Source organism: Rhinolophus sinicus, chromosome 2, assembly GCF_057876585.1.
Source record: "Rhinolophus sinicus isolate RSI-liver-muscle chromosome 2, RSI-T2T, whole genome shotgun sequence".
NCBI classification, from domain to species: Eukaryota; Metazoa; Chordata; class Mammalia; order Chiroptera; family Rhinolophidae; genus Rhinolophus; species Rhinolophus sinicus.
In genome coordinates, this window is record NC_142502.1 from 154,098,864 (window position 1) to 154,387,221 (window position 288,358).

The window sequence follows — 288,358 nt, forward strand, 5'->3', positions numbered from 1 at the left end:
AAATATTCATTTTCACTTCAATGTAAGTCCAATGGAGTGTTGTTGTGTTTCTGATGTAACAATAGGGGAGTAATTTAGAACAAGACTCTGGGGTAAATCTTAGACGTATTTTGCTAAAAGTAAACTTGAGTTTTAGATTGGGGTTAGGCGCAAGAGAAATGAGGAAGATGCCCTATATAATCTAGAGCCAAATTTATCATATATTTCATGTTTATATTAAACTTAGACACTGTGGTTTTTGAATAGTACTTAAAGATAACTTTCCAAAAGTATACATAATGAGTTATGGGGGGGGGCGGCGTTGGAACAAAGCACTGTTTTGTTTGTTTTGTTTTGTTTTCTAATTTGGTGATCTGTCCATTTTGATCTGTAATACAGTATTATAAATGCCTTATAGCATTGTTGGAAGTACAAAGTACAATACATACAAATAGCACAAACTAGACTTTGTTTTAGAATGAGCTCTCTCTGTTCTTTCTTTCTCTCCTTTTTCCCTTTTTTCTCCTCCTTCCTTCTCCTCCTCTCCTCTTCCTCTTTAGTCTTCTATCTAACAAGGAAGAATACCTACCAAGGTCTTCCATACAAACTGATTTAAAAATTCACCTAAATCACCAGTTGGCAATTATTATTGCAATGATTGATTCAGAAAAGAATCACCAATGACTGTCAAAACTAGTGGTTCAAAGTTAGAAGAATAACAGGATATTTACATAGTTTCAAAGTATTTCCTTACAAGATACTTACTAATTATAAAAGCGATGATAGTACCTTTACAGTGGAGAGACCTCACAGACACACCTTAACTAATGATCAAAGTTATCACCAGCAATAGATGTCATGTGCTTCCTGATAGAATATTCTTAAATGAACACGTCACTTCTATTGTGTCCCTGAAAAAATTTCATAACGTGAGTGTAATCATAAGGAAATAGCGGACAAACCCAAATTAAGGGATGTTATACAAAATAACCTTTAGTCTTTAAAACTACATAAAAAATAACACAAAAATCACACACGTTATATCTAGAAGTAACATTTAAAAGTCATTTGCTCTGTACTTTTAAAGATAAAAAAATAATTGAGGCTAAGGGTGATATTAAAGAAAATAATTATTCATGACTCTTGTTAAAGTTGGTATGGTAGATTGTATTCAGGGGGATAACTACAATGAGGTTTTTTATACTAGGGGAGAGAGATTTGGTTTGACTCTGGATACAAGGAAAAGAGAGAATTTATAGCCCAGGAGAAGAGTGGGGGTCGATGGATGAAAATTACTAAGAGCAAACATCAGGGGTAAGGGGGGATTCTGACTCAAAGAGCCTAACAGGATATTTGCTGAAGGAAGCCCAGGGTGATCAGACATTACCTGGCAGTCGGTGGAGGATGAGGAGCCCGATTAGATATGAACTGTATTTGTTGAGTGTGATCAGGTATCAAGAACGGGGAACTCTGCCTAAACCACCTTAGCAGGATTCTTGCTAAAACTGGACAATAAAAGGTGATCCCAGAATCCCAGAAGTCAGTCTAGTTGACAGTTCAGAGAAGTCTGACTGAAATTTGGTCAAGGAGAGAATCTGTCAGTGGTTGAGTGACTTATCTATCATGGGCTTAAAACAAATTTCCTATAGAACTGGTCAGCCATTGTGGTTCAAGCCATAACAGTTATAAGCAGAATTAAATGCTCTCTTTTGGGTTTTTCAATTCTTATCAGCTACAAATATTATTTCAAATGGAATGCTCTTTGTTTCCTAGAAACATTATTTTAAAATGTTATCAAATTCTGGCAAAAAATAAATAAATGGAAATTACAAAAAATCATTTCGTAGATATTCTCTATCACAAAGAACATTTTTCACACTCTCTTAAAATGATATGTTTCTCAGAAATTGCGTTTGTCTCTATAAGGTTATGTTAACTTGCCTTGAACACTATACAAAAGATATACATTGTTCTAAGTTTGGCTGTTTAATATTTCTTTCTGTCAGTGACAAATTTTTAATGAGATAGTTAATTTTAAACAATTTTTCAAAACTGAGGAACAAAATAATTTACTTTAAAAATCCTCAAATATAATTGTTTTTGGTGAAAAAAATGTTTTAAATTAATCGAAGAACTAAGATACTACATATTAAATAATTAAAAAATATTTATTTTTTATGAGAAAGCAAAAAACAAAATAAGCCTTAAATAAGCTTGGAACAGTTGCTTTTCCAGATTCTATAGAAATGTTTTCACATACCAGAAAACAATGCTTTATATTGGTAATAGACATTAAATAACGTTCACTGAATTATTTAAAATTCATAATATCTGATCAAATTGACCTTACAACAAAAGTAATATGAGCTAAAAACTGAAGACACAGAGAAATCAAGAATGTCTATAGCATAAACAATTTTACAGTGTATGCAGGGATTTGGGCTTAAATAGCTACAATTTAACATGATGATTGCCATCATGGAGCTAAAAGAATATAGTAAGGATGGAATAATGAATTATCTGCCTTAAAAAAATAGATAAAGAGTTCATAGAAAAGTGGCATTTCATCTTGAGTTTGAAGGATGGATATAATATTCAAATAAAATTAAATTTCCAGAGATTTGCATTTTCCATAAGAAATGAATGAGGCCATTTTGAGATTAGTTTTTTCCAGAATTTAGTATATGATTTTTTACATTAGAGAGGAAGAGGTAAATGGTCAGGTGGTTTGAGCTAACTTGTTTTAAGGAAGTTTAAAAATTTCACTTGAATGATGATTTCAAGAAAAAAAAAAGCCGGCAGTATTTTTAAATGATGAAATTTGTTACTTGAGTATTTCTCTTAAGATAATCACAAAATGAGACATAATTTAGGCTGGGACTAGGGTCCAATTCTTCCAATATTTGTTGACTTCACTCATGTCACTCGGGTAAAATAGCAATTCCATGCTATTAATTTTACAAGTCAGAAAGAAAAAATAAATCCAAAGCATGCATTAAAAACTGAATGTAAATATTTTATCTCTTTGAATGGTTCCACACTTCATGGGGACCACATATCAATATCTGCTTCACATATTTCCAGTTACTCTCAGCCTAGTATCTTACACATTAGCAGTGATCAATAGTTAAATTAACTAAATTCCACACAAAACTTCTATTATGAGTCAGAAGGTAGTGAAATCACAACTGGCCAGCAGACTTAGGGAATATTTCATGTAGAAGGTGATATTTGAAATGGACCTTGAAGATCAATATGTCCAAAGAACATACACAAATGGCCAACAAGAATGTGAAAAGGAGCTCAACATCATTAGCCATTAGGGTAATGCGAATCAAAACCATGACAAGAGCATTTCACATCCAGTAGGATGCTATAATAGAAAAAGACATAATAACAAGTGTTGGTGCATATGTAGAGAAATTAAAACCCTCATACAATGCTGGTAGGAATGTAAAATGGTATAGCTGTTTTAGAAAATAATTTTGCAATTTCTCAAAATATTAACCATAGATCCAATGTGACCAGCAGTTCCACTCCTTGGTATGTACCCAAAAGAAATGAAAACACATGTTCACAAAAGAACTTGTACACAAATGCTCATAGCAGCATGTTTATAATAGTCAAAAAGTAGAAGCGACCTAAATCTCCATCAAGTAATAAATGCATTGAATAAATTGTGAATAAATTGAATAAAATCTGGTACAGGTTTCTCTTGCTATCCGAAAACAGAGTGTTCCTATGAAACTTTTTGTTAAGCCTAAATGTCATAAAGTGAAGAAGCAATTGCCTTAGGACACTTCTTGCTAACGGATGCACAAAATAAATCAAGATAAAGTACAGATTCTCACAGACAGAGTTCAAAGCAAACTTTTGAAAGCTGGGGATACTTGTATATACATACAATGAAATAGTATTCAGCAATAAAAAGAAATGAAGTACTAATACATGTTATAACATGGATGAAACTTGAAGACAATATGCAAAGTGAAAGAAGGCATTCACACACAAAAAATGGCATATTATATGATTCCATTTATAGGAAAAGTCCATAACAGGCAAATATATAGAAAAAGGAAGTGTATTAGTGGTTGCATGGGCTGAGAGGGGGGTAATGGGATTGATTGCTAATGGATATGACGTTTCTTTTTGAGATGATGAGAATGTACTAAAATTAATTGTAGTGATGATAGCACAACTCTTTGAATATAGTAAAAACCCTTGAATTGTACACGTTAAGTCAGTGAATTATAAAGTATATGAAATATATCTCAATAAAACCATTAAAAATAAATAGAATTTCAAACCTCCTTCCACTAAAGCAGTGTAAGGACATTTCAATTTGGAGGATGGCATGAGCAATATAGAACAGAGGTGAGAAAGATCAGGACCTTTGAGGAAATAGTGAATAGTTTAATGTGGTAGATAGAATACTAAGATGGTTCCAAGAGTGCCTGGCCCTGGTATACACATATTCACCCTTATTTCATCAAACATGTATCTAGGTATTGCTACAAAGGGATTTTGCTGATGTAATTAAAGTCCCTAATTAGTCGACTTTAGGTTAATCAAAAGAAAGATTATCTTGGGTACATCTGACCTAATCGGGTCAGTCCTTAAAAAAATTCAGAGAGATTCTAAGCAGCCGTGATTTTCCACCTGCTGGCTTTGTAGAACTGAACAACTGTGCTGGGAACTGCCCATGGCGGCAGTCCACATTGCAAAGACTTAACAGTGACCGCTATGACCTACAATCAGGCCCTAAGTGACAGCCAGCAAGGGAATGGTGATGTCAGTTCTACATTTGTGAAGAACTGAATGCTGCCAATAGGTCGTGAGCTTGGAAGAGGACTCTGAACCTCAGATGTCATAAGTGCTTGGCTGCGTCTTGATTTCAGCCTGTGAGACACTGAGCAAAGAAACCAGAGCATCTGTATCCAGACTTGTGACCCACAGAAACGATGAGATGATAAATCTGTTGTTTTAAGCCATTAAGTGTGTAATCATTTGTTACACAAACTTAGCAACAGAAAACTAATATAAGTGCATAGTGAAAAAACAGAAAATAAGTCTAGAGACACATGTAGATTCACTTCTGCCTGGAGCCTTCAGTGATGGGTTGTTTGTAATTAATTTCTTTCCTTTCAAAATTGTTAGCATAAAAATGACAAAGGTGTTACCTATTTTTATGTGTCTGCCTTTCAAATTGTATTTAGAATATATGTGCATGTTTTCATTAATGCCAATTTTTTCTTTGATTCAAGCTGTGAGATTATTTTTACCACCTCTTTTCTTATGATATGTACATGTGTTTTTTACAATTAGAAAAATATATTGAACATTTCTGATAATGTGCTGAGATATGTTGTTCACCTTTCTGCCTTGGAGAATCTGAAACTTTAATTTTGTATATCAATCTTTGATTTTTAAAAGGTAATTGATTTATTAATGTCTCTTGCATCAACATCTGTGAGTAGTTTATAAAATCCAAGTTATACCTGAAGTAAAAATAATGTTTGTTTCTTTTTCTGAGTGTGTAGCATGCATCACAGGCATATTGTAGAATTTTTGAAAATTCTAAAAACTGAAAGCTATTTGGGATTAAAAAATTAATTAATCTGAAAATATGATCAATAACATGGTTCACTATTATATACCTTCAAATTATTTTTCATGTAATATCTCTTCACATTTAAACATCTCAATCAGTTATACATGTCAAACTTTAGCAAGGACATCCATATTGTTTTTTATTTAGACCATATTTCCCAAAGAGACTAAGGTGAAACATACAGATCCACCCATCTTGAACAATCTAGATCCTCTGTACCTTTAGTTGGGGGATACCTTCATGAGAGAACTTGTTACTTGAAAAAAATTGGTGTATGTGACATATGCATTAATATTTGCATAAATTCAATTCCTTAAACTGTGGTAGGTTATTGGAGAACAACTTTTATATAATTTTCCTCCTCATAGACAAGGAGGACAATTGGTAAAAACTCATTAACAAATGGTAGGGGGGAAACAGGAGACTCAGAAAATATTTAGAAAACCTCAAAAATAAATGCTTTTTATTAGGGAATAAATAATTATCATGTTTCACCTCAAGTAAACAGCCCAAAATGAACCTAAGGTTATTTAGAATCTCCAAGGATGGAGCTCTTCTAGTGGGTACCATAGGGGAGTAAGTGGTAGGAAAAGTCAGAGAATTTCTAAGGAAAAAAATGTCCCTGTAAATGGATGTAAGTACTATTGGATGAAACCCAGCTGAGTTTACCATTTTTATTAGGCTGTAGGAAATATAGAGTCAAATTCTGTACTTAGACATAGTTATCAGCTCTTCTCAAAGCAGGGGAAATTTTATCTTTCTGTTCCTGTTCAATAAGTTCCATTTGTTTTTAATCCTAATTGTTCTGTTTTTCAGATATAACTTTTAAACTGCCTTAGTGAAAGAATGGAATATTTGAATTAAAAAAGAAAAAAAAAAAAGGACTCAGGAAAGAAAGTATCTCTGACTCCTGTCTCCTGACAAGATGGCAGTGAGCACAGGAATCTGGCTCCTTTCCCAGAGCTTAACCTTGGAATGTCACAAAAACAAGAAGGAAGTTGACAGATCTCGGAACATTAAAAGCTGAGGAACTCCCAGACTTGCAGAAGGTGATAGGTTCCTGGTCCTGGATTAGAAGAGGGCCAGAGGCACCAATGGAGGAGTGAGAGAAGAGCATTGTTGTTGTTTCCTTTTTAGTTTTCCAAATTGCCTGAGGGTATTACTGCTCACCTGTTCCATCACTGACAAGATTAAAAAAGAATAATCAGTGAAGGAGAGGGGAGGAGGAACTGGGGAATTACAGAGATGGCTGTGCTGGAGGGCAAATAAGAGAAAGGGGTAAATGGACCAGCCTCCGATATTTCAATCCTTTCTGTCTATCCACCCCTCTGCCCTCAATCTTCTAGGTTATGAGAATCCTGAGGAGAAAGCTTTGGGTGTGAACAGTGCCAAGAGTGGAGATACAGAAACTCTTATTGTTGAGTATGTGTTGTAGGCAGGAAAATGGGTGAAGGTGGTGAACTCAGATTGTAAGAAAAGATCATATCCACCTACAGCCACATTCCCCACACTCACTTCCTTAATTCACCTTGTAAGATATAATTCAGAGTCTGGATACTTTCATTTTTGCTGGGCCAGTGCATTCCCAGCCAGTGCATCTGCTATTTCCAAAAGGCTATGAACTCACAGAATAAAATTAGAAATTTGCAGAGCATGAAAATTAAAAATGAATAAATAATAAGGAAAAAAGAAAAGATTAGGGCAAAAAAATTAATCTAACAGATCTCCCCTGCCAAAGCAAAATAAAGCATTATAAATATCCCCAGATAAGTCAAAGTGATGGAAAAATTAAGCAGAAATAAGCAGTCATAAAAAATAACCAAATGGAGATTCTGTGAAAATTTAAATAGACTAATAGCCAAAAGCTCAAATGAATGATAATGAAGTACTAACTTTGCTGACAAAAGACATCAATAAAATGATCATAGATCCAGATGTTTTTAACAGGTGAGTCTTTCCAATGTTTCTGAAAGTAGATCATCTCTTTTTTTCATATTGTTCCAGACAAAACCTATAGTTATTTAGGGTTCTCCAGAGAAACAGAACCAATGTTATGTAGATGATATATAAGTAGGTAGGTAAGTAGATAGATAGATGATAGATAGAAAAATAGATAGATGATACAGATACAGATATATACATATATATACATTTGATCATTGAACATCATGGGTTTGAACTGTGCAGGTCCACTTACATATAGATTTTTTTTCGATAAATACCTGTACTCTTTTTGACCAAGGTTGGGAGTTTGTGTATGTGGGGAGTTTACTGTATGCATTGATCTATGCCATTGTACATAGGGAACTTAAGCATATGTGGATTTCGGCATATACTTGGTGGGCTAGTGTTCTGGAACAAATCACCTGTGGATACTGAGGGACAACCTAATTTTCTGTTGAGTCAAAAGTTATATGTGGATTTTCAACAGCAAGGGGGCTGAAAATCCCCACATTTTTCAAGGGTCAACTGTATCTGTATCTGTATATATTATATAGGTATATAAACTGTAAATATCTATATGTATCCATATATATGTGTATGCATATGCATATATACATATACACAGTTGAATACAGAATAGAAGCATGATTCAATGCCTTAAATCGTATATGACATTGGTGCCATGATGTTATAATGCAGCTGAAAAATTCCTATTGCCTAGTTGATGTCGTAGCCATCTTAATATTGTAGCACATGGGTTTGTGGTGGCACTGGTGTAAAAAAACTCACTGCTCTACCAGTCATATAAAAGTACAGTACATACAATTATGTACAGTACATAATATTTGATAATGATAATAAACAACTATATTACTGGTTTACTCGTATGCATTGCAGTTACTATACTATTTATCGTTATTTTACAGTGTGCTCTTTCTACAAAAATGAAAAAAGTTTGCTGTAAAACAGTATGCCCTACGTAGCCTCATACATCTCCCTGTTTACTGGATTTCTTGATCGAATTGTTTTCTCTTGTGCTTGATTTAATCTTGTGTTGTTTTGTATAGTAAAATGTGGTACAGGTCTATAACCTAGGAGCAATAGGTTATACCATATAGCTTAGGTGTGTAGTAAATAAAAACGTAGTAGGCTATAGCACGTAGGTTTGTGTAAGTACACTCTGAATTTTACACAATGACAAAAATCACCTAACACCACGTCTCAGAACACATCTTGTTGTTCAGTGGTGCATGACTGTATGTATGTAAGTGTGTGTGTGTGTGTGTGTGTGTGTGTGTGTGTGTGTACAATGTCCTGAAGAATTACATTTTGTTCCTTGAGGTTGGAAGGCGGGTGTCTTTTTGGTCTATTCAGACCTTCAGATGATTGGCTAAGGCCCACTCACCTTATAGCCAGTTATATGTTACATCCAGAGTTCACCAATTTAAATGTTAGTCTCATCCTAAAACACCCTTCAAGCTGACATATAAAATGAAACATCGCAATAGAAAAAGGTCAAAATATATTCACCTAATTTGTAAAGCATATTTAAAATCTCGATTTCTAACAAGATGAGGATAACATGGGAATACAAAAGCATCAACCTGCTTCATTTATGATTATAGATGTGAAATTTCCAAGTAAAATATTAGCTTTAAGTGGTATTAAGAATGTTTAATGTGTGTTTAAATTAGAACAACAGCAGTCATTTCTTTATTCTAAAACAAATAATTACCATGAGAGGCAAAAATATTTCACATGTTAAAGATATCTTTTGCACACAAACAAAACATGTGTCAAGAATCTAAGTCATCTATTCAAACATAAAGATTATATTGTGTTTTTTGACACCTACATATTGAACGCATTTTGACAAATGGAATAGAAGGAATTTACATACCTAATAAGTAATTTTTGTTTTATTTTGATATAGAACAAGAAATCTACCCTTTGGGTGATTAATCAGATACTCTAAGATTTTTGTTTTTCAGTTTTAGTTTTTTTAATCAAATCTGTGTAAAAAGAAACACATACATTTTTTATTGAATGTTTTTCTTTACAAAAGGATGTTTACTTCCACATTATTTGACTCCAAGAGTGTGTTAAAATCTATCACATTCCCCTGTGTTTTATCCCTAGAATGCACACATGATTTAATGTCTTAAAATCTAGTAATATAATGTGCCACAAAAGTTGTGTGAGTGGAAAAATATTACATAATAATTTTTCCAACAGAAACAGAAAATAATTCAATAAATCTAAACACCAACTCATGATGAAAAAAATCATTCAAAACTAAGCAACTTGCTTTATTTATTAAAATTATTTACCAAGTGTGTGTGTGTGTGTGTGTGTGTGTGTGTGTTTATCATATGAACTACAAATCTGATACGAGAAAAAAAAAAAAACTTGATTCATACTACCTTTAAGAAAAAAAATGTACTTTCTTATATACTACTTCATGGCTTACATAATAAGTCACAGGAAACAAGAAATAGAGGTATAGGATCCAAATGATAGAATCAAAATTGTCTTTACTTAAAAAGGATATAAATCATTGTACATACAGCCCTATACATTCAACAGTTACTCTATCCAAGATCAAATTTCAAAACTCAACTGTTTTCTAAGATTTTTACTTCTCATATGGCCAATTACCTCTTGTCAAAACAATTTTCCCTGAAAACTAAAAACAGCAGCCAAAATTTTTTAAAAAGCTGCTAGATAGCACAGGGGAATGACCAATAGCAAGTAGATATTATCAGGGAGAAGGGAAGTTGACATTTTGAAGAAGGAAATGGCATCAAGTGAATTTCCTGTGTTTATAGCTTTTAGTTTAAGGACAGGCTATTGAACTGCATTAGAAAAATATGTATTATGCAATTTTACTAGCCATCGTAACACCAGTGCATTTAATAATGACAACAAAAAAGAAAATGTGCTGGTTTGAAGAATCAAAGTTCTGGGTTGTGGAAATCTCAGAAACTAGAGATTGAGGCAATGAAATTCAAGAATGGGAAGAGCCAAACCAAAAAGATGAAGTCTTAATTGTTGCTGCAAATTCTGCCCAAAGTATTGACTAACACATAAACTGTAAATTCATGGGAGGATTAATCGACAAGGGTTTTAAAGTAATTAGTATAGCTACACTCAATGAAGTATGGAAAAATATGGTTACTAAATGAAAAGTAATAAAACCTCAGCAGAAGAATTACAAAATACACAAAATAACCAAATGAAAATTCTAGAACTGAAATATACAATATCTAAATAAAGCATTGTATAGACATATTCAATAGGAAAATGGAGCCACTAGAAGAGTCAGTCCATTGATGATTAATCAATAGTAAGTATGCAATCTGAAAAAAAGAATAAGGGACTGATCCCAGTTTCAGATTTGAAATGAAAAGAGATTGGAAGTCACCACTTCTGTCCTTCCTAAAAGAAGAAACTGAGATAACTAAAAATCAATGACTTAGATGAAATTGATCAACTTCTTGAAATACCAAAACTACCAAAACTCATACAAGGAGTAATAGCTAATCTGAATTAGTTTATACCTATTAAAGAAATTTAATCAATAATGAGTAACTTTCTAAATAAGAAAGCAGGATAACAAATGGCTTCGATGATGAATACCACCAAACATTTAAGGAAGAAATGTAAATTAATGATAACTTTCTATAATCTCTTCCTGAAAACAGAAGCAGAGGGAGCAGTTACTAACTCATTGTATGAATCAAGCATTATCCTAATACCGAAACTAGATAAAGACAAGACAAAAAGGGAATGTTACAGAACCAATATCTCTCATGGACATAGATACAAAAATCCTCAGCAATTAGGAAATCAAATCTGAAAATGTATAAAAATAACGATACATAATAACCCAGTGGGACTCACTCCAGTAACACAAGGCTGTTTCAACATTATAAAGTCACAAAATGTAACCCATCACATCAGCAGGCTAAAAAGGAACAATCTTACCAATACGTGCAGAACACGTATTTGACAAAACCCAATACCTATACATGATAATCTCTCAGCAAAGTAGGAATAGAGGGACCTTTGTGAACTTGATAAGGAATATCTCCAAAACATCAAAGCTAATATGGTATGTAATGGAGAAACTGAATGTTTTCCCCTAAGATCTGGAACATGGAAGGATGTATCCTCTCATTACTCATATTCAATATCACGCTAGAAGTCCTAGCTAATGCAATAAGACAATAAAAGGAAGTAAAAAATATACATATTGGGAAGGAAGAAATAAAACTGTCTTTGTTCACACATGTCATGATTGTCTATGTAGAAAATCACAAAGAATAATAAAAAAAAAAATTCCTGGAACTAGTAAGTGGTTACAGCAAGGTTGTAGGATCTGAGGTTAATACTATAGAATTCAAAAGCTTTCTGGCATACCAGCAAGGAAAAAATCAGAAATTGAAATAAACATATCAGCAACAAAAAATGAAATACTTAGGTATAAATATCACAAAATAAGTACAGGGTCTATATGAGGAAATCTCAAAACTCTGATTAAATATATGAAAGAAGATCTAAATAAATGAGGAGACAGTCCACGTTAATCAGTGGGACAACTCAGTATTATACAGATATCAATTCTTTCCAATGTGACCTATGGATTAAGCTCAATCCCAGTCAAAGTGCCTGTAAGTTATTTTGTGGATGTCAACAAACTGATTCTGAAATTTATATGCAAAGGCACAAAATCCAGAATATCCTAAATACTATTGAAGAAAAACAATTTATATGGAGGACTGACTCCAACTGACTTCAAGATTATACAAATCTACAGTAATCAAGATAGTATGGTATTTGTACAATAATAGACAAATAGATTAATGGAGCAGAAGAGAGAGCTCACGCAAATATAGTCAACTTATCTTTGGCACTGGAGCAAAGGTGCTACAATGGAGAAAGGACAGTCATTTCAACAAATGGTGCTGGAACAATTGGATATTCATATGTAAAAAATAATAAATATAGATACAGGTCTTATACTTTTCACAACCTGAAAATGGATCATAGGCCTAAATGTAAAACTATAAAACTTCTAGAAGATGTTGTTAAGAGAATGAAAACACAAGCCACAGACTGGAAGAGAATGTTTGCAAAATAAAAGCTGTGTATCCAAAATATGAAAAGAATTCTTAAAACTCAACAATAAATAAATAAACAGCTAATTAAAAATGAGCAAATGATCTGAACAGACATTTCACCAAAGATGTGAAAAAGGAAAATAAGCACATAAAGAAATACCTAACATTTATCATATATATTTATCATAATCATATATCATTAGGGAATTACAAACTAAAACAAGCACTACATACTGATTAAATTGGCTAAAATCTAAAAAATCCACAGTACCAAATTTTGCTGAGAGCAACAGGAATTCTCATTCATTGCCAGGGGGAATGCAAAATCATACAGCCACTTTAAAAGAGACCTTGGCAATTTTTTGCAAAACTAAATATACTCTTATCATACAGTTCAGGAATAATACTTTTAGTTATTTATCTAATTCAATTCAAAACTTATGTCCATACAAAAAACCTGCACACAAGTGTGTTTAGAGTAACTTTATTAAAACTTCCCAAAGCTGGAAGAAAACAAGATATCCTTCAGCCGGCGAATGATAAACAAACTGGTATGTACATAAAATGGAATATCACTCAGCAATAAAAGGAAATGCTATACGTGTATCAAACCATGAAAAGACATAGAGCAACCTTAAATGCATATTGCTAAATGAAAGAAGTCAACCTGAAAAGGATACATTTTGTATGATTCCAAATATATGACAATCTGGGGAAGGCGAACAATACATAAAATAATAGAATCATTGGTTTTAGGGATTTGGAGAAAGTACAGAAGGCACAAATAAGTGAAGTACCTGGATAGGGTGATGAAATTATTCTGTATGAGATATAATAGTAGATATATAAGGATATGCTCATGTCAAAACCCAGAGAATTGTACAACATAAAGAGGTATCTTTAATGGCAACTGTTTATTAATATCTACAGTGGTTCATCAAATACAAAAAAAAAAAAATAATCACACTAAGGCAATATGCTAATAACAGGGGAAACTGAAGATGGATATATGGAACTCTGTAATATTTGGTCAATATTTATGTAAATCTTAAAGTGCTCTAAAAATAAAACCTATTAATTTAATAAAGAAGGAGAAACACTGAAAAAATGGAGAGTCAAAGACTTGTGGGACAAAATAAAATGTATAATGTACAAGTATGAGAATATGGATAAATATGTTCATTTCAGAATTATTAATAAAAGTCCTAAATTGAAAACATATAAATATCCATCAACAAATTGTATAAATTTATATACTATATCTATTCAATGGTATATAGTAAAGCACATATACTACTAAATGCAACCCCCGGGTTAATATCACAAAAATAATGTTAAAAGACAGACTCTGAAATTAAAATATCCATATTGAATAATTCAATAGATATAATATTAAAAAAATGGCAAAACTAACTTTGGTGGTTGAAATGATACCATAGATTATCTTGAGTTGGGCAATGAGTGGATCTGGAACTGGGGAATGTTATGAGGATTCTGGTAATACTTTTTATATTCTAGGCCATCTTTGTTTTGTAAAAATGGATCGGGTAGATCTGTTCACTTTAAGACATTTATATTTTATTTCTACAAAGGGTAAACAATAAAAATAAATTCTTATTACAAAAATTTAATGTAGGTCTATGAAATAAATTGAAATTTACTTATGACTCAAACCTATACCACCAGGTATATTATCATGCTGTACATTGTCCTACCTCTTTCCATCCATTTTCTATTCAATAATAAGTTCAATTTCTCTATATATACTTTGCTTTTTTTATGATTATTTTCAAGGTTATACATTTAGATATGGATCACCAAGAATGAGAGAAGAATGAATTATTTATTGGGTGGAATTGCAGAAACTGGCTCTCTATGGAGAAAAATTAAATTGATTGTTTGCCTTTCACTGTATAAAAAGGAGAATTTTTGGTAGATAAAATATCCGGATGAGAATGAAAAAAAGTGTAAAGGCATTAGAAAAAAATTTAAGAGAAATGCTTTTTGTTCTGGGAACCAGCTCTTAAAGGACAAGTATAGAACAAAAATAACTGATGCATTCAAGTTAAGTATTTCTATTAGGAATGCTAATTTAGACAATGTTCAATGACTTCCATCAAATTGGAAGGTTTTTGTCCTTATATTTATGGTTGTTGATAAATTGATATATAATTGTGTTAAAAAATCTGAAAATCAATAAGAAAAGTGAAGAACACCTATTAAAATGGAAAACTGATATAACTGTACTTTTATTATAAAGGGCAGTTTTAAATGGCCAAATATATATTAACAGGACCTCCAATCTTTCTCATAAACAGAGAAATGCAAATTAAAGCAATTAAGACAACTTGGTTGCCCTTCACAAAGCAAACAATGGAAAACCTGATGATACTAGATGTTAGAGACGTGGAATGCAAATGTGAACCTTTACTCATTGCTGGTGGGATTACTGATTGTTGACTGACATAGCCATCTAGCAAACAATTTGCCAATAGTTAATGAATTTGAGCATGTTTATATCTTTGACCTCACTAGTCCAATATAGGTAGATGATAGACAGATGATGACAGATAGATAGATAGATAGATAGATAGATAGATAGATAGATAGATAGAGAGATATCCCAAAGAACTTTAAAAACATGAAAAGAAATCTCATATGAATATGAATAGGTACGTTCACTATAGCACTATTTATGCTACCAGGTAGTTGGGGATCATTCAGAGTATGGATGAGTACAATGTGAGGAATATATTTTGCTGCATATAATGTGCTCCCATGTATAATGTGAACAAATATTTTTGGCTCAAACTTTCAGGGAAAAACATCTTATGTTTTAATTTTTTAATTCAAATTTCTATTTGTTTACATTTAGGTACTTGTTTTTGTATTATAAAGGAATGTTAGCATTTATTTTTTAACGTGTTATGGTACAAGAAATTTTATGTAGCAAATAATTGCAAAATACAAGAACAGATACAAAGTACACAAAATTGTATGTACCGGTAACAAATTTACCATATTTACACGTCAGAGAAGGCCAAGAACTCTGTGTTGTTGCAAGTTCACCATAAATTAAACAAAACCGATTATCGTATTCCAGGGTATTACTTTACATACGGATATTGTTATTGATTTCTAGAGTTACACTTTTAACTTATAAACATAAGTAAAAGAATTAAAAACATTTATATAGATCTGGAACTAGTACTATCCATGTATAATGTGCATCTTTATTTTTCCCTCACAAACTTGGGCAAAAAAATGCACATTATATACAGCAAAATATGGTATGTAATTGGACACTATACAGCAATCATAAACAATGATTTAAAATACATTCAGCAATATTGAAAGGTATTAAAAACAGTGTTAAACATAAAATGACTATTATTTGTAAAATAACAACATTTTTATTAGGTTGGTGCAAAATTAATTGTGGTTTAAGAGGTTAAAAATAATTGCAAAAAACGTAACAGCACCAACTGTTTTTTGCACCAACGTAATAGTCAAAAAAACATACACAAATAATATATATGTTGCAAGGAAAGATATATTTCTAAGACATGTATTAATGTATCTGAGTAGGTGAGAGGATTCCAATGGCAGTGGCAGTGAGGGATTAATGGGAGATATCATAAAGTAAAACAAGATCCAAAGGCTTATCTTAAACTAATTCCTGCACCTATTTTTCTATTCAATAACTACTTAATGTCTTAACACTGGAGTGTCTTTCCAGTGTTAAGCAGTGTTGTGAACACTAGCGATATGGCATTGGAGAAGACAGTTAAAGTCCAATGAGAGAAAAAACAAAAAACAAAAAGGAAAAAAAACAAACTGGCTGTGTGTTTTGGGCACTATTTTAAAATGGTCAAAAGACTAGAACAGGAACTTTACAAAACAGTATACACCCAAACTGCTAATAAATGAGTGCTTAACTTGTTATTGCAATTAACTTGAAATGCAAATTAAAAACACAATGAGATACCAATACACACCTACTAAAGTGACTAAAATTTTAACAATGATTGGCAATATCAAGTGTTCAGGAGGTTATGGTTAGATTACTTCTTCATTGCTCCTAGACATGTAAACTTGGCAGTTTCCACTAGAATGATATACATGTCTACTCTGTGATCCAGTAATTCTACTCCTAGGTATATACCAAGAGAAATAAATGCGTATGTCCAGCAAAAGACTTGTAGAAGAATGTTCATAGCAGCTTTATTCACAATAGCTCCCCAAAAGAACAATCTAATGATTATCAACAGATAAAAGGATAACAAATAGGGGTTCTTTTTCATGAGTTAGGAAATAGAGCTTTTCAGTCAGTGAAACACAACAAAGAACTAAAAAGAACGAGTTACTGGTAACTGCAACAATATGCCCTATTTCACCAATATTATAATGAGTGAAATAAGCCAAATACAAAAGAGTATACACTGTATATTCCCAATTATATAAAGTTCAGTGAGAGAGAAAACTAATTGATGTTCATAGAAGTATGATTAGTAGTTATCTTTAAGGGGAGTATGAACTGGCAAAGAACACAGTGAAAAATTATCAAGTGCTAGAAATTCTCTGTTGTTTGGGATGATTACATAAATAAATATACATACATATGTGTATGTGTGCTTATAATCATAAAATATACATTTAAGATTAATGTACCATAAATATGTGTGTGTGCATATATATATATATATATATATATATATATATATATATATATGTCACAGAGAGAGCGAGATTAGTTTTGGAGTGTAATTATTTTACGGACTAGTCCTAGAAATGGAAAATAGGAGTATCATTAACATAATTATTCATCAGAGATTCCATTTAATTCTTTCTTAAAAGTAGGTCAAATTTCTTCATGATAAGTAAGTTTGAAGATTATATTTCTAATTTTCTTCAGACAGTTTTTGTGCTGTTTTTCACTGTTTATTAAATGTAAGGTGGATTTTAATGTGTTTGGTTATACATACTAAGTAAGGATACAGAAAAAAATGCTGAGGAACAAAAAAGAAAAACTATGGAAAACAGAAATTTTGAATACAACAAAACTTACTAGCTGTGCTTAGGGCATGTTTTTAAAACATCTCAGTATAATTAATGCTTGGTTTTGCTGAAAATCAGTGTGTGGCTTTTTACAACTATTCTTGTAGCATAGAATACTAAAATAGTGCCTCTTAAAAGCAAAAAAAAAAAAAAAAAAAAATCCAACACATAAATCTGTTGTGACATTGTGAGAGATCACTACTCAGAAAACTACAAAAGGTTATTGAGAGAAATTACAGTGTTAGCAAAAAAATTTATTGAAATGTATCTTTGGGAAGACCAGAAAATACATAGGATGGACAGAAAGAAGCAATTATGAGCCTTTTCGTCATTTGGAAATGACTAAAAGAAATCACATTAAGTAGAATGCCACATGGGTCTCTAAGTCCATTAAAATTTACTTTAAATTTCTAAGTATCTTTGAAGATTCAAAACAATAGAATTCAGATTGCATTCTATACACTCCAAGGTGAATGAGGTAAAAGATATTATTCAATAAGCACATAACTGTAGTATTCCCATTTACAGTTGTTTCATAAAAATACACAAACTGGAATATTTATAGTCTTTGAAAATCCAACTACTTGCTTATTACGTATTCCTGCTTGCCTTTCTATGTCCCTCTGAAGGGGGACATATTATTCCTTAGGTATAAGAAAATGGAAATACAAATAAGACATGGGCAGGCATATTTTAGAGAACTTTTGGATATTGCCAGTAAGTGTTTAAAATAATTAACATTCTATTGTTTGATGGCACCATGTAGAAACCAAGTCAAGTTAGTCAATGAGGATATCATAGAACATTTTGTCTTTCCTAATTTTAGCTGGCTCTTTGATAGTTGGAGTTTCTGTTTTTATAGTTCTTTATGGAATATAATGCTAATGGAAATATGAAATTCTAGAAATCTCACCAAGACATTCTGTAGACATTATATAGAATGATTTCTATAGAAGCTGAAGAAAATTGGGCAACCAAGACAGATTAAGAGCATGAACATATATTAAATGATGCAGGTCAATGCTCTACATTTATTTATTTTCAGTTCAGAATATGAGCAGAGGAAGGGTTTTAAGCCTCAACAGCAGTAGGGTAAAAATTAATTCTCTTATTGCGCTTTGATAGATACCACATTTTAAATTAAAATAGTAATTTATATAGGTTACAGGTGCCAACTGGATATGGAATAGCTTTAAGTACTAGGGAGTAAACGGAATGAGTCTACCTGTAAAACCATAAAATAAAATAGATATAATTACTGACAAAAAAATAAAATAGAAGTTGCTGATATTACTGAATCATTAAAAAAATTTAGTTCAAAACATGTTCCTCAAGCACTGATATGTATGTTTTAAACAATAAATATTTTTAATGAAGAGATATATGGCAAAATCATAAGTTGGGAAATGTAGCAATATAAAATTAAAATGAGAAAAGACTCAAAGGAATGAAAGAATGGGAAGAAAACAGAGGATTAAACAATATAGCATTATCTTAGTGTGCTGTTTCAAACAAAGCACAATGTTTATATATATTCCATCTTTGCTAGAGAAGGATGATAAAGCAGATCAGGAAATGTTTGTAAAGATAAGATTGCCCTTGAAAAAACTAGAGCAGTGCTGACACTGACCAGCATACAAATTTCTAAACTACCTAAGAACGAGGGACTTTCACATCCAAAAAAATGAGTTGCCTCCATGCAGAAATGTGTAAATGAACAAAGGAGATGACTTTAGGAGATGAACCAGTGAAATCCCAAACAGTCTTATTCTCAGTGAGGAAAATAGACATACGTTGCCTTTTTCAAGCCCTGAATTATGATTCCATGGTAACTTTAATTGTTCTCTGAGTCCAAATATATTTGAAAAGAAGTTTATAAATGCTGATTGTCTTAGTTCAAATATTTTATGCAAAATCCTCAGGATTTGAAACTCCCTTTATGTTTTAGGCCTACTTAGTATCATAATTTGGGAGAAGACTAGTGTTGTTTTTTTTTTTTTTTAAATAATTAAATCAGTTCCAGCTCTCTCAGATTCCATGTTAAATGTTATAACGAGTAAAGCAATATACAAAGAAGATTTTCAGGAATATTTCATGTTTCTATTTTAATATAAGATTAACTGTCCCCTAGTCTTATATAAACTTGAGTAAAATAAATATAAGTCATTACAAAGTCTGAGTCAGCTCTCATATACCAGGCTCCCGTTTTTATGTCTCACATCAAAGATGTTCTACATAAGGCAAAACAAACAAACTCGAATGAGAAATTGGTTGCATTTCTTTCCTAGTCACAAATAAGAATTTATTTGGGAATGATATGACTTGCTTAATTATCTATATTGCTCAAGCTCCCTTGATATAGATGTGGCCTCATGTAACAGTTTGGCCAATTAGAAACAAGCTAATGTTATTAGAAAGAATGTTTACCTCAACCTCACAATGACTTTCATTCCGTCTGTAGAGTGTCAAAGGACAGACTTTCTCTCTTAAATAGCAGGGAGGACGGACAAATGCTCACAATTGCCTATTTCTTATCCTTTGCTTTGTCTTGACCATATATTAATCAGGCTTTTCTCCTCCCTATGGACCCCTAAACTCTGTGTGCCGCCATCATGTTTAAACACTAAAAAGAAAAAAAACGGAATCTGTCCCCTTTCTCAACTTCTCCTAGAATTTGACTGACCACAATGAGAACCTTTTCTCATCAGGCCTTACTGGTCATTTTTCCTTGTATGTACAGCTTCTCCTTAAAGGATTTTCTTATCTCTAATATCTCCTTGTTTATCCTATAAAACGAAAAGTTGTTTTTTGTTTCACTGATTGTAAGATGTTTACACATTTTTGAGATTGGAGTGCCCTTCCTATAATAGGTGTCTTTCTTCTGAATAAAACCTGTCATTTCTAAGTGGGGATTTTTTTTTATTTTTTTAATTGACAGCAGTATTAATTGCAACACAATTTGTAATACCAAAAGTAAACAGTAAACACACAAACATAAAGATGGGGGGAAATACTTAAATATCTATGAAGAAGAATAATGGGAAAATACAATTGTGGATTATTAATTCATAAAATGGAATAATATTCAGGAGACAAAATGACTGAATTAGAGCTACATCAATTCTAAAGCAACACATCTTGAATACTATATATTGTTAAACAAGGAAATAGAAAATGGGGGAGGGGGGACAATTCAACATGATGCCATTTATGAAAAGCCTAAAAGTTTCCAAAATAGTGTATGTTTTATGTTTATACATATACATATGTAGTAAAAGTAATAACATATACTTAGGCACCAACTTTGAGCAGAAAGGGAAGAAAATGGGCAGGGAGATAAAATAGGTATTAGTTGTGTTGGTAAATCATTTATTTCTGAAGAATAAAATACAAATGTAGCACAATGTCAGTATTTCTTAAATCTGGGTGACAGGCACATGAGAATTTATTGTGTTGCTCTTTGTTTTGTAAAGTATTTCATAATAATAAACCAAATAAACATAGAAGTAAACTAGAACACCAGGGACTGCTGACAGGGAAATAATTCTCTCAGAACCAATATTCCCTAAAATGCAAATGCAAGAACTTTCCCAGGAATCCTGGCCCTGTACGAAGGGAGGGATCCACAGAAGAATTCCTGTGTCTTGCAGTCAAATTTCTTTGGAAGCCTAGGCTAATTTTCTCATTGTTTTAACTCATTTATTAAAGGCAGAAATAGTACATGTATGGGTATTTCCAACAACAACTTCTTTTCATTTTATTTAAAAATAAAATTCAAGCACAGATAATTTTTAATTAAATGATAGTTTCAGAAAGGGATGTTTCTATATGTTACTTAATTTGGTCACTTATTTCAAATAAGGGATTTTGCTAATGGAGAGTACAAAATCATCATGGACCTTCATTCCATCTGCTTGTACCGAGCAGGATAAAATCAATGCATGGCACTGAAGGGCAACTACCTTAAACGTTTTGATCATATGCCCTTAAAATAATATTTTAAAATTATGTACCTTCTCAAATATTTAAAAAGTTATATAAATATATAATATATGTATAATATATTATATAATATATAATATATACATAATATATATTATATATATTACATATATATATATAAAATTGTGGACTTAAATAGATACTGGGAATGTGTTTTTTGGAGTCAGTTAATTCTGTGGTTTCCTGATTTTGTTTTTATGCCTTTTCAGTACTTGTAGATGAATTAAAAGGAATTCAATTTAGTCCAAATACTTTGTTTTTGTTTTGTTTTATATTAGCAAAAAAAGAAAAATAAATATGTTCATTGCAAGCATAAACAGGTACATATAACTTTTCCCTTGTTGGGAAACCTAACACCCCAGCTGTTATTTTCAAAATTTGGTGTATACAATGTCTTGGAACTTGTTGGAAATATACTTTACTGAAGTAAGAAATCAGATATTATATATCAGATGTTATTAAATAATAGAACTAATGAAGGTATGCTAAGAAAATAAAATTTTCCATGCAAATGAGACCATTCACAACATTTTATAAATTATTGTAAAAAGACAATGGTTCACACTTCCACAATACCTTATTTTGGGAGTCAAAGGGAATAAACTTCAATTGTAAAAGAAAAGAAAACAAAACAAAACAAAAAAGGCTGTGCAAAGACATAGCTTCTTTAAATAATTTATTGTAGAATTTATTATTTCTAACCATTCTATAATAAATTAATGGTTAGAAATGCAGTCAATTGATCCTTGACTATGTCAGTCACTAAATAAGTTTATAAACATGGGTAAGTTACTTAACTTCTTTAGTCTTCCACTTCTCAGGCTTGTTGTATAAAATAAAGGCAGTAATATATGTAGAAGTATTTTATAAATGTGAGGTTCTGATTTTATCCTACTTGCATCTAAATTGTGGAAAACTTTATTTTTCTTTATCTGATGGATAATAAGACATTATTATTTCCCTAGGAAGAATAATTTTAACATGTTCAGTGCTGTAACAACGGACATTATATTTTGTAAATAATTTTGATAATACTATTTTTACCTAAACGAATATGTGTATTTATATATGTATTATATTATTCACAGGAGTAAATTGTGTGTGAGTACGTGTTTGTGTTCTTGGAGAAAACACCGGAAAATGAAGTTTGACACATTAAAAAAATGTAGCAGGTAACAGTTAAAAAAAAAAAAAAAGTAACAAAATAAAAGTTTGATCCATAGAAATTTACTCAAGTGTTATTTTTCTCAGGAATCTTGGTCAATAAACAAACAAACAAAAAGTTTGGATGGGGAAGTAAATACCAATAAATCAACAAAAGAAAAATAGGCTATTGAGTACCTCAGATATCTGTCAAAATGTTTTCATTTAGATTCATAGAAAATGTACTATTTATGGGCCATATGATTCTCAGCTTCAAAAAACTTAGCAAGTACAAACTAAAGAAAAATGAGAGTCTTACAATGATGAACATAGCTTGGTCAACAAAAAGAAAAAAAATAGATATTGGTGGAGAAAAAGTGAAAAAATATAAATTTGAAAACAAAATAAAAATTTTGAATTAAAAATATATTTGAGGTCAGATATTACATAATAAAATCACCAAATGGCATCAAAAACAATAGCATATGGATTTAATAGTGATGATCTGAGATTATCAAGTAAATGTAAAAATATGTTTACTGTTCAGAACTTGAAAGTAACAACTTAGAGAAATTTCAATGTACACTGCAGTAGAAAACCAGAATAACATGTCTTGTAACAGTACAAATTTGGACATAATTGGTTTGACGAATTCTCCATACAACCCTCTTCCAAACATCTTTTGCTGTGTGGACGGGGGATGAGTGGGACAATATGGAGAGAGAGTGAAGGTGGAGGAGAGACTAGGAAGGTAAACGGCATGCAATCCAGACTCAGTAAAGATAGGCAGGAAGTGGAGTTCCCTGTCTCCAGTATTTTCTGTTTTATATTCCTACACCAGGCCAATTTGAAAATCAATGCTTTAAGATTTCAAAAGGATTGATGCTACTCTCCTTTAAGTTTCGTCCAGCTAGAAAACTCAGAGGCATCCCATTAATATTTATATACATATAGAAAACACTATATGTACTCTGATGTTCATTGAAGCTATATTTAAGGTGGCCAAGATGGAAACAACCAAAGTGTCCTTTGACAGATGATTGCATAAAGAAAATGTGGTATATGTACATAATGGAACACTATTCTGCCATAAGAAAAGATGAAATACATTTGTGACAGCATGGATGGATCGTGAGATTATCATGCTAAGTGAAGTAAGTCAGACAGAAAAAATCAAGAGCCATATGATTTTACTCATATGTGGGATATAAAACTGAAAGCTCCTTTGTTGCTTTCAGTTTTATATCCCACATATGAGTAAATGCAAACAACAGTTAAGTGGTTACCAGAGGGTGGGGTGGCGGGGGGCAGGTGGTAGAAGAGGGTAAAAGGGGTCAAATATATGGTGATGGAAGGGGAACTGACTTGGGTGGTGAACACGCAATGTGATATAGATGATGTGTTATAGAAATGCACACTTGAAACCTATGTAATTTTACGAACCATTATCATCCCAATAAATTTGATTAAAAAACAAAACAAAACAGAAAAACAACAACAACACCAACAACAACAAAACCCCAGAAAACATTACCACGTAGCTCAAAACTGTAGGCAGGACAGCAATTTAAAGAGCTAAGTCAAATGTCTGGAATCCCCAGCCAGCTACTTACACAAGTTTCACTAGTACATTTCACTAACCTTATAATAACATGACCCCATGTTTAAGTTTTGTACTTTGTGAACCCTACTTATCATTTGTAATGGATGTATTTTTGTGCCCCATGCCACAGCCCCTCATCCTAACTCTCATTTTACCTGCAACTGTGTTGAATAATTCCCATGCTGGAAAAAAGCATTCCACCTTTAAAGCTGGGCAAGTCTCTCCATTTTTTATTTTATTTTTTTTTGCGTCAGAGTTTTCTCCAAATCATAGAATCTTGCTCAAATTCATGCAGGGCAATTGATAAGTGCATGAGATTTAACACACGGGGGTGTGGGTGGGTGGAGGGAAGTGGGAGATTGGGAAGCATTCCTGGGCAAACTAGTATATAAATGTCTCAGTCTCTCATGGTAGTGGTTCCCCAATGGGACTGAGTCCCAGTTTCCCATTTAAGTAACTAGCTCATTAATGGACACTTTATTTTCCCTTAGTTTTTAACCTCATCTCACTCTCCATTTCCCTTATTCTTGCTGCCAGGTATCGGCTGCTTAAATAAATGACCTGCTACCCTGTCTTTGTTGCAGGTTCTGATTTGGGAGGGACTCAAACTAAGACACTGTGATAGCTGAGATTCACTGTATATTTTTGGTACTTGAAGGTCTAGCACTAATTGCCTAAAAGTGCTTCTAATTACGTATTATTTTTACCTTAGAAAAATCAAAACAAAATGGAAGGGTAGTTACAGAGAAATTGGCAGGAACGTGAGATAGTTAAGAGAGGTTTCAATGTGTCTTAATATATCCTATGTGATTTGGGGCCCACCTACTTTTCTGATTTTATTGTTTATATTCATATCTCCTGTTTATTGTATCCTATATTATCTGTACACTTTCTTCTTTTGGGCTTTTCCATTTGCTGTTCTTTTTTCAGGAACATTATTACTTCATCATTCAACTATCTGCTCTTTTCACACTCCTCAGAGAAGCATTCCTTGAATGAAAGAGTCACTGATTCTTTATATCTCCTTGCTCTACTTCATTTTTCTTCATACCCCTTAGGATTACCTGACATTTTGTTATATATATTTTTGTATGTTCATTATACAACACTTTCCGATACTATAAGCCTCCCAGAACATAAATATCTCTCTGAGGTAAGGTAACACCATCCCAAATCTCTATAATTTTTGGTACACCAATGCCTTGGCAATCAATAAGAAATTACCAAGTAGATTTCTCAGGATATAATCAGGAGACAAGTACACATACTTTGGAAGTTTAATAATTAAGGAATTAAGGACTATAACAGGGTATTAGCACAATGAGAGACTGGCAACCAATTTATAAAGAGAACTCTAAAGAGTACAGGAAGAGCAGATATTGGGAGCTGTCACTACCCATAGGACTAAGACAGAGAACCCTAAAGGAACAAATCCGGAAGACGGGTCCTGGCTCTGATGGTTGACCTCATTGGAGAGAGTAAGGTTATAGCCAGTAGAATGGCAGGGAAGTTCTGTGGAAGATCTGTGATTGCGGAAATATCTAGGAATCTATTTTGTGGGTTGGTGGAGGATGCCATATATGGGGAGACATTGTGCTATGGAAATCATCCTCTAGGCTGCAAGGGAAAACTGTGAACAAGGCCGTGGTACAAAAAAAGCTCACCATTGACCGTGGTGATGCATTAAGATGCTAGGATGTATCATGCTGGGGAAGTTGCCATGGGGAGTTGCTGCACTTTGCTGACTGTCACAAATAGAAAGTCAAGAGAGTGCACACCCAAGAGACCCTTTCTCTTCTGGGTCCACTGAATGCTCTTCACTGACAAAGATTAGCTTTATTCCAGTTGGCAAGAGAGAAATGTTCCAGTACTACAAGCACAGCGATTGTAGAATTTAGTACCTAGAGGCAATATATTTGTTACATGGTATAGTTCATTTCTTTGGCTGCTTAACTTCCATATGTACTCTTCTGTGACATTTGAATTTCTGTATAAAACTAAAACCACTGTAGGTTTTCCACTAGCGAGATATAGCTACTTTTGTAATAAGTGAAGTTCTCAAACTTGTCCCAAAATGTACAGTCCCAACAGTCACTGTATCTACAACTTTAGTTGTACCACTTAATATTCTGTTACCTGTGCATTAAACTGTAAAGCTAACTGTCAAAAACTTCATGTAGTATTATAATGGAAACAAAGACAAAAAAGAAAACAGCATTTATAAATAAGCACATGCATATTATAAGCAAAAAGAAAAACGCAAAGCTGTTACAATCCTCCTTTCTTTAATTGATCAAAAGAGTTTAGTTGATATTTAGAGATTCTTTCCTCTACCACTTATTCCCTATTTCCACCAACATTAGCCAGGACCTCAGTTGGTTGAGATTCTTTACTTGGTTGAACAACTCAAAACTTTATTCCCAAAGGTTCTGTATTCTTAAATTGTTATACATTATTTCAGTTGCTGTAGTTTTCCCTTAAACTTTACTATTGAGCATATAAGTACTAAGAGAGACCCTAGAGAATCCTCTGGATTGCAGACATTGCTCTCCTTGCCTTATTATATATCAGCAACTTGATTTTCCCTTCGTAATTGGGAACAATCTCTTCAGCTAGTGGAGAAACCCTCTCTCCTGCCTGTTGTTTCAGTAGCATAAGGATCAAAAATGGTTAGGTCTCAGTCTGATTTTCCAATACCATGAAGCAATCGCTGTGTTCAATGATTCAAGTATGACTCCTTGGGAACTGAGACCTCCTAACCAGCAAAGTTTAAAATTTCAGTTACAGGAAATAAATATTCTGATATTAGGTTACTGAGTATAATGGTAAGAAGAGCCACTCCCATTTCATGATTCACAGACCCATGTACTCTGGTTATGGAGAGATAGCATCATACAATGTTCTCTGATTCAAAGCATAAACTGCATCCTATAAGACATAGCTCTGTCTTTCGGGGTGCTGTCTCCCAAATAATGACACAAAAGAGACAGCAGTAAGCCATTGCACCTTTCAATGAATCCAACTGCTTTGAAATGATGTGGTATATTTTAAGGTCACTTAATTTCACTGATATTAACACATTGCTATACTTCACTTAGTAAAATAAGTTCTTTGATCAGAAGCAATGCTATATAGAATGTCACTGTGGTTTATAAGGCATTCTCTGAGTTTTTGGAGGTTAGTGCTGCCAGAATGTAACAGGCAAGGAAGGAAAATCCATATCTAGAATATGTTCTTTTCCAGTAGGATATCATTACAATCCATAATGAAATTAATCTAATGTAATCAAATTGCCACAAAATGACTAGCTTTGACATCCAGGCAATCATGACCAATTTAGGGCTCAGTGTTCATCTCAACTGTTAGAAAATTGGGCACTCAGCAGTGTTTTTAGCCAGGCCATTCTCAGTAAAAATAAGAAAAAGAAATTACATTGTTGTTCAGCTCATGCGTAGCCTCTATTTTCCTGCCAACATGGCTATTTGTTCATAGATTCATTGTGCAGACAACAGGGCACCTGGGGAAAGAGCCTGACTGACATCCATAGAGTGTGCCATTTTGTCCAGCTGATTATGAAGAGCCTACCTTACATGGAATACTCTTGTTTGGAATTAACATGAGGCACACATTTCTTCGCTGTCTGTGACCATTTTGAGAGGTTCATCTGTATCTCTTTCCAGTATTTCTTCATCACCTATTTTCTAATCCTGTTCTTTTCAAGTCTTTGATCATACAAACAACCAGTTAGCAATTCCCCATGAATTAGCGTAGATTCATGTTTCTGATCATTTCTTACTGAGACAAAGTGGGCAACCAAATGTAAATGCACCATTTAAATTTTTTTTCCATTGGCAAGATTTCTTTTTACCACACTTCTTAAGATTTATCCCCGAATGGGGCTACAGTGTCTTATCTGTTCACTTTTAGGTAATACTCAGATTTCACATAAAGCCACCTCCTAGCCAGGGTGAATGTTTCATTTTTCCCCCTCTGTTATCTGATCTTAAGGAACACCTCACATCCCAAAAGCCTACTGACATAGATTGAAGGAGATGAGGCAATGACAAAAGTGTTGCTATCAAAGGAGTCTGAGCTAACTTCTCATGAATCTTAGTTATACTGTCCAACTCTCCTCAATATTTTTTAAATCATAAAGAACTGAGCTGTGCTTCTCTTAACTGTGCAAGCACAGCATAACATTTCTATTCACCAAGGACACTTTAAGTATCAATGAATCTGATGGATCATAGGCCCAAGTGATTGAATAGTTTGAAGTGCAGGTTAAACTTGTTGCAAAGTCTCCTCTTGGTCTGGTTCTCTTTTGAAACTGGCAGCTATCTGTGTGACTCTACATAGATCTAAGTAGTATGCTCAAATAAGGTATATACTATCTTCATAATCCCCCCAAAAATCTATTAATCTGCTTGCCTGTTACTGAAGTAGGAGGTATAAGGAAAAACAGTTTGTCTTTTACCATGTAAAGAATATCTCTGCATGCTCTAGACTACCAAATCTTCAGATTGGAGACAATGACCTGAGACTGCAGTAAATTTCACCGGGATGCAGGGTCCTCTGAATTTTTGTATGGTTTCTCTTCCACCCTCTGAGTTGTACATGTCTTAGTAAGTGATTTAAAATCATTGCTATTTCATGTTCTTCAGATCCAGTTAGTATAATATTGTCAATGCAGATGCCCAGTGTCATATTTTATGGAATGGCAAAATAATCAAGACCTCTGTGCACTATATTATGGTATAGAAGAGGGGAACTGACATCGTCTGTGGTGAGACAGAAGATCTCACCTTGTCCTGGTCAGGTGATAGCAAACTGGGTTTTTTTTTGTGCTCCTTGAAAAATGATATGGGGGAAAAGGCATTTTTTATTCTAGTAAATATACTACATCTGGAAGAATAGCTGCAATTGGACTCACTATCCGATTAAGTTTCTAATAGTACACCGTTACTCTCTAAGATCTATCTAACACCTGCAAGGGCCCAGCTGGTGAATTAAATGGGGGAGGGATAGATAGGCATCTACCCCATATGTGTTACTAAAGAGTTTTGGACAAAGGAAAGCTAGTTTCCTCAGAAAACAAGGTACTTCTACCAGTAAGAAAGGACCAAAGTGATTTGAGGGTTCAGGATGGTTTTAGGGTTTCACATGCCTCTCTTTCTGAATCAGTGACCTCACCTTCACATAGGACACTCTGAAGACTGAATTCAGACAATATAATTCAGCGACCAATACAATTAGATTTTATATTTGATTTTTCTGTAGTATTAGCCTCCTGGTGAAAGAAATAAGATTAATTTAGGGCTGTCACGGAAGTACGCTGTTTGTCAGTTTCTGAAACTAAGATTTAAAGATCCAATCTTGTCGTTTTCTTTCTGTAAGTGATCCTATGCACTCACTAAAGCAGAGCATAGATTTAAGAAACAAACTTGAAAGATAGTCCCCACCTTCAGACTTCCTGGACAGGGTACAACTATGATCTACTAGGTAGTAAAGATATTCTTTGAATTGCAGGACTGGTGGTAATCTCTAGAAATCCATCCTCTGGGGGTTTTGGGAGCCCACCTACCTAAAGGTTCTGTACTGTAGAAGTGGTCAGAAATCTACCCTCTGGGGTGCCAGGAAAAGCCATCAGCAGAGACATGCTGTACCTGGAATCCACTGGCAGCTACTGGGGAGTGAAAGGGAGGTGTCTATCAGGAAATGGTATGAATGAAACTCACTGCAAATCAGTCATTATTAGTAGCACCCTGGAAAATCTTCTCTGGGATTTTGGGGGGTACGGTTCATAGAGAGGTGACAGGCACTGATGGCTGTTACTTGCTGCAAGAGGGTACACAGAGGAACTAGAAAGAAGTACTCATCCAGTGTTCTCTACTTACAAAGCTTAAAATTATACCACCTGGCAAAGAAGAAATTTTCAGTATCACATGAAGAACAATTGGAGAGTATATTTGGAGCTGAGAGGCAATATACACCAGGCATTGCAAGAAACAGAAGCAAACAGAATCAAATCAAATGCCCCAAAGCTAAGAGAAAAACAGTAGCATAAGCTAACCAAAGATGACACAAGATTTGGTATTGACAGACTAGAATTTTACGATTACTAAGTTCAAAAAAACAAAACATTGATAATGTTAAGAAAGTACTGGACACAATAAGAAAACAAATAGGTAGCCTAGAACTAAAAAGTATAATAATTAAAATTATTAAAAATGTAAAAACACAAAGATTAAGAATTTACCAGATGGTGTTAATAATTATTTTTAAAAAGCATATAATTAGGAAAATTGAAAATAGGCCAGTAGGAAATATCCCAAAGGATACAAAAGAATGGAAAAGCTAGTAAAGCCTATATGAAATGACATGGTGAAAAAAATTAACACATATTTAATAGAAGTCTCCAAAAGACAGGAAAGAGAAACATGGAAAGAAAAAAAAAAGAAGAAGAAATACTGGCTTGCTTGCCTTATCTAGAATGGATGGTACTAGTTTCAAATGATCTCTCTTGTAATTCTAGAATCTGTCCTTTCATAGAAGACCAAGATGTGTCAATTTTCCCCACCACATTAAGATAATATGTACGATTTCAGAATATGATAGACAGAAGTTGAATAGGTAGGGATTTAGAGGATTTCAAAGATTGGAAAGCTCTTCTCCAGGACTTAGAGTGCCACTAAGATAATTTAATAGAATATCATAGTAATTACATCACAAAGGGATTTTTTTTTTTTTCTTTTTCTTTTTTTGGTGGTCTGCGTTTGCCTTTCTATCCTGTGGAGAGACCACCAGTATAAAAATTTCTACATAAATTATTTGAGTAAACAATAAATCTTGCAAAACGGCAACTCTCAGTATCTTGAATGATGACTAATGATTTCATAATTACCTTGGAATAAATTACAATATTATTGAGCATATAAAAGCTTATGAAGATGAAGATGCTAGTATTTGCCCTTATACTAAAGTTAGGTAAAGTTAGGAGATGAAACTCACAAGTCACCAGCACCACATGTCACTCCTTTCTGAGCAAATCTATTTCTTGTTCCCTTTCTTCAAGATTTCATTTAAGGTAAAGCTTTCAATTTGGTAAGAGGTGTAAATTCTTGGATTATAGATCCTCCTTTGTATTTAAGTAAATGCTAATTTACAGACAACCAATAAAAAGCATCATTTACTTGGGGTTTAAACAAGAGACAGTAGAAAACTGCCTGTATATCCCAAGGGAGTTAGCCTTTTTTGACTCAGTCTCTGAAATTATTAATGTGAATAGAATATAACACAATATGACTCAAAAGATATTGAAATTGTTTACAAATGACTTGAAATGTAATTTCATCTTTCTGATTGTTGTCTGTTAAGTATATGGAAGAAAGAAATTGCCACTCAATATTTGAAATAACATGAGTTATTTCTTGCTCAGCAATGGAGAGTTGTGCTTTAAGACACAGTATCTCTGCAGGAGGAGTTCTAAGATGGTGGAGGAGATAAACACTGTGCCTGCTTCCTTCCATGAACACATTAAAATTACAACTAAATTGTAGAACAATCAACCTGGAGAACCATCTGAAGTCTGGCTGAACAGAAGTTTTATAACTAAGGATATAAAGAATAAACCATGTCAAGACCAGTAGGAGGGGTGGAGATGCGACATAGGCTGGCCCCCAACCTCTGTATGGCAGTTGAGAACCAGGAGGGATATCTCAGCCCCAGAGGTTCCCCTTGGAAGAGCAAGAAACCCCAGCTCCACACTGGCTTTCCCAGTCCAGAGTACTGGTGTCGGGAAGAGGAACCCCCACAACAAGTGGCTGTAAAAAACAGAGGAGATTCTTACCATCTGGGTGGGACAGAAGGCTGCGGGAAACCCAGACATCCTCTTAAGCAGCCTGTGCACAGATTCTCTCACTTGCAGGCATTCACCTTGGGCTCTGGCAGAGGGAGAATTACTGGGGGGGCGTTGGAGCAAGGGCTGGAGGACAATCAGCATTTTCCTTGTGTGTGGGCCCTCCTCCCATGCAGCTGGCAGGTGGGAGCCATCTTTCCTGTGTTAAGCCCACCCCCCGAGATCAAATCTGAATCTTATTGGCCTGGGTGATCTACACTGCTCCACCCTGCTGACTCCCTGAGACCCCTCCCCATCAAACTTCCCCAACACAAGGGGCACTTTTTCTGAGAGCAGCCAGCTCTGCCAACATTGCACTCTTTAAAAAATATCGGAGTCTGCCAGACCCAGGCACGTGGTGACTGCCCTCAGTGTGCTCTGAGACTTTTGCTGAGTTGCTCCAGGCTCACCACCTGCATCAAACCAGAGTCTATGTTAACCTGTTGACCACAGCTATTCCCACTCTAGTGATTCCCTGCCTCACCCAACTCATGTACTGCATGAGGCTTTATCAGGGACTGAATCTTAGGAAGCCAGCAGGTGGCAGTAGGCCTCAGGGTGTCCTGGCTTTTTGCGGAGTTACCCCAGGCCCAGTACTGGTGGTAGCCATCTTCAGTTCACAGCATGGCCTTGCCCATGCACTCCAGGGTTAGCACAGGCAACAAACAACTGCTGATCGTTTTGTAGCTCCTACCAGGTAGACCCTGGCCAGTTACAGGCAGTGGGTAACCTGGGACTGCACTACAGTCACTCGCAATAGGTCCCAAAACCAACATACTTGGAGGCTTCAGACCACATAAGAATACTACCCAATTAGCCCCACAAGCAGCACATCCACAGGGGGGTCTCAACGGACACTAGAGCACACTGGGGCAAATATCAGTTAGTGAGGGCAGCCACCTGCATAGCAGCCCATAAGCTGTGGATGTGGTCAAACCCCCACAGCTAATCAGTCTGAGGGTCAATACCACCTACTAATATACCAATAACTACCAAGGCTCAACTATAACAAAAGGACACACACAACCCACACAAGGGACACTCTTGCAGCACCTGGAGCAGGTGACCAAGGACTGTGCCAGGGCCCCACGGGGCACCTACATAAGGCCACCTAGCCACAACTGGGAGACACAGTCAATCTACCTAATATATAGACACAAACAGAAAGGTAGCAAAATGAGGAAACAAAGAAATAACATTCCAAATGAAAGAACAGGAGAAAACTCTAGAAAAAGAACTAAATGAAATGGAGACAAACAACCTAACAAGGACAGAGTTCAAAACAATGGTTATAAGAATGCCCAAGAAACTTAGTGAGAACTTCAACAAATAGATAGCAAGCATAAAAAAGGACATTGAAATCATAAAAAAGAACCAGTCAGAAGGGAAGAATACAATAACTGAAATGAAAAATACACTAGAAAGAATCACCAGCAAACTAGATGAAGCAGAGGATCAGCAATTTGGAAGACAAGATAGCAGGAAACATCCAATTGGAACAGCAAAAAAAAAAAAAAAAAAAAAAAAAGAATTGAAAAAAATGAGGCTAGTCTAAGAGACTTCTGGGACAACATCAAGTGTAACAACATTCAAATTATAGGGGTATCAGAAGGAGAAGAGAGAAAGCAAGGGATTGAGAATCTATTTGAAGCAATAATGACAGAAAACTTTCCCAACCTGGGAAGGAAATGGACATACAAGTCCAGGAAGCGCAGAGTCCCCAATAAGATGAACTCAAACAACCCACACCAAAACACATTATAATTAGAATGGAAGAGTTCAAAGACAAAGAGAGAATCTTAAAAGCAGCAAGAGAAGGGCAACTAGTAACTTATAAGGCAACTCCCAGAAGATTGTAAGCTGATTTCTCCACAGAAACTTTGCAGGCCAGAAGAGACTGGCAGAAAATAATCCACATGATAAAAAGCAAGAACCTACAACCAGGATTACTCTACCCAGCAAAACTATCAATTAGAATCAAAGGACAGATAAAGAGCTTCCCAGACAAGAAAAGTCTAAAGTTCATCACCACCAAACCAGTATCGCAAGGAATGTTAGAGGGACTTCTTTCATATGGACAAAAAAAAAATAAAATAAAATTATGAATAATAAAATGGCAATAGCTACATATCTATCAATAATTACTTTCAATGTACATGGATTAAATGCTCCACTGAAAAGACATAGAAGGGCTGAACGGATAAGAAAATAAAATCCTTACATATGCCGCCTGCAAGTGAATCACTTCAGATTGAAAGACACACACAAACGGAAAGTAAAGCAATATAAAAAGATATTTCATGAAAATGGGGGAAAAAAAGCTGGTGTAGCCATACTTATACCAGACAAAATAAACATTTTAAGACAAAGGCTGTAACAAGAGACAGAGAAGGACCCAGTAATCCCACATTAGGGTATTTATCTGAAGAAACCCAAATGCCACTTCGAGGGGACATGGGCATCCGTATGTTCATTGCAGCATTGTTTAAAATGGTCAAGATGGGAGGCATCCTGGGTGTCCGTCGATGGAAGAACGGATAAAGAGGAACTGGTACATATATACAATGGAATATTGCTCAGCCATGGAAGGGAATGCATTCTTGCCACCTGCGGTGGCATGGCTGGACCTAGAAGGTACTGTGCCAAGTGAAGTGTATGATAAAGAAAGACAGAGGCAATGTGATTTCACTTTTATGTGGAATCTAAAGGACAAAATAAATAAACAAAGAAGAAACAAACTCATAGATACAGAGAACATATTAATGGTTGCCAGATGGGAGGGGGGTTGGAGGTGAGTGAAAAAGGTGAAGGAATTAAGAAGTTCAAACTGGTAGTTACAAAATGGTCATGGGGATATAAAGTAAAGCACAGGGGATATAATGAATAATATGGTAACAGCTATGTATAGTGCCAGTATTAGATTAGTCAGGGGGATCATTTCTTAAATTATATAAATGCATAGCCACTATGTGTACACCTGATATTAATACAAAATAATATTGAATGTCAATTATAATTGAAAAATTTAAAAAGGTGTGGGGGAGATGGTGAATGGGAATAAGGGGTCCAAATTTCCAGGTATAAAACAAGTAAGTCATGGGGATGCAATGTAAAGCATGGAGAATATAGTCAATAATATTGTGATAGCAAGGTATGGTGTCAGATGGTTGCTGGACTATCATGGTGATCACTTCTTTGGGTATATAAAAGTGAATAATTAGGGTGTACACCTGAAACTAATATAATATTGTATGTTAGCTATATTTTAATAAAAAAAATCTTTAAAAAATAAAATAAATTTTAAAAAAAGACAGAGTAGCTCTGAACAAAGAACACTGTTAGTCTTACATATGGCTTTTGAGAAACATGAATCAGAAATTATTGGGCCATTAGAAGCAGTAGCATTCAGAAATTGGGTGACCTTTGACCTCAGTTACAGGACTGTGGCTGCCATCAATTGGTTGACCTTCGGAGTGTGGGATAATCTCTGACTGTGGGATGTGGAAGTTCTCATTGGTTGATTGGGAGGGTTTTAAAATCAGTTTTGGAAGTTTCTTTTTTTTTGAGGCCAAATAGTAATTGATATTTCTGTAGGAGAATGGGAACTTTTATTTTCAAGTATAACAACAGAAAAAGAGAATATACCTTTGAAATAATTAGAAATTCAGCCTTCTCTATCTCAATTGTTTGATATACTAAATGACAAAAATAATAGAGAAAAAGAAGATGCAGGTTAGTTGTACATATAGGAAGATAGTAAACAAATCTGTGTGGGCACACAGTAAATAGTCAAGTTTCAATGATCTCTATCTAGTTCATCCATGCTGAGTTAACTGCAATAACTTTAAATTAGTTTAAAAATAGCAAATTTAAGTATGTGCCTTTTTTACAGAAAAATAAGCGAAGCATATTTATTTTAGTCATATTTGCAGTAATGAGCTGCCCATCATATTTTTCATCGTCCACTTGAATATGCCATATCCTCCTAGTACTGCCTCTCAAGTCCAATTGTATACAAGACGCCATAAGCCACAATTAGAAATTTAGTTCATTGAGTGGTGAATGGATGACTTATTCAAAGTTCATGCAACATTTTACCAAGAGGCTGAACTTTTATTTTCCTTTAGGGATCTCCTATTTCAGTCTAATTAATATTAATGTAGAAAACTGGGTACTTCCCATCTAAATATCTTTACAACTTAATTAAAGGATGTTGTTGTATAAGAGACGGGGAGAGGGAAAAGAACTAAATTTTATTGTACCCCTGCTATTTTTCCAGGAGCTGTTCTATATAATCAGCTTCTTTGCTCATGTTGTCTATTTAATTTTTACAGTAGCTGCCCTATTTCCTTTATGAAATACATCACATATAAATGAATATATAATCCTTATTGTTATACATTTTATGTCTGAAAAATTATATATAATCCTTATTGTTATACGTTTTACATATGAACAATCTATGTCTCACAGAGATTCAATAAATTTCTCTAGTCAAAAAATAAATTGGGGGAGCTAAGACTGAAATTCAGCCCTGCCTAACATCTAAGCCTATAGGAGCTTTATGATGAAATTAAATAAAACTCATTGCCTCTATCCCATTTATTACAAGTCAGTCTTAGTTTTGGTAAATTATTCTATGAAGATTAACTATGGGGCTTTCATTTTTCTGTTTTCTATCCTATATATGATTTTGTTGGGGAGACAACTAAATTTGCCAAATGGGTTATGTTGACTGTGACTCAGTTACACTATTCAGCAAACATTAATTACGGAGTTTCCCCCTTGCCCTGCAAATTGAGCCATATACCATGCACACAAAAATGCTTGCCCTCGAGGAACTCAAACAGGGCAGCTCTAATAGTTTATTTACTTTTTTAAAGTGTTGCCATTCAACTTATTGGAAGGTACATGATAGAACGATGCTTCCCCCTTTTCAGCAAATGATGCCACATTTCTTGTTGTTTTCTAATTTTCTAGCTTTCTGTAGTGCTCCATGACTTTCCAGGGACAATTGTAACTGTTCTGGGCAGTTCATTAGTCAATTCCCTTAACACCCAGGTATCTATTTTGTTTGGACCTGCCGGTTTCACATTTTTAAAAATGTATTCCCTGATGAGTTTTAGTCAGTAGTTATTTTTTCATTTCTTTCCAATTCTGTAAACTTCATTTACTTTGCCAGCATTGCTTTCTTAGGTTGTTATACTGTCTCTAGTTTTTATTTTCTTCTTGCTTATTGTGACTCATGGGCTTTAAAATATTAGCTAATTTTCTCGTATCTTCAGAAAAACTGCTCATTTCTATTCTGTTTTTCCTGTTTTGCTCTTGGTATCTATGTTTCTTGGTATTACTTTAAATTATACTATTACTAGTGTTCCTTTGCTCTTTTCCCATATTCTGTACCATTTATTCCCTTTATCTTTAAACTGTCTTACTACTTAAGCACATTGGCATTTACTCTTGAGTCCATTAGCAAATGGACACTCCAGCCCACAACTTTTATACTTAAGTTATCTTTTACATTGCTTGATGGAATAACATTCATAGTAAAAAAAAAAAAAAGGCCAATATGTTTTGGGTGTGTGTGTGTGCGTGTACACACACGTGCGTTTGTGTGTGTGTGTGTGTGTCTATACACACATGCAATTAACATGCAGGGATATAAATCATGAAACAACTTTATGTTGCTTAGCATAAATCCAAGGTTCAGATGCATAAGTTTATAATTCATTAATAATGGCCCCTACATATTTCTATGTTTCAGGCTTTTTACTAGGATTCTTTCACATACACTCTGTTTAGCAAAAAGAGAAGAGCTACCAGTAGGGAAAGAACTAATTGAACTAGAGATGTGCGTGCTTCTGTGGAGCTATGTTTCTGACTTCACATATTGCCAATTATTCTTCCATTTTAAAAATTATTTTGGGGAACCATCCAAAGTTAATTAATAGGTTGTGATTCACATAAGTGTTGCCATTTCTTTCAGGTTCTAAGAAGTTAATAGCTACCTTTTAATGTCAAATATCTTCCCACAATCCCTACTTAGCTCCTAATCCATACCTTCTTTTTCCTCCAATGGAAGATGCTTTCAAATTTGTGTATATAGAATGGTATAGAAAGGTATATATAAAAATATAGAATGGTATTCTCCCCAGGTTTCTTTTTATGTGTTTTGTCAATCTTCTTTGCTACGACACTGTACATGGCAGAATGAGAGCTCACAAAGGCATAAGCTACACACATATTAAGTACACACTCCAATAGGATATCATGGTAAAGCACTAGTTGGCAGAGAACATTGCAATATGGGCAACTGATTCCCATTGGCTAAGAGTTTACAATATAGTCTATTGGGCTAGCTGTTACTAAGAATGTAAGACTGCAATCAAAGCACAGGGAATTTTGGTATTGCCCTTTAGTGGCATGTATGTGTATATAATTTATGTACATTTAATATGTACATTTAATCATACATATTCAGTCTCTCTCATATATGCATACATATATACACATATATGTATAAACATAAGCATACATGACGTTTGATAAATATACTTAAATATTATTTTGGAACTACTTTAGAGATAAATAGGATCTTATGTAAAATATAGAGGGTTTTAAAATATAATATGTATATCTTTGTTCACAAAATTTTAACATTTAGTTGGTGCCTATCTATACCATTTGAATCACATATATTAACTATTTTAATAATTATGGTTACATCAAGATTGTAATCATATGATCAAGACATGTCAGAACAAAACGGAAGAAGACAGAGAATATTAACATTGTCCTCGTGTGAGTTATTGCCAGGAATAATAAAAACAAATAGATATGCAGTTTGAGAAAAATAAGAGAAAGTGTCGGTTCTTAAAGCCCCCAAATCACAAATGTTAGTTCCCAAAATAAGGTAGAGATAGAATAGGAAAAAAAATTATCAAAAGGATAATACAAAAAATATTCCAGAGTTAAAAGAAAATTGATAGTCTCGCCATATGCCCAGACAGTAAAGGCCATACCTAGACATAGCATTTTGAAAACCAAAACTTCTAGAGTATAAAATTAAAAAGTAAAATATATCAACAATTAAAGCAAATAAAATGTATAAACCAAAAATACAATATACAGAAGGAAAAGCATTAGTCCAGCATGAAATAGACTAATCAAATACATCGTCAAATACATCCATATACCATGCACTCAAAAATGCTTGCCCTTGAGGAACTCAAACAGGGCAGCTATAATCTGTGGTCACACAGCAGCCTAGCCGTTTGTCCCCTCCAATCTTTCCTTAGGGAAAGAAGACTTTACGGGACTGTCCCTCTTTGGGGCTGAGTTCATTTATCCTAAGTCTCTCTATTTGGTCCTTGTAAGCTGGGTCTGCAGTCAAAGAGGAGTAATGATTCCTCATGGGAGGAACGACTTAAGCCAGACGGGACCCCATTGGGACCCTCATGAGTTAACATAATAAAAGTCAGGAGGTAGCCATACCCCTCCTCCTCACCATTATGGGAAGCTGCTAATGCATGCCCCAGTTGTTGTCCTGCACTCTGCTATGCAAAGGACTTCTTAGAGTGATAAGATATCGCTCTTCCTGCTTAGCTCATGGGATGGTTTTACCTTGTGAGACTTGCTCCCACAGGGTTTGAACACACCCACCTTAGTCGCCTGGGGACAATGAGCATCGGTTGCTTTGGGACAGATATCTGGGAATTGGAAGAATTTTTATGGTGTGTGAGAATTTCATGGACCCTGCCTTTAATCTTGTGATGCTTATTGTAAGAAATCAATAAATACCCACGACGACCCGATTCGGGGCTCCAGTCCCTTGAGGCTGCGAGTCCCTCGGTCCTCTGTGATTTAACTGTATTTGAGTCTCTGTCTCTTTATGATAGTTTAACCCTTGCCGCCTCCCTCGCCTTCCCAAGGCTTGTGTTGTGCAGGTCGCAACACTAATCGTTTATTTTCTTTTTTAAAGTGCTAAAGGTAAATAGATTAATCCCCTCAAAATGCTATGGGAAACCCATATTCAACGCTGAAATCTATATCCAAATAAAATTCTCACTCAAATATAAGGGTATAATAAGTATACTTAAGATATACAACAATTGTAAATATTGCACACAAATTAAAAACAAAATTTTGTTTAGGTTTTTCCAGCACATTATTCACTTGATATCAATCATATTCCTCAATCTAAACTACACTATAATAATGTATATATTTATTTTTTGTGTTTGCTGATTTTTGGTAAGCTTTAACCCCATTCCAATCCCATTTTCTGTGTATATTGTTATTTAAATACAACCACTCTTATGTTTTAAATATGTCCCTTTCTCATAAGTGAGGCCCTCATCCACTAGGATTTGTGTCCCTATAAGAAGAGGAAGAGCCACCAGGAATGTGTGAGCAGAGGAAAGGCTATGTGAAGACACAAAGAAAAGGTAGCCATGCACAAGCTGGGAAGTAAGGCCTCACCAGAAACCAAAACTCCCGGCACTTTGATCTTGGATTTCCAGCCTCCAGAACTGTGAGAAAATAAATTTCTGCTGTTTAAACTACCTTGTCTGTGGTATTCTGTCATGGCAGCCTGAGTAGACTAACACAATCAATATTCATACTGCATATATCTGACAAAAGGCTTAAATCCAGAACACGAAAAGACTACCTACAAGTCAAAAGGTAACATATCAATAATCTCATTTAAAATGGGAAAAATATTTAGATCCTTAATAAAATAAAATATCCAAATAACTAATAGGCAAATGAAAAGACACACAGCATATTTAGCTATCAGAAAAGTTCAAATTAAAAACTGCTAGAGCAATTCATATCCACGGAAATGGCTAAAATTAAAAAGTCCACCAATGCCAAATATTCCCCAGTATGTGGAGCAAGTGAAACTCACATACACTGCTAGTATAATTATAAAGTGACACAATGCTTTGCATAACAGTTTGGTAATGTCTATTAAAGTAAGCTGGACATGTAAGTAATTCATGATCTACCAGTTTTACTCCTTAGTATTTGCCTATGTCACCAAAGGACACATACAAGAGTATTTATAACAACTTTATCCATAATAGGCAAACACTGGAAAGAATCTCAATGTTCAAGAAGGAAATGGATACATTCCTCAATTTTTAAATAATAGATAATACTTACAGTTAAAAACAACAAACTATAGTTACATGTAACAGCATAGGTTCGTCTCACAGCCATACTAATGAACATGTATAAAGGGAGATATATATATATATATATATATATATATATATATATATACACACACACACACACACATATACATACATACATATATATATATACACATACATACATATATATATATATATATATTTTTTTTTGTTTTGTTTTGTTTGTTTTTCATATACATCTAGACTGTTTCTTTTGTATTGTTTCCTGGATATGATCTTTTTGCATTTTCTCTGGGATATTTGGCCTGAAGTGCCATATACTCCAAAAAACACAGAGAAAAAAGTAAAATCTATACAAAAGTAAATGTAGTCTAATACATTCTGGCTATTCAGTAAATTATATGCTCACATTCACAATAATTTCAACCATTTGCTAATTTTCAACATTAAAATTAGTTTATGAACAAAATATAGAAGGCTTAAAATGACTATAGAACAGAATAAACATATTATGCATTTTTACATACGTATCTAACACTTGTTATATATTTTTATAATATGAAGGTAAAAGAAAGACGTCAGTGTCGGGGCAGTTGAAAGACTAGAAGTAAAGAGAGAAGTGTCTTCAACCTAATAAAGGAGAATTCAAGGTAAATTATCTATATTTGATGGCACTACAAATAAGGTTTATATGCTATTTAAAAGTTATTGAAGTACATGATATAATCATTAGTTGTGATGAACAACCATGTTGAGGAGAAGGAAGTTGGCAACCACATCAATAAATAAGAATGCGAGAAAGTATGACAAATCCCCACTTGTCCTAGTAGGAGTGGGTTGCATAGTATCTAACATTTGTTAATTAATGATCTCAGTAAAATATAATTTAGAGACGTGGAGGTCCCGATTCTAATTTGGGGGTGTAGGGGGGGTCTCCCCAACATCATGATGCAATACTTGGATATCAGGAGGGTGTCAGAGAATTCAGCTCAATTCTGACACTATATACTCAGAGACAGCAACAGATTCCACAGGTTAAGGTTTCATTGCTACAAGGCTGTCCCCGCCCCTACACACACACACACACACACACACACACTTCAGATGCTAATTGCAAGCCTAGGTTGTCATTTATATTTCTAACCAATTGACTATAGATTAGAGGTTCCAACAATCCCCTCCAACTCTGGATACCATCACAAACCCAGGTTATTACCTGCACTTCTGATCTACTGGCTGTAGACCAGAGGTCCCTACATACAACCCTCTCTTTGGGTTTGATTAATTTGTTAGAACTCAGAGAAACATTTAACTTACTACTAGATTACTGGTTTGTTCTAAAGGAATAGAATCAGAACAGACAGATGGAAGAGATGCACAGTAGGGGAAGGTATAGGGAAAGGGCACAAAGCTTCCATGCCTTCTCTAGGCACCCCACTCTCCCAGCACCTCCATATATTCTGCAACCTGGAAACTCTCTAAACCCTCTCCTTTGGGGTTTTTATGGAGGCTTCATTACACAGGCATGATTGATTAACTCACTGGCCATTGGTGATTGATTCAACCTCCAGCTCCTTTCTCCTTCAAGAGGTTGTGGGGTGGGACTGAAAGTTCCAACCTTCTAATGACATGGTTTCACAGCAACCAAGCCTCATCCTTAGGTACTTTCCACAAGTCACTTAATTACCATAACAAAAGACACCTTTATTGCTCTCGCACTTAGGAAATTACAAAAGTTTTAGGAGCTCTGTGCCAGAAATAAACAAAGACCAAATGTATAGTTCTTATTATAAATTACAATATCACAGGAGGTAATTATCAGAAGAATTTAACACAAGGATAAAGAAGTTAAAATTTGAGCCCTTTTTGGAACAGAATAGTAGACTAAAAAATGTTTGTTTTCATTGTGTGCCCATCTGTATTATTAAAATTTGTAATGACGTACAAGTTTTCTTTACATTCATTGAAAGATATTTATACTTGCTTGCCAACCATTCATGCACATAAATAGCATAAATAGTAAAATTTATTTGGTAGACAGTTTAATAATGTAGGGGAACAGAATAGGTGACCCCAAAATATACCACTTCAGCATGTAGATTGTTTTGAACTAAAGGCAATTGAGACCCTCAGGGTCAGGAGAAACTTCTGCCCCTCTCTCAACTACCTAGAAGAAGTTAAATTTGGGGTCTTTCCCAGGATGAAAGTTATTACCAGAGATAAATTTTATCTGACTAAATGTCTAAATACCAGTCATCTGCACTTTTTATCATCCTGTGAATTGCCCTCCCCTTATTTGGAGCTTCAGGCCTTTATCCATTTACTAGCTCAGGATGGCATAGAGACTTCATTTTACCTTTCTGTCTCTGAACCTCTTAGGTATGTGGGATCTCTGACTCTGTCATAATGTGGTGTTCTCATAAGTACAGAATTAAATTTGGTTTTCATCTGTTAATGTGTGTCACATTGTTTTGACTATTAGATCAGCCAAAAGATGCTTTGTAGGGTAGAGGAAAACTCTTCCAAACCAACAATGATAAGCATTTGAATTAAAACACAGATACTCTTTCACTCAGCAATTCCACTAACAGAAATTCATCATATGGATATTTTTTCATGAAAGTACAAAGATATAAATATGAATATTCACTGCAGTATTGCAGTAAAGGACACAAATATCCTTCAACAGAAACTCATTAAGTGATTTTTATACATGTATGAATTGGATTATTCCATTTTATTTTAATCTCTCTGTACCGTTTTGGAGTATTTCAAGATTTATTGGTATTACATTAAGTGAGAAAAGATGCAGAACAATATTTTATAATGGTCTTATGTATATAAAATATGTTTATTATGAATATACATATGCATATACACAGCACTTACATGAAAAGTAATTTTGGGGGCAGAAAACTAAGAAGAAATTTTTAACTGTAGTTCAGAGAATAACCCTGAGGCAAGTGTGGTAAGATAGAGGGATTTTTTTTTTGGAAGGGGAGAAGTAGATTCCTCTGTAGTGTTCAAACTATTACCCTGTAATGAATTATGTTTGATATTAAACAACAGTTAAAAATTATTGAAGAATAACCTATTTGTCTTTGTATCTTTGGGCTGGGTAACTCGATTCTTTGTACTCAGTGGGTTCTCCGTAACAGAAGAATATATGAATTCTACATGAAACACACTAGCAGAGAGAGTCACATGACCCAAATGGAGTCTCCTACATGTAGGGTGAATTCAGCAATATTAACTGTCTAAAATACCCTCTCACCCAGGTAGCAGGTAGCCAACATTAAGTACCCTAGGAAATAATTGAAAGGAAGGCCAAGGTCCTTGGCAGAGCATGTGTCTGTGAATTTCATTGTAATTAGGTTTCATGAGGCTATTACCTCCCCATGTCCACAGTGTCATATTATTGGTCAAAGGATGCCAAGGCTGATGTAGTTCTGCTCAATTTGAATCAACATTACTCTTTTCTAAATAGAAATTTCATTAAGGTCAGAAACATAATGGGGAAGGACTGAAAGGTAGGAAAGAGTGTTTGCTTCCCTTTCAACTTTTTTCCAGCCAAATACCCATCTATGGCCATTTCTCTCTACATTTCTCATAAAACGAGGTCAGTTCATCACTGTTACCTGTTAAAACCCTGGGTTACAATATAACTCTGAGCCCAATACCTTTACCTATTTCAGAGACAAAAATGAGATACTTGTCTGAACTATAAATGGCAGGAATGCAGTGGTTAAGAGCATAAGCTTTGTTCACAGTTTGGTGAGCTGATTTTGAATGTTAGCTCCAGCTGAAAAATTCAGGCAAGGTATTTAACCTCTCAGAGCCTTTATTTATTCATTTGTGGAATGTTGCAAGTAATGCCTAAGTCAATAGAATTGTGGCAACAAATACAGTTTTTATAAAGGTATCTACATAGAGCTTTAAAATAGTAGTTATATATATATATGTGAACTGCAATCAGACACAAAAGGGGAGTACCTTTCCTCAGTAAGAAAATACCTAATTGTTGTTTCTCCTAGGCAAGTGATATGTTCAGCAATATATATATATATATATATATGGTCTGCAGGATAATCTTTCTTAGGAGAATCACCATATATTTTGGACAGAGTTTAACTGTCTTATAATAATCTCAGAATTAGGGAAATAAAAAGCTTGGAAAAATACTGAAGATCTTAAAAGCACTCATTAGCTTTGATGCACCATGTCCTCTTATATGTGCAAGGCAAATACATGCATTACCCTGAAACCCCATAAGTGCAGAAAATGTGCAGAAAATTGTCAAGCAACACAGAAAAAAAAAATAATAGTGACTGAAACTTCTTGGGAAGGTTGTCACCAAATCATTAACTTTGTGATCTCACACCTTGGTTCCAAATAGGAGATAAAGATTTTATGTTTGATTGATGTATCGTGCGATTGAGACATTCAATTCAGCAAACATTTGCTGAGCACTTACTTTATGTCGATTCGATTCCTCAATTGTAAAGAAAACACCGGTGATCCTTGCCATCATGCAGCTCTCAGTCTACAGGGAGAAGAGACAATAAACATAAACAAATCTAGAAAAACTAACTAATACATGACATGAGCTCAAGAATCAGAGTTCAATGACAGAATGACTGCTGTGGGGGGCATATTGTTATTTATAAGAGAATGTTTTATATAAAGTTACACTGCACTGGGTTTAATTTATTCTCCCTCTATGCAATATGAATGAGAAATGCCTTAAACTTTCAAAATTTACCTAAGCTATGTAGTTTTCTAATCATTCATCTTCATAAAAAGAAATGAGTACTTTTCAACCCAACTTTTGAAATACTTATTTTTTTATAACCACTAAATTAAAATTCAGTGTACCAAGAATCCCCAGCCTTCTTTCACCGTACATGACTGAAGTTCCATCTGTCACTTTAGAGTATGATTCATTTTATTTTAAACCCTCACATAATGACTAGATGCCAAAAATTTCTTTTAGCTGACTAATAACACTTAAAATAAAATGTTAGAAGTAATTATTTGAAATTAATTTATTTGTTTTTTCAAAAAAAAAAAAAAAAATTCTGTTTCATTCTTTACTGGAAATAAAACAAGAAAATCAACAACAATAATAAAACCTAGGTCTAAGGAATTGATACTGACAAATCTAATGGATGATCAGAATTCCTTACCACTGTATAAGATCGCAACTTGCTGCTGTTTTATAGAATCTCTCAGCTGGTCCATTACCTGGTAGTAAATCAATCTCTGAATTACTGATTTTCTTTGTTAAGATCTTTATTATCACTACCCTATTTTTTTTTTCAAAATGTATGTAGAAAGAACAAAAATGTGAAGGCCAAATGAAAAGGAAATGAGGCTATTGGATTATAACTTTGATCCCCTTCTACAATTAGTTCTATTTGTTCTGGAAAGCTCTATGAATCATTTGATTATGTACTAAATAATTATTGTCCCCACCTCCTCCTCCTTTCTCTGGTCATCTTTGCTAATTAGAAAAATGTAATTTCTTCTGTTTCTTGTCTTGAGCTGTTATTCCTGTCATTCCTTTCTATACCAAAAAAGCTGAAGCAATATTAGGCAGAATGGGTTTCTTTCTCTTAATTATCCATCACCCCTCAATCAGTAAAGGCCATGGACATGGTTGTTTTCCTGTCTGTTGCTTTGTGGTTGTCTGTGATTCATGGGTTGGCCCTTTTGATTGTACATGTTCCTAATAGTTTCTATCCAAGTTGTTCATTTACATTCAATTCAGAGTTGAAGTTTTGTAAGGAGTAAAGAGTTTTGTTACAAGAAGAACCTTGAAGGCTTCTGAAAGACTTCTGCTAAAGTAGTCAAATCCATTTTAGCATTCAATTGCTCTAACTTCTAAGGTTAAAGCCCCATTTCTCACAGGCACGACTTTGAATGCTACCACAGAACACACTGGGCCTGAGAAGTAGCAAGTGACTGATGATGCTATTGATTTTAGCGTTGGTTGGGTTTCTATCTGGAGCTTTACAATTCTCATCAAGTGTATAAAAATAAACCAAAATAAACTTCCTAGAGCAGCAATAAAAATTAAACAGTATTTTTAACAAACCACACCAGCTACTGATACTTTCCATCTCTACTATGTTAATAATATACAAATGGGTTAAATTTCCTGTAACCTCAAATTAGTGACATACACACGATAAATAGGTATTTTCAATTTCTATTCCATGCAGCCCCAGAAGCATTCTTTTGTATTTGTTATGATATTTGTTATGTTTTACCATCCAACTGTACCCAAGGGACAGGTGGCTAAGATGGTACAGAAAGCATCTATGTTTATTATTTTATGATCATAGTGAATGTCTGAAGTTCTTTCAGCATAAAATACTTACAAAGGTAAATAGTTTTAAAAAATAAGTTATGGATCTGTTTTCAGTTTTACATACCATTAATTTATTTCAGTTATCTATAGATTCTGTAAACATTATGTACATGAAATAGTATTTTTACTTAGCCCATATTTTATTATTTTAGATTGTTTATATTTTGAATGTATTCTTGATGTAAAAATCAAAGCAATATAAAAGGTATACAAGAAGTTTTGTTCTAATCTTTGTCTTATTCTATCACACCTATTCTCTGTGCAACCATTTGTAGTTTCTTGTCTATTTCCCAGTGTTTCTTTATGCAAATTCTAATAAATGTAATATATATATTTCTTCCTTTTGTAATATACTGTCCTAAAACTTTTTTTTTTTTTTTTTTACTTAAGGATTTACAAGTATTCTAGAGATCATTTAATATCAGGACAGAGTTTCCTCAGTTTTAAAAATGCTGCATAATATTTTGATGTGAGTCATACCCTAAATTTTAATTTGCTTTAAAACTCTGATGCTGCAATGAACAAAAATGCCACATGATTAACCTTATATATTGTTATTTTGCACATCTTCAGGTGTATCTATAGGATAGATTCTCCAAAGTGGGATTGCAGGATCCAAGGATGGGGCATTTGTAATCTCAAGAGACGTTCCCAAATTTTCCTGCATAGGAATTGTTTCACCCTCATATTTTAAACAGCAGTTTATGAGAGCAACTTTTCTCTATTGTCCTATCAACAGACTTTGTGGTCATCTTTTTAATTTTTGCATTTTTCTTATTTTGAATGAAGTTAAGCATCTTTTCATCTGTTGAAAGACCATTTGTATTTCTTTTGTTGTGAACTAGGCATATATTTTGTTCTTTTATCTAATGAGCTACTGGTCTTTTTCTTATTGAAGTTTTGGGGATGTCCATGCATAGGAATAATAATCTTTTTTTTTTGTGGTACAAAACATTTTCAAAGTTTTTTATTCTCTCTCTTTTTAAAAATATTTTATAGTTGATTCTGTCAGTTTATAATTTTAGAGTTTCAGGCCATAATTAGAAAATCCTTCCCTACTACCAGGTTATAAAATGATTCACTCATCTTTTTTAGGCAGATGCATGATTTTATGTTTTACACTTAAAACTCTTATTAATTTGAAATTTGTATACGTCTTGAGATATGGGTCTAAATTCTCTAACCCAGTTGACCACAAATCATTTATTCACAAGTCCATATTAATTTGACACATTTGAGATATTGCCCATTGTATATACAAAATTCTCCATATGCATTCAGATTATTTCCAGTCTTTCTCTTCTGTTCCTTTGGTTTATATATGTATTCATGCATCTATATTATACTGTTTTAATTACTGTGATTTATTTTTTTAGAGCCTTCCTGAATATTCTTAGTTAGTTTTGGTGAGTACTTTAGAATTTGCAAGGTAATTTTAGAAGCCAGCCTTCTGTTTAAATCTAATTATTAAGACATTGCTATTTATATTGTGGATTTTCTTATTCTAAAGTCAGGCTTTCAATTTCCTGGATGTTCTTCAACATTTCTAAATTTGGTGACTAAGGCATTAGTATTTTAAAGCTGTGTGCTGCGTTTTACTTTTGAAAATAACTTTGTCTCTATCCTTCTGATTATGTGATTTGGCAGCAAAAAATCTTGAATGACTGTAGTATTTGGAGTCCAAACTACATCACTTGTCATGTAAAGACCTCCAAAACTCTCCAGCCTCTTCACTCGCTGCGCACCCCTTCTCTACCCATAGGGATTTACGTGTTTGCAATTCTAAAACAGTATCTTATCTCTTACAAAAGGACATTGGCTAAAAAAAACCCTTTCCCATTACTCTTCAAGGGTCTGCAGTTCTTCTGTAAAGGTTTCTCACTGTCTGACACAGGTCCCCTCATCTGTGCTCCCTCAGCTTCCAGAGTACATCTCACTTATAGTTCTCATCACTTTATGAAAATTATTATTTTAAAGTCTTTACAATGTTTTTGAGTATATGATTTTGTCTTAAAGTATGCACATTCTCATGAAATGTAGTAAATACGAAAATAATCATCGAATGCCTGTTGAATTAATTAATATAATCCTTGCAACAGGTGAGGCATGATTTTAACTTTTCTTTAATTAGAAGCTCATATGTCAAACTCACACCAACATTTCATTATGTGGATGGTAGACTTGAGACAGTCCCTGAGATTATTGGCAGGGAACTTAGTTTCTTTCCATTATAACACAACAGATGGTTTGTGCAAATCCTCTACCAAGACTGAGTGAAGATGGCTACATGGAAGCGTGTACATCACATGCTGTGAAGAGCAAACGTAGGCTATGTCTGTGCATTTACAGAGCAGTGCTAGCTTTAAAGCCCCTTTCTCCATGTATGATTATAACTTCCTTGATAATATAGATGGATTAAAAAAAGTTAACTGTATAAAATATAAGGCCATGTAGTTAATAATGCCTAAGTATATGAGTATATAATGAAAGATTAAATCTTTTTCTGAGAAGTATAAATTCTTTTTCACAGGTCACACAAAAATACTTCTAGTAGTAAATTCAAGAAAGGCTAAGATTATTTGTGTAAGGCTAAATATAAAACCTGAGTCATAAAGCATAAAGGAAAAGTATGATAGATTTGATTACATAAAATACAACTTCTGTATATGGAAAACAGCATAATTTTAGAGAAAAATTTCTTATAAGGTATAACAAAAAGTAAATATGTTTACATCAGTAACACATATTAATATAAAAGTTATTTTTAAAAGCTATGTTGATAACATTATGGGCATAGAACATTCCAAGATAATTTATAAATGAATAATTGTACCAGTAATCTAAGAAACAGACAACAAAATTGTGTGCATTATAGTAGGTTAAATATGTACACAGAATACAAAGAAAAGGCTCCTTTTTTTCATTATAACTCATTTAATTTTCTCCTCAAACTTCCAATTTTGAGTGGTGGGAAAATGTTAACTTTATAATTATCAATATTGCCAGTTTTTCTGATGTAAATTGTCGTAAGCCTTGCCAAAAGTGTAACTGCTCCCTATCCCTAGAATTCTTTCTTCTGTAACCTTTTCTCACTTAAACTAATTAATCCATCCTTCAGACAGATGCTGGGTTGATTGCCAGTTCTTCAGGGAAACATATATTGTCCCTTAACTAGGTAAAGTTTCTCTGCTAAATGTTCTTATACAGTCATATTCTGTTTTCAGAGTAAATATTAGAGTATAATTATTAATCACCCTTCTCTTCTGTGTCTCTGTTTCTAGCTGTAGCACTGACACTGTGTCTGTTTTCCTCATCCATTTGCCCTAATGCTCAGCATGTACCTGGTACAGAGCTGGCATCCATTAAACATTATTAAATGAACAAATAAACAAAAGTTCTTGAGTAGTTGAAGCATAAGTTGGTATAAAATTGTTGAAGATAAAAGTAAGTAATTTTGACCTACCACTTGTTCATAGTAATTTATTTCTAGCTGTATAAAATGTAATATTCAACAAGCATTATTGATGACAGTGAAAGTCAGAAACTATCTAAATGTTCAACAACAGGGAATTATTAAAATAAATTATTACACTTTAATAGAACACTCTATAAAATACTCTTTAAAATGCCATAAGAGAATAGTTTTAGACATCGGCAGAAAATCACTATAAAGTCCTAAATAAAAGCAGTTTTTTGTACATAACACTTCCATTATTTTTAAATGGACACAGACACACACATACGCATATACACATATTTTCAAAACTATTATGGGTGAGTTGTATGTCTAGACGAATTCTTCCTTTTGTGCATTTTTATGTTTATTTCCTGCATTCAACATGTATTCATTTTTTAACAATATATTTATATTGAAAGGGGAAATAAAAAATAATAGTAGTTTTGATGACTGGAAAATTGTTATGTTTTTAAAATTGTACTACCCTTTAAAACTTGATATGTCAGTATTGTATGATAAAAATAGCCAGGCAAAACTTGGCATCATAATGTACACATGTATGTTTCTGAAATCTTGGCAAAATATACCAAATGCAGTGATTCTAAAACACAATGACATTTTTTTCCTCCTATGGTGCCAAGTTTTGCTTTTAATATTAGTTAAAATATTTGTCAATATTAAAGCTAAATAATAATAATAGCTTATATATTATATTACATAATTATATATATATATATATATATATATATATATATATATATATATATTAGCTAAGGCAATAAATTTGTAGAAAATAATCTAATAGAGTCAAAAATCTTCTCATACAAAGTTTACATCAGACAATGCTTCAGTACTTGACAAATCAGGCTTTGGGTCAAGGTTGGATTAAAGAATTTGAAGTTCAACATCTTCCAGCTAGGTGGTGACTATCTGAGTCAGCTGGCAAAGATCAGGAGAATGAGTGACCATCAGTTCACTGGTCTTGATGAAAACACCTTAAGTCTTGCCCAACCCTTCCTGATTTTGTCACTCTTCCTGCTGAGGCCCTCTTCTCTACTACCTGCCACAATGGATCACGGCTACTCTGATCTGTATGCCAGGAACGGTGGCCCTGAGGTATAGCAGGGAAGGTGTGTGGTTGATTGCTTGCTGGTGTCTAACTGCAGGATGTCTTCCCAATTTATTGAAAATCAAGGTACATATCCTTATTGAGCAAATCAACTGTAAATCACCTTGTCATCTTAATTTATTTTTAGAACTATGATAATAGGAAATAAAAGCAAAATTAAAATTTGCTCTTTCTTGATATATCTGTGAGGCAAGATATTGGAGTGAGAAGAAAAAGAAGAAAATCAGTATTTTGAGAGATGTTGGAGAGGAATTCAGAAACTGTGGGCTAGAAGTTACCTCTTATATAAACTGTCTACACACTGTTGGGTTAATCACGTAAGTGGCCTGGGTCTCCTTTCCTTTCAAGTAAATCATGGATTATTGTAATCTTAAATGTCTCTTTCATTTTCTGAGTCTTATAAAATATGGCTTAATTTGTGGATATATTAATCAGCATTTTAATAATATGTTTCTGTGGCTAGATTATGCTGCAATTAGAGTCTGAATGATTAATTCTAAAAGAAAGAAAATCTCTCAAATTCTAATTTTAGCAATAATTTATTGGCAATGCTAATAATAAATAAGCGCAACTTATTTTCATTTATTCTTTTACCCTTTTGGAGTAAGGAAGCATGGATCTTCAAATTCTTAATTATGAAAAGAAAAGTTATGGAATTGACTAGGATACTAGAGGTTAATAAGAAAAATGTACAAAATGGTTGTCAGGGGCTGGGAGGTGGGGGAATGGGCATCGCTGGTTAAAGGGTATAGACTTTCATTCATAAAATTAATAAATTCTGGGGATTTAACGTACAGCATGGTGATTATAAGTAACAATGCTGTATTGTATGCTTGAAATTTCTGAGAGTAATTGGTAAGTGTTCTCACCGCACACACACTGCATGTGCGCACACACACAACCAACACACACAACGGTAATTATGTGAAGTGACAGATGTGTTAATTAACTTGATTATGGTAACCATTTCACAATACATACATATACATATTAAATCATCACACTCTACACATTAAAAAAATCATGTTGTATAACCCAAATTTATACAATTTTTGTCAATCATACCTCAATAAAGTTGTGGAAAATAAAAGAAAGTTCAAGATCTAAAGGCACCATTTTGATTTCAGGTTTATGATCTCATCGACTTATAAATCACCAGAGTGAACTCTATCTCTGGAATAATTGAAGCAAAATAAAATAATCTTTATATCCATTGTACTATTATGTAGAAGTGAGAGTATAGAGCAAAGACAATAACACAGGAGGTGCCAAAAAAATGTATACACATTTCAAGAAAGGAAAAAAAAAAAACTGTATTAAAATAGTAATACTCAATAGATACCGATAACAAAAGATGAATACAAGTCATGTTTGACTTCTGCAATTACAAGAGGTGCTCAAAGCGGTTACCATCAGTGTCCAGACACTTCTGATTATGGTGAACTACTGCTTGAGCAACGTTGATCAAAGTGTCCACTTTTTTGGCACCCCCGGTATAGACTGTCTTATACTCTGTAAAATCACAGAAAACAACATGGCCTCAGAAACCAAGGGGAATGACATGGAGGACCATTTGCTCAGATGCCATCTTGACAATAGCCAGCAATCTTCTGTCTTATTCTGTTATGACCCATTCATCTTCCAAAAGTCTGAAGGTAGAATGACAAGAAGTGACAACCTCTGCCTGGAGGGACTGTCAAGTGAAAAACAAAAATATTTTCCAGAAATAAAAATATTTCTAACTTTAGATTTCTCTCAAATTCCTGGCCCTGAGGCAGCATCACATGGGGAAAGGACATAAACATTTGAAATAGAAAGTCCTGAATTGAAATAACAGTCCTGGTGTTTGTCAGGTAACTAATCTGAAACAACTTCCTTTATGTAATCCCACTACAGGGGTAATCCCACAGCATAGGATTACTGAATGAATACATATATTATTGTAGGCAAATGCTTGGCATTTAGTATTTCCTCAGTAATGTTAGTTCTTTTCTTTATCAATTCTATCAGAAAGCTAGACGATAATGATGATGATGATATAGACAGATAGACGACAGATAAGTAATCTTGTTCTAAAGCCCTGGCAGAAATCAAAGTGACTGTTTCTTGTGTCCATTTCTATTTCTTTAAAAAATCTCATTTGTTTTCAGTGATATAACTATACAGCTAATAAAATGCAATTTACACAAATCATAATTTTTTTCCTCTTCTGATCCAAGTATCCTGCAATCAAATAAAAGGTGGGATACAAGTGATTATGGTAGATTAGACTATACATGGAATCACTGGGAATAAATAGAGGAGTTAAATTGTCATTGAAATTTAACCTGGCACTTACATGGCAGTAATAGAATAATATGAAAAGTTTCAGAGAACTAGTAATCACATGGCGCTCCAACTGAGTGAGCATGATTTCTAGAGGACTGGGAGATGGAGAGTGAGATAATCAGTACAGAATCAGCAATATTCAGTACTGACAATTCTCATTCCCTTTTACATTTGTGGATTTAAACTTCTTGTAGATAAGGCAGGCATCCATTGTTCCTGAGTTATCAGAGCCATTACACTAGACAATGTTGAGAATAAACCTTCCGATGCAGTGCTAAAGAGGGTAGAGACAGAACACTTTACCTGGAGAATCTGAAAAGCCCAGATTTGCATCTAGTATATGCTCAATTTTAAGAATTTTCTGGGGCTTTCCTCACTATAGGCTACTTTAAATGTTTGATATGTGAACAGAGGTAGGAGGAGGCAGAGATTTCTTCTACTTCATGTAGAGATGCTAATATTCTTAGGGATGAGTGATCTATTTAGAAATAATGAGGTGAGATGCCTCCTTTGTGACACTGTTAGCCTTCCTGTCACTTCTGCTTAGCATCTCACTTGGCCTGATGGCCAGAAGGTAAACACTGGGAAGAAACCATGACTTGTTTATAGTGTGAAGGTGTGAATACAAATAGGGTGACCATTTTGGACACTCCAGATAACTTAAACTTCTCTAGAGACAATGGATTTCTGTTGTTATTCATCATTGCCCTTTCGCCTTATACTCTGGCTTATTAAAATGGATTTGGGTTCCGTGGACCCAGGAAGACTTCTGAGAGTGGGAATAGTAAATAATTATGGCTTTCTAACCAATAGACTTGCAAAACATTGAGGGCAGTCGTGGAAAGATTTTGGTTCCAGGACTATAGCAGCAAAAAGGATGTCTCTCTTTCTTACACTGTCTATGTTTTACTGGCATAAATCAGTGGTAGGTTTGGGGCCACGTTTTGGGTAGGTGACATAAATTTTATTTCAGTGCAGACACTGTGGTCTGAAGATTGCCTCAGTGTTAGTGAGTGTGAGTTGCCAACTAAAGGTAAGCTAATTAAACTCTTGTCTTTGGTTTCTTCAATATGAATTAAGAACAATAATTCTTGGATCATGTTCTTAACTGAGCTTCAAATGAGATATAGAAAAGTAAATGCTTTTAACCATATGATTCAAAACGGGACCCAAGAACTATGTGTGCTCCAGAGAAGCCAATCCATTCTCGGCCTTCCTGTCAGCATTGTCAGGAGTGAAAACTGGGTGCCAGAACGCTATGCCATCTTGGCAAGACTCTACTATCTTTCCTAACCATCCAATCCTTATAGGTCAGCCACCATTAACTGTATCAAGTCCATCAAGTCCAAGGATGAATCACTTTATGTCCTTTATCCCAGTTTAGATCATTCACCTTAAAATTCTCAAGCATCTAAGATTTATCTTCACTCCTAGATTCTAGTCCATGTAAAGCTCAATGGGGCAACATTTACCCTCCACCTTTTCCCACTTACTCTGCATCCCCTATTACCCTTGCTTTTTTATTTTCCTCCAGCACAAATATAGTATTTTTTATCTGCTTGTCTGTTCCCCCACTAAAATGCAAGCTCCATAAAAAAGAAAGTTTTTGGCTGTCTTGTTCACTGCTGTTTCCCAAGTTCAAAGAATATAACTTGACAGAGAGTAGATAATTAATAAATATTTTTGAACAGATGCAGGAATAGAATTACTAAAACTATAAATGTTATTAATGATATATACTTAGCAAGTATTTTGAATACTTAATGTACTATATATAACATGGAAATATATTAAAACATGATATAGAATATCTAAAATTAATATCTCAAGGTAACAAATAAACTAATATGTATCTTTCCAGTAAATCAGGGATCTATGATATTGAGTAACTATAAATTCTGAGAATTATTTGAATTCTGAGAGCCTATGGTTTTCCAGGTCCTATGAAGTAAGTTCATATATTCAAGTACTTCAAAGCACTGTTTAGCAAAGGAGGCTTGTACATAGATAATTACAATTCAAATTAGGAATTGGACCCAAAGAGAGCAACAGATACAATTACTTGAGTCATAAGAGGAGACTCAAGGTAATTATAATTTGGTGGTCAAAAATACTCCAGAATTAGGCAGCAAACACTCTTTCTTTTAATGTTTTATTATTGAATAATTTAATATTTTAGTTTTACATTTTAAGCCTCATGGTCTTGGCTAGTTTTCAACTAATAGAATCCAGAAAATTATGTTTGGTGATGGCTTACATCAGTACCTCTCAAACTTGAATGTGCATTTAAATTAACTGAAGATCCTGTTAAAATCTTATTCAGTAGATCTCGAGTGAGACCTGATCTCTCCATTTCTAATGAATTCTCAGGTGATGCTGGTAAAGCTGCCAGACCATGAACCAAACATTGATCAGCAAGGACCTGAAAAGCACCAGAGTCATTATAAAAGCACCAGAGTAATGATCACTATAGCATTTATAAAATAAGCCATTGAGAAAGTTGATTGAACTGTATTTTATAATTTGAAAATTGACACCTATAACATGCTTGAATGCATTTTCACTAGTATTGCAGTCAGGTTGCCGTTTCATTGTACTGCTCAGAAAGCTCTGTGACTTAGGATGAGAACATGGTAAGATTACAAATCTTGCTTACCAAAGTGCTTCCTTTCCTATTCATTATCTTGAAATAATAATAATTCCTAGGCACCCACAGGCTTCCCTTGCAACACCAGGTAATGTACAAAAGAAAATTTCCCAGAACCACTTATCTCTCTTCCAAGATCTAGACGAAGTGCCCCCACACAAGATATTCAGTTGTGAAACCTGGTAATATTTTTATACAAGCCTAAGGTCATTTTGAACAACCTTAAGAATCTTATTAAGGATTTTGAAAAATTCCAAAGTTGAATTCTTTGGGAAGCCTCATTTTCAATTTACTCTTTTACCAAATCCCTGCTAGTAAAGTCACTGAAGACTAAAAGCATCCACAATGTGAAAGAAGAGATAAAATCCCTCTTCTCATTGTTAGAACAAATAAATGCAAATATGAATATAGGTATTTTTTATTCTATTTACAATAGATACTGTGTGCCCAGACCAGAAACAAAAAGTCAGTGCAGATACAGGATAGGACAATTAACTTCTCTCTCACAAACCCATCTTTTAACAGAAATCTCAAGCATACAATTTATATGAAAAATCTATAAAATTGAAAACAAATATATGACTTTTTATGGGGGCAACTTACTGTATGTGAGGTCTCAGAGAGAAACTCCAGAAAATTTCATCTATCTATAGATATAGCTATATAGATATAGAGATAGATATAGATATAGAGACAGAGATACAGAGATAGAGATATACTGGGTGTGCCAAAATGTGTATACAAGTGGACACTTGGGTTAATGTTGCTCAAGTAGTAGTTTATCATAATCAGAAGTGTCTGGACGCTGATGGTAACCACTTTGAGCACCTCTTGTAATTGCAAAAGGCAAACGTGACTTGTATTCATCTTTTGTTATCGGTATATATTATTACAATTTTAATAGATTTTTGTCTTTCTTAAAATGTGTACACAGTTTTTGACCCCCTTTGTATATATACATGTATCAGAGGAGTTGATATATAACCTGGGAATGTAGTACCTAACGAGAGTTTTCATGGGCAAATCTTTCTAGGAGGAATGCACCATTTCTGTTAAACTTTACAGGTCTGAAAGACCTGGGAATTTACGGGGAATAGTAAGCAGTTTGCTGCAGAGGAGAAAACTATATATAGATGGAGAAGGAGAAGCAGGAAATGCAGAACAGGGAGTTTGGAGTCTAGTTACAGAGACTCTTGTGTGCCTTATTTGTTACGGATTTGAGGATTTGTCTTATAGTCAAAGAAGAATCATGACAACATATTTTTATAAATATTGTCTTCTAGAAAGCTAACTCTAGTGGAATTATGGAGGATGGATTAGCTAGAGAATGTCTTGAGGCCAGCTATCATCTAGGAGCATATTCACCAGAAGAAAGAAAGATGCTGAAAGCCCAGATGGATGTATAAGCAGAAGAAATACAGGGGAAATGAGAGAGAGAGAGAGAGAGAGAGAGAGAGAGAGAGAGAGAGAGAGAGAGAGAGAGAGAGAGAGAGAGAGAGAGAGAGAGAGAGAGAGAGAGAGAGAGAGAAATTCTTTGAGTAATTATATCTGTGTGGTACCTCAAAGGGTTGTCTATAAATAATAAAAGCTTATAAATGGTGATAGGCTTCTAATATAATGATGAAAATTACTGATATGGATGTAAATCAATAAGATCTCTACTTATATGATGTAATTTTGACTCTGACTTGTCAGAATTAATATCTTTTTCATTAAGAGTTTGGGAGAGATTTGTTGAGAACATGGTTTTGCCTTCAGTATTTTTATGGAATCCTTTAACATATCAGAATAAGCCACGGCTAAATATACCACTTTGGCATAAGGATTATTTTGTGTTAAAGACACCTGAAAAATAGCAGATGCAAGAAGGGCATTCTAATCTCCCCTTCTCAGGAAGAAAGGGGGAGATTAAAATTCCCATGTGTAAGATGCCCTCCCTGTACCAGGAGAAAAGAAACATTCTTTTATGGGGAATCAAAGTTAATAGAATTCTGTAAAAACCAGTCCCTGTTAAAATACTTACCTTCCTTTAGCCTTTCCATATAGTTTCAGCTGTCCACAATTTTCTCTCTGTTCTACCCAATATAAAGATAAATAAAACAAATGAACAAATATTAGAGCATGTAGCTTTTGCCATTTCTTTGGGTCTTCATCCCTTATGAGGGCTCCTATATCACATAAAATTTACATAAATATGTATGCTGTTGTCCTATTAATCTGTCTTATGTCAGTTTAATTCTTAGATTCAGCCAAAACAAGCTAAGAGAGTAAAGGTAAAAATTTACTTTCCTTACCGATACGTCAAAAAAATTGGGGGATGTTTTATATAGACGAAAAAGCAATATTAGAACATAAGTTAACAGAGTGTCCAGTAAAATCACATGCATTTTCTTACCTCTCCTGCTTTCAATATTATGAAAATGAAATTAATACCAGGGTGTGATTTCACTATGCCTTTTATTCTGTTTCATAGGTGTGAACCATGAAATTATTTTTCTCAAACAGTATATTTTATATTTACATTATCTTACAATATATGAATTACAATATGAATTTTATGATATACAGAAGCTACATATTATTTCAAACATGTATGCTTTTAATTAGAAGGAAATCTGGATAAGAGAATAATTGTTGAACTCAACGATGAATAGTGACACAACACATGCTGATTTAATAGTGGTATGTTCACACAGAAAAGTGATCATATTCACTTATGGATATCGCTGCTTGTAGCGAATGCTTAAATCACTCAAGGACAGTGAAAAGAGTGAATCAAGGTTTAGTAAGGGCTCAGAGAAGAGAGTGATATATGCCAAGTGCCTGCTCTGGTATCTTCCAAGGCTTCTGCAGGGTTGCAGAGCTGATGAATGCAAGGTCACATGGGTGCACACACACCCTCATGAACATAGCCATATCCGGAAAACACAGGTTGTTGCTCTTTTTTTCCCCCCAATTTGTTGAAAATGTAGACTAAAACAGCAGATCGGTAAATTACTTTTGTTTTCTCTAGTAAACCCAGGGTAAATTTGGGACAGAAAACTTTCTCATGCCATCATTTGAATACAACTTATTTGGCTTTCAAACTCACATTTTGTTCATTGTTGAAAATATTTTAAATAGAAAATATCTCTGCTAAACTCCAATGCAATATTTACATTCTTTCTCTCAAATAACCACTGATACTTTCCCTTTTTAAATGTGCAAAGAAACATGAGGTTTAAGTCTCAGCTGATACTTTATTTAGACTCCTGCTATCAGGGAAGATTAAAAACTCAACAGGTCATGTTAGAAATTGTGACATAAATGAAAACAGATGGTGGGGGGGGGGGAGAAAGAGAGAGAGAGAGAGAGAGAGAGAGAGAGAGAGAGAGAGAGAGAGAGAGAGAGAGAGATTCCCCAAAGTGACTTCTTATCGAATAGTTGGTTTAAAAATTTTTGCAGAAATGTCTCTGTGTGAATCTAGTTGTGAGATTTTTAGCTCTTTGCTACTTTATAAATGCAAAGAAACTGGGATTTATGTCATTTTTCTCATACAACAGGGGTACTTTTATTCCATTTTCTAGTCCTATATGCAAAATACCGGCTCCTCTTGCATGCCTCAAAAACTTTGAATATAAATTAGGTCATGAAGGTAGGTGGGGAGGAAAAACATGTTAACATTTTTCAATGTTTATTACTTGAACCTCAAATTACTTGAAGAAAATCACAAACTTCCCTAAAATTAAATGTAGGCATAACCCCAAAATCATATTTTATCCATGCAAAGCAGTTACACGATTATATTGGAAGTAGTTATTTTTCCAGCTCCAATTTTTGTCATCTTTTAGTGTTTGAATTCTAATGGTTCTTGCAGAGGAAGACCTGGTAAATTCTGTATCCCCACACCAAATAATCTTGAGTGTTGTGTTCATATTACCAGGTTGAGTCTAATAAAGTGAATTATCATAGCCAAATTTTGTTTACCTAACCAATTTGAAGGGAGTATCTACAAAGGAGATAATTTGAAAAGTGTAATCACTTTACTGCTGACTTTACCATCCTAAACATAAAAAATGGGAATCTTAATATCCTGATTGCATTGACAGACCTTTAGCATCCTATTTCCTAAATTAGGATTTGCTTGGTGCTTAGATTTCTCTCTCTCTCTTTCATTGTCCATTATTTATCAATGCATTTCATACTGCTTATGAATCTAAATCATTTTATTCTCATCGTGGAGTGTTCACATCATTAAGGGACTTTCAAATTATTAGCGAAGACATGTACTGTTAGGTTTCCTTCCTTTTTTAAAAAAAATTTATTGGGGTGACTATTGTTAGTAAAATTACATAATTTTCAGGTGTACAATTCTGTATTACATCATCTATAAATCCCATTGTGTGTTCACCACCCAGAGTCAGTTCTCTTTCCAGGTTTCCTTTTTTTAATCTGCCTTCTGAAACATTAAAACAAAACAAAACAAAAAAAAAATAGGTATTCTATTTGATTTTTCCCCCCGAAGCACAACTATGAAATAACTGGAAAATTTCTTCTAAATTAACAAAAAAAAACATAATAAGCCATTGAGAATTGTGCTTACATTTTGGGGAAATACTTTACTATTAAATTGGAATATTTGTGCAGAAGCAAAATGTTACATTACATTTTCTCTGATTCTGGATTCACTTATACCTGTGATTACAAGGTGAATGTCTGGTGATTAAATTGACAATAATAGGGGAAACCTCCAAATGAAAGCAAATGGGAAGAGTTCTGGACAGGGAGTAAGAACTGTGTTCTCAGTTCTACCACTAGTGAGCAGTTTGCTTTTCAAGTCATTTTACTCTTTTCCACCTAAATACCATTTTTTTTTTTTTTTTTTTTTAACAGTGAGAGGTCAGTGATACAAATTATTTAAAAAATTTATTCAGTTCTATCAAAAGTACCCTCTGAGATACTTTGGAATTGGGTTTTGTGTGTGTGCAAAATTGTGTTACTTATTTCAATCCCTGAGAAAATTCAAGCTATGTTTTCTGTACACACAAAAGATGAATTCCATCATTGCACGAGTTTGTAGTATTTGTCTAGAGATTCTGGCCTTTCAACAGACTTAAGCTGGGGGTTTGAACAAATAATTTGACTTCACAGAATCTCATAGTTTTCTTAACTACAAATTGGGGAGATTAATGTTTACTTACCTGCTAAAGTATTATATGGATTAGTTAACAGAGGAAGAGCACACATTTTGGAGTCCCACAGTTTTTATTCTTTCTTCTTGACCTCCTGTCTTAGATTACTTTTATCTTTATTGTTTATCTGCTAAGCCTACTGATTTCACAATCTTCCATTTATTACCTTAATAATTTGGGAGGTCCAATTTACCTAGTGAATTTCCAGCACTCTCTCTCTCCTGCTGTTTTATTACGTTAGAAAGGGAAGTTTGTTAACCTGCTTTTATATTCATTCTAAATACCTCTAATAGCTATTTCTTTTTAAGTTTATTCCTTTTGTTGGTTTAAGTTGGTTTAAGACTAAAAAGAGATTATAGGAACAATCTGAGTTTTCCCTTAGCCTTGTTAGGAACACACATGAAATGCTGTGATATGCTAGTAAGTGGAGTAAAATGAGCAATTAGAACAATCATGAATACGATTTGGTGACAGTCTATTGTTGACTAAAGAAAACTCAAGGTAAATAGCACTATAGTGAAGAGACAAAAAAAAATCTAGTGTTTGAGATCATAGGTTCGGTGATTATGCAGAACCTCTTTCCAAATTGGGTGTATCCATTTTTATCGGCATGAACTTGAGTAAAGGTCTTTATTTTTCTAGGCGCAGGTCCCGTGTACAATATTCAGATACTAATAATTTTCTTTATGTAGATGTTAGAAACATTAAATCAAACATCATAAGTTCAGAATCGAGAATAGTAATTAATGCATAGGAAATGCTCAATAATTTTTGGCCTCTAGTATTATTATTGTATTATTGTAGTAGTTGTACCCTTCCAAGAAATCTTCTATGATAAGATTTAAAGAATTTGAGGCTGAAAATGGCACTCCTCACTTTATAGTATCAAATGACATCCTGGGAAAGCTCAACTTTGTAAATTATCTGGGTCTTGTGGGTAATAATTTCAGTGTCTAATCCAGTACATGTAGAGAGAACCTGGAACATGATATTAACCACTCTAGACACCTAAAAGATGTTGATTTCAATCATACGGAACATACTTTTTGGCACATTAGTTCCCTGCTATGTTGTTTTGTACCCATGAATATGTTCTGACTTACCAAAAACTGAGCATGGAAAACAAGTGAAAGTATACATCATAACTCGCCATGTTTTATTTTTGTAAAACCATAAATAAGAAGTATTCTTTGAGTAGTTAAATATATTTTAATATATTATCATTAAATTAAAATGGCACTTCCAATTTAATAGCATGCAGACTCATTTATCTGACATTTTATAATATGCCCCATACAATATATATAATAATAAGTTCCAAATGGTTCCTAAATATTTTTGACAGACTGGTCATATTTGAAGATTTTACAACTATCGTAGCTCATATTTATTATTCAGTATATACAAGTTACCTTACTCTCTGCCGTGCTGTGCTATGCTCCCCTAGCACGCTAATCTACATTGCTTTATTTATACTTCAGAAATCCCAAAAGCCCAATAAACCAAAAATGTCTACATAATTATGAAGCCAATTCATTTGATGGGAAACTTGAAATGAAAGATGTGAGGTCTGGTAGTACTTATCCCTCCTGATTTGTGTAGCTCTTCATGTTTCACGGCAACAGTATAACGGGCTTTGATTATGGGGTGCTGCTGTAGATGCTCTTGGGGATATTCTATAATACGCAATGTGTGCACCATTCAAAAACCTGAAGGATTCTGAATCCCTGTAACATACCTCGCCCTAAGTATTTTGGATAAAGCATTTGAGACCTCTACTAAGGATCATGCTTTGATAACTAAACTGTGTAACGTTAGAGAAATAACCAGTGTCATTTCTTCAAATAAATCATTTCAAGTGCTGATTTCTTTGTTTACTTGTATGTCCAATGTTTCAGGGCCCCCAAAGTCTTCTGTTTTGAACAGGAGACTTAATTATCTTGTACAAATTTACTAAAATAACCAAAAGTTATCTATATTCCCACCCTCCCCTAATCACAGCTAGTTTAACGTTGCCTTCCATAGTCAACAGCATCTAGCACCTCTCCAAGAAGCTTGTTAATCTTCCCATAAAACAACATGGTCTCTCTTCTTTCTCTAATATGTCAAGATAAAAATCTCAAAAAAGGTGAAGCTACATTCCATCTCCTCATGATGATTTGTCTTGCTCTTGCTTTTTTGGGCACAGGGGAATTCCATGTGTCAAAGGAAGTGATAGATAAAACTATGAATGATGTTTGTAGACATCACACTTGTCAGAAGCATCTATCATCGTCTTCTCAGGAATAAAACACTATATATTCCTTCCATCATGAATTTCCTCCCAAGTAAATTGTGTTTGCAATGAGGACTGTTGATGTGGCAGTTATTTTTAACCTCTCTGGTACAAACCTTCTCTGACCTTTATAGCATGAATCACCACTGAGCCATATTTAATGTTAGGTATTAATACAGCTCCAGAACTGGCATGAGCTGTACATAGAGTAGGCTAGGTTAGCATAGATTTCATTTGATGAAGTGGAAGCTGTAGACGTAAGATGAAAGCAACAGTAAGACGTGTCCAATAATAGGAAATGAAGTAAATTAATTATGGTAAATCCTTATTGATGTAGCAATGTACAATTGTTAATCCTATAATGCCATAAATTCAAAGTAGGAAATTATCAGAGAAATTTTTTAAAAAGTAATGTTTAAAAGCAATATGGAGTATAATACCAACTTTATATATACGCATACATACCTTTGTAAATTATCTATACTTTGCTTGGAAGAAAAGACAATGGAATTATTTGTCTCTAAAACATTTGTGGTGATAGTTCCAATGAAGTTGAGTTACTAGAGATTTTAATTTCCATTTATTTGCCTTTCATCATATTATGCATTCTAAAATATATACATATTTACACTTGTGTGTGTCCACTATCCATCCATAGCAAGAAGAAGAACATTCTCCCAAATCAGAAGTCCCATACAGAGGACTCACAGTTGCATTCTTCTCTTCTCTACAAGTTATCACCACTTTTCAAGACTGTGAGCTATCACCCTGCTTGCAAAATAACTGTTAACCTGGTAGTTCTGTGGCTCCTTGAAGAAGACAAAAGATTCTTAGGACTGAGAAAAGGACTGTCTCACTTATGACAGAGTAGACAACATTAGCTTCACGTTCCCATTACCTCCGCTTGCTTCCCAAGTCCCATGGAGGTGATGTGGATGCTGGAGGGGAAGTCGCATGTACAGTGGGTTTGCGTTTCAATTGAATAACCAGGAGCTTAAAAAACTGCAGTATTTTGAAGAGATTGCTAGAAACCTTCCCGATCTTTGCTCCAAAGACTTTTCTTTATTACTCTTGGTAGCAAGCAAACCTGTCCTCTGCCCCAGAGGGAGGCAAACATCCTTGAAAACATATTTGAGAACAAAAGCTGTCAACACTTCTGCTCAGAAGATATGAAGAAACAAGTGAGGCCCAAACAGATTATCTTCAAAACCACCAACTTGAATTTTTCTTAATAATTGCACTGCTTTGTTTCTGCTCTTTAAATCTAATTAATGTAGCTCTAAACAATACATGGTTTCCTGCTTTTGAAATTCAAATTAATGGAACCTCAGTGCTTATTTTGATATGATATTTTAAACCCACATTAAATTTGGATTCATTCATGGTAATATATGTAGCTATAGTTATCTATTATCCTTGCTGTATAATATTCCATCATTTGAATGCATCAGAACTTAGCCATCCATTGCATTCATTCATTTAGCTTATTTTAAATTTTCTGTTCATGTGAAAATGTTGGCATAAACAGCCTTTTATAAATTTCTTAGTACTTATTTCGAGAGTACTTATTTATGTACAATGATCTATTTGCGTATTCCTATTCCAAAACCAAGATTAATACCCATAGATTATAATAATACTTAGCACTAAATAAGGAAAACATTTCCATCTTATTCTTCAAGGGTGCATTGGCTGTTTGAGTTCTTTCTCTTCCATTGAATATTTAGAATCATTTTATCAAGTTCCCCCACCTACCCACTCAAAAACATATCGAAATTTCTATTAGAATAGCATTGAATCTATACGTTAATTTAGGAAGAATTGCAATATTTATAACATTAAGCTTTGATTACTTAAAAAATGTGTACTTCATTAACATAAATCTTCTCTTCGTTTTAATAAAAATTATAATTGTCTCTTGAATATTTAATCAGATATGTTTCTATCCAGTTTGTAGTTTTGATGCGATTAATATGGTATCTTTGAAACTTCATCTTCTAAATGATTGTTATTGATGTATAGAAATATAATTGAACTTTGTATATTGTTTTTGTACCCATAAAACTGTTAGTTTTAACTGTTTACCTATAGTTCCTTCTGGATTTCTATATATACATAGCATCTGTGGATAACAACGTTTTTTTCTTCTTTTCTATTTTTTTACACCTTTTTTCTTATTCTTGCCTTAACAGACTGGCCTGGATATTCTGTATGGCATGGAACTGGATGGTGTTAGTGCTGTCATCATATTTTCCCTGAAATTGAAGAAAATGCTTTCAGCAGTCATACTAATTATTGTGATTTTAGTTGTTTTTTTTTTCTTCCATAAATAGCCTTTAGGGCTAGTTTAGAGAATTCTCTCCTCTTCATAGGTTGCTATGAGTTTTTATTTTTATTTCTATTAAGAACGTAAGCTCCCAGAGGGTAGGAATTTTCAATTGTTTATTTTGTTCACTGGTGTATCTCCAGTGCTTGGAAGAGCAATTAGCATATAATAAATGACCAACAAATGTTAATCGTTGAAGTGGATGTTGGATTTTGTACAGTTCTTTTCCCTGCATTGATTTTGACAACTACATAATACATATTAATATATTTCCTAATGTTAAATCAGCCTTACATTTCTAAATTTTTCTATAGGGGAGCAGATGCTAAGAGGTACGGCCAACATTGCTGTGGCTATACAAATTCTGTGGCAAAATATATTCTTGTAACCAGGTAGACATGACATCAAGCTGAGACTCTCATTTTAGAATATAACCATATTTTCCCTTTTTTCCCTTGGATTTCAATGCTGAAATGTAGATGTATCTTACTGTACACAAAATAAAAATGTATTCATTGCCTTCTAAATGTTTAGTTTCCAAATCAAGACACAAAATGATGGGCTTATAGGGTAAAGTTCAAAACTGAAATTTCATTAACTGGTGTGTTAGAAATAGCCGTGACACATGTCAACTGTGTAATGTCTGTGTTGTCAATGAAAAAAATTAGCTTAAAAGGGGATGTGTATTAAATCACCTTTAAGTTTGATTTTTCAGCTCTCACCTTGTTGTTTTCCTTGAAGGAAGTATTACAAAAATAAAAGTCCCTAAATTCATTGTGTCCTATTAATAATTTTGATGTATATATTCCAAACTTGAGATTGTAAATGGTCTTGCTATTTGAGGCTTCTTAAGAAATATTCTTCTGATAAATTATGTGGCATTTCCCATGTCTAATCATTTCTTGGAAGATTTACTAAGTTGTTTTCCTATTGAGTGACTAGAAACCCGACCCTTCCTAATGACTAGAAACCAGACCCTTCCCTCACTCTACAGATTCTAGAGATAAAGGATGCATCAGAAGGCAGTAATTCTTTAACTGCTTACATGGTAAAATATATACGAGTATGAGGTGCCCACTTACACACAAATGGACTTTCTTACCTACTTCCCAGCCACTTTTATGGTCATGGAAATGTTTCTGAATTCAATATTGACAAATTTCATTAGCTGTGCAGGATATCAAATAAAAAATATTATTGTTGCATACTGACTAACTTTAATAATACAAATTCATGCCAGCAGCATATATTTATTTGTCATTAGCATTGGTTAATTAAAGGAGAAAGAATAAAACTAGACTACACATGACATCATTTATTCCTAAATGTTATATAAAAAACAATCTGTGGCAAGTGCAAACCAGCCTTCTGTAATTTTTTGGCCCTGATGAAATTTGTGACATAATTATTATTTTTTATAATAACTATTATATCTGTTTGATAAAATGTCCTTCATAGATATTACAAATTTCAGCAGTCCAAACCATGGACAATATATCAAATTGGGTGATATGTTTTTCATCCATTCATCATTTATATCACGCTCTAGTACGTCCTTTCCATGTCTAATCCTTAAGTCTCAACCACTGCCCTCTGTCTGGACCCAGATCTCTTGCTTCCCCACTTACACTGGCAAAACTTGCCTATGCCCTTTACTCATACTTGTATATGGCTGATTCTGTTTGGTATCATTTTTCTTGCAGATATTTGCATTTAATAGAGTGCTATGACATGTTTGCCCAATATTTCCTCTTTTCACCAAAACGTTGGCTGTACAAAAGTCTGTTTCAAGGTACAATGAGCTTTCTGTACTCCCCGGTCACCACTAAGGAATTGGATGGGTGAAGTACAGAAAAAGACAGCATCCTGCAAAAGCATTTTCAAGCTAAACTGAAATAAGAAGCACATTTCTGATCTATTTTGTTTGAAAGACTGGAAGACTGATGATTTGGGACCCTTACAATATTTCACTGTCAGTTTCATTTGTAATGACACCGAGTATACTTTATTTGTCTCCTCTCTAGGAACAACATCATTTGGGCAAAACTTTTACATTGGTAACCAGGTATTTCTCCCTGAACACTATTCTGCAAGGTGGTGATATAGAATAGTAGTTGGATCTGCAATATTGATTAGGGAAAAAGGTGAGGCAGAGCGTTAATTGATTCTTTTATACTTTTCCTTTGATATTCCCTCTCCTAAAAGACCTTGCCTAAGATTCTATTGAGCCCTCCAGAGACTCCAACGACAGTCTAGAAAATACAGCTAGAACTTCTGTGCAAATTGCAATTGTTAGACAGCTGCCAACAGTACATCATAGGAAGTCTTCTGAGACTGCATTCACACTCTGCAAAAGGACTATGATGAACTACTAAAGTTTACTATGGGTATGGGAGGGAGACAAGGCAGTTAACAGATAAAATAACACCTGGCTCTGATACACTATATGGGATCTAGCTTGGTGATCTGCTTGGGGGACAAGGCCTGTGGTCTTCATTGATAGCAAATTTTAGCTGCTACCCCATGAAAGAAACCATCAACAAAACAAAGAGGCAAACAACCGAATGGGAGAAGATATTTGAAAACAGCACCTCGTAAAAGGGGTTAATATACAAAATATATAAAGAACTCATACAAGTAAACAATGCAAAAACAAACAATCCCATTAAAAAATGGGCCGAGGACCAGAACAGACACTTCTCCCAAGAAGACATACAAATGGTCAACAGATATATGAAAAAATGCTCAACTTCACTAGTTATTAGGGAAATGCACGTGAAAACCAAAATAAGATATCACCTGTTAGAATGGCTGTTATCAACAAGACAAATAATAACAAGTGTTGAGAGGTTATGGAGAAAAATAAACCCTTACATGCTATTGGTGGGAATGTAAATTGGTACAGCCACGATGGAAAACAGTATGGAGGGTCCTCAAAAAATTAAGACTAGAATTACCATAAGACCCAGCAATCCCTCTTCTCGGTATCTACCCCCAAAATCTGAAAACAATTATCCATAAAGAGATATGTACCCCTATGGTCATTGAAGCATCATTTCTGGTGGCCAAGACATGGAAACAGTCGAAGTGTCCTTCGATAGATGATTGAATAAAGAAGATGCGGTACATGCATACAATGGAATACTACTTGGCCATAAGAAAAGATAAAATACTGCCACTTGCAACAACATGGATGGATCTTGAAATTATCATGCTAAGCGAAATAAGTTAGACAGAAAAAGTCGAGAACCATATAACTTCACTCATATGTAGGATATAAAACTGAAAGCAACAAATGACAAGACAAACAGAAACACAAACTCATAGACACTGACAACAGTTTAGTTAGTGGTTACCAGAGGGTAAGGGGGGGGAGGAGTGGTAGAAGAGGGTAAAGGGGGTCAAACATATGGAGACTGAAGGAGAACTGACTCTGGGTGGTGAACACACAGTGCAATATATAGATGATGTATTACAAAAATGTGCACCTGAAACTGATATAATTTTACTAACCAATGCCACCACAATAAATTCAATAAAAATTAAAATAAAAAGAAATTCCAATGCTTAAATGTAATTTATTTTATTTGCATTTTTTGAAAAGTTTGCCTTGGCCAAAAATTGAATAAAGTATTCCAATTCTATATAATGATTGAAGTGTTCTTGGGGATTACGTAACAGAAAGAGTATATGAGGATTAACTTATTGTGTATTTAATTAAATGAATCTGGCAAAATCATAAAGTGGAAATAACAAAATCAAATATTACTTTGTTATAGCCCTGTATATCAGTGTAGCTGTTTATACTTCCAAAGCACTTATCTACTAGATGTTTCACATTTTTAATTCTCATAATGATCCCTTGAGATATAGACAGGAAGTGCTCATATTCCTACCTTATGCAGCATGAAACTGGATACACAGCAATCCATGATTGAACATGGACAAGAATTCAGGTACTCAACATTAAAAGCAATAATGGTATTTCTGTGATACTTCTTTAACTTCCATTATATCATGTTAAAGAAGGAAGAATAACTAATGCAAGAGGTGCTTACACATCAAACACTATATTAGTAGCTTCATAAAAGTCATCTCCGTTAATTTTCACCCTAATGCTCTGAAGTGGCTGATAATTATTTTTACATTATGAGTTTTATGAATATGGATATTAAAACTCAGAGAGGTTAATTAACTCACCCAATGAAAACCGCTAGTATACAGCAAAGCTAGCATGCAGCCTTAGGGTTGGCTAATGTCAAAGACTACTACTTTTCAGGGGTATTACGCAACCTTTCCGTTGATCTATGATCAGCAAACTTCACTCCTTTCCAAAGCTGTTACCCGTTTATTACATCTTTTCTGGCTTCTCTTTACAGCTTTTCTCTGCCAAATGTGATCTATATGCTGGTGTTGACAACCTAGTTAGTAATTATCCTTTGCTGGTGGCTGTGGCGGTGCTTTGCCCATGAATTACATCTTGTTCAAAACACTGTCAGGAGCTAAATTTAAATTTGCAAATACCTCATCTAAAGTCTAACAAAAAAATAATAGTGGATTTTACCTAATTAAGAACATTGTGGAATTTTAATTTCACTTACTATAAAATACATCTATAATTTAGAATTGATTAAGATTATACATTTAAATTGTCAGGGACACAGTACACATGGCACATAATAAGTTTTTCCCCCTTTTCTTGCCTGACACAAGATGCCAGGCATATAGCAGGTTTCTCCTCTTTTCCTTTATTCTCCACCTGCCTTTAGGGGTTCAGAGTAAAAATTCTATGTATTGTTAGTTATTTGGGCTGTTTCTTTTTTCTTTTCTGTTTTCTAAACAAGAACAAAAACAAAGCTTCATCATATCGTGTATTATGAGATCATTGTATAGATTCCCTTAACAATAAAAAATCTGTCTGATAAATTTGATCTTGAGATGCTTCCAAACATAGTTTTTTTAGAAAATGTGTACTGCTAGTGTTCTTTTCACAGAAATAGAACTTTTTTCATGCTTTGAAAATATTCAGTACAGCCTTGATGGGAGACTCTTCCTAAAATACATGAATATTATATTTGATTTACATCTCTAACTCAATCTTTGAGATTGTGGTTGTACAAATGTATCTGGAATGTTAACCTGGAGTCGCAATCTTGGAAAGCTGCTACAGATCAGTGTTTGCCACCTGTTTATTTAGTGAAAGCGTTTCTCAGGGTTGCCCTTCACTTTGTGGATATAGCTTTGTTTTAACATGTTCAGAAATTTCTCAGATTTGAATGCCTTTCTAAACCTACCTCTGTTTTCCTGATGCCTATCTGGATCATTTTAGCCCAACTGATCACTCCTTCTAAATACATATAGAGGGTGCCAAAGAAATATATACACATTTTAAGAAAGAAAAAAAAAAAAAACTATTAAAATTGTGATACTCACTATATACTAAAAACAAAAGACGAATACAAGTCACGTTTGACTTCTGCAATTACAAGAGGTGCTCAAAGTAGTTACCATCAGCGTCCAGACATTTCTGATTATGGTGAACTACTGCTTGAGTAACATTGGCCGATATATCCACTTGTATACATTTCTTGGCACCCCTCATATTTAATAATACGTACCACACATTGTATCACTTAGTTCTTTCTAATTACTGCATGAAAGTTATCTCCTCTCTCTAACTAGACATACATGTTTTGGGTGTTCTGTGAACTCTAGAGCTTACCCTAGTATTAGAACAATTACAAGGCACCTGTGATGTATTTGTTTTATGGTAAACTAGAGTCATTGGGGAGGAATTACTATGCAAAGGGGGGATTTTTCTCTCTAGTGTACGCTGTTTAGTTCCATGTTGATAAAGAACAGAAAATTAATCTTATCTTTTGTACCAGTTATTATCAACTACTGGTAAATGGCTATGCTGGAGAATTTTAGCGACTCCAGCAGGGTTCACTAAGTAGTGCCATGATTAATTAGCAATCCCTTCCTTAAGCACAGACAGCGGGGCTAGGGTAAGGGATGGAATCCATGGGCACCATTTTATTATCATTATTACCATTTCTTTTTTAGTTTCTGAGTTTTTTTCATAATTTTTCACATCAGTTTTTATACAAGGGAGTTAAAATTATTAACTAAATAAATGGAATGATATAAAAGCAAATATAAGAAAACTATTTCCAAGCAAATCATCAATGCTTAAATCTGAGTAATTACTTTTTAAACATATGCATTCCTTATAGTCAGAATCAAACACCAAGAAAGAAGCCACAGAGGTATGATTTAAGTATCAATACTGGTTCTTCCCTTCTATGCGTGAAGATGATAATATCATGCCTTTTGAGATGCCATAGAGAATGAAACCATTTTTTGTGTCCCTTTTATAGTCTCTTCTTTTTCCTCCACAGGGTACTGAATTACTGAGAATTTCACACTTTTGTGCATAAGAAATCTGGATCATTAATTCATAGAAACTTATACTATGTAACAGAACATTTTCTCACTAGTGGATAAGCATTTGCGCACACATTCCCCTCTCTCTATTATCCAGTAATTTACCTCCATTTGGAATCCTTCCTTGTTTTACCCAACATGGCTTAAGACTTCCCCAATAATCATAGAAATCTCCTAGTAACCACAACTATTTATATATACTGGGGATTATTGATTTGGTTATCTCATTCCTGACAGGTTCAGGTTCTATTTTCCTTTATTTCACATCCCACCCCTTCCTCCCCATCATCTGTGACTTCAGTGACAACACAGACACATTCCCAAATTCATTTCATAGTCATTATTTTCAACTTGATGGAAAATTCTCCCATAGATATGTCATTTTCCCCAAAATGGATGGGGCTAGACAAGTAGATCTGGGAAACAGACAAACTATGAATCAGAATCTGGCTTGTCATTCAGGACTCAACTTGATATCACTTCTTGCAAAACGTCTTTTTTGTGCTTAACCAGTTTCTTATGAGGTTGCACTATTTTCTGTTCTTGCATACTTTTGTAAGACTCTATGCTTACCTGAATCAGCATATACATATTTATGTTTATTAGTTTATGAGTTAACTCTTAGTGCAGGGGGAAAACATCTAATTTATTTTTGAATTTCCAGTATCAGTCATAGTACTGGATATAGTAGTCTCTATCTTTGTGGTTTTGGAATAACATTGTAACCATGGGAAAATGAGAGATCCTTTCAATGGCATAAGTAAACAATAAATTTTATATCACTAAAATAATTTTATTCTAAAATTCAGTTTTGTTTCACGTGAGAATATATACCAATACTCTATAAACCAGTAGTTTCATTTTTATAATGATAATAAAATTTTTACAAGCACTGAACTATTTTGCATTGCTGGAATACTTCTTCTTTATAAAGCCTCAAGTATTCTACAGCCAATGATATAGCACTCTAATTACAGTGTTTTGAGGGACAAATAATTTACTAACAATTCCTTATAGCTTGTTAGATCTGGCACAGAATATTGTAGTGAAGAAGATCTGTGAGACTGTGTAAACCAACCATTTCTTCTAATAAATAAGACTATGAAACTCCAGAGAAGTGGCAGAACCTACTAAGGTCTTACAGTTGGTTAGTTATAGTGTCAAGGCCAACCCTTATATTTCAAATATAAAGGAATATAAGTTCCATGAATCTCAAACTACCTGCCATACCTCCACCTCTGTGTAAAGTCATTACAGGAGGAAGATTTGCATAAACAAGAATGACCTATGATGTGGAATATACTACTCTTCTATAATAAGATGTACTAGGAAGTACCCTATAGCCAAAGGCAGAATTTAGCAAGCTAAGTAGTTCCATGTCTATGAGAGGTACATGAGGTTTACAAAGCATACTACACAGAAGTTAAGAAAGATTTCCCTGCAAAGGGAAGTAAATTTGAAGAATGAACAATTATTAGTATTAAGATGGGAGGGAAGAACATTCCATGTAGAAAGAATACGTTCAAAGACTCTTGGGTGGGAGAAAGGGAGGCTATTTCAAGTGACTGAAAGATGGACAGTACAACTAGAAAGTTGTCAGAAGGGTGTCACTGTTTCTAGTTCTTTCAGCAGACAGAACTAGGAAATACATGTATGTATACTAATCTATGCATACACACATTCATATTTATTTCTGTACCTACCTGTTTATACATTTTTAAAATGTGTACTCATACCAATACCTCAATTACAAACACCACAAGGTTTATCCTAGCTTTCCCACTTTCTTTATCTGTGTTTCCCTTCTCTGACACTGAGAAACCGTGCTCTCAGTATGTACAATATATTTACTTATTTCTTGAACCATAGTATTTAGTTGCAGTATTTTCAGAGTTTCTAAATGAAATGATTTTGTGTAGTTCTTTTTTGTCTTTTGCCTTGTGGAATGCAGGCAAAATATTATTTTCCAAATTAACTTAGGTTAGTTCTCTTCTGATTCCACCCCATCAATGTGATTAAATTAATTATCAAAAGTAGATTTTTAAAATTACAGTTTGTATTTAATTTTTGAATTCTTCCCTCATCCTCGTTATCTACTATTTATTTATTTATTTATTTATTTATTTATTAAATTTATTGGGGTGACAATTGTTAGTAAAATTACATAGATTTCAGGTGTTCAATTCTGTATTACATCATCTATAAATCCCATTGTGTGTTCACCACCCAGAGTCAGTTCTCCTTCCATCACCATACATTTGATCCCCCTTACCTTCATCTCCCACCCCCCAACCCCCACCCCCCTTACCCTTTGGTAACCACTAAACTAAACCCTAAAAACTCCACCAAAAAGCTATTAGAAACAATCAACGAATACAGTAAAGTTGCTGGCTACAAAATCAACATACAAAAGTCCATTACATTCCTATATACTAACAACAAAATCTCAGAATAAGAAATACAACAAATAATTCCTTTTGCAATTGAAGCAAAAAGAATAAAATACCTAGGAATAAACTTAACCAAGGATGTGAAGGACCTATATGCTGAAAACTATAATACATTTTTGAAAGAAATTGAAGAAGACACAAAGAAATGGAAAGACATTCCATGCTCATGGATTGGAAGAATCAACATAGTTAAAATGGCCATATTACCCAAAGCAATATACAGATTTAATGCAATCCCCATCAAAATCCCAATGACATTTTTTAAAGATATAGAACAAAAAATCATCAGATTTGTTTGGAACCACAAAAGACCCCAAATAGCCAAAGCAATCTTAAGAAAAAAGAATAATAGTGGAGGTATCACACTCTCTGACTTTAGCTTGAACTACAGGGCTACAATAATCAAAACAGCATGGTATTGGCAGAAAAATAGACACATAGACCAATGGAATAGAATTGAGAACCCAGAAATAAAACCACATAAATATGGACAGATAATTTTTGACAAATAAGCTAAAAACATACAATGGAGGAAAGACAGCCTCGTCAATAAATGGTGCTGGGAGAATTGGATAGCCACGTGCAAAAGAATGAAACTGGACTGCTATCTGTCACCATGTACCAAAATTAATTCAAAATGGATCAAAGACTTAAGCATAAGACCTGACACAATAAACTGCATAGAAGAAAACATAGGTACTAAACTTATGGACCTTGGGTTCAAAGAGCATTTTATGAATTTGACTCCAAAGGCAATGGAAGTAAAAGCTAAAATAAACGAATGGGACTATATCAAACTCAACATCTTCTGCACAGCAAAAGAAACCATCGACAAAATAAAGAGGCAACCAACTGAATGGAAGAAGATTTTTTGCAAACAGTGCCTCCGATAAGGGGCAAATATCCAAAATACACAAGGAACTCATGCAACTCAACAACAACAAAAAACAAACAACCCAATTGAAAAATGGGCAGAGGACCTGAAGAGACATTTCTTCAAAGAGGACATACAAATGGCAAATAGACATATGAAAAAATGCTCAACATCACTAATCATCAGAGAAATGCAAATAAAAACCACAATGAGATATCACCTCACCCCAGTCAGAATGGCTATCATCAATAAGACAAATAGTAACAAGTGTTGGAGAGGCTGTGGAGAAAAAGGAACCCTCATACACTGTTGGTGGGAATGCAGACTGGTGCAGCCGCTATGGAAGGCAGTGTGGAGGTTCCTCAAAAAATTACAAATAGAATTACCATATGATCCAGCAATCCCTCTCCTGGGTATCTACCCAAAAATATCTGAAAACATTTATCCATAAAGACAAGTGTGCTCCAATGTTCACTGCAGCTTTGTTTACGGTGGCCAAGACATGGAAACAACCAAAATGTCCTTAGATAGATGAATGGATAAGGAAGTTGTGGTATATATACACAATGGGATACTATTCAGCGGTAAGAAAAGATGAAATAGGCCCATTTGTGACAACATGGATGGATCTTGAGAGTATAATGCTGAGCGAAATAAGTCAGACAGAAAAAGCAGAGAACCATATGACTTCACTGATATATGGTATATAAACCAAAAACAACAAAAGAACAAAACAAACAAATGAGAAACAAAAACTCATAGTTATCTACTTTTTAAAACTCACATACTATACAATTCAATCTTTGTGGTAGACAGTTCAGTTTGTTTCGGAAAATTCAGATTCCTGTGTCCACTACCACAGCAGGATACAGAAAATTTCCATCATCCCCAAAGTTCCCGTGTGTTCTCACTTACAGGCACCTCCTCTCCACAACCCCAAGAGATGAGTGATTGTAACTCAGGAAGGGGACACTGGAATTCTATGGCACAACCTGAAGCTGCAATCCACAGGCAGAATTTTTTCTTCAGGAAAGCTTTAGCTTTTCTCTTAAGGCCTTTCTATTGACTGAATCATGTCTACTCTAATTACCTAGGACAATCGCCCTTACTTAAAGTCAACTGTTTATGGACTTTCATCATATGTACAAAATATCTCCACAACAACACCTAGATAGCATTTGATTGAATAACTGAAGTCTAGCCTAGCCAAATTGAAACAAAGAACAAATCGTCATATTTGAAGCAAATTAAAAAAGATGGTGCAGGAAATGTTTGCCTTATGGATATCTCCTCTCCTTTTCTTAATAAAAACACAACTAAAATATTTTATTTTCTCAGCCTATATTATAGTGAGTGTGTCCAAGAGGCAGGATTCAGACCAATAAAATATAAAAGATCATATGGATTGTTTCCAGACAAGTACTAAAAGAAGACAGGCTTCTTTGGCACCCATATCCACTTTGCCCTCAGTTTCGTAGCCTCCCTACTTCCTCGACAGGGATAAAGATGTAGGCGTTATAGCATCCATTATGTATGTATAAGAAATAGGATGTAAAATGCTAAATCTAAAAATAACATGGGTTTCTGATAAATCATAGAACATCCATATTATTCTTGGACTGCCTACTTTTGGACTTCACTAAGAGAATAAACCTAATCTTGTTTGAGTTCCTGTTCTTTGGGCTTTCAGTTACAAAGCTAAATGGTGCTCACATACACAAGTTTAAGCCACATATATTTGTCTTTAACCAAAAATTATAATCACATACATCTAGATAACCTTATTTTTCAAATAACATGACAAAAATATTGAAATCATCATGTAGTTTAAAATCTATTGGAACTTTTTTTTCACTCTTTAAATAAAATACATGATAAAAAGTAACCAGACAACATTATTCAAGACAAAAAAAATGCATTTCAATAGAATTCTGAAAAACTTAACTAAACATACAATTGGACAAAAAGTGGATAGACTATTTTCAAGACATAATTTATTGTTTTCATGGAATTAGAAATTCGGGTTACTGAGTAATGACAGTGATCATTTAGATGCCACTACTTATTTTACAGGTGAGGAAACATCACTGAGACATATGCAATAATGGGTTCCCTGCCACACAAGTCATAAGCAACAGAATTGGATTTACTTCACCATATTTAGAATTATTTAAAAATAATTATTTCTATTGTACCAGAAGCAATCATCTTAGATTAAAATATAAAAAAGGTATTAAAAAGATTATACTTTTTTTTTTTTTTTAGGAAGATTGACGTCTTCATAGAAATCTAAACTTCACTTAGCTCTAACAACTTTACTGTATGCTTGAGAATGAAGTTTGCCATACAGGGATAAAACAAAGGGGTAATTAATAATTCATGGATTACATAAACAACAGTCAAGAATTAGAAAAAAAATATCTTGGATAATTCTGACTTGACATAACTTCAATAGTCAGGTCTATTGCTGTTTCCTTAAGGGGGATTTTGAAGAAATTATCCACAGTTACATAATTATGTCTTTTTAATCTCTGTACTGAGCACTTTTTGGGTCTAAGCTTATATAACCTCCAGGAATCACAACATCTTCAGAAGAAAAAGAATTCCCCATTTGGGGGACTTGTAATTACGCTCATGATACAATAAAAAAAATAAGCTGCAGTTGTACTGCACCAATTGAGTCCCCAAAGGATAAATGAACTGGTTAGAATAATTCAATGTTCTTATTTTTGTGTTTATGTTATATTTTTTTTATATAACATTCTACTCTAATAAAAAAAGGCAAGGTTAAATTATTGAGTAACGCATTGTTTCAATAATAACAAAAAACGGTAGTCTAAGCTTCTCACTTACAGATAGGAAATTACGATCTAAAATGATAAAATGTCTTCTCAAGGCAATGGAGGAAGAGGGAGAAACAGGAGAGAGAGTGTGTGATCACTAATAAATATCTGGGTGTCTGTATTCCTAGCTTAATTATTATTCTATTAAATCATAGGTCTCATGAATAGCTACTATCAACCTACCTACCTTATGTGTCAAAATTTGTATGGTGATATATCTGTACCTCAAAGAAACATAAGAAAGAGGATAACTTTCAAAGTGAAATAATGATTTGACGTAAACTCTATTTTCTAGAAAGCTTAAGTTGCATCTGTACCCTGTAAATATCTCCATGATACTCATCTAATTCATTTCCCCAGAGTTGTGATATTAGATTCAGTTTATAGCTATTGTTTTTTCTTTTTCTTTTTTTTTAAGTTTTATTAGAATATTTCCATATGTGTTTGGGAGTTTAGAAACACAGGTAAACTTGAAAATCATTTGGCTTTCCTAATTTCAGTTGTCTGTCAGTATTCTTATTCCCTTGAAGAGTGTCAAATTCTGATTTGTTTTTCCCAATTCTGAGTTTGGTTTCATCTTCAACTATTTAGATTCAAATAACTCTTTTATCAGACAGGTCACTCAGTGTCCAGTAGAATGAATGAGAGAAAAGAAGACATAAAGGAGTTCTAGCACTGTTGCTGACACAGTTTGAGATTGGTCTGATCTGCAGAAAGAATATTCTCCCTCTCCTGTGAATTACCAATTTCATTTCTGTGGCTTATGATACATAGGTAGGACTTAGAAACCTTCAACAAAAAGATGGATGATTGACTACAAGCAATAGTTAGAAGAACACATATTTTATTCAGCTGTTTTCTCGTTTGCCTCAGTTTTCGTGGCAGTTATAGATTTCCTGGGGTTCAGAAATTACTTTAAACCCAGTTTTGATAAAACAAGAGCAAAACATGTGTTTTTCTATGAAAATTTTTCCTGGATTGAAAAATAATTTTATTATTATGCTTAGTTTAATTTTTATAAAATTAAATAGTTGGTTTCACTACCAATTTTTTGCAGAAGAGGTGTTAAATATTTTATACAAAAGAACATGCATTTTATTTAAATAACACTTATTTATTGCTTACTATATGCCACTGTAATAATCTCTTTCAAATATTTATTCAATATGCACAATAAATCATTAAGGTAGGTATTATTATTATCCCACTTTTACACCTGAGAAAATAGCTAAATAAATAGATGTAATTACTGAGGTCCTACTTATGTATACTATTTGAATTTATTGTCTTACTATAAAACGTATGATAAAAAAATGAAATATTTGATAAAGATCCATTGGCAAATGGCTGGAAAAATAAAACTGTTCCCTTTAAGTTTGATGAGGAATTTTTAGTACATTGTAAGTATTCTTCATTTATTTCTTAGCTTAATCGGTGATTGCACTTCACAGTAGAACTATTTACCTGAATAATAATGGGCAAAAATAAGATGTATCTTACTGCTTCTGGGTGAACATGGAGTGTGTCTCTTATATGGAATGCAGATATCTACATACACAGCAATGTAAAAAGTGACTACAAATTACTTTGAAAAAGAGTACCTCTCGAATTAGCATCCATCACAATATGGGGAAACCGGGAAAAGACTACTAAATAATTGATGTGTCAAAGATAAAATTGTAACGGAATTTATAAAATATTTAGAAGTGAAAGACAATAAAAGCATTTCATATAGAAATTTTGGATTTTACTAAGAAATATTTAGATGATTTTCTGACCTAAAAAGCATATAATAGAAAAGACAATAAATTAACATTAAAGAAATACATATTCAAGTAAAAAGAAATTTAGAAAACGAATTCCACACTTTACTCTAAAAATAAACAGAAATATAAGTGTAAAAATAGAAATTAATGCATTGAGAAACAATATAAAATAGTGAGGATCAACCAAAACTTGAAGATTTGTTTAAAAAAAAAAGAAAGATTTGTGATTAAGAAAAATACATTTAAATGATAGAAATTTAAAAAGGGAACATACTCATAAATCGATATACAACAGAGATTAGAATATCATAAAAGAATATTCTAAATAAATGTTAAGTATAGTTAAAAACTTAGATGAAATATAAAATTTAAAAGAAAACATAAAATTTGCCAAAATTGTCTCAAAAAGAAATTAAAACTGAAGTAAACTTATGCTCATTAAAAGAATCAAATTAGAAGAAAACATTACACAAAATAAACTAAACTGGTCTTGAGAATCTTTAGTTAAGTTTGACCAAAGTTTACGGAAATTCTAATCTCTCATTTATACAAATTATTAGAGAAAATTGAAAAAGATATCTTCCTACAGCATTTTAAGGGGCTTTTTATGAATAATAGCAAAATTTGAAAGAATAGAAAGTGAAAGAAAAATCAGAAGCCAATCTAATCTAAATATTTGCAAAATTTATAAATCAAATAGCAAAGTTAAGCAATGTCTAAAGGATATATTGATTTAAAAAGTATTATAGGCACATGAATATATTTAAAGTAAGTATATTTATTAATATAGTTCAACACCTTAGGAAAAAAGAGAAACAATCATTTCAATAGGTACAGATAAAGTATTGGCTGTAATTCAATATCTGTCATGTTAAAATTTAGAAAAAATGAATAATTTCTTAAAACAAATTTATTTTTCCAATATGTGACATAGATAATATTAGTGAAATATGGGATACTTTGTTTTTAAAAAGTCAGAAAATATATGTCCAATGTTCCATTTCTATTTATCGTTGTACAAAAATTCTGACCAGGGCAATAAGAAACTGTATCAGAAAGAAATTGTCAAGATTAGTAGAAATTATGATTAGATGTCTATATAGACTCTCAAGAGAACATAAAAAGAATTTGGAATGTACAACTGACTTCAGAACGGTGATTTAACTCTTACGAGAAACAGTCAGCTGCAAGTATCGCAACGTTTTCTTTAAAACAAGATATACCTCAAATATGGCAAAATGATATTTGATTTTTTGGTGAATACAGTGGTGTTTGTCTAAATATTCTCTCTATATTTCTTATGTTTGAAGTAGTAAGGTAAAAAAAGAAAAATCACAATTATTTACATAGGTGTCTATGCTTCCTGAAATGACCATCCCTGTTTACACATTTAAAATTGGATTGTACATTAAAATTCATCTTATGTGAGTCTTTTAAAATTTAACTATTATGTAAATAGGATGGTAAGAAAGCAGGCTATTCTGTTGAGCTGTTGAGATGGACTACTAATAATCTATTCTCACCTCTGATTAATTAAAAACAAACAAACAAAACAAAACAAAAAAGCTCTCCATAATCCTTAGTCTTCCTGCTGTAGGGAGAGAAAAATGCCATTTTAGATTTCTAATGTACAACAAAGAAGCCAACAGAATTTTTGAGCGGGAACTATAGAATATATGTGTATCTACACACCATATACATATGATGTGATATACATCAGTGATATATATCTTAAGAAAATAGTAGATGAATAAAAAAGTAGCTGACTATAGTTTCACTTTGAAATTTTGAAATAATTTCCTCAAACAACTTAATATGTGGTGACAGATTTACTTTGCTGTAAAACGCAGGATATGTGCCTGATAAGGTAACTACCTAACCGAGATGCACATACTAATATAAATATATTTAAGTAAAAAGTAAGCACCTCATCATGGTATTTAAATGCTTGCCAATTTTGATCAATATTATAAAACATTCTGATGCGTAAGACCAAAATTTAATCTAATTACACAGAACACCTTTATTCTATCATTTCATTCCTGCAGTCTTACTACTCACAACTTCAGTATTTTAAATGGAGATATTCTGAAACAATGATATATAAGTTGATCTATAAATGTATATTTCAACTGTAACTTTCTATAAATTTGGAAACTCCTTACAATGAAATAATTGATGTGACATTAGCAAGAACAATCTGAACTGCTTTTTCTTGAAATATCATTCAACATTAGGTCAATTAAAGAAATTTTGGTTCTATATAGTTGCAACAATAAAATAATAAAATCTTGTATTTATAAAGAGTAGCTATGTGAGAAATCTTATTCTTTTCTCTATTAATAAAAAAATACTCTATAAAATATATCTTGATTTTGAGCTGTTGGTGAACATATAAACAAGTAGACATTTAAAATTTTTTCAGTGTTAAATTTGATATAATTTGTTAAAATTTCATCCATGCTTACTATTTGATCCTTCAATTTACTTACAGGATGTTTATTTGATAAGATTACTCAAATGCATCAACATGGCTTTTTTTCTACAACACTGTTCTAATTAGTTTATTGAGATCAGCAAATATGGAAATAATGGTATCTTAAGGCAGAAGCTGTATTGATTCATAAGCAAATTGTAATGAAAGATGAGATGCAATAGATTAAAGGTGGAGATGTCTTAAATATATAACCTGCAGCAGGAAGGGAAAAAGTCCTCAATAATGCGGTTATAGCTCTATCAATAGTATCCTTTTGTGTGGCTCTTTAATAAAATTAAAAATAAGCACCTATGTTAGAGCTGCTTACCACAAAAAGGACATCCCCAGCCCAGTAGGTCACTTCACTTATAGCAGGTTATACTGCTGACATGCCAGCTTAATAGCCACTTCAGTGGCTCAGAGCTCTACTTCTGTCTTCATCTTTTCAGGAACTGCCTTTCCACTACACTGTATTTGTGTGTGTTATGGGTTGAAAATTGCATTCCCTGAACATTTGTGTTGAATGTGACATTATTTGGATATAGGATAGTTGTAGATGTAATTACTAGTTAATATGAAATCATTAGGGTAGGCCTTGATTACACATGACTGGCGTCCTTATAAAAAGGGGAAATTTGGAGACAGACACATGCACACACAGAGTATGCGAAAATGAAGGCAGAGACCGAAGGGATGCTTCTATAGTCAAGGAACGTCAAGAATTCCCAACAAACCAACACAAGCTACTAGGTAAGAGGCATGGAACACATTCTTTCTCACAGTCCTCAAATGGAACCAATCCTGTCAACACCCTGATCTCGGACTTCTAGTCTCCAGAACAGTGAGCCAATACATTTCAGCTGTTTAAGCCACTCATTTTGTGGTGTGCTGTTTATGGCAGCTCAAGCAAACTAAGATAGTGCATTTTTAACACCTGTTCAATCTCTAATTTCCTTAATCAGCCTGCCTGGGGAATTCAAGTTATCTCTGTAGGTACTAATTATTCTATATTTTTAAATATTGACTCCTAACTTGCATAATGTTTGGTTGCCTGCCACAAGACAAATTTTCTCGTGAGTCTTGTTACTTTTAGATTGTGATTTTTGTGAAAACTCACATTCTTTATTCCAACCATTTATGAAGAAAAATTTCAAACATGCACTAAGTTGAAAGAACTATGGTTTCATATATAAATGGAATCTAAAGAACAAAATAAACAAACAAAATAGAAACAAACTCATAGATACAGAAAATATTTTGATGGTTTCTAGATGGGAGGGGGGTTAGGAATGGGTGAAAAAGGGAAAAAAGATTAAGAAGTACAAATTAGTTGTTACACAGTAGTCAAGGGGATGTAGGGTGCAGCCTAAGGAACATAGTCAATAATATTGTAATAACTATATATGGTGTCAGATGGGTACTAGATCTACCGGGATGATAGATGGGAGGGAAGTTGGGGTCAGAGTGAAAAAGGTGAAGGGATTAAGAAATACAAATTGGTAGTTACAAAATAGTCAATGGAATATAAAGTAAAACATAGGAAATATAATCAATTATATGGCAATAACTATGTATAGTGCCAGGTGGGTACTAGACTAGTCAGGGAGGTCACTTCTTAAATTATACAAATGTCTAACCACTATACGTGATGTAATGCGCAGCATCGAGAAAGAATATAATCAACAATATTGTGATAGCGCGGTACAGTGTCAGATGGTTGCTGGACTTATCATGGTGATCACTTCTTTAGGTATATAAATTTTGAATAACTATGATATACACCTGAAACTAATATAATATTTACATTAGCTATATTTTAATAAAAATATTTTTAAAAAGAAAAAAGTATCACTTAATGAACATACACACTGTCAGTAGTCTACTATTGTTAATATTCTGCTATGTTTACTTCATTGCATTCCTCTTCATCTATTCATCAATTTGTCTTAATTATTTGGATGCACGTCCAAGTAATGTGAAGATATCTGTACACTCCAACAACAAACACTTTATCATGCACATTATTAGCTGGAGTCCCATATTAGTTTTAAAAAAAATATTGCACAAATTCCAGTGCACAATTAGATGAGCTTTGGTAAGTGCAGGCATACCTTGGAGATATTGCAAGTTAGGTTCCAGACCACTGCAATAAAGCAAATATCACAATAAAATGAGTGCACGTACAAGTTATGTCGGCACTTTACTATAGTCCATTAAGTGTGAAATAGCATTATGTCTAAAATCCAATGGTCATACTTGAAATAAAAAATACATTATTGCTAAAAAATGCTAACCATCATCTGAGACTTTTTGGAAAAATGGTACCAATAGAACTTGCTTGACATAGTGTTGCTACAAACCTTCAATTTTGTAAAGAAAATGCAATACTGTGAAGTACAACAAAATGCAGTACAATAAAACAAGGTATGTCTGTATATATTTCTGTGTAACCCACATATTCATCAAGATACAGAACATTAGCATCATTTCAGGAAATTCCTATGTTAATTAGTTTTAAACACTCTGATACCAGAGTCCAGGACGGCTGTGATTTGTGTTTTTATAGAACAGTTTTGCTGGTTCAAGAACCTCATGCTAATGAAATCATACAGTGTATATTCCTTTGTGCAGAACTTATTTTATTTAGCATAGTGTTTTCAAGATTCATTTGTGTTATTTTGTTACCAGCTGCTCTTTTCTTTATATTGACAAGTAGTATTCCATTGTATGAATACACTATTATTCCTTTAGTTGTTCACCTATTAACGGATGGTGTGGCTATTTCCCTTTTTTGACTGTTAGAAAAGCTGCTACAAAATTTCTTATGTAAGCTTTTTTCCCTCAAATTTAGAAATTTTTCCTTTTATGGATCACGCTTTTGGTGTCAAGTCTAAGAACTTCTGTCCACCCCTGATTCCCAAAGATTGTCCCCTATTTTTTCTAAAAGTTTCAGAGTTTTATATTCTACATTTAAGTCCACAATCTATTTCGAGTTAAAATTTGTATAAGACGTGACATTTTGATCAAGGTTAATTTTTTTGCCTATGGATGTCCTATTGCTCCAGCATCACTTGTTGAAAAGGCTATACTTCATCCATTGAATTGCTTTTGCATCTTTGTTGACGATCAGTGGGCTATATTTGTGTCGGTCTCTTTCTGAGTTCTGTGTTCTGTTCCATTAAACTATATGTCTGTCTCTCCATCAATAATATGTAGTCTTGATTACTGTAGCTATACATTAAGTCTTGAATTTGGGTAGACTGATGCATCGCCACTTTATTCTTCTTTTGCAAAAGTGTTTTAGTTACATAAGTTCCTTTGCCTTTCCGTAGAAAACTTAGAAAAACCTTGTCTATACCCAAAAAAAATTTGCTGGGATTTTTATAGGAATTACATTAAATATGATTATCAATTGGAGGAGAATTGACATATTTACCATATTGGGTCTTCCAATCCATGATCATTATATGTTAATCATTTATTTAGATTATTTTTGAGGTCTTCGATCCAAATTTTCTAGTTTTTAACCATACATCTCCTGCACATATTCTGTTGGAGTTACACCTAAGTGTTTAACTTTTCGAGTGATAGTAAATGATATTGCATTTTTAATTTCAGTGATCATGTGTTTATTGCTAGTATATAGAAATGCAACTGATTACTGTCTGTTAACCTTGTGTCCCTGTGACATTGATGAACTCACTAATTAGTTCTAAGTATTTTTTAAAATTCTTTTGGATTATCTACATAAATAATCATGCCTTCTGCATACAGACCACCTTGTACTTCTTGAACTTTCACATTCCTCTCTTTAGATTCCCCAAGAACCAAAACTCTGACTCTCTAGGTCTCTGTCATCACTATTTTCCACATAGGGTTGAACTATCTTTTTCAGAATGTAACTTTTTCTATTTTAAGCCTCTACTATTTTCTCATCATTTCCATGCATTCTCCATCTGATTCTTGTCCTGTACTGGAATCCAGAGATGGTTATGATCATTTTGAAATATTTATTTTCTTTTTACACAGACATCAATTAAGAAAATTACGTTAAAATGACAACTACAAATTCAATTTATTTTTGAAACCTATATATGTAGTATAATTATACGTCTTATATTATTTGGGTAATTACAACAACATCCTTAAACAAAAGTGAGTCGACTTGTTCTTTGTCATATCATTAGAATTAGTACCCCTGGGGGAAAAAGTCTTTGACCAATGGGAAGAGGATCTGATGAATAAATTACTCTGCATTCCTCTTTTGAGACAGACTTCTTGAAGAAGAAAAGTATTCCTAGAGTCTCAAAGAAGGCATTCTGCAATATCAAGTCATAATTTTAGCTTGATTCTAAGCAGTATTTAGCTAGTAATAAATCCAGTGATTTGTTTTTTCTCCTCTCACTCCCTTTTCCTCTCACTTCTGCTTTCTTGGGATTGCATTCCCTAATAAAGTAGCAAAATATAAGTTTATGTTTAAGGCTCTGCATTTTTTAAGAAACATATGACTACAAGATACAGCCTAGTGGAAAGTGATTGCATAGGCACAGAAAATTTTTAATTATTTTTAATATCATATAGGACTCAGTTAATCTAGGGGTGATATTTAGTCTCTCTCTCTCTCTCTCTCTCTCTCTCTCTCTCTCTCTCACATGCACACACACACGCACATATATACATATATGAAGGTTGGACGATTAAGTTCACGAACTGACCATCATGCACTTACAAGTGTGTGTGTGGGTGTGTGTGAATGGGTGTGAGTGTTGGTATGTGTGTATGGAAGAGTTGTAACTTTATCGTTAATGCCATTACTCAGAATGGTTTTGAGCACCTAAAACCATTCACACAAATTATTTGAAATAGCAAGTTTAGAAGGGAGAGTATCTTCATTAACACCTTCAATATGCCAGGTGTTGTGTTGGATGTTTTCATACTCGTCACTGCTTGCATTTACGTCTTACAGCCATTCTGCAAATTGGAGGAATTCAGTCATTGTTTTCAGTTCATTTAATTTGTGGTGTGTTTTACAGCCTTATTGTCAGCATTCTTATTTTCTTCCCTTTTGTATCCTTAGCTATGAGAGAATTGTACCTCCCAGTCACATTGACATCACATTTGCCATATGTCTTGATTAAACTAATGAAATATGAGGGTCAATAACAAATCACAGCTGTAAACAAAATGTTTAAGAGCCTGAAGAAGGTTTTCCATACACCCTCCCTCTTTTGCAAACTCTGCATAAAACAAATTCACAACTCAATCATAAGGGCCATATAGGGTGAGCTAAAAATAAACCTCTGTTGTTGGTGAGTTACTAGGATTTTTAGGTCATTTGTACTGAAATATAATAGATTATTCTGACTTCTATTCACTTAATAAATGGTGGCACACACATTCAAACGTTTAGGTCTTAAGCTGAGAAGTATAGAATAAATATGTTGTTCTCAAAAGGCATGCAATGTCATTAGGGATATAAGATCAGAAAGATAAAACACAAAGGAAAATATTAGGAAATCCAAACAAAATCCTAAATGAGGGAAATAGTCAAAAGTTGTAACAGGATTTCAGAGGAGACAGTGAATTTTAATTACACTACTGTTATCTCCCCTGTGCTATTATTTCTTCTTTCCATACCCTAAACATATATTTTATTTCATACATTTATTTCAATAATAAGCACATTCTCTATCTGTATCTTTTTATTAATTATATGTCAGTCTCACTATATTAATATATACATTATAAAACAACAAAGATATATCTTATATATTTTAAAACTACAAAGGTGAAATCAGTATACCATCCTGTTGCCTTATTTGTTCCCTACTTAAGATTCTTACAATTGTGCTTCTGTTACAACTTATAGACTCTGATTATGCATTGAAGAGTCATGATTTTGGTTGCAAGAAAGAATGCTGGTACTAAGCACAAATATAAATTATTATTTTAGTATCAGGGCCTCACAGAAAACAAGGAAGGCCAAGTTTGGATAAGCTGCTAAATTCAAGGATGTTCTAGAGAGTCAAGATTATGGCTTTATAAAATATGTATATATTATTACAGTGTGGCCAGCATAGGACCTGACGTCCACTAAGATTACAGAAAGAAGGGACTTTTCCAAAACGACATATTAAGTTTGATTGAAGGACAGAGGGGAGAAAAAGTCAAGTTCTAACAATAGTCAATTAAGATTCCTATAATCCCAGTTGTTGCAATTTATGCACATTTTAGCTTCCTCTGCTTGGCATATCGAGCAACTTGCATTCTAACCCATTGAATGTTACCCTAATAGCTCTCACTCACTTAATCCACTTCAGTAGGTATAAAAATAGTAACCATGTATACATTCTTCATAGAGCTAATAAGAAATGATGAAACAATAGTTCAGATCTATGAAAAATTAAACTTCCATACCAGTTACTACTGTTCAATATCCATTTGGATTTGTCTCACATGTAACAGAATTAAACATCAGAAGAATATTTACAAAAAATAGTTTCATAATGCTTGTAATATAATTCTCTGACAACATTTAGGGTATGATCTTGCTTAACCTGAGCATTGAGAAACCAAAGTTCCATTAATTCATCTGCTCACACTATAGATTAGATTTATCATATTTAGACTGTAGAGAGGAAACTGACAGGACTATTCTCTTCAGTTACAATTCTTTATTACTTTTTCCTAAAGATCAGTATCACTTTTTTGTATATTATTAAAGACATCAATCTGAAAATACCTGAAATGACCCTAATAATTGACTAGCTAGTGTGGTGGTTTGCTCAGCTGACTGATCATGTTAATTGGATTAGTGAACTACAGAAATTATCCTTAGTTTTAATGTGTACTATGCATTTGACAGTTTGGGACCTCTAGGAAATCAATTTAGTATGAAGGAAGATGGGCCATTTTCACAGACAAAATTAGAGGAACTAATGTAAAACTGAATAGGTTATAGAATAAAATATTCTCACCCATGGAGTTCTTTAAGGACCTAGATATACCATTCCTAGGAAAACCTTTAAATGGAGTGTAATACAGTGGAACAGTTACTCTAAAATTTTTGGACATGTCTTACTAGAATACTTTCTACTATGTTATTTAGTTTGGGAAAAAAATTAAGGAAAACTAGAACATAACTATAAAATAAATTTTTTTTTTTTTTTTTTTTTTTTTTTTAGAATTATGGGGTGTTGCATCCTTTAAAATATGAGACTGGAGCTGTACACACACTTCCATTCTTTCATGTTGGTTATAGTCTGTAGTGAAAGTTTAATAGATGCAGCTCCTGATGCCTTGGGGAGTGATTCAATTTGGAAAAAACACACATATGGAAAACTGGAAGCTGAATAACTGTAAATCAGAATGGCAATGTTATAACATTGGTAATATCGGGTACCCATGGCAAGTCAAGTAGTAACACCTGGAGGTAGATGTAACATTCACGAGGGATCAAAAGAGAAGCAAGATCAATAGTTTTGGAAGAGTCTTCCAATATATTTCCTAGTATTTTAAAAGATCCAAGCATTTCAAATGTGTTTTTTTTTTTTCACACAAAATTGCTTTAACATTTTTTTTTTTTTTTAAAGAGGCACCGTCATCTCTGACCTAGTTTGGAAAACTCCCCTAACAGGTCTTCTCGCTTCCACTCAGGTTTCAAGATGGCATATTCTACAGTTCAAAAGTCACAGGTCTTTTTATATTGAGGTGTCTTTATTTATTAAAATGGCAACATGATCATGCCATTCTTCTGCTTGCCATGTCACTCTGAGTAGGAACAAATGCCTCATCAGATGTGCACGGTTTCTCTCCTGTCTTGTCCCTTACCTACATACATGGTACTTCATTTCCACACTGTAGATGTGCTGGACTTCAGGGATTCCTAAAATACCTCCAGTCCTTTCTGCTGCGTGAACTCTGTACATCCACCCTCACCCCATTCCCTTGTTGGCATGGTTAACTCCTATCCTTCAAACACCAGTTTACATGGACTTACTCAGAGGAGCCCGCACCTACTATTTAATCTTAAGTAGCTGCCTCCTGCGATCCGCCCTCAAGAACTATGTTCTGGTCTTTATAACATTCAACACAGTTTACAGCTGTGTGTTTGAATTAATTAGGATACAAGCCAAGATGCTGTCAAACAATATAAAAAACTTGACCCAAGATTCAGTAGCTTAAATGAAGCACAATTTGATTTCTCACTGCCCAAATAGTCCAGAGGTGAATGATCCTGCGCTTGGTGTGGAGGGCCTGAATATTTATCATGTGCTTTTTAAAAAATCTTTGAGTTAAAGAAAGTTCAGCTTTTCACCAGCATTTAGCCATCCGGCAAGGGTTAGGAAAGAAGGCTGAGGCAAAGAGCACTGTAATGGAAGCTACGCATATTACTTCCACTGCATCTTATTGGACAAAACTTAACTATATGGTCACATCTAGTGAGAGAGATGCTGAGAAATGTAGTCTAGGTTGGCGATCACTTGTCTAAGTAACTCGGTGGCAAGAAAAAAGAGGAGAATGAATAGTGGAGTATAAATAATAGCCTTGCTAAGGTAAAATTTTTAAAGAGTTTAATGTCTGTCTTTTCCACCAAGCAGTAAGCTCCATAAAGATAGAAACATCACTGTTTTTTTTTTGCTGTTGTTTTCTAGCTCAGTGACTGACACATAGAAAGTACTCAATAACCATAATTCAATAAATAAAATGAATTCAGAATCATTACTCTAAGGTAGTTTATCACATTCTTTTATTACAGCCCTCATAAGTATCTGGTATTAGATAATTTTTGTATTTATGTGTGCATCTTCTGTCTTCGCTACTAAATTGTAAGCTCCAAAAGAGTAGGGAACTTGACTATATACTTCAAAGCTGTATCCCCAATACATAGTACACTGTGGGCATTAAATAAATGCATGTTGAATTAATAAACTAATGTAAAAATACAATTGGTTCCCCCCATTTTATAAAATATTTACAAGATTGGGAAGTTGACAAATTCCAGAGCTCTTTCCTGTATAGTATTTTTCAATGTTTTTCTCATTATCAGTCCCACCCATCCAAGGCACCACTTCAGACATCCTACCCAATGCACCATGAAAGTTTAATACCACAGGTCCACTATATATCTGTCTATGTGCTGTGGCCCTTTGGAGAGCCACCAACCACTGTAGCATTATATTTAAGAATTTTTTTGCCTCTCCATAACTTGGAACCAATTTTTGTTCCCTTGGGGATAATATAGCCCCTGTTGAGAATGCTTGCTTTATACCATGACAATTATTTTAATTTATGTAAAGAACAGCAAGGGGTACCATTCATGGATGTCACTGATGGAGCATATAAAATCAAACTAACTTTTGCTAAAGTAATGTGCAAAATTGTGGCATTGCAACCAAGAATATGGCCTAATAATACATTTAATTTAGTTTACTTCTCCTTTGTTTTTAAATTACATTTTTGTCTATGGATATCTATAGTTGCCATCACTTGAGTTATAATCTGTTAGGACCTGGGCTAGCATTTTATGCATGTTTTCTGATGGAAAGCCTGTTTTGTGGATGAAATTGTTCAACATTTTTGGGTTCAGTATACTTCAGGGTATTTTTTTTTTAATTAAAGTTTACTGGGGTGACAATGGTTAATAAAGTTACATAGGTTTCAGGTGTACACTTCTGTAATCCATCGCCTATATATCACATTGTGTGCTCACCACCCAGAGTCAGTTCTCCTTCCATCATCACATATTTGATCCTGTCTACCCTCATCTAGCACCCTCCCTCCCTCTTACTACTTCAAGGTATTTTAAAAAGGAAAACAGTCTAGTGGGATAGCTGGAAGAGGCAAAGAAACACTGTAAAGTACGGGTATGGACAAGGTTATTTGCAGGTTTTTTTATTCAAAATTATTATTTCCTATGCACAGTATAAAATTTTATGCTAAATTTATTTATAATAGATAGTGTTCAGGTCTAGAATTCCACTATCATATTGTATGATTTAATAGAGGAAGTTTTCATGTCAGTGAAATTGCATGTGCCTGACCTGCATCTTATTAGTTAATTACAAATCATAATTTTTCTGAAGTATATTTTAGAGTAGATGATTTATTATTATTATTATTATTATTATTACACATTACTGGAGCTAAATGTATAAACGCTTTATGGATTTATGCAGTTATATAGAATCCCAAAGTGTTAAGCTATGTTCTGTTTGAAAATTTTTATTTACTTTTAAAAATTCAATGATTCATGAGTTAATTTTGTTTCCTGCATACATTTTTATAAACTTACTTTGATAAAAGTATTTTAGGTTAAATTTGAGGTTGAAGATGGATGTTACTCAGACACATCATTGGTGGACCGCACAAAATAAAACAAATTTTGCCAACAGAACACGAAGAAAAATGTTGGTTTGAATAATTTAAGGAGTAATACCCAACTCATCCAAAAATCAGTTTCCTGGCAACGTTAATTCTCTGGAACATAACCAACAGGCAACAAGTAAAGTAATACAAAAATGATGACCTGCTAAGGAGCATCAACAACATGTGTATATTTGAGATCTGTTTTAAAGTTCTGGTATTCAACACTCTCCCCTGGCCACATTACTGTGATATTAATAGTATTTATCACTCTTGGTTATAATCATTCATTTACTCTCTATCTTCATCCCATTAAATTATAAATTCCTTAATGGTAAAAACTCCATTCAATTTAATATCAGCTAGAAAAATAGAACAATGTTGAAATTAAAATACAGAAAAAAATTCCATAGGATCCCCGAAGATTACTAGTTCAGGTAGTATATCTTGTTCTTCCTTTTTAGCCCCCTAATACTGACCTCAGTGATTTGCATATTATTGTCCAAGTTAATATATAACTACAATAAATGTGATACCCTGTTTCCCCAGGTTGCACCTATTAAAAGCAGTGCACCAATGGAGCTAGGCCTAGGCACCAGGGCCATGAACAAAAGAAACAGGAACAGAGGGAATAAAGAAACAAAAAAGAATCAAAAGAAAATGCCAATGACATAAGAAAATCAGTATTGTTATTGGAATCATTAAGAAAAGGTTGACTGATATTCCATATAATATCTTTAAAAGCAGACAAGTATATAATAAAATACAAAAATATTTTTATGTAAAACTTAAAGGTTCTTAAATCAACAAGCTTCCGTTACATGGAAAATTAGTTCCTTAAAACACATTATTTACATATGATGCTAGATGAAAGAGATTACTGTATTGTTAATTCAAAAATCTTTTGGGATTCATTTCAACTTTTGAAGAAAGATCATGTGAAAACCTATGATGAGTTCTTACAAGAACAAGCATTTTATTTGCTTTGGAAGCTACTCTAACATCAAAAATTCTTCCTTAAGCTTTTACTCTGCTAAAGTGGAGCTGTAATGGAAAATAGTATGACACTGAATTTGCATTAGAGATTAGCATAAAAAGAATCTTAAAGATGACGTGTCCTTAGTACTTAGAAAAATCCTGCCTTCCCAATTAATTAATTGTAAGAGATAGTACATTAGACAAATAGCTAAATATGATATGAATTTATTCAGTAAAGTCTAACCAGCTTACATTCTTTGTTGTATTTCTTGAAAAACTGAAACAGAGTGCAACTTTGAGATGTAGGTATACATGTCAGAAATTTTTATTTTTCTCTACAACCTAACACTTTAGGTTAGTATTTTTATTTTCTTTCTTTGCTCCATTAGCCAATTTCAGAAGAAGGCTCTAAATATGTAATAAGAGCCAGTTTCAGTTCAGGACATCCTCTCACTTATTGTGCTTTATAAAATAGTCAACATGGTCCCTTCCAGTCTTCAGATGGCCGTGACTCCTCTGAGCTATTTCCAAGGGGGAAAAAGTATCTGAAGTGTTATAACACTCCTTTCTCACCTGTAGGTTCTGATATATCATTTTGAGGTTTGATAGCAATAACCATCACCATAAAAGCAGAAACTACCTAAAGATTAAAATCATAAAAAAAGTCTTGGCGATAGCAAAAGTAATTTAGAAATGATCTCCACTATCATTCTTGTTTTGCACAAAATAAATTTGAGACTCAAAGAAGGGAGGTAATTTGCTCAAGATAACATATCTGATAAGAGATAGCATACAGTGAATGCTTAATAGATGTTCACTACAGCTGAGCCCTTTACATGGGTTGTTCCCTTTAATCATCTTAATGAAGCTGTGAGGTACATATTATGTTATCCTTATTTTACCGATCATCTTGCTGAGTATAAGAAAGTTTCTTAAGTGGAAGACTCTAGCACTAGAAATCAAGCCTGTTGCTTTCTGAAACCTTATTCTTTATATCACATTGTAGTGCATGATTAATTCTCTATTTAGACAAACTTAAGATAAAACCTTACATTGTATCTTTATACAGATTTTATACTTAATTTAAGAACACTTAGGGAATGCAAAGCCTTGAGCTAACAAATTTGATAGCTTTGCAGCCATTGTAAATCATTTGGGGGCACATTTTAAAGTTAGAGACATCTGAGAAACACTCAATTTATTACATGAGTATCTACTTCCATATACATAAAGCCAATTGAATCCTATTTCATTGGTTCTTAGATACACATTTTTATTTAGTTTTTTAACTTTATGAAATCAGGATATTCCTTAAAATGGAAAGCATCTTGTAAGTGATACTGGTTAGGAGGCAGATATTACAATTACTGTTGCAAGTATGCACACTTGATCTGTTGCATATGAAGTGGCTGGACCACTGAAACATATATTTTTCTAAGTTTAAAAATGAAAGACCATTTGTGAAAAACTATGAATACCAGTTATTCTCTGAATACCTTTCTTGATATTTTCTTGTGAGATCACGAAAGTCTCACCATCTAAACTTGCAGAATAGAGGCGTTATGCTTTCTGTGAAAAAATGCTCCACCCAAAATATATGAACAACAGAGACTTTGATCCAGCATGGAAACTCCTTGGATATTGTTAACTAAGTAAAAAAAAATAAGACACATCAAGCCCTGCTTATTAAGAAATGACAAACACCTGCATGAATTTGTTACACTTACAATTTCCTTTTTACTATATGTACAGATATGATATATAATAAAACATCAAGGTATAAATATGTCTACAAGAGCAAGAACATATGACCCCATAATTTGTGCAGGAGTTGCGGGTGGAATGGGAATCAACAATTAAAAGGGATACAGAAATGTATAGCTATTGTAAAGCTTATGAGTATACTCACAACATAAAGAAAAATATCATAATGAAGAAATAAATAGAATATTTTTAGACATATATTAAAATTTTAGAGATAAACTACATAATATCTGAAATGAAAAATAGACTAGATGGGTGAACAACAGATTATACAGTAAAGATTAACATGAAGACATAGGAATATAAACTATTGAAAATGAGCCAAAGAAGAAAAATAAATGGAAACAATTTAAATAGAACATCAATGACCTGTGGAACTGTATCAAGCGGCCTAACGTGGGTGGTGATGGGGAAGAGCTGAAAAGGAATGGTTGAAATTTTCCAAATCTGATAAAAGTTTTATATCACAGATCCAAGATGTTAAATGGATCCCAAGCCAAATAAACGTAAAAGAAACCTTATCAGGACAAATCATAATCAAGTTGCCAAAACCAGTGATAAAAGAGAAAAATCTTAAAAGCAGCCAGAGAAAGCGGGAGAAACATTTCTCACAGAGAAGAGAGTTAAAGTACCCTTCTCCTTAGAAACTGTGCAAGCCCGAAGGCAATGGATCAACATCTTAAAGTGCTAGAAGAAAAAAGAATACTCTCAACCTAGAATTCTATAATCATTAAAAATACCTTTTAGAAATAAAGGCAGAACCAAGACTCTTTAAAACAATCAAAAGCTGAGAGAATTAATTACCTTTAGATTTCCATATTAAGAAGTGTTAAAGAAGTCTTTTTCAGGAAAAAGGAACAGTATTAGATGGAAATTTGCATATGCACAAACTAAAATAATACAAGAAGTAGTAAATATGTGTGTACACATAAAATATATTTGTTCTCATTATTTATTCTCCCTAAAATATGACTTGTAAAACCAAAACAGTAACAGCAATTTGGAATTTTCAAAAAGTATTATGGTACCCTGAGACCACATTTTTCTCTACATGTCTCATATCTGTCTTAGTGCCTTTTAGTTCTTTAACTTTTTTAAAAGTTACCACCCTTGGAATATATCCATTTAAGCAATTGTGTTTTTATGTACAATATATAGACTTTCATATCAAACAAACTTTTGCCAACTCCCTTCTGTAGTATCTAGCAATGAAGGATATTGCAATAGTTCTCAATTCTGTGTGTGTGTGTGTATGTGTGTGTGTGTGTGTGTGTGTGTATGTGTGAATAAAAATGGGGATTCCTTTTCGTGTGTGTAAGTTGAAAGCCATAGTAAATGTAATGCATTGATTTAACCTAGCATTTTTTTCTTCTATGAGAATATTTACCTTAGTTGGATAGTTGTCTACAGTCTTTAAGACATAGCCCTTCCCAGTTTAAAGAACACTGCGATTACTAAACCAGACTCATTCCCATGCAATACATGGAAGGATCTTAGAAAATTTTACTATGTAAAACAAGCCAGAAACTAAAACTATATTTTCTATGATTTAGATGATATGAAATTCTGGAAAAAGCAAATCTGTAATGACAAAAAGCTGACCAGTGGTTGCTAGGGGTGAAGAGTGAAGGGAAAATATTGACTATAAATGACTAACTTTTTGCACGATGGGGTATCTCATACCTTGTATGTGATAGCAGCTACATATCCATAAATATTTATTAAACTTAATGAATTAACACTAAAAAGGGTGAAGTTTGTCATATGCAAATTATACTTCAATAACACTGACTCCCTAGCCACCCCCACCTCCAAACAAAATTATTTTTGTCATGGTCCTTATACCTCATTTCTGGAGAGAAATTGTCTAGAGTTTTAGACTAAAGCATCAGCTCTGTCTTTTCTATGAATTCTATGGGTAGCTTTTGATCCACCTTTATGTATTATTCATGTTCTTGAGTATATCATCTGCATACTTAAGCAGTGCAATTTTTTTGAGCTGCTCTTTCCTTAACAGAATCTCTTTTTCTTTGTTTGTTTATGACATCACTCAATGTATTACTGAAATCTCTGCTTTCAGTTATTTGATGTCTATATTTGGGAGGTGTAGTACCAACTGCAAACCAATATCTGATATGTACTAAACATTTCTTAGGTACCGTTGTTCAAAAGTCTTTACATATATTCATTATTTGTTGACCACAACAACCTTGGGAACTATACTAGCCTCATTTTATGTGTGAGGAAACTGAGAAACAAAGAGAAGCATAACTTGCCCAAGCTCACAGAGCTAGTAAAAGTTGAAGTTGGGATAACTGCTTGTCATAAGGTTAGTAGTGAGCAAATTCATCAGTCAATTGTTGGGTCCCAGATTCCAAATACACTGTTTTCACTGTCCTGGATTTTACCAGAAACACCAAACAACATGGATCTCTATAGTCTGTGCCTTTAGTCTCATAACAATATAAAAATTCAACTTTTCCTTTATATTTTGACATGATTTATTAACCAAACAAAGGACATCTAGTTGCACAATGCCTTATCCAATTAAGAATGCTCTCTTTCTTAGAAATTGGCTTCTACTAATATTCTAATTAATTTTAGCTCTGGTAGTGATTTTACAGTCAATTTTTTCCCTTATTAAATTATGACAATAAGCAGGGGCATTAAAATACCTCTTGCTAGCATGGCAAAATAATATTTTCCTCCTTCGTATGCAAAACAAACGATTTGTGGAACCTCCCGAGAATGGATAGAAAAGAGTGTGTTAGTGAGATAAAGTAGCTTGTTCAACTTTCCTCTAATTTGCTGCATGTTCTCTCCTATAGTAACTGTAACAGTGATGTGATTGGGGAATGACTTCTCTCAGCTTTGACAGTCACCAGGGCCTATCAGCTGTTGATTTTACTGGCCAGACAAGCCTATTATATCAAGAGTTTGAAGGTATCAATACATTTACATGCATCATTTCTTTATTGAAAGAATCCAATATTCTCTTGACCTCCAGGGAGTCTGAGCTATTTGAATTTTATCACAGCTCTCCACTTCAGTAACTCTAGAGGTTTTCAATTAGCATGTTCAATTAAAACTTGGTTAAGTGCAGATTTTGCTGTATCCTAGCCATCTGAGTAGAGTGGCTGGGTTTCCTATTCACTCATGAATACTTACCTAAACCTACCTATACTGATGTATTCTATTAGTATTAGAATAAATGTCATATCTCTCAAAACAGACATGTCACCAATATTTTCCTACCCTTTTTATTAATGCATCCTCTGGTTCTGCCAAAAATACTATGGGGTATTTGTTAGAGCATCTAGGAAATACTGCAATTAGAACTCCAATATTTAGGAGTCAAACAACAAAAGAACAAGACAAACAAATGAGAAACAGAAACTCATAGACACAGATAATAGTTTAGTGGTTACCAGAGGGTAAGGGGGGTGGGGGGTGGGGGGTGGGAGAGGAGGGTAAGGGGGATCAAATATATGGTGATGGAAGGAGAACTGACTCTGGGTGATGAACACACAATGGGATTTATAGATGATGTAATACAGAATTGTACACCTGAAATCTATGTAATTTTACTAACAATTGTCACCCCAATAAATTTAATAAAATAAAATTAAAAAAAAAAAAAAAAAGAAATCACTTTTCTAGGTGAACCCAACATAGCACATGGCCCGGGGAGATCTCATGAGATTACATGTCCTGCCATCAATTGACTTTTTTATCCCTCTCCCGGGACTATTTTCCTTATACAGGAGGTTTGAAACTATATTTCCTTTTTTGGGATTTTTGTTCCCAAGTATTTTGATGGTGCTCTCCTTAATTTGTCAAAATGAGGTTGGATGCTATCAGCAAGTTTTAGTCCAAACAGAGTAAAAAAGAAAAAAAAAAAACACAAACAAATGAAGAAACAAAACAAAAACAGACTCATAGGAACAAAGAGCAAAGTAATGGTTGTCAGAAGAGTGGAGGGATGGGTGAAAAAGATGAAGGGGAATACAGTCAATAATAAAATAGTGTGATAACTTTGCATGGTGACAGGTGGTTAGTACACCTACTGTGTTGATCACATTGTAAGATACATAAATATTGAATTGCTATTTGTATATCTGAAACTAATATAATATTGGATGGCCAACTACACTTCAATAATAATAATAATAATAATAATAATTAGAGTAATCTTCACGGTCAGAGAGCAGTAGCTCCTGTAGTCCATAAGGCGGCACCAGCACATGAGGGGGTGGGGATCAGCCATCAAGAGCTTCTTTTTCCATTTCATATGGAAAATAGCCACCTAATGTATCCAATTTTAACTAATATTTACTTTACCCCCAACTCTTACTGTAATCTTTTTATTCCTCCAATTTCCTTTTGCTTCAATTGTTATATCAGTCACACGTCTGGCAAAATTTTGCCAAAACGAGACCTTGACGTGAAGACTGGAACATCTATTTACTTGGGAGGTGAGCTTAGATTCACAAATTAGATTAGGAGAAAAGTGAGACAGAGAAGGAAAAAAAAAAAAACAACAACGAACAGGTATATTAATGAGTGTTGTAGAGGGTTGCCAGATAAAATATAGGATGTCCTTTGACATTTGAATTTCAGATAAATAGTAAACACCTTTTCATATACACATGTATGTGCCAGATTCTGCATGAGCATATTTACACTACAAATAACTCGCTGTTTATCTGAAATTCACATTCAACTGGGCACCCTGCATTTTTATTTGCTCAATCAGACAATCCTGGTACAATACCACCATGAACATGTAGGGGTAATTGCTGACATACCATGAGAAACTTACCTGTATTTCAAAATCATCATCTAGAGGACAGCACGGCCCACTCTTTTCCCCACTATGTTTAGGGCTGCTCTCATTGCTTCCTTTCCACTCTCCCACCTTCATTCAGCGTCATGTCTGCTGCAGGCCTCAGCAGGCTCCTCTGTGTGATGCTGGGGAAAACCCTCTGCAGAGAAGACAGACACATGGGCTTGAAGGGGGAAGTGCATCTCTAGCTGTGGCTTCATTCCTCTGTGACTATAAACTCCCACCACAAAGCCCTCTCTCTGCAGCTCCTTCCTGTGAGCTCCCTCTTTACCATTCTTCCCCCTTCTTTTTCAGCCCAAGGGTTGGTGATGGCTTTCAACTCATTCTTGTCCCTAGGTTTCTCAGTGTCATTTGTCTGCCCCTTTAGTTCTTCATTCCTCTCTATTCACTTGTTGAAGTATTTTCATTTGAACCATCTGAGTAAATTTTAGTCCTTTCTAAGACTTTGAGTTATAGCCTATCAAATTTGATGTACATTTATGAACATGCATGTTATTATTTCTCAAAATGAAACAAGAATAACCACGAGCGAGAGAGTGAAAGAGCGAGAGAGAAAGAGAAAGAGAGAGAGAGAGCTTTCTGAGTGGCTGATTGGCGGTAGAGGAAGAATCTGTACAAACAGAAGTTGGTCCTTTACTCCCTTGGGACTGGCCTGTATACAGGAAAGTTGCATTCTGGTCTGATAAATGAGGTCAGTGGGAAAGGTTAAAATAGTAGTGGATGTGTTCAACTCAAGGAGGTTTCAGCAAATCCATCTGGCTGCATGCCTAAGTCACATCTAATATTTTTCATCAATAATATATTTTTTTTTATCATCATCTGCCTGAGTCCTGTGTAAATCTTTCAACTTATTTAGAAAACAAGTTGAAAGAGAAGTGTATTACATATGGAGTGCCCTGAAATTATATTTGGGAAATAAAACAGAGAGAAAAAGGATTTTTGATGTGCATAAAACATGCTTGTTAGGCATTAGCAATTAGGAACCACACACATCTTTTACTTTAATGATGTTCACTGACTTATATTGTGCCAGGAGACTTGTGTCACACTTCTGTAGCTGGCTTTTAACCGGCATAGCCAAGGCAGAAGGTATTAGTGTTCAAGCTCTCCTAAGTATGGGCCATGAGGAATTTTTATCTTGTTAAGTCACTACATTTTATGTCTGCTTGTCCACAGGCGAATGGTTGCTCTCACATAGGTGAGAGCTTTTAACAGATATTAGCATTCAGGTTCTTGTTTGACCTTGAGCTTCAGACTCAGCTAGGTAGGGTGTTGCAGGTGAGGCTGGGGCAGAGATTTGGTCTTTTTAGACATTGTTGGGAGATACAGTATTTTCTGCTCTTGCTCTGTCTCTCAGCCAGATTTTCAGGTAGTGTCTTTTAACTAAAAGACAGCTCTGTATGCTTCATGTGTACATGTGAAAAATTCTAACTTATTTGCTAATGCCAGGCCATGGTAGTCAAAACTAAATTTGTGAGAGAGAGTTATTATCTCTCACAAATAATAATAACCGTATTTAGAAATAAAGGAGTAAGCTCAGCGGCTAAAATTTCATAGTATTTGCCTTATTTGTAGGTTTTAATGATCATTTCGTCTACCATCATGCACATGGTCTCAGATTGCTCAGACTGATTCTGGATTTGTTAACTACATAACTGTTGACATGCTTTAGATTGCATATCCCACACTGGGAGAGACTTCGCCCATAAAAAGCTGATAGACAGAAGGTAAGAGAGAGGGGGGTAGTATATAAGGGTAAAGGGGATCAAATATATGGTGATGGAAGGAGAACTGACTCTGGGTGCTGAACGCACAATGTGATTTATAGATGATGTAATGCAGAATTGTACACTTGAAATCTATGTAACTTTACTAACAGTTGTCACCCCAATAAACTTTAATTAAAAAAAAAAGAAAGCTGATAGATTATGTTAATGCACAGAAGAGTGAGTTTTTATAAGAATTATACATATCCTTTTATTATGTTGATATAGACAAATATTGAGGACTCAAAGGAGAAGACTAAAATTATAAAGTACCATTTTCCATTAACCTCTCACTAGTAATCAGATTTGCTCAGGATATCAAAGAGAAACTTGTAAAGTTTGTAAAATGTTCTTCAGTTTCAGTATCAGAATCATAGTACTAGAACAGTGGGAGGAAACAAAAGAAGTAGATTAATGAAATGAGCTGTAGAAAGTTTTAAAGAAAATCCTCAGAAAAATATTTGTGATTATAAAAAGAATTTAGACATAAAAAATAAATATTTAAGGATAGGCTGGATAGAGATGAAAGGAAGTACACATATACCTACCTATGTCCAAATAATCTTAACAGTAATATTAGAAAAGAGAATGTGTAGATGTTTGATTATTTGGAAAAAAACACACAAGAAACTGGGGCCCACCAAAAAAATCTAACAAAGGAGAAAGTTGACTTCCAAAGGGCTTAGAAGCTAGAATAAAGAACAACAACAAAAGTAGTTGAACAAACCAAAACCTGTTTTATAGGTGGTCTTTTTTTTTTCCTTTCAATTTAAAATTATTTTTAGTTAGAAGTCTAAATCTACTTCTATTAAGGTAAAGCATTAATCTACTCTATGTTGAATTTACCTTTTTTATGTTAATAGACTTTGTTGTTAGAGCAATTTTAGGTTTATAGAAAAATTGAGCAGAAACTACAGAGATTTCCCATGCACCACAACTCCTCTGCTTCCCACGCTCTGCCCCACCACACATGCAGTTCCCTACCATATTAGCATCTTGCCTCAACGTAGTGCATCTGTGACAGACAATTCAGAAGCCAAGTCGATGCATTATTATTAACAAAAGCCCACAGCGTATGTCAGAGTTCATTCTTGTTTTGGACATTTTATAGGGTTTGATTCATGTATAATGACATGCTTCTACCATGATGATACCATTACAATGTCATGCAGAATAGCTTCACTGCCCTAAAGATCCCTTGTACTCCACCTATTCGTCCTTTCCTCTCTGCTCCTGAACGCCTGACTACCAATGACTTTTTACTATCTCAATGATTTTGCCTTTTCCAGAATGCCCTATAGTTAGGATCACTGTAAAAATTCTATTCACATTGGCTTTTTTTCACTTAACAATATGCACGCAATTTCCCTGCCTGTCTTTTCATAACTTGGTAGCTCATTTCTTATCATTGCTGAAAAACATGCCATTGTATGAACGTGCCACAGTATGTTAATCCATTTACCTATTGAAGGACATCTTTGTTTCTTCTAAGTTTGGGCAATTGTAAATAAATCTGCTAGAAACATTTGCGTGTAGTCTTTGTGTAGATATAAATTTTCTATTTATTTGGGTAAATATCAAAAATATGTTCCTGGATTGTATGGGAAGAGTGTTTTTAGTTTTGTAAAAAACTGCCTAACTATCTTCCAAAGTGGCTGTGTCATTTTATTCTCACCAACAATGTATGAGAGTTCCCGTTGCTCCACATGGTTGGCGGCTTTTAGTCTTGTCAGTATTTTGGACTTCAGGCATGCTAACAGATGTGCAGTGGTATATCATTTTTGTTTTAATATTCAATTCCCTAATGACATGTGACACTGGGTATCTTTTCATATGCTTATTTGCCATCTGGGTATCTTCTTAATTGATGGATTCAATATTTAAGTATCATATATGTGCTTCACTTTCTAGCTTACACATCCATAGGGTGGATATTGTAAATGTTATATAATAGCAGAAAGCTTTCATCATGAAATCATAGATAACAATTGCTTCATTACACACAATATTTGAAGTTCAAGTTGGTACATTATGCAATGTTCCTCATCCTAATATTTTTCAGTATTTGTTCCAAAAAGACCATTGTATATTTTGAATTCAGATGCTTAAAGAAATAGAATTTATTTCAATGAGATAATGAGCTATCATAGATTTCAGGATTATTCTATTTTAGCTTTTCTGAATATTGTGAAGATGGCATTTAAAAATTCATTAGTAATTTCCTGGAACATATGATGGCTAAAAAGACAAAAACAAAACTAGTGAATATTTACCATACTAATATTTTCTGTACACAAAATAATTTATTTAATGATACCATATAGATAAAGAGATTTAAAATGATCCCTTTGAATAATTTGTGTCCCTACATAAGTTTTTATATTTTGGCCTATTACTCTCTTTAGGTTTAGTAAATATGAAGAGAAAGAGTACAGACAAAATCGTCCAAAGAAACTAAATTATTGGTTAATTCTATTATGAAGGTGTTATTTCCATCCATATGAAGGTGTCTTCACAAACCAAGTCAGAGTTGCGTTTTACAGGTTCTACAGATGTATTGAACTTGATAGTCTCAATACTAGCACAAGTAGTTTTAAAATCCACTGTAAAACAAAGTTCTAACCAGAGAAACCGTCAAGAAAATAGACAATTTAACTCAGTGGGGGGGGGGAAGCTTAGAATTCACAAAACTTGGTGCTTGTGTCTGTGTCTCAGATGGCACTTGATTTAATTTAAGAGCACACACAGAATGAGGTAACATAGAGCTGACGCTTATTTTACCTGTCGAGGACCTATATGGGAATTACTTCACAGCTGTACTTTACTACTTTTACACGTCAGTCTAATAAGTTTTTTGTTTTGTTTTTGCAGGGCACAATTAAACTTAAATTTAAAAATGAGCAGGAATGATACATTTCATTCTCTATGTCCTCAGTAGACGGCTCAAAGGCTCGGTGCCTGTCCTTAGACTAAGAGAAATATACATTTGTTACTGTATTAATGATAATCTCTCATGTAGTCAATGAGATGGACTGCATGACAGTTGCCCTGATGGATCATTCACCATGATAGCTTAACACGTGAGATACTTATCCTGATAGATTCTATTCATTCTTAATTATATTCAGGCATAAAGTAACCTGACTTAGAAATTACATTCATTTTATTTTTAGGCCACACAGTAGTATGTAGGCACTGTACATCTAACTAGAAATTTATTTTTCATGGTAGAAGCAAAAAGGTTTCATTAGTTTCTTCAAATTCAGTGATATAGTACTTCTGCTATATTTTCAAAAGTATAATTATGGATGATAAGTATCAATAATATAATAAGAATAAATGTGATATAATTCATAACTTGTACTTAAGAAAATAGACAGTTATTATTTACCAGTTAATAAAATCTAATCAGTTATTTTCAAAATAAATTCAGCACAGTGGATTGAATTTATTTATGCTCAGCCCTAAGAGTTAGCACATGGTTTCTTCAGAAGTTTGCACTTATTTTCAAGGGGAAGAAATAGAATCATAAATACTCTCTATATATCTACTTTTAGTTTCAGAATAGTAGATTTGTAGAATCTTTGAAAATATAATATACTCAGACTTTCCTGAAATAGCACATGTTGAGTGATTAAAATCTCTGTTAAAAATGATTTATTTTCTGCTAAATTTTTGAAAAGTTAAGAAGTATATAAAAGTGAAGAAATACTATAACTTGAAATCTACTCCCTGTGGGCATTTTGAGCTAAGTAATATTACATTACTGAGGCACTTTATGAGTCAGATGGTTTTAATTTAGAGATCAACAATATTTTTTTCTGTGAAAGACCCAGTAGTAATTTTCTTAGGATTTGCAGGCCATAGAGTCTCTGATGTTTGATGTGTCTGTTGAGGAACAGGACCTTGGAGCTATTTACTCTGCTATTTTTGCTGACATCACCCTATTTGAATTGCACAGTTTGGGAGGAAGACCCTTAGCTGGCTAACAAAAATGACCATGTTAAGCACTTTTGATGTATACCAATGTGATACGGTTGTTTCTGGGAAAAAGAACCCAAAAAGTGTGTGAAATTATTTGTGTTGCAAGCTGAAGTAGCCACTCTTTTAAAACATAATTTTAATTGAAAGAATTATCTACACTCATATTATGATATTCAGTCTTGAGTATTTGACAGATAGTTCAGAAATGAGTGAAGTAAGCATTGTATTTGTGGCCAATGATAAAAGTTGAGATTTTAAGTGAAACTTAAAGGTATGGAGAACTTATATTGACCACCATAAACTTGATAGGTTCTCAATGAATAAATTATTTTCTGATGAAACCTACACTTATATTAACAATTTCTTTTGATGTTACATAAAATGTCCTAAACGTTTGCAAAATTTGTATAAGTCAGTGAACAGATATTTTCTAAATGACCAATGTATGATGTTACAAAATCATGCACTGGTAAAAATCAAATTCATACAATGTACAACATAGACCAATGAATTTTAATATACAATTTTAATATATGTGATTTTCTACTCCACATTGCAACTATCTTTTTAGGAACTACCACTTGTCAAGTTTTGGTGTAGTATAGAAGAAAAATACTCATAGTTATCTGAAAAGGCTATTAAAATGCTCCTCCCTTTTCCAATTACATATCTGTGTGAGGCAGGATTTTCTTCATATACGCTCATTAAAATAACACATCATGATTGGTTGAATGCAGATAGGAAAGTCCTGTTGTTCTCTATTTAGTCAGATAACAAACTGATTTGCAGAAATGTAAAAAAAATGACAGTTTTCACTGACTTTTTGATTTGGAAGAATATAGTCATTTTCATGAAAATATTTATATTAACATGTAATGCATTTGTTTTTATTGTTAAATGAATTAATAAATTATTGCTTTATATTTCTTAGTTTTAATTCCTAAATTGGCTAATATGGATGTATAAAACTAATTGAAACACAAGCTCTTTAGGATCCTTAATATTTTTAAGAGCATAAATGTTGTACGATATAAAGGTTTGGGAACTGTTGCTTTAAGAGATTCTATAGTTCCCTGGTTATGCTTGCTTTGGCATTAGCATGTTGTTTTCAAAAGGTAGATATCTAAGATGATGATAAATAAACTTGTGTGACACTTTAGTTTTTTTATATATTTCATTCTATGGAAATGTATGTGCAATTCATTTTAAAGGGAATATAATATTTTCTGAAATTGGGCTTTGGTTCTCTTTCATTCAGAAATTGATGCACCTTTAACCAATGCAGATATGGGAGTAGTCTGGGCTCACTCGGATCCACTTTTATGAGTGGACTATTGTCCTGATTCATAATATCTTTGGCCTTCACAGTAATTATTATTGGGTGTACGTTTTTTAGTGTTTCATCAAGGTATTATCTTCAGACCTCACATCTATTGAATTATATGGAGGTCAACAAGCCTGGTTCACATGCTCTGTCAATAGCTGCCTGTGATGTGAGCCCTGCTGCATTTCTCTCTCTCCCCTGAGGTACGAGCTTTACTTTGAACGGGTTCTAAGTGTTGCCGGAAACTTTTTCTCCCAGCATTCATCCAACTGACACAAATAAAGGGAGTTATGTATGGGAGGACATAGGGAGCATCGGACCGTTTATTTCTTTTCGTTGGGAAGATTTCTGTACATATTACAGTGAAATGAAGGAAATTTTCTCAGTCTATGGATGAATGTATATATGACACCTGGATGTTACTGTGCTTCCTATGCACTCATTAGTCATAGCTAAGCAAAAAGGACCACAGGTGTCACTATGGAATCACTTCTTGCTTATCACCATGTGGTTTATATGTGTACAACTATGTAACAGTTTTAAAAGTATATTTATAGTGAAAAAGAAAAGCTGTAGTAAGCTGCAATTAAAATTGTATAGAAATATAATTGTATATGCTAAAATAAAGCTGTCTTCCCACTTCTGAAAGACAAAAGAAAGAAAGAGAGAGAGAGAGAGAGAGAGAGAGAGAGAGAGAGAGAGAGAGAGAGAGAGAGAAAGATGGGAAGAATAAAGAAAGAAAGAAAAAAGAAAGTAAATGAAAATGAAAATAAGACTTTTTTTCCTCTCACTTTATGAGGAAGCCTGGCTTGGTCAACCTGTGGACATTTTGGTGGCAGAAAGAATTAATTTTTTTATTACTGTCTTTATTTTGCCTCAAATGGTCTGATCTATACCTAATAGAAATTTGGCTATTTAAAGACAACCTATCGTGTATTCTCTAAACTACGTTTGTCTTTTATCACATACATTTTTTCCCTTTGTCTCTATAATCAAAGCAACGTAGGAAACTAATCTTGGTAACACTTGAACATTATAAACTTGTTAGTCAAAAATAATACCTGCAAACAAATTTTAGTGAAACAATGCTGACATCCAGTGACTACTTAAGCTAATGCTATTAAAAAAATAATAATAATAACAGGACCTAAGAGAGAGTGTTCATTTATTTAAAGGTCTAGTTAAGTTGAAATCCCATTGTTATCTGCCTGACTGATCAATGTATCTACGTCAGTATCTAGGAAACATCTTGCTTGGATAGTCAATATTTCTGAAGTCTCTGGATTATCCATGGCTGCTATTCAATAAATGCCTATAAAACAACTACTGTTAAAGTTAATGTGCCTAGCTCATATGATATATTTAAAGTTTTCCCAATGTAGAAGTAGAGTTAAAAATATATATAAATAGAAAATAATTTCATGAAAACGGACACTATCCTCCTGGGGTGGGGGGATAGAAAGAGAGAGAAAGAGGAAGAGAGAGGGAGGGAGGGAGGAAGGGAGGAAAGCATTTTAATTTTACTATTATAATATATATGTGTCAATTCATATATTTTATCAGTAAAATCACATGACATTAAAATAGCCATTTTATGTATTAAATAAGGATTTACTCCCGCTAAATAAAATATAAAAGCTATACTAGCAGATATACTAACAAATATATTAAACCGATAATAAATATTTAAAAAAAATACAGTTCTGGTATATCCACTTCTCATAACCCATCTAGAGCTAACATAATGCTTTCAAATACTTTTATAATTGCAAACCATTGGTACTATGCGTACATAACGATTTTATGTGGTTTTTATCATTCATTTCTTTTTATGGGTGGTTATTGCGTTATGTGCCTTCCAGTTGGCTGGACTCCTGGGGACTCTGAATGAGTGAGCTGTCTCATCATAAAGTTTTCAAGAAACATAAAGACTGAGAAAGAAAATGTAGCAGTGGTTTACCATTACCTTCTGCTGCACAGTGTGTGGGTCCAAACCACATGTGCTAGGGTCGGTGGTATCACAAATTACCAAATGCCTATAAAATGTAAGCACCCCTGGGGTCTAATGGGTTGGTCAAATGTATAAAATGTTTACTAATTGTAACACTTGCATTCCTAGTTGATTAAAGCTTTTGTACACCTATTAGATGCCACCTATTATATGTGCATTAATATTCTATGGTTCTTTACAATTTTCCCATGCAATTAAAAAAATTGTGTTTCTTGTTTTCCTGCTCCTCTTCTTCCATGTTGATGGTTGGGAATCATTAAAACAATCTCTGGTAACTATTATTAGGATATCAAAGATGGGATTATGATGTTAGAGATGTTAGAGATGGGATTCTTTCAATATTTCATACATAGTGATATTATTACATCTGACTTTAAAGATTTATGCTTTTACATGAACAATTACTACAGATCAATGCTTTTATCATTCAACTACCAACACTGAAATTCAAATTTTTGGTTGTGTATGTATACATCAAAATGCATATGCATATATAATATGTTGAGAAAAAATATCCATGTATTCTTTTCTTACTAAGAGCATTTTTAAAATAGAATGAGTATTTAATTTTGTCCAATTACTGATGAATGCATAAAGATGATAACATAGATTTCTTGGCATTTTTATGATTGATCTTATTATTAATAGATTTTCTACTATTGAACCATACTTACATAGTACATAGGTTAGTTTTTTACTTAGAAAGCTCCAAAGAATGCAAAGAAGTAAATAAAGATATGGCCTAGAAAGTGTGACAATTTCTTAGAAAGCGGAACACAGTGGATTTGTAATACATGGCAGCGGCCCAAATGACAGGGAGACTATCTGGTATGCTCTGCGCCATTACAGAGTTTTCTGGTGCTCAGGAGGTTTAAAGTCAAGGAATAGTAAGAAAATACCTCTGCTTCAGTAAAGTCGTATTCTTAACCAATGGAATGTGAAGAAAATGACAGGAAAGGTTATCAAAATAAGCCTTGAAAAGTTTTCATTAATCTTGCAATGGAATATACTATTGCTTTTATTTTTAATCCTGTTTTTATAGTCTGGAAAAGGCAAAATTTCAAAGCTTTTACAATATTTACCTTAAGTTTTGTAATGTTGCATAAATATTTGCCCTGTTCATCAGATTTCCTTCTCTGGATTCAATATTCCTTCTCTGGATTCTATAAAACTTACACATGATTCATTAAAAACAGTATCTAATGTATATATAATCTGCAAGTCCCATATCTTCTCAACCCTATATTTAGAGACATAATTTCTTTTTCATTATTTTGTTTTTCCCCTTACTGTATGAGAAAAAGAAGATAAAATGATTGACTTTGCAGTGACTGATACAATCCTTAATTAATTGTGAAATAGTAGTGAACACTTGTCAGTACCTTAATTGTCAAAAACTATTTTATTTCACATTTTAAAACTGTAAGACATCTTACTATCATATATTATAACATTCAGTAGTATTTCCTCTTTTTGACTGCTTTTTAAGATAAAAAATGTATAAACTCTTATTAATCCTTTATTTAAGTTAGCATCATAAAGGAATTGGTAAGAGTTCATAAATGAAAATGAGGCATTTTTAGAAGTTATTTTAGTTGTTTTATCTTCTTAAAGTAATGAATTTAAAACCAAATCGTCAACAATTGCAGTTGTGAAAAAGTTTTCAAACAGATGCACTATTTATATAGCACATTATAAAGCACAGAGGGTATGGAGGAGAGACTGTTCCATGACCTGACAGACTTCCAGCTAGATCTGGGCCGGAACAGAGATTGCTTCCTGTAAATCCCCTCAGAGACTGTCTGAGCAATCCTTCCCCCATGCCCCAAGTCATGCTGGTTCCTAGCTGAGGCCATTTTCCTGCCCTGGGCAAGCATGTAAGGCATTTTCCCCTTATCTGGGGCCAGTCAAGCACTAGTACCACTACCCATCCTACCCAGTTCTATATAATACTTTAGAACCTGCCATATGGTGCTGAGGAGATCCCCTTTGTCTTGCCTGCACCCAAGATGTGTCCCATGTATAAGTTTACTAACTAAACTCTATTAATTGCCTCGTTTTCAGTCTTTCCCTGCCCTCTGCTTACAGAAGCAGATTTTCAGTCCCTGGGGTTTTCCTGGGTCTGTGTGTACTAAAAGAGGGACTTTTTATAGATGAAGTAGAAAAAACTCCTTAGTAAATAAAACAAAACATGGTCTTTCTTTTTTATTACTTATACTAAGAAACTACATAAAGACTCATTCTACGTCATCACTTTTTACCTCTTCCGTAGAGTTGAAAAGAGTTCATGAAAATTAACATTCACAAAAGTTAACTCTTGGTAATTAGAATAAGGAAGAATAGAAGGCTAAGGCATCAATGTGATTGCCTCATCCTCAATCCATTGTTACTCCCAAGATTTGACTGATGTTGACTAGCTCTTAGCAGCCGACACTGCACATGGGAATGATAGCCCTGAGGGTCAGGACATTCCACTTTTCTCAAGAAGAATTTGTCCAACTGCCCAGCAGAGCCCCTAAAATTAGCAAGTATTCAATAAATATTAATAAAAGAATATATCATGCTGTGTAGAACAATATTAAAAAGAAGAGTCCGCTATGTTACTGATTTCAGAGTTTATGTGTTATGAATTTTTTCTTAGTTATCTTTATGTAGATAGATACCTTGATTTACCAACTGAAATGACAGGTATCTAAAACCAGGCCCAATGTTTATCACCAATTTTTCTTCACAGCAAAAAAGCACATAGTATCTGCTCAACGATGATTAGCTAAATAACCAAATACTTTTTTTACAAGAAAGAAGTAATTTGTATATTCCAAATTCTATTATTAATAATATCAATAAGTGATAGTAATAAAAGTTCATAATAATTTATTTGCAATTTATAATATAGTTCATATATGGCCATTGTAGAAAATATCCATTTTACATAATAAGTTAGATGGATTGTTTCTGTGCATAATATACTCTAATTTCCAATTAACTTTTCATTATACATTTAATTATATCACAGGTCATTTTAATTACCTAGGAGTAGTAATGGATTACTTAGTTTTCATGGTACTTCCCATAGAATTACCAAATAAAGGGTTACTCTCCTTTCCTTTTCTGATAGAATGTGTCTCTAGTTACACACACTGAATGCTTTGTTGAACTAAACCCATCTCCTTTTTCAACTACTACAGAAAATATCTCTTATCTTGACAATGGAAAATGTCCAAGATTCTGAGGGTCATTAATGAAGTAATTTTGAAGACTATTTTGAAGTAATTTTGAAGCTCTGTGTTAATATTAAGCTTGCCAATATTTTCAAGAGAGGATTAGTATATAATTTAAGGTAGGTTCTAGAGCCAAGAGAAACGACTGATTTTAGAGTCTGACATGGCGTTTTACTAAGAGAAGTCTTGTCTGCATGGCAAACAGATGAAACTATGACACTCTTGAGATTAATTTGCATACTACCCGATATTTTCATGCTGAGAAAGCACTGGCATCATCCTGATTTAGAGGCATTTAGCAATTTCTATACACAAAACCTATGAAACAGGCAAGTACCCATTTTCCCTTAAATGAAACTTTAGGCTTAGGTTAGGCTTGCATCCATGCAATTTGTAAATAATAAAAGTGGTACTTGACTAAACACTGACAAACCACTGAAAACATAAAATTTATTCCTTGAATGCTTATTTAAAATGATATAATATTTTAGTATGTATAAATGTAGTTTGATTTTAACATGATAGTAGAAAAGAATCTAGATGAAAATCCTATAGGTGTTTAAAAACTATAGATGTTTAATGCACAATTTCTACTTGGATAAAACAAAGTTTTGTTTCTGGTCATTTATATAACTAAACCATATTCCCACAGATTCAGAAACTATATCTGGCGTCAAAAACAACCTCAGAGATTCATGCTACTTGAAATGTAGAACTTAGAACCTGATGTACTGTAATGGGGAGAATCTGTATAAATTGGAGTATTAGAAGATCCAACATGATTGATAATAATAAAAGTAACATAATAATAGCTATTATTTGCTGTGTATTTTTATGTTTAAATTATCTTTCCAAGAGTTTCTTATTATTAACTCTTTTAATGCGAAACAACCTTATGAGGTTTGTTATCCTGAATTTACAAATGAGGACTCTGAAGCAGAAGGATATTAAGATACTTGCACAGGATTTTGTAAATAGTGATTTCAGGACTCTGGATTCAAGCTCTGTTAGTGTATTTTAACTATTTCACTTCAAAAGTTTTGCTATTAAGAGGGGAAATCTTGTTCCTTAAAAGCTGGACTCTTGCACCTTTGAAATGGTTGTAACATTAATAGAGACCTGATAGGTTTGTGGTCAGAATTAATAATGCTAATTTTTAAATTTTTATAGTCTAGAAATGTTCACTCTTATCTTAACATATATTAATGTGTATCACCCAATGGATACGCCAATGTGCTTAGGTGAGTGCTTTTTCCTATTACAGTTGAGCCTTAAACAACATGGGGGTTATGGACACCCACCTTGCACTGTAAAAAATCCATGTACAAACTTTGAGTCCCCCAAAACTTAACTACTAATAGCCTACTGTTGACCAGAAGCTTTACCGATAACATAAATGCAGTTGATCAACACATATTTTGTACATTACATGTAATATGCACTACATTCTTACAATTAAATAAGTTAGAGGGAAAAAAAATGTATTAAGAAAATCATAAAAACAGAAAGTACATTGACAATATTTATGGAAGACAAAAATCTGCATATAAGTAGACCCACGCAGTTGAAACCCAAGCTGTTCAAGGTCCACTGTCCTTAGATTGGAGGCTGGCAAACTTTCTCTGTGAAAGGCTCTGTAAAAGCATATACTGAGGCTTCGCGAACCTAAAAGTCTGTCTTAATTACTCATCTCTCGCACTAAGCAGCCATAAACATCATGTGAACATATGAGTGATTGTGTTCTGTTGATGTAAGAAAGGCCCAAACCTGTAAAGAATTATTATAAGAGTTTGTTTGAGCCAAACTGATGACAAATGCTGGGGAACATGATCTCAAATTCTCGAGAGAATAACAGTTTTACAGTTCCTTTCACGCGTTTGAAATTAAGGAGGAAATGTAAGAGAGATTACAGGCAAGTGGGAGAAAGCCCAGCAGGCAGTGGTTGGATTACAAGATAGTTAAGGTTATTTGCTGTCTTGAAGGTCTTACAAGGAGGGGTATGAAAGGGTAGCTCATGCATTGGAAAGAGGGGGTCTGAAAAATAGACGTTTCAAAGGTGTGTTAACCTAGGTGCACAGAAACAATGGACAGGGCTTTCTTAAAAACCTTTCACTAAAGAAGTTATAGGCTTGGGGCATGACTACCCACCATGGTCAGTGAGCTACAGGTTTAAGATTTATTACAGCACCCTTTTTCATGCACAGTTTTAATAAAACTTTATTTACAAAAACAGATAACCAGACTAATTAGGCTCACAGGTCTAATAGTTTGCCAATCCCTTCTTAAATAATGTTGATTTAGATGGCAGAGAGGTTATATTTAAGTCTTATATTACAGACTTTATAACTGGTATGTAGCTGTGGAGGCACATTATATTGAATCTTACCTAGTATCTCCATCATAGTATCTCCAATTAGAGAAAGCTGCACTGCAGTTTGGTAGCCTTCCCAGCATGGTTACTTATGGGATTCTGATTATGTGGTAGCTCTCTTAACAACTCAAATGACACATACTTCATTTCTAAAGTCCCAAGTGAGCAAACAGGTTGACACCTGAATAATTAGATAAACCAAAGCTATTTTCACATATGCTTCGCATGCAGCTATTTTAAACTGTACATAAGACAACTGGAAGATGGAGATTTTATACACAATGTCAAGAACTTTGCAAAATGTGATTCTATGTAGAAGCAAATTTCTGGGGAGGTCTCTATTGTATTTAACTGGCAACTTGACTGCTGAGCAGATGATACTAGTGCAGAAGGTGCTGCATAAATTTCTCATCAAAACAGAAACATGGACTTTTTTGTGTGAAAGCAATTTGACTCCCTGTGCCTATGTCTTCAGTTTGTTTCCCAGTGAACATCAAGTTTGAAAAGAGAAATCCTATATGTGTTTTTATTACTATACATGAAAAATTAAAAAGATATGTTTGGGAAAACACATAGGGAACAGATATTGTGTGTTTTACATGTAGTTTGTACATGTAGATGCTTGATGAAAACAATATTTAACTCTATGTTGTTCTACTTCAAAACTTAGATGTACTTTCACTTGGTAGTTATGTTACAATACCCTGAGTGACTTTAATTTCTATTAAGTCAATGGAAATTCCAAATTTTGAACTTCATTCTCAAATGTCTTTGCTTCCAACTTTATAAAGTTTACACGTAGACTAAATCACTTTCCCGACCCTCTGAAACAAAGATTTCACACATCTACACATATAAACCGACGCATCCACTGCAAAATGTGGATCCCCCAGACTTGTTTGCTTTCCTGTGTTCCTTAAAAAGAAGAGTACCTCTTCTCATGCAAAGCTAAGTTCTCTCCCATATCCTTTCTAGCATGCATATACTTACTTAATAAAATCACTTGGAGACTTATTTATTCATTCATTATTTTTCAGTGTCTATCCTATTTCTGGAATTGAATTCTAACTTTGTTATTTGCCATCTTTTGACCTCTCTCTGTGTTAATTTCTTCATTTTAAAACACAGGAATTGGAGGTGTACCTAACTCACAGTGTCTTTGGGAGAATTAAGCTGTTACATGTAATAGTGCCTGTGGTTTCTTGCCTGGTAGGTAATAAACATTATGCACATGTTAACTATTCTTATTGTTCTTTCTTTTATTATGTTTCAGGTCTGTTTTAGACCCTGGGGATTTACTAGTAACCAGGATGACAAAGACCTTGATATAAGAAGCCCACATTCACATGGTGGGGGTGGGTGGGTGGGGAAGTAAAAAACAAGTAAATTAATAAGTAAAACACTAATATCAGCTACTGACATGTGCCATGCAAATAATCTAGAGTTGGTAAGATAGACTAGGACCAAGTGGAGGTGGGGGAGGTGATGTCTGGTAGCGTGCTGGGGAAGATCTCTGCGATAATGATATTTGAGCTGGGATGTAAACAGTGCTAGGTAGCCTCATGAAGATGAGAGGAAATGTATTTCACGTAGAGAAAAGAGGAAGTAATGTCTCTGGTATGAGAATGAGTTTGATGTTTCATATAAAAGAAAAGTGTCACTGTGGCTAAAAATTGTGTCAGTGTGGCTAGGAAAGTGGGTAAGAGAGAAGAACATATTAATCATGGGGAGAATGTTTGTTATTGGCCATAATAATATAGTACCTGGTACCTGACCTGCCCTCCTACTATACACAACTATACACTGGACAAACTCTACAGAGTAAGTGCTTCTAGTTGTTGGGAAACAGGTAATGTGAGGCTGTGTCCCATGTTCCCCTAGGATGTCAGAAGCGCCGCTCTCTCCCTGGTGCAGTACAGGGTGCTGGAGCCTAATAATAGGAGCCGTCTTGCTAAGCCAAGAAGGCAGACGTCACAGTTCATGGCTCCTAAAGCTGCTGGAAAGTGAAAAGTGGCTGAAAAGTGCAAGAGGAGGTATCTGTGCAGGAAGGTGAGGTGTGAACTCGGATTCTCCAAGTGGGATTCAATGATAGATTTTTGGCAGAGAATTGGGCTTCAGATACACCGGATAAGACTCCATGAGGCCTAGGCAAGAGCAGTTACTATGGGGCTGAGGGCACAACAGAGGTACCAGAGGTCATTGTTTGTGGAAACTGGAGTTCCAGCCTCATAACTGGAGGGATCTTACTGAGCTTCTCAGGTATTCAGATAAGAAAAGGAAAGAAAGATCAGGACATTGGAGAAAGAACTATAAGGACTATGCCCTAGAACAAGGGTTGGCAAACATTTTCTATAAAGGGGGAGACAGGAATTATTTTTGTCACATATTCATCTTTTTCTTTTTTACACATTTTTATCACTGTAAAAAAAAAATCTTAGCTGGGAACAAACACAGGCTACTGGATTTTGTCACCTGACTATAGTTTGCTAACCTCTATTATAATATAAAATCTACATTCTAAGGCTAACAGCAAAATTAAAATAGTCCAAGTCTAATAAATAATAAAATCAAGACTGAATCATTAAAAAGATCCCCCAGTAATTTAACTGCTTATCAGGAAAAAAGAAATAAAAGCATTATTTAAAGAAATGTTTTATAACTGACTATATCATCAACAAAGTGAAACATAAACTCAAAAACATGTGTAAAAGAAGAAAGATGTGACCTATAATCAAAAAGAAAGAAAAAAATACTAAAATAACCAATAGAAATAGATGTAAAAACTGCCCAGATGTTGGAACTAGCAGATAGGAATTTAAAACATCGATTTTGAATATGTTCAGGATTTAAGAAAAAACATAGTCATATTGAGCAAACATATGGGGGAATCTCAGCAGAGAAATTAAAACTATTTGAAAACAGATCAAATTGAAATTTAAGAACCGAATTATAAAATATAGGAAATGAAATATTCACTAGATGAGCTTCACATCAGATTGGAGATACCAGAGTAAAGGGTCAGTGGCCTGGCAAACAGTCCAATAGAAAGTATCTAATATGAATAACAGGGGAAAAAATGAATGGGATAATAAATGAATAGAGCCACAGTGACAGGTAGGACATTATCAAGCAGTAAGAGATCACATAGCTGGAGTCACAGAAGAAGAAGAATACACAATAGGGTAGAACAAATATCTGAGGACCTTATGGATTAAAAATATCTCAAATTTGGTGAAAAATATTTGCAACTTAGAGATGCATACATTTTAGTACATTTCAAGCAGGGTGGATAGAAAGAAAAGTATGCCCAGGAATGTCACAGTAAAGCTACTGAAAAGCAAAGATAAAGAGAAACTCTTAAAAATCAGAAAAAAAGAAAAGAGAAACAGTGTATAGAGGGAAATTAAGATGCTAATGATAGCTGCCTTTATTTTCAAAAATGGAAGTCAAAATACAAGAGAATGGCATCTACAAAAACCAAAAGAAAGAGAGAGAGAGAGAGAGAAAGAAAGAGAGAGAGAGAAAGAAAAAAAGAAAGATACGTAAGTACACACATTTCTAGAAATATCCTCAAAAATAAGGTAAAATAATGTTTTAAACATTGAGATAAATTAAAGATAAAAATATCAATGGCAAAGATTTGTGCTACAAGAAATGCTAAAGGACGGATTTCAGAATGAAAGCAGATGGAAAATAGGGTCTACAGGAAGGAATTAAGAGCAGTGGATATGAAAAATTATAAATTTAAATAAAAACATATCACTGTATTTTTCTTACTTTGACTTCTTTGAAAAACAATAGTCTTATTAGCCCATTTAAGTTAGAGGAAGTCCACCAGAGCCTTTCTTTTCCACAGGTTAAAATCTCTTCACAAGAGAGAAACTACTTGAGGACTCTGAAAGATAAACAATAAACAAGTGAACTGGAAAGAGTGGTTAAAACTTGAGAGATAATGTGTTCAGAGGTGAGTTATCCATTCAATTTTATTTTTTCAACATTTTATTGTAGCTTTGAGCTGAGAGCAGGCACCCTGTCAGAGCTTCCACGAAAGAATGATCAGATAAAACTTCAACAGAAACCCCATTTTTTCTGGCCAGAAGAATCTGGAAGAGGAAGCTCTATGAATTGAAAAAGGTAATGGGGGAGTGTCTCTTTTTCGTTCGATTTTTAACTTTTTTTTTTCCTCTCAGCATTCACCCAAAGTCAACTTTTATTCCCAAAAATTTTCTGAAATATCATCTAACCTTCTACTTTAAGGAAATAAAACATAGGAGAGCAAATTAAACTCAAAGAAAACAGAAAGAAGAAAAATAATAAAAATAGCTTACCAATGAAACTGAAGATATAAAAACAATAGGAAAAAATCTATGAAATGAAAAGTTGATTTACAAATTAGACAGATGAAAAATATGAGGGAGAATACACAAATTACCAATATAAAAAAAATGAAGGGACTTTAGATATTTTGAAAGTTTAATAAGGAAATACAAGAAACAAATTTATGCCTAGTTTTCTTAATAATAAATTATCTCCTAATAAAGTTGCTATTATGAATATGTGGTAAATTTAGTAAAAATAGAACATTTGTATACCTCCAGCAATATACCCTTATCGGTTAAAACAGCAGAGAGAAAAATAAATCCAAACTTCATCAAAACGTTTTTTTTTGTTTTTTGTTTTTATCAATTTCTAGAGTTCACTATCCAGTAAACCTTTCTACCATGGTATATACCAGAGGAGCCAAAAAATTATATACAAGTGGATAATTTGGTCAACGTTGCTCAAGTAGTAGTTCACCGTAATCAGAAGTGTCTGGATGCTGATGGTAACCACTTCGAGCACCTCTTGTAACTGCAAAAGCCAAACGTGACTTGAATTCATCTTTTGTTATCGGTATATATTGAGTATTACAATTTTAATACAGTTTTTCTTTCTTAAAATATGTATACATACTTTTTGCACCCTCTGTATACACGCACTTCTCTGTTTTGTAGTGGTAGCTACTCGGGACTGAGGCATTCTGAACTATGGTTCATGTATTTAAGAAATGGAACCTAAATTTTATATAATTTAATTGACTTAAATTCTGTTTATCTTATTTTTTTGATATGTCAAGATTATAGAAGTGAAAATGGTTCTTTATTTTATCCCATGTTTCCTTTCCTTGCAAAGGGTTCATACAGCTTTTACTCAACCACCATGATTCATGCACTGCTTTATAATACCTCTGTTGATTTAGGCCACATGCAACAATAAAAAGTATAAATTGTATATGCACAGATATACACCTACATATACCACGTATGTAAGTAACTACATGACTGATGTTGGAGAGGTATTAAGTGTTTTGTCCCTTTATGTTTTGTTGAATTCCTTCAAAACATTAGATCATCTTTAGGAAAAATTTATGTGAAATAGATCCTAAAGTTTGCCTTAGCACAACACTTTTCACTAATTCCACACTGTATCTCAATTCTTACTGATCCTGCTAAAGAAAAAGAAAAATTTTATAAACACAGTGGCATTTCAACAAAAAGTGCTTTGTACACCCCATATTTCTTAGACAAAATCCTCTGTTCTAAGCCTAGTGAAAGCTTTATTAGGTGAACTGGAGTCATATGACAATTGTCCTAATGGGTTGGTTTAAAAAGAAAATAAATCAACAGTCTGTACTGTTACTATTTTAATTTAGTTTTTCAGATTTTATTATAAACTTGCCTCACATAAAAAACAGCAAATGTACAAAATCTATAAAATGTCTTTCCTTGCTTATTGTATAAAACAAGTTAATGCCTCAAAACATATGTTACACTGAGCAATCCCCAAATGCTTCCATCAATGCATCCTCTTTTGTATTAGGTTTCAAAAAGGTCATCAGTCTACAAGAAGTAGAGCAAGCCCTGCCGATTTTCATGTCTTGGCTTGGCATTAGCAGTCTCACTGTCATATGTGGCCTTTAGACAGAGTTTTGACCTACTGGAAAACAGGCAGTTCAGAAAAAAATCATTTATCTGCCTACTTCTCTAAAAGATTCTTTACATGCCAATTTTCCACTTTATTTAGAAAAAAAATGAACAGAGTGAATATATGCATTCAGCAATTATAGTCATTATGCAAACTCATAAATTTTAAACACTTTAGAGCACACCTCTTGGTTTAGTCAACTCTATTGTTCATTAATTTGAGGGTGATAAAAAAGAAAGCATTGGGATAGGAAAAGAAAGCAAGCTGAACATTCGGTTTTGCATTCTGAGTGCTCTGTTCATACTAAAAACGGGACCATTGCCATTTTGAAAATCTTTGCTTTGAAAAAAAACATGATGTAAAATAGACAAGTGGTGTTACTAAAAATCTTCTTGTATAAAGCTGATAATCTGAAAACAGTTTTTTCTTGTTTACTCTAGTTTTTTTGAAAATGAAGTATTGTTTATTTTTCTCTAAATAGGTTTTTATTCTTATTTATATTAAAAAATTTACAAAAATTTTATTTATAGGAACAATTATCAAGTTTTCCTTTTTATATTTTTATTATATTTACAAAGAATAAAATCTATAATATACTGACAGGAGTAGATGCAAGAGAGGAAAAAGTGTTAAGAGAAAAGTAAAGGGTAAATATTTACTACTCTTCTGAGAAATTGTTCTGTGAAGCTGAGTAAATAAATGAGGCTAGAAGTGGGATCATGGGAACATGTAATTTTTTAGTATTGGGACTTTATATTGTGTTTGATATAAATGAGAATAATGCAGTAGCAATGAAGAGAATTACACTAAAGAAGAGATGGCGAGGAATGATGTCCAGGAGAAAGGGAGTGAGGATGGGACACAGAGCAAAAATGGAAGATTTGGTCGTAGACAGCAGCATGGAACACCTTATTCACTTTTAAAAAGATCTGGTAAAATATATGGATTCATATGCTGGTGGGTTGGCAGATTTACTATTATAGTTATGTAGGGGTCCTATCCTGACAAACCCTAGGGATAGAACATGTAGAAGAGGTATTAGAGGTTTGTGAGAGGGGAGAAATGTCAAATAATCTAAAAGAATATAATACAGAGTCAACGAGCATTATATGGTAGACTTCCAGGCATTTTATAGGCTCATCTAGAATTTCATTCTTTTTTTTCATCCCAGGGGACATGCTTATTTATTAAAAGATTTATTTTTTTATTAGTTTCAGTTGTACAAAACAACATACTAGTTAGACATTTATCATTTACACCCCTCACAAAGTGATAACCTTCCTCCCCCAATCTACTACCCCTCTGACATCGCATACAGCAGTTACATTTCCACTGTCCCTATTTCTAGTGCTGTACTTCACTTCTTGTGACTATATATAAAATTATAGCTGGCGTTCATTATTATTCAGCTTCACCTTCAGGTGTACAGCACAGTGATCAGGCATCTATACCATCTCTGAGGTGGTCGCCCTAATAAGAAGTGTCCATAGGATACCCTACAAAATCTTTACAACATTAATGATTATATTTCCCGAACTGACTTGCATATCCCTGTGGCAATCTTGTGGTTACTGACTGTGCTTTCTAATCCCCTCACCTTCTCCCTCATCTTACCCCGCCTCCCATTTAGAAACCCACAGCTTTTCCTCTATATCTCTGAGACTGTTTCTGATTAGTTTGTTCATTTATTCTTTTCTTTAGAGAATTACAATCTTATAATTCAATGAAAATCTTTTGTCAGGGACAATTATTTCTATATTGGTCAACTGCAGATAAGTTTTTATGATTCATCCTTCCACGTCACCAAGTAAAATCAAAACGGTTACATGGCCTTATACATACATCATTTTGGCTTAGTTTACTCTGTCCAGCATGGCCCTTTCCCTAGTATTCACACGCCCTGCTCCCTCTTGGTAGTCAGTTGTCTTCTCAAATCCCCCATTTTCCCCTAACTTTCTGGTATGAAATAGCACCCTCTCTCCAAATGTTATTCTCCTTTTTTTTTTTTCTTTTAGCGTGTATTATCTTCTGGTATATTAGCTAACATACACTTTACTTATGCAGTTTGTTTATTACAAGTCTTCTACTCTAGAATGTAAGATCTATGAAGGGAGGAATTTTCTCTCTTTCAATCATTACTGTATCTTCCAAATCTTAAAAATATACTTTACATACAGTTAGGTCTCAAATATTCTTGCAGAATAAATATATTTTATCACAGCATCCTGAGCACTTCTCTATTACAATACCTAATCAGTTATTTTGTAAACAAATAATTATTTTTGTTTGTCTTTTTTATCTATAGCATGCATCTATACATTATACTTATATGATTTCATATATTTTATAAAAAGATACATTGCAGAAAATATGCTTTTACAGTTAGAAGCTTGAAAATATTTATTGATGGATGGTTGATGTTATATTTTTCTTAATCACTGTTCTAACTGTAAAAATATTTTTTTCCAAATTCAATTTTAACAAAGGCTTTAGGAGTCACTTGAGTAAATAATGTATTATTGATTTGTATTCATTTATTGTAATTTTTGAAGTTTTTGAAATTTCATTTGTATATTAACTCATGTATGGATGTACGAAGGTCTGACAATTAAGTAGGTGAACTTGTTGCAACGATGTTGCTAACCTTTTTTGATATCAGAGGGATTATTCATTATGAATTTGTACCAACTGGACAGTTAACCAAGTTTACTGTTTGGAAGTGCTGAAAAGGCTGCGTGAAAAAGTTAGACGACCTGAATTTTCACCAACAATTCATGGCTCTTGCATCATGACAATGCACCAGCTCAAACGGCACTGTCTGTGAGGGAGTTTTTAGCCAGTAAACAAAAAACTGTATTGGAACACCCTCCCTACTCATCTTTACCTGTCCCCCAACAACTTCTTTCTTTATCTGAAGAGAAAGAAAATATTGAAAGGAAGACATTTTGATGCTATTCAGGACATCAAGGGTAATACGATGACAGCTCTGATGGCTACTCCAGAAAGAGTTCCAAAATTGCTTTGAAGGGTGGACTAGGTGCTGGTGTCATTGCATAGCTTCCCAAGGAGAGTACTTCGAAGGTGACCATAGTGATATTCAGCAATGAGGCATGTAGCACTTTTTCTAGGATGAGTTCGTGAACTTAATTGTCAGATCTCATACGTATATACAAGTTTAGTTGTAGTCTGTACGCTGTTTGTGTGCATGTGTCTGTGTCTACACACCTTCCAAGCTCTATGTGTATTTGTGGTACTGACACAATTAGATGATGCTCTGATATTTGAAGTCATTGAATGTTATATTTCAAAGTCTTTGGTCCATGTTCTTTTCAAGAGAGAATATTGTCTTTCTGTGTGTTCTATAAAATGAAATCACCAAGGATATTTTTAGGTCAGCTAAATTCACTCAAGTGATTTAAATATTAGTCTTGAAGTTAAAGTATAAACTGTCATCTAAAACATAGGGTTAATGAAAAAAAATGCCGACAGTTTCATTGTGCTAGTGTCACTGCAACCTAGTTCTTTATTCAAGGCACAATTAAGTACAAATTTAACTATACCTTGTCAAAAAGAAATGTGTTTAAAAATTTGATTCAGCTTTTATAATTTTAAGTATAGTTTATCCTTTACCACTAAATTATATATGTTTACACTGTACTTGACTCTATATAGTTAACTATCTATATAGATTCGCATACCTCATATAGGATACAGGGTAAGCACTGAAATAAATACATTAACATGGAATCTGACCAAAATATTGGACCAAGACTGAAGCATCCAAATGTATCTTACACCCGAACTTCTCTCTAGTACTAAGTAATATTAACCAAAATTATGAAGTTGAATGTATGTTAGTATCCAGGACAGATGTATCAGACTATCATTGATAACAGTTAAAAATACATTTATATTTAAAAATTCATTCAGATTTTCTAGTTTTTCATGAGATCTTTCAAAGTTAAATGCCCCAGCTCTACATTTTCTATTATTAAAATTTATTGCAATAGGGCAGAACACAGGACTGGGCATACTTAGAAAACATTTATTTTGATAGTGTTCTCATTCGTACTGACTTAGTAATCACTAATAAATATTATTCGAATAAGGATTATCATACTTAGCCACACATTTTTTTTGTGCTAGTATTAATTTACTCCAGAGATTAAGCTTATGTGTAAGCTTATGTGCTTATGTGTAAGCTTAGTTGGAAACAATTGATTATTCTCCATTATTTGCAACTTCCATTGTACTAACTTGCTACTAATACTATTATTAAAACTGCCCATCTCATTGATATTTGGGTTTTAAAAAAAAGTATAACAAAAACTTCTGAGTAGATTAAAATATATTATGTTATTTTTCAATTCCTGGAGAAGTTTGTGGAGTCTTCAAATGTTCAGTATTTGGAAGGAAAAATATGAAACTTTCTTTTTATTATTGTTCTTCTAGGGATTGGAAAGACGGAAGAAATGAAACAGGATGAGAATCTGATACAAGAATGTTCTCAAAAGTAGTATGAAATAGGCACACAAGATATATATGTATATATAAATTTGGAACAAACATGTAAATTCTTAAATTTATTTGAAATTCAGTTAATTATTTCCCAGAGTCATGAGCATGGTTTAAACACTGATAGAACAATTTTGTTGATATGCCTTTCTTGTTGAATAGCTTAATACTAGGCAGAATAGAGCATACGTTAAACATTTATTGAAGAAGTAATTGAACAAATGAATGGATGCAAAATTACAAAGAACAAGATAAAGTATTGAAAGGAAAAGGGATTAATAAATAACAAAGAAACACTCCATGGTTTTGAATTTTGTGACACCTTTGAAATGATTAAGTGATACATTGGATAATTTGGAAGAGACTAGAGATGCTTCAGTTAAGAATAACGGTAAAGTTTTAGTGGCTTAAAGCAATGAACCTTTATTTGTAGCTTATGCTAACTGTCCAACCTGTACCTGCTGAAAATTGACTGTTTCAGATGGATGAAGGGTTCATCTTATCATGTGATTCCATGGTCCACATGGAATGAGTATGACAAAGCTATAGGATATAGCACCTGCTGTTAAATGCTGTAGTCCAAAATTTGGTGCAAATCTATGTCCAGAAATAGTCACACAGTCCCACTTAACTTTAAGGGGCAGAAAAGTACAGCTACTTGTTTGTCAGGGGGAGAGGGGAACTGGATATCAGAGAGAATGTTAATGTCTGCCATTTTCTAAATCAGGAGAGATACGGCATAACCAAAGGCTAAGAGGTAGAATTTATTGAGAGCAGGAAAAACAAACAACAAAAAACCTCCGGCCATTTGCCCAGCAAGACCACATGGACTATGATAGTCTGAGAAGCCTCTATTATTTATTAGGTGAATGGTTTTGGGTTTGATACAATGATTAATGAGAAGAGATTCTTAAAAATAATGAAATAAAAGGATAAAAATATAAACCATACCTTGGGTTCAAAGAGCATTTTATGAATTTGACTCCAAAGGCAAGGGAAGTAAAAGCTAAAATAAACGAATGGGACTATATCAAACTCAAAAGCTTCTGCACAGCAAAAGAAACCATCGACAAAATAAAGAGGCCACCAACTGAATGGGAGAAGATTTTTGCAAACAGTGCCTCTGATAAGGGGCTAATATCCAAAATATACAAGGAACTCATGAAACTCAACAACAAAAAAACAAACAACCCAATTGAAAAATGCGCAGAGGACCTGAATAGACATTTCTTCAAAGAGGACATACAAATGGCAAATAGACATATGAAACAATGCTCAACATCACTAATCATTAAAGAAATGCATATAAAAAACACAATGAGATATCACCTCACACCTGTTAGAATGGCTATTATCAACAAGACAAGTAGTAACAAGTGTTGGAGAGGCTGTGGAGAAAAAGGAACCCTCATACACTGTTGGTGGGAATGCAGACTGGTGCAGCCGTTATGGAAGGCAGTGTGGAGGTTCCTCAAAGAATTACGAATAGAATTACCATATGACCCAGGAATCCTTCTCCTAGGTATCTACCCCAAAAATCTGAAAACATTTATCCATAAAGACACATGTGCTCCAATGTTCATTGCAGCTTTATTTACAGTGGCCAAGACATGGAAACAACCGAAACGTCCTTCGATAGATGAATGGATAAAGAAGTTGTGGTATGTATACACAATGGAATACTATTCAGTGGTAAGAAAAGATGAAATAGGACCATTTGTGACAATCTTGTGATGGATCTTGAGATTAGAATGCTAAGCAAAATAAGTCAGACAGAAAAAGCAGAGAACCATATGATTTCACTGATATGTGGTATATAAACCAAAAACAACAAAAGAACAAGACAAGCAAATGAGAAACAAAAACTCATAGACACAGACAATAGTTTAGTGGTTACCAAGGGGTAAGGGGAGAGGGAGGTGGTTGATGAGGGTTAAGGGGATCAAATATATGGTGATGGAAAGAGGACTCTGGGTGGTGAGCACACAATATGATTTATAGATGATGAAATACAGAATTGTATACCTGAAATTTATGTAACTTTACTACCAATCGTCACCCCAATAAACTTTAATTAAAAAAAAAAAAAAAACACAAAATAAACCATTACTATATATATTCAGTGCTTCATAATTGTGTCATTTTTGCTTTGGGTAATTGTAGTGGAGTGGGAAAAGGGAAACTTATAGTAAAAAGAGCCAATAAACTTATTACAATAATTCAGGTAATAATTAAGATTTCAATTTGGCTTGCAATTTTGACGAGCAAATATAAAAAGAAAAAAGAAAAGGAGAAAATCTAGACCTTTCTATGAGGGAGATGCCCAGGACTTGGTAATATATTTAATTTTAAAGCAAAATGAGAGAATTAGAAACACAGGCCAAAGTTATACATTTCAGGGCTTGAGAGAGTGTATTTGTATGTTTATACATAGGCACAGAGAAACAAAACAAAGAAATTTTCAAACAAATCAAAGCATTTGAACAATTTCACTATCCGTGAAAATGATATCAAAATAGAAATAAGGTAAGACAAACAAGGCTTCTCTCTCTGACTTTGAATAGCAATATGAAATTAAGGGTGAGATAATTTCCTATTCATGGAAGCTATTCTGCTTTGAAATTTACTCATATACTCAGATATGTTAGAAAGGTAATGCACTCTGTAATGTGGTCTTTATAATGCACAGTGTGACTGGCATGCTTTAAACATAACGTTTAGTTGCAATATTACCCCAAATTATCCTAGCAGGGAGAGCCTAGGCAAACCACCAATTTTGACTCCACATGTATTTCAGATACAGAAAAATGGATAAATTGGCTTCTTTTGTACCCTCCTTTCAGCTTGTCTTTAGAGCAGTGAAATTGTGTGGATGGGGATTTCAGCTCACAGATAGGCTTCTAGAGGAAAGCTGCAGGAGTTGTTAGCACCTCACAGGGCAACCTGGATTGCAATGGAGCCCAGCCGGCAGTCATCATGCCGAAGAGGGTGGGTGTAGATTCAAAGGTAGGAGGTAGTTATTTCAAGCACCAAGCTCCAAGTGTCTGAACTCCAGTGGGGTAAAGGGAAAACCCAGTGGAGAATTGTGAGCATTCTACGAGGAAAGATTAATTTGGCTCTTCAAACAGATAACCCCAAAGGGTTATCAATAGGCTCCCAAGACTTAATAAGAAGTGGTTTTACAGTTTTCTATCACTGTAGCTAGCTACATGACCTTCAACAAGTCACTTAATCTCTCTGTGCGTCAGGTTCTTTCTCGGCAACATGGAGCTCATGTGTAAAGATCAGAGAGTAAGTCAGATCACACAAGGTCTCTCTTCACTTTTGGATATATAGTTCTACGATTCACAATGGCTTTTATTTACGTAGTGCACAAAGGCCTATAACTATAATGAGTTATCCTTGTAACTCTTTAACCTTTAAAATTGTGACCACTTACCTCCTACCTGTATGTTTAACACCATTCTAGATTTTCAGCTAGTTCTGCTTTGACTTGTGGATAATTTAAGAAATCCTTAATTGGTAATGGCTACGCATTAAGAGTCTATCTCTGAGAGTGGTTATGAGAATTGAATGTATTAATGCATTAGAGTTCTTAACCTACTGCTTGACATATACTTACTATTGAATAGGTGTTAGTGGGTATACTGATGGTCATCAGTGAAATGGCCATTGTGCTAATGGTGTCACCAACCTTTCTGCTAATCCACTACAACATAATATACTAATTCCTTGATACCAGTAATAAGCGCTTAGTTTCCTCTTCCCACTGTGCATTATTATTCTATTACCTTACTTCTCTTCTGTTCTTTGGCCTCATTTTCTGTGCTAGATGCTGAGCTGGACTCCTCAATCCTAGAATAAAACATCTGTGCTCTGGGGTGTGTGGTAAGGTTGGTTGCTTGGTGTCTGTGTGACCTCCCTGATGCAGGTGATCACATGGGCCTCTGATGGCTGAAGCCTGTAACCTGGTTTCCAGCTCTTCCCCCTGCTACCACTTCTCTCTCACTATACCTGGCCAATTTTTGTAGCCTCTAGTGAAGCTGCTAAAAGATTGCAGTTCCTCCCTCATTTCTGAAAAATGTAGGAAGTAAGAGAGAAGTCAGAATACTACCTTTCACATGGATGATATTGGAGAGTGTGGGGGTAGGTAAGAGATAAATGAACTTCCTAACATGGGACCTCAGAATTAAGCAAGGCCAGGTAGGGATGGCTGCTGCTGGAATAAAAAGATTGAAGAGGAGAATGATGTGGGACTGAGCCTGGTTTTCTTTGAATTTGTCATTTGGGTAAGTGAATAAAGGTGTGGAAAAGATTAGAAGTGTCCTTAAGAAAAAAAAAAAAAAAAAGAATCCCTCCTTCTGGAAACTAGAAGTGAGGAATATCCATCTCCTTTATGTGTCTGCCTGACATCCTCATTCTCTCCTGATTGTCTGCACTTTCTCCTGCAAAGCATTATCTGTAGGTCTTAGCCACTTTTGGACTAATGCCTATGTTACTTATTAAGATCTTCTACATTTTATTTTGGGTAGCAGTAAGAGAGTAATTTAAGCCCTCCATAAAACTGTTACCTTTTTATAGGGTTCTATACTAGAGTTAATGGGATATAAGTTTGTGTTCATAATATTAATTTAGCAAACATAATATTTGGTGTTAATTAAAAACAGACTGCAGAGAGACGTTGAAAGTGCAATGTCTTCCAAGTAGATAAAATAAAAAAGCATACACACGCACACACACACACACATATGTGGTAGGCTTACAATCTATATGTAAAGGCAAAAGATAAAGAAAATAATCTTCTGAGTAATGGGCATAGATTTACTATTTGTCGTATTTCCCTATGTTGTGTTCCTCTCCTTTCAAATATGTGACACAGGGTATCATTTCTGCTGCTTTGTCGCAGTGTTATGTCCTCTAAGAACTTTTCTTTTTCATTGTCTAAGATAGTGCTTCTGGTCTTCATCAAGCACTTTCAGGATTTGAATTTATTAAAATATTTTAATAAGGATGAAAAAATATTTCACTTTGAAGAATGTCCTAAGCGTTCCACAGAAACTAGTAACAACAAATTAACAGAGAAGAAACTTAACATAATGTCAAGCAGTAAAATAATGCAAAAAAGAATTATATGGGTTTCATCTCTAGTAATTATGAATAAGAAAAATAGAACAGGAAACCTGATAGGACTTATCTTTTTTGCTTTCCACTGTTTGCATCTCAGTGTCTGTGTGGTGCTGGTGGTGTGTGTATCTCACTCTGAAAAAGTATAGGTCAATTCTGTTCCTATAACCATATTCTTTTATGCACATTTATAGCCATTCCCAATGTTCCAGAGGCTCACAGAACTCTTGCTGATCAAAACAATCATAATTGATAGCCTTCACTGAGCAAAACATGAGCTAAGTAGTTTGCTTAGGATACGTCACTTAATCTTTCAACGATTCCTAAGCTAGGTACTACCAGGCAGCATTATCCCCACTTTACTAAAGACACTAAAACAAAGAAACCTGAAGTTTAAAAAGCTTATGTATTTTGTGCAAGAAACACACCACTAAAAATAAAGATACAATTTTAAATTCTTGTCAGTCTGACTCCTTAACTATTGCCTAAGCCAATAGATTACAAATTTATTTACCAAGGCATGAGCAAAAATAATGCAATAGGTGGTGGAGAGAAATATTAAGATATATACTTTTAAATTTAGCTCATGTGTTTACATTTTTAGTTTTGTGTATGTTTTAGAACACAAATGACATATTACTAAAGTATTATATACATATATATATATTATATATAATATATATTATATATATAATATACAATATATATTATATATATATATATATATATATATATATATATATATATATATATATATATATATTTTACATATACAAACACACACACACACACACACAGGGGTGCCAAAAAAACATATGTAATGGGACATTTTGGTCAACGTTGCTCAAGCAGTAGTTCGCTGTAATCAGAAGTATCTAGACACTGATGGCAACTACTTTGAACACTTCTTGTAATTGCAGAGGTCAAACGTGACTTGTATTCATCTTATGTTATCGGTATATAGTGAGTATTACAACTTTAATAGTTTTATCTTTTCTTAAAATGTGTATACATTTTTTGGCACCCTTTGTATATAGTATGTTGGCTCAATTTTAATTATTTTTTTATTTTAATTTTTATTGATATGGGTATACATGATAAATCTGGAGGATGGCTCTGATTCAACCATATTTTCAAATATAAACAAAATATGTTTCTGAGATCTACCCTACCTCTTTCTGCCCTTTCACTTTCTGGCATCCTTACTTCCTTAATCTCTAGGCAGCCATTCTCCTCATGCTATGTGCGAGGTATCCACAGATGACTTTGCTGTCCCATAATAGCTTCCTTTTAAGATCAGGTTTTTCCATCTTGCCCTGCTTCCTCTATTTCAATCATTGGGCTTGCTCTTCATTCAACATTACTGCCTGGATCTCAGTGTAAAACAAATAAATGATTCATTAATGTGATCATACTAATTGCTGATGAGTAATGGCATAAAATCTTCATATTGTATTTAAAAGTAAAGTATTTCACATCAAATAAAACTTTTGGAATAGAGAATGGAGGGAAAAATCATTTTTCCCCTCCTTTTCTCAAAATTATGGATTATCAATTACGTGGAATATGTCCAGAACTTTAGGAATGCATGTTTTTGAGTGGTGTTTTCACTTTGCAACACTGATGAAATTTAATAAAACAGACATTTTTAATGCAATACATTAAATTAATTTTTATTAAACTAGGGATTATATAAATGCTGTCTTTTATATCCATATCTTCTCCGACTAATTTTTGGCATTTTGCATGTGGAATTTGATAATTTCTATGTGAAAATATAATAATGTCTTTAGCATAAAACATTCACACTTAGGCCAAGATTCAAGGAAGAATATTCTTAACCATACTTCTCACATGGCAGTAATTAACTTCTTATATCATAAGGGTCTTGGAAAAAAGGCCTACATACAATCTCTTTGAAAAACCGATGCTATGTCATTTTATATCAGTTGTGAAAAGGAAGACCAGACTGAAGTGAAAACAACTAGATACGTCATACGTTTTTCTGTTTCTGTGAGCACTTCTTTACCTAAATCCACAATTCTTGAAGAATATGCAGTGAAGGCAGAATTTTTCTACTTAGTCTATACAGGAAGAGAACAGAAGACACCTATGGAGTCTCTGAAAAACGGTAGTAAAGAACATAAGTAAATTCAGTTAGGATATGGTAAGATTGTTAAATTATTTGCAAAGCTTGATTTGAACGTAATTCTATTTATTTCCTTTATCAACAATGAGCATTTTCACTGCCATGCTTTCAGATGACATTAATATTACACTGATCCATCTCAGCAAGCATTTTATCCCACCGCTCTAGAAAGCACGTAGATAGAGGAGACTCAAAGGACTAACAAAACATTCCCACGTGAGGCTGTGAGGAACCAAAAAGTCCATTCAATGATATGTCAGAAAGTTACACTACAGAGACAAGCACAGAACATTAACACTCAGACTTGCGATGAAAGCGATACAAACGTACATATATTGAATCTATGCATCAAGTGTACTATGCATCAAGTACACACAATGAATATGCAGTGAATTACACTAGAAACCCATTTCAATATTCAGTTGCCCTTATCAGAATTTGTCCGTATCAAAATATGAACTACAGTAATCCTGTAGGTATATTTAAGCTACTTAACCTATTCTACTTATGTATCTTCAGGAAGACTGAATTATTCTTTCAACAGATTTAAAGCATCAAACATGTATTCTGACATTTTCGTATTTTATTACCTTAAACCTTAAAATGTTGATATTTGAGTAAGTCTTTTACTTTTATATCTTAGACAAAATAGACAAATGCATTTTAACTAACTTCAATTCCTTACAAAATAATCCTGCCTGCTTATGGCCTGGCACCGTCTATCATTAAAAGAACTGTAGCTAGTTCTCTAAAAAATGGAGTTTTCTGTATTTGTTTACTGAATGATAGGTTAATTATCTCCATTTTCAGGTGCCTGAAATTTAATTTATTAAATTCTATGTTGAGCACAAGTTTGTAGCCACATTATTTTAAAACAGCCTATTTTTTGTTGTTGTTGTTGTTTCTGTTTTGTTTGTTTGTTTGTTTTTTGCTGCAACCATTTCCTGCCACTACATATATTATAAATGAAAGAAGAATGGTTCTGTAATTTATTGATGTGTTGGTGCAAGACAGCAACACACATCAATAAAATAAAATAAAAACTTTGAAAATGTGAACTCAAATTGGAAGAATAGAGAAGAACCAATTATAAATGGAAATCATCAGTATTTGTTATAGGGATAGAGATGAGTTATTCTGAAAATACACTTTTATTTAATTTCATCTGAATCAGCTTTACAAAACCAGAATTTATATAAGAATATAAAGAGAGCACATATAACACTGTAACTTTGAAACATCAGTTATTCTACACTTCTCGAATCCTGAAATAAATCCATTAAATCAATTTCATACCAGTTCGGATTTACATGTTATGAACAGAAAGGTTTTAATTTTTTTTCACTCAAGAACATGAAATCACCAAAATCCCAAAGAAAAAGGTAGGGTCAGTATACAATAGATATTTTTAAGATGAATTTTCTTTTTGTGGGCTTCTGTCTTGGGAAAAGATGGAATAGCTAGAATATAAAGATTCCTCAGTCCTTTATAAAAATTATATCAATTAAAGATACACTGTCATATCATGTCAATGGGAGGTACTAATATATTCACTTTTATAAACTAGCCTAGAATTCTATTGATCTTTTAAGATTTAATTAAATTTACTTAAAAATGATATGTTTTTACAATTAATGAAGGGACATTGATACATTATTATTATTAAATAAGTCCATACTTCATTTAGGTTTACTTCATTTTTACTTAATGTCATTGCCCTGCGCAGGATTTCATTCAGATCATATTACATTTAGTTGACATGTCTATTTAGATTCCTCTTGGCTGTGACTATTACTAAGACTTCTTGTTTTTTGATGACCTTGACTGTTTTGAGGAGTACTGGTCAGATATTCTGTAGAATGCCCCTCTGTTGGAAATTGTCTGATGTTTTTCTCATGATTAGATTGTGGTTATCAGTTTTTGAGAGGAAGGCGACAAAGATTGAGAGCCATTGTCATCATATTATGTCAGGGGTACATACTATCAAACATGATTTTTCACTAGTAATGTTGACTTTGCTCACTTTGCTGAAGTAGTGTTTCCCAGAAGGTGTCTCCATTGTAAAGTTACTCTTTTTAAAATTAAGTTTACTGGGGTGACACTGGTTAATAAAATTATATAATTTTCAGTGTACAATTCTATAATATTTCATCTGCTTATTGAATTATATGTTCACTACCCAAAGTCAAATCTCCTTCCATCAACATATATTTGACTCCCTTTACCCTTTTCTACCTCCCTCCCTTCCTTCTTTCCCTGTGGTAACCACTAAACTGTTGTCTGTGTCTATGAGTTTTTGTTTGTCTGTTTGTCTTGTTCATTTTTTCCTTTCAGTTCTGTAGCCTATATATGAGTGAAATCATATGGTTTTCGACTTTTTCCATCTGATTTATTTTGCTTAGCATGATATTCTCAAGATCCATCTATGTTGTCTCATATGGCAGTATTTCATCTTTTCTTATGGCAGAGTAATATTCCCTTGTATATGTGGTCTAACACTTAAATTTGTGAGCTCGTCCTAGAAAAAGTGCTACATACCTCATTGCTGAATATCGCTACAGTCACCTTCGAAGTACTCCCCTGGGGAAGCTATGCACCGATGCCAGAACCTAGCCCACCCTTCAAAGAAATTTTGGAACTCTTTTTTCTGGAATGGCCATCAGAGCTGTCATCATATTACCCTTGATGTCCTGAATGTCATCAAAATGTCTTCCTTTCAATTTTTCCTTTATCTTTGGGTAAAGAAAGAAGTCACTGGAGGCCAGATCAGGTGAGTAGGGAGGGTGTTCCAATACAGTTATTTGTTTACTGGCTAAAACCTCCCTCACAGACAGTGCTGTGTGAGCTGGTGCATTGCTGTGATGCAAGAGCCATGAGTTGTTGGTGAAAGGTTCAGACCATCTAACTTTTTCACACAGCACTTCCAAATAGTAAACTTTGTTAACTGTTTGTCCAGTCGGTACAAATTCATAATAAATAATCCCTCTGATATCAAAAAAGTTTAGCAAAATCGTTGTAACAAGTTTGTGAATGTAATTTTCAGACCTCATGTATATACCACTCTAATATTCAAAATATATGAAAAGCTCATAGAATTCAACAACAAAAATCCAATTGAAAAATGGGCAGGGACCAGACTAGTCACTTCTCCCAAGAAAATATACAAATGGCCAACAGATATATGAAAAAATGCTCAACTTCACTAGCTATTAGGGAAATGCAAGTCAAAACCCCAATGAGATACCAACTCATATCTGTTAGAATGGCTGTTACCAACAAGACAAGTAGTAACAAGTGTTGGAGAGGCTGTGGAGAAAAAGGAACCGTCATACACTGCTGGTGGGAATGTTAATTGGTAGAGTCACTATGGAAAACAGTATGGAGGTTCCTCAAAAAAAAAAAAGTTATTGTTTTTTATCCTCCTTTCCATATTGTACTTTTCAGAAGGAAATTAGTATTGCACAGACCATACTTAAGGAGCAGGAAGTCATGCTCTCCTTTTTTAGGGTAGAGTATATACAGAAATTGTTCAGAATTCTTCCACATGGGATATTTGTCTCTTCTTTTACATTTATGTTTTAATTCATTTATATTAATATGAATTCATGGATATTTGTTTTTTGCCTTATATAATCCAATTGATCCGGTACTACTTTGTTATACTGTTTAATTTTTTTCCAGGTGTTTTTTTTCATTGACAATTATTTCATATGGTTCCTTGTCCCTTTGATTTTTACTCATTGATGTGTTTTATTAGTATTTTTGAGTATTTCTTTACTTTGTAGCACTATAGTATCTTACAGATTTACCTGATATATTTGTATCCCAGGCTAAGAAGCAGTCATTTCTCCAAGTGGATAGTTTTTAAAAATTAGAGGATGGTACCAAAAAAAAAAAAAAAATGGACCCTAGCTGCTAGGTGTGCTTGTTGCTACCAGTTTTCAGTGCTCTGAGGCCATTTCTACTAACAAAGCAAGGAAATATATGTGTGTACACTAGATCATGTATATAAACATAGCTATAAATATTTTTATATGTAACTATCTTTATTAAGCTAAACCTGAGTTAATACTGATATCTGTAACTCTAATCCATTGCCATATGGATCCATTCTTACCTCCTCCCCTTATTTGTAATTTCTCACTTCTACAATGAGTAACCTGGCTCCCACCACCTGCCATCTATTTACTTAATTGTTTAATTCTGGTATACATATATAGCAGTATCATAATTAAACAGGACCCTACTGGGAAGACCTTTACCAACTATAGAACAGGGCTTGTGAGCAATTCCTTTTACCTTTAGTCTTACAGATCCCACTTATAGCCAGTTACTTACGTCAGCCCCTTTTCTCCCTACTCATTTCAGTGAAGTTGTTTCACATATTGGTAATACAGTTACATTGTTTTGTTACATTCTGCAGTTTTCCTGGGATTTACCCAATCTCCTAAATATTTTAAAAATTGCATTCATTGAAGTTTACTTTGTGCTATAAAGTTCTGTAAATTTTAACAAATGGTTAATATCATATATCCATCATTATGGTATCATACAGAATAGTTTCACCGCACTAAAAAAATCCACTGCGATCCACCTAGTCAAATCTCATGCCCTTGCTTTGAACGCTGTACCACTCATCTTTCACTTATCCAATATGCATTTTAGGTTCCTCCATGTCATTCTGTGGCTTGACAGCTCATTTCTCTTTGTTGCTGACTAATTGTCCATTGTATGACTATACTGCAGTTTGATTATCCATTCACCTGTTGAAGGATATCTTGGTTCCTTCCAGTTTCTCATTACTGTGAATAAAACAGCTGTAAATTTAAGCTACACAGTTTTGTGTGGACATAATTTATAGATCAGTTCAAATACCTAGGAGTGTGATTATTGAATTATACGGCAAGACTACGCTTAGCTTCATAAGAAACTACCACATTCTCTTCCAAGTGGCTATACATTTTACATTCCTATTAGCAATGAATGAGACTCTCTTACTCTACACTCTAACTAGCAACTAGTATTGTCAATTTGGGGGGGGGGGGGATTTTAACTTTTCTCATAGGTTTGTTGTGGGATCTTATTGTTGTTTTAATTTTAAGTTCCCTAATTATAAATGATGTTGAGCTTCATATGTTAATGCTTATTTGCCATTAGTATGTCTTCGGTGAGGTGTTTGTTCATATCTTGTCTATTTTTAAAAATTGGACTGTCTCTTTTGTTATTGTTGAGTTTTTAAGGGTTCACTATATATTTTGGATACCAGTCTGTATTTGATATGTGTTTGGCAAATATTTTTTTCCTCTACTCTGTGGCTTATCTTTCCATTCTCTTAACAGTCTTTTTCAGAAAACAAGTTTTTATTTTAATGAAATCCAACTTCACAGTTTTTTCCTTCATGGATTATATTTTTTTTCTATTTTTCTATTATCTAAAAACGTATTGCCACATAATGAGATATCATTCCATATACGCACTAGCTGGATACAATATTAGAAATAAAGGAAAATTATAAGTGTAAAATGGTTCAGCCAGTTTGGAAACAGTTTGTCCATTCCTCAAAAAGTAGAATTTAAACATTGATTTTCATATAAACTAGGAATTTTACTTCTAAGTATAAACTCAAAATAATTGAAAACAAATACTGAAACAAATACTCGTGCATAAATCTTCATAATAGTGATATTCATAATGCCCATACAGATGAATGAATAAACAAAATGTGGCATATCCATATAATGGAATATCATTCAGTAATAAAATTAAACGAGGTACTAATACATGCTATAACGGATGGTTCTTGGTACATGCTAAGTGAAAGAAGCCAAATACAAAAAAAAATCACATATAGTATAATTTCATTTATATGAAATATCCAGAATAGGTATGTCAATAGAAACAGGAAGCAAATTAGTGTTTGCAGGTAAATGGGGAGCGACAGCTTAATGTTATCCTTTTGGGATAATGAAAATATTTTGGAACCAGACAGTAATGATGGTTGCAAAATATTATGCATGTACAAGTGCTACTGAACTGTACATTTTAATATACATAGTTAATGTTATGTCATGTGAATTTTGTTCTAAGAAAACGAAAGAATACATTTAAAAAAGCTCATTGCCCAACCCCACGTCATGTAGTTATTTTCTTACATTTTACCCTAGAATTTTTACAGTTCTGTCTAATGAGCTTTAAACTAAAAGATGGTTTGAAATAATAATTAATATTTTGATCTACCTATATTTTTAGAGCATATTTTCTTAGACACCAATTGTGTACATTTTTCAAAAAGTTTTTTCACAGCAAAGGAAACCATTCACAAAACAAAAAGATATCTTACTGAATGGGATAAGATATTTGTGAATGATACATCTGATAAGGGCTTAATATCCAAAATTTATAAAAAACTCAAACAATTCAACACCAAAAAGACAAGCAATCCAATTAAAAAATGGGCAGAGGACATGACGAGACATTTCTCCAAAGAGGACATACAGGTGGCCAACAGAGATATGAAAAGATGCTCAACATCACTAATAATCAGAGAAATGCAAATTAAAACCATGATGAGACACCATCTCCCTCCTGTCAGAATGGCTATCATCAATAAATCAACAAATAACAACTGTTGGCGAGTATGTGGAGAAAAGAGAACTCTTGTGCACTGTTAATGGGATTGCAGATTGGTACATCCAGTATGGAAAACAGTATATAGGTTCTTCAAAAAATTAAAAATAGAACTACCTTATGACTCAGCAATTCCACTCTTGGGTCAAAGAAATACAAAACACAAATTTGAATAAATATATGTATCCCCATGTTCACTGCAGCACTATTCACAATGGCCAATATATAGAAACAACCGAAATGCCCATCAATAGACAAATGGATAAAGCAATTGTGGTGCATTTGTACGATGGAATATTACTCTGCCATAAAAAAGAATGACATCTTACCATTTGCAACAACATGGATGGACCTAGAGGGTATTATGCTAAGTGAAACAACTCAAAATTAGAAAGACAAATACCATATGATCTAACTTATATGTGGAATTTAAAGACCAGAATAAATGAGCAAACAAAACAGAAATAGACTCATAGATACAGAGAACAAATTGATGATTACTAGATGGGAGGGGGTTCGTGGAATGAGGAGAAGGAGAAGGGATTAGAAAGTACCAATTGATAGTTACAAAAATAGTCTATGGATGTGAAATACAGTATGGGGAATATAATCAGTAATATTGTAAAGATTTTGTATGGTGTCAGATGGGTACTAGACTGATTGGGGGCATTACTTCATACATTATATAAATGCTTAACCACTACACTGTACACCTGAAACTAATATAAAATAATATTGAAATATATATATATAGTCATGGGATGTAAGTTACAGCAGAGGGAATATAGCCAATGGTATTATAATAGTTATGTACGATGTCAGAGGGGTAGTAGACTTGGTGGGGTTATCACTTTGTGAGGGGTGTAAATGTTTAATCATTGTGTTGTTTTATACACCTAAAAACTAAAAACTAATAATTCAATTAAATTAAAAAACAAAACAAATTTTTTTAAACACTAATGCAATTAGAATTTACTAAGATAATTTTGTGTACATTAATTTTATTTTTCTATCTTGCTTATTCTCATAAATCTATTTGTTTTTATAATAAATTATAAAGTTTTCAGTTGAGTTTATGGGGTAATATGTAGAATAAAAACAAGCAACTAACTAGTATATGGTGCTTGTTATAAGTTAAAATATACTGAAATGGGGGTGTTCTTGATTGACCTAATGAAAGGCAAGTTCAATTAAAATTTGTTGATTAAATAAATTGGACATCTTTCATATCTGTAAGCATATAAAAATTATGCCATACAATTTTATATAGTTATGTTATAAAATTTTATAAAAGAAATAAAAAATCAATTTAAAATATTTTTTCCAGCTTGATTGTTCTCTTTGAAACACAAAAGAACATTATCAATATGCAATGAATATTCAGAGGGATCAAACCAGAACATACATTTTACTTCTATTGGGAACCAGAAAATTAATATTAGGATGCTGGTGTCATCCCCAGTGTGGTATTAATAAGCCATTATAATGTAGTTTTAATATTTATTATCCTTTAGCTATGTTTTCATATTTAATATAAATCTTTAAATCATTGAAAATGTTGCATTTTATTGTTTGGATATAAACCTTAGTTCATTAAAGTTAGAAAAAAAATATATAATAGAAGTGACTCTAAACCAAGTGCATGAAGACATTAGTAATATCATCAAAGGATCTTTCTTTATTGCATTCTGGGTAGCACTGGCAGCCCTTCACTAGGATGCAATACTTATTTCAGTGGTTGACATATTCTTCACTGAATTAAAAAAAAATTAGGATATTTGGGGATATTTATATATTTTATTCAAATATTTGACACCTGTCAAATTTTCAGAAGTCATGGAGACGTTAATTTAGTTTATTAAAATAATGTTTTAATGGTGATAGAAAGGCACAATGTTCTAAAGAAGGCTGTTTCATCAGGTACAAAGAACAAAATGTTTCCAAGAGAACACGGATAATTTTCCTATGAATGCATATGAATGGCTATAGTAGCTTCAAAGATAGGAGTAATTACATCAAGCTATATTTGAAATCCTTAGAACTCAAGATCTCAGCGTACCTCAGATTATTCAGGTAAACAACTCTATACAGAGTTTTTAATGTGAAATACTTTCTGGCATGTTGGGTCTAATGAGAGCCTCACAAAGCTCTTTTACTCATTCTGTACCATGCTGACGTTGGCACAAATCATATACCATGACCCATGAGAAACATTGTCTTTGCTTACTTCCTGCGGAAAGCCCTGCCCTTCTTTGTTTCCTATGATCACCTTCTTACTGAAATTACTAGGTCATTCCAAATGGTAGACTGCTTTCGTTGCTAAAGTCTGAATAGTGAATACACAATGCCTTTAGAAACGATCTACTTAGATCTGAATAAAATAAGAAACAGTTTTCCTGTGTTACTCCCTATGTTGCTCCCTGGCATATTTACCTCATATCAGAGGCTTATGATAGGAAATGAAAATATGATCAGACTCATAATGTTCAAACCTATTTTGAACAACATTCAGTTCTGTTTCTAAGATACGCTGATTCTTGTTCCAAACTCTCAACAACTATTGAGGTTTGAGAAGAGCCAATTGATATCACTCTTTTCCTTCCAGATTTTAGAATAACACAGAGATGAAATCACAGGTAAAGACCATTATCCTGATTAAAAAAAAAAAAATTTTTTTGCTCTCACCATAAAATTTTGTAAAGTCATCAAGTTAGAATGATTTCGATCAGATGTGATTGCTGGCTTTAAATTCAGGCACTCAAGCATTTCTCACACCGAAATTGTGAGACCTTCTCTTGTGCCACATAACAATGCAATGATGCAGACTAACTTCTCACAAGTCAGCACATGGCAAAAGGTTCCAAAGTGGCAATGACTGATCCAGACACTTGAAGGCAGGAATGCCTACAAGCACCTCATTTGAACTGATACCCCATGAGCAAAGCTCAGCTTTACTGAAGAAGTAGGACTGAGAAAAAGATTGTATGCCACAAATCCATAATGTCTTCCTGCACTTTAAAAATGGGGGCAAGATAATTTAATTTGAAGTGGGCTGCTTCACTTGTTGCATAAATTCCATAAATAACACAATCCTGACTCTGAATCTCACACTTTGACATGGGTAAACAATAATGAACTAAGTGTCGCTTGTGTAGTCTGGAGAAAAGGAGTAGAGATTTTTGCAAACTAGGCATTTGTAGCAGGTGTGTCAATGGTACCCACTTCCTCTTCCTAATACAGCTGCACATGTTTCTGGCGGGCGGCTTGAATTTGTGCCCCTCAACCTCTGTGGTTTTGTCCTGCTTGGCATTAGATTTTGGCATGTCTGCGCATAAAGTGTCAACTTTATTTAAGTTATAAAAGGCCCGAGTGTTAACATCAAGCATGCAGATGCAGTGCCTTCCTAGCCAAGCACACTTCCTGGACTCCCAAAATAGTGCAGCTGCAACCATTGTGTGCCATTAGCAGGGACATTCTGTAAATCCTAATCTGTTAAACGGTGGCATCATCATGAGTTGATCCAAGGGTAAACATTTGCTATTTCAATTAGCTAGTGGGTAGATCTCTATAAATATGTCACTTTCCCCTTTAGAGGCTAAGTTATACATTTAACATCAAAATGTTATTTATTAAAAAAAAGGCTAAATCGTAATTTCTTATACAGTAAAAATTCGGGGACATTTAGCGCGTGTCTTTGGATTTCTCAAAGTGTTTTACTTACACAGTGGGAAATTATTTTGAGGTTAGGACTTCTATTTCATCTTTTTCTAAGGCATACAGATATTTGCTGATTTATTACCCTTGAAGGCAAAATTTACAGGTAATCTTTATATTTTGGTTCCTTAAAATTGACTCGCGTCTGTTCAGATCATTTTGTTGAATGACACCAGGCAGAAAACCAGCCAAGCTATGGTGAATTAACATCAATTAATGATCATACACATACTGCAAGCTATCAGACTTTGATAAGTAGAGAAGCAATAAGCTAAACATGATTATACTGATTTATTTCAAGTAAATACTAAAAAGCTGGTGTTGAGATGATTGTAAAAAGAACTATTGACCTAAAAAAATAAATCTTTATAAACGTAGGAGTCATTAACACAGTGACATTTATCATATCAATTGAATATTATAAACATCTATATTAGTCTATTTTTAGCAAGTACCTAATTTCAGCAATTGCTGTGATGGTACCATGAATATTCTCCTATTTTCATCATCTTTAAAAAACTGTTTAGCTAAAGCAATGTAACTGAATTGGTGAGAAATGAAACCTGATTGTTGCAGATACTATGGATAGAGCCATGAGAGACTATCAGACAGAATGAAACATGTGATTACTTAAAAATTACTTTGTGTGTATGTGTGCATTTATTTAATTATACTCAATTTTAATTTCCATAGACAATGATAATGATATCTGTGCTGAATCCCTTCATAAAACAGTTAACCATATTAACTCTTTTTAAAATTATCCATTCTTTGTTTTTCTCTCTTTTTCTTTCTTTCTTTTCTTTTCTTTCTTTTTTTTTTTTTTTTTTTTTTTTTAAAAGTAAGCTCATTTATTTGCTCTCCTAAGATAGGGCTCTTCTATATTTGATGCATATTGTTTTGTAAAACTGAGCATTAGAATAGTGTAAGATGGTTGTTAGAAATAAGACTTTTTTCCATCCTCCCTAACGTTGGTTAACCTTCACTCAAACCTTATCAAAGCAATTATCTGATACATATAAATGTTAAACAGGTATAAGTATAAATGTATATTTGCAGGTCTGCCTGCAAGTTCTATCAGATTTGAACACTGGAAATGCTTCTTTAAAAGGTAGACGTGTTTGTAGTCCTCTCAGGAGAAAATCTAATGTCATACACTTATTTCAGGCAGGATGAATTTTCTAAAAAGAACACTGAAGAACTAAAGGCATGATGAAGTGTTTAGTTCTAAAAGTTACTAGACAATTTGAAAATGTCAGGACACGCATTATTCTGTTTATATTAAAGAACCTGTCAGACCAGCGCATTTGTGAAAAATAACAGTGGTTATTTGTTTGGTATTTCCAACATTTCTGCATTTAACTCCAAATGTTCTCCTTTTTCCCCACCGCTCAGAGCCTGCATTAAAAAATAAATAAATAAATAATAATAAAAAATCTTTAAAACCATTCAATACCACCTCCCAGGAACATAACAACATTATTAATATTTAAAGAGAAAACTAGTGATGCTTCCTTTGCTATAGACTGAACAGTTGTGTTCTTCCCAAATTCTTGTGATGAAACCTAATTCCCGAAGTGACAGTATTTAACAGTGGGACCTCAAGAGAACTGAGACCACATGAATGTGAAGTGTCCTTATAAAAGATACCCCAGGCATTTCCCTCCCCCCGGCCTTGGTCATGTGACACATCCAAAAAACTGCTGTCCATGTACCAGAAAGCAGGCTCTCATCAGACATCAAATCTGCCATCACTTCGATTAAATGACAGAGAAGAAAAAAACAAAGGAAAAATTAATTCAAAGAAGAGCTGGTTCTTTGAAAACAATTAATAAAATTGACAAACCCCTGGTTAGACTTACCAAGGAAAAAAGAGAAAAGCTACAAATAAACAAAATCAGAAATGAAAGAGGAGAAGTTACAATGGACACCACAGAAATACAGAAGATCATACAAGAATATTATGAAAGACATGCCACCAAATTCAATAACCTAAGACAAATTTTAAAAAAATATATAACTTTCCTAGACTGAATCACGAAGAACTGGAAAATCTAAATAGAACAGTCAAGAGTAAAGAAATTGAAACAATCATCTGAAACCTACCCAAAAACAAAAGTTCAAGACTAGATGGCTTCAGTAGTGAATTCTACCATACATTCAAAGATGGTTTAATACCTGTCCTCCACAAACTTTTCCAAAAAATTGAAGAGAGGCAATAATTCCTAACTCATTTTATAAGGTTAACATTACCCTGATACCAGACTTTGTAAGGATAACACACAAAAAAAGAAAACAATGGACCAATATCTCTGATGAATACAGACACAAAAATCCTAAACAAAATAACAGCAAATCAAATACAATACATTAAAAAGGTTATACATTTTCATCAAGTGAGATTCATTTCAGGGAGATAAGGATGGTTCAACATACAAAAATTGATCAATGTGATACACCACATAAACAAAATAAAGGATAAAAATCAAATGATTAGATTAGTCTATGCTGAAAAAGCATTTATACAACATCCATTTATTATTAAAACACTTAATAAAATGGGTATAGAAGGAAAATTCCTTAACATACTAAAGATCATATATGACAAATAAACCCTCAACTAATATCATCCTTGATGGTGAAAAACTGAAAGCTTTTCCTCTAAGATCAGGAACAAGACAGGATGCCCCTGTCAGCACTGTTATTCAACATAGTATGTAACGTCCTAGATAGAGCAGTCAGGCAAGAAAAAGAAATAAAATGCATCCAAATTGGGAATGAATAAATTAAATTGTCACATTTTGTAGATGACATGATTATTTATATAGAAAACCCTAAAGACTCCACCAAAAAAAACACGTTAGAAATAAATAGAGCAAAGTTGCAGCATACAAAATCAATGTACAAAGAATCCCTACATTCTAGTATCCTAATAAAATTTTAGAAAAAGAACTAAAAAAACTCATTTTGCAATTGCAACAAAAAGAATAAAGTACCTGGCAATAAACTTAACTAGGGATGTGAATGACTTACACACTGAAAACAATAAGACATTATTAAAAGAAATTGAAGAAGACACAAAGAAATGGAAAGATATTCAATGTTCATGGATTACAATGGACATATTACCAAAAGCAATATATAGATGTAATGCAATCTCCATCAAGATCCCAATGGCATTTTTTAAAGAAATAGAACACAAAAATCATCAGATTTGTATAGAGTCACAAAAGACCCCAGATAATCAAAGCTGTCTTAAGAAAAAAGAACAAGACTGGATGTATCACATACCCTGACTTCAATTTATACTACAAAGTGACAATAATCAAAACAGCGTGGTATTGGGAGACAAACAGCCATGCAGACAAATGTGATAGAATCGAGAACCTAGAAATAAACCCACATATATATCGGCAGATAATGTTTGACAAAGGACTCAAAAACATACAATAGATAAAAGAAAGCCTCTTCAAAAAATGGTGCTGGCAAATTGGAAAGTCACATGAAAAAGAATGAAACTAGACTGCTATCTGTCGCCATATACTAAAATTAACTCAAATTACATCAAATACCTTAAAATGAGACCTAAAACAATAAACTGCATAGAAAAATGCATAAGTACTAAACTTATGGACCTTGAGGTCAGAGAGGATTTTATGAATTTGACCTCAAAGACAAGGGAAGTAAAAACAAAACTAAATGAAGGGGACTATATTAAACTAAAAAAGCTTCTGCACAGCAAAAGAAACCATCAACAAAACAAAGAGGCAACCAATCAAATGGGAGAAGACATTTGCAAACAACACTTCCGATAAGGGGCTAATATCTAAAATATGCAAAGATCTTGTACAATTATAAAGCAACAAAAAAACCAAACAATCCAATTAAAAAATGGGAAGAGGACCTGAACAGACACTTCTCCACAGAAGACATACAAACAGCCAACAGATATGACAAAATGCTCAAATTAATTGGCTATTAGTGAAATGTAAATCATACCACAATAAGATACCACCTCACACCTATTAGAATGGATATTATCAACAAGACAAATAATAACAAGTGTTGGAGAGGCTCTGGAGAAAAAGTAACCCTCATACACTATTGGTAGGGATGTAAATTGTACTGCCACTATGGAAAACAGTACAGAGTTTCTCAAAAAACTAAGCATAGAATTAACCATATGACCCAGCAATCCCTCTTCTGGGTATCTACCCAAAAAATATGAAAACATTTATTCATAAAGATGTATGTACCACTATGTTCACTGCAGCATTACTCATGGTGAACAAGACACTGAAACAACCAAAGTTTCTTTCAATATATGACTGGATAAAGAAGATGTGGTACATATACCCAATGGAATAATACTAGATCGTAATAAAAGATGAAATATTGCCATTTGCGAAAACATGGCTGGATCGTAGATGATAATGCTAGCGAAATAAGCCAGAAAAAGTCAAGAACCATATGACTTCACTCATATGTAGAATACTGAAAGCAACAAACAAACAAGACAAACAAACAAACAAAACCTCATAGACACAGACAACAGTTTAGTGGTTTACCAGAGGGTAAGGGAGGAAGCGGGGTGGCAGAAAAAGGGAAAAGGGGTCAAATACAAAGGGTGCCAAATAATGTATACACATTTTAAGAAAGGAAAAAACTATTAAATTTGTAATACTCCATATATATTGATAACAAAGATAACAAGTCATGTGCATACATTTTTTTGGCATTCCCGGTTTAAACTGGTCATACAAAAAATAAAAAAAAAATCCAATAAAAACTTGGGCAAATATATATGAATAAGCATATCCTAGAAGAGGAAGGAAATGATGACAACAAGTTAATGTCAAGACATTCTGAATCTTTCTAGTTATCCTGAAAAGAAAGAAAAAAAATTCAATTACATAGAACTTTCACCAAATTGAAATAAATTTTAAATCCAGAAGAGCTATGAAAAGTTTGCACAAATGTTTACACGAACATTTTGAAGAGAAATACAATATCTGGTAAAGTTGAAGATGTACAGTTCACAAACCCTAAGAAATTTAGAAGTTGTGTTGTACATGAATATATTTTGTTGGTATCATTATAATAGCAAAAAACCTGGAAATAACCTAAAATCTCACTAAGAGGGAAATAGATAAATAGTTATACACACATATAGTTATACATTATATTTATAATATATGTTGTATACAAAAATTATATACAAAATATGTATATAGTGCACCATAAATTATAATACTATATGCCATATATACTACAACGTATGGTATGTATATTCATATGTAATTTATATATTCATAGAGAGACTGACATACTAGTGGGAAGGAATAAAATAACCACAACAATCTGCATTAAACTAATAGTTTACTGACCAAAAAGAACATATTTTAAGAAGATACATGAGTGATGCTACTTTGAACATTTTGTGCATGTCCTTTGGGGCACACTGGTATGCAATGTGATTGGATATATACATAAGAGCGGAATTATTGGATCATATAGTATGGCTATTTATAGTCATCTAGAAGAATTTGACAGTTTTCCAAAGTGATTGTATTATCTATTTACATTCTCAAAGTCTACATATAAGAATTTCAGTTGCTCCACATCCTAACTAACACTCGGCATGCTCGGTTTTATAAAAAGTAGCCAAACCCAACATCTGGAGTGTGGTCACAACCATATATTTTCTGTTAGTCTGAATATCACTGTGGCCATCTAGTGATCCCAAAGCTCGTCACTTTTCCCCCCTTATTTTTAATATTTATAAACTAAAACTCACACTATTAATTTCAAATTTGTCCATAAACAGTCTGAATGTGTAACCTATCTCTGTTCACTATTATTATCCTTAATATTATTTATTTTAATTCATCAACACAAAAGGCAACATATATGGAGCCTCACATATTCCTGCTTCTAACTTAACCTCCAGAAAGACTTTTTCATTTAATACAATTTTGTGGCTTTCTGTGATTTTCACAGTATAGACCCATTATACTAATTCTCTTTGTCAGTAAAATTTCTCACTCTGTTGCAAGCTCCCAACAAAAGAAATATCTATCTCATATATCAGATTTTGGATTTAATTCTTCATAATGTTTTATACATACTCCAGAAGCAGGTATGTCATATTCGGGGACTGATTTAATAAGTCAGTATAAGCCTTATTACCTGTTTTGGAGTTCTTGGAAATTAGCTAGCATTAAATGAGTAAATTCAGATTCTGATTCAGTGCAATAGCTGGCATTGCTTCCTAAGGCTCTCTTAATGCTGGAATATTCCCTTTTAGTTTTATTTTGTATCTCTTTTTAAAGATATGTCTAGATCAATAATGAAATGATATTCTCTCTTAAAGCTGGCCTTGAAAAATACAGTCTTTTTTAAGTCTTTTAAGTCTTTTATACTTTGACTTTTGTTTTGGTTATGATCGAAATAGTCTGGGCCTTAAAAAGTAATTAATTTTCTTAGATGCTTAAGGACAAAACAATTATTTTATCTCTTACACAGTTGTCCACAAGAAATTCATATATCAGGTCTATTGGGAAATAATAAAATGGTTTTTGTAAGTAAAGAAAAAAAACAACAACAACCTCTGATTGTACCTAAACATTTACATAGGAGAAGTCAACTGCTATTTTTTTGAGACTTCTACATGCCAAGCAATTTCCATTGATTATCTTTATAATCTGCTAATTAATCCTATTGGAAAACTATTATTTATATTTCCTAATGGGAAACTGTAACTGAGCTATATTAAAATAAATAGATCTCATGAGCAGCAAGTAGCAGATTTTAGAAATTAATTAATTTTTAAATTATGCAGTTTTTCATCAGGTTTTCATGTTGGGACTGTTCGGACATCACAGGTAGAATAACTGTTTTCTTGTTTTTTTCACCAAACGCTACGTGTTTGACATAGTGCCTGAAACTTAGTAAATATTTGACAAAAGTATTTTTAGTTAAATAAATTAAATGAATGATGTAATATGACTTTAAAACTGGCAGTAGCATACAAGATGAATGTGACTAGAGAGGCAGGAAGAATAATTAGATCTTTATGGTAGTATTTTGAGTATGAAAGAGTTAAGAAACTTAACCAATGTCACTTCAGTGGGAATGGGAAAGAAAGAACATATAAATAGATAATAAAATTAGCATCCATATAGGATCTCTTTGTGGTTTATACCTCACTGAGGAGAATAACAAATGGAGCTACTAGTTTTTAGATGCATTGACCCCACTGCGATTATTTTGCTCTTCTTTATTTTATGTTGGATTATGCTACAAACAACTTATTTCAGTTATCACATCTTTACTCCAAACTTCCCAAACACTTGTTTTTGTTTTTTCGCAAACTCTTAATCTGGAATATTTTTGATGGTACTGTGCATACAAATTTATGAAAGAATGTACTCTACAAAATCAGGTGCTCATAATATTGAGATATGGCTCTATTTTAAGTCACGTTAGCATTTTCCTAATATAAAGCCCAGACATTCGATGAGGTATTTATTTATTTCATTTTATATTTGCAATTCCTGGACATGGTATGTGATTTGCAAAACACCTGTAGTTGTTTAAGTGAAGTAATATTTTTGGCTCTTAAGGGGTATTTTTCATGGAGAGCCAACTGATGTAAAATTTGAGTATCCAATCAGTTAATGGAAACCATTTCCCTAATATCCGAGGGAGTCTGCGTGGAAATTCATCATTATCATTATCTCTAGGCAGTGTGTTGAGCACCAGAAAAGCTGGGTATTATTCACTCTGAAAGCTTTGAGGGCACACCATACATCACCTCCTTGCTTTTTAAAAGACTAACACAGGAATAGGGTGTGTGAGGAATTAGAATTGCAATAGTTTCCCATGTAGTCAGAATTTTTAACAATGACTATCCCATACAAAACACACATTTTTTTCTAGTATCAGGGAACATATGTAAATAGATACACTTTATACCATATTTTTTAGTGTGTTGCCAAGAATACTAGAATTTTTATAGTTGAAAGTTAGATTTGGCTATACTGTTTTGCTGTAAAGATGAAGTTAAAATTCAAATATCATAAATTTCTTCCTGGTGCCCACTATGCATGGAAGAGAAATAGCGTTCATTTAATTTCCAAATCTTAGTTACATTGGATACTAATATGTTTTGGAAATAAGCTAATTTGGTAAAGAAAAATCTGAGGTAAATATGCTATTTGAACAACTTGTCTTGACTTTATTTATGAATTATTGTTCTGTTATATATGTTTTGAAACTGGCTCAGGGAACATGATACATAAACCGTGGTTAGCTATTGACTTGGGAATCATATTCTGCAATTTCTTTTCTTATTCCTAATCAGATATTGGTGAAGAAGTTTTGCAGTATTTACTTGAACTCTACCTCAATCCTGTTATTTAGGGTGGTGATTCCCAAACTTGAATGCATATAAGAATCACCCAGGAGCTTATTAAAAATCCCAATGGCCAGGACACACCTCATGAGAATTACATCAGAATCTCTGGAGATACGAAATAGAATCAGTAGGTTTTAAAGCTTCCTAGATAACTCTAGTATGCCGCTAAGATTGAAAACCAAAGCTCTAGATTTTCCTCTTTCTCATGATGAAAGAGGTGGTTTACATTTTTATTCAAAGTCTTTCTCATGATGAAGTGTGTTGTATGAGAATATTAAATGCTTGGTAAAAAGCTAAAGGTCTAATTTCCATATTCAAGTAAAGTGTCAAAAGCTGTGAACCTTTTATCCAGATGCTCTTGCCTTCACATTCATTTGCTTCATCCTAAGCCAGATTTCTTGCTACGGATTTTTCACTCTTACGGCATCTGAGATAAAGAGACATGGTCCACCTTCCTTTAATAGAAAAAGATCTATCTGCTCCTTGGATTTCAATTACACTGTTCAGGAATTGATTCTATCTAAATAAATGAATGAAGTGATTAGCAATTAATGCCAGCCAGAGGCTTGAAAATCTAATTTGAAATTTATTTAGTTTTAAACATATACCATTGAACTAAATGGCAGATATTCACCACAGTTAAAATACCTATATGTCAAACACCAGACTGCAATAACTCTTCTTTCTGTGAATATTAACTTTTGTGTTAAGACTTTGAATAAAAATGTAAACCACCACAGGGGGAAAAAAAAAGTGTAGTGAAAATCAAATATGCTACATGCTATTTTTATAGCCTTTAATTATATGGGCATATGTGCTTTAATTGTAGAAATAATGCTATCTTCCTTGAATCAAGCATCTAAGTATCTGGCAGTGTGCTTAGGGGCTTCATATTTATTAGTACATTTACTTCTATGACAACAATTATTTATTTCCACTTTACAGGTGAAGAAACTGATGTTTACACACATTAAATATTTGTTGCTAAGAGACTCCGGCATATCTAAAATGTAAACTTGACTTTGTACAATTCTAAAAGTCCTTCCTTGCAATCACTATGCTATGCTAATCATCAATTAAGATTGTCAACTTACCATAAAAAAAATTGTTGATAAGTGCGAATTGAAGTTAATGCAAAAGAAGAAAAAAGATATGAGATTTTTAACATTATCTATAGTTTTATATCCTTTTCTTTCATTTGTGCCTTAATTTATTTATCAAACATATATTGAACGTCTCCTCATAGGCATTGTGTAAGATCCTAGGGTAACAGGGATGGAATATAGGTTCCTATTCCTCAAGGAGCTTACAGTTCTGAGAGAAATAAAGTTTGAAAGAACAATTGTTCACTTATGGTTTGTTTGGGGTAAGGTGAGGAGAAATACAATCCCGAGGCATAGATGACATAACTGGAACAAGTAAACAGTCAACTGAAGTCCACTGGGGTTTGGTAGGAGTACACGGATATAGATTGGACCTCCATAAAAACTTTCCATGTATTGTTAAATTATCTGGAGGATAACTGTTATTTTCAAATGTAACAATAAACACACAAAACTCACAAAAACAAACACATACATATATACGATGAACATATTTCAAACATGAAATTGGCCATTTGGCTAAATACATACTAAAAAGTTTTACAGTTTATTGCTTTTCTGTTTTCTTTTTTAATTGAAGTAATTTCAAATATGTTAAAAGTTGTTCATTTTTAGTGTACAGTGCTATGAGTATCAGTTGAAAGAGTCTTTTCTGATATGCTTCTTCTTTATCTTTAATACATTTTAGCCCCATCTCAGTATTATGTATAGATACACTAATGCTTATGATAAGGCAATTTCCATTGTAGCCAAAGTTACTACGTGTGAGCTGCTCAAAACTGCACTAACATTAATGTGACTTGCAGTGATGCAGATATACCGACTCTGACATGGGCTCTATGGGCCATGAGAAAAATAAGACCTTAGGCTATAAAATTCATACTAAAATATCTTAAACCACTTTGCAGTTTACTAATGCATGCACTAACAGTAGCAGACCACCCCTAAAAACTGTTCATTTGATTTCTCACTACTGCTAAGTTCTCCAGATGGAATTGAAAATCATTTTCAAATAGAGATTTGTCATCCTCTCTGACAAATACTCTAATCAACCTAACTAGCCTCATTGTTGTTACTTTTAATTTGCCAGTAGAGGACTTTGCTTTAATTGGCCTGCCCCTGAGACTCTGTGCCCGCTACTCTTTTATTACAGTGGTTTTAAAATATAGATGGGAATCTTTGAAACTCCTCACTTCAAAGGATGGAGTGTATTTCCCCTCCAATTAAATGTGGCCTTGACTTTGTTATTCTAACAAATAAAATAAATGTGCCCTAAGTGATGCTATATGACTTCTGGGACTAGGTCAAAATGAAAAACTTCTGCTTTTCTCTCTTTTTCAGCTTGCTCATTCTGGGAGTAGTCAGTTGCCATGTCAGGAGAATACTTAACAAGTCCTGTGGAGATGTCCATATGCAGAGAAACTGAGATCTCCTAACTATTGTGTCTCCCCGAAAATAAGACCTAGCGGGATAATCAGCTCTAATGTGTCTTTTAGAGCAAAAATTAATATAAGACCTGGTCTTATATTATTATAGACCTGGTCTTATAGTAAAATAAGACCAGGTCTATAATATAATATAATATAATATAATATAATATAATATAATATAATATAATATAATATAATATAATATAATATAATATAATATAATACCGGGTCTTATATTAATTTTGCTCCAAAAGATGCATTAGAGCTGATTGTCTGGCTAGGTCTTATTTTCAGGGAAACATGACAGTAACTGGCTCCTAACTTTTTGAGTTGGCCATTGTGCAATTCGGTCGTTCACTACCGTCAAGCCTTCACATGACTGCAGCCTCAGCAGACATCTCATCTGCAAATTCACAAGAGAGCCTGAGCTACAACTGTCCAGTGGAATTTCTTCTTAATCATAAACCCACAGAATCTATGAAAGATAGTAAATACTTGTTTTACGACACTAAATTTTGGGGTAATTTGTCCAATATCAGTGGACATAATACAGACATTGGTACCTAGCTAGTAGTAGGGTACTTCTTTAACAAACTCTAACTATGTGGGGAATGTCTTGGGAACTGAGCAGTGGGAAGGTACTAGAAAGATTTTGAGGGGAATGGGCATCGTTCCTGCTGTGTCTTCAGCCGGGAACACCTTTCTCTCAGATGGAGCAACATAATTGTTTTTTCACTCCTTTATGCTTATTTTCGTCACCTTCTTAGTGACCCATTCCCTAACCATCCTAAGTAAAATGAAAAAGTAAAAAACAACAACATCCCCCCCCAATTTTTATCATTTTCCCCTGTATTATTATTCTCCTTAATAATATTAAATACAAGCTAACATGTTATACATTTTGCTTCTTTGTAACTTTTTTATTGTCTCCTTCTTGTGGAATATATTATAATTCCAATCAGGGCAGGGATTTTTGTCTTCATTAAATGATTTACTCTAGTTCCTAGAACTGTGCCCGGGGCACAGTACCACTCAATAGATCATTGCTGAATGGACGAATGATCTTGGAGGAACAAAGCAATATTACATGCTAATGATTTTAAGGCAAGGGCCAAATTCCGAAGGAGGTGTGGTTCTCTATGATATGTATGTTTGCCTAGACTGTGAAAGTAAGTAGGGGTGAGGAGTGAGATGGGAGTGGAGTGGAAGAGGGGTAGATATTGTTTCAAGATTTATTATGTCCAAGTATATAATGGACACATAGGGAATAAAGGAAAAACAGAAACTTTCTATTAAGATTTCTTATTAACAGAAAATGCACTTACATTTCTGTATTTGGTTTGCATTTATTTTTTAATTAACTAGTTGCATTTTCATTATACATATTGTATAAGTATATATAATATGTACAAGACCAAAAAGTTATGGTCTAATCTTGATATCTCACTTTCTCTGCCATCTAATCAATAACGAATTCCCATTCTTCACTGCTAAAAGTGGCCTTGAGTTCAGTGTGGGGTAAAGGCTGAAGGTCTTCTCAGATTTTCTGGGCATGGAGTGTATCTGTACATGAATATGTGATTGAGTGATTCAGTGATTGATTGATTGATTCATTCATTCATTCATTCACTCATTCATTTTTTATTTCTCTTGGCTGCTTTTAAATGTCTTAATTTCCAGGCTTCTTGTCAGGACCTTAGATACTCTATTGTATCCTTCTTCCCATTATCTCTTTCCCCCAGGTGTCCATGGCTCTGCAGTCCCTCTGGAGTTTTCACACACCTCAGTGCCCTCTCATGTTTTCTGCAGTTCCTAGTTTGAGAACAAAACTATACTTCCATTTACTATCTGAGTTCCAGTCAAGTGAGACAGAAACCAGTCCCTGGAGCATTCCATAGATAGACCAGACAATTTTAAACAAGTTCCACTCTGCTCCTTCCATTCTGAGGGGGGAACTGAGAATTAGGCCAATTCAACTAGACTACTCTATTTTACATGGGGGATGAGGGAGGGCAAATGTACATAAAAATGCTCTGAATTTCCTACTATTTGAATGTGACTTTTTCTTAATTGAGTATTTCTTTGATTTCTGTAGATTTTTGATTGGTTTCCAGAGCTCTTGCAAAGTTATTTTAGTCATCTCTAGTTGTTTATTTGATATTTCCAAAGGGGAATGAGACCTGACATTTTTTAGTTCACTATCTTATTGACCTTTAATTTTATATATATATATATATATATATATATATATATATATATATATATACACACACACACACACACACACATATTTAATTCACATAATTAGCATTTGTACTGAGTAAGATTGTTAGATTCCTGATTTTTTTCTCCATTCTCATTGTAATGTAATAGATGGCATTAAAAAAATAAATTGCCTTTGGTATCAATACCAGGAATACTGTTCAGTATTGCATTTGAGTCTTTTAGTTCAAGGAAATACTGATTTCATGTTTTATATCCTTATCTTGCTCTAAGTTCTACAGCAAGTATTATAATCATGTTCTAAGATACATAGATGCAAGACATTAGAAAATAAATCTCACTTTGTGCATAGATTTGTAATTAAACAATAGGACTTCTGTACCAATGATCTATTAACCAAAAATTAGTGGCTTAGCATATTCAGCATTTATTTATCTCGCTAGTCTGAATGTTTGCAATTCAGGCTGTGATCAGCTGGTCAGTGTTTCTAGTCTTGGCTGTGCTCACTCACATGTTGTGGTCTCTTATATTGTAGGCTCACTCACAACAGCTAGATGTTGGCTGCTTTAGGTTGGTCTTGGCTGGGACCATTTTGGTAATTTGGCTGTACTTCATGTGTATTTCATCTTTCACCAGATTAGTCTAGCATGATCTCATGATGATGGCAAAAGTACAAGAGAACAAAACTCAGTGCACAAACTAGTACGGTATTGGAAAAAACAAGTTGCATGGTTGAACCCAGTATCAAGTGATGGGGCAAGTTACGCTGACCTCATTGTTAGGAGACAAGGCAGTAACATGGTTAAAATGATGGATACAGGAAGGCTGAATACTTGGGACCTGCAATGATCTGCAATCATTCACAAACTTAGAAGAGCTTTTCTATAATCTTAAGCTTCCTCAAAAATGAATTATTAAACTTTTCAGTTATTGAAACACTTCTGGTATAAGTCCTGGTTATATTGTGGTAATCTAATGAGCTTTAATATTCTTAATTTGAATGAATAAAGTTTAATTTTCCATCCTCTTAGTCCTTTAGAACATAAAGGCAGTAATTCATTTTCATTACTAATAATAAAGAAATAAATAATAACTAGGAATCAAAGGAATCAATACAACATTTTCCAACATTGTGCCTTTTACTCATATAGTTCTCAGCTCAAGCTTTCATTCCAAAGTGTATTATTGACTATTATTATTTGCTTCATATTAACTTGAATATCCAGTGGAGATGGATACATGATATTTCTCCACCTTACTTCTTGACTCAGTGACTAACCTCGATACTTCCACCAAATATGTCTATGCATTGAATACCATACAATGCAGATGTAGTGCTCAACATTTCATTGAAGCAGCTGCTCTTTTAAGGAAAATCTGATTAAGTCATGATATCTCCTGATGATGTCAGATGTTAAAGAAGAAAAATGAATTTGAAACTAGTAAAAATAAAAAGCTTGAAGAGTGTAAAAGAAATATTAGTGTGGATAACTGATCAATGAAAAATAAAGAGGAATTTATTCTATATCTTTACTCTGACAACATTGTATCACATATAACAAAAAAAAAAACTTATCTAATGTAATTGAATTGTAAGGCTAAAGTGAATTTTGCATTTAATTTTTATTAATAGTCCTTATTTTCTCCTTCAAATAAAATAAGCAGAAATCAAGCTAGAAAACAGATAAAAGTAGAGAGGCTTATTGAAATCCTACTCATTCAGTTTTATTTTACTCACTTTTCCCTCTTCCAGCACACAGAGCAAGTCAGCAAAACACTTAAGTATGTGTAGAATGCAATTCAAAAATATGTTTGAATTTGTTGTGTGGTGGATAAGAAACTGAGCAGTAGAGATACAATTAAGTGACCTAAATTAGCAGAGATATTTACAAATAGACATGGAAATCACAGGTAAGACATCTAGCTCCTGATTGTTGGTTATTAAGGAATGCTAAGAAGTGCCTTTATGCTTTTGTTTGGTTTTTGTCTTATTGGCCAAAACTGTCATACCTTTAAAGCTTCTTTTATGAGAGGTAATGGCTATAAGGTTGTTTGGAGTAATTCAAATTATAAGGCCGTTTGAAAGGAAACAAAATAAGAGCAGTTCATGTTTCAGAATCTTCGGTTGATCCTTTTGCCATGCAAGTCTCCCTCAACTTTGAGACATTTAGGTGGTGGACATCACTCTGGCTGACACAAAGCTTAGTTCAAAAATTGCCAACTATATACCTGATTGCTGACACAATTGAATGAATTGAAAAAGAGAAAACTCCTGTCCACTTTGTAGCTGTCAATTCTAATTTGTATCGCAAATAAATTTTGAATTACTTTTAGTAGGTTTGTTTTACTTTAATTCTAATATTTGAGATTCTGAAAATTGGTAGCTAGTGATAAGCTAGGAATATTGAGATAATTCCATTGTTTAGAGCCTGAAAATTACCTAAAATTGTTCTGTTTGGAGCAACAAGTGATCTTTTTTGAAAAAAAAAAAAAAAATATATATATATCTGTTCATTCGTTTATCAAAAGATTTTCTATAGAAGAGGAGAAATTAAGACTGGTCTCATATTCACACAAGAACATTAAAGTTTAGAAGAAAATGTTATCACTGAAGTTCTGGGGAAATAAATTATGATCCAAGCTTAGTATACTTGCAAGTTGTGAATCAAGTGAAGAGGAAGACATTCTTATTATATATTACATATTGGACATTATTGAAAAAAAAAATGAGTGATAAATCTAGCCAACCAAGAAAAGAAATAAAATATGGAATTCAGAAATGAGGAGAAGCTATTGTAAATGAATGATCATGAGAGGTAAAAGCAGTTAGACTTGGAGTTGAATTTAGCAATATAAGGAACTGTTGCGTAATGGAATACCTGTAAAATGAAAATGACATAAGCACACATAATTAAGATGCGAGGACAGGTTGTTTGGGAGGATTGTGTGCAAATCACTTTTTCATTCAACATAAAACATTTATAAACACCAACTATATTGAAAAAATAATTTATAAAATACTCCAATATTTAATTGTTCTCATAATTTTCCTAAATTTGGTGAGTTTTTTTCTTGATAAACGAAGATAACTTACCATTAAGTTATTTGCAATGCACCAATTCTATTAGTTGTTCATTTTTCTTCCTTTAAATTCAAGACAATATTAATTTAATATATTATACTGTTACATTACCTGTTTAGAATGATCTAGATTTAAAAAAAATCTCTCCCAGAAATCAAGAGCTTTTCAGATAAGAAAAAAGTAAAGGAATTCATTAGCATCAAGCCAGTATTACAGGAAATGTTAAAAGGACTATTTTAAGCAGAAGAATGGAGAAAACTAACAAACAAATGAAGATCAAAAATTTGAATAATAAAATGGCAATAACTATGCACCTATCAATAATCAATTTAAATGTAAATGGATTAAATGCTCCAATCAAAAGTCATAGTATGGCTGAATAGATAGGAAAACAAGACCCATGCATATGCTGTCTACAAGAGACCCACCTCAGATAGAAAGACACACACAGACTGAAATGAAAGGGATGGCAAAGATATTTCACACAAAAAGAAATGTGAAAAAAGCTGTGGTAGTCATACTTATATCAGACAAAATAGACTTTAAAATGAAGACTATAATAAAAGACAAAGAGGGACATTGCATAAAGGGATCGATCCAACAAGAGGATATAACCCTAGTAAACATCTATGAACCCAACATAGGAGCACCTAAATATATAAAACAAATATTGATAGACATAAAGGCAGAGATCCACAGTAACATAACCACAGTAGGGGACTTTAACACCCCACTGACAACAATGGACAGACCCTCCAGATAGAAAATCAACATGGAAACAACAGCCTTAAATGACACACTAGACCAGATGGATTTAATTGATATTTTTAGAGCATTTCACCCCAAAGTAGCAGAATACACATTCTTCTCAAGTGCACATGGAACGCTTTCCAAGATAGACCACATGTTAGGCCACAAAACAAGCCTCAATATATTTAAGATTGAAATCATATCGAGTCTCTTCTCTGACCACAGTGGCATGAAACTAGAAATCAATTACAAGAAAAAAACTGAAAAACACATAAAAACATGGAGACTAAATAACATGCTACTAAATAATGAATGGGTCAACGATAAGCTCAAGGAAGAAATCAAAAGATACCTTAAGAAAAATAAAAATTAAAACAAAATGACCCAAAATCTATGGGACACAATGAAAGCAGTTAAAAAAGGAAAATTCATAGCAATGCAGGTCCACCTAAAGAAATAAGAAAAATCTCAAATCAACAGCATAGCTTTATACCTAAGGGAACTAGAAAAAGAACAAAAATGTGCTCAAGGTGAATATAAGGAAGGACATAATTAAGATCAGAGCAGAAATAAATGAAGTAGAGAAAAAAGAAAGAAAGAGAGAAAGAGAGAAAGAAAGAAAGAAAGAAAGAAAGAAAGAAAGAAAGAAAGAAAGAAAGAGGAAAGAAACCAAGAGCTGTTTTTTTTTGACAAATCAAATTTTTAACCAGACTCATCAAGAAAGAAAGAGGACTGAAATAAATAAAATCAGAAATGAAAGAGACATGACAATGTACACAGAAATACAAAAAATAAAAATAAAAAAAAGAACTAAACAAAAAATAAGAAAATACTATGAGTAAATACAGATCAACAAATTAGACAATCTAGGAGAAATGGATAAATTCCTGGAAGCATACATTCTTTCAAGGCTCAATCAAGAAGAAAGAGAAATTCTGAACAGACTGATGACTACCAACAAAACTGAATCAGTAATCAGCAAGTTCTCAAAAAACAAAAGTCCTGGGCCAGATGGCTTCATAGTTGAATTTTACCAAACATCCAAAAAAGCATTACCACCTATTCTCCTCAAACTATTCCAAAAAACCCAGGAGGAGGGACAGCTCCCAAGCTCATTTTATGAGGTACCATAACCCTGATCCAAAACCAGACAAAAACAATACAAAAAAAAAAAAAAAAAAGACTGAATAATATTGAACCTCAACTCTCTCTCTCTCTCTCTCTCTCTCTCTCTCTCTCTCTCTATATATATATATATATATATATATATATATATATATATATATATATATATAAATATATATGGTCATGGGATATGGAGTACAGCATAGGGAATAGGGTCAATGGAGTTGTAACACCTATATATGATGTCAGAGGGGTAGTAGATAGGGGGAGAGGACTTATCACTTTGTGAGGGGTGTAAATGTCTAAGTATTACATTGTTTTGTACACCTGAAACTAATTAAAAAAAATAAAACTATAGATGCAAAAATCCTCAGCCAAATATTAGCAAACCGAATTCAGCAGTACATTAAAAAGATGATACAACATGATCAAGTGGGATTCATTCCTCGTATGCAAGGTTGGTTCAATATCCTCAAATCAATTAATGTGATAGACCACATAAACAAAATGAAAAACAAAAATCATATGTTCATATCAATAGATGCAGAAAAAGCATTTGACAAAATCCAACATCAATTTATGATAAAAACTTTCAGAAAATGGGAATAGAGGGAACATATCTCAAGATAATAAAGGCCATATATGACAAACTCACAACTAATATCACACTCACTGGGGAAGAGCTGAAAATTTTCCCCTTAAGATCAGGAACAAGACAAGAATACCCACTTTCACCACTTTTATTCATCACAGCACTGGAAGTTCTAGCCACACCACCATACAAAAAAAAAAAAAAAAGAAGAAGAAGAGAAAGAAAGAAAGAAAAAATAAAAGGCATCCGAATTGGAAAGGAGGAAGTAAAATTGTCATTATTTGCTGATGACATGATACTACATATACAGAACCCCAAAGATTCCACCAAAAATATATTAAAACTGATGATAATTTAGTAAAGTAGCAGGATACAAAATTAATGTTCAGAAGTCAGTTGCATTTCTATCAGAAAGAGAAGAAAACAAGCCCATTTACAATTGCATCAAAACAAAATACTTAGGAATAAATTCAACCAAGGAACTAGAACTAAAAGACTGATACTCAGAAAATTACAAAACTGAAGAGAGAAACTGAAGAATATACAAATAAATAGAAATATATAACATCCTCATGGATAGGAAGAATTAATACAGTTAAAATGTCCATACTACCCAAAGCAACATATAGATTCAATACAATCCCTATCAAAGTATCAATGAAATTCTTCACAGTACTAGAACAAATAATCCTAAAATTTATATGGAACCATAAAAGACCCTGAATAACCATGGCAATCCTGAGAAATAAGAACAAAACAGGAGGTATCACACTACCTGACATCAAATTATACTACAAGGTTATAGTGATCAAAACAGCATGGTATTGGCATAAAAACACACATACGTCATTGGAATAGAGAGCCCAGAAACAAAACCATGTCTGTATGGTTATTTAATCTATGACAAAAGAAGCAAGGATTTATATTGGGGTAAAGACAGTCTATTTAAAAAATGGTGCTGTGAAAGCTAGACAGATACATGCAAAGGAAATAAAACTGGACCACCTTCTTAAACCATATACAAGAATAAACTCAAAATGGTTAAAGAGTTAAGACTTGGAACCATAAAACTCCTAGAAGAAAATAGAAGTAAACTCTCAGACATTACCCTTAGTAATATTTTTACAGATATATCTCCTCGGGCAAGAGAAACAAAATAAAAAATTAAAAAATGGGACTACAGCAAACTAAAAAGCAAAGGAAACTATTAACAAAACAAAAAGACATCTTACTGAATGGGAGAAAATATTTGCCAATGATACATCTGATAAGGGTTTAATATCTGAAATTTATAAAAAGCTCATACAAGTCAACACCAAAAAAAAAACAACAATCCAATTAAAAAATGGGTAGAGGACATGAAGAGACATTTCCAGAGAGAACATACAGATGGCTAGTAGACATATGAAAAGATGCTCAATGCCACTGATCATCAGAGAAATGCAAATAAAAACCACAGTGAGATACCACCTCACTCCTGTCAGAATGGCTATCATCAATAAATCAACAAACAAGTGTTGGAGAGAATATGGAGAAAAGGGAACCCTTGTGCACTATTGGTAGGATTGCAAATTGGTGCAGCCACTATGGAAAATAGTATGGAGGTCCCTCAACAAATTAAAATAGAACAACCTTATGACCCAGCAATTCTGCTCCTGGGTATTTATCCAATGAAATCCAAAACACTAATTCGAATAAATTTATGCATCCCTATGTTTATTGCAACATTACTCTTAATAGCCAAGATATGGAAACAACTGAAATGCCCATCAATGGATGATTGGATAAAGAAATTGTGGTACATTTATACAATGGATTATTACTCTGCCATAACATGAATGAAATCTTACCATTTGCAACAACATGGATGGATCTAGAGAATATTATGCTAAGTGAAATGAGTCACCCTGAGAAAGACAAATATCATATGATCTCACTTATGTGTGGAATCTAAAGACCAGAATAAAGTGGCAAACAAAAAGAAACAGACTCATAGATACAGAGAAAAAACTGATGGTGGCTAGATGAGAGGGGCATGGGTGAGAAAGATGAAGAAATTAGGAAGTACAAATTGGTAGGCACAAAATAGTCATGGGAATGTGAAATACAGTGTGAGGAAATAATGAATAATGTTGCAGAGATTATGTAGGGTGTTACAGGGGTACTGGATTTATCAGGGGGATCACTTCATACATTACATAAATGCCTAATCACTGTACTGCACTATACATCTGAAAGTAATATAAAATAATATTGAATGTCAACTATAAACATATATATATATATATATATATATATATATATATATATATATATATATATATATAAAACACATTTTAAGAAAGGAAAAAAACAACTGTATTAAAATTACGCTGATGGTAACCACTTTGAGCACCTCCTGTAATTGCAGCAGTCAAACATGACTTGTATTCATCTTTTGTTATTGGTATATATTGAGTATTAGAATTATAATACAGACTTTTTTCCTTTCTTAAAATGTGTATACATTTTTTGGCACCCCCCAGAATATATATATATATATATATATATATATATATATATATATATATATGCCAGACAATCAGCTCTAATGCCGCTTTTGGAGCAAAAAATTAATATGAGACCCAGTCTTAAGACTGGGTATAATATAAAATATAATATATAATATAATATAATATAATATAATATAATATAATATAATATAATATAATATAATATAATAATATAATACCGGGTCTTATATTAATTTTTGCTCCAAAAGAGGCATTAGAGCTGATTGTCTGGCTAGGTCTCATTTTCGGGGAAACACGGTATATGGTCACGGGATGTAAAGTACAGCATAGGTAATGCAGTCAATGGTATTGTAACAGCTATATATGATGTCAGAGGACTAGTAGACTTGGTGGGGGTTATCACTTTGTAAGGGGTTTAAATGTCTAATCAGTATGTTGTTTTGTACACCTGAAACTAATTAAAAAAAAAAGTTTCTCCGCATTCATTTTTTTTCCCCAGTCAATTTTGAAGTCATAAATAAATTGATAGAGACATCAATAGATTTCTGAAAACAGGTATGCCACATGTCACAACTAGTTTTTCAGTAGTCAGTTTGGGGCTTATTTTTTCTTTTCTTTTTTTTTTTTCTCTTCAGTTTATTTTAAATAACTGTCATAAAGTGTTTTCATTAATATAATTAAAGCACATTCCTATTCCACCAAATTCCCTTCAGTTATAGCCTACCTCAAGTTAGCCAAACGGCATACTTGGAAGGCACATTCATCCAGACTGCCAAGTCTGCTCAAGGCTTCAGACACTAACTTCAAAGAGTGAGGGTCCAATTACAATGTTAAAGGGAAGAGTCCATGAAAACTACCTTCACTTTTGACACCAACTACAAATTCAGTGGGTATTTAGGAGAGATTCCCCAAATCACATTCAGTTTCAAAGCTTTCATTTCCTCAGTTCATCATACCCTCCTGGAGTTGATGTGACAATATGCATGGGATACTGTCAACCATGGGAAGCTCATATAAGGTTTAGTGTCCAGAGTTTTTATTGGGGCTTCATTATATAAGCGTGATTGATTGATTGCCCACACGGTTGGTTTTCAGATCAAGTGTTAACATGTGACCCAAAGTCCCCACTCTAAATCCCATGATTGGTTTTTCTGGTATGGCCAGGCTCACTCTAAGACTGTCAAATGTGGTCAAACCTCACCCTATTAATATATGGCTATCCCAAGATTCCCATGCAAATAAAGATTACCTCCAAGGAGATGAGGGCAAAGCCCAGGTCTGTCTTTGGAGAAGGTCAAATTCTTTACTGTACAGAGCTTTGGCACAAGCATCACTTCAAAAATTTATTTCTAAAAATAATTACCTATACTCAGTTCTCTACTTCTTCACCTTCCCCTTGACTCCTCAAACTTATGAAAGCTACCTTGTCATTCATGATCATCAGCATCATTATCATCCTTACAACAGCAAAAACTGATCACATAATGTATGCCAGAAAGCAAATACGTATCACTAACTCACTTAATAATTCCAACTTTCCAGTGACCTAGGCATTGGTGTTACACCATTTTACAGATGAAAAAACAAAGAGTTAATTTACATTCTTTAGGTCATATAGCTGCTAGATGACAAAGCTATGATTCCAACCCAAAAAGTCTAAGGCTGGTTCATACATAGTAACCTATACACATTAACAAATAAAACGAATTCCCAAAGGTCAATAACTTTCATGGTGCTAAATCCATTATTCACTTTTTTTTTGCTCATTTTATGTGTCCTCCTACCACATTTAGTGTGCACACACACAACTCAGGCTTTGAACTCAAATACTTGGGTTTTAGTCTTTACTCTGAGACATGCTGAATGAATCTGGAAAACTTCCATAAGCTCTCATATTTGTCACACTGGATTTTTGTGAGAATTAAGTAAAAGACCACTAACTTCATTTATATTCCAAATCTTCCAACATGCTCTTCAGTTTTACTGTCTATACTACAACCCAAGCCACCAACATCTCTTACATGGTCTACTTTAACTGCCTCCTCTTCTCCCTATTTCTGTCTGGCTCTTTCTAATAAATTGATAGTAGTTTGTTAAAAATGACTAAACTTAAAATCCTAAACTTATCATGTGACCATTCTGCTTACAATTCTTTAGTTACTTTCTCCTATTAGAATGACATACAATCCTTATGGTCCACAAAGCTCTATCCTCTACAGCCATTGCTACCTTTCCAGCTTGAGATAGTCTTCTTCTGTGATATTCTTTTTCTGTGACCCTGACATATTGGCTATCACTAAGATCTTTGAGTGTGGCAAGGTCTCTCCAGAGTAATGATTGTCACTCTCTCTACTGCTCTCCATATAGATAATGCCTATTCACTATTGAGAGCTCCATACTGAGAGCTTACTATTTATTTCCATATATACATACATAATAATATATATTATCAACATATATAATAATATATAAGGATATTACATAACATACATTTTTAAACAAAATAATTACAAAATAATTAATTATAAATAATCCCCTTAGACTAGGTTTTCTCTGAGAACAGAAAACATCAATCTTCTTTATCCATTGGCTTTGTGATACCTATGAAACAGTGAGTGATTAACAAATAATTGTTAAATAAATAATTGAATGATTTGCAGGATAGATGGCAGATAATTCTTCATTTTATCTTTGCTTCAGTAAGAAAAACAAAAAACAACAAATAAAAATTGGAGTATCCCAAATCATATTAATGAGGGGTGGAGGGAGGGAGATAATAAATTAGAACACATATTAAAAAGTGATGGAATCCAAATATTATCTGATTTGGGATATTAGCAACTTCCTGTTTGTAGAAATTTCTACTGGCTATATCCTACATTTTGTAATTATTTTGAGTCAAAATCCATTACAGTAAAGACCAAAGGCAGATGCATATCAGGAAGAATGGAGTAGATGTTCACTAGAAAACTGAAATTTCTGGCCCACTTGATTCTTAACTTTCTGGCAGAAAGCTGTCATGTAGTTAAACAGTTGCTATACTTAATGGAAGCACAAAGAGTAGTTGTTAGTTTTTATTGTCACACAGAAGCAGGCAAATATTTTCAGTGTTTGAAACAATTGGGCTGGTTTTATTGTAAGAGGGGAATATGTATACATCTTATTTCTTATTCCTAGAGACCGCATGGGGCTGAAGTGACTAGTTACTATCTACTTAAAAAAGTATTTTCCATGTTGCTTTTACTAGATTGTAGCTAAAAAGTAGATGTATTTATTTAAAAGAAAATCACAGCCTTTGGTGTCTAATTTGGTCACTGTCTTTTGAAATTGATACATAATGTACATAACAGTGTTAAAAATTTAAAATCAGTGCATCCATGCAAAAAATGTCAGAGTAATCTTGGTATTTGTTAGAAGTTAAAAGTGTGCTGTTAGGGGTTAGGATATTTTAATTTTGGTCCCAAGCTTCTAAAACTGAGCTAGTTTAGTCATCTACTTACTCACAGCAATATCATCAAGAATCACCAGGTCCCTTAATATATTGGTAAGCCAGCTTGGCCAGTGAAAATAATAGTTGAATTCCACACACCCCTCAATTTATGCATTTCTCATTTAACCAATAAAATATGAGAAAGAACTCAACTCACATATGGAATGAGCTATATGCAATTTATTAGTAGGCAAAACCAGTTTGGTTCACTTTCTCAGATGATTCAGGTAAGACTGTGACCAACTTGATTTCCCTTTCTATTATTTTCTTTCTGGATTTTTCTCCTGTGTTATTGTAGTGGAATTTGCATTTTAGAATGTTAGTTATCCATTTCTTCTTTTTGGACAATTCTCTGCTTTTTATTTAGAGTTGTACTCCATCCCCATGAATTCTATCTACTTCTAGAGAAACTGCCCTCTCCCCAGATGCTTCAATCATTCAGCACAATCCATCACTGGCTACAAATATGAAAATATGAGTAAGCGCATAATAACACAGACTAAGGAACAGTTCAGATAAGCTTCTATAACTTTGCGTCAGTTAGCTTTTAATTGCATAGTTTGTATGAGAAGTGTAAATTAAAATGCTTACCCACATTACATTTATTAAAGTTTTAATATTAAGTGTTTACAAGTAGAAACTAAACCTATGTCCCTTAATTCCAAAACAAAGTAAGCAAAACAGACATTAACTTTAATTCTATAGGTTAGTCTGAATTTATATAAAGGTATGGTAACGATGGCAATTAACTACAGCAGAATTATTCTCATTAAAGGACAAAACAGGCTTGCTGATCACTATACTGGCTCTAAGCCTTCACAACTTAATGAATGCTAAAATATTAAAATCTCATCCGGTTTACCATGGAGCCATAATTTACTAGAATAAATGCATAATAATCCTTTGGACTTCAGAAGTAATTTATGAGAAATATTCTCTCAGAGGATGATGATAATTTACTCTCAATTAGCCCAGTCTGATTTAAATCATTGATTGCCCCGTGTTTAATAATAATTTAGCAATAATGAAATTAATCTGCCTATTTTGGGATAAAATTATTACAAAATCCATGGTGAATTTTAACTTTAAACATGAAGATTTATAAATATCTTCTTGCAAATTTTCCATTTGTGATTGGTCTCTCCTTCCAGATAGTTAACTTCATAGGAAATAGTACATGAAAATGTTCAGGCTCTATGCAATAAACTATGCCTTGCCTCTACTTTCAAGTTACCTCCAGAGGTATCAAGATCAAGTTTGTAGACGCCTGATTCTTACAAAATTTCATTCACGGCATTCACTTTCAGGGGTTTAAAGATGATATGGGTAGAATTAGTTATATTTTATGATTTGTCATTTCAAAATATAAAAAAGAAACAGTTCACAACATTTTTTCAAATTACAAAATGTAAATCTGAAATGTATTACAGGCATTACTAATTAAGCAGCTATTACCCTAATAATGCTAAAATGGGTTTATGGAATAATTTATATATTCAATAATTTCAGCAAATGAAGAAAATTTATCAAAGGTGGCAACATTTAATGAGATTGGACTCATTCCAGTTACACTATGGATTTAAATATGATTTCCTTTTTCCCATGGGTTAAATACCTATTTAGAAGACATAATATGCTCTATCTGTACAAGAATGAGATTGCATTGCTGGGTTCCATATTTTCATTTGAGTTGGAATGAGGAAATGCTAGTAGAGCCCCACATCTCAATGGAGAAAAACAACTGATGGTTCGTCAGGTTTGATCAAGAGCCTCATTTCCAAAGTAAACTTTGCCATAGAGCCATTGTGCCTGCCTGACAATTTTGACAGCCTTAGAACTTTAATGCTGCATTTATTTTTTAAATGATAGTACCTGTGGAAAAATAAAGCAGCAACATAAGAAGAAAATAGGAAAAAATCAGAGTGCTGTTATTTCCTTTTATTTGAAAGCCAGTATCAATAAAAGGGAAAGAAACATCACTGCAAAATGCCACAGAGCAGCTGACATTTCTTCTCCTACTTCTGCCGTCAAATACTTCTGTTACCTGGGAAAAGTTACCTTTCAGAGTGTCAGCTACATTGACAAGAAGGATGACAGGGAGGTGGTCAAAGAGATCTGAAATTTTCAACTAAATTCTGCATCCGGATTGCCTTCTGAAATTAAACAAAATGCAGGTGTTAGACCCTTACAACAAACCTACTGAATTAGATCCCCTGTACCTGGAATCAGACAAATGCATATTCAAATTCCACAGTTGTTATTTCTGAACACCCCTGGAGCAGATATATCTTGATATTCTTTCTAACTCTGATGTTTCTCTCTTTTTATGCTTTTATGTCTGTTAATTAATAGGGCAATATAACCTAGAGACACTATTTAAACTGTAAAAATTTACATTTAAAAATTCTGTGTGTGTGTGTGTGTGTGTGTGTGTGTGTGTGTGTGTGTGTAGAGATAAAGACGAAGACAGAGACAGAAAGAGGAAAACAGAAGTCATCTGTATAACTGGTACTCTGCTATGTCCTGCAGATAAATAAATGGATATTAGCAATAATTTCCTGCTCTCTATAATATATATATATATACATATATATATGTATATATATATATGTATATATATATATATATATACACACATATATATGTATCTGTGTGTGTATATATGAATGTATGTGTATATGTGTGTATATATATATATATATATATATATATATATATCCTCTTGAAATTTAAGAAAGTACATTATTTTCATTGAGAAAATAAAACAGAGCTGAAGAGAAAAGGAATGAAGGACCTTGACCTTATATTCAAAATGGGGCTCCTGTGACCATCCAAGGTGCGAACACTCTCAAGCATGCTTCTTAACTGACCCTCCAGTATGATCTCTTGAGCTTTCTGTAAGAGAATATTTATCACACTGTATTGCAATTGTCAACAAAAAAAAATTCATGCAGTCAGAGACCAGGTTATTTTGTTAACTTTTGTGCTCTTGAAACTAAATAGTTCTTGGACATAGTGTTTAATAAATATGTGTTGAATAAAGGTATTATTAAATAAATGCCTTCTGAGACCAGTTATAATCCCATGTTCAACCAGGTTATTTCCTCAATTTAATAAAAAATATATATTTTTGCTAATTAAATATATAGTGATCACCTATTATATGCCAAGCAATATTATAGAATCTGGGGATTCAGTGGTAAATAAGAGGTTCAAGTTCTTGCCTTCATAGCTCCTACAATCTAGGAAAGAAATGCATGACAAATTTGTTAATAAAAGAAGAATAATTATGCAAAATTTGGCAAAGAGAATAAACAGGGAACTGAAATAAAATGGAGATGTTAAAAATGGCCTGACTTTACGTAACATGGTTTGAAGATGCAAACTTGCAATTAAGGTGTGAAGGATCCAAATAAGCCAGCATTTGCAAAGCCAGAAGTAGGACGTTCCAGTCAAAGAAAAAAAAAAAAAAAGGAGAAGAAAAAGTGATGCTTCAAGAACAGGAAAGGAGGCCTGAGTATCTGAAATGTAGTTCATAAAGAATATACCATGTTTCCCCGAAAATAAGACCTAACCGGAAAATAAGTGCTAGCATGATTTTTCAGGATGACATCCCCTGAACATAAGCCCTAATGCGTCTTTTGGAGCAAAAAGTAATATAAGCCCCAGTTTTATTTTCAGGGAAACACAGTAGGATTAGAGAGGTAAGTAAAAGTCAGATCATCTGAGGACTTGCAATCCATCTTAAAGAATTTGCATGTTAATCTAAGATCCATGGAAAACCACAGGCATTAAGCATGGTCTGAGTTCTGAGTTAAAAATATAACTCTGCCTATAATACAGTATAGTATAGGCTCATAAATAGAAGCAGGGACAAAAGTCCAAGTAGTCATAAAGAGGTGATAGTAATTTGGAACCAAGTTAATATAGTAAAATTCACAGAGAATGATATTTAATGCCCTCCTTTGGCACTAAACATATCCTGGTATAATACAGGAAGGTTTTCCTCTTTTAGCAAAAGTCACTTACACTTCATCCTAAGTAAGTCCCCTTTTATTTATTTCATATTTTATTTATCATGAGCACAGTGCATGTTTGTGGTAAGTGTAAAATCCAAACAGCACAGTAAGTTATTTAATGAAAAGTGGTTCATACCTACTCAAATGAACATGCTCAGATTTTTCTAGGAATTGTATGCAATCACTTATCAGCTGTTCCATCTGAAATAGTCTACATTCTTCTATACTTTTTTTTTACCACTCTTCACTCACAAATCAATTTAACATGAATCTATATGTGTTCTATGTCTGATTAGAATACAATTTGAAAATTTATTCTATGGCCGTCTTACCTGGAAACTTCTATTTCCCTTCGCTTCTATGCTACTATGTTGTTCAAATTATTTTCTGAACGCTATGATTATTTTTCTATTGATTTCCCTTCTTCAACCCACACTGTAAACAAGATTGCTCACTACATGGAGTGCTCAACTATCTTCTATTTCAATCTTCCACGTTGATCTCTAAATTGAGTCACATACAGAGTTCTAGTTCACATTTCAACTCCCTCTGGATATAGTGATTCAGTGCGTCTCCAAATTAAGTCCCTCTAAACCCTTGTGGGTTTTATGGGCTGAATTGTGTCCCTCCCCATCAGTGCATATGTTGAAAACTTAATCTAGCCCACCTCCCAATATCTCAGAATATGACTGTATTTAGGTCACATTAAGACATTAAAAGAGTGCTTACTTAGAGGAGGCCTTCAGAGTGGACCATAATCTAATCTGACTGATATCCTTATAAGAATAAATTTGGCCACAAAAAGAGATCCCAGGGATGAAAGTATGTGGAGGAAAGACCATGTGAAAACACAGGAAGAAGGTGCCATCTGCTATCCAAGAACAGAGGCCATGGCAGAAACGGTATCTTCTGACACCTTGATTTTGTACTTTTAGCATTCAGAACTCTGAGGAGATAAATGTCTATGGTTTAAGCCATCCAGTCAGTGGTGTTTGTTATGGCAGTACTAGCTAACAAATAGAACTTTCACTACAAAGGATAACTGATTGTTTATGACTATACATTGACAACAAAGTTGCTAATATATCAGGACATTTAGGATATCAGCAAATATATGGTAATAAATATATAACTTTGGAGTAAGTAAATTTGGTGACATGTACCACAAATACTTCCAAAAGGAATGTTGTTTCACCTAAGAGAATGGAGTTTCCTAAAGGTAACTTCTAGGGGCATACAATTTTGAGTACAGAAGATGCTAGGTATGTTCCCATCTAGGACTTTCTATTGACTAATCATGACTTCACTCTGATCAGAAAAACACCATGGTGTCTGTAAGAAAATGGGACAGATGTTGAGAAGCCATATTTTCGGAACATACCATAAAATAATATTGACCATTATTGTTTGCAAAATTGTACTTTATTGTATACAAAATAAAGCTTGTATGTATATTAGCTCACTGATTTTTCACCAATCTTCAAACCCTTTCCTCTGTGTGATAAATTTATGGAGTTTGAAAGGTTAGATTATCTAACAGGAGATCTGAAATAATTTATTATGCAAATTGGACTACTATTGGGACTACTTCAAACTAAATTAGAGTTTCTACTCAGTGAAAGACACCATCACCAAAAATGAAAAGGCAACCTTCTGAATGGCAGCAGATATTTGCAAATGATATATCTGTTAAGGGATTAATATCCAAAATACATAAAGAATTCACACAACTCAATAGCAAATAAATAAATAAATTAGATTAAAAAGTGGGCAGAGAAACTTTATAGACATTTTTTCCAAAGAAGACATACAGATAGTCAATAGACAAGTGGAAAGATACTCTGTCCCTAATCATTAGGGAAATGCAAATTAAAACCACAATGAGGTGTCACCTTACACCTGTCAGAATGGCTGTTATCAAAAAGACAACAGATGACAAGTGTTGGTGAGGATGTGGAAAAAAGGAAACCCTTGTACAATGTTGGTTTCCATATAAATTGGTGGAGCCATTATACAAAACAGTATGGAAGTTCCTCAAAAATTAAATATAAAACAACCATATAATCCTGCAATTCCACTTTTTGGTATTTATCTGATAAAAGCAAAAACACTAATTGAAAAAGACATCTGCACCCCTATGTTCATTGCAGCATTATTTACAATAGCCAAGATACTGGAAGCAACCTAAGTGTCCATCAGTAGATGAATGAATAGAGAAGATTTGTTATTACTCAGCCATAAAAGAGAATGAAATCACACTATCTATGATAACATAAATTGACCAGGTGGATATTATACTAAGTGAAATAAGTCAGACAGAGAAAGACAAATGCCATGTGATTTCACTTATATGTGGAATCTAAAATACAAAACAAAAGATCAAACAAAACAAAACAGAAACAGACTTGTAGGTACAGAGACCAAACTCTTGATTGCCAGAGGGGAAAGCGGTACGGAGATGGGTGAAATAGGTGAATGGAAGAAATTAAGATATACAGACTTGCAGTTATAAAATAAATAAGTCATGGGGATGTGTTGTACAGCATAGGGAATAGTCAATATTATTGTAATTACTTTGTATTGTGACAGATGGTTACTAGACTTACAGAGGTGATCATTTGGTAAGGTACACAAATGTCTAATCACCGTGGTTTACACCTGAAACTATTATACTTACGTATAGCTACTATACTTCTTTTTTTTTTTTTTTAAAAAAGAATGCTGACAAGTCTACAAAAAAATTGGGGGGAAACTACTTATGGACTAAAATATGTTGTGACTGATTTTATCAACTTTAGGCAGAGACCTGGAACAGTGCATGTCAAACATCCTGTACTGCAAGACTTGAAATTGAAATGCATTTTCTTGTGGAAGTTACATTTTTGCAGTTTTTGCAATCAAAACTGTCCTGAGTAACTGCAACGAAAGGATTAAATATTTAAGATATTCTATAATAACATAATTTTAATACATTAAATTGTACTTAATTGTGGGTAACTTATGTAGGATACTCAGTTCTATGTTGTACCTCTATATGTTAAGTTTCTTACATGAAGACTGTATTGATTTTGTAAATCTAAAAAACATAAAGATTAAATAAAATCTTTAACAATAACTATTCAAAATGAAAACAATAAATATATAGACATTAATTCTAAGTGAATATGCATATTAAAAATTAATAATCAGTTTAAAAATTAGTAACTTAAATTTTTAAATCTCCTATCTATATAGTTTACCAACATTTATTCTGAGTTATTCATTTTATTGTACATGTTTTTAACAAAATGTAATTATAGTCAATATTCTCTATATGCAAAGGAAAATATCTCTGTTGGATTATTTAGTGAAGTGAATCAAATTTTGACTTTTGGTAGACTATGTCTTACAACATATAGGAATATATTTTACTAATAGCATAAAGAAAGCATATCAATACATTTTTTTCCAAAGAAGTAGAGCATATGAATGAGAAAAATGTTCCCTATGAAAAAAAAAAAAGTTGAACCTATTTTCTTTGATTAAGGTAAAAACCAACAAAATGTGAATAATAAAGATTTATAATACAGCACCGAATGCTGAAGTGGATAAATGAATCAATCTAGCCAACATTTTACCTAGATTACATTAATGTTCATAATCATCAATAACATTCAATATATTTAAGATAAATTATACTTGGAGAAGTATTTTCTATATGTGTGTGAAAACTAAGCACAAGAAGATATTTGTTTCATTCGGAAATTAAGACAAATGAATAATAAAATTCACTCTCTCTCAAAAGGGATATATTTAAAACGATAACCTCCAATGCTGGACTCTGTTTCTGTAGTCTTTTTTTTTTTTTTACACTTTCTATATTAATAGATGAATCATCTCTACTAAATTCGTGAATTGAGAGAGTATAGGGTGCTTTTTATGCTGGCTGTATGATTTTGGTTTTCTTTGGTGTAAGTCTGTTGGAAGGTTGAACAGAAGGTATTTTGCAAACAAATTTCAGGACAAGGACTGTGTTTCTAATTATTCAATCACATCCCTAACCTCCTTCCTTCGATTACCACTACCCATGAACTTGACGGCAGATAATTATAAGAAATTAGTGTTCACAGTAACCAGGGGGGATCTCCAAAATGCCAATGTGCCCTTTAAGTGGTGACTATTGAGTGTGTGTTTGTTTGTAAGAAAGAAAAAGACATCAAAAATCAAGTATTGAACCCCATAGTTCAACTGAATTTTTAAGGATCCAGATTCTATGGTATGAAAATATTCTAGAAGCATGAATGTCTTGGTGGTATTCATTGTGTCCTCTTGGTTCTAAACTCCCTTAATACAACCATGCACCCATGCATGCATTTCAGCAAACTCATTCTGTCATGCATTCATCTATCATTTTCACACTTCTATTGAACACCTACTGTGTGACATACAGTATCCTAACAGTATATAGTGTCGAAGCAAATGGAGATGGCCTCTGACATGGTTAATAAAGTGCTATTAAGGAAGAAATAGGAGTGCTGTGAGCTATCAAAAAGTCTAATGATACGAACGATGAGGGACTGATTATATGAATGGAGAGGAACTATCAACTTAGTGTGAATAACAGTGACAGACTTCCTACAGAGGGACATAATGTTAAACCCAAGACCTAAATGAAAGGTAATATTTATCTAGGAAGACATTGAGTGAGGGGGACAGCATGAATAGAGTCTCATGGGTAGAAAATAATGGAATGTCTTTTAGGAACTGAAAGAACACATAATTTCTTGAACAAAATGAAAAAGCAGGAAAATTATAAGATTAGGTTGAGAGGTTGGAAGAAGCTGGTCATACAGGGCATTTTTAGACTAGATTTTCATAGGGTGATAGAAAGCCTTAGAAAATATTTAAGAGAGGAGTGAGTGACATCTAACCTATATATTAAAAAGATCATTCTTGTATGGAAAATCAATTGGAAAGGAGTAGAAAGGAAATTGGGTGTTTAATTTAGGGGAAATTGCAGAGCAGCAGTAGAAGATGATGGCTTTTTTTTTTTTTTTTTTTTTTTTTTTTTTTTTATGGTGTTGAAATAGAGGTGGAGAGAAGGGGCTAGCAAAATTTTGTAGGTAGACTCCAGAGATCTGGGTAGCATATTTCACTTTGGTAATGTTGAGTATGAAGAGGAAGTGACCCAAGTTGCTGCCTGAGTGACAGAGTGGGTGTAAATTTTGAAGACGGAAGGAGGAGAAAGATTTGGCAGGTAAGATTTAGCACTTGATTATGGATGTGTTAAGTTTAAAATTTATGCCAGACCTCCAAGGGGAGATATAACAAAATCTGGTGGTTATATAAGGTTTGATATAAAGAAGATAATTTTGGTTTAGAAACAGAAATTCAGGAACTGTTAAAATGTAAACAGTATTTAAAGCTGTGGATATGTATTAAATACCTACTTTATAAAAACTTTTTTGTGTTTAATTTCTTACAGTCATTAGGGGTAGAAATGTGCTCACATAGAAAGTTAACACTGGCCTAATGGAACTAATTGTAGCACATTATAGCTTGATTGCTTGTTGCTTGTTAGGACTACATCTGGTTTTTTTTTAAAAAAAAAAAAAAAAAAAAAAAAAAAAAAAAAAAAAAAAAAAAAAAAGGTCTACTGCAGCTCAAAAACACAGGGGTTTTATTGCCCCAAGCCACAAAAACTTAGGAGTATGTAAGATAATAGAAAATATATTTTGGTCTCTGCTCCCAGTTCGTGGCACAAGGCTCCTGAAACCCTTGTTGTTTCCTAAGTGATAAGAACACTAGGCACATCTCTTTGTCCTAATATTTGGTCTTTCACTCTGGTTCCCCACACAGAGTTCCTTAAACCTTTGTAATTTCCTGGGTGATAGTGTCTTTTGTTCTAATGAGATGACTCTGGGTGGGCTCTAGGATGAGGGTTTGATCATGGGAAAGCCCAAGCCATAATTAGAAGTCTGGAATTTCCAGCCCCTCCTCTCTTCCCCCGTTCTCTTTAGAGACAAGAAGGCCTGAAAATGGAGTCCATAATTGATCATGTCTACATGATGAAGCTGCCATAAAAATCCTAATAGTATGCAGTTTGGAGAGCTTCCATATTGTTGAACACATCCGTGTACTAGGAGGGTGACATATTTCAACTCCATGGGGACGGAAGCTCCTGTGTTTGGGGGACCTTCCCAGACCTTGCCCTATGTATCTCTTCATCTGGATGTTCATCTATATCCTTTATCACATCCTTTAATAAACTGGTAAAAGTAAGTAATTGTTTCCCTGAGTTCTGTGAGCCGTTCTAGCAAATAATCAAATCCGATGGGGAAGGGGCAGGGGAACCTCCGATTTGTAGCCAAGTTAGACAGAAATTGTGGGTAACCTGGGGACCATCTACTTGCAATGGGCATCTGAAGTAGAAGGCAGTCTCATGGGATTAGGATACTTAACCAATGGAATCTGATGCTATCTCCAGGTAGTTTGTGTCAGAATTGAGAGAAATTGTATTGTGGGGAAAATAAACCCCCACATCTGGACTCAGAAGTGTTGTGAGTGTGGTAGAAGTTTGAAAGTAAAGGAAAAACACAGGATGAAAGACTCGGTTTTTCTAACACAGCATAAGACAATTCAAGGCTAGGATTATAGCTCAATACACCATCAGGGTACACTATATTTCTACCCACCACACCTCAGGATATAAGCCTTTAACATAATGCTACTCAGATCAAGGTCATCAAAAGGTTGCTAGACCTGTAGGTGTTGTGTCTTTACTTCTTTCTATAGTCACTTTGAAATACCAGTAATACAAGGCCATTCCTAGATGCATGAGAGCCTAAAATACTAAGTATGGTAGTTCTATTTGTAAGGATACGGAGGAATCTTCTATTGAGTAGTTAACTAGCAATCACTAACTTTGGTATACTCTGTGGGGTAATACTCTTCAAATTTGAAGAGCATTCCTTAAGTTCTTTTAAGTCTTTTCCATAATATTATTTTCACTTGTTTGAATTTTTCTCATGCTTTGTGGTTTTCATTTTATAATGTATCAAATACATCTTTCCTCTGCTTAGGAATACAGTGTTCCTATGAAAACTGTCATAAGCCAAAGGTGGTGTGACGAGAAAAATACACCCTGCTTTCTGAAAACTCACATTGTGCTGCTTCACTTTTTCAAAAGACTTACATTAGTTCCTGTTTTCACTAACTGGAAAAAAAAATCGAAGGGGAACTTTTGCTTTTACGTTTGTTATCATATTATTGTAAAAGTGATGTGGTGTAGCGCAGACTTTTGGAAAGTGGGGCATACCTGTATTTACTAAACTTCATATCTTAAGTTATAGAATGTTGTTGCTTTTCTATAATATTCTAAACGATGTACGAGTATAACATACACTGGAAACTGTTAATTTGCACTTAAATGTGACTGTAGTATATCTTAAAAAGTAGAAAAATATCTAAATTTTCACCAGTGATAAATTAACGTATACCAATTCAGAGTGTACCGTAATAATTTAAATAAATAGAACACATCTATATATACTGACCTAGAAAGACACCTAAAACACAGGGTTAAGTGAAAAATGTTAAGTGATGGATAATTAAGTAAATAAGGGTCAGCAGATATTTTCTGTAAAGAGCCAGATAGCAATCTTTTAGGCTTTTCAGTCATATAGTTGGTTGTTACTACTCAACCCTGTCATTATATAACGAAAGCAGGCATAGACAATATGTGTAAACAAATGAGGGGCTGTTTTCCAATAAAATCTTATTTATAAAAACTGGACTTGGCCCATAGGTGATGGATTGTCAACACCAAATATAGAGGATGGTTCTAAAAGAAAAACTAATTTAATAAAAATGGAGACGATATAATTATTGATGAAATATTTAAAAAAGAGAAAGCGAGTGAGGGAGGGAGAGATTGGTTTTCTTTTGCAATGATGAATTAAAGGAGTTCAGCAAAAAGAGGCCTTAGGGTATGAAAATTGAAACTTTAACTGCTTACTTTACATGAAATTCAAATTGTGATACGTAATTTTTACTCACGTATTCATACTTTACAATTAAAAGCTCTTTAAGAAGGAAAATATGTTTTTTAAAACTATTTATGGCTTTACTTGAAATTAACTGACATCGTAAAATCAGCTGTTTATCTGATGCTTTCATATGAACTGTAAAATGAGATCTTTCAGGTTCCAAGAACTGATAGCTAATAAAAATCTTCTATGATATGCTTTTTTGGTATTCAACACATGGTTATTACGTTTGTAGTTGATGTACAGTACTTGCACAAGATTATATTACCCATGTTCTGGTGTAACCAAAACTTACAATTTAAGTTTAGAGAGGCATAAAATAAATTCACAATAAGTTATAAAAAAACATACTAATAGGCATTAGAATATTAAAAAGAAAATGATCCATGCATTTGTTCTTAATATTATCAAGGACATCATTCCCTTGTCAGCCCCACACTTTACTCAGTTATCGATACAAACCTCTGGTGCCCCTATGTCCTTGTTGCTTAAAAAAATTATGGCTACACTTATTTTGACTCGAGGGCATCACTCCTTTAATATCAAATTGATTTTTTCAAATCCATTTTCATCTAGTATTTTATCTACTTTGTATTATCCTTTTACTACACCTCTTGAATATTCACAAATTCAAACAAATTATTATTGGCCACTGTTTTCCCTATTATAATGACTTTGTTATTGAATATTTACTCTGTGCCAAACACTGTGCTATATTCTTTATGTGCATTCCTTCATTGAATCCCCACATAAGCCTGTACTCTAGGCACTCTATTCCACTACTGCAGACAGGGCAAGTAGAGTTTAAACATGTTAAGTTTCTTGCCCAGGGTCACATAGCTAAGATGTAAGTGAAGAAATTTGATCCCAGAAGAGTACAACTCCAAAACACATTCTCTTTGTTGCCCATGATTTCCTGTCTTATATTGACACTTCGGCTGGGGAAAATCACTCAGTCCTATAGCATACAGTTACACAAATTATATTCTTTAACTTAACTTGACCCTAATGCCACCCTGAAGTCTTATATGATACAGCCAACTTCTCTCTTTGTTCCCACAATGACTTGCTGGCTCGTCTTGCCCTGTTTCATCCATCTTGTCTACCTTCATGTTGAGATGGCATTGTCTCTATTTCACAGAGAAAATAGGGACTGTTGAGTAGGATTTACTAATACTTTGTGCTTATCCTCATGTGGACATTTTATTGGCATCAGAATTCAATCTCACTTCTTTTCATTTTGTCTTGATAGAAGATACATCTTTATTGCTAGAGCTAATTATCCCATATCAATTTAGGATCCTAACTCCTAACTTCTAGAGATATTTCCAAAGGAAGTTAGACTTTTTTCTTCTTCCTTCCGACCGGCTCTCACCTGTCAGGCATGTGTCTGGTAATATAGTTCTTGAATTAAAATCCTAGCCTTATAAAACAGGTTCTTAACCTCCACAAGCCTAGCATAAAAAAAAAGAATGAACAGAACATGGCAAGCCTCACCGAGGAGACAGGATATTCCTACTGAAAGTCATTTAACAAAGTCAACATATCCTTGGCTTATCATCAAGATTTAGTAAGAAGACAGTTAATTGTATGTTTTGCTAAATGTTGTATTTGCAGAGTGAGATGTACAGCCGATAACAGTTTTGTAGAAGTTTAAAATCAAATTTGTCCTCGATTATTCTTTATTGTTTTCCTCTATGTTTTAATTTTTTGACTGGAGATTTATTTCTGCATTATAAAGTTAATCTCTCTCTCTCTCTCTCTCTCTCTCGCGCTCTCTCTCTTTCTCTCGCTCGCTCGCTCGCTCTTCACTGTGGTTTGGCATACAAGACTCCTTTTAGGTTTTGCCTTTACAGTATTTAGCAAGTGGAATGAGATGATTTAAAAAAAAAAATATCCTTAGTTTTAAAGGAAAACTAACATAAACCTATTCCTGAGTATTTCCTAGGGAAAATACTTGGAATTTGTTGATATAGCTGGGAATCCAACACTTTTTTATTTGGATATCAGATAAACTTCTTCTCTAATGATGTGTCCTTTTAATATCATTACATTGTCAATAATTATAACACAAGTTATTAAACTTATGCAAAGTCAAGCATTTGATACTTATTTAATTTTACACACACTTTATCATTGATTTAATTAGACCTTATATAAATACCAAAAATCTGCATAAAATATAATTTCCAATTCCAAAGTAAAATTAATCCCATTGCATGATGGCTGTTAGGTGAAATTTCTGTAATCCACTTGGTAACAACTCCAGGGATGATCTGTTTATTGAATTAGTAAGGCAAGGGAGAGGTTATGTGAAATCATGATTTAGAATGTTATAAACATCTTTCATATCACATCCTGTGTATCAATTAATCATTTAATAAGGCCCTCCTCAAATTGCATTTCTCCCATGATTGCACCTTAACAGACACTTCTAGCCAAGAATCATCTCTTCCTCAAGTCTCTCCAATTACAATTAGTATTTCTCATAATAATCTGCCTACTAAAACCTATTTATTTCCCACTAGTCGCCTGGTTGTTTGGCATTATGTAAAGTCAACTCCACATCTTACACAGCATCTAGCATGTGTCATATTTGTAGTGAATACTAAAAAATACCATAAATGATTGCTGATTAAAATATGTTAACTTTGAGTATGTAAACCTCAGATTTAGGTGTTTGAAAACAAATATTCTAGTGTGTACTTTAAGCCCCTATCAGTTGACAAATTTACTCACAGAGGGAAAGCATCTGATTACAGGGAGTCATTTGGACAGTAGAATAAATACAATTAAATAGGGTTACCCCTGGGTTGTATTTTGTTTGAAACCTTGTAAGAGAGATTTTATAGACATTTAAGTTTTCAGTTGTCTCAATAATAAAGCTTTCTTGTATAATGAGATTAGGTATAGAAGCTTTGCAAATAATTTACATTGTTGAGATAGACTCAGAGAGCTCAGCAAGAGATGGAATGAAAGTATTTAGAAATCTAATTATCAGTTGGCATTGGAGTGTGTCTGATCTGGAAACATTATTAAAGACAATGTACTAAGTAAAAGTACTAGGCAGAATCATGCTTGTATGGTTTCAATAACTAGGACAAGGGTACTTCTTTTGACCTCAATTAACTTTCAAATGTAAAATATTTATAAAATGACTACTTGTCTAAAGGTTAAAAGATGTTAATGTCATGGTGACATAAGAGTGTATTTCCTGAATACTGGCTAATAGATTTCACACTGAAAAATGGGCTTACAGGTGTTTCTTGGTGTCACTGAAAATACTGTATGAAGAATACTGTGACTGAGATTGCTGTCTCCCAATGCCATTTCTGCCACCTTCTATGTGACAGAATAAGGAATGGCTGTGTAGCTATATTTTTCAGCCTTTTTTTTTATACAGATGTGACTATATGATTAAGTTATGGACAGCAGGACGTCAACAGAAATGATGTTTCACTTCCAATGCATGTCCTTTAAATTAATGTGGACTCACTCCTTTTTCTTTTCTTCTTTTCTGCCACTCTAGATGCAATCTTTATGTAGAGTTAAAACTGTCATTTGGACACAAATATGAAGAGTTTAGGGTGGTAACACCTCCTTACCAGCTTAGACAACCTACCTCTGTACTCTTAAATATAATAAGGAACTAATATACACTTCAAATTTAGCATAGCAGGTAACATACACATTGAGAGAGAAAGAGAAACAGAGGAGGGAGGAAAGAAGGGAAGAGGGAGGGAGGGAGGGAGGGAGGGAGGAAGGGAGGGAGGGAGGGAGGGAGGGAGGGAGGGAGGGAGAGAGAGAGAGAGAGAGAGAGAGAGAAATGAAATAACTTAAATATAAGGTTGATGATTGTAGTAGGCAAAAATAGAGGCTACCTAGTCCTGTTTGATTTGATTTCAGGTAAGTTTTAGTACAGGTATGTACCAAGGTACCAAGTGATACCTGGAACATCATTGTTCTAAAAGGCTAATTGTTGTTCATCTGAAATCAAACATAACTGGCTGTCCTATATTCCATCCAGCCACAGTAATTAAATGTCAACAGAAAAATATTAAGAGTGAGGGTCAGCATCATGGGAGCATAAGCTATCCCTGGACCTCAGTTTTGTTCCTCCCTTTCAATAACAGCAGCAACATCAACAGTAACAACAAAAATGACATTTCTCCATGAACAACAGTGCCTTTGAAGGAACTGTGAGATCTAGCACCATTTGTCAAAGGACCAAAAAAGGTAGTCTCGCCCACTTGAGCATCAAATAATAGGTAGGCAGATCATGGTTCTGACTGTGGATCCTGCAGTGGCTGTTGACCTGGCTCCAGCTTATCTTGGCTGTGGTTTGTGAATCCCTGGAATGCACTGTCTTAAGACAATCACCCATGGATGGAATAGCCTTTGTGGAAGTCCAGGTATACAGAGGAGAATTTTTAGCATACGACTGGACCAAAAAATAAAAAAAAGAGTCTGAAAATATTGGAGTAGGTAAAAGGAACAGCTTGATTTTCCCCACTCATTCTTCCCCTAAGCTGGCACAATTTAGGGCTAAGAAAGATTTTCTTGATCTGTGATTTCTCCTGTGGGCAAAGGAAAGGCATGTGAGTGAGCAACTGGCTTCCCCAGTTCTGTGGAATACTACCTAAGGGCTCATTTCTCTCTTGCCATATCCAGAGAATGGAATCATGAGCTATCTGACTGCAGAACAGGAAGAGACTGGAATAGCAGTGGGTAAGACTCTTGGAGGGTATGAACGGGATGCAGATTCTACTAATTGCTTTGTGAAATCCGTCAAAAAGAGCCACTGGGAATTCCTCACCCATAGAGTCCTCAAATGGCCTATGGGTATCACCAGCACTTGCTGTTCTTCAACCACACACCACCTCACCCTGTGGCTGGCTCCCTATGTGTGATTTCAACAGCAGTGCAAGCTTTGGCATAGGCTAGTGAGCACCCTAAGAAAGGTTTCCCAAATATGTTTGCCAGGGACTTTCAGCACTTGGCCTATGGCATTGCAGGATCTGGAAAAGGCATACAAGCTTACGAATTCTGCCATAAGGAAGAGAAAGAAGCATAGATCAACTATACCTATAGAAAGTCTGAGATAGTCTCAGTATTTCTAGTGATCAGATGGAAGTTATCTTTATCCTAAAGGCAGTTAGTAAAGACTAGAGGATATGACTGCTACTTCAAATGCAAAGGCAGCAACCCAAAACTTCAAGGATCATAAATAAATCAAGGTAACATGACACCACAAAAGGATCACAATAATTTTCCAGTAACCATAATAAAACCATGGAGATCTGTGAGATACCCAATAAAGAATTCAAAATAGATATTTTAAAGAAACTCAATTTAGCTACAAAAAACCACAGAGAGAATTCAATGAAATCCAGGAAGCAATACAAAAACAAAATTAGAAGTTTAACCAAGAGATTATAGAAATTATAAAAAAGAGCCAAACGGATATTATGGAGCTGAGGAATATAATGACTGAAATGAAAAATGCAACAGAGAGCATCAACAGAATAATGGATCAAACAGAATACAGAATGTGTGAGATAAAATACAGAAACTTTGAAAGTATGCATTCAGAGAAGAAAAAAGAAAAGATAATTAAAAAAAAGAAGAAAACCTTTGTAATCTATGGGATACCATCGAAACAACCAATTTGCAAATTATTGGAATCTAGAAGGAGAATAGAAGGAAAAGGGAGCAGAAAGCCTATTAAAAAAAAATGAATGAAAACTTCCAAAATCTGGGGAGATATCTGGATATTCAAGATCATGGATTTTATAGGTAACGAAACAAACTTAACTGAAAGAGATCCTCACCAAGATACATAATAATAAAAGTGTGAAAAATCAACAACAAAGAATCTTAAAAACAGCAAATAATAAAACTGAGTAATGTACATGAAAATCCCCATGAAGCTATCAGCAGATTTCTCAGCAGGAACCTCATAGGCCCGGAAAGAGTGGGATAATATACTCAAAGTGCTGAAAGAAAATAAAAAATGACAACCAAAAATACTATACTTGGCAAAGCTGTCCTTCAAAGTGAAGGATCAATAAAGACTTTCCCAAACTATAGCTGAGGGGATTCATCATTACTTAGACCTATCTTACAAGAAATGCTGCTGAAATAAACAGACAATAATTAGTAACATGAACACATGTGAAAAATATACAACACACTAATAAAGGTAAGTCTATAGTCAGATTCTTGATGCTTAAATAGTATAATATAGTGGAGTGTTAATCACTTAATTCTGGTATAAAAGTTAAAGGAGAACAGTATTAAAAAACAACTTTTGCTACAATACTTTGCTATGAATATACAATATAAACAGAGGTAAATTGTGACATCAAAAATATAAAAGAGGGAGGAAGTAAAGGGCAAGGTTTTTTCTATGTGATTGAACTTAAGTTGTTATCAGCATCATATATACTGTTACATCTACAAGATATTTTACGTAAGTATTATGGTAACCACAAAACAAAATCTACAGTAGATTCACAAAGATAAAGAGAAAGGAATCAGAACATACCACTATGGAAAATTATCGATTCACAAAGAAAGACAGCAAGAGAGGAAGAAAGGAAAAAGGGAACTATAAAACATCCAGAAAATATTAAGATGGCATAAATATGTCTTTACGTATCAATAATTACTGTAAGTGAAAATGGATTGATTTCTCCAATCAAAAGACATAAATTGGCTGGATAGATGAAGACCCAGGTATGTGCTGGTTACAAGAAACTCGCTTCAGCTTTAAGGACACACATAGTCTCAGAGTAGAAGGATGGAAAAGGTATTCTATACAAATGGAAACTAAAAAAGAACAAGGTAGTTCTATTTAAAGTGGGAGAGCATCTTTTCAACACATATAACCTAGAAAGTTTCAGTGTCCTAATAAATAAAAGCTTACAAATAAATAAGAAAAAGATAATAAAAATGTGTAAAATACATAGATAGTCATTTCACTAAGGAGGAAAATCATATGGCTAATAAACATAAGAAAAATATTTAACCTCAAACATAAACAAGGAAATTATAATACAGAGCAAGATAAGATATAATTTTATCCCTATCAATTAACAAACAAATGAAGAATTACTAAAAATACTAAGTGATGGAGAAAATGTGAATTATTAGTTTTTATTTAATAACTGCTGGTTTTAGCAATCTGATGGGAGAAAACTACTCTGTCATTAGTTTTAGTTTGGTAATTATTAAAAATAATACCATAATTGTGATTGATTTTCAATGTTTTCATATATTTAAGGACTGGTTATATATGTACATATATACTTTAAAAATTGTCAGCTTATATCTATTTTCTATTTTCCATCTTGCTTCTAGGCTTTGTGCTTCACTTTTGTTCGTATGAAATCATATGTTTAGCCACTACCGTCCACTGTGACTCAGAATTAAAACCAAGTATTTTCACATATAATTTTTATAGAAATGCCATTTTTCCTTATTACGAATACAAATATAGTTCACATTAATCAATTCCTAAGAGATTTATTCCACTATTACTGCACAATGGTATTCTGAAGAACAAACAAAACCAGAGCAACCCACATTGACCTGCTCCTTTTCCTATATTTCCAACACAAATTACCATCCTTCACTTTAGTACTTACATGCCTCCCATTGTTCCTTAAATATTTCCTGCTTTTCTATCTAGATTTCATGTTTTTACAATAGCAGTCCTCGACAGATGTTTAGATGTTTGAGATACAAATTTGAATAGTGGAATTTTGCATTTCAAACTATAGGGAATTATAATATGAACACACTGTTTGTAAAAACAAGTTTAGAGAATATTGTGAAGACCTTCCATAAGTATTGAATTTTTTATCTGGTAATTTTTCAGTGCTACATTACCTCTGAATAAAATATAGTATACTTGCCCCAAATTTCCCCATATATTCATGGAACTGTTTCCTGTTTCCACACTTCTTAGTTGCAGCAAATTATACTCTATTCACTGTACCCTGGTGTTCATGGCTTAATAAAAATGTGTACATTGTTAAAATTTCGACTTTATACTTGTTAAGGCTTTGCAAATAAAGTGAGTCATGATTATTCAATTCTACTGAACTAGAAGATCTAACCTATATTTTCCAGCCAGAAGGACTTCACTTCATGAACATACTGGGGATGAGGTAAAAGAAAGTGAAAAATAATACCTCTTAAAATGATTTCACGTTTCCACTATATTTGAGTTAGCATTTCGATTTTCTTTTTCCATTTGTATGTAAGTATAATCAATTCTCATTATCAAATTTTAACCAGTATATCTCTAAAACAAATTATATTTTAAAATTAATTTCTTAATTAATGTTGATTTATAGATCATGTAATATGTTTTCTCTTTAAAGGAGGAAAAAAGTGAGCATTTAAGGGATTTCAACAGTTCTCAGTACAACTTCGTTTGTCAGCTGATAGAACGGTGAAGAAATAATGACACAAATGAAACAGTAGCTGTGATAGTGGAAATAATCTCCAGGAAAAAGAAACAGTTTAAGATGAGTTAGGGTATAATATGAAATTAATTTTATGCACATTGGGATTAAGAAAATGGGAATGAAATTTCAGGAAGTGATTTGCCTGCGAAGTGGCAAGCATGATACTTTTGGTAATAAACAGAGGGTGCCAAAAAATGTATACACATTTTAGGAAAGGAGAAAACTGTATTAAAATGGTAACAGTCAATATACACCAATAACAAAAGATGAATACAAGTCACGTTTGACTTCTGCAATTACAAGAGGTGCTCAAAATGGTTATCATCATCAACCAGACACTTCTGATTATGGCGAACTACTGCTTGAGCAACGTTGGCTAAAGTGTCCAACTGTATACATTTTTTTAGCACCATCAGTATTTTGTATATTTCCACCTATTTATTCCCTCACAATCCCTAATAAAGCAGATAACACCGTCCCCAATTGACAGACACAGAAAATGGATCCAAGACTATTAAAGTAACTGACTCAGTGTCATACTGAATCCATTAAAGGAAAAATTAGGATTAAAACCCACTGGGGTTTTATACTCAATGCTAATTCCATCATAACTTTTTACCTCACTTAAATAAGAACAGTTATCTTTACTGAGCACAGCTTACAATGAGTAAGTAACTAATTCAGGCAGTATAGTGACAGTTTGGGTATGAGTAAGACTTAGACCAAGTCTTTCTTTGAAAGATTATATGTCAAAGTTGATTAGGTAAAATCAGGAATTACATTTATTTGATTTTTTTTTTACTCTTTCTGACATATAATAAGAATTTTAATGGTGTCATTATTGCTTTTAATTAAACTTTACATTATAACTCACAGTTTTACAAATCACTTCACAAAGATAAAATGTATAATCTTGAATTGTGTATTCTTCAACACTGGGATATGCAAATCTGAATCTGTCCTTGCTATCACATAACTGTCCATACCTGAGGCATGCTAAATTAGCTTATATGTGTAAAGATAATGAAAATCATTCTAAAATCCTCAATAAAAACTACTAAGTAATGATAAGGAAGTCACATTCAGGCAGCTGGACCTTCTAGTAATTTCCCCCAGATATCCCCATTAATAAAGAGGCCCCAGACTCTGATAAAAGCTAGATGTTAACAGATCCCTGGGACGAAACTAGTTTCTTGACAGCTCTGTGAGCAAGTAGCAGTCTTCTCATTCTACACCTAAGGATGTTTAACACAGACCAGGAAAATTAAGATGAATAAAAACAGATTTCTCCCCTTTCAAAATAGTGGCCCTGAATTAGATCTTCATCTTAATACCAAGTGAATTGTTAACCAAGTAATAAAGCTGAAACAACACCTATTCTAGCAAAGACATTTTTCTTGTCTTCAACTAAAATTCTGAGAAGCACAAGCTTTACAGGATATAATTTTATGTGATCAAACACCTGTGAATGATGTGTAAATTGAACAAGCAAGAAATGAGAATAGCAGTGATTATTTTTAGATAGGTAGTCTCAGTTCCTGAAATAATAATATCTTCCAATTAGGATGTTACAGGTGAATATTTAGCATAGTTGTAGAAGGCAAAATGAAAATATTTGTAAATGTTTGCATCAAGTGAAAACATTGGAAATATGAGTTAGAATAAATTGTGTAGTCTTTTTTAATTAACATTAGGAAAAACGCTTAGAGAACATTATACCAAAATGGAATTCATAAACCAAGAAACAAAAATTTATTCCTGAACTAAATATAAAAAATAAAATAAGGTGGCTAAAAAGCAGACATTCAAGGGTTTAAAGTGAAATGTTGTATTATACAAGTGAAGCAACTGAGGCTGAGAGAGGTTATGTGATTTCCCCACATAATAGAAAAAATATGTTTAATGGTTCTATTACAAACTCATTTTCAAATTTATATATAAATTTGAGAATAACTAACTTGTGTCTTTCATCTAAATTTTTGAAGTGAATGTAATAGTAAACATAAATTATAGCCATATCAAAATGTTATCAAGAAAATAAAAATTAAACGTCACTTGAAGGTTATAATTCCAATTTGTTATATTATTAAATGGGACTATAATCTAGCATACTTTCTTATTAAAAATGTATTAATTTGTTTTCATTATTAGGTTCATACTATTTGTATTGAGAAGTTGACTTGGGAAGCAGATGGCTGATAGATATACTGAAAGTTTCTCATTATACTTTCAAATTGTGACCCTTTCACTTGTGTGGACTACTGTTAAGTTTGATGAATATGCCTACATGTGTTATAAAAAAACACATTATTCTCAGTATCTACTGGGTCTTCGGGGGGAAAAATTTTAAAAACTTAGAAAAGCTAGGTAGAAAAATAGTTAATTTAGTTAGACAAAATTAGCTGTTTTCTTTTCTCCACTTAAAGCAAGTTAAATGTCCACCAAAAATAGACAAACCTTAGCATTACTAGATGTGGACACATGACTGAATTCTGTCTGATGCCATCTAAAGTAGAGATAGCCTGCAACAGCTTTCACACCATTCCTTAAGTGTGTGATATGCAATCTCTGTTCCTCCTTAATCATACTTTTCTCCATGCTAGTTTCTGGAATAAAGGTGTCTGTCTACAATTGATCCAAAAGGAGGCATATACTAAGCCTGGAATGCTTGCATATTTTAATTTTTCTATGTCACTGTTACTTTGATTCTTTATTACTCACAGCCAAAATTGTCCAAAATGATATAAACAAATAGGCATCAATACATAATCAGGTAAAAGGAGAACAAAAGGAGAAATAAAGTTAGAGAAAATAGGAAATCATTTAAAGTTGGTCTGGTGCTTATGTTAGAATGGCTCCCTTTATAATAAGCAATCAAAAATATTATCCCTGAGAGCACATGGCTGTTTCTTTCTGCAAGTCTGTCATAAGTCTGAAATTTCCATAATAAAAACCAAAATAAAACAAATAAAAAATCTGACACAGAGATAAAATGCTGCAGAAGACTAATGTGAAGAATAAGAATTGAATGAAAACCACCAAGGAAATTTCATTACTAACAGAAATAAGAACACCTGAATGGAAAAACGCTATACAAAAAAGAAATTAAAAGATTAAGTCAATAAATCACCATACATGTGACAAATGTTGTCTTATGAACAAGTAAGTCATACAAAACACAGAAGATGGGCAAAGCATATATAATTATAAAGATAAGTACAAAACGTTAATCAACATAAACAAACACTTAACCTCACTTGTAGTTAAATATATAAATTATATTACAATGACAATCTATTTCTTATTTCAGGTTGACAATCATTTAAAATGTTGGAAGTACTTAAGTTTGTGATTCTGTTGGTTAAATGGATACTCGTATATCATTAGTGATAGTGTAAACTGCTATAATATTTTGAAAATAATTTTTCCATAAATATTACAATTATTATAAAAATGCATGGGCTCTTTTACTCTAAAACCCTACTTCTACAAGGCTACCCTATAGATATACTTGCACAACTATACAAAGATATTATTTGCAAAGATGCTCATTCATAAATTCTTGATATTACCAGAAAAGCTGCAAATACCTTATTGTTCATCAAGAGATGACAGATTTCATTTGTTCATTAATTCAATGAACAAATGTTTATTTATTATACTCTAGGTTCTTTTCTAGGATGGAAAACCCAATAGTAAAGGGAGCAGGAAAATTCTCTGCTACCATGGAATACATTCTAAGGGCATAGGAGGAGATAGAGGCAAACAATGAAGAGTAAACAAATATTAACAAAATTATCTTTTCTAATGATAAAGTTGTAAAGACAATAAAATACAGTGATGTGCTAGCTACATACGGAGGGAACAGTGTTGACTAGATGTTCAAGGGAAACCATTCTGGGGAAATGATAATTCAGATGAAATCTAAAGGATACATTGAAGGCTACTCTGCAGAGCTTGAGGGTAGTGTATCAAGATAAGAGGCCATCAGAAGACAAGTTAATGAAGATTAGTTTCAACTTTCTCCATCCTAGAAAGTTCAGTAAGTTATCTGTACTGATAAAAGCAAAACACCAAATCTCTTAAACACAACAGAATATTTAAGGGGAATTAGAGGCTTTATCATTTTTGGCGGAGATTGCTGGGTTTTCAGGAATGGTCCACCAGCATACAGGGGAACTGGACTGCTATGCCTTTTGAGCCTACCACTGAATTTGTTGAGCTCCAGAACATGCTATAAAGTTCTTATGCAGTGCGTCAGGATAAAGTCCACACCTATTGATGTTCTACTCACAAAGTGAAAAGAGACATCTGCCCACTGCCTCCACTACACCTGCCTCTCAACACCTAGGAACCTAGAGACTGGATACGAGAACACTGCTGTTAAAACCTTCAGGTCCTCAAATTTGCCTGGCAGAAAGAAGTGGACAAATGGGCAGGAAGATGCCCACCGTCTCACTTCTATCCTCGACAGTCTTGCACAAGAGCATCTGATTAACAATCCTGATATTTACTTAGAAACAAAGCTGCAAGGAAGTCCAGGAAAGGCAGTTTTTAATTCTCCCATCTATAGAGGAAGGAATGCGTGACAGTTGTAGAAGCCAGTTCCCAATATTGAGGAAAGTTTTACGAGATTGGGCTGAGAAGGTAAGTAGGGGGTGACTCTAAAGGGCTGTGTAGGTCATGACATGAAGCTTGGATTTTACCCTAGGTGAAATGGAAAGACACTGGGATTATGGAACCGGGGAAATCTGCAACCTGGTTTACATTTTGAAAAAGGTCTTTGGGTGCAATGTGCAGATTGGATTGTCAATAGAGAGGAAGAAGAAAGGAAAATAAAAATCTTTAGCTATAGTATAGGTGAGAGGTGACAGTGGCTTGAATTATAAAGAAAATCAAGAGAAGGAGAGAGATTTGGAATATATTTTTGAGGAACAGCTAATGGCCCTTGTAGATGAATTGGATGTGGGAAGTGAGGTGATGACAAGAATTAAATTTGGATACTTAAATTTTGATTTGAGGCAAAGGATACATGATGGGGTAATACACGGCTATGAGGAAGCAGAGAAGCAGTATAGTGTGGGTTGGGGGTTTGCAGTAGAAATAAACCATTCTGTTTTGTGAAAAATTGGAGCTTTCTATTAAATCTCCAAAGTCCCCTCTAGAATGTTGGGGTCACCGGAATATAAGCAATACTTAACGGCTCTCTATTCCTGGCTATCATCTAGGTAAAGAGTATAGATAAAATAGAGAGAAAGTGAGGACTTGTCCTAGGATTGTTTCACTATTAAGTAGCAGAGTTACAGATAAGAAGGCAGATTAAGAAGAGGAAGGAAAGCCTAGAGAAGAGAGTGTTTCAAGAAACAGGGAATAATCAATTGTGATAAATCGGTCACTATATATCAATACAGTGTTTCCATGGAGTCTTTAAAATAGCTGGAGTATATCTACTATATGCTAATCTAGAAAGAATTTCAACACATCTTATTAAGTGAGAAAAATGTCTATGTATTAATCTCTTTATGTGAACAAAATATGCTTGCATTTTCATATATACAACTTTTATACTGAGATACATTTAATAATAATAATAAAGGACCATCACATTGGATTACTTATTATAACTCATAGACACATTAGAATGTTCTGATTTGTGAATTATTTATTCTTTTTTGAAAATGCTTGTTCAAGGATGTCTGAAAAACTAGGACTCTTTGATAGTAAGTGGACACAAGTCCTTGTGTTGTAGACAAAAGCTACGGAGTTCTAGTCCTGGCTCAGGTTTTCTAGCATTGTGACCCTAACTAGGTAACTTAGACTTACAGAACCAGACACCCACAGAGATAAAAGAGATGTATTCAGCTGTGCTTTTAAAACCATTAAAAACACTGTGCAATTATGAAATATGGGGACATGTTTAACATAATTCCTATTCACCAGGAATCAAAACAAAGCAAGACAACAGTGATAATAATGACCACGAGGATGGCAATGACAGCAGCAGCAGTAGAAAAAGGTTTCCTAAGAGCCCTTTTTTACAAGAATACAAAAACAAAGACAAAAACAAACTAAAAAAACCTCTTTTGCTCTGGGTTCTTTCTGACTTTGCAAACCCATTTCTTCAAAACTGCTATCATTTTTTTTTTTCTCTTTACCAACATCAGCCCACTAAACTAACAGCAAAAATAACAAAAACAAACAGTTGGGCAAGCAAATAGAAAAAGTTGATTGGAAATGGTGCCAACTAAATGCCCCCAAACTCAGCTGATCATTTAGATTTGCCTGACAATTCCTAAAATGATTCTTGGTTATTACTTTCTTTCCCAATAATCTCTCCCAATAATTTCTGCAAAATTTAATGATGCACCTTCAAATTGTCTCCATTCACTCTAAACAGATAATTTTCTTACACCTTTGTGGAAACTGAGAACACTGATTACCTATATTGCCTCACCCCAATAGACAGCAAATTTAGGATTGAGATCAGGTCCTACATATGAGACTGTGTCCTAACGATTAAATATGTAAATTTAGCATATAAGGATTTTTTATTTTTGAATACTTCTGACTACACATAGAAGAGGATATCCAAAGTCACACAGGAAAATTTTTAAATTTTGCAAAAAAATAGAGAAGCAAATACAGGTAATACTTACCTTTTAAACTCCATTTCAGAGTATTCCACATTCCAACCCTTGCTCATTCCCTCCCTCTCCAATTAGCCCTGGACACCAATCCATTTGGATGCATCCGAGAGCTGGTTTCTTTGTCCATGCCCTATATGTCATTTGAACACTCGATACTTCCCGAGCCTATTTGAGAGTAACCTGTCTCCTCAGCCAAGAGTTACAAGCTGTAAAAAAGACTCCCCTCCAGCTCTGTGAAAGATGGCATAAATGGCTAGATTCCCAACTCCCTTTTCAGACACCAACTAAAATGGAAACAATCATTTTGTCAGATAGAATGATAAAGCAAAGAACAATCTATAATTTGTCTGCCTGGCAAATATATAAATATGCACTGCATTGTATAGCACTCTCTGGGATTACTGAAACTCTGCACATTTTATGTTTCCTTCTACCATGTCTTTTTGGTTTAGTCCAGTCTGTTTAGAATTACTTATTTTGTTTTCCTTCCTTTCTTATATTCCTCTTTCACTTACTCTAATTGTCTAACTTCTATTCAACCTTTTAAATTCAGCCAGAGGTAGGATCTATGTTTGTAGGTAGAACATGTAAAGTTAGGTTGTATAAGACATATGGTTTCTACTTGCTGCCATACTGAGAGCTCACTTGGAAAGTCTGTCAGGAGAGAGGTGCCCTAGGTTCTCAGGTTGTCCAGCCCCAGCAGTTTGAATACACCAGCTGAGGTTCCAGATATTGTGGATCAGAGATATCTGTCCCTGCTGCAAACTATCCAAATTTCTGACCCATGGAATCTATGAACCTAATAAAACTTCACTGTATGCTACTAAGTCTGGAATTCTAATTATGCAGATATAGTAACTGAAAGAGTTCCAGTGCTACCTCAGATGCCCTGGGTGAACAATGATCAGAATCAATCTCTTAAGTGAGACATTCACAAACCATACAGCTATTTCTCCATACAGCCATGATGGTGGTTGGCCTCATCACCAGAAAGGCAAAGCACTAGGACAGGAGAGGCAGGGGAGAATGAAACAACTTATTTCATATGTGTTTACTCCATACATGTCAGATTTAGTTTAAAACAGCATTCCAGTTAAGCCTCTCTGGCACCTAGTTGGGGCATATGGTCTGATAGTTCAAGACAAGTAACCTGATTTCAAATCCAGGCTTGATGATTCCATGTTTATAACAGTGTCAATTACCAATAAAACAATAAATAAATGAAGGAAAATATGGTTGCAGTGAAGATTACTCAAATGTGAAAAACATAGGAATAAGCATGAAATTTTCTTTGCAGAGTCATTTGAAGAGTCAAATGTAATAATGAGAGGAGAAAAATTGAAATTGTTGACTGCTTAGTACTAAGCACTAATAATTCACAATAAATATTTATCAAGTTTCATATATAGGTGGACACAAATAGGTACAGGAATTCTGCTACTAAATTTAAAATAAGCAATTTGGTTTTCAATGCATAATCAAGAATGATGAGCATTAAAAAAATTTGCATTCTTTTATCCCTTGTCTGTCTACTCATTTTGATTAAATATTGCTGTGATTCTTTTGAATTCTCTTAATATTTAATTGGGAAACACTTCTCATTTCAGTCAAAAGCAAAAGTTGTAAAAAAAAGAAGAAAATTACATTCCTTACCACTATGAAAAGATATGATTTATTATCTACAAATCCCAGATGATGTTCTGAGTCAATCCACGTTCTCATTTCACTCAACATTTCCTGAGCTCTTAGCATATCCCAAACATGCTATGTACAACAAACATTAAGATCCCATAGAAAAGTTGCAGTTAGAGTCAGGTAACTACCTAGGAAAAATGCGACAAGTGTTAAAATAAGGTATAATATTCTTACCCCTTTATAGGAAGAATAAAATCCTCTACATGCTCCCCAGACATCTGAAACTATAACAAATGGTCTTCCTTTTACTCTGTGCTTACGTAATGGTGATTGTAAATATAATCTAAATATACTATAATGTTCTTTTGAATATTTATGGAGACAACATGTGTAAGGCACTACCGATTTTAGTTCAGCTTCAAATTCTCTTCTCATCTGTCATCTACGCTGCTCTGATTGGAACTCTGCAAACTACATTTCCCAGATACCTTTGCCATATAACTTCCTGTTAGTTTCTGCCAACGGGAAATATAGAAAAGGACTGAAAGGCAGGAAGATCATTTTCACTTTCCTGTCAGCAAAGTGCCAGCAGGGGGAGTTTACCCCTCTAACAGCAACTCAGGTCACTCAGTGGCAATCAAGCCATAGCACTTGATAGTAGACTTCAGACATTTTTAGAATTTCTATAACAAGTATCAACAATTTTCCCACCACCCCACCCACCCACCAACACTAAGGTACCAGCAGCAGCTATACAGGACCCTATCAATAGAAATCTGAGCTAATTCCATAATGAAATATAAAATTCATTTTATTAAAAATTTTCTGTTGAAATGCCAAATGTGTTTTTTATTTCCTTTACTGAACTGCCACCAAATATGCGACAATTGTATGGAAACAAACATATGACCACAAGAAATTCACAAATCTTTGAATGCAGCCAAGAATTTATTCTATCATTCTATCTTTCCTGACTCTTTTATATGCTCCCACAGAAATTCAGTATTTCCACAGGTAATGAGTATTTTATTTTGTGTGTGTTAATGTAATGACAGCATATGTAGAATCTTCAAATAATTAAACCAAATATCTTGTTAATTATCCATTGTAATTTTGAGGTTTTTGAGGTCCCCTATTTTTATTTTTTTTTCTGTTCATGGGAGACAAGTCAGAACAAATGGTACTCTATGACAATTGATCAGAAAGAGCTGCCCTATTGTTTTTCAGCTATTTTCAGTAATACCACAGACATAATTTATTTATATGCATTAAATATGATTTTCTAACTTATTGAGAGTTTACTACAGAGAAAGAGTAATTAGATATATGCTGAGGAAACAAAATTGATGTACACATAGACATTAAAAAATTGAGTGATATAAATTTTATATATTACATGTGTAATTTGTGTTTTTCTCTAGAGAAAATACTGGTCGGTGTTATCTCATCCTTTAACATCGCACTAACTACCGTGTTTCCCCCCAAATAAGACCTAGCCAGACAATCAGCTCTAATGCATCTTTTGGAGTAAAAATTAATATAAGATCCTGTCTTATATAAGACCGGGTCTTATAGTAAAATAAGACCGGGTCTTATATTAATTTTTGCTCCAAAAAGGGCATTAGAGCTGATTGTCTGGCTAGGTCTTATTTTTTGGGAAACATGGAAGCACTTATTGGAGGAATTTGAGTCTTAAATCAGGACAATAATAAATTATAAACTGTAAATAAATATTATTTTATATCCTTTAGGCATACAATTCAATTAACTGCTACCAAGTATTTTATATGTAGAGATTCTACCAGACCAGCTTTGATGACTAGATAACAGCATCCATTTTTCCATTTAAATGACTTCTGTGCTTTAATCTCCAAAGGAAATTTTCATAAGAAAATCAAAAACCTCCTATATACCCATCATAGAATTTCATATCAAACATTGTATGAGATGATGAGAATACATTCTTCGCTCATTTCCATTAAATATCACTTCTAATAAAATGCAGTTAAAAATTCTCTAATTTTAATGCATAAAAACCACTTTGAGTTGTTTGTTAAACATATAAATTCCTAGGTTATAATCTAGACTATTCAATAAAAATCCAAAGGAAGCAGGCAGAAATATCAACACTTTCAATAGGCATAATACTTACTTCTAACACTGCTAGTCTATGAAACACATTTATACAAATACTGGGTTAGTTTTAATTTCTTTATATCTCTATTATTACAATGGAGTTACTCATATTCATGTCATTCTCCAAAATTCATATTTAATGCCTGAAAATAGCACCTACCTTATAAAAATGCACTTTTACTAAGGAGTAGCTAGAATACTGAATAAAAACACATTTCCAGTAAGTTAGCTATAATTCAGTATTTAAGAACATTAACATTTTTTAAAAAAACAAATTAAAATTGACATATACTTTAGAAAGAGGAAACACATCTATTCCCAACGACATTTTGATCATTATAAAGCTAAGCCTCAATTGCTTGAAAAATTAATTTTAGTGGAATCCAGTTTTCTTTGATAATACGGAATAAGTGAAGCATTAGTATCAACTGAGCACTAGTTACTACTCTACCTTACTTAACAGCATTTTCAGTGAATTCTGAAATTATTAGTGAGGAAAAATGTAATAGAGCTTCAACACAGTTCATTTTCACCCCAGTAAACTTAAGGAGTTAACTAATCATTTATAAAATTTACTTTGGCCAACATTTGCACAGACCTGTAACATTATATTATATTATCTGGAAAAAAAAAAAAAAAAAATTGAAAAAGTTTTTTTTCCTTCCAAGGCAGACAAATGCCATTCTTAAAAAAACTTATTTCAGTGCAGACAAGGATTCTTACATATGCAAAAAATAGGATTTGGAAGTCTCCTCTAATCTATTTACAAGAGAGAATGGAAGACAAATGATGAAGCACTGAAGGGAAGGCCCAAGGGAAAAACCTATGTTTCAAAATCTGAATCTGTCCCTATTCCAAATGAATATGTTGCCAACAGCTTTTAAGGATAATTCATATCAGCTGCAAAGGGAATGTGATTACAGCTTGTATAATGATGGCTTTGTTCATACACCCACTGATGGAAAAAAAGTGCTATTTTCAGGCACTTAATATGAATATTGGAGAATTATATGCATATGAGTAACTTTTCCTGTCAAATACCCTAAAAGAAAAAAAAAAAAAGATATATGGCCAAGGAATTTCAACATTGTGGAAACATTAGCAGTTTTTTGTCTTTGCCCTTTCTTAAAATAGAACTATTCTTGTTAAAATTTTGTATTACTTTCAAATTTTCATTTTGGGAAAATGTTGAGCCAATTCACCTAACACTAGAGCACCTGTATTTACATGACCAGTTTTATTTTCCGAATTTTAAGACTATTCGCATTTTAGCACTCCATAATTAACTAGCATCCGTTTTTTATGTTTTCTATCTTCTTGCCTTGCTTCCTCTTCCTCTTCTTTCTTTCCTCCCTCTTACCATTATTCCCTTCCTTTCTACTTATATTTTTCTCATCTGCATTCAAAAGAGATTTTGGAGCTCTTACATGAATCCTTCCAATATAATACAAATCAAGCATCAGGTCCATAAATTTAGAACAGAAAATTACATACTATTTTAGAAGAATAAATTCAAGTCATAATATCCACTATTGCTATTATATTTAGAAAAAATTTCCGTTCCAATATTCTTAGTGGTTACTGTATATTAACCATTAAGAATAGAACCATTTATATATAAATATAACTGTATATATGTATATATACAATTATATATACATGTATACATACAATTATATATAATTTTAATCTATAATCTATATTTTAATATATAAAACTATATATTATATAATTTATTAAAATATATATTATTATATAGAGAGAATATATAATTATGTATAGAGTATATATAAATATATACAGAGGCTGCCAAAATATGTATACACATTTTAAGAAAGGTAAACTGTATTAAAATTGTAATACTCAACAAACACTGATAACAAAAGATGAATACAAGTCACGTTTGACTTCTGCAATTAGAAGAGGTGCTCAAAGTGGTTACCATCAGCATAATTTTAATACAGTTTTTTCCTTTCTTCAAATGTGTATACATTATTTTGGCACCATCTGTGTATGTATACACAGACACAGGTACACACAATTGTCTAGAAGCAAATATACTTTTCTTAACTTAAGCAAAGCTTTACATTAAACAGATCTTTACTGAGTACTTACGGCTATGGCCTATCTTATGTGATTACTTCAAAATGAAAAACAAGATAAACATATATGGGTACATATATATGGGACAGGATGGAGGTTTTATCTAATGTCATGGAGATAATCATTATGTAATAATTGTATCAAATCAACACATTGTGCATCTTAAACTTACACAATGTACTACGTCAATTATATCTCAATAAAGCTGGGAAAATGTTTTGTGTGGACATTGATTTTCACTTCTCATGGATAAGAAACTAAGGATGAGATTTATGAGTGGTATAGTAAGTGTATATGCAACCTCATGAAACACTACCGTACGTACAACTTTCCAAAATGGCTGTTCTAGTTTTCATTCATATATAAACGGAATCATATGATACGCAGTCTTTTGTATTTAACTTCTAGCAATCTATCTGGATTTAGAGTTGTTCTCCATCTTAACCAAACTATGGTCTGTCTTTTTATATTCTAGCAATTCTTCTATGTATATACTATATTAAACTATGGTTTTCATTTGCATTTATCTCTTGGGTAGTGAATACTCTTTTGACAAGCATCTGATCAAATTTTTGCTTCTGTGAAATTGTTTTTGTATGTTTTTTGTCTCATTGTTAAGTTACTAAAAGGAATCAAGGGCTCATGGGAGAACTGGCTGATTCCATGGCTGGGGAAAGGAAGATGCAAATGCAAGGTAATACTGAAGTAAACAAAGAGGTGCTTTAAAAAAATTAAAGGATGGGGGTACGCTAAAGGGACACAGGAATCAATGTAGTAGAATTCTCAACGACTAAAGTTGGAAATTTTGAACAAAATAAATATTTATAGATTATAACCCAATGCATTAAATAAATATATACATGTTTATAATGATATAAGAAAAACAATTAAATAAATAAATAAATTGGGGAGAAGTAACAAGGTTTCTTTATAGAAAATTTCCAAATACTGTTTATAGATATCCCCCCAACAGCTGAGAAATCTAAGATCTATATTCAAATGATATTCGTATTAGTTCATTTAACCAACATATATTGAAGAAATCTCTCATACTATGCGCCTAGAAAACAAATATTAAAAACAGGTAGACCCTGACCTCATCAGGGAGATGCTTGTTTTTTTCTTTTAATTATTTATTTGCGTCGGTCTTTATGCTTCTATTATACGTAAAGTAACTGAAACTAGGAGTAAATTTCAATTTTTTTATTCTGTAGCCTTTTAGTATAAAGCTGTGCATTCTTGACCAGCAAGTATTTGATAATTTTTCACAAAACAGTGAGGAATGAACAGAAGACAGTTTATTGCATATCTCTGATCTTGTTTACTACAATACAATTTAAGTAGACAGATGAAGGCTAACTCTGGCAGATACCCAACATATTCTGTGTAGAATGGAATTTCTTCTAAGCAGTGTAAAACAAAATTATTCTTATTATACACATCTATTAAGATTTATTTTGGAATATGGGAATTTATTAAATATCAGCACTGTTTAATAACCATAACATTGTTAACATTGATTTATTGTCCTTAAAACACCTTCACTGATGTGAGGTCTCATTTGCATTTGCTCAATTCACTTGTTGTTTATCATTTTTTCCCTAGATGAAAAAAAAAGTGTATGACATTCTATTATCTTTAGTTAAAATGTACTGAATTCTGAAGCTACATTTAAACCTACTGTTAGTTTTAACAACCATAATATGTTTGAAAGAGTATTGCACCATATGATTTTTATCTCTTTGAGTTTGTGATATTTTATAACATTTTAAGAATTTATTTGCTAAAATATTTTTATCTTTGTGCTCAAAATTAATGATAGATAATATTAATAAAATTATATCTAAATACCTCTATTAAAAATGAGATTCCATAAGCTCTTCTATTTGTACACTTTCTATTTAAATGTATTATATTTTACCTATTTAGGTAGAAAAATGATTCCATTGTCGTTTTATTTTTATTTCCCACTGTATTACATTCTTTTAATTCAATACCATAATATTTCTACCACTTTTATGATGGTCATAATAACAATAAAGTCAAAACTCTACACTAATGAATGACCTTACACATCTATTCTGTTCAACAATAGAAAACGTTTTTCTGGTAAGCAAATATATAGAAAATTTTATTTAAGTGTGTAGGTGTTTTGTGTGTGTGTGTGTGTGTGTGTGTGTGTGTGTGTGTGTGTCTACTTCATATTCTCCAAGAATGTTTTCCATGGACCCTCCAATATTTTAGACTCTTTTGAGTATTGAAGTAGTGACTGCGGGCAGAAAACAAAAACATTTTTTTAATCCATTGTTTATCCATTTAAAAAATTATTCCTTTAACTAAAATTTTCAAAAAAAATGTATCTCTTTCCTTAAAACAATTAAATGTTGCAACCTTAAAGTGACATTTATTCCAGGACTGACTGAAAAGCCTTACAGACATTTTTTATTGCCTCCTATTGAAGAATACCCTGGTGATAATTTTCCACCTACATTCTATCAAAAAGCATACGTTGTAATATTGTTTCTAGCATTTATGTTCTTGTATCCCTTCGCTTATACTTGGCAATATCTACTTCCTTTAGCATTTTCATCAAATACAGTCAGCATCACCTTTCAAAGAAAGGGAAGGGATTTCGTATACTCTGCCAATTTCACTTTTATGTGAAGTGTGACTTGAGTGTTTTAGCCTAGCTGTCTAAAAGCCTGAGTTCACCTGTTGTCTAATTTACATCCGTTGTCTAATTTACATTCTTCTTCAATGATTAAATTTTTTTTTTCTGATAAGTAGGATACATGGCAGATAATTTTATTTGTTGGTTATTATAATAAAAATAAATTATTTCCCAAATCACCCACTATTGTAAATATAAACTTTTATTTTTGTCATTTCTCATACAATTACTTCTTTTTTATTGTCAAACTATAAGCTTATCTATAGTTTACACAACATTGGTAGCAAGTAATTTCAGGAATTTCATTATTTTTGCCCCCAATTTTGAAGATTGCCTTCTACAATGAGCATTTTTAAAAGAATTTAGCCATGTGAATAAAAGCACTGTAGAAAATACTTTTCTTTTTTTTTGGTTTGGGCATATTATGAACTAAACTTTGATGAACATTCATGTATAGGATTTTGCATGAACATAACTTTTATTTCTCTTGGATACAAGTCCATTAGCACAATTGCTGGGGTACAGGCTAGCTACACGTTTAGACTTTTAGGAAACCGGAAAACGTTTTCAGAGTAGTTGTAACATTTTCTAATCCTATCAGCAATTGAGGAGTGATCCAGTTTCTTCATGTTTGCCAGATACTGGTGTTGTCACTATTGTTTTTATGTTAGCCTTTCTGATAGATGTGTAGTAGTCTTCTTGTGATTTTAATTTTTTAATGGCTGGTGATATATAGTGTCTTTGTATGTGTCATCTGTCCCTTACATATCTACTCACATCTCCTACTGTGAAATGTTTGTGGACATCTTTTGCCCATTTTTTAAATGGTTATTTATTTATTTATTTATTTTTAATGTTGAATTTTGAGATTACTTTCTATATTCTAGATACAAGTCCTTTGCTAGATGTGTAGTTTGCATCTATATGTTCCAGACTATAGTAAGTCTTTACATTTTCTTCACAGGGTTTTGTTTTTAGGAATAGCAAAATTTTAAATTTTGATGAAATGCAATTTATCAATGTTTTATAGATTATGCTTTTGGTATAAAGTCTAACTTCTTGTAGTACAAAACCTGAAGTCTTTTTTTTTTTTTCCTAAAATTTTCATAGTTTTACATTTAAGTTGGAGATCCAGTTGTTCACTTTTGTATGAGGTGTAACAGTTTAAGGCTCTTTTTTTTGGTATATGGATGGTTGATTGCTCCAGCACCATTTGTTGACAATTATATCTTTCCTCCATTCAATTGCTTTTGTACATTTGTCAAAATCATATTTGTGTAGGTCTATTTCTGGGGTATCTATTCTACTCTGTTGATCCATGTGCCTATCCTTCTATTAGTACCACAGCCTTGATTTAATGTATATAGGAAGTCTTGCTATATATTATAATTAGACTGATTTTTTTTTGTACTTTATTCTTCTTTTACAAATTGAGGTATGCTAGTTCTTTTGCCTTTACGTATAAATTTTAGAATAATCTATATCTACAAAAAATATCACAGGGAAGTTGATGGAAGTTAGGCTAAAGCTGTATATTCATTTGAGGATAACCAATATTTTTACTATGATTTTGCAATCTACAAACAAAATATGACTCCTCTCTTTGACCTTTTTTGTCTGCTACTTCATAGCATCAATCTTTTGAGAATGTTTATGCAGTTTCGATCATATTTCAGGCATTGTGTGGGCCCTTTTCATTTGTTACCTCACACAACCCTAAAATATACTTTTAAATTATTTATTATTTTCTCTAATTTGCAAATGAGGAAATTAAGGCCAAATGATGTCCCCTAACTTGCAATTTCCAATGGCATTTGTTTTATTCCAAATTTTATATTTTACCTTCCATGTACCAAAACTTCCCATGGATGAAACTGAAATTTTTATAATACCTCAGGACATATTACAGTTATTCTCAGTTCCTTACTGCTCCTAGCATTTTTCTCTCATATAGGTAAAGCCTAAACATACATTACTGTTGTTTATCAAGTTTCACCAATGACATTAATCTTTCCATCTACCTGGCCCCAAATTCTACTTCTCTGTAATACAATTTTGTCTCTAATAAATATCATCAAATGTAGAAGTTATTGAGCATCAAATGATCTCATTTGTACATTTTTTCTAGATGCTGGGAATTTTGAAAACAAGTACAAGTTCTTAACTTTCATTTTGTATGCAACCTACTCTACCAGGCACCAACTACTTAACTGAGTGTTAAAATAATAAGGTCTCAGCACAAAGAGTAATTTTAGCCAAGAGTTTCCATATTATTGCTGATTTGTGCCCATTATGCTGTCATCTTCTTGTCATTTCCTCTTGTCATTTCCTGTGCTCATGAATTCACTTCACGCTCTTCCCTTTTGTGCCAATAAACACAATTAAAAAACCAACCAAAATCTGAGAAATATGTAAGGTGTTTTTAATTAATTAGAGAACACTAGAATAAAATATCTGATATATAACAAAACAATTAATTCACTAGACACTTGAGAATATATGCATCACTGAATTTTGTCATCATTTTCAGTAACAAGTGTATATGTAGCTGCATAGAAGACTACTGGTTATTGTCTATGTGAATTATGTGGATTTTAAACAGTTCTATACGCTAAATGCAAATGCATAAGAGAGTTTTCTCTGATTCTCTATGAAATTAATCACCCTCTCACCCAAGCCCACACATTTATGCTTAAAATCCTACTATTTATTGGTTGAATAGTATAACTACTCTGTTACGGAAACATTAAATATATTTCAGTTTTTTACCATTTTTATAGGAATATTAATTTTTCTACAAATTCGTATTTTAGCTACAGGAGGAGTAAAAGCGATTCTTGTTATACTCCTCACAATTTCTAGAACATGCACCTTACTATTCAACTAATGTGCTGAGTATTTTATACCTTACATACATTTTTCATTTTGAACATTTGAAAAAAAGACCAATGCCCGTATTATAATACAATTGTCATACTAAATTTTAAGTTGACTTGGTGCCATGGGACTATGTGTGTTAATGTGTATGACCTTGTTGAAGAGAATTGCAAAGAGAAGCAGGCTGCTAATTAACTATTTTCAAATTGATGTATCACCTCCATGTGGCTTCCTATGAAAGTTTGCAATAAAGGTGAAAGTTAATGACAGCCTGACCGGGCATGAATACTGGCATAGATCAAGAATGCCCTTTAGCATTCATAAACCATACTGGCATCAAAAGAGTCTTTGAAAAACAAAGACTTAGGTTTGGGGCCCTCAGAAAATCAATTTGACCATGTGTTTTACTGACCTCCAAGGAAAGATCAAAAAACATTATAAAGATAGTAAATTATCATTTATTTTACAAGTGTATGTCCTATGCTAATGAGGGAAGAGCAAATGCCAAACAAACACGACAGCGGTTCTTTAATCTAGAAGTGAGAGTAAGAGTAATAAGGAAGGCTAAGAAAACTAATAAAAAAATTACCTCCATTATGAGTGGGAATTTAGACTACCGTTTTGGGAGGCTATATGTGATATAGATTCATAGGCCCTTTTGAAAGGACAAATAGTCAAATAGAAATATAAGAAGTCATTTAAGTACCATGCACTAATCGATTGTGCAAATTGATCAATGTGATACACCACATAAACAAAATAAAGGATAAAAATCATGTGATACTATCAATAGATGCAGAAAAAGCATTTGATGAGATATAATATACATTTATGATTAGAACAATTAACAAATGGATGTAGAAGAAAAATACCTCAACATAATAATAAAGTCCATATATGACAAACAAACCCTCAGCTAATATCATCCTTGATGGTCAAAAATGGTGGTTGCCAGAGGGTAAGGGGGGTGGGGGGTGGGGGGTGGGAGATGAGGGTAAGGGGGATCGAATATATGGTGATGGAAGGAGAACTGACTCTGGGTGATGAACACACAATGGGATTTATAGATGATGTAATACAGAATTGTACACCTGAAATCTATGTAATTTTACTAACAATTGTCACCCCAATAAATTTAATAAAAAAAAAAAAAAAGAAATTGCAGCACAGGTTAAAAAACAAAACAAAACAAAAAAAAAAACTGAAAGCTTTTTCTCTAAGATCAAGAACAAGACAGGATGCCCCTGTCAGCACTGTTATTCACCATAGTATGGGAAGTTCTAGACAGAGCCGTCAGGCAAGAAAATGAAATAAAATGCATCCAAATTGAGAATGAAGAAATTAAATTGTCGCTTTTTGCAGATGACATGATTCTTTATATAGAAAACCTTAAAGACTCCACAAAGAAAAACAAACAAACAACAACAACAACAACAACAACAAAAAACTATTAGAAACAATAAACAAATACAGCAAAGTTGCAGGATACAAAATCAATGTACAAAAATCCATTGAATTCCTATATATAAACATGAAATTTCAGAAAAAGAAATGGAAAGCCAAAAAAAAAAATAATTCCTTTTGCAATTGTAACAAAAGGAATAAAGTATCTAGGAATAAATTTAACAAAAATTGTGAAGAACATATACAATGAAAGTTATAAGATATTATTAAAATAAATTGAAGAAGACACAGAAAAAATGGAAAGATATTCCGTGTTGATGGACTGGAAAAATCAACATAATTAAAATGGCCATTTTACCCAAAGCGATACACAGATTTAATGCAATCCCCATCAAAATACCAATGGCATTTCAAAAAAAAAAAAAAAAAAAACAGAACCAAACTCATCAGATTTGTATGGAATCACAAAGACCCCAAATAGTCAAAGCAATCCTAAAAAAAAAAGAACAAGGCTGGCGGTATCACACTTCCTGAGTCCACTTTATACTACCAAGCTACAATAACCAAAACAGCATGGGATTGGCAGAAAGAGACACACAGACGAATGGAATAGAACTGAGAATCCAGAAATAAATAAACATACATATGGGCAGATGACTTTTGACAAAGAGCAAAAAATGTCCAATGGAGAAAAGAAAGCCTCTTCAATAAATGGTGCTGGAAAAATTAGAAAGCCAAGTGCAAAAGAATGAAACTGGACTGCTATCTGTCACCATATCCCAAAATTAACTCAAAATAGATCAAAGACCTAAACATAAGACCTGAAACAATAAACTGCATAGAAGAAAGCACAGGCACTAAACTTATGGACGTTGTGTTCAAAGAAGATTTTATGAAATTGACCTCATAGAAAAGGGAAGTAAAAGCAAAAATAAATGAACCGGACTATATCAAATTAAAAAGATTCTGCACAGTAAAAGAAGCCATCAATGAAACAAAGAGGAAACCAATCGAATGGGAGAAAACATTGGCAAACAGCTCCTCTGATAAGGGACTAATATACAAAATATATGAAGAACTGGAACAACTCAACAACAAAAAACAAACAATACAATTGAAAAATGGGCAGAGGACCTGAACAGATACTCCTCCTAAGAAGACATACAAACAGCCAGTAGATATATGGAAATGTGCTCAACTTCACCAGCTATTAGGGAAATACAAATCAAAACCACAATGAGATACCAGCTCTCACCTGTTAGAATGGCTATTATCAACAAGACAAGTGTTAGAGAGACTGTGGAGAAAAAGGAACCCTCATACACTGTTGGTGGGAATGTAAATTGGTGCAGCCATTATGGAAAACAGTATGAAGTTTCATCAAAAAATTAAAAATAGAATTACCATACAACCCAACACTCCCTTTTCTGGATATCTACCCCCAAAATCTGAAAATCTTTATTCGTAAAGATATATTTACTGCTGTGTTCACTGCAGCATTATTCATGGAGGCCAAGACATTGAAAGAACCAAAGTGTCTTTCAATAGATGATTGGATAAAGAAGATGTGGTACTTGAAACTAATTTAAAAAGAGAGAGAGAGAGAGAGAGGGAGAGAGAGAGAGAGAGAGAAAAGATGTGGTACATACATGCAATAGAATATTAGTCATAAGAAAAGATGGAATACTGCCATTTACAACAACATGGATGGACATGGAGGTTGTCATGCTAAATTAAATAAGTCAGACAGAAAAAGTCAAGAACCATATGACTTCACTTATATAAGGGATATAAAACTGAAAGCAACAAACAAGACAAACAAATAAAGAAACAAAATCTCATAGACGCAGATGACAGTTTATTGGTTACCAGAGGGTAAGTGTGTGGGTGGTAGAAGAGAGAAAACAGGATCAAATATATGGTGATGGAAGAACTAGGTCTGGGTGGTGAGCACACAATGCAATACACAGATGATGTATGATAGAAATAGACACTTGAAACTTATGGAGTTTTACTAGCCAATGTCATCCCAAGAAATTTAATATTTTTTTTTAAAATATAAGAAATGATACGTAATGGAACATACATATAACATTATCTATATTACAAAACTATGAACAAGAAATATAAATATATATAAATTAATAATACTCAGTTTTTGTTATTCTTCTCTGTTTTAATAATGGATAGCAAAGAGTTTTGAAGGAAGGGTGAAGAGATAAAAATATCATGAGACTAAATGAAAAAATAGGAAAAAGTTAAAAAAGAGAATAAAAGAAAGGGAGGATGAGATTCCTACATATAAAGGAAAGGGAACAAAGTGAGAATGGAAGGGACAACTTTAGAAGATAAACGAGGCTTGGGTTTTATGAACCATTAATAAACACTTTTGTTAATTCCCCTTTATTTCCTTGCATTATGGGTCACAATGTATTAACACTTCTTATCTTTGCCCTTTGAAAATCTAATTAACTCATCAACTACTTTTTACAGCTCTGCAACTGTTTTTAATCTTTAAACACATTTGCAGGTCCTACACTGAATAATAATGCTATAACAAGTCGCCCCCACTCTCTAGTTTTAGGTTTGTAAAGCTTTTACATTTAGTATTAAACAATGGTTGTCTCTCTTTTATTCACAGCCAATTTTCTTAAAAAGTAGTACTACACACTTTTTAGTAGTTACTTTTTTATTTTTAACAAATTCAGAGAGTAAAAAAACTATTGATAAAAAAGATATATGACAACTAGTAAAAAGTATATGGAGAAAGATCATCTCAGTCTCAATTAAATAAAATAGCTGTAATTATTTCCCCTGGGCTTTTCAACTAGGACCATTAAAAAGTACCTATTATTGAGTACTTATTTATGTACCCAGCGTGGTTCTAAGCACTTCACATATATTAGCACACTTAATCTACTACAAGTTTACGAGACAGGTATTACTTTTGTCTTCATTTTGTAGATCAGTACACTAAGATATAAGAAAGATTTAAAAGTGTAGTCCAAAACACACAGCTAATACAAAGCAGCCCTAGACTGAACAATCGATTTCCAGATCCCTTGTCCTTAACCATGGAAAATCATTATGTTAAAAGTTACTATAATTAAACAATAAGCCTTCTGTTTATTTTGTATGACATAGGTTTTAGTTAATGTACATCAAATTATTTTCTTCTAGTCAATGAGTCAAATAATTTCTTTATGCTAATGCCTAAATAGTGGAAATAGATCTTCATTGAAGATATTGGGGTCAAGATAACCACAAAACAAATAAAGCACATGCATTATAGACACATTATCAGTATTTGATATTAATATTTTGCCAAAAAGTTCAGAGAGATGGGTTCATTTCAATGTATGCGAGAAGAATACTTACCCTGAGACCTTTAATGCATAATTATATCTTCATCTGTCCTGCACTGATGAAAGTAACTAGAGCTATTTTATATTGGAAATATATTGAACATAAAGTCTGAAAGTCTGAATTTTCCTGCTAGGTTTGCCAGCATAATCCTGGGTATGTCACATAAATCCCTCTTTCTCTATTTACTCATTTTTAATTTGGGGATAGTCCATCCACACTACTCTCTGTGTCCTTGTATCAACATAAAGAGGGGCCCTTTGAAAAACTGGTAGTCTTTGCAGAGACTATAAACATCAAACCCTAAATTAAAATCTCAGGATAGGCATAAACAGCAAGGGTCAATTTCAGAACCAGATTCACTTGCTTTTATTTCTATCCAAATGGTATAATTCCATGGTCTGTCTCAGTTGGGTCTAATTGCTACAAATATCCGTAATAATACTGATCTTCTTATTCAAGAAAAAGCACCTTTATGAAATGAGAATGTTACCAGGCCCTCTGGCTTCTCCTCAGTGAAGGAGAACAATATATGGTCACAGAGGTGGCTTGTATGACTTTTAGAAGTGGAGGGATAGGTTAACAGATATAAAACTGAACGTTTATGGTTGACTTTGTGACAACAGAAAGCTTTTTCCCACCGCTCAGTATTGAACATCGCACAGGTGGCTAACCGGATGCCTGCTCATATTCAGCGTTTTATTCCATACCCCAGCACCGTATCTATTGCCATTAATGATGACTTGTTTCCATTGGTCAGAATTGTTATATAATTTCACTTTCACAAAATAATTTCTCTATGTTTTAATATTATGTAAAATTTTTGCCTCCCACTTTGGTGATTTTAAAAATAAAGTTAAAGCCCACTCAGGTGACCTGTGGAGTTTAAACTTAAGACTTTTTTTCTTACGGATTTCATTATTAGGCTGTTGTTGACAGGTTGATTAGAGGAGTTTTTATGCTTGGTGAACTTCATTTCAAACACATTTAATTACAAGAACATGACTTTTAGTTCATCCCAAAACTAAGCATGCTTGGGAAACCAGGGAAACTGAGAGAGAAGGAGGAGGTAAATTGCAGGCTCTGTCACCCAGTAACACCTTGGGAAATCAAGGTGAGACAAAATTAGAACCTGCACTGAGTCTGTGAGTACCACGGGTTTGTAACCCTTGATTTGAGAGGCTGCTTCCAAAATAAATTTGTGAAAACAGAATTTCCATAAGGACTTCTGAAATCAAAGAGGAAGGATAGAAATTACAAGCATGTCTTACCCACCTTCTTCTTTTCTACGATTTAGAGAATCCCCTATTGAGAAGTATTATCAGTTAGTATTTCTTATATTTTGGCAACTTGTCAGATTTTTGCAGTGTTGCTGGGCTGGGATGGTGGGTAAAATGAGGCCCGAAGTAAATAGAATGATGTATAAGAAGGAGTGCTATATTACAGATGTGGAGAAAGTAACATGGAGACATAGAGAAGAGAAAAAACAATAATTTTTTTGCTAGGAAAATCAGAGAAGTTTTCAGCAAGAAGATTTTTGAGCAGAGCATGGAAGGGTTGGTGGAAATTTTACAGGTTGAGATGGATGTGAACCAGCTCTCCATGAGGAAAGTACAGGTCTAGTGCATAATAGCCATCAATCAAATTGGACTAATAGCTTACATTTTTTGTCTTGTCATCTCTCTACATCATTTGTTTAGTTACATTTTAGCTTTGCCAATCAGGAAACGGAATCTATGTTCTTGTACCTTATTTTTGAGTTTAGCCATCTAACTCGCTTTGGCCAATTATTAGCAGATATCACATAAAAAAGGGGCTTGAGAAAGTATGTGTCTTTTTCTGGAACAAGCAGGATAGATAGAGTTTGCCAAAATCTGTTTAAATTAATTACATTTTGGTCTTATATTAGTCTGTGATGATTTGAATTTTTAGTAAACTTGAGAAGTATGCATAAAAGTCAGTATGTTAATTAATCCATTCAAAGTTTGTAAGCATCTAATTTAGGTCAAGGCACTATTTTAGGTGCTGTGGACACAGCAGTGAGCAAAGTAAAGTCTCTGTCTTCATTGATTTTACAATGGTGAGAAACTTGCCTCAGGGTGGGTATTATCTTGTTATAGAGAGAAGAAAAAAAATATATTTGAAATAATCAAAGGCACAAATGAATGTAACGGATCCAGGGACTCTGTGTTCTCTTGCCCTCTGCAGTCTTTATTTTACATCTATAAATTTAATTGTGTAAAATAGAGCAGTGCTGCTCAAACTTGAACATGCACACAAATCAGTAGGTCTTGGATACTGCACCAGGTCCTACATTTCTATCAAGATCCCAGGTGATGGCCATGCTTGAGATGAGATGATTTATTGGGCCTTTTCAAGTTTTTGTTTTAATGGTAACAAAAATATACTGTTGCAAAACTAAATTCATGCAGCAGACCAAAATTCTTTACATTTCAGACCCATACTTTTCAAATTTATTTTGAAGATCCTCAGAGATATTAAAATGTTTATCATTATTCACGATGGGAAAAAAAAGTATTACCTGGATGACCACCTTATAATGAAATATTGTCAGGTATTATCAATGCCCATATTTCCTACCACCCCACAATTTACACTTAAAGCCTGGACTTTACCAATAGCCACCATGCCTCAGCTTTTGCTCCTATCAATCCATTCTTATAGGAAGAGACCTGAAGTACCCTCCTCATAAAATATAGTATAACTCAGAGCATGTCATTTGTCTGCTGAGAACTCTCCAAGGTACTCTCATTTCACTTACCATTACCAACATAATACGGTATCATCTGGTCTCCTTTATCTCTTTCATCTCCTACTACTGTCCCCTTGATCACTCTATGGTAGTGTTTCTCTGTTGTAACTCAAGCAATAACAGGTACAGGTTGCATTAGTTCTCTCAAGTGCTCTTTCTTTCCTCTTCTCCATACAGTTCTCTCTGTTACCTGCTCTGGATCGTGGCTCAAAAGTCACCTTTCAATGAGGCCTCCCTTGATCACCCTACATAAACTACCCTTCCCAACCACTTCTGATCCCTCATCACTGCTTTATTTTTCTACAAGGCAGTCATCACCTTATCATATACTATAGTTTGATATTAGTGTTGAATATCGGTTATTTCAATAGAAAGTAAGCACTACAAAAGCTGGGACATTAGTCTGTTTTCGTTTATTGATTTTTATGTCTCCCCAGCTTCAAGAATATTGCCAACCATATAGTAGTTTAAAAAAATGTATATATTTTATATATGTATATACATATATGTATGTATGTGTATATATATATTATATATATGTATATTATAGACAAATATATGTGACTCTTCTCTAAAAGAAACGACAATAAAAATTATTTGACTTGAGGCCAAGATATGTCATTGATCTCCATATTTTTGTATATATTTAAATTTTTGGTATTGCCTTATTGCTCCTCAGTATTTTTGCACCTTTGTGCATCAGTAAATAGGCATACTTAAGAGAGGATTCTAAGAATCGTATGGCCGTGTCTAAGAAGCATTATGGAATTCAACTGCATTATACTCTTTTTTTTCTTAATTGGTTTTCAGATAATTTTGGAGAAAGCTAAACTGTTTAACATTTTAAATTTTTTTCTCAGGTGATTTTCTCTTTTCTCTTGTTTTAAGATTTTTTGCCTCTATAGAGCTTGCAATTAATCACCTCAGATTTGCTGGCAGGAGACTGACTATTTTGGCTCCTTTATAGAATACACCTTATGCTTCTCCTTTATTCTTCCCCACTGCTTTGGGATTTCTCTCTCTCTTTTGTTTTTCTTCCATGTATATGTCTATATGCTCATTAAAGGGATAAGAGGTTGTTTTAAGTCACTGGAGTGAGTCAAAGTGGGAGGTATCAGTTTCTGGTCTCTTCTCCTAGTCAGATATTAGGCTGGCTTGTTGAAATGTTCATTAAGGAAAAATTAAATCCCTCCTTCTATTTATCTCCACCATCCTGTATATGTGTGTATGGTGGTGGTAGGGAGAGGGTGGATTAACTAAAAAAGAATTGTTTTCAGCACAATTTTTTTTCTCAGAACAAATATTATTAGTAAACTGTTTCTCCTTAAGTCAGCAAAGAATTTCTAATGTAGTTTCCAAAACTAATCAACTTGATGAAATCTGATTATTTTTCAAGATGTGCCAGATTTCTAGTCCTTACCATCTGCTCAGCCAATTGGTAACAAGTAAATATATAGTTGTGAAGATGAATACTAATACTGATTAATTAACCTCTAGGCAGCTACCTTGAGACCTTATGACTTCTTCCTAACCTTAGATCTAAAGCATAGCTGGTTTGTACACAGCTGTCATCACAGAGTTGAAATTCTTCACTCTTTCCTGCTCTAAAAAGGGCCTAAGAGAGTAGCAGTAAAAAGGCTACTGAAGAACTTACAAAATAATAAACTTTTACATAGTTTTATAATGAGGGTAATAGGAAAATCCTTGTTATTCCAGAAAAAAAAAATGGCATCTCTTTTCTTTTTTTTCTTCAATAGAGCTAAAATTTTGTGAAAGAACTGAAAGGTGTGCTGAAAATATACTGACACTGCTTAATGTACTTATGTATGTATGCATGCATGTATGTATGTATGTATTTTATTTATTTACTTATTGTCTGGGGATTAGGAAACAGATCATCAGATATGAACAATGGTGACCAAATATCTGGATACTGGATTAAAGGACAGAGATATTTCATTTGCTTTTATTTTGTAAAATACGTCAGGTCAGTGTAGTGGCTAAAATTTTGTCACAGCATGGTGGAATGTCTCTTAGCACATGTTCATTGCTCCTAATATACAGACATATTTCTCTTTAATTTCCTGCAACATCCATTTATCAATATTACTGTAATTTTTGCTTCTAATTGTTTATCTCTTTCATTTGTGAGATATATATCTATATCTAGATAGATAGATAGATAAATACAGATAGATATATATCTAGATATATATATATATAGATAGATAGATAGATAGATAGATAGATAGATAGATAGATATCTATCTAGATATCTATCTATCCATCCATCCATCCATCCATCCATCCATCCATCCATCCATCTAACTATATAGACAGTCCATCTAAACTGTAGCAACCCGGTTTGTACCACCTAATAAATTCAATTCATTCACAAGACATTAGTAAATATTTCTTGAATTGAAACTCAGTATTTCTCATATAGAATAGTTTTCATAGTTACTTTCCTAAGAATACTTAGAACCATAGAATGACCAAGTTACAAGGTATCTTATATAATTTAGTTCAACAAATCTCAAGGAATTTGCAGTTCAGAACATTTAGGTAAGTATTTGCTGAAAGTCATAGAACTACTTAGTTATTTAAGATAGCATGAAACAAAATTTAATGATACTACAATAAAAATTATTAGTATAAATAGACCATCTTATATTATTATTCTCAAGTAGTGACCTAGGAATTGAGTTATATTCCACAAAAAGAGAATATATGTGATGCATGATCAATTCAAATTTCTGTTGCTCCTAGAGGATTTTGTCACAGGAAAGAAAATGACAAAGGATAAATACCGTACAAAATCTTTATTAAATTAATAAAATATGTTAGAAGATTCTGCTGTAAATCTTGGAATTAAAATTAGAATGCCAGTTTACCTAAATTTTTGATAAAGAATATGACATCTGACAATTAAGTTTGCAAACTTGTTGCAACAATTTTGCTAAACTTTTTTGGATATCAGAGAGATTATGCATTATGAATTTGTACCTACTGGACAAACAGTTAACCAAGTTTACTATTTGGAAGTGCTGAAAAGGCTGCATGATAAAGTTAGATGACCTGAACTTTTTGCCAACAACTCATGGTTCTTGCATCACAACTGCACCAGCTTACACAGCAGTGTCTCTGAGGGAGTTTTTAGCCAGTAAACAAATCACTGTATTGGAACACCCTCCCTACTCACCTGATCTGGCCCCCAATGACTTCTTTCTTTACCTGAATATAAAGGAAATATTGAAAGGAAGACATTTTGATGACATTCAGGACATCAAGGGTAATACAACATCTCTGATGGCCATTTCAGAAAAAGAGTTCCGAAAATGCTTTCAAAGGTGGACTAGGCATTTGCATAGGTGCATAGCTACCTAAAGGGAGTACTTTGAAGATGACCATAGTGATATCCAGCAATGAGGTATGTAGCACTTTTTCTAGGGTGAGTTCACAAACTTAATTGTCTGATCTGGTATTCAGTACCTGTACTAGGACTGCCAAAACAAAATATCCCAAATTGGATGACGTAAACAATAGAAGTTTATTTTTCACAGTTCTGGAGGCTAGAAGTCAAAAATTAAGATGTTGGTAGGTTCTCTTTTGACGCCACTCCCCTTGGCTTGCAGATGGCTGCCTTCATGTGCTTACATCGTCTTTTCTCTGTGTACAAGTACACAGAAGTACACAAAAGTAATGGCTTTTGTTTCTCAAGTATGAAACTAGAACTTATATATGTAGACACTAAACTGTAAAAAACAGAAACTATTTTCAATTAATAATTTAATAATGGAAAGAATCAACAACTTATAATATCCATACTAAATTTCTATGACATAATTACTTATTCATAGTCACTTAGAGCCACTAGAATCATCATAAAATATACTGATATCATCTCTGCATGTATAAGTACCTAAATTAAATAAGCAATTAGGTAAACTGCTATTATGGTGCAATCTCACATCAGATAACTCAGAGTATACCATAAGCCCCTGGAGAAGAAGCACAGATGTAAAATAAGCATTCTTTTTTTTTTTTTTTGGTCTCAAAGATCCCAGAACAGTTCAATGAGACTATTATTTCTTGTAGCAAAATATTCCTTCATCTTGTCATTGAGAGGGTGATTGGGAAACTTCAGTATTATTTTAATAATATTTTTATTAAGTCTTAGCATTATTTTCACAAAATTATGTAAACTTCACTTCAAAACATTTTTTTTTGGATCAACTGTAATGTGCACCAATAGGGAAATGGTTCAATTATGGTGTAGAGTAGTAAGTATAAAGTAGCTCCTTCAGGATTAGGATGAAAGGCTCGGTGAGAAAGATACAATATTGCAAAATAATTCAATACAGTTACATTATTGAAAATATTTCCACTTGTTATGGTATGTCATTGAGAAGGCTAAGTAAACACTATAGGACAAAAACAGAAAACTTTCTTAAGTAGATCCAACAAACTCTTAGTAGAGTACAAAGGGATCCATAGGATAGTATAGAAAGGGTGAAAGTTTTATTTTATTTCTAAATCTGTATCATTTAAAAGGAAGAATGTATGAATTGTTGTGTAATTAAAAGTTTAAAATACCCCTTGAATCTTGTAACTATTCCCTTCTCCCCCGCTACTATTCTTCAGTAATTTAACATCATCATCGTTGCTTACCTGTTCCATTGCACTGTTTTCCACAAGGCTGCCCTGCCTCCATGACCATTCCTTTCTGAGAGCCTCTGTAGCCCTTTGCTCTCTTTGTTCCTTCCTCCTGGATTGCTTTACCAGGCCTCCCACCCCCCAACAAGGAAACCATTTGCTTTGGTATCTGTTAAACTGATACTCTGTTGCATGATCCTATTCAAATGTGTTCTTTCATATTTCTCTCACCCACAGCACAAAAACCATCCCTTTATTCTACTTTTGTTGTACTTGGTACATGTCTTCAGTGCAGAATTTATTCAAGTTGATTCATTTATCTTTTTCTATCAAGCTAAAACATGAGCTTTTCAGGGAGCGTGAGTCATGATTTATTCATCTTTTGATGCCTAGCACTTAAATGATTTAGTCATTATAGATATTTACTGGTTGGCTGGAAGGACGGGTGGATGGATGAATGAATGAAAGATTGATAGCCAGCTCTTGCTTAATAAGAGAGTGACTACACTAAGGCTGGGGCATATTGAGAGAAACATGAGACCAAACTCGCCTGATTCTTATCTGTAAATAAATTACATATCATAATACAAATTATAAAATTCAAGCAAATAGTTTATGTAGGCTTAGAAGACTGATCTAATATAATTGAATGCAAGACATTATAACACGAACTGGAAACCCAGGGTTTTGGTCGCTTGCTTAGGAGGCCATTCTTACTTATACACTTGTTAGTTTTTTAACAGACAAAGACTGTATATTGTAACTGAAGAGAGTAAAAGTATTTAGTCATTTCAGAAGCTATATGAAGTATCTCAAATTGGGAGAGGATTATATATTTTGCCAAATTATAACATTTTAAATTTTGAAAGGATTTAGTAAATCATCTAGACCACTTCTCACACATTAAAGTCTAAAGGCAGGATTACACAATGGCTGCACACACTGACCCTGGTTTAATTCTCAGCTCTGCCAGTAAACATCTGAGGGACACGGGACAAGTTATTTTACTTTGCTGTGTTTCAGTTCTTTTGTTAATTTATAGAATTATGCTATTAATAGAAACTGCCTTATTAGGCCATTGTGAGGATTATGATAAATTAAGTTGTGTCACATGAGTATTTGCAATTTTTCTTACTTATGAGCAAACTGATGCTTTAAAATGTTAAGTGAATTATTCAAAATAATACCGTAAGTTAGTGTCTTACATAGGAGCATATATAAGTCATTTCCTAAGTTTTTGTCCTTGTGTTTTATTTTAGTATACATACTTGTGACTCTTTTCCTGTCTCTTAGATATGCATTTATAAAACTTGTATTTTTGAACTAAGAAACCATAAATGCTATTACAAAGTAATGTTACTAATAAGATATAATGGGATTTCCAAAATTTGATTTCTTATTAGTGATTTGTTCTCATGCCCATTTTATAGATGGAAGAATAAAAAACTATGAGCAATCAAATAACTAAAGTCAAAAGTACAGTACCTTAGAATTATTTCTTCAAAAGACCCATATTAAGATAATTGTTGTTTTATGACTCTTATTTATGAGAATGTCTTAGTAACAATGCTTCTTCCCTTTGTATCTTGAATATATTAGTGATAACTGAAACACACACACGTGCGCACACACACACAGACACACACAGACACACACAGAGCACTTCAAGATCTTTGATATTATTGTGTCCAAAATTTGAAATTTTATGTACCAAACAAATTCCTATGAGATAAAGACCACTGTAAGTACGTAGCACGAAGAAGCCAGCTTGAAGAACACTGGGCAATGTTTAACAAAGCGACCTTTCATTCAACCAACATGCATGAGAATCTCCTAAAATCAACTTAAAACAAATCATATAAAATAAATCAAAACCCCCAAATTATCCATGCCAAGTTTAAAATCCCTAAATATATTGTTTTCTTATTTTTTTCAAAGGACACTAATCTGGATAAGTTAAGTCAGCAAGCAAATTAAAATATACATTAGAATTATGATATTTCTGAGCTTCCATCAACTTTAATTATTTTAGAGGAATTCTATTTTTTTTTAATTTCTACATGTGACATAGCATTTGAATACTGTTAGTGACAGTATGGACAAAAGACATAAAATGTAGAGTAGTTCCATGTGAGTGCACATAGGAGATACGTGCGTTGCTCACTTTCCCTAGAAGACCTTCAAGTCTTCATAGTACGATGTTTTAAAAAATATAGAAATTTGAATTAAAATACATGGGCTTAAACATACATCCAGCCATGTAACACATATTTATCTGAATTTAAACATCTCTCAGTCTTTCTTCCCCATTTATTTGATGGGAGACATCATATAGACCTCCACACCCCGCAGCTTTGCTATGGTAGTCAAGAAAAAAGTGTTTTGAGAAACTGGGTTTAGTATTAGCTATCGGTATTATCACCTCGTCACCCAATATTATTCTCAGCATTACTGATTTAGATAAGAAATATAAGGTCTCTTTAGACATATCTAGTGCTTAAGTATAACCTGAGTGTAACACAGTTAAATAAGGACACTTTTATAATGGTGCAAGAATCTTACTGCCTCTTGTTCTCCATCAGCTCTGACTGTTCTCTAAGGGTCTCCAATAGGCGGTGTCTCATATGTCCAGGAAAAAGTCTGAACATGCCCTTCTATGTTATTTGCTCTTCATGGTGCCCCACCATTGTCTCTATCGCCAAACCCTTTTTGTAAATGCCAATGAGGTTATTCACTCCCATACTTTAAAGCCAACATTACTGAACTTGCAACAACAATTTGAAGAATGCTCCCGTAGTTTGTCACCATGGTCTCAAATCACCATGGACATTGTTCAGACTCTCAAAAGATAGCTTATAAAATAGTACCTTCTTCCGGAAGCTGAAGTCTTTTGGGGTTCCAAATCAGTCAAAGAGGGAAAACAGGGACTGGTGCCATGCCAAACTATGGTCCTCTCCTTATTCTTGCATTCCCAGTTACATCTGACCTAGAATAAATGCATACATAGATACATGTCAGAAGAAAGTCCTGAGATGAAGATTTGTATGCAATTGATTTCCTAAGCAAGTATTCCAAGCAGAAAATTCTAATAGTGTAAGGAAGCCAAGAGATGAAAGAGAATAAGCCAGGCAAGGCATGATTTCAGTTAAAATCTCTTCATATTCCACCAAGGAGCTCTAGGGTGTAAATTGAACCACAGTGTTTGTCTCAGGTAAAAACAAAAGAGGGTGTTCATGCTCCTGTATAATCAGTCATTAGCTAAGAGTTGCCTTAGGCAATGTCAACTCCAAGGAATTTCTGAATATGTGGGCAAAATTGCTCCAGTAGTTGCAGGATGCTCCCCAGGTATACGACAAAAGGAAAAACACACAGAAGCTAAGGAATAGGGCAGTTCTAGGGTTTACTGCATCCTTTTGTAGGCTAAGAAACTTTATTCTCATGTATACAACTCATTTATACACATGCTTAGGAAATGGAGTGCTTCCTAACCCAAACTGCAATGAAATCACAGCTTTGTTTCTGCTAAACACCCTGGTAAATAAGATACAAGCAAACTAAGTATGTTTTGATTCATGGAAGAAGATTTCTATAGACGTTACACTGCTGGGTTTTTGAATTGTTGCTGTTGGCTAATAAAAGCTTCCTGGTATAGACTGACACCCAAGTTATTCTAGAAAAGACAATGATGCCATGCATTCATCTAACTGTTTTTAAATCTAACTCTCCTTCCATATTTGCTTACTATATAAGATAAATGTTCCTAATAGTATTTCTAAAAATAGATTTCTACTTATCGTACTCCAGAGTGATTATTATGTGGATGCATTTGATGCGTCTCCATTTATTTTCAGTGAAAATAAATGACGGCATCTCAGAACATTTAATGTTAAACAATCTGGCATTTTCTTCAATTTCTGGACACCACTGAGGCATTAGTAAACTATTGAATGGCTAACAGATAATGTGTTGACCTTCAATGATCATATTTTCAATCACTTAAGAGTTGTTCCAGATGCTGATATCAACTGAAATAAATGTTTACAGCTAACTCTTAAACACAGACATTTAATAGAATGAGAAATGTTTTGTGTAAGTTATATAGTGCTGCTTGATTGGTTAAAGTCATTTCTTTATATATTAAATGATGAGTGTCTCAAATTTGTGATTTAAATGATCACTTTACTCATGTTCTCTAGGTAAGATGCCACTAAAAATAAGCTTTATTTGTTTGTTTATTTTAAACCCTAAATAGGGGATAGAAACTCTATTTAGTGCAGAATATAGAGAATCCTCCTGTACTCAGTGATTCCATGCCTAACCCTTGATACGCAACACAAAATTCAATAAGTAACATCTGACCATGTTAGATGATATTCTAGGCACTAGGGGACTCTGAAGGTCTGATCAGAGTATAGAAATACTGGAGTGAAGGAGAACAGAGCTGGAAAGCACATCACTGTTTTAATCAGAAAGGCACTACTTTCAATTCATTGCACTGTATAAGAGAATGTGACTGACCGTTCTGAAGTCATGAGACACCAAGAAAAGGGAAATATATGGGGAATAAAAACACGTTGGCATTTAATAGATTGCCCTTAAAAATCTCTAGAATATCTATTTTCAAATAATCAGTTAGACGCTGTTAGGAGAATGGACCAAAAGCATAGAAGAAAATTACCTGTGAAGATATTTAAAAGTGATCCTTCAATATGATACATAGCATATAAGACAAAAATGAAGAGTGACAAAGAAGAAAGATCTTCAGACAAATCTTCGGAAAACCGAGATGACATTATAAAAATGGTGGCGTGAGGTGAGCCTCTTGAAATCTCCCCTGGAATTTACAACAAATTGCATAACTATAACTCCACAACGGACTCCCTGTGCAGCAGACAGCCAAGACTAAGAGGCATACTACTGAAATCATCTAAAGGTAGGCAAATTGTGCAAGACCTAGTTCTGTGCTCTGAGCTTGCTGCATTGGAACTACTGCAGCTGCAGGAGAGGGAAGAACTTGGACTGCTAGGGCTCCACTTATGCACACAGGGCTGAGGGGACAGCATATAACACAGCTGAACCCCACTGTCACAACAGAGACCTCAGAGCAAAGACTGAGGGAAGAAGGATGAAAACAAGGTTTAAGCCCTCACTGCTGAGCAGAGAACAGAAGCCTTAGGCACTGAGCTTAGCTGCACCCTCCATAACCTCCCAGAGTTCGCCCCGCCCCCACCTGGCCAGTGCCGGAAGTGGAACAGTAGCAGTGTCATACCAAAATAACAGAATATTTGCAGTTCTGAGAACTGTGATCTGCAGACACACACTCACAGCCAAACTAGTTCCAGTAAAGGGGCGGGACTCCTGGAAACAGGACTGGCTGAGATTGTGGTCACACTATTAATCTGGGCCACCTCTCAGAACCCAATCTGCCCATGTCCCCACCTATCTGGGTGGATCCTTTCAGGAGTAAATAGAGCTGCTGAAACACATGGGCTCTGAATCTGGTGCAGGAAGAGCTTTGGAACTTCAGAAGCTCTCCACATCCCCCCACGTAGGCGGCACCCTAGGACCCAAGTGAATTGTACACAGAGGTGAAGCCCACTTTCCAGGGAACCCCCCCATTGTGTGGGAAGCAGGAATAGTGCAGAGATAATATAACACTACAGTGTGAGAGAGAATAAAAGGCTGCAGTCAGAGAGAAAATAAAACATTATACCAACACTTACTGGACTACAAAAGAAAGCTCTTTCTATCAACCTGTTGCAGAACCCACTCCTGGAGATATCTAGGAAGATAAATAATAAATCGTTAATTGCCATGAATAACCAAGGTAACAAGACAGCTTAGAAAGAAAGTGCAAAGTCTCCAGAAAATGAACTTACAGACATGGAAATATGTGACATAAATGACAGAGAATTCAAGATTGCTGTTCTTAAAAAACTCAACGAGATGCAAAAAAACACAGATAGGCAGTTTAATGAACTCAGAAACACACCGAAGAACAAAATGAACATTTTACCATGAGATTGAAATTTTTAAAAAGAACCAAACAGAATTTCCAGAGATTAAGAACTCAAAAAAATAAATGAAGAATGAAATAGCCAGCTTTGGTAGTAGAGCTGACCAGATGGAGGAAAGAATCAGTGGCATTAAAGACAGAAATCTGGAAATGACACAGATCGAAGAAGACAGAGACTTGAGACTTAAAAGAAATGAAAGAACTGTATAAGAATTTTCTGGCTCCATCAGAAAGAGCAATACAAGAATACTGGGAATACTAGAAGGCAAAGAAAGAAGGGAACAGAGAGTATATTCAAACAAATAGTCAATGAGAACGTCCCAAACTTGTGGAAAGAACTGGATTCTCGAATCCAAGAAGCAAATAGAACACCTAGTTACCTTGTGGGGACAGAGTCCCAGAGAGCAGTTTCCAGGCTCTTGGCCTCGCGTGGGAAGGTGCTGGCTCTGGTAGTGAATGACCATCAACTGTGATTGGTTGGCCATCAGCTGTAACCGGTTAGCCAATTGGCTACTGATGTAACTGCAGGGCTGTATTGATTGGTTGGTTGGTTGGTAGACAGAGAAGTGAATGGCGGACTGTGGATCGTGTGGCTACTACTGCGTGTATCTCACCCGGCCGCCAGAGAGAATATAGTGGTATAACTCCCCTATCTATGGCTCCGTGGGTGTTCCTTTTTGGCTTAGCCATATCCTGCGTTCTTATGTGGGGAGCGCGGCCAGAGGTCCCGCGGGCCGCCCCGCGTGACACATAGCGCAGCGAACAGGGTCCCTCTGCTTGACATACCTCAACCCCACCAGGCCTTCTCCAAGGTGTCAAAAATTAATGACAAAGAAAAAATCCTCAAGGCAGAGAGGGAAAAGAAGACGGTAACCTATAAAGGAAAGTCCATTAGATTATCATCAGATTTTTCAGCAGAAACTCTACAAGCCAGGAGGGAGTGGAATCAAATATTCAAATTATTAAAAGAGAGAAATTATGAGCCAAGAATAATATATCCAGTAAGATATCCTTTAGATATGAAGGAGGAATAAAGACCTTTCCAGACATACAGAAGCTGAAGGAATTTTCTAACACACGACCTGCACTACAAGAAATACTGAAGAAGGCTATCCAAAAAGCATAAATAGGGATAATTTGTGCCAAACAAAACATGAAAGGGGTAAAATAAAGGCCTGGACTGGAATATTGGGATGGAGAAAACAAGCATGCTGAAAAAAAAAAAAATGGAATACTCTAAGTATGAAACTTTCTTTTACATAAACTTAATGGGAACCACTGGAAAAAAAAAAATCCAGAACTGAAATATATAATGTAATGAAAGAAGAAACAGAGGGGAAAATCACAGAGTACCACCACACAGAAATAATAGACAACAACAAAAAGGCAAAGAAACAGTGGAGACACAATCTTACCAGAAAACTAAAGATAAAATGATAGGAAATCCTCACATGTCAATAATCGCCCTAAATGTAAATGGACTGAACTCACCAATAAAAAGGCACAGAGCAGCAGATTGGATCAAAAAACTAAACCCAACCATATGCTGCCTCCAAGAGACACATCTCAGCTACAAGGTCAAGCATAGACTCAGACTAAAAGGTTGGAAATTGACACTCCAAGCAAATCGTATCCAAAGAAAATCAGGTATTCACACTGATATCAGATGAAACAGACTTCAGGGTGAAACAGGTAACAAAAGACAAAGATGGACATTTCATCACGATAAAGGGGGCTATACAACAAGAAGACATAACAGTCATCAATATTTATGCCCCCAATCAGGGAGCACTGAAATACACCAAGCAGCTGCTAACAGAACTAAAGGGAGAAATTGACCAAAATGCAATTATACTAGGGGACTTAAATACATCGACAGCTATGGATAGATCATCTAAACAGAAAATAAATGAAGAAATAGCAGCCCTACATGACACATTAGATGAAATGGACATAATTGACATTTATAGAGCACTTCATCCTAGAACATCAGACTATACATTTTTTCTAGTGTACATGGAACATTTGCAAGGATAGCCCATATATTGGGACATAAAACTAACCTCAGCAAATTTAAGAAGATTGAAATCATACCAAGCATATTGTCTGATCACAAGGCTTTGAAATTGAATATCAACTGCAAAAAGGAAGCGGGAAAAACCACAAATATGTAGAGATTCAACAACATACTTTTAAAGAACGACTGGGTCAAAGAAGAAATAAGAGGAGAGATAAAAGATACATAGAAACAAATGAGAATGAAAATACATCCCACCAAAATTTTGGGGATGCAGCAAAAGCAATTTTAAGAGGGAAATTTATATCATTACAGCCCTATCTAAAGAAACAAGAAAAATCCCAGATAAAATAACTTCACGTTACACCTTAAAGAACTAGAAAAAGAACAACAAATGAAACCCAGGGTCAGCAGAAGAAAGGAAATAATAAAAATCAGAGCAGAACTAAATGAAATAGAGAACAAAAAGACAATAGAAAAAATTAATGTGACAAAGAGCTGGTTCTTTGAGAAGATTAATAAAACTGACAAACCCTTGGCTAGACTCACTAAGATAAAAAAGAGAAAAGACACTAATAAATAAAATCAGAAATGAAACAGGGGAAGTTATCACGGATGCCACAGAAATACAAAGGGTCATCCAAGAATATTATGAAGGACTATACGCCACCAAATTCAATAACCTAGGAGAAATGGACAAGTTCTTAGAAACATATAGCCTTCCCAGGCTGAATCACAAAGAATTGGAAAATCTAAATAGACCGATAACCAGTAAGGAAATTGAATCAGTCATCCAAAACCTTCCCAAAAGCAAAAGTCCAGGACTACATGGCTTCACTAGTGAATTCTACCAAACCTTCAAAGAGGATCTAATACCTGTCCTACTCAAACTCTTCCAAAATGCTGAAGAAGAGACAATACTCCCTAACTCATTTTATGAGGCCAACATTACTCTGTTACCAAAACCTGGTAAGGATAACACAAAAAACTACAGACCAATATCTCTGATGAACACAGATGCAAAAACGCTAAACAAACTTCTAGCAAATCAAATACGACAATGCATTAAAAAGATTATGCATCATGACCAAGTGGGGTTCATCCCAGGGGCACAAGGATGGTTCAACATATGCAAATGCATCAATGTGATACATCACATAAACAAAATAAAGGACAAAAAACTTATGATTATATCAATTGATGCAGAAAAAGCTTTTGACAAGATACAACATTCATTTATGATTAAAACACTTAATAAAATAGGTAGAGGGAAAGTACCTTAACATAATAAAGGCCATATAACAAACCCTCAGCTAATATCATAATTAATGGTGAAAAACTGAAGCCCTTTGCTCTACATTCAGGAACACGGCAGGGCTGTCCCCTATCACCTCTGCTTTTCAACATAGTGTTGGAAGTCCTTGCCAGAGCAATCAGGCAAGAGAAAGAAATAAAAGGCATCCAAATTGGGAAAGAAGAAGTTAAATTGTCACTCTTTGCAAATGACATGATGCTATATATATATATATATATATATATATATATATATACATACACATATATATATAGAAAACCCTAACGACTCCACCAAAAAGCTATTAGAAACAATAAATGAATACAGTAAAGTTGCTGGCTACAAAAAAAAAAAAAAAAAAAGAAAGAAAGAATTAACTTAAGAATAAACTTAACAAAGGATGTGAAAGACCTATATGATGAAAACTATAATACATTTTTTAAAGAAATTGATGAAGACACAAAGAAATGGAAAGACATTCTGTACTCATGGATTGGAAGAATCAATATAGTTAAAATGGTCGTACTACCCAAAGCAATATACAAATTTAATGCAATCCCCTTCAAAATCCCAAAGGCATTTTTTAAAAGAAATAGAACAAAAAATCATCAGATTTATATGGAGCCACAAAAGACCCTGAATAGCCAAAGGAATCCTTAGAAAAAAGAACAATGGTGGAGGTATCATACTTCCTGACTTTAGTTTGTACTACAGGGAAACAGTAATCAAAACAGCATGGTATTGGCAGAAAAACAGACACATGGACGAATGGAATAGAATTGAGAATCCAGAAATAAAACCACATAAATATGGACAGATAATTTTTGACAAAGAAGCAAGAAACACACAATGGAGAAAAGACAGCCTCTTCAATAAATGGTGCTCAGAGAATTCGAAAGCCGCGTGCAAAAGAATGAAACTGGACTGCTATCTGTCACCATGTACCAAAATTAATTCAAAATGGATCAAAGACCTAAGCATAAGACCTGAAACAACAACTGCGTAGAAGAAAACATGGGTACTAAACTTATGGAACTTGGGTTCAAGGAGCAGTTTATGAACTTGACTCCAAAGACAAGGGAAGTAAAAGCCAAAATAAATGAATGGAATGGGACTATACCAAACTTAAAAGCTTCTGCACAGCAAAAGACACCATTGACAAAATGAAGAGGCAACCAACTGAATGGGAGAAGATTTTTGCAAACAGCGCTTCCGATAAGGGGCTAATATCCAAAACATAAAAAGAACTCATACAACTCAACAATGAAAAAACAAACAACCCAATTGAAAAATGGGCACAGGACCTGAAGAGACATTTCTCTAAAGAGGAAATACAAATGGCAAATAGACATATGAAAAAAATGTTCAACATCACTAATCACCAGAGAAATGCAAATAAAAACCACAATGAGATATCACCTCACCCCAGTTAGAATGGCTATCATCAACAAGACAAATAATAACAAGTGTTGGAGAGGCTGTGGAGAAAAAGGAACCCTCATACACTTTGTTGGGAATGCAGACTGGTGCAGCTGCTATGGAAGGCAGTGTGGAGGTTCCTCAAAAAATTACGAATAGAATTACCATATGACCCAGCAATCCCTCTTCTGGGTATCTCCACCCAAAAAATCTCAAAACATTTATACATAAAGACAAGTGTGCTCCAATGTTCATTGCAGCTTTATTTACAGTGACCAAGACATGGAAACAAACAAAATGTCCTTTGACAGATGAATGGATAAAGGAGTTGTAGTATATATACACAATGGAATACTATTCAGCGGTAAGAAAAGAAGAAATAGTGCTATTTGTGACAACATGGATGGATTTTGAGATTATAATGCTAAGCGAAATAAGTCAGACAGAAAAAGTAGAGAATCATATGATTTCACTGATATGTGGTCTATAAAACTGAAAACAACAAAAGAACAAGACAAACAAATAAGAAACAAAAACTCATAAACACAGACAATAGTTTAGTGGTTACCAGACAGTAAGCGGGTAAGGGGGCTCTGGAAGATGGTAAACGAGGTCTAATATACAGTGATGGAAAGAGAATTGACTCTGGGTGGTGAACACACAACGTGAGATATAGATGATGTAACACAGAATTGTACACCTGAAATCTATGTAACTTTACTAACAATTGTCACCCCAATAAGCTTTAATTTACAAAGGGAGGGGGTAATGGCAAGAGAACACCCAGATGTCCTCTGGAAAAAAAAAAAAAATCTTTGGAAAACCAAATATTATGATATAGATAGAAAAGGAGGAGCCATGCATATACAAAGAGGAACTGGAGTCTGTAACTGGAAAGATAGGTGTTGTGATAGTGAAAGACCATAGCGAAAAGTGTTACATGGATGATACAGTCAATTATCTGGTGAAGCGTAATTTTCTTACTGATTATGGACAAATGCTGAACAGCATTAGTTGCCATAGGTTTTTTTCTTTCCTTCAATGGGATCTAAGTTGCAGGTGATTTATTTTGCCTCTATAAATAATGTCCTCTTTATTATTCTCCTTATCCGTTTCCCCTCTCTTCTGGTAACAAGATATGGTCAGTGTTTATAATGAGAAGATACTGAAATCGGGAGAAATTTATAATGTTATGTTAGGGGAAAGATACCATATCACATGTTTCTTAACTATTTGAGAATAATGAGATTTCCCATTTGAACAGAATAAAAACGTTGCGATAAACATATATTACTGGACTATCACTATGTATCAGGAACTACTTTTGACAATCGCATACGGAAGTGAAGAAGATATCTTTAATATATCTTGAATGTGAAGATATTATGAAGAACTGGATGAGATAATGGAGGAAAACAGAATTATTGCCATGTATCTAGGTTTCATAATTATTTTTTCCCCAGAATTCCCAAAGGACATGGCTACAAAACAAGGAGTTTGATCCTGGAACTCAAGGATAGAGCAAAACTAAGAAAAATATTTTCACCAAGTAAGCATGTCTTAGTGCTAAAAAGGATGGTTGATGGTTTGAAATGGAGAAAAATATGCCTCCGAAGGAGAGAACTGAAGTATCAAAAGTTACCTTGATTATCCCATCTAGTAGTATCTGAGAGTGGCTTGCAGCTGCCAGGTAGAATGGAAAACTACTAAGAAAGCTCTTACAGTGGAGTTTTATAAACATAACAATAAAGGCGACCACAAGGCATTATCATCATGGAGCATGATTCAAAGCAGTGATTCTGGTTCCACATTTTGGTGGTTTTTGAGAACAGTCATTTCTTTTCAAATATAGTTGTGGGGATAATAGGAGTATGTTGGGTGGCAATTTTTCCCCCTGAAGCTTAGCTTTTTCTTCTGTATATTTCATGCTCATAAATGTGCTCCTGTGGGTTTTTATACTCCCAAATTTTGATAATATGACATCCTGGGAATTAGAAATCAATACTTACTTTATTTCAGAAATAAAAAAAATAGTACTATTTCAGGTAAACTATATTTTATGTGTATATGACAAGATTACAATAATACAAAATGAAAACAGAAATTTTATGAACTTTCTATATTGTTTACTTCTTTCTTATTAGAGGTCAAGTTTATAAGGCTAGGAAAGGCAGACTTATAGCATCTGCACACACTGTGAATTGTTTCTTTCAAGGTGTAATATTATCTCTAAATAATCTGCCCTTGTGGTTCATTATCAAATTTTTATATCTCATAAACTATATATAAGATTAAATGTACATCACTTCACTGTCTTTTACTTTAAACTAATCTGATTAAAATGCAACAAAATTTATGTATCAAAACTTTAAATATGCATGACAAACTTTACCAGAGGCAAGTAGGGAAAGGGGGTCACTGTGTGCGTATATGTGTATAATGATTTCTTCAGAGTAAAAATAAATAGAGAAACATCATCTCTTTGCCTAAATATCTGAGCTTACTAGAGCTAACTAGTCTAGTGTTATCTAAGAGTAACACTTGTACGATGAAATACTTTCAGACAGCAGCTTGGAGACCCAGGATAGTTTTTTTCGTTTGTTTGTTTGTTTTCTGATCTGGTAACCAACCCAACTGCCCTTGTAAATATAGCTCTGTTCCCTAAGATATTTATTTGAGTTTATGAGCATGAAAGTCAGATATTTAAGAGAGGATAAATTTTAAATAATCAGCAAAGACATGGAGAAATGAGAGTAATGCTTGTTAGTGTATGTCTTTTGTATGTCTCCCAGACTTAATCTACTACTCTATTCCTACAAATTTACTTCTCCACCAAGTTCTTGGAATTTCCCAAGTTCTTGGAATCCTTTTGTTCAAGATATGATGATGGCTAACTCACTCATTTCACATATGTCTGCACATATATCATCTTAGTCTCTGATATAAGTAGAAAAACCCTCCCCATTTTAGTTTCCTTTCTATCTAAAAGTGCAGTTTCTTTCCTTTTTTTTTTTTTCTCCTTATATGAAATGGTTGTATTTTCCTTTGATCACTGCATAAAAGATGCTCTGTGGAACATTTATTTTGGGTTCCTTAATATTATCTCAGGTATAGTCCATAGTTAAGTCCAGTTTAAAATTTCAATACCAGCTTGTTAAAACTTGAGAAGATGGCAGAGTAGTAGGTAAGTGCTGTGCTTGCCTCCTCCTTTGATCACATTAAAATTACAATGACATTGTAGAACAATCAACCTGGAGAACCATCTGAAGATTAGCTGAACTAAGGATACAGAGAAACCCCCTCAATATTGGTAGGAGGGGTGGAGACATAAAACAGACTGGCCCCACACCCACATGTGGTGTTCGAGAATTAGGAGGGATATCTCAGCTGCAAAGGAGCTGAAGAGCAAGGGGACCCAGAACCACACTGGGGTCCCCAGCCTGGAGCACCAGTGCCAGGAAGAGGAGCCACCACAACATCTGGCTGTGAAAATCAGTGGGGATTCTGTCCATCTGGATGAGACGGAAGGCAGCTGGAAACCCAGGCATCCTCTTAAAGGGCCCAAGCACAGACTCTCTCATTCTCAGACACTCTCCCAGGACTTCTGTAGACAGATTGCAGCTTGGGAGGTTCCAGAGATGTACACGAAGAGACTGAGTTGTGTAGCTTCAGGGCAAGGCCTGGAAGAAAACCTGCCATTGTCCCTGTGTGGAGCCCTGTTCCTGTATAGCTGGATGCCATCTTTCCTGTGTTGAACCCTTCCTGCACATGGCCAAATCTGAATTTTCATTGGCCTGTGAGCTCTGCAAACTCTATCCTAGGAGTCTGTCCCACTATCCTTGCACAATGCCAGAGGCTTTTTTGCTGCTGGCAGACAGCCACTGTTGGCCCATGCTACAATCTTTCTTGGACTACTTTTGGAAGGCCTCAGGCCCCAGGTAGGTGGCAGCTGACCTCAGTGTGCTCTCAGCCTTTGCAGAGTGTTCCCAGGTTGAGAACTGGTATCAAATTTCAATCTGCATTAACCCCTTGAACACCATTCACCCCACACTGGTGATTCCCTGAGACTTTGTCCTACCCAACTCCCATACCACCCAAGGCTCTTTCAGTGACTAAGTCATATAGATAGCCAGCAGGTGGCCACAGGCCTCAGGGTGCTCTGCACCTTTTGCTGAGCTGCTCCTGGTCCAGTACTGGTGACAGTCAGCCTCAGTTTGTAGTGTGGCCTCTCCTATACACTGCCAGGTCCAGCAGAGGCAGTGGCTGACCTCAGATCTTTGTGTAGCTCCTATCAGGTAGCCCCAGACCAGTCACAGGCTGTATCTGACCTTGGCCTGCACAGGAGCTGCTCCCAAGAGGCCCCAGAACCAGCACACTCAGTGGCAAGATTCAAACTGCTGCAAAACAACACCCAATTAGCCCCATAAGTAGTACACCTAAAGAGCAGTCACAGTAAGAACCAAAGCCCGCTGGGGGCCCCATGGTATCAGTCACCACACAGCAGCTCATATACTGTGGTCATGGCCAATCGTCACATACCTGAGGGTCAATCCCACCCACTAATATGCCAACCAAAATCAAGGTTCAGTTACACAGGAGGGCAGACACAAACAATACGAGGGACACTCCTGGAGCACCTGGCTCTGGTGACCAGGGAAACTGTGCCACTGGGTCCCACAGGGCACCTACTACATAAGGTCACCCTGCCAAGACTGGGAGACATAGCAGATCTACATAATACATAGAAACAAACACAGAGAGGCAGCCAAAATGAGAAAGCATAAAGAAATGTCCCAAATGAAAGAACAGGAGAACACTCTAGAAAAGGAACTGATGAAATAAAGGCAAGCAATCCACCAGATACAGAGCTCAAGACACTGGTTATAAGGATGCTTAAGGAACTTAGTGAGAATTTCAACAAAGAGATAATAAGCATAAAAAAGGACATAGAAACTGTAAAAAGGAACCAGTCAGACATGAAAACTATAGTAACTGACATGAAGAATACACTAGAAGGAATCAACAGATTAGATGAAGCAGAGGATTAAATCAGTGATTTCGAAGACAAGATAGGAGAAAACTTCAATTGGAAAAACAAAAAGAAAAAAGAATAATAATAATAGAGACAGTTTAAGAAAGCTATGGGACAACATCAAGTATAACAACATTTGCAATATTTGTATCAGAAAAAAAGGACTTTAAAACAAAGGCTATAATAAGAGACAACAAGGGACATTTCATAATGATAAAGGGATTCAACAAGAGGATATAGCCCTTGTAAACCTTTATGCACCCAAAGTAGGAGCACCTAAATACATAAAGTAAATATTAACTGACATAAAGGGAGAGACGGATACTAATACAGTCAAAGAAGGGGACTTTAACTCCCCATGACATCAATGGATAGATCTTCCAGACAGAAAATCAACAAGAAAACAGTAGCCTTAAATGACACACTAAACCAGGTGGATTTAACTGATATTTTTAGAGCATTTCACCTCAAAGCAGCAGAATATACATTCTTTTCAAGTGCACATCGAACATTTTCAAAGATGGAGTACATGATAGGGCACAAAACTAGTTTAAATAAATTTGAGATTATAATCAGCGTAAGCATCCTCTCTGAACATAATGGTATGAAACTAAAAATAAATTTCAAGACAAGGAACTGAAAAACACACAAAGACATGGAGGGTAAATAACATGCCACTAAACAATGAAGGGGTAACAATTAGATCAAGGAAGAAATCAAAAGATATCTTGAGATAAATGAAAACAAAAATACAACAATCCCAAATCTATGGGCATGGTGCAAGTAGTCCTACGAGGAAATTGATAGCAATATAGGCCTACCTCAAGAAATAAAAAATGTCTCAAATAAACAATCTAAACTTACACCCAGGGGAACTGAAAAAAGAACAGGAAAAAAGTGTAAAGTGAGTAGAAGGAATAAAATAATAAAGATCAGAGATGAAATAAACAAAATGAAGTCTAATAAAACAATATGAAAGATCAATGAATTCAAGAGAAGCTTTTTTAAAAAGATAAACAAAATTGATAAACCTTTAACTAGACTCATCAGGAAAAAAAAAAAGAGAATGCACCCAAATAAATATAATTTTTGTCAAATTCATTTGCAGATTTTTTGGTATATGCCCATAGGCTTTTTCTTCATTGATAATTGGTATATATAATTATATTGTTTATTGGTATGTAATTATATAATTATGTTCATACATTTCCTAGTATTGAACCATTCTTTTGCTTCTGGTATGGATTCCACCAGCTGCTAGATCTAGATATGATTGCTAATATCTCGTTTAGGATTTGCCTCGGTGTTGCAAGTTTTTGTATTTTTTATTTGTTTTTGTTTTGTTTTGTTTTGTTTTGTTTTGTTTTGGAGAGGAGGAACTCGTGAGTTTTTAAATCAATGTTCTGCTGGCTTTAAGTATTTGTAAGGTTTCCTTTCTGTGCTCTGAGATAGTTACAGTGGAAATGGTTCCTTCAAGGAATCATGAAGTGAAATCCTCTGGGTCTGGTGTCCTTTTGTATGATAAATTTTGATATTTTCTATTTCTTCCATATTAATTTGTGTATGTTGTTTATCTCTTCAGGGATCACTTTTACCTCATGTGTTTTTGATAATAGCCATTCTAACAGGTGTGGAACAATATCTCATTGTGGTTTTTATTTGCATTTCCCTAATGATTAATGATATAGAGCATATATTCATGTACTATTGGGGTATCTGTATGTCTTTTAGGAAACATATCTATTTAGATGGTCTATTCATTTTAATTGGATTGGTTGTTTATTCTTGCTGAGTTGCATGAGTTCTCTACATATTTTGCATACTGGCCCCTTATCAGATACAGTATTTGCAAATATTTTCTCCCATTCAGTAAGTTGCCTTTTCATTTCTTCAATAATGTCCACTGTGAAGAAGCTTTTTAATTTGATGTAGTCACACTTATTTATTTTTGCTTTTGTTTCTTTTGCATTTGTTGTAAGATTAAAAAAAAATCACCATCAAGGCCTGTATCAATCAGCTTACCATCTATAGCTTCTTTTAGGAGTTTTATGATTTCAGGTCTTACTTTTAAATCTTTAATCCATTTTGAGTTAGTTTTTATGTATGGTGTAAGATAGTGTTCAGTTTCATTATTTTGCATGTGGTAAGTATAGATACGAGGTGTGATAAAAAACTATGGTGAATGTTTAAATTAAAAAAAAATTACAGTAAAATGAATTGCACACATTGCAATTAATCCCCTTCAGAATACTCCCCCTTCCTTGAACACACTTATCCCATTGTTCTTGCCACTTTCTGAAGCAGTTCTGGAAGTCCTCTTTCGTGAGTGTCTTTAGTTGCACTGTCGTGGCTGCCTAGACGTCCTGAATTATTTTGACTTTGGGGAAGAGCCAGAAGTCATATTGTGCCAGATCTGGTGAACAAGGTGAATGACGACATACCATAATTTTTTTTTTATTTGACAGAAATTGCCGTATCAGAAGTGATGTGTGACACAGAGCATTGTCATGATGGAAAATGAAACCATTTGCCCATTTCGTGTTAATGCATTGTTCATGATCCATGATTTACTACACAGTTTAAAACACACCTTCTCTCAAGCATAGCTCACACCTGACTAACTGCATTGAGCAAATTGAAACTTATCACACACTGTTACTAAGGTTCAAAGCACAACTTTCTGTATTGAAGAACCTGCCTTTCCATTGGATGGCACTCGGCAGCAGCATTCACCATATTTTGTGATCACACTCATACTTTCATTTATGAATTATTTTTCATTGGAATCATTTTGCTGTGGAATCTATGGAGATAATTAAGACATTGTCATTATTCCTCAAGACTTCCTGGTATAGGGGAGGAGCTGCATATTAAAATGACTTGGACATAAGGAATGAAAAAGTACTATAATACAAAAAGAATGCAGGTTGTATGTAATAGGAATGATAAAGAAACTGAGTACAACTGAGAGGATTGGGAATTTTTTTCGTAAATTACAGGATTTAAGCGAAATCTTAACTGTAAGTAAGGTTTGAAAAGTTAGAAAAAGAAATATAAAGCCTTCCAGGTAATAACACTAAATTAAATAAATCCATGCAACTCAGATATCCAAAAATTTTACAGAAGTTGGTTAACACAAAGAAACAAACAAAACCAAAACCAATTTGTTTGAAGTTGTCTGCATGGGATCTGAGAAATAAAGCTGAAAAAACACGAAATACCATTTGGTGGAGAGAAAGAAAAAACTGTGAACAAGGGTAAGAAAAGGATAAAGAAATTACTACAGAAAGCTGTTCAGAAAGGTACGTATATGAGAGATTGGAGATGAGATACTGGAGCAAAGAGACCAATTATTAAAGTTACTGTAGTCATCAAGGCCAGAGTGCTTACGACCTGGACTTAGAAAGTGGAAGCCGAAAAAGCATTGAACCAGAAGTTTGCATATAAACAAAAATTTGCATGCATATTATTATAGTCCTTTCTTTTCTTTGTCTAGTTTTGATATGGATTAAATAGATACCTTTTGATTTTTTGCTATGCTCTGGAATAATTTAAATATTGTAGAAATAATTTTTCTTTAATAGGCTGGTAGAATTTACTCACAAAACCATTTGAGACTGGTGTACATTTAAGAAAGTGAAAATTAATTTTCCACTACTCTGCAGGATTTATGTTTCTATTTACCAAGAAAAAGAATAAGTCTCATAAAAAAAAACTTCAAGTTTACTTGCTGAAAATGGTGTATAATATTATATTTTATTGTATAACATTTATAGCTACAAAGCTATCTTTTTGGTTTTCTTCCTTAAGATTATTGTGTGAGAAATAGCTTTATATTTCTCTAGGCTTTTAAAGAATGAGCTTTTATGTATCCTTTAAAAAGTAATTTAATAAAAAACTACCCTGTAGTAGTTGTTGTTGATTTCTTATTTTATTGTCATCAGAGAATAGGGCTTCTAAAATTCTTATTTATTTTTTATTTTTTTTCCCATGCATTTTTGTGAATATTTCATAAAATTAAAATAAAAGATGTATTTTCTGTTTTATGATTATAGATTCTTACTTAATTTATTATGGTCATTCCATATGTTCAACATCTTTATTTTAAATCTCCTTAACTGTTTATGGTTTGAAATAGGTAAAATAAAATTTTCTATCATTATTCAGATTTTTGTGCGTGTGTGTGTGTGTGTGTGTGTGTGTGTGTGTGTATGTGTATGTGTGTGTATAGTTTTATTTTTATATTATGGTTAGTTCTAAATCTATGTGTTTATCTATCTTTCTATAGTATTAATAGATTTTTAATTTATAATCAATATCTTCAGACATCAATTATATGTAATGAGGAGACCAACATCCTTACATTTCCACTATGGTTCTTCCCTTTCCTCCTCAGTTTCTGTTAATAGTCAAATATTTACATTATCTATGTTTTTTAACATTTATTCTTTCCTTTATTCCTAATGTCCACAGTTATTAACCTTATATACATAACTGAAAGGATTCTATGCCTGCTATGTTGTCTCTAGCAGTATTTTGCATATAGAATTTTGATATACAATAACTTTAAAAAGTAATTCAAAATTATATTTTCAAAGAAGTTCATGCATTTTAAAATTGTTTTTCAATTTTTAACAACTTGATTGGTTCTACAGTTGTTGATTAGATTTATTAGATTATTTTTTACCTAAGGATTTCATAACCCTTACCCACCATTTGTAAGCCATTAAATGCTATGATAAATGTAAGAACTGCCTGAATTTTTGCCTTTATCTGTAATTACTTTTTGTTGTTTTACCTTTTTTCAAACAAATAAACACTTACAAATAACCTTAATATGTACCCAAAATAAATTTTATTTTACCACATTTTCACTAAGAAACCAATGTCACCAGTACTTGTGCAACTATTTTCCTGAAAATAAATTATTTAATGAAGATATAACTTTATAGGGCATAAACTAGTAGTCTCAGTGAAAGCTTGCAAAAAATATTTAAGACAAAATAACAAGAATAAAGTAGAGCTCATAAAACCATTTGAGACTGATGTACATTTAAGAAATTATATTAATTTTATACATTATATTAATTTTACAGCTCTTAGAATTTTGTTTTTCTTTAATTCAGCTGTTGAATGTACTTCTCATGCTATACTAGAAGCAGAATTAATATGTGCCAGATACCAAATTAAGGCTGTCAGAAACATTCAAGTGAATTACATCAGTTTTAACATTGAGATTGGCATTGATCTATCAGGTTTTTTTTTAGATCATATAGTCATACCATAGAAAAGGATTATTAAACATCTGATATTAAGGTGACTAGATTATCCTCTGTAACATGTTAGTTTTAAGCTACCAGTTTTCCACTCCCTACATGGATTTTTGTCTTGTTCTTTATGATTGATCTATCTATTACTTATCTCTAAGGTCTCAATTCAAGTCACAATCTCTGTGGGGACCCTCACTGGTGAATCTTACCCACCTCAACTCGTTCACAGCATTCATATACTATTATACATCATTCCCCCAAATTTAGCTTCTCATGTATTCTACTTTATTCTGTTCCTAATTATTTTATGTGTGTTTATAGTATTCTTCCAATTTTCTAAATGGTCTGGGTCATGTTTTACCTAGAACACCTAGTATGGATATTCCATAAATGCAAAGCAAATACTAGTTGACATATTTGTATATTGTACAAAATCATGTTTACCACATTCAATACACATTCATAAATCTTGAACGCGAGTGATAAAACATTCATCAGTGCTTGGCAATGATGAGATGCACAGTAAATATTAAACAAATGAATGACTGCTTGTGTATTTTAAGTGCCCAAAAGGAATGAATCTATTATGAAATGCAATAGAACTCGCCCTGGTAGAATGGCATGTCAGCTAGAGGCAGAGATCCTTTATGGTCACTGAAGTTGTTTGAGCACTTCAGGATGTGGACATGCTAGGGCTTGGTCCCATTCTGGATCTCTTCTTCATGAGATTTCCAACTCAGCAAAGGGTGATTATAATTAATTAAAGGAGACATCGTGCTTCATTTTTTATTATAAGCGATAGAGTCATTGGAACCTTGCCATTAGAACAAAGGACAAACTCCTTAGTCTAGAAGTGAAGGCCATTTTTCTCTAGCTCAAACTCATCCTTGTATTACTCACCGTTTTCTCTATACATGGATTCTTTTCTACTGCTGGAAGTCTACTTGTACTAAATAATCTAGGTTCTTCATTACCCTTATGCTTTTGTTTATGCTATTTTTTTCTTACCTGAATTGCCATCACCTTTCTCTGTACAACTGAATATTGCCAGTTTTTATTGGCCTATCTAATTCTTACTCCTCCATAACATCTCCACTAATGCATTAATAGAGTAAGCAGAACTCTAGCCAAAATGAGGGTAACAAAAAGTTGTAAAATATTTAACAATTTTAGTGAGCCTTTCTGTCTACTATTTTCCACATAACAAGATATAATAGTTATTTATAATTATTTAATTTTAAATTAAATAATGTATGTGTTCCAGGTAGAATTTGAAAATGAACTGCAAAATTCCTAGCTCTGGTATACATACACCTTCTCCCAATTATTCAAACATTAATCTAGGTGTTGCTCTGAAGCAATTTTGTAAATTTATATAAGGTTACTATTTAGTTGACCTTAAAAGAGACAGATTATCTGGATGGGTCTAAATTGATCACCTGAGTTTTTCCTGTTTTAAAGCAGAAGAGGAAGTCAGAAATTTGAAGCTGAAGAAGGATTTTGTGCAGCATTGCTGCACTGAAGATGGACAGAACCTTGTGCCAAGCAATGTAGAGGGCCTACGAGTTTAACAGCTGAGAGTGGGTCTGACTGATAGCCAGCAAGGAAATGGGACCTTCAGTCCTCTAATTGCAAGGAACGGAATTTGGCCAACAACCTGAATAAATGGAGAGAAATTTTCTCCCGGGCCTCCAGGCCAAGAACTCAGGCCAGCCAATATTTTGATTTCAGCCCCGTGATATCATGAACAGAGAACCAACCTATATGTAAGGACTTCAAACGAATAAATAAGTATATTTTAAGTCACTAAGATTGTGGTAATTTGTTACACAGTAGTAGAAAATAAGTATATTATGTAAAATTCTTCCCATAGTGCCAGACTCATAGTAAGTCCACAATATGAGACACTCCATTTTATTCCTCTGGGGACGCATATCGATACATATCCATACTATTTGATTGGTGCTTTAACAGATTTTAACATTATTCATTGTCAATAATTTCATGTACTTCTTTAGACTTTAAACAGATTAATGTAATAGCAAGCACTCTACACCTTTTTTTATCTACCAGTTAACAATATATATATTACCTCGTTGACTCTTTGCAGTAAGCTAATAGTCCTTTATATATCACAGATGGGCTATGTAAGGGCTGAGGGTAGGGAGGTTAAATAAATTATCCAAAGTCCCACAGATAATAAATGGTGGCTCTGGTAACAGAACTCCGATAATTTGACTCTACTCTATGTCTTTAACCAACATGTTCTAAGAGCAGATAGCAAGTGCTATACTCCTCTCTGTAGCCTCAGTCTCATACCCATTTTGGCCATGTGCATTGCCAAGGCATATTTGGAGCATTTACAGATAATATTAATTAATTGATTATTTTTTGTTCTACCAATAAAGAAAATTTGTTAAATATCCAACAGCTTTGGAGGATCTTTGGTCAACTCTCATTTATGGTGTTGAAAGATTCTCTTAATACTCACCATATAATGAATATGAATTTTTAAACATATTTATGAAAACAAAACACTTACTCTTTTCCTAAAGCCATTCTAAAATGAGTGTAACTCTTCCATGAGGAGAAGTTATGCCTATTGTGTAACAGGAAGGAAAAATACATTTTCACATTTTATGTGGAAAATTATTTTTGTCCAAAGTGTCCTCACCTCATCTTGAATGACTCCATGAGAGAACAGAATCAATTATTTGTTGATAACTAAATGAGGTAAGAAAGTTGTGAATGGATATCATTCTTGCATATATTTCACATGAAGTAAGAGAACTTTGAGTGAATGTCTCAGTGAGATAGTCATAAAAGAGGTCAGAATCCCCATCTTGCACAGCATTTACTGAATCATGCTTTGAGGACTTGGCTATAGGCTCTTAGCCTCTGCCTCTTTGTAGAGGTGAGTACAGTGCCTTGGGGTACTGGATTGTCACACATTTTAAAGAACCCTAGGTTGCTGAAACATTGTTTTGGAAGAACCAAAAGTTACACAGGATAAAACCTTTGATTGGTCTTCTTTTAGTTCTTGACATTTACATATCTTTGTAGTTAAAGAAGTTAAAGTACGGTTCCAATGATGGGAGCCAACTCCACAATTTGACAAAATTCTGAAACATTATCAAAATACTTTCCTTTAGATAATTTTATAAAATATTTAAAGGGGGAAAAAAAAACTGACAATGCATGTGTATGAGTATTTTTGAAATAAAAAAATAATAACTACATACATATTAGAAGTCAAGTAATGCTTACTTATTGGTATTATTGTGAGCGATACCTACTCTGTTTTGCTCATGAAACAGTATTCTGTGGGTGACAATTATTTCACGTGAGCAGTAATGTACAATTCTTTTAAATTTTGTTCCCTTAATTACATGATTCTTTCTTTCTTATAGTATTAGATGATTGCTTGAACAATAATTGATTAGTCAGTGATGTTCTCTTCTAATTTAAGAACCTGACAGTAGCGGGAAACTTTGGGTGAGTTAACTACTGATAGATGATAGCAATTAAGAGCAATTCCACTCTAGTTAACTATTTGACCCACTAAATAAAAGAAACAGAGAGAATCAATTTTGCATTTCAGCATTTGCTTGAAACAAAATCCTATTAGAATACTGAAATACATTAACCTTAAATGATTACAACAGGAATAAATCTAATTGACAAATAATTAATATCAAAAGAGTAATAGAAGATGCTATTAATTTTTGATAACACATTAAATTTAGGATAGAAATTATGTGAAATGCATTAAATTTCTGAAAAATAACTGAGGTAAATTTAAGTGGATTTCAATTAATAGGTTAAGTGTTAATTAATGTAAGTTTAATACACATCTAACTATAGTGAGAGTTCTAAAATAGATCAGCAGCTGAACTTTTTGCCATCTGAAAATCAGTTAGATCAACTTAGGAGAATAGTATTCTAAATATACAAATAATTTAAATCAATTATTTAATCCAAAATGAAAATATTTTTGTGAACATTTTCCATAGATTCAAACACAAAACATAAAAAAGTGAAAATTACCATCATCCAATTATGAAAAATTAGTATTTTGTATGTATTTACCTATATTTTTTATGTCATCACATGTATTCACATGCCTATGTCTTAGATATATTATGGGGGAAATTGCTGTTTTTTTACCTAAACTTTTCACTAAGATTAAATTGTTTTTATTACAACTATGTTTGGGTTCCTGTACACGTGGGTATACATCATCTAAAAATTCGTATTATTTTAGCCGTGCTAAAAATTAATCAAACTCTAGGAAGGAATCATGGGAACATCTCATTTGTAGCCACATTGGATAGTAGTTGTGGGTAAACTGGATTTGGCATCTGAAGGGAGGGGGCAGTCCCGTGGGACTGAGCCCTTAACTTGTGGGATCGGATGCTATCCCCAGGTAGATAATGTCAGCATTTAATTAAATTATATGATACCCAGTTGGTATCAGACAATTGCTTGGGAGAAAATCCTCACACATCTGATGTCAGAAGTATTGTGAATGTGTAATAATGTGAGAATTAAGAAAAAACATAGGAGGAAAGACTGAGGATTTTTTTCCCAACTCAATATTAAGAGCCTTATTTGCAGGCTTCTATAAATATGATCATACATATTTAAAATATTCTTTTTTATATATGGTATTACACTATGTATACTATTCAGTAATATTTTTACTAAAAATGGATATTGTTATCTATCGACATCAGAATATATTTGTTATTTTTGTAATAGCTACAAACTTCCTAAAAGTATAAATGCATTAAAATTAATTTCTACAATATATACTTAATAGGAATTTAAGTTATTTCTGACATTTTCCTATTATAGGCAATAATGCAATGGATACCTTTATGTCTACATCTTTTCATACTTATTCAATTGTGTTAAATTCCCATAAGTGGAATGAGTGATTTAAAGGGTATGCCTTTTTCACTTTTTATTAATATTTGCAAATTGCTCTTTGAAATGGCCATCTATGAAAGAATAATTTCCTCACAATCTTACCAAAACCTCTTATCATTTAAAAGTTTTTCTCCAACTTTATACAAGATGACATTATCTTACTGCTATTTCAAAGATGTTCTTGTATAACTAATAACATAAGCACTGGCTTTGGTGTGAAGAAATATAGCTATACATTTGTATATCTGTGACTCTTACATGTATAACTCTGCATACTCAGAAATAGTATAGACAAGAAAATATGGCCTTCTTTCCTTTCTCTATCGATTTCACTAATTTCCTCAATAAGTATATTTGAATAGATAGTATGTGTGGTAGTTTTTGGAGAAACCTTATAGACATGACACTCCCTCTCCAAATTTCATGAAATGTGTAGTGGTGTTGATTTTATACCCATAAAAATTCACTTGAGGTAATTGTTAAAAATAAGATTTCATTAAATCATCCCCAGCATTTCTTATTTCAGCTGATTTGCGAAGCAGAAACCTGTAATTTAATAAGCATCTTAGGTGATTCAATCACCTTACACAGGCTGAAGACCATAATTCAATAATCAATGTCAGTCTTGAAGAAACATATAATTTTTCCCTATGTCTAAGGACATGACTTATTATATCTACCACAAGAGTAATATCTATATTTTTATTCTGTTCAGTACCTAATACTAAACAAAATTATCCACAAGTGGCATGGAAAGGCTCATTATAAATTTTCTCAAATTCTATAGTAGTTTAGGTTATTTTCACATCATGATTAAGACACAAAATCTAATTCCACTTTCTCAATGTGACTCCCTTCATTTAGTTCTTGTATTTCAAATACAAGGTAAAGGAAAAAAAGTTAATACAAGTAGGTCATTTACATATCATGTGAAGAATTTCATTTTTATATTGATTGATATATTGAAATATTGGGGGATTCTGAAGGATTTTTGGGGGCCACATTTTAGAGTTTCTCTAACTGGATCTCAGTGCTCTCATACAGATCTACCTCTGCTTGGCAACTCTTCTCAGGGTACCCAAATTACATCTCACTTGTCCTCATAAACGTACATACTCCCCTCAATTTCCATGTAGTATTTAACATATTCCACTTCTTTTCTTCCATGTTGAAATGTTTGCTCTTAAGCCTTTTAAAATGGATTATGGTATTTTATTACTGCCAGTACCAGTGGCGCTAGGCATGCTAATTCCATACATAGACTTTTTCATGTTTTGTATCATAATTTCAGGCAAGAACAACCAGTGTGACTATTAGTATGTTCTTTAAAAATTGTCCCTTTGCTTTGGTTATTGGAACCAATATTTGGAACTCCCTCTCTCCTTAATGTTTCTTCTCTTTCCCTTGAGAAGACATTCTGTTTCTTTGTGCAAATAAGCCCTTATTATGTTACTATACAAAACACCTATCTGGTTACTGGTATGATATGACCCAAGTGACAGACTTGCATAAGCTATGGCCCTGCGCATGTCTCTTTCCTCGTATCTTACCATGATCCATATATAATCATTTGTACTGGCCATAGTTAACTACTGGTATTGCCCCAAGTTCAGGAATGTGATTAACTCTCTCAGACCTCCAAAAGTTTGGATATTTTTTTCTTTATCTATGCATACAGTTTCCCCTCTCCATCACGTAAATTTCTCCTTAGCTTTTAGGACTAAATTCAAATATCATCTCCTCTGTGAAGTGTCCTTGGTGTCCTCTCTGTCCAGGGTTCCCACTGAGACAAGTGCATGCATGTCCTAAAATCCACCTCATATTCCTTTTACTAGCCAAACCTTGAACCATGAGGAAGAGTGGAATCTGATCTCAGAGTTCTTTATTGCTCTTTTACTTAAGTGAAGCATCTACTTTAACGCTTATTACAAAGGGAAGTACTGTCTCACTCAAAGTATGTGCCCATGGGCTAGTGGCAGTCCGACATAACTCCCCTTCTATTTCCTTAACCACTTCTGCCAGGCATCATGAATACGTGAGAAAAATGTGGACATATATGTATGGGGAATTTTTCAAAAACTACGATTATGAGTATTATTCTTTTAGAAAACAAAGGAACCAAAATCATGTGGACCAGATTTAATCTACATAGTTAGCATATTGTGGATTAAGTGTATAATAAATCTGCGAGAGCTTGATGGTACAGCAAAATATGGCTTCATGGAAGGTCAACAATACTAAGCTGATTAAGCAATTATTAAACACCTACTACTGTTGATGTAATATACTGGGGGAAGTATTTGAGAGATAATCCTCTGGCTAGCTGATGTAATAGCTTGCAGAAGAATTAATTATTTGAAAGCAGGTTTGGTTATGCTGAGTAGACAGACGTGCAACGAATGGCCTTATCTTGTGGGTGTACTCCTGTGATATTTTAAAATACGATTTTAACCCCCAACTCACCCATAAGAACAATCCAAACTTTTAAAAATTAGCATTCAGTGGCCATGTCATGGATCAAAATGAAGTTAACACCATATTTCTCACCAGTCATACTATCCTGAGAGGAAAAGCTCAGCCTTCAAGGATGTGTGACATTGGGGGGAAGGGCTGGAAGACAAGATGGGGTGCCAATTTTATATTTGTGTGTTTGTCTAGAATATCGGAGAAGTAGGACTATTTTCTCTTTTAAAGTATTTAAACAGTGTTCAACTCAGTGCATCATATAGGTGGTTAAGGAGGAACTTCTGATGCTAATCTGTAAGTCTTTCTGCCATTATGGTTAATCAAAAAAAAAAAAAAAAAAAATCCCTATTAAACTATAAGTTCCTTCAGGGTAGTGGCTATGACTTCTTAAAATTTTTTCCTCCAATGCCCTGCTGATCAGGTGACACATAGATTCTTAGAAATACTTTTGAACAAATTAAGTGGTAAATAAAAACAAGACAATGTACGCTTGGCCTCCAGGAAGAATTCTACAGGATACGTTCTCATTTTCCCAGCTGGCTTTTGTCATTGCCTGCTACATTTTTGATATGGAGATGCTTGTGTCCAGAGCAAAATGTGCTAATGAGCTTGATATAGTATTTAAACTGTTTGTTTATGGGGGTAAAAAAGGTACAGGAAAAATTAATAGATTATGCTCGTGGTATTTGTTTTCTATTGCTGTGTAATACCACAATCTTAGGAACTTAAAACAACACAAATTTATTATCTCACAGTTTCCATGAGTCAAGAGTCTAGAGACAGCTTAGTTGGGTTCTTCCCTCAAATCTTACAAGGCTGCAATTGAGATGATGGCCAGGGCCACAGTTCTCACTTGGGTCCCAAGGTCCTCTTCCAAGCTCATTTAAGCTGTCAGTGTAGTTCAGTTCCCTATTGTTACATGTCTGAGATCCTTCTTTTCTTGCTAACTATTCACTGGGGACTTCTCTCAGCTCTTAGAAGCTGCCTCTCTATCTAGTTTGCAATATTGTGACTATTTGCTTTTTTCCTCTGAGACCAGATGGAAAAGCAAACCAAACCAAACAAACAAAAACCTTTGCTTTTTAAAAGGCTCACATGATTAGGTGAGACCCACCCAAGATAATATTCCCATCCCCTTTTTATTACCTCAAAGACCATTGATTTGGTATATCGATCGCATCTGAAAAATCCCCTGCTATACAATCATGGTAGTGGTATCTTAGCATATTCATTGTTTCTGCCTACATCAAGAGATACATTTATAAACTGGTGAAGATCATTGGGAGTAATCTTTGTATTCTGTACATCATGTTATCTCTCTATTGCACATTGAATCACATACTTTATGATATTTATTTTCTATGTACAGCAACATTTGCCCTGTTAAGCAATGCCTGCATTCTCATTCAAATGCTGACTCTGAGATAAAATACAACTTGCCTACTGAAATGAAATCAAAATTGAAAATAGGAGCCCCAATCTTGAAAAAAAATAAACACCTTTTATTTCCTCACATGTTCGATATCCCATACCTCTAATCATTAATGTTGCTTATTTTGCCTTTCATTTCTTCTCGAAAATCAACTGAGCAAACCCAAGCAAAATTTTTCGCCAACCTGAAAAATTATTTTGTAACTCTGGTGTGTCATATACTTACTTTTATTTTACTTTACTTATTTATTTATTAACAATAATTGATTGAATAAAAATTTTGGATTTGGCATGTCAGGGAAAAGTCAAGACAAATTTTAAATGCATGTATGTTTCTTTCACAAGTTCTAGACTTATTCGTGCTTAATGAGTTTAGAAAAGAAAACTTTATCTCCTAATTGAGAAATGGTAAAGCAAACAGAGTAATACCTATTTGGGTCCTATTACAGATGCATTAACAGACCTTTAAGCAGATATGTTCTCCAAATTATACCACTATTCTTACAGAGCTCTACTTTCTTTGTGTTTTTATTTATTTGTTTATTTGTTTGTTTGTTTGTTTTTACAGTTTATCAAGCACTGTTGTAATTAAATAACTGGTCGAGCCATGTCACTTTTAAAACATTGAGAACATTTTTGGAGCTCTTTTGAGATGTTCCCTTATTGTTCACCTATTCAATAAGCATTAATAAGTAATTACTTACCAGACACCATAAAGTGCTGGGTTTACAACTGAAAAATGAAGAAGACATGAGTTCTGCCTTTAGAGAGTTTACAGTTGGAGGAGTGGACTGGGTGTCAAACATTAAACAGACAGGTATTTGCATCACACGTTATTTATTTAGCATTGAATGAAGATTTGTAAAGAACATGTAAATGGTGATATAATAGTACATCATAGAAACATTACCTAAACTTAGTGGAAAGATGGAAACCCTGAATAAGTGATATTTCATCTGAGCCCTGACAGATGAATATAAATTATAGAGGCACAGGAAAGAGTAAAAGTGGGGGAGCAGTACAGGAAAAGGGAGAATACATATGAAGCTCCTGAGGTTTGAAGGATTTTAATATACTGAGAGAAGTGAAAGAAATTCTGCATGCAGAGCTTCCAGAGCAAGGGAAAGAGTGGCTCAGAATGAGGGGCAGGTGTTAAGCCTCTATGACCATAGAAACCATGTGAAAGGACCCGGTGTTTTTCCTCTTGAAAATAATGAATAAGAAAATATTTCGATGTGTAGTGCATCATAGTCTGAATTTCCTAGAGCCTGAAACAAGCTTACCTGCCAATGCTTTCTTGAGGTTTCAATTCAAAAGAAGAGGGAGAGAAAGTGTAAGAAAGGAAGCAAAATAGAGACAGCCAATACACAATGTCTGTAAGTGTGCTGGGCCCAGCTTCACAAGAAAACACCTCTAATTTCCTGGTCACACCAGTCCTTTCCCAAGAGGCTGTGTGAGTCACTAAGTACAGGAGTACTCTCTCTACGATAAGTAAGGATCGATTTATCTGAATTCATGTGGTCATCTGAATCTCATTTGTTAACAATTGTGCCACAGCCAGTGACTATTTCATCTTCTGGCCCCTTTTGGTGGGCTCTGGAGAACACAAAGCTCAACAAGAGCCACAATGGAGGCTATGCAGAACACTGGTCTCCACCCCAAGGGGAGGCTGAGACAAGCAGTGATGTTAATAGATGAGCATTGATGGCATCAGAAACTTGGGAAAGCTGTGACTACTCCAGCAGGGATGTGTGACAGATAATTCTGGTTAAGAGGCAAGCAGGATCAAAAACTGAATCAGAGGGTTTATAACTTAGGTCCCATTTAAAGTCTGATATAATCCAGTTTGCATTTGAAAGGTTACTTTCTGGATGCTGGGTGGGAGAAAGGATCGATAGGGTTAAGAGAATATGGGAGAAGGCTATTGCAGAAGTCCAGGTGAGAAAGTAAGATAGCTTGGTAGTGAAGACAGTGGAGAGAGTAGAAATATGCAGACTGTTGGAAAATAATTTGAATATTTTCATGTTTATGCACGGTCAGGGTTTTCTTAGCACAGAGAACTAGCACTTGAGTTAAAAGAGAATCCTTAGAGGTTAAAGGTTACTAAATAGCAAAACTGAGACAGTGAGGAATCACCAGAGAGATCTGGAGATTTATCTCCCTGGAGCTATATATGTTTACTTTTCAAAGGGCAATAAAACTCAGAGCAGCCACTTCCATTCAAAAAGGTGGTAAAACATTAGAAAGCAGTTTCTCTCCCTCTCTTGGTGGTTGAGGAGGGGCAACTGTCTAGTTTCCATATAACTTGCCAGAATCATAATTTCAAGGTTCCTCTCCTGTAGTGCAAAAATCCCTTTTACTTGTACAGGGTAACATCTGGCTATCATCACACAATCCTAAAAGGGGGGAATGGGATGTGGGGAACCAATGTAGTTATTGCTATAAGTAATAATAGTAGCTCTGCCTCTGATCTGAAAACATAGTATTTGCTTTCAGGACAAGATAAATATATTTACCATAGACTAACAAGTATTTAGTGGATAAGATAAACAAGATTGGGTGATAATTTAGAGACGGGAGTTCATTCATTCTTTTGAAGATTTATTGAACACAACTATTGCAAAACACTGCCGTAGGCTCTAGAGATGCAGCTATAAACATAACTGACAATATCTCTGACCTGAGTGAGTTTACAGTGAAGGTAATTGTGTAACATCAGCACAAAAATTTATTTTACTCACTGATATAGAAGTCATTTAGGTTACATGAATGAGAAGATATGACTGATTGATGCTGCAAGTTCAGTATCAGCATATCAGGTGCCACTTCTAGATATTTTTCCTCTAAGAATTGAAGCTTTCTCACACAGCCATCTAGCAAAATAATGAGCCCTTCCACACAAAAGATCTGTATTTCAAGCAACGCAAGACATTTTAGCTGAGATAATAGGGGTGGGTTGACCTCAGCTCCAGAAGAGCTGGCTTTCTATCTTCTTAAGGTGTGTGGGTGTCTCAAATCTTTTCCAATCAAAGCAGAGACCCTGAGTGAACAACTTAGTCTATTTCACTATCTTTATTAATACAATGCACCATAGTAATAAAAAAACAAAATTTGTAGTTAGATAGGATAGCATAAGTCGTTTTGCAACCTTATTGGAAATCCTTCATAAATACTTTTTTAAAGTACCTTGATGGGAATTCAATTGCACCCACACATCTTCAGGAACTGTAACTGAAACTCATTCTAATGTCATTGTCAAGATGTCAAGCATGACTCCTGGGTTTTGTGTAGGGCCTAGAAATATTTATTGAGATGGGGAGTATTGAAGATCCAGTTTGTTAAAAAGAAGTGCCTGCATTTAGATTTTGATAAGTAGGGTGTACTTACTTGTTAGTTTATGTGCCTTGGTGCCAGAATTTAAGGTGGCACTCAATCTCATCCCTTTTACAAAGGCATACGCCTCAGGGACACTTAATCAATGTTAGTGTATATACATAAGTTCCATCACTCTTCACCATGCAAGTGACATTGTTATGATGTAATCACTCCAAGTTTTCTATTTAGCAGAGCTTTCTTTACAACGTGCTCCTTGAGAACCCAATGTTTGGTCCACTGCTCTGTCCCTCATCTGTCACTTCTTTACTGGCCCCTGTTGGGCACTGTTGTCTTCCTTAATACACAGTTAATGTAACAATACTGACCCAACACCAGAGTGGTACAGTGAAGGTCACTCTTCCCTGAACCGACCAGACTTTGGTTCCCATGATACCTCTAACCCAAAGACAGTCTCCGACGAAGTATAAAACTGGAGGCCAAACGTGGAATCTGAGTTTAAAAAGAAAACAAAGTAGGGGAGGACTCCTTACAAAGCTTGCTCAATTAGCATTCCCAAAGCTTTATCCTTATTCCCTCATCTGAAAGGTTGTTTGTGTGTTTATTATAAATTTTTAGCAAGAGAGTCTCATTTGTCAATCCCTCTTAATAAAATTTTTCACCATGCTTGTGGAAACCTCACTGTGTTTGCACAGAAACTCTTCTGGCCTTAGATGTTCTCTGTCCTCTACTTGCAATTAGACAAGAAAAATGATGGCTTTAGCAGGATTGCCGAGGGAATGTTCTGCCACTTCAATTTTGACAAGATTGTTCGTGTAGCCTTTGACACTCTGATTCCAGGTATTTCTGGGTTGTTCCTGACAGCCTGAGGTGTACACATGCCACCTCTATTTCCCTCGCAGTATTCTGGTAAGCTATGATTGGGCAACTTGTACATATTTACCTACACCTCTCCTGGCCATAAAGGATACTCAAAATACATTATAAATTCACATCTAAAAAACTGTGTATTCACCTCATGCAATGTACTATTCAGAGATGCTTCTGCCCAGGTGAAAGTGTTACCACCATTATTATGCAAATAAGCTTTTAGATGGAGATGATTCAAGACCTCCTAAAAATGTCACCCATCTAAATTTATCATGCATACACAGTTTCTATAATGGCGTTGAGGCAATGCATTGTTTAAACATTTATTGTTCTCCTTTCTGGAGAACTCCCCAGCTGCCATGTCCCCACTCAGAAGAAGGCTGGTGGTTAAGTAAGTCTGTCCTGGCAGTTTGTAGTTTTCTTCATTTACTTGTTTCCTGGGCACACTTTAAACTTCCAAATTCTCTAACACTACATATTACAAACCTTTGGGAGAGCCTAATAGACCCCTCTTGAGGGTTGTTTCTGTCCTGTTAGTATTTGGTCAGATATAGTCACTGCAATCACAATCCAAGGCTGAACAACATTTAGAACGGGGTGATTTTTGCCACTGAAAATAGTTATTTCTATATTATTATCAAAGCAGTGATGTAAATGCCTTGGAGTAACACATTGTCCACCTTCAAGACTGTTAACAGTAGGGTCCAGTGACAAACACATTTGACTAAAGGTCCAGGCAGTTAGATGTAGTTCAGCTCTGCTACTAATCAATTCGGTATTACTAGATATGTACACTTTTCTCTCAGTTTCATTTTTTTCTTTGCTTTACTGGACTCTTGGGATTATTGTTAAAAAAAAATATACACTGTGCTTTGAAAAGAAACTATGAAAATTCAACATAGAATCCCAAATTACTATTTATATTCCATAACTTAAACCAATACACCTCCCAGAACACATATAAACCCGTTTCCCCTAAGACTTACTTTATTGCAGTCAGCTTCTTTCAACACGTCTCTCTTTCATAGATAACATTGTCTAGAAGATCATTAAATGTAGGATCTTTTTTCCACACTTATAATAATTCTAAGACAGTCAATACATTGATTGTATTCTTTTTCTTTTTTTTTTTGGTCCAAGGTCAACAATCATTAAGTGACAGTTAACCCAAGTATGTCTGATCCTTGAACCCAAATATCAACCATCCTGGCCATTAAGCTATGCCCGTAAAGACTTACGTATCACCTGAATGAGTAAATAAACATTTCTTGTTCCTATCTGCACGTAAACAATTTTTTAAAAGCATGTTAAATATTCCTAAAACCCTGTCACAGTCATCTCTTACCTACACGATTGCAATAACCTCCTAAAAGTTCTTTCTGCTTTCTACATTGCTTTCTATGGTCTACAGTCTAGTCTCAATATCATAGTGAGAGAGAGCCTTTGAAAATATAACTCAGATAATGTGACTCCTCTGCTTAAATTTATGCAGTGGTTTTTCATTCCTTGAGAGGAATGGTCAAACTTCTTACAATGGCCTACTAGACTCCACATTATCTGAACTTCAGAACTCCTCTGGGCTTTTTCTTTAGTTTACTTACTCCACTATTTTATTAGAGGATAAATAGATCACTGTTCTCTGATACTTGGGCAACATCACTGACCTTTGTGGTACGGAGTTTCCCCTGCAAAATAAGATAATTTAATTTGGTAATCTTTCAATACACTTTTAGCAATGAAATATGAATGAAAGGGTATAGTAAACTTCTGTTTTTTTCATTAAGCCTATAATATTAGAGGGGACCTCCTGGAATTGAAAGTAGTAGTTTTGTAACTCTACAGAGTAACCATTGATTTTGCACAGTAGGCAGTAAATATATGGAGCTTATATTCACAGGACCTGGTCTAACTGAAAATTTCACTACATTGAAAAGAACTTAAAAAAAAAAAAAATTCTTGGACAATGAAATCATTGTTGCTGCTAATTTTTTGAAATCAACATCCTGAATTCAACTTTCCTACCCTACACCTTGTTAAAGACATTATTAGAAAATTTGGATCTTGATCTAAACCAGTGAGATGCTTTTCTTAAGCATAATTTGAATTTAATAAAGGTTAAATAGATGTAAAAAATGCACTATTCCATGTTTGTGTCAAGGGAAGGAAAGTGATTACCTATAAGTGATTCTTGTATCATTAGAAAATCAGAAGCAGGCAGGATTATTGTAATGTTGTAACTCAATAGTTCATCGTAATTATTATGCTTTTAAAAATATGTTGTCTGAATTGAGTTAAAACAGTTGATGGTTTAGGGGTTAGTTGTCATTTGTGATTGGGCAAATGATGTTACACTACGAATACAATCTGCATTAAGTCAATATATGAGCAGTGACTTAATTCCAGGAAATAAAGATTGAAAAAACAACTTAATTTATAGTAAGAGATGAGTTGCTGGTAAAATTCTAGGAATTACATTTATTTATATTGTTGGAAATCCCACGTTATTCTCAAAAATGCTACATTTTACCTTGATTATACACATATAGAATAATGAGAGTATTGTTGCCAAAACAAATACTATCATATTGGAAAACTGAGAATTTACCCTGCCCAAAACTCTACTACACATTGTTATTTGACCTTAACCATATAGCCTAGTCTCTGTATCCTTGATTATATGCTAAAACAGAGGAACTTGATTAACACAGAGAAACGGTGAAATGAGATGAAGGTGCCTATGAATATATGCAAGATTCTAACAATCTTGAAAGAAAATGACAGAGTAAATATTATAAGAAACTTTCATTAATAGAAACCAAACAAATTTTATTTATAAATTACTTTTAATTTAGAAGGTAGTGCATTGGTTTTCCTTGTATAATATATGATAAAAAAAAGTCAATAAACACTAACAATGTATATAATTACATAGGAAATATTTAAGCTTCTGAAACTTACAAGAAAAATCTTGACTATCCATTCAAACTTGTTTATGATGAAGTGACCAAGAAACAAAATTTAAAAATTAATTAGTGTATGCAGCTGTGAAATTTTTCATGGAGAAGTCAAATATTCACAGCATTTAATTCATATGTGATTTCAAAATGGAGACCAGTTGTGAATCCTTTGCTGTGATGCATGCTATATACTGTTAATCTTCCTCAGAGTGTGCATTAGGAAGACAAAAAAAAAAAAAATTCTGGAGGGCACTTAAACATAGGATTTAAACTGCCACAATTATCTAGAGACTCACAACTTCACTCTAGTCCACCACTTTGAGTAGGAGGTTTGGAAGTCAGATAATCAATGGAGTTTCAGCTCAGGTACATTTCCCAACGAGCACAATGATTCTGCAAATTCACCCTGTTGTTATTACCCTAGCTCCATAATGCACAACTTAAACAGATATGCTGAACAACTGGAAGAATCTTCACATTAGTTCTCTGACTCGTAGAATGAGGACTATCAAGAGAGGAGAAACCAAGTGGAAACCAGTAGACTGCCTGCATCTACTTATTAAAACAGTAAACCAAAAGCAATGCTGCAGCCTTAGAGAGTTGTAGAGATTATTGCTACCATCAATCACTTCAGAGATGCAAGGATGAGGATTCCTACCACATCCCTTTTAATTCATATTTTGACCTTGGCCAAAATGTATCTAGAAGAATAAATAGTTCTATGAGAAAGACAATGGATTATCTTAAAATTAATCTGATTGAGACTCCCATTACAACTGTCATTTTAATTATGATTTGTTCTTGGAGAAAAATCAACAAATCCCCTATCACCTGGTATGCAGCTATTGATCTGGCAGAATTTTTTTTGTTGTTGTTTTCTATGTACTTGACAGTAAATACCATCAGGAGCAATTTGCTTTCAAATGACAAGGAGTGCAATATACCTTCACAGTATTATCTTGAGAGCATATCCCCTTTCCAGCCCTGTGTCATGTCTACTTAGCAAGGACTTTGCCTTTCTCCTCAATAGGATATAATGCTACTCTATATCATTGGTTATATTACATTGATTGGATGTAGTGAGTGGGAAGATTCAATTACTCAACACATTGAAAAGACAATTAGGGGCCTGAGGGTGGGATATAAAAACCTCCAAAATGCAAGAGCTGGCTACCTCAGTGAAAATTTTACGTTTTACACCCCACCTTTTCTTCACTTTCAATTTTTCATTATTTGATATACACAACATTTAGCCACAATAACAACAATAAAACATTAAGGAGGATTTAAACTGTAGATAAACAAACCAAAACAAAAAAGCCAAGAAAGAAATATATTTAGTATAGCTATGAAAAAAGATACTATCATGACTATTATTAACGTAAGTTCCTTACATAACATTTCGGTGGTGTACTTATGTATAGCCAGAATTTAAAATAAGGCAAATAAAAGTCAACTTTTCAGAAGTACAAATAAAAGTGAAATAACTTATAAAGAAACATAGTTACAGGGTTTTTTTTTAAACTACCTCTATGGCGTTACCTAATAAATTAGTCATTAAAATGCAAAATACATGAAAATGTCTCTAATGTGAATACAATGTTGCATTTTAAATGAATCATACAATGAGAATGTCACACTGAGTGTAGCCAAATATGGATTCCATTAACAAATGTCCATTATTCTTTAAATTCAAAGTATGTAAGAACACATGACAATTCCATAGCCTGTGTTCTTAGATAGCTGAGGAAATTAAATATAAGGAAAAAGAGTAATATTTGGTTTGAATGGAATATGGTTATCTTATGTCTTTTCTTGCTCAACATAACTTCTCTCTAAGCTTTTGCAAAAACTACCATCAAGATTCTAAACTGCATAAATTGTATATGCAAAGCAATCTGAGTTACAGGGAAGAGTGACAGCATTATAATAATAGTCTCCTTTTTGAATAAAATTGATCTATGTAAATATGACTCTAAATTTAACAATTGTCAAAAATCACCACTACCAAATTTGTGATTCTAAATCTTGCAGAAGTCTAAATTATCTTGGAGAAGAACTTTAAAAACTCTCTTCAGAGATGTCAAGTGATCTAATTAATTCGGTGTGGTTTTTAGTCTTCCATTCTCATTTTTATTTTAAATCCTTCTTAATTTTAAAATAATTAATTTTTTTCTCAACAAGAAGCTGAAAAAAATAAAATGAATCAAACTGATTCTTATTCGGTAGCCTTACAGTGGATATTGTACAAAATTATTAAAGATAGCTTTATTAAATGAACATATTTATTTAAACTACTGTGTTGGCTTTTGTTAGTTTTGAAATATATGAGATAAAAAGTAAAGCTATCTGTCTCACTCCTCATTCACCAGAGTTATTAGTGTTAACATTCTAGTGTTTGAATGTCTTAGATACTTCTAGAACACTATATATTACATATATAATTTCAAACTAAACTTTTATCATCGATGGTATCTTCCAGTATTTTTTACTCAGTTCATCATATATTGTGTAAATATTTCCATGTCTGTATAATTCTCTCTTTATTCTTTTTGACATTTTGCATATTATTACATTTTAGTGCTAATAGCTAATACTGATTTCTCCTATATACTATACTCTATACTAAGGATTTTATGAGAAAATGTGGTGGATATAGTGAATTGGTAGCTAGCAAAGACTTGGTTATCTTCCTACTGGGTAGAATCTGTAAACAAGATGTTTTGTTTGGAAAAACATCTTGTTTCCAGACTCACCTATCCAGTCAGATTTTACTCAGTGAAATTTGAACGACAGAAAAGTAAGATGGTGACTATACTTTTTCAGTTTCTGTGAATATAGTGGAATACCTCAGACCATTGCAATTCTGGTTTTAATTTTGATACTTCCTAAAAATAAAAACTTCCTAAGAATAGTTCCTTATTGTAGGAAAATTAAAAATGCATAGGATTTACAATTAGTCACATGAAAGTTCAATCAATACAAGATCTGCCACTTACTAGCTCCATGCCTTTGAAGACATTAATTCATTTTACAGTTATTTTATTAAAAGAGAAGGTAATACTAGCTTGCAGGGATGTTGAAAGGTTTACTTGTGAAGTATCTTACATAGTACCGGAAATAAGGTTATTCTCAACTACCCTATTTAAGGTAATTTTATGGATATGGAAATATGTAATTTATGTTTCTGGTTTCAACTTTTAGCTTCAGACAACAGATAATTGGTTCAATTTTATTCTTGAGAAGAAGTATTATAATTTTTAGTTTAAATCTGTGTTTTGTTTAGTAAAATAAAGAAAAGTTAACAGATCCCCTTATTTCTGGCAGCCTTGTTTTTACAAGACTTCCTCTGATCCCAGGGAGCATCAATAAATTTCAGTACTTTTCAGCTCTAAGGAAGATTTTCTGTTCTTTCTTCTTGTTCCATGGAAAACACTTACAGGGCAATAATCTTGCTTATAGAACCAAACAATTGTTCTTGCATGCAAGAAGTAAAAGCAATACATGCCACGCAGAGCTAGTCACTAAAGACTTCGGAATCAGAAATCACATGCAAATATCATGAAACACCCTGTCTACAACCAGGATTTTACATTTTGGACCAGCACGGACAGTTTCAAATTTCTTTAAGATAAATTTGAATGTTTCTACTACAGGCTTCTGGAAAATATTATCCAGTTCAGATATTTTTACGTCAAATTGAAAAGATTATGCTTCTTGAAAATAACTCTATAGAAACTGATAGGTTTTCTGTGTCACAAACTCATCTGTGATTGAACTTAACATTGATACATTAGGACATAGGCAGGTAAGTAGAACAGAAGTAGTATTTATTAAGAAAATAAGTTTGAAGTACATGTAGAAGTAGTAAAACCTGGATATTTCCTACAGAACTCTAATTTTTTTGAAAAAAATGCATTAAATACTCATTATGTGTTAATCTCTCAGTTAAGCAGTGTGTATTTAAGATTTTATTGGTTGATATTACAGCCATTAGAAAATAAGAACAACACATTACAAACAAAAGACAAAGGTACAATGTGAGGAATAAACATAAAGAAGTGAAGAATTTTTTTCTATAAAAGTAATGTCATCATACCTCGGATTTTCTTTAGAAAGTTCTGGTTTATGCTTTTTGTTCTAGTATAATCATAATTCTACTCTTTTCACTCTCAAATTGCCCAGGTTTGGATGGTAAATTATATGGCTAAACCAGTCTTCAAAAAAAAAAGGAAAAAAAAGAAAAAAGAAAGAAAAGAAAAAAGAAAAAGTAATTATCTAGATGAAGGAAAAAATCAAAAAAGGAGACAAACGAGAAACACTTCAATTTAAACGAATTTATATGTGGCATGAAAATGCATGCTATCTTCGAGATACTGAAAACAATCTGTCATGCTAAAGCATAGATCTCAAGGAGGAAACTAGTAAGAAAAAAAGTAGAGAAACAGATGAATTAGATCCTGAAATCTCTTTGCTATGCTAAGGAATTTCTATTTTATCTCAAAGCCAAGGGAAGGAAACTAAATATTTAAGCAAAGAAATTGTATAAATGGATTTGAATGGTAGAAAGAAATATAAACAAAAAAATGAAGACTGTAACTTTTATATTATGGTTATAGGCATTAATTAAGGAAGGATATTTTGAGAACTTGAAACTGTGGCAGTGACATTTAAACCTGACAGGAGCAGATGCATTTGGATGATATCAAAGAGATTAAATTACATGTCAGTAGTTTCCTAAGCTCCATATTTTTTAAAAAAACATTATTATATTATAAACTATAAACTTATTGTCCTTTAAATATCGTTAAGTAAAAAATAATAAAATATTTGAATCTTACGTCAACTACAATTATAAATAAATAAATAAATAAATAAATATATATATATATATATATATATATATATATATTCTCCCAATATCAGAGCATCTAAATATATTAAGCTAATACTTATAGATCTAAAGGGAGAAATAGACAATAGAATAACAGTAGGGGACTTTAATACTCCACTTTCTAAAATGGCTAGATAATCTAGACAGAAAGTCAATAAGGAAACACTGGACTTGAAGTATGCTTTAAAGCAAATAATTCTAATAGACATATACAGTACATGACATTGAAGAACAACAAAACACACATGCTTCTCAAGTGCACATGAACATTCTCCAGGATAGATTATATGTTCGGTCATAAAATAAGCCTTAGCAAATTTAAGAAGATTGAAGTCATACCAAGTATCTTTTCTGAACATAATCATGTGAAACTAGAAATCATTAATAGGAGGAAGACTGGACAATTCAAAATATGTGGGAATTAAATGGCACATTCCTGAAAAATTAATGGGCCAAAGAAAAAAATTCAAAATGGACATCAAAAACTCTTGAAACAAATAAAAATGGAAACACAGTATATCACATTAAGGCATGCAGTGAAAGCAGTGCTAAGAGGAAGGTTTATAATGATAAATGCTTACATTAAAAATAAAGAAAACCTCAAATAAACAATATGACTTTATACTGCAAGGAACTGGAAAAAGAAGAACAAACTAATCCTAGGGTTAGTGGAAGGTGGGAAACGACAAACATCATTTAACAAAATGAAAAGGCAACTTATGTAATGGGAGATAATGTAATAATCAGATACGGAATGATATCCAAAATATTAAAGAACTCATACAACTCAACATCAGTAGCAAACAACCCAATTAAAACAGGAGCAGAGAACTTGAAAAATATTTTTCCAAAAAAGACATACAAATGACCAACAAGTACATGAAAAGACTCTCAATATCACTAATCTTCAGAAAAATTCAAATCAAAACCAGGAGATTATTACCTCACATTTGTTAAAATGGCTATTATCAAAAAGAAACAGATGATAAAAGTTGGTGAAGATGTGGAGAAAAGAGAATCATTTTACATTATTAGTGAAAATGTAAATTTATACAGCCACTATGGGAAACAGTATGAAGGTTTCTCAAAAACTAAAACTAGAACTGCCATATGATCCAGTAATCCCTCTTTGTACATATTTGATGGAAATAAAATCACTATTTTGAGGATTATCTTCACCCCCATATTCATCACAATATTAGTCACAAGAGCCAAGACATAGAAATATCCTGAGAGTTCATCAATGGATGAAAGGAAACAAAATAAAATAAAAATTGGATTATATATACATTATCTATCATCTAATTGAATTACACACATTATATATAAGGGAATTATACACACACATTACACATATAATGGAATATAAAAATTAAATTTGTACAACACACACTTTGGAAAAGTGTTTAACAGTGTCTATTACAACTAAGAATATCCATAACTTACAACACAACAATTGCATTCCTAAGTATATTTTCAACAGAAATGTATACATATATTCACCAAAATGTGTGTAGTAGAATGGTCATTGTGATACTACTCACAAAAGTCTTAAACTGGAAATGATTTAAAACCAATCAAATGTAGATACATTGAGGTATAGTAAGACAGTGGCATATTATAAAGCAGAGTGAATAAACTACAATTTCACAGACAGTGTATAGTACTTCAAAAACAAGGTTGAACAAAAGAAGCACACAGAAGGCTAATATATAATTCCATTTTAATAAAGTACGAACAGTAGAAAAACAGTAATGTATGCTTTTAGAAATTAGGATAATGCTTACCTTTGTTGGTAATGGCTAGTGAACTGGGAGCATGATGAGTAGTAAAAAGAACCAAAAAAGCATTTCTAATTAGAAATTAGTTTATAATCACGTTCTTTCCTGAATTTATATATTAGAATAAAACATTTTTTTAAAAGAACATTGTTATTGAGTTACCCAAAATGTGAAAATATGGGTATTTGGATACATGCCAACGGACACATAAAAGGGCAAAGCCACACTGAAGGTCCATTTACCAGCCTTATTAAAATTAAAAGTGTACATACCCTATAACACATTAGTTCTACTCTACCATCAAGAATAGTTGCACATACGCAGGAGAACTGTATAAGAATATCAATTTTGTAATATTTTTAAATTGTTCATTAAAATCCTTTATATCTCCTAATAGGTCTTGATTAAATTAAATATGCTATCTCTTTTCCACACATGAAATATACTTTGTAGCAACTCAAATAATTAATTAGATATATGGACATGGAAAATTCTCAGTGATGTTGTGATGGGAAATATACAGACTTTTAATAAAAAATAGCTATTAAACTAAAAAACATTTATTAAAATTATAATTGTATGTCATAATTGTAATTTAATTATATTGAAATATAAATATATATAACAAACATAATATTCATTAATTTATATTTGACCACAATGCATTTATATAATATTGTACAATATTCATAATTATAATTTAAAAAATTCAAACAGGTCAATATTCTGTAAGCAAGAGTCATAGAAATCATACACGTGCATACACATACACACAGGTATATACATTTTATATATATTCACACATACATATGATTATTAACATTATAAACATTATATATAACGCTTATAAATATTAAATTAAAAATATTGTTAAAGACAATATTTATTTATACAATTTGATTCTTAAATTTTAGATTATAGAAAACATAACTATAATGTAAGATGTGGAGAAAAATAAATTTATATTTCTCAATTTATATTGTGAACAAAGCAACATATACTTTTTTATACAGAAATAACAAGAGAAGCTATGTACAAAATAATTTGTCAAAAATTTCCAAGTGAAATACAGACTATTAAAAAAGGTATAATACATAAATACCAGATATCTAGGGAAACAAAACGAGTGAGCTAGCACAAAGGGATACAAAATAAATAAGCAAAAAAAAAAAAAAAAAAAAAGATATGAAACGTGACACAAATTTCAGAAAAAAGGTTGATATCCTAAATTGTTAATGGACTAAAATCACCTCTGAAATGACAAAACATTTATGTTAGGATTAAAGTTGGATATTAATCCAACAGAGTCAACAAAGATGGCAGAGTAAGTAAACCACTAGGCTCGCCTCCACCAATGACCACATCAACATTACAACTGAACTACAGAACATCCGTCACTGAAAACTAGTGAAGTATAGCTGGACAAAAGTTCTATAACTAAGGATATACAGAAGAAGCCACATCAAGATGGGTGGGAGGTATATAGATGCAAATGGTCTGGTCTCATTCCCATATGTAGAAGTTAAAAATAGGGAAGGATGTCTCACCTGTGGAGGTCCCTCTTGAGGAGCAAGGGGTCCCAATACCACACCAGGCTTCCCAGCCCAGCTTCCAGTTCTGGGAAGAGAAGTCCCCATAGCTTCTGGCTATGAAAACCAGTGGAGAGTGTGTCTGGGTGAGATGGTGTGCTGTTGGAGTCCCAGACATTCGTATTAAAGGGCCTGTGCACAGACTTACCCACTGATGGACTCACTTGCTCTGAGCTCCAACACTGGGGCAGCAGAGGGAAAGTTGCCAGGGACATATGGGGAAAAACGGAATTACATGGGCTCAGGGAGCGGGTTGAAGGGATAGCTTTCGCCTAGACAGAAGTGCTAACAAAAGCCATTGTTGCTTTATTGAGCCATTTCCCACCCAACCTACACATGCAGGCAGGCACTATGTCTGAATGAATGTCCATCAACTTAGTTGACACCTTTCATCTGCCCTGGTGATTTTGAAACCCCACCCAATTTGTGAGCCCACTCATGCTACTTCCAGTGACTTTTACATACAAATGGCCTATCTTGGCTCATGCTATGACTTTCCTAAAAACTCTCGAAGGATCACAAACCCCAAACAAGCAGCATTTGGCCTTGGTATGCCTCATACCTGTTGCTAAGCAGCCCCAAGACTGGCAGTAGCAGCAGCCAGCCTTGGTTTATAGCTCAGTTTCTCCCAGGCATCTCTAAGCCCAGCACAAGTGGCAACCATCTGCAGATTAATGTGTAGTTTATACCAAGTGGCCCCAGGCAGGACATAGGCAGCTATTGATCTTGACCTGCAAGAGAGCCCTTTCCAAATGGCCCAGGAACCAGCACAACTGGTGGCCAGCTTCAGACCACACCAGAGCAACCCCCCAACCACCTCCACAAAAGACACACCCAAAGGGCAGACTAGGCAGGCACCAGAGCACTGCTAAAGTGAATTGTGCTCCATAGGGTCAGTCCCTGCATCACATCTCCTCCACTGTAGTCATAGCAAGTCCTCACGACCAATCAGTCTGAGGGCTAATCCCTCCCATTGACATACAAACAGCAATCAAGGCTCAAATACATCAGGAGGTTACACACGAGCCACACAAGAGACACCTGGAGCACCCAGCTCAGGTGACTATGGTGACTGAGCAACTGGGCCCCACAGCACAACTACTATATAAGGCCCACTCTACCAAGACTAGGAGATGTAGCAGTTCTACCTAATAAATACAAACAAATATAGGGAAGCAGATAAAATGAGGAGACAGAGAAACATGTCCCAAATGAAAGAACAGAACAAAGCTCCAGAAAGAGAACTAAATGAAATGGAAGACAAGCAATCTCCCAGATGCAGAGTTCAAAACACTGGTTATCAGGATGCTCAATGATCCCAATGAGAACTTCAACAAAGAAACAGGAAGCATAAAAATGGAGTAGAAAATATAAAGAAAAAGAACCAGCCAGAAATGAAGAATACAGTAACTGAACTGAAGAATGCATGAGAGAAATCAACAGTAGATTAGATGAAGCAAAGGATCGAATCAGCGATTCGGAAGAGAAAGTAACAGAAAACACACACACACACACACACACACACACACACACAAATGAGGATAGTTTCAGGGGCCTCTGGATCAGCATCAAGCATACCAATATTCACATCAAAGGGGAACCAGAAAGAGAAGAGAAAGAGAGGGATTGAAAACGTATTTGAAGAAGTCATGATGAAAAATCTTCCCGAACCTGGCAAAGGAAATAGGCATTCAAAACCAAAGACACATCATAATTAAAATGCCAAAGGTTAAAACAAGAGAGGATTTTAAAAGCAGCAAGAGAAAAGCAGTTAGTTAACTAAAAGTGGATTCCCATAAAACTGTCAGCTGATTGCTCAACAGAAACTTTGTAGGGATTGGCACAAATTCTCAAATTGATGAAAAGCCAGGACCTACAATTAAGATTAATCTACCCAGCAAAGCTATCATTTAGAATTGAAGGACACATAGAGAGCTTCCCTGACAAGATAAAGCTAAAGAGTTCATCACCACCAAACCGTACTACAGAAAATGTTAAAGGGATTCTCTAAGAAGAAGAAAAAAAGATTTTAAAAAGAATAATAAAATGGCAACCACTATATGTCAACAATTACTTTAAATGTAAATGGATTAAACGATCCAATCAAAAGATATAGGTGTGTGAATGGATAAGACAAGAAGACCGTCACATACGTCTACAAGAGAGTCACTTCATATCAAAAGACACAGACTAAAAGGAGAAGGATGGAGAAAGATATTTCAAGAAAATGAAAAAATAAGAAAAGAAAAACTGAGGTAGCAATAATTATACCATACAAAATAGACTTTAAAACAAAATTCCACTTCTGTGTATTTATCCTAAGAAATCCAATACACTAATTTGAAAAAAAAAAAAAAAACACAAAAAACAAAACATGTGCATCCTGACGTTTATTGCAGTGTTTTTCACAATAGCTAAGATATGGAAAAAACCTAAGTGCCCATCAATAGATGAATGGATAAAGAAGTGGTATACATATACAATGGAATGATATCTTGCAATCTGCACCAATATGAATGGATCTAGAGAGTATTATGCTAAGTGAAAGACGTCAGACAAAGATGGATATCATATGATATCACTTATTTGTGGTATCTAAAAGACAAAATAGAAACAAACTCAAAGATACAGAGAACATTTTGATGGTTGCCAGATGGGAGTGGTTTGGGGCTCCGTGAAAAAGTGAAAGGATTGAAAAAATACAAATTGGTAGTTACAAAATAGTCATGAGGATGTAAAGTATAGCACAGGGGATACAGTTGATAACATTGTAATAACTACATATGGTGTCAAATGGGTATTAGAGTTATCAAGGTGATTACTTCATAAGGTATATAAATGTCTAATCACTATGCTGCACACCTGGAACTAACACAATATTGCATGTTAACTGTAATTTAAAAAATTAAAAACATTCTTTAAAAATATTCAACACTTTGATAGTCTATAAAAGTTTTCTTAAACCAAAGTGATGTAGAAAGTTTGATCATAAAAAGTTAAGGTTAGATGGATAGATCAACCTACATTTATATTTTATATTCAGCAGGCATATATTACATTATTCATTTGTATATTTGTATATGTATACATAAAAAACAAGAATTACAGTGACAAATTAATAAATCACTGTAAGAATTAGTTCAAAAGGCTTATTGATATTGGTAACATTCAAGTTGTAATAAGGAAAGTACTTTTTAAGTTAAGAAATAATATTTGTATGATAATACAATTCTTGGATCATAGAAGAAATACACAAATATTTATTAACTAGTAAGATGAGATATTTATTAACTAGTAAGATGAAAATAATATATATGAAAATCTATAGTATATATTCAAGATGCATTTATCAGCAAACATTAAGTTTGAATTCATGTATTATTATATAAATAAAAAGAGTTATACATATACTTTTAGGAATAATGAAATAGCATAATTAAACCCAAGAAAGGGTAGTAAGAAAGTAAAAATCAGTGCTAATAAACTTGGAATGAGAAAAAAAGCTAGATGTAATATTATATATACTAAATGTAGTTCTTTTTAAAATGACAATAAATACACATACAAATTTGGAAAGTCTAACCAAAAAAGATATAAAAATAAATCAAGACTATAAACAAGGACATCAAAAATAGATTAACTTATATATCTGGATATTGTACATATCTGCTTATTTTGGAAAAATCTCAATTAAATAAACTTTTAAAAATACACAAACAAACCACACTGACTGGACAAGAACAGAATAACACAACTTACCAATATCCAAATGAAAGGTTAATAAATTATTACAATGTGATGTCCCAAAATAAATCTGGGTGAAGATATTTTTATCAGTAAATTATCCACAATGAGGAACTTTTTCAGATTTTAAAAGGAAGGAAAATCATTTCTATGCATATTGTACAACTAGCATGTACTTAATGGGGAATAAAACTAACTCATAAGCAGTATTTTTTATGGATATAAATGCACAAAATACATAATGCAATAGCACGGATTTGAATTCCACAAAGTAACTGCTACATACTACAGCATGATTAAGTAGGTTTATCCCAGAAATGCAGGGACATTCCATAAATCAAATATATCAGAAAATTAAATGCTGATAAGGTCTTTAATAAAGTCCAATACTTAATACCTGTATTTTAGCGAAGTAGGGGAAAAAAGCTACATCTTTACTGTAATGCAAACAATCTATCTTCATGAAATTTCTAACACACTAATAAAGACATTTTCCTCAAGATTGGAATGGATATTTTTCCTTAGGTAACATTGGCACATGACTGATTATAATTTCACATCCTTAGCATTAAACCCCACATGAGAGTGACACCAAGGTAGACAAAAAAGAATGTCCAACATCACTCTTTCTAACCACTTGTCCCCCGCCCCTTTCTATAATGTTCTAGTTTCTACAGAACACTAGTCAGTGGAAGTAATTCTTGGGCAGAGGTCCAACCAACCCCAGTACTCATTACTCACACATAAAATAATTAGCTACAATCTTTAACCCAATCATATGGACCCTGACAATGCAATCTCTTGTAGGTAGTGGTGGAGTTAAATGGTATTTAAAATCATTACATGGTTCTTTTTCTCCAGGGTGGCATTTTCCAAGGGTAACAGAAGGCCAGATAATTTATCTGGACACTGAAATGAGAGATTTTTGTGTTTAATTTATTGTACAACCCTAAATACTAAGGATAAAATAAAAATTTGGAATTTCAGAGCCATTTTATTTGAGGTGTCTTCTAAATATTTATCACTCACAGAAAAATTTTCCAAAGATTAATAAAACTCACCTAAATTTTTCTGGGCTAGGTTCTCCTCTGTGGACCTTGCAGCACCTGTGGAGCTAAGACAGTATTTTACAGCAGGTGCTTTTCAAATGTAAAGAAGTGTAAGGTGATGGGTAAATTGGTCAAATTAGTTTGAAAAATTAATGATCAACCAGAATTAAACAAGTGCCTTATTGCTGGAATTATTAAAATATTTAATATCCTTCATCGACGTGTCCATGTAGAATATAAAGTGACACATTTTATGAATTTGCCTTAGAAATAACTTTTTTCAATGCATATTACTTGGGATTAGTGTTCCACTCAACACATTTTGGAAAATACTTGTCTAGACTTGTTTATACGTGTAGAAAAATGAGGTTTTATGTATTTGGATAACCACTGTAACTTTATAACATACTGTAAGATTTGCTAGAATTCAATAGTACAAAAAAGAATGATGTTAAGAAGAAATATTTTTTAAAATATAATTCTTTCTTTTTCTTATGTTGTTCTTTATATTTCAAATGTTCCATCTGCTTTTATTCTTCCTTTCTTCCCTTCCTCCCTTCCCCCTTTCCTTCCTTCTTGTATAAACCCCCTTTCCTGATACTACTAGCTATCTAAACAGGAGGAGATAAACCGGAGGACAGAGTGCCAGGAGCTCTGGTTCTCTGGTGCCTCCTAGGGAACAGTCCATGTTCCCTCATGAACTTGTATCTTATCAACTCAGGAAAGTGATTACAAAATTGGGTTTGGTTTATCAACGATTTCACTTGCAAATTGCTATTTTGCCTCCCTGGGATTCCGCTAATGATATGAGAAGTAGAGTTAGACAATTCCCTCTCGCTACTCTCCTTAATTTCTGACATTTCATCATATGCATCTTTGATTTCTTTGTTTCTATCTGTCTGTCTGTCTATCTATCTATCTATCTATCTATCTATCTATCTATCTATCTATCTATCTTTCTTTTTATTATTTTTTTTTTACAAAGAAAATATCACCAATATGTTCGGGTTTCTTATTTTATGTGTGTTATTTTATTTCATATTCTCTGTTCAGATTCTTAAGAGAACCATTTCACAGATTTTTAATAAATGCAGTTGGGGGCCAGATTAATGAGGATAAGCACATGCTTGGCATTATGACAGCAGGCCTCTATATGCCTGACAATAGCACAACAAAAAATACAAAGGTGCTCTACAATAAATATAAAAGTATGAAAACATGAAAGAGGGAAAAAGATTACTTGCAATTCAGGCAATCAAATTGGAAGTGGCATTTGAATTGGGCCTTGAAGCTGCTAGAGCCAATGTGAGTAACTGAGGAGCAAGGTATGCACACCCTCTCTGAGCAGGGGAACTGTTACATCTTAAGGATGAGTGGCATAGAGAGCAGGGTCCAGTCAAAGCAGTGGGAGTTAAGAATCCAGCTCTGAATTCCCTGGGCTCCATGACCAAGTTCCTGTCCTGTAAATATAACAATGAATGTAATTGTGATATCTGAATTACAGGAATGCTATGAAGATTATATGAGATAATGGATTTTACAATACTTAGCATAGTTCCTGGTGCACTTACTGGAATAAAGCTCTTATTCTTGCTGCAGTTAAGAAAACAATGAGAACTTGGGTGTAGCATATGCACACAAACACGTACACACATATACAGGGGGTGCAAAAAAATGTATACATAGTTTAAGGAAAAAACCTATATTAAAATTGTAATACTCAAAATATACCAATAACAAAAGATGAATACAAGTCAAGTGTATACCTTTTTCTGGAACCCCCGGTATATACGTGTATTTCTGTGGGGCTATGTGAGCTTGGAGCAAACTGTTCCACCATTATGCTTATGTCACTGCTCTGGAATCTGTGCTTTACCTGGGTCTGCAATTGATACTGCTGCCTTCCAAAGGTTGAGAAATGTCAAATACTGGATATGAACCTTAGCTTAAAAAAACAGAAAATATGGAGTTGCAGCTGTCTCATTTATAAAGTATGTAATCTTGAAAGAGTTACTTAATCTGACTTAATAGTTAAATTCATGTAATCTACAGTGTTATTTATAGACTATATTTAGAAAAAATACAAATATGAAAAACCTGAAAATAAAAGTATTCAAGACATATTATTTCCTTTTTCTATCTCTTCTCCATATTTTATAAGTATAAGCATTCACTTTTAATGCTCCTCTGCCCTTCTCTGGAGATGACATAGATAAACATCTGAATAAGTTCATAACATTTATTTTACAAGAAACTAGAGAGAATTGAAAGAACCCTCATCTTAATTGTAGAAGATTAATTTCCTGATTAATTATTTATTATTTACTAGATATATGTCTTTGGACTACTGATTTTAGATTTCTGGTCTTTCTCATCTGTAAAATAGATGTTATTATAGCTAAAGCACACATTGGAAAATTTTTACAGAGAGGGAAATCTGCATATCAAGATACATTGTACAAAATATATTCAGGATAGTCCTAAAAAATAATTAATTAATTAATACATGAATGATGTTGAAGTTTAATGGCACATGAAAAGAAACAGTTTATGAAGATAATGCCCAGCTCTTCCACTTACTAAATAGCCATACACAAAAAAAGGGAAGAAATGGGGATTATGAATAGTTGAGAACTATTATCTCTCATTTTATAAATCTGTGAAACAGTAATTTTCAAACAGGTAATAAAAGTCACTACAGATTTCAAATGAATACACTTAAGTCAATCAACAGATCTGCACATTTTCTGTGAAATGGAAATAAAGTACAGCAAATACGTACAAGATTTATTATGACACATGTCACCATCCACCCTACATTGAAAGTCATTGCCCCACCAAAGGATATGAATTATGTTGACTCATTTGAGCTCCAAGTTAAAAAATATATATTATTCCTCTTATATAATAAGAATTAAGCACATACAGTTATGAATACACTAGAGTAATTTTGATATGACTTCACAATGGTTAAATTTCCCATTTGCTCATATGTGTTATATAAAAACAGGTCTTTACCTACATGAATTTTCTTTTCCCTGTCAGTGTCACACATTTCACAATTACTTAAACATACTATACAATTTATTATTTACCAACAAGTTACTGGTAAAAACATCTTTAGTGTTCTGCCACCCAAATCATTTAACTGTACTATCTCTACTATCTACACTATGGATATAAAGCCAGTATAAGATAAACTAAACTTGCTACCTTAAGTGAACTGGTTACACAGATCCTGCTCATTGCTAATTTTCAGAGCAGAAAAGTTCCACACAAAAGGTAAAATTAGGAAATGTGTTTGGTTTGTGCGAATTCAACCGAAGCTCAATAGGGAGCATCTATCTGTCTACTAATAAATAAATGGCCTTAAGAGTAGCATTAGCATCAAGATACAAAAATAAGAGGAAAGGAATATAAAGAGATTTTATGTGCAGATGGTGCCTTGCTATTTATCAGCGAGCCATAAAAAATTATTCTGGAAATATTGAGATTAATAGTCCCATTTAGTAAAATAGCTAATTGTGAGAGGCATTGGGATAAATCTGAGCTGTTTTCCATATCAAAAATTTTCTCTAGGGCTATTGCATTTCTTGCAGAGTTATAACCCACCCACCAATGCCAGATATTTTTTTCTACAATTTTAGGATGCTTCATTTATGGGAATGTGATCACTCTGGATAGGTGGGGTTATATACAGATAAACCTGGAGGGTGGCGCTAAAGGATGCCAATTACTTGCAACATTTTCAGAAGTTCAGTTTACCACATGCATCTGAATTCTCTCTCCTCTTTATGGTTCAGAGTCTAATAATACCCAGCATGTTTTGGTAGTGGTTTTCAATTAATGAATATTCATGAACAGTGAATATTTGAAAGAATTTTGAGTTACCATGCTGATAACTGAGGAATTTGATACAGATTCTTTAAGTGAATATATAGTAAACAAAACCAGGCCAAAAAGTTTTATGGTAAGGACATAGGCTATAAGATTACAGAGTAAAGTTGAATGTAAGAGAAACAGAAGACTGAGTTCAGAAAACAGAGATTCAAGTTCCACGTCCTTCACTAGTGGTGCAACTGCACAAGTCAACCATTGCCTCTGCCTCTTTTCTGTGGAATGGGATTTAATATCCTGAAATCAAATGGGACCATATATGGAACACTTTATAAATAATAAAATATCTATTTTTAAATGATATATATGTTAGCTTTGGTTGTTTCCTGCAAATTGGGCAATTACACTCATCGCACTTAGAAGCAGGTGTTAAGCATCTTTCTAACAAATACTGTACATAGGCTGGACTCTAAATTTCAGTAGGAAGAGCTGCAATGTTAGAGGCCAAAATACTGTTAGAATCCTGCTGAAAAGAAAACATTTGCAAATTGTATCTATTTGAGTATGTTTCAAAAAGTTTTATTCTTAAAAACAAAACAAAACAAAAAAAGAGGATAAAGCAGAGCAAATACTTATTTTGAATGCTGTAGTTTTGCTCCTTACATAAAGTGCAATGTAGTAATATTATAGTTGGAGCAATTTTAATGGAAGGAGTGATGGAAGAAAATTGAAATTACGCTAAATGTTACCCTATGTAACTTAGGGTTTTTAAATGACAACTAAATTTAACATTTTTGATAAGATACAGCTACATATGGAAGACATTCACTAACAACTAACATCATACAAAAAACAAACAAACAAAAAAACACTTAAAAAAATCCTATTGATAATAACAAGCACATTTCTTCATGGCTATATATTAATCTAATCAGCCAAATTTCTCTTGCTCCACTGGGTCTGTCTTTGAATAAATTGAACTAAAATGGGAATTAATTAGATAAAGTACTTCAGAAAAAAAAAAAAAATGAAAGAATATTAACTTCATTGGAAAGTCCAGGTCTATAGCCCGTGAATGAACTCTACTCTAGCGCTTTCCTACACTGTGTGATAAACAAGTCTTTTCTTTGTCTTTATTTCATTCTGATACTTCTGTAAAACACAATAAATTTATTAGCACTAAAATGCAATTTATTAAAGAAATACAAACAGTCTCATTTTTTTGTTATTATTAGATCCAAAGACATACTATTAATCTGTCAAATTGGCAACATGAGTTTCTGAAATGTTACCCTCAGTTTCTGTTTTCATATCCTCACTGATAGTAAGAAAAGAGTTTGGCGACAGTTGTCATATTGCAGACTAGACTGTGAGTAGCTAACTTTTTCTGTAAAGGGCCCGATAGTAAATATTTTTGGTTTTGTGAACCATATGGTCTCTGTGATGACTAAACCTGGCTGTTGTAATGTGGAAGTTACATTAGAAAAAGCATCAATAAATGGTCATGACTGTTGAATAAAACTTTATTCATAAAAACAAGCAGTTGTCTAGATTTGGTTCATTGGCTGCAATTAGCTGGTATCTGCTCTAAGCTATGACACTGTGGTGTCTATCAGTCTAATACATGAGAGAAAATCCTGAGACATTGACATAATAGAAAATAATAGAAAATTCTAAGACATTGACATGATAGATTTCAAGGACATGTGGAGACTTCTATCAGGATTAGTGGAATGGGGTGAGGAATCAAGCCTGGATTTAGGGCAAATCAAATTGGAAATTGGAAGGAAAAAGAAGGTTGTCACATACACAAAAGAAAGAATAGTCTCCATGACTGGATGTAGACGATGTGTGCCAGGAGATGGTTGAGAACTAAGGCACTGAAGCCAGTGAGTTCTGGGTGCAAATCACAGTGTCAATATTTATTAATCCATTAAAGAGAGGAACAATAACCTTGGGAAAGTTTCTCCTCTTCCTTAAACTTTTATTCTCATAATAATAAGACTGAAAAATATACTACTTAAACGGTTGTTGAAATAATTACATAAAGTACATACATCGTGTCTCCCTGACACAGTAGGTGGTAAAAAAAAATGTTGGTCATTATTAGTTTTAGGGCAAAGATTGTCTATAAGAGATTAAATTGCAATTTTTAAATACACTTTGTTGTGCTATAGTTAGGATGGTCTTTTAAAATCTTAAACTGTGTGGAAACAAAGAAATTTTGTACAGAAATAGCATCCTGCTGTTAGCCATGAGACCTAATTACTCGTTTATTGCAATACAGTTGCCAAGATCTCACAACTTTGATAACTTTTCCCTCAGTCTCGTCATTGTTAACATAAGGTGAGACAATCAACCATTTTTTTTTTTCTTTCACAATGCAGACATTTTCCATGGTGAAAGGAGCTCTGGGTTAAGATGTAGGCTTTAGATTCCAGTACCTTCTTTGCCACTGACTGGCTATGCAGTTAAAGACAAATTGCTTAAATATCCCAGGCATTATTTCCTAATCAATTAAAATGAAGCTTTGGACTGATGACCTATAAGACTTCATAAAAAGGAATTACCTTGTAATAGATTTACCTTTATTGGTAATTTTCTAAATGAATATATAACTTTTGACCTGTAAGCCTTGACACCCTCTCTGCAAGTACCACTAGGATTTATAATGTCTCATTTGCTTTTAGCTGATACAATCATATTTAAGAAGACCTAAATTATACACACACACACACACACACACACACACACACACACATATATATATACAGGCCTTAAATACGTTAGGCACTGTTATTCAGACTAGAACCTCAGAACCTCAGGTTAGGTGAAAGCATATATATGGGCAATATATGTTATGTATAAGCACAATTCTACCTTATGACCCAATTATTTCACTCCTATGTATACACCATGAAACACAACTGCTTATGTCCACATATATCATGTATAAAAATATTCCTAACAACCTTATTCATAGTAGCCTAAAACTGGAAGTAACCCACACATCTATCAAAAAGAATGAATACATTAAAATTTATTTATTAAATAAACAAAAATAAATGTAGCACTGAAAAATACCAAAACATGGTTGGATATTACAGACAATACATTGAATGAAAAAAGCCAGATACGTAAGATTTATGTATCATATGATCCCATTCATATGATATTGGAGATCATCCAAAACTTAGTTTTAGGAAGCAAAGTAGTTACCTCTGGGAAAAACCATGAAAGAACCTTATGGGATGATGTATATTTTATATATTGGTTGATGATTACACCAATATACACATACATATGTAAAACTGTATTAAGCTGAACACTTACAGTTCGTATACTTTGATTAGTTATACCAATATTTTTTAAAAATAATCACTGACGAAGTGTAATGTCATATGTTTATTTGGAAATCAAGTTATACTTTTGTTGGCAAGCTTATGCTATGTAACATAAAAATCTAGACTGAGTAGATTAGGCCTCTAACCCTGGTTTTTAGAAGTTTGATTAGCATCTGCCATGATGTTTTCTCTATGCTTCTTCTTCTTGGGACTTGTTAAACTTTGTGTGCATTTACAAATTGATTAAGTTTGGAAAATTTTAGGACATTAATTTTCAAAAAATAGTTTTTCATTCCCTGCTCCCTCTTCTCATTCCCAGAATCTAACTGCACCTGAAATTGTCCCACCAGTCATTGACGCTCTATTCCCTTTATGTTTTATTTTACATACTTTCTTTTCCTGTATCTTCACGTTTACTCATCTTTTCTTCGGCAATAATCTGTTAATATCATCCATACATATTTTTTGAGATACAGTGTTTTTAATCTCTAAAACGTCTATTTATACATGTTTTATATCTTCCATTTCTCTTTTTGTATGTTCCTGTTTTCTAATATTTCCTTGGACTTCTGGAGAATAGTTACAATCACTGCTTGTATGTCTTTCTCTAATTATATCATCTCTCATTGCTAGATCTGTTTACATTTCTTGATTTTTCTTGTGATTATTGCTCATGTTTCCCTGATACTTTGAATGTCTGATCATTTTTTTATTGTATGCTGTCCATTTTGTATAGTACATTGTTGGGTCCTGGATTGTACAGTATTCTTTTAAATAGTATTGCACTCTTTGTTCTAGTATGCAATTGACTTATTTGGAATCAGCTAGATCCTTTCAAGACTTGTTTTTGTACTTGGTTAGGTGACTTCAGGGCCCTCTTTAATCTAGTGTTCATTTACCTCCATATATAAGGTGATATCCACTGGGAACTCTTATCAGATGCCCTGTGTATTACATAGTTTTTCAATTCTGGCTGGTTGGTACACAAATGACACCCATCCCCGCATAAACTCAAGAAATTATTTTACCATTTATTTATTTATTTATTTATTTATTTATTTATTTTCTCCATCTTCTGGTCTTGGTTAATCACTTGTCAATCATACATAACCAGTAGTCAGCTTAACACTTAAAAGGGCCAATCTTCAGATCTCAAATGCATTCTCTTTCTCTTAATGTTTTTCTTTCTTTCTCTTTCTTTCCTTTTCTTTTCTCTCTTTCCTCTCTCTCTCTCTCTCTCTCTCTCTCTCTCTCTCTCTCTCTCTCTCTCTCTCTCTCTCTCTCATTAGTTTCAGGTGTAATAGACATTTACACTCCTCACAAAGTGATAACGCCCCTATCTACAACCTATCTGACATCGTATATAGTTGTTACAATTCCATTGACTATATTTCCTATGCTGTACTCCACATCCCATGAGTGTTCAGCTTCAGGTGTATCGCACAGTGGTCAGACATCGACACAGTCTATGAAGTGGTCTCCCTAATAAGTTCCGTGCCCATCTGGCAACCTATATTATCTTTACAACATTACTGATTATATTCCTCAAACTGTATTTCCTATCTCTGTGACAAAATTGTTATTACTAATTTGTGCTTTTTAATCCCTTTACCTTCTCCCCCATCCCTCCCATTCTCTCCCCCTCTCTCTGTACCAGTGTTTCTCTTTCAGTGTGTGTGTGTGTGTGTGTGTGTGTGTGTGTGTGTGTGTGTGTGTACAGCTCCCTTTCCTCTACTAGTCTCATAAGTTATGGGCACCTCAGCTTCTACAAACTATAATCTTTTTTTTCACTCAGTGAGACTTCTGAGGATAGTTGGGCTTACTTCTCTCTCTGTTGTTTCCTGGAAACTACCTCTAGAATGTAAGCTGTTGCAATTATAAGGTTTATGTCATTCATTTTCCTTCTCTCATTGATCACAGTACTGTACTGCCTGTTATCCAATAGCTTAAAACCATTGTTTCATATAGTTTTCTATTTTCCAATTGTTTAGGTGGGAGGGCAAATACAAAGCCTGTTAATCCTCATGGTCTGAAGTGGAGGTCTATATACATTTACTTTCAAAATCCCATTGAGAGATTATGAAATACCAAGTGCTACTAAACTTGTTTCTAAGTGATATGGTTATGGCTTTATTTCGTTTTCTGTTTTTTCTTGGTTTGGCTGTTTGTTTTTGCCTACCAGCATAATCCAATAGATATACATATTGTAGAGCAACGGCATCAATAGTTAGTGAGCTGAAGTAAGATTTTTGCTAATTTATCTTTCTGTACCTTTCTCTTTGTCTTTAGTAGAGGTAAAGCTAGAAAAACATCACTATTCATTAAAATGATGATGGGCTTGCTTAAAAGGAGGCTGCTGGGTGTGAATCTTAACTATGGCATTTACTAACTCTGTGATCTTAGAGAATCTGCATAACTCCTCTGAGACTCGGTTTCTTAAGCTATGAAATGGGGATGAAATACAAATACTCATTTTTAAATATTCACTGTTTGAAATAATGAATGAATTACAGGAAATATAATGTCTGGCATATAGATGATAACAAAAATATAAGACATAGAAATCTGTGGGCTACAGAAAAAAATTATAGGGCAACAAACAAAACATAACAAAAACACAAAACTTATTTGTAACAGTATTCAATAAAGAAAATAATGCAGAATTTATGTGTAGGAGGGCACTAGTCATAAGTCATTCTTGGAAAATTTACCTGACCTTTATAAAACTCACTTTTCTCACTTGTATTGTGAAATAGTTTAAGTTGATAATTTTGAAAGTTTTTTTATAATAGTTAAATTATATGATTTGGCCTGCTTAATACCACATACTAACAAACTGAGCTAGTCCGTCACATATAACGCTCAATTTTTGCTGATTTTTTTATTAGATTAAGTACCAGCCAAGAGTATATTTTTGCCATTACCTGTTATCATAGAAAAGTTTATTGTATTATTATATCATGTAGTTCAGAGAAAATAACCTCTTTTATTGTCTTACCATGTAAAAGATTCTATTAGCTTTATCTTATCCCACAAATCATCTGTGAGGCATATCTTTGTGCTTACTTATCTCTCTGTAAGTTTCCCTGAATGGGGTGTCTCTGCTGGGACACTATTCAATAGATTTCCCCCAATGTTTCCAGCATGGAGGCAAAGAGATCCTGGAGATTGGCTGTCCAACAGTTCAAAATATAAACTACTAAAGTTGTGGAAAATTATATGAAGTTAAATTCTTGTTTTTCACAGCATTTATCCAGAGGAAACTGTAAAGCCACATGAGAGGCAGGAAAAAAGCTATTAAAAAAACAAACAAAAAAGAACTCTTACGTTTTTGTTAATTCAAATATATATATATATATATATTCTTTATGCAATGTATATTGTTTTCTGATGATGTCTGTGTCCTATTGAGATTTTAAAACCTTATAATGAAAATGTCCCCATATTAAAGAAAAAAAAGTTAGAAAAAAATAACTTTGTCTTTCAATACTATCCACCATTCTATAATTAAATTATTTACTCAAGAGGCTGCCCTATTTATTCCCTCAGTGCTTCCATCTAACACATACTTGCCATTAGTTCAATTTCCTCTCCTCCGGGCTGGCCAAGCAGAAGGTCAGGATACTGGTTTTAGGAGCCTGAACAGGCAGAGGAAGGAGTGGGCCTACTAGAGCCTATAGAGGCTGGAGCAATCTGCGAGTCAGTGACCAATGTGAAACTAAAACCAAAGGCACCTTACTATCATTTCAAAAGTGCTATGAGGACTGGGCTCTAGGTCCTAGGTAAAGATATTAGGGGTAACACACGTAAGTTGGGGTAAAGGTGAGGAAGAAGAAAAAAAAATTCTTAGTCCCAGAACAGAACAGCAAACATTTTCTACAAAGCATTTTTAATTAAAAAAAAAAAAAAAAGTTTTGAATTTTAATAAAATATTATAATTCCTCTCATTTCATTTGATATAATTATAGTACAAAATTTTATACCACTTTTAGATAGGGAAAACAAATAATTCTTTGCAATTCCATTTCATCCTTTTTAGTATTTACATAGTACAAAATGAAATGGTGATGTGATAGGATCTATTATTTCACCTGTCATCTGCATTATCCAGAATGTAAGTTAATAGAATTAACTCATACATGAACACTTAAAAATTAATACTAAAACAGAAAAAACTCAGTGAAAAATCAAAATAATTCAATTTAGATATATACAAAATATGTAAATGGATATTTGTTGAAAGAAGATTAATAAATGACCATTAGCATATGGAAACATTACTATTAGTATTTAAGGGATTCCAAATCAAAATAATGATGAGATATCACATAATACCCACTAGGATGACTCTTATAATAAAAAAAGGATTGTAACTGTTGGTGAGGATGTAGAGAAATTTGTATTCCTTGTACACTATTGGTGGTAATGTAAAGTGATACAACTGCTTAAGAAAATAGTTTGCTCCTTAAAAAGTCAAACCTAGAGTTATCATATGACTCAGCAATTCCACTCCTAGGTTTATGACCTAGATAGCCTTAAAATTCCCCTCTGTTTGACTAAATTTTAGACAGTTTCTTGCTGACTATAGGCCACTGACCTCCCATTTCTTAGAGCATTTACTCTAGAAAACTTGTAATTACAAATTATTTTCCCTGTCCTTTTGAGATGTAAATCTTTTACCAACAGCTTGACAGGTTTAGAACCTGGAATGTCTTTCTCAAAAACCTGGGAGCCATTCCTTTGAAATGTAATAATCTAAGAAGATGTGTCCCATATCCAGGTCCCTGTGGAAAAGTAGGAGACTTACTTTCATAAGAGACAATTATCAAACAGAGATGGCCTAATTACATTGACCAACCACCCCAACAACAACGTTCTCCAGTAGTTTTCCATTAGCTCACCCCATTTGAAAATCCTCTTGCCTTTTCTTTCAGCTCTTGCCTTTTGTTAATTTGAATCCCTCTCCCCTTTTGCAATAGTCTTGAATAAAGTCTTCTTTGCTCATTTAATTCCATCAAATGTAGTTTTTCTTCATCATATATATCCAAGAGAAATAGAAAGATACATCCATACAAAAACTTATACAGAAATGTTCACAATAGTTTTATTTATAATAACCAAAAAGCTGAAACAATCAAAATGTCCATCAACTGATGAATAGATAAATATAATGTGATATACCCATACAATGGAATTGTATTTGCCAATTAAAAAAACAAAGAGAACCAATATATGCAACAGGCTGATTCTGAAAACATGCTCAGTGAGAGAAGCTAGTTAGAAGAAGATCACATATTGTATGATCCCATTTGCATGAAGTGTCCAGAATAGGCAAAGTATCCAGAATAGAGACAGAAAGTAGACTGGATTGCTTAGGTAGCTAAGGGGCAAAAAATAAGTGACAGCTAATGGACATCAGCGTTTTTTGTTTTGTTTTGTTTTTTAAGGGGGATGAAAATATTCCAAAATTAGATTATGGCAAGGGTTGCACCAACACCACAAATAAAATAAGAAATATTGAATTGTGTTCTTTAAGTATATAAATTATACCTTAAAGCTGTTTACATGTCTATACCTTAAAGCAGTGAAGAAGGAAATCCAAGCAAAGGAGTTCTAGAGTTGTTCTCCATTTTGGAAAACAGTACTCAGAACAACTGGGACCTTCCCGGGAGATTTGTACATGGAATCACACAATTGACCCCAAAAAGAACAAAAAAGGGAAGTGCTAATCATCAGTTCTTATCCCTCATTGTGTAAGAGTTGCCTCATTAAGCTGTTCAATGTTTTGAGCTTTCAACAAAGCACATCTGAGTAGGTTCACACAGGTTTCTGTGTCAGAGAACTGTAAAAGCCCAGGATGAGAGAGAGAGAGAGAGAGAGAGAGAGAGAGAGAGAGAGAGAGAGAGAGAGAGAGAGAGAGAGAGAGAGAGAGAGAGAAGGAAAGAAGGAAGTAGAGGAGTGATCTTGGTGAGGCAAAGTGCTGTTAGTATACATCAGCATGACTCTGCTTGCCTCAGCACTAGCTGGAGTACAGGTTAGGTAGAAAGGATGAGATGTGGCAAAACAAGTGTCCACTTGTTGGATGGATATCCTGACCTACTGACCCTGTTTTAAAGACCATTGTGAAGAATATTAGAAGAACCTAAAATATTCACAATGATACTGGATTGCTCCCTTTAATATTTTCCCTCATTTCTTTCCAAGTAACTAATGTTCTTTGTTCTTGCTTTCCCTTCCTCGACAACAGCCATGTGTTCCACACCTAAGCTTCTGATTATTTCCCAAGTCCCCTTTTTTCTGGCCACTTGTTCAGACAATCTTCAAATTTCTGAACACTCTCTAAAAAGGTACCCACGAAAGTCACAGTACAAAGACAATCTAATGTATAGTTATAGACCCTGAGAGGTTTCACTCATTCTGTTAATTAATGTTGGATAATAAATCAAACAAAACGACATCATTTTTGGTGAGTGAGAGCATGTTTTCCATATGTATCAAAACACTTAGACTGTAATCAAAACTTTATTGAATGTACATTAAATATTGAGAGTTTAAGTGAAATCTTCCACTCTACCTTTATAATCTATTTCTAGTATAAAATAAGCTACTTCATATTTCTTAGTTCAGCAATCTGCACAGTTGTAGAAACCTAAATGGGAATGGGTGCCCACTAGCAACCTTGTCTCTTGCCAAGGATATTCTGGGATTATGGGCTTCAGTGACCAAAGTGATTCATGTGGATCTGGTCTATTCTAAGCAACCCTGGGTACCCTTGCCCTTGGAAAACTCAGAAACTGCATCAGTAAAATCTCAATCAATAAACTACCATGTCATCTGGACCTAATATCTGAGTTGTCAATAGATTTTACTCTACCACATGGCCTAGACATTTCTCAACATTGCATTACAGATACTATAGAGTCTTTGCAGAAGATTTTTCAAACAACAAAACTGATTACAGTCTTCTACAGTTTTTGTCTATGGCAACGGTTGGGATGGTTAACCCTAGCTCCTGAAAACTACCCTTTGAGTATACAGACTGATGTGATGGTTGCCTTAAACTGATAGAAATATCCACTAGTTAACACTTTCATGCAGCTTTTCTGTTCTTACACATATGTGCACACATTCATTATTATTATGATAATAATAGGTACATGCATCCTTTTCCTCCATGGGATGAAAACCAAGACCACATAGTTCAGGGCTCATCTGTGGTTCCTTAATAATTAATCGCTTTCTTAAAAATATATTTCACCAGCAAATGTATTCTGCTACGTTTTGAAAAATGTCTAGATTATAGGTGTAATTTTTCCCTAAAAATACACACATTGCTCCTTTATTATCTATGATAGAGCAAGAGTCCATGCAGTTTTAGAGCAGAATATTTCTCACACCACCATTACTTTGATGCATTTTCTAAGGCATTTGCTATATAGTTGAAATATATTTAAAAGTACAGTGGCTATACCATAAATCATATGCTTGACTTCAATCACCTACTACATTGACATTTATATAAGAAAATGCATTTTAACCTCAACAACTTCTTTCCAGAGAGTAATACAAGTTTTCATATGCTTCACATCAAATCCTCATAATCAAAATCGATCAAACTGTTGTGACTCTAGACATTCCCCTCACCCAAAATACATTTTCTAATGTCTGACATGAGAGACAATGATACTGACCTTTATGTTTCCAATTCATATACATTCATCCACTAAGGCGCAGGCTAATGAAATACACACACGGAGTGTGTTTGACCCTAAAGGAAGGAGGGCACTGTGATGTGTCCTGGGTTTGGGAAAATAATCAGTTTTTGTTTTTTGTTTTTCTGACCATTCCAGGTAAATTGCAAGCAACTGTTATCTCCCAACTTGCCAATAGCATATTCATAAGATGGTTTTCCAGGTACTTCCTCTTGTTAAAGAAATAAAATCCTTTCATACATTAGCAGTCTTCAGTTTTTCTTTTTCTTTTTATATATTTACTACCTGTGGAGTTAATCATTATTGCTCCATCTATACTGTGGTTTTTGCATAATTCGGTGACAGGTCTAATGGTTCCCTGCTCCTTTATAGTTCGGGAAGGGGGTATGCTTCAATTTCTTAGAATTATAAGATCACCTACATCAAACACCAGCACTGATTAATTATTATAACATGTAGCTGAGCGTCCACATTATACATTTTTCTGGTGTAAGTCAACTGTCTCTATCCTGTGACCTGAATCACTAAGCAAATCACAATCTCCCTACTACTGATACAGTTATGAATATTCCTTTAAGGAAGGCTGGACCTCAAATTACCACTTCTTCTGAAACATAGTGGGAGTTCCAAGGCGATTGGCTAAAAGCATCCCAATTACAGTCAATATGTCCCTGACTCATGCTCATTTATGCTGTGTGTGTGGCAGGTATCTTTATATCTCTTTACATGTTTTGATGCTCATAGGTTTTCATGCAGGGCTATCCCAACAAAACAACCATCAGTGTCCATATTTCTGAAGTACCAAGTTTCGTCTTTTCTGAGCTCACCACTTACAGAGGCCCAGGAATAACTACTCCACATTTCCTTCCTGCCCTGGCAGTCGATTTCCACAGCAATAAAGTATACACAATGCTATTTTTATGAGACTTTCAAATAAACCGATTGCAAAATCTTAGCCATTATAGCTAGTGTTTTTGAGGGAGAAGATAAACTCCAATAAGTTTAAAAACCACTCTCCCATTTCTCCCCAGGCAAACTTGAAGTCTTGTATCAGTCACGGTTGTTGTGAGACACTTGCTGGCTGCAATTGTCATGGGATGCTTGGTATGAATGACACCAAGCAGGACCAGGATGAAGGGGCAGTACTTTTTCAGGCTTCATGCCCACAAGGCAGATGACCCTTCTGGCCTCATCAGCATTTTTTCAATGTTAAGTCTTCTACATAAGTTGCTGATTATTAACTTTAAAAGGAAACATTAAATCTTCCCTTTGCTGTTTACCCATTCAGTGCCTGAACAGGTGCATCCAGCAATAAAGTGGACTTGTGTCCCCTGCAGCTTCCTTGTCAATGAGTAGGGCATGCCTTGGGTCACTGGATTTATGTGATTACTACACACTAGATTCCATAGGAAAGAATGGCTCTAAGTGTCCTTTCTCTATGGCTTTTACCCACTTCAAATAAAGGCAGGTGTGCTTTTTATTAACATTCCAACCAATAAATAGCACATTATCTACCAGTTTACTCAGACCCAACTTTAAGGTCCCAAATAAGAATTATGAATGCTATATCAAGTTCTAAGAACTTCCCTAACCTACCTATGCCTACAAGTAGTAGAGAGATTCTCCCGGTTTAGGGTCTTCTCTGCTAGCAGTTCTGGACAAGACCTAAAACCCAATACCTTCAGAGGAACTAGTGATTTTTGTTCATATTTCAAGGGGACTATGAAACATGCATGGGGCTGGAATGAGCCTTCTATTGAGAGTTTAGCTAAACTACTCCACAGTATTATGGCCTCGACGTCCATTCTGTGGTGCCACATGGCCTACAGTGGCCCTGAATTGACACTGCCCCTCTCAGGAGTGCATGCTGTAGGTAACAGCCCGCATAGTCACAAGTAAATGTAAGTTCTTGGTAGAACTCTGCCAGTTGCCCTTGTGATGGGCACTGTCCTCAGCCTCTCAGATCAGATCCCTGCAAAGCTTAGAAAACCCCGACCCTTTTTTGTTTGAACTGAATATTTTGGCTTTACCCCTGGGAACCTCAAAGAACTCCACCCATGGACCCTAATAAGGCGTGGGCTCCATCCTGCACCCTGCACTCTCTGCCTGCACCCTGCCTTGACCTCTCCACCTGGCTCCTGGAGGCATGCCATGTACCCCCTCCAGGACCTATGAGCAATAGACTTTTCTCTTTCAATTCCTTTGTGTTCTTTTGTTGAAACTTGATTCGCCATCTGAAACCCACGGGTTGACTTAACAAAGGTTAATTTAATTAAATCATGACACCAACAGTAAGGACTTTTGCTAAATATGTGGGGTTCTTATGGTCTACATAAATATTGTGTTTAACTGGAGGAACTGACGGGTGTATTATCAAGGAAGTAAATTCAAATATTGTTCAACATAAATATTGGTTTATGGTCTACATAAATATTGTGTTTAACTGGAGGAACTGACGGGTGTATTATCAGGGAAGTAAATTCAAATATTGTTCAACAAAGATAACCTAATATTAGAAATAAAGAACCACATACAAGGGATGAGTCTCACAGATCAAATGAAATTTTTAAAATTGTATATACTTACGGTATAAACAAGCAAAATGGATATGAAATCTGGAAGCACAAAAATAGTTAATATAAAAGGGGTTAGGGATATAGGCTTGCAGACCTTCAACGTGGTAGAATACTGGGGGCTCCTTGTAATGCTGCTGATGAGAATGGGGGGCAAACCTGCTGATGAAAAGGAGCTATGCACCTTCTATATATACATTGTTCACCGCCTGAGTTTTATTATTTTCTTATATACCTGGTGAATGTCCATTTTCAGTGATTGCAGAGCTTCTCTCTTTATTTCCAGGAAGAACAGTTGCTTTAACAGTGTTCTCAATGGGGCTCTTTGATAATGCCTGGAAATATTTTTGGTTGTCTTAACTAGTGTGGAGTGTGCTACTGGAATTTACTGTTTAGAGGGTAGGAATGCTGCTAAACAACCTGCAATGCAGGGGAATGCTCCACTCCCTACAACAAAGAATTATCCATCCCCAAATGTCT

The 288,358-nt window shown here is 33.7% G+C and overlaps 1 long non-coding RNA gene across 1 annotated transcript; it reads right to left on the bottom strand.

Annotated features, from left to right (window-relative positions):
- Positions 1-45,989: 45,989 nt before the first annotated feature.
- LOC141571827 (uncharacterized) lies at positions 45,990-198,740 on the bottom strand. Its single transcript, XR_012496884.2, has 3 exons — positions 198,570-198,740; positions 102,010-102,172; positions 45,990-46,061 (listed from the first exon to the last, which is right to left on the bottom strand). It is a non-coding gene; the product is annotated as an uncharacterized LOC141571827 (long non-coding RNA).
- Between the last annotated feature and the right edge of the window lie 89,618 nt (positions 198,741-288,358).